At 38.6% G+C, this 247,586-nt stretch overlaps 8 protein-coding genes across 19 annotated transcripts; 5 read left to right on the top strand and 3 right to left on the bottom strand.

Moving 5' to 3' along the window:
* Positions 1–8,557: 8,557 nt before the first annotated feature.
* On the top strand, positions 8,558–19,686 carry kcnmb2a (potassium large conductance calcium-activated channel, subfamily M, beta member 2a). Its single transcript, XM_082172743.1, is given in 10 exon segments — positions 8,558–8,647; positions 8,732–8,876; positions 12,913–13,010; positions 13,170–13,275; positions 13,278–13,342; positions 13,472–13,492; positions 13,494–13,563; positions 13,565–13,632; positions 13,634–13,670; positions 19,030–19,686. Coding segments are annotated over 8 exon segments (699 nt in total). The 5' UTR covers positions 8,558–8,647; positions 8,732–8,876; positions 12,913–12,963; the 3' UTR covers positions 19,315–19,686.
* A 2,912-nt stretch (positions 19,687–22,598) lies between these two features.
* On the bottom strand, positions 22,599–31,378 carry kcnmb3 (potassium calcium-activated channel subfamily M regulatory beta subunit 3). 2 transcript variants are annotated; one of them, XM_082173307.1, is made up of 5 exons: positions 31,273–31,378; positions 28,375–28,587; positions 24,240–24,414; positions 23,291–23,317; positions 22,599–23,116 (listed from the first exon to the last, which is right to left on the bottom strand). In XM_082173307.1, exons 1-5 carry the CDS (start codon positions 31,296–31,298, stop codon positions 22,739–22,741), a joined length of 819 nt encoding a protein of 272 aa, XP_082029433.1. In that variant the 5' UTR covers positions 31,299–31,378; the 3' UTR covers positions 22,599–22,738. The 2 variants fall into 2 exon arrangements, with proteins under 2 accessions (XP_082029433.1, XP_082029432.1); XM_082173306.1 differs by lacking the exon at positions 31,273–31,378 and adding an exon at positions 30,692–31,227.
* A 3,995-nt stretch (positions 31,379–35,373) lies between these two features.
* On the top strand, positions 35,374–45,715 carry mfsd8l2 (major facilitator superfamily domain containing 8-like 2). 3 transcript variants are annotated; one of them, XM_082171766.1, is made up of 12 exons: positions 35,374–35,494; positions 35,779–35,964; positions 36,085–36,147; positions 37,260–37,379; positions 37,447–37,526; positions 38,128–38,425; positions 38,695–38,768; positions 41,266–41,479; positions 42,687–42,809; positions 42,952–43,082; positions 44,041–44,149; positions 44,828–45,715. In XM_082171766.1, exons 1-11 carry the CDS (start codon positions 35,419–35,421, stop codon positions 44,119–44,121), a joined length of 1,446 nt encoding a protein of 481 aa, XP_082027892.1. In that variant the 5' UTR covers positions 35,374–35,418; the 3' UTR covers positions 44,122–44,149; positions 44,828–45,715. The 3 variants fall into 3 exon arrangements, with proteins under 3 accessions (XP_082027892.1, XP_082027891.1, XP_082027893.1); XM_082171765.1 differs by having other exon boundaries at positions 38,128–38,437; XM_082171767.1 differs by lacking the exons at positions 35,374–35,494; positions 35,779–35,964; positions 36,085–36,147 and having other exon boundaries at positions 37,104–37,379; positions 38,128–38,437.
* Positions 45,716–70,452: 24,737 nt separating this feature from the next.
* ephb3a (eph receptor B3a) lies at positions 70,453–107,786 on the bottom strand. Its single transcript, XM_082172402.1, has 16 exons — positions 107,239–107,786; positions 103,533–103,597; positions 99,736–100,020; positions 98,247–98,634; positions 94,346–94,501; positions 92,656–92,991; positions 92,140–92,264; positions 91,594–91,750; positions 90,662–90,770; positions 87,986–88,038; positions 86,652–86,774; positions 84,993–85,240; positions 81,462–81,677; positions 79,503–79,652; positions 76,949–77,142; positions 70,453–72,606 (listed from the first exon to the last, which is right to left on the bottom strand). The coding sequence occupies exons 1-16, from the start codon at positions 107,300–107,302 to the stop codon at positions 72,498–72,500; spliced, it is 2,778 nt and encodes a 925-aa protein (XP_082028528.1). The 5' UTR covers positions 107,303–107,786; the 3' UTR covers positions 70,453–72,497.
* A 1,116-nt stretch (positions 107,787–108,902) lies between these two features.
* Positions 108,903–227,804, top strand: pcolce2a (procollagen C-endopeptidase enhancer 2a). Of its 7 annotated transcripts, XR_014206668.1 has the most exons (11): positions 118,078–118,687; positions 119,006–119,114; positions 121,678–121,933; positions 122,165–122,289; positions 122,418–122,554; positions 123,903–124,069; positions 124,395–124,478; positions 125,529–125,696; positions 127,613–127,787; positions 129,448–129,536; positions 227,437–227,804. XR_014206668.1 is itself a non-coding variant. In XM_082172408.1 (10 exons), the coding sequence occupies exons 1-9, from the start codon at positions 118,506–118,508 to the stop codon at positions 127,741–127,743; spliced, it is 1,359 nt and encodes a 452-aa protein (XP_082028534.1). In that variant the 5' UTR covers positions 118,078–118,505; the 3' UTR covers positions 127,744–127,787; positions 132,645–132,772. The 7 variants fall into 7 exon arrangements, 6 of the variants coding, with proteins under 6 accessions (XP_082028535.1, XP_082028536.1, XP_082028537.1 ...); XM_082172408.1 differs by lacking the exons at positions 129,448–129,536; positions 227,437–227,804 and adding an exon at positions 132,645–132,772; XM_082172407.1 differs by lacking the exon at positions 227,437–227,804 and having other exon boundaries at positions 118,393–118,687; positions 129,448–129,585.
* On the bottom strand, positions 129,565–152,304 carry pls1 (plastin 1 (I isoform)). Of its 2 annotated transcripts, none has more exons than XM_082172403.1 (16): positions 152,068–152,304; positions 145,215–145,322; positions 144,764–144,924; positions 144,509–144,638; positions 141,969–142,101; positions 141,745–141,826; positions 140,082–140,247; positions 139,778–139,920; positions 138,610–138,705; positions 138,178–138,370; positions 133,840–133,918; positions 132,707–132,821; positions 132,241–132,374; positions 131,117–131,240; positions 130,850–130,974; positions 129,565–130,738 (listed from the first exon to the last, which is right to left on the bottom strand). In XM_082172403.1, exons 1-16 carry the CDS (start codon positions 152,135–152,137, stop codon positions 130,600–130,602), a joined length of 1,998 nt encoding a protein of 665 aa, XP_082028529.1. In that variant the 5' UTR covers positions 152,138–152,304; the 3' UTR covers positions 129,565–130,599. The 2 variants fall into 2 exon arrangements, with proteins under 2 accessions (XP_082028529.1, XP_082028530.1); XM_082172404.1 differs by lacking the exon at positions 152,068–152,304 and adding an exon at positions 146,936–147,286.
* chst2a (carbohydrate (N-acetylglucosamine-6-O) sulfotransferase 2a) lies at positions 153,996–156,423 on the top strand. Its single transcript, XM_082172405.1, has one exon. The coding sequence runs from the start codon at positions 154,518–154,520 to the stop codon at positions 155,910–155,912; it is 1,395 nt and encodes a 464-aa protein (XP_082028531.1). The 5' UTR covers positions 153,996–154,517; the 3' UTR covers positions 155,913–156,423.
* dipk2aa (divergent protein kinase domain 2Aa) lies at positions 216,219–243,636 on the top strand. 2 transcript variants are annotated; one of them, XM_082172412.1, is made up of 4 exons: positions 216,219–216,495; positions 221,934–222,832; positions 232,719–233,022; positions 241,381–243,636. In XM_082172412.1, exons 2-4 carry the CDS (start codon positions 222,185–222,187, stop codon positions 241,719–241,721), a joined length of 1,293 nt encoding a protein of 430 aa, XP_082028538.1. In that variant the 5' UTR covers positions 216,219–216,495; positions 221,934–222,184; the 3' UTR covers positions 241,722–243,636. The 2 variants fall into 2 exon arrangements, with proteins under 2 accessions (XP_082028538.1, XP_082028539.1); XM_082172413.1 differs by lacking the exon at positions 216,219–216,495 and adding an exon at positions 217,503–218,489.
* The last annotated feature ends 3,950 nt before the right edge of the window (positions 243,637–247,586 follow it).

Here is a 247,586-nt window from a genome sequence, read left to right as displayed (position 1 = left end):
ACCACCAGCACACGTGCTCTCCAAGTGAATTATAACCTGACAGATCATAATCCATATATCATTGGTTGTGGTTGCTCTAAAATTTGTGATACAGCTATAATGAGAGCAGTGTATGAGCATTATGGAAGGAACACATTTCTGGACAGGACACTACTAAAATTTTGTTTGGGTATAAGCCTGAACTTCACATAAACTTGTCCCTCAAATCTGATGGATAATTGGAATATTGTTCCAGGATCAACAAAGATGATGATCCAGGAACATGTTGCACTTGATGAAGTCACGTTCACTTATAAAATTATTTATACAAGGTAGAAAAGCATGCAATAACCTGATAGTGTGATATTGGACATCTTTGGTTATAACTGTGACGCATGAGAAAAGCATCTTAAATGCTGAATGTCACAGTGCCAAGCAAGCAATGATTGGATTATTGGATTTTATACAGATATTAATTTGTTCTGTGCAGTGCATTGATTTGAAGATGCAATTCTCCCTCTCTCTTTAATATGACAGACCTAAACGTAAAGGTCAGTCCTTTGTATATCTCATTAGCAGTATGCAAAGCAGTCATTTGTTGTGAATATATAAAATAAATTGCTTAAAAAAAAAAATAATCATGTTTGTCCCTTTTTCTTGCTCAGAATGGCTTAATGTGCCAATAATTCTGTCATTGATGATTGCCATGAATTTATGTCCCCAGCAATTGTCTCATATGTTTGTAGTCTTTCAACGCTTCAATGCCAGCTTTAAACAAAGATTGGATACAAACAGACAAATAAAAATGTTTGCTGTATCCTTGGCAACAGCACTGGCGCTGGCTGTAAATGAGGCAATCATATTAATGCTGGAACATAAAGCAGGGAGAAAGAGTAAAAACTGGAACACTCAGAGCCAGGCACGATTATCCATTTTATACCAAATTTAGCATGCATGGAGTGAAACATTACACTTTTGGATGAGATTCTCCGTAACTGGTCTATCAAAACACACATTGACAGTTTAATTAGAATTGGAAGCAAAGCATTTTGGCTGTCTTGCACAGTTGTCCCTAATTACTAAGACCTTTGTGATTCAGTTGGGGAACTGTTTTGGCCAACAAAGGAGGAATGTTTTTGGGAAAATATTCTGTAAAAATAATTTAATTTAGAACAAAATTATTTACATTTACATTCATGCATTTGGCGGATGCTTTTATCCAAAGCGACTTACAAGAGGGGAACAAAAGCATTTCATTAAGGAGGCAACAATATTCGTAATATACAACGGCAAGTTTATTTGATGACAATATTAGGAAGCAAGAGATAAGGGGAAGAATTACAGAGAAGGAATGTGTGTGTGTTGGATTAAGGTGGTGGTTAAGTGCATGTGGAAGAGCTGTGTCTTCAGCTGCTTCTTGAAAGATGTGATGGTCTCAGCAGTTCGGATGGAGGTTGGCAGCTCATTTCAGAGGAACAGAGAGGGTGAGACTTTTGAAGAGTGACTTTTTGCCTCATTGTGAAGGAACGACAAGGCATCACTCATTCAGTGACTTGCTGGTGGGCGGGAGCATACATTTGTAGGAGTGTATTGAGGTTGGGAGGTGCTTTTCCAGTGGAAGTTCTGAAAGCCAGTGTCAAAACTTTACATTTGATTCTGGATGCATGGGAGCCAGTGAGATCAGGAGTGACATAATTTTGGTTGATTGAAGACCAGACATGCTGTCGCAGGATCATCTGCAGATGCTCAGGCCCTGTTCTCCCACTGGTGTTTAGATGCGTTTTGGTCGATCGGATCACAAGTGGATGACGCTAAATACAGGTGTAAATAGGGTCTAAAACGTTTTGAATTTGTCCACTTTCTACCAATTCCAGAGGTAGTTGAAAACGCATTTGACCGGATTGTTTTCGTAGTGTAAAAGCTCATGCGGTCGAATGTGTTCGAACAGCCACAAAAGACCTTCTACTCTCCGCCTACTGACCTAATGCGTAAATATTATGGGGAGAGCGCTAGCCAGACGGCATATAAACTTTGTCGGCTGAAGACCCAAGTTTGTTTTAAAGAAAAACGTACCAAGCACAATGTTCACACACACTCACCGTGCTCAGCTTTGAAAGCTGCTGCTCTCCTGATGTTTTTCAGTTTGTTCCCCCCGGTTGTTCATATGTATCAATTGCGTGAGCTTATTTCATCCATTAAATTGAAAGATCTGAAAAAGTCAACTTACCTGCCCTTAGACCCTTCCCTCGAAGAAATCAGGACTGAAGTGTTTGAAAGTGGACAAAAGAGACGGATTTAAACACCAGTGTCTCCCTCGTCTACCTGTGATCCGATCGACCAAAACGCATCTTAATACCAGGCGTACCAGGCCTTAGTTATTCTGGCTGGAAGGCCTGCCAGTAGAGTGGTGCAGTAGTCCAGTCTTGAAATGACAAGTGCTTGGACAGGAATTTGCACCGCATACCCTAACTTGAACGGTCTGATTTTCCTGATGTTGTAACGTGTGAACCTGAATGACCAGGCTGGTGTTGAAATATGGGTGGAAAAGTTCATTTGGTCATCAAACACAACCCCCATGTTCCTTTCTGTCCCGGTTGCCATTAGTGTTGTACACTCCAGCTGAACAGTGATGTTGTGGTCAACTGACAGGTTTGTAGAATTTCCAAGGAGCTCCGTCTTTTGAAGTGTGTAGATGACGCTCCTTCATTCAAACAGAGATCTGAAAGGCAGCCATAGATACGAACTGGGACAGTGAGATAATCAGGTTGAAATGACAGATAAAGCTGCGTATAATCTGCATTGTAATATAGGAAAAGCCATATGCCTTTATGATCGTGCCCAGTGAGGTTGTGTAGATGGAGAAAAGAAGAGGAACCAACACTGAACCTTGGGGCACCCCGGTGATTAGCTGATGTGACTCAGAAATCCCTCCTCCATTAAAACCTTGAAAAATCTGCATGTGAGGTAAGACTGTGAGGCACCGACGTACCATACATGTGATGCCCAAGTCAGAAAGGGTGGACAGGAAGATCTGGTGGTTTACAATGTCAAAGGCAGCAGACTGGTCTAGAATAAGGAAAGAGGATTTGGAGTTTGCTCTTGCCAGCCGCAGAGTTTCAGCAATATGGTCACAGGGGAGGTGTCTGGAGTTTACACTTTTGAAGCCAGACTGGTTGTTGTCAAGTAGGTTGTTCTGAGAACAAAAAGGCAAAGAGCTTATTGAACACAACTCTTTCAAGAGTTTTTGACAGAAAAGGAGTGGCTTACCAATGCCGCAAAATGAATGGCTTACCTTTCACACTTTCCCATCAAATGATCGTGAGCGCCATCTTCTCAGTTCTCGCACATGCGTCGTAGCGCTTTCGTGAACTCATGTCAGAGGCCCACACAGAAGAAAATTAATAGTTGAATAAAGTTTTTTTTTTTTTTTTTTTTTTTGCACAAAAAGTATTCTCGTCACTTGATAAACTTAAGGTTGAGCCACTGTAGTCACTTGGACTATTTTAACGATGTCTTTACTAACTTTTCTGGGATGGCAGATGCAATTACCTAGCAGCCTATGAAGGAGTGAGCCAGCTCTCAGATTTCATCAAAAATATATTAATTTTTGTTCTGAAGATGATCGAAAGTCTTACGGGGTTGGAACAACATGAGGGTGAGTAATTACTGACAGAATTTTCATTTTTGGGTGGGTCCATTTAATTTACTTACTTTTCATGTTTTATTTAACAATACAAATTATATGTATGTTACACACAGTAATATAACTCTGTTAACCCTGCAATAAAAATATATTCCTTGCATTGATCTGGCAGGCAGCCAAGGTATGAAGGAAGTGTGAAATGTGTGCGGATGGAGGTTATAGTTGTGGGTAAGTGAGACTCTGAGAACTGGTTGCCACCTTATTAGTGGAATAGCTGGCAAAGTCACCAGCAGTCAGGGAAGAGGTGGGAGGAGGAGGTGGTTGGGGACAGGATAGAGGGAAGATTGTTGTGAATAGTTTCCAGGTGTATGAGCTGTTGCTGGTTTTGTTTTGGTAGTAAAAGACCTTAGCAAAAGAAACACTTAAGGAGAAAGAAGATAAGAGAAAGTAATAGTTGCTCAGGTTAGCTATGAAAAATTCAGATGAGAAGCACGATCATTTGAAGTGTTGTAATCCAAGCACGTCTGTGTCAGGCCCATGTGGCATTATGCTTTATTGCATAAACCCCAGATTTAATGCATCACCAAGCTGTGAAACTGCTCAATCCATCTAAATGTGACTTCAGTTTTGATCATGGAAAGGTCATCGGTCTTAGCTGCGATGTCTGAGTCTGGCATTACAATAGCTACTAGATGAATGGTTTCCAGAGCTGTGTGTTCCCAAGATTACAGTGTTGTGAAACTTTAGCATATGCACCATTAACCTGAAATATTATTTCTGAGTAATGAATGGTATGAGGAGATGGCACACTTAAATAGCAGTACATTCATAACTCGCAGCGCTCCAGAAATACCCTGTAGATACAGATTGCATTCCCAGCATGTCTCTATATATAAAAACAAAAGTCTGTAATTGCTGCAGCTGGGAGGCTTTTAGAGCTAGGCCAACAACAACAACAACAACAACAACAACTTATACTGGGATTTGATTTCCTCCAGAGGGTCAGATTGGACTCAAAACCATACATTTCAGCACATTAGAACCAATTTTGTCAGTTCTTCGAATAATGTTTTGACCTGAGAATTCAATTTAGGTTTAAGATAATAATGATGACTTTAGGGATGGTGAGTTGGAAAAAAACTCCACCCAAATATAGAATGACTACACTGAGGTAACACACACTTATTAGTCACAGATACAAACTCCAACAGGGACACCCAGTGGTACAAACGGGCATCATGCCTATTTAACCACTCCATCTCTCTCTGACTCATAAATTGAAACTACCATGTCCAAGAATATGTATTCTATAACTGATAATAATAATATAATCCAAAATGTTAAAAAAAATTAAGACATTTATACTTTTATTCCACAATGATGCATTAAATTGATCAAAGTGATTTCTATTTCAAATAAATGTTTTTTCGATAAATCAAAGAATACCAAAAAAATGTACCATGGTTTCCACAAAATATTAAAATAAGCACTACAACTGTTTTCAACAGATTATTAACTATAAATAATTGAGTGCCAAATCAGCATATTAGACTGTTTTTTTTGAAGGATCATGAGACACTGAAGACTGGAGTAATGATGCTGAAAATTCAGCTTTGCATCACAGGAATAAATTACATTGTAAAATATATTAGAAAACAATATTTTAAACTGTAATAATATTTCACAATATTGCTGTATTTTTTTTAATTCAAATAAATGCAGCCTTGGAGAGCATAAGAAACTTCTTTCAAAAACATTAAAGAATCTTTCTGTATATTATGTACTGTACCAAGTGATATTTAATTGATTTAGTAACTATATTGTCAAATGTTCTGTCAATTGTCAAAAGTTTTACAATTGCATTTTTTTTTTGGCTGACCGAAATGCATGCACGTATTCACTGAAAATATTTCCATTTGCCATTATAGTCATATGACTTGACGAATCAGGGAAGGATACGCAATGATCCAAAACACCCAATCAGCGAGCGAATGTGGGCAGCCACGCCTTCGTTTTCAAAAGTCTCTGGCTTAATCTGAATTCGCCCCCTAAACCCTCAATCACTATTCCCTACGTAAGTCCACTAATACAGTTCACTTGAAGGAGTGAATGAAAACGAGTAAGCGAATTCGGACAGCCGTTGAGCGTACATCGGCTACTTGGTATTACAGTGCAATGTGGGATTGAATAAGTGCACTCGGTAATGTCCACTATAGTTTCGGACACCACTACAAATGGCTGTCCCCTCAAATAATGCCCTATTTGAGGGGTGATTTCGGATTCAGCCACCGGTTTGGTCCATTTACACTGAAACGCAACCCTGCAGCATTTCCAAAAGTCTCAGTTTTAGAGGGCCGAAAACTCTGGAGTAGTGTGAACACCAGGCGTAACCGTAGCAAGAGTAATGCGTTTTAAAACGAAAACATAATAGTGTAAACACGGCCTTAGAATTCTCAGATGCCACTTGATTTTAATATTTTATTCACCAATGAAATGTAATTAATAAATTTGTAAGTGTCACTTAAGTGATGTTTTGGGGCCACATGTGCAAAATCAATTGACATGTCCATGTTTTGAAATGTATAGTATGTTGTGATGATGAGATAGGCCGTTCTAAAGACCTTTCAACCCTTCTGAACACTTGTCCATGGTGCTATAATAATCCAGCACAAGGGAGAAAATACTACCTGTAACATTCTTTGGAAAGGGCAGGGAGATTTCTCAGAGGGCTAAATAGACACATGAACAGCGGAAAATGAAACAAACACTTTGCCAGCAACAGGTGTAAATGTCCACCGTGAAGGATCTGCTCAACACTCTGTAAAACACAAGGGTGCGTGACTGGTCTGATTGTCAAATAAAAGATTGGGGATTTCTAAGTTTGATGTAATCTAGAATATAATGTGGATGTAGTACTTTCCCCCAAAAAGAACTAGTCAGCCTCAGCAGAGAATACAGAGATGAAGTTGAGTCAAAGATAGCATCATTTTGAGAAATGGGCTCTTTGCATAAAAAAACGACTATGAAAAGATTTGACTCCATTCCATTTGTGACAAAGTGTGAAAAGTGTTAAATGGATTTCAGAATTTAAAAGAGACCATCAAAAAGTCCAATTATCGTCTCTATGTGCATTCACATGGACAAACTGCACAGAGATAAAAGTGTGTGTCTTGCACTTACAGCAGTTCTGGCTTCTTCTCATCAGTTTGCCCTTGGGACAAAATGATCTATCTGTTATCTTCCAGATATGTAGAGAATTTTAGTCAGCAAAGAAACCCTGCTGTCTCTCAGAGGTTAAAATAAAACTATGTTTGACATGTGTGATCCTTTGCTGAAATGCTTGCTACCTAATATTTCTTAGTTTCATCCTAATCTTCGGCATAATGTGTGTTTGAAGCATAAAAAAGTTGTACATAAGAGAAGCCTCAAACTAGAGTTTGTTCAGTTGTCACCGCTGCAATATGTGTGTGGTTGGTTATATTTAATGCATTGTTATATGGTTTGTTAGGGTGTTCTGAAGAGTTGTTGCATTGCTTTTATTATCCATCAGGTGAAATTCGTATGTCTGACAGAAAAGGAATGCTGCATGATTTCATATTCATGTACTGTATGTCGCACAAATGGTGAAGGATGAGTTACACAGTGAAGTTTAATAATAATGGAAACATACTAAACATAGCAGTGCGTGAACACAGATGCATCTGGTTGCCTTCTGATTTGTGCCATGTGCAATTCAAGTGCAAGTACGCATTGCATTCTAACCTGATCTGGGAAAACGTAACTGTTACAAGGTGGTGATTTTGTTTGAATTCGTATGATGTGAATTCTTATAAAGACTTTTTTTAAATAAAAAAAATAAGCATACATTTTTTGAAGTACTCCTTACCCCACCCCTAAATATACCCATCGCTGGGGTGTAAGCAGATCCTATGAAAACGTACGAATAAGATCGTACAAATTCATACAAATGAGCCACCAATTCGCCAAAAACATTAAATAGTTACGAATTGCCATGATATTGTGTTGGAATTGGCGCAAAGGCCCGTTCACACTAAGAATGATTAGTATAGCGTCCGCACCATCAGATGATAATATTCCATTTGTCTTAAGCGATTTTTGAAAGTGATCCCAACGTTTGTCTGTGTTGTTATCGTTAAAGTGGTGGTGTGGACTACCCTATCTCATAGAATTAGAACGACTATCACTTTATAGTTATAGTATAGTTATAGATATCGTTAAGTCCCATTCACACAAAAAAATTATAAGTATAACAATAACTAGCGTCCATACCAACAGATCTTACTCAGAGCAGCGCCATGACAGATGAAAGTGAGACTGTGATATACTTACTGTGTTTTCAATGGCATCAGCTATAAAAAGCTGTATAAAGCCAATTTTCCACAGCTCATATTATTGTCTGTGGTTTTTTGTCTACTGCAATTTCTCGGAAAGATATTTTTACAGTGTTTCGTCAGCAGAACAATCCAAAAACACATTAAATAACAATGGAGAGTACAATGAATAAATTAAGAGATGTATGTCTATCCCTCACAGCCTTGCTTTTATTCCCGTTAAAAAACAAAGATGGCGCTGCTGTGAATAAGGTCTAACGCTCTGTTTATAAGCGTGCGCTGCAGTTTTGTCGTCTGTCACTTTAAATGTTCAAGCTCTTTAAAGTCAGGTGGATTCTGAATGGCTCTCAAAATTTTTGTCATTCATCAGCTGGAAAAAAAAATCTGAAAGTGATTCCAAAGATATTGTTCCTCTGTGTTGTTATCGTTATAATTGGTGTTGTGGACTTCCCTATTCTCATAGAATTAGAATGACTATTAAAAGTTTAGTTAGAGTTGTCATTATAGTTATCGTACTTGGTGTGAACGGGCATTAAATCTTACTGTCAGTTTTCTCTTTCAGGTCAACTACTGTCATGGCGGAGCTACAACTGTCTTCCTGAGCAAGTTGGATACAAATATTTTGCGCTCAGCCTTCTACACTGCATTACACATTTTTAAGCATTATTTGAGGGTAAGAAACCATATATGATACCAGTCATGTCAGATGTTATTGCTAATGTGTTATTTAAATGTGAGATTTTTGTATTCCAATTAGAAATGCACTTGAGTAACCAGTCCTACTCAACCCACTCTGAGCGGGATTCAAACCGTGTTCTCTGGCGCAGGAGACGGCCGCTCTAACAAGGACACTAAAGACCGCAGCCTCTAGTGTCAGTTGCTAGAGAGCTTCTTGAGATCAGGTGAGTGAGGTTTACACGCATAGATCTCACTGGCCTGTTACACTCACTTCCCTAAACCTCACTCCCATCCGGGTCAACGGCACCAAATGTAACTGCTCCTACTCAACACGCTCTAAATGGGTTTTGAACCGTGGTCTTCGGCATGGGAGTCGGGCTCTCTAACAAGGAGGCTAAAGACCGCAGCCTCTAGCATCAGTCGCTAGAGCAACTTTTGAGATCAGGGGAGGGAGGTTTACTTGCATAGCTCTTACTTGGCCTACGAAGTTACACTCAACCCCCTACAACTCCCATCCAGGTCAACGGCGCCAAATGTTACCAGTCCCACTGACCCATTCCGAACGGGATTCGAACCTTGGTCTCTGGCATGGCAGGCGGGTGTGAAAAGCTGGTGCTCTAACAAGGAGGCTAAAGAACACAGCAAATAACGCCACAGTTACTAAACGCCTTTTGAGATCAGGGGAGGGAGGTTTACTCGCATAACTCTTACTGGCCTACGAAGTTACACTCACCCTCCTAAATCTCACTCTCATCCGGGTCAACGGCGCCAAATGTTATCGGTCCCACTGACCCACTTCGATCGGGATTCGAACCTTGGTCTCCGGCGTGGGAGGCGGGTGCTCTAACAAGGAGGCTGAAGAACACAGCCACTAGCCTCAGTTGCTAAGCGCGTCTTGAGATCAGGGGAGTGAGGTTTGCAAGCACACCTCCTACTGGCCTACGACAGTTACACTTGCATGAAATAGCTGCTGAGTGTGATGGTCAGAACTGCATTGCCTTGAGAGGGACTTTGTTCAAATGAAAATGCAACACGAACAGCTCCTCAGCGTGCACGGAATCAGTGGGTTTTATGGTGTAAAAATGCTTTGTTTCTGCCCTCAGATTTAGGGGAAGAAATCACTAATCTTAACTATGAGTAATCGTATTAGTGATGCTTGATTTAGTAAACACCATAAATCATGTGTGCAAGCTCAATGACAGTGGTTTGATGAAAAGTGGCACATGGCTATTTCTGTTCAGCTCTTCACCTCCATGCTGGAAAGGGGCAAGGTCAGGGTGTCGGGCCGGCTAGGAAGGACTCATTCCACACATCATTTGGCAGGAAATTGCTGCCCTACACAGTTTCACACTGGCACACAGCCCACAAAGCCACAAATCTGCCAGCAGCATTATCGGGTATTTTAAAAACCCTTACAGGTCTCAAGAGGAGCATGAGAAGGCTGACGGTTATTGACTCAACATGCTTTCTTGAAATTTCATTGCTCTACTTTGGATCTATCAATACAGGTATGTAGAGACCTTGGCCTTGCAAGAGATATAAACGGAAAGCTTTAAATATATTGATTGATTAGTAAGATAGAGCATGCTGGGTTTGAATGCTTCTCTGCCTTCTGATAAGTGCTCAGAGGATAGCAGAGCAAATGGAGGAAAAATGTTTCAGGAATACATTCACTGATGTGCCTTCTTTGATTCAAGATGTCTTGGAGTTAAAATCAGCTGCTCTACAAAGCCATGTCAAGTGAGACATGAACAAATACAATAGAAAGCCAATAAGTTGCTGTCCGTTGACGTGAATGAAAAGCATATTTTATTTGTGAATTCCCAAGAATAAAGGTCTTTGTGTGCATTGATTTTGAAATCCATTTATCAAATGGATACACCGATTTAGACGGTTTTAATCAACCAAAAACCTTTATCGATTAGATGTGAAAGAAAAGGCATGATATTCATTCTCAACAGGAACTTGTAAAACTATTTGTACGTCCCTCAATGCTGAGTGCATTCAATCATCTCATTACTTAAAAATCATGTGACATTGGACAAAAGGATAGAGACTTGTTTCAAGAATAAAGATTTGGGCTATTTTCCAAACCCAGGGTCAGTGAATCAATAATGTATTTACTCTGCTTTATGTTTGGCATCGTTCTGCATTTAGCAAAAGCATGTAGTGCTTAAGAAACAGTTGACATTGTCAATACAGCATGTGTGAGTGTCTACTTGTAATAATAATGCAATTCTCTTCATGCCCTGATGCTCTAATGGCAAGGCAATTTTGAAAGTGGGGCTCTATCAACCGTCAACTCCATTTCTGACCCCTTAATGACCCACTCCTCATGGCTGTATATTACAGCACTCAAGCTTTGTTTGAATATGCATAGGCTACCTCCAAATATGTTTCGGGAGCATTATCGAGCATTCTAATCATGCATGTTTGTGCACTTATCTTGTGATAGTGTTATTATTTTGAGTTGAGTTCTTTAGAAAATTACCAATTTTCTATTGTCCAATTTTGGTGAGCCTGTGTGAATTGTAGCCTCAGTTTCGTGTTCTCAGCTGACAGGAGTGTCACCGGTGTGTTCTTCTGCTGCTGTTGCTCGTCTGATTCGAGGTTTGACGTGTTTATCTGTTCAGAGATGCTCTTCTGCAGACTTCGGTTGTAACTAGTGTTTATTCAAGTTACTGATGCCTTTCTATCAGCTGAACCAGTCAGGTCATTCTCCTCTGATCTTTGGCATCAACAAGGCATTTACTCCCACAGAACTGCCGCTCACTGGATATTTTCTCTTTTTCTACCCATTCTCTGTAAACCCTAGAGATGGTTGTGTGTGAAAATTCCAGTATCATCAGTTTCTGAAATACTCAGACCAGTCCGTTCGACACAAACAACCCTACCACGTTCAAAGTCACTGAAATCACCTTTCTACCCCTATTCTGATGCCCAGTTTAAACTTTGAACAGCAGATCGTCTTGTCCAAGGCTGTGTTCAAAATCACTATTCCCTAGATTACTCCACTAATATAGTTCACTTGAGGGAGTGAATGAAAACAAACACTGAGTTGGCCGAAGGGCTGCTGCTTTTACCTAGTTTGCTTGCTGTTTAATAATTATTTTAAACTTAGCAACTTGGCAGCTCCAGTAGTAATGAAAAGATTTATCTTGAACTCTGTCATAGAAACTAGCATGTATAAACCTTAATTAAACAATTTAATAATCAATAAAAAAGTAATTTATACCTGTATGATATTACGCTGTAGCCACATTGGACCAGCGGTTTGGAAAATGGATGGATGGATGATTCAGCTGCGGGCACTATCTTCTGGTCAAATATGGGAATTCATTCAGCGTGTGACTCTCACAGTGCATTATGGGTATTATCTAGCTGTTGATCGTCAATCGGTTGTACACTCGTTATTGCAGTGCTCCCGCTATGATTTCTGACACCACTTCAAATCGCCGTCCCCCCAAATAGTGGCCTATTTAACTGTATAGGGGCTATTTCAGACACAGCCCATGTCTAACACATTGAGTTGCTGCCATGTGATTGGCTGATGAGATATTTGCTTTAATGAGCAGTTGAACAGGTGAACAGGTGTACCTAATAAAGTGGCCAGTGAGTGTATTTCGTATGAATTATGGCTTTTTTTTAAAAACAGTATTCAACTTAGCCTACTTTACAAACTTTATATATACAAGTACAGTCTCTGAATATTCTTATATAATAATCTACATAACATTTCAATTTAAGTTAATGAATTTCATTAATATTGAATGGTGGATGCAATGTTTCTGATGACAATTTGATAAAAATGTTTATAGGCAATTCATTCAATAAGTAAATGTGTTATTTAAAACTGCACTGCATTGCTCTTACCATAAGATCCTCAAGCTTCCTCAAGGCCATCAGATTTGTTCATTAACTGCACTTACCGAGTTATGGACCATCATTCTTTGCTGATTTATGTATCACTGAAGTGCTCTGTCAGTGAATAGTTAATATAATCTTTACATAGTAAAAGCTGTGTATTATAAAATCAATACTTCTGGCTTCTGTACACAAAATATGTCAAACTATGGTCAGATAGTTTTATAAGAGAACTGAAATGGAAATTTTATAATCTCAAACCATTTTCAAGATGGATATTTTTTAGATTTGTAATATACAAACAAAGGCTTGTGACATAAGAGCATGTGGCAGGTGTTCAGTGTGACAGAATGTAAAATGTTATGTAAAATGATCCAAGGATTTCTCTGTTTTTAGGACTTTCCAGAACTCAGATCTTCCAGATCTCACTGACAGGCATCAGACAAGATGTTCTTTGTGAAGGGGGTCAAAACAACACAAGCCACTCAAAAAAGGTGTACATTTACCACTTGCTCTACCTGCCTCTATATGTAGGCTACAATTAATGTAATTTTGGTGATTGTTATTCGTGTCATCATGTGTGGCCATTCAGCACCCAGGACTGGAATGTTTGATAAATTATAATCTATTTCACTGTCGACGTCTTTTCCCAGAGTAAATCATAAGAGATTGTGGGGATATGAGCTAAAAGATAAAAAAAGGACAGAAACAGCGCTGAAGGCCGGGGAGGACAGGGCCATTCTGCTTGGTTTGGGTATACGGTGTTCAGCTCAGTCATGATGTACTTTGTGATCTGTATCACCATGGTGCGAGCGCATGCAGACAGGTTACATGACGACTACTTCAATAATATTTAGCCCTGAACTATTATTTCAATTATGTTTTTGGAACCTTTAAGTGTGACTTATAAGAGTTATCTTTCTTTTAAAAGTTTTCTTTCTGTTGTAAAATGCAGTGTATTGACAGATGAGACCACGTATTGTGCTTAACTCCACTCTTACGAAGGATATCAATTGTTCATACAACTGTGGCTCTGACTGCTGGAGAGGCAGGGGGGGAAGAGTTCCCCTGTCTACAGGTTTACGTCAGACTGAACGCCACCGGACGTATCGGGCTGCTCTTTTAATGAGGAGATGCTGGACGTCAGTTCTGAGGTGAATCTTTCAACTGTGGTTTCTCCGAAATTGCACAGTCTGTAGCAGGTATTAGAAAGACAATTTTCATGATAGTAAAGTAGGAAGTTTAGAAAAAAAAACAGAAAAAAAACCAGAATGATATTAATTCTTGTAAAGTTTGTTCTGACAAGGATAGTTGTAAATGAACTAAAATTTAAAATGGACCTCTAATTTAAAATTAACCTCCCACACTATATACACTAGTGTTCAGAAGTTTTCGTTCAGCAAGATTTTTTAAATGTTTCTGAAAGAAATCTCTTATGCACACCCAGGCTGCATTTATTTAATCAAAATACAGTAAAACATATTGTTTTTATAATATTACCAACATGGAATTCATGCTGGTTTTGTCACGGACTTTCAGTTATCTTGCTCTTAGTTTCATTCTCATGGACTCTTATGGTACGTTTACATGATAATGATGCTTAAAATGCAGAAGTTTTTCTTTTTCCCATTCATTTGGATCCGAGTAAACGACTAAAAACAATGTATTCTGCATCCAGGCCATTAGATGGCGATGAAACACTATAGACTGAACACGTAATTCGCATGATGTTCTCTTACGAGAGGTCTCTCGTACTTGCGTAAGTATCTTACGCTAGGGGAAAACCTCTTTTCCTCGAGATATTATCCTTAATTTTGCAATAATGTAAAACGCATTGCAGCAGCATGCAGACATGGGCGAGACAGCTTGCGCGCCCATTGGCTGCTCTGCGGCAACTGCACCAGCCTATCGATAGAGGCCCCTCATGACGTCAGAACCAATGAGGGTGCTTCGCGCCCATTACGTCATGTCCTGCCGAAAGCGGGTGGGGCTAGGGCTATAAATACGGCCCAGAGAGGCTGGTTTGGTCAGTTTTTCATCTCTTCAGCGGGCCTTCGCATCGCTGGATCCTGAGAGGAAGCCGCGCCGTCTGAGTCAAGCACCCAGCGGGATTAGTGCATCTGAAGCTGCTGGTCGACATCTCGCCGCCTTCAGTCGCCGTTTCTGCTGACGCTTTCCGGCGTACATATCCTTTTCTCTGCTACTGTGTTTTGTGTATGTGTGTGTGTTCGCCGCCGTGTACAACCCGCTCGCCTGCACCCAAACACCGTTTCTATGGTTCCCGTGCGTCACTGGCGAAAGGAGAAAAGAGTTTTAATACCGGTCTAACGGCAGATTAATTATGCCTCCAATGCTTCGCTCTGTCAGTTCCCTGAAAGGCGACTGCAGATGTGCATTTTGCAGCCAACGAGCGCGTTGTACAACCCGCTCGCCTGCACCCAAACTCCGTTTCTATGGTTCCCGTGCGTCACTGGCAAAAGGAGAAAAGAGTGTTAATGTCCCGCTGCGGCCGGGCCGAATTCTATTTCTCACACATTTCTCATTCCCCTCTGAAGTTCAGGCGACTGGAAATGTCATACTGCAGTGAGCGAGCCTGTTGTAATGCACGCACGCCTGCAAACAAACGCCAGCATGTTGACGCTCTCTGATAATACTCGCGCTATCTGAATGCCTATGTGTCTTCCCCTGTGGCCCAGTGGCAGATTCACAGGTTTTCACGCGAGAGACCTGTGTTCGATCCCGGGTCTACCAAAAAAAAAAAAAAAAAAGGCCGTCAATGCTCGCTCTGTCAGTTCCCTGAAAAGGCGACTGCAGATGTGTATTTTTGCAGCCAACGAGCGCGTTGTACAACCCGCTCGCCTGCACCCAAGCACCGTTTCTATGGTTCCCGTGCGTCACTACCTCCATTCTCACACATTTCTCTGGAAATATCAATATTGCAGTGGACGAGCCTATTGTAATACACGCACACCTGCAAACAAACGCCAGCATGTTGACGCTCTCTGTTTCTATGGCAACTTCTCGCTCGTTCAGTTCCAGTAAATGTGACTGTTCCAGTGTATTCTGCAGTAAGCAAGTCGGCGACACAGCCCGCTTGCCTGCACACAAACGCCGCTTTTACGGCTACCCAGATAAATCCCATAAGAGTGTATTTTCTGGTGTTCCGGCCACGGCCGATGGTGTTATGAGTGTGGACAAAATGCCCACTGCCCAGTGCTCATTCCTACACAGAAACACAGCCCGTCGCACAGGGCTCGCGCACATGAAATCGACCCAGATCGATTGCGCATTAAATGTGGTAAATGTGCCCACTGCCCAGTGCCCACAAACACTACGTTCTGCATGTCTCAAGGTTTCTGTAAAACGAAACCTACATGCATTCGCTCTGCTCAGGCAGACAATGCTCTCAGTGTTGTAAATGTGCCCGCTATCCCACGCCCACATTCACACATAGACATGACAGGTCTTACGGGACTCGCCCAGCCCTCCCCCTCTCGGTTGACCACCGCAGAGGAGTCGAGCGCGGGCAATCTGCCCGCTGTTATCAGCGCGCCCCCTGCCTCAAATGTCATAAGAGCGACGCTTATGTTGCAGCACACTGAAGCCCCTCTGTCGCTGAGCGACCAGAGCGCGCTTCGCATTCAACCCCTAGCCATTCGTGCAAATGCATGGGCAAGGCTACCCGGGGTTTCGAAGTGGGTGCTAGACATTATAGAAAGAGGCTATTCGCTACAGTTCGGTCGACGCCCGCAACGCAAAGCGGCGCGAATCGATACTACGGTGAAAAAGGAAGTAGCACACCTACTTCGGGCCGAAATAGCGAAGTTACTGAGCAAAGGGGCTATAGAACCCTTATCACAAGCTCAGAGCGAAGGGGGCATGTACAGCAGATATTTTCTGGTACCCAAAAAAGACGGGGGTCTCAGACCCATTCTAGATCTAAGACGACTAAACAAAGCTCTTCTGAAACGACGGTTCAGAATGCTCACGACCAAGAAAATCCTCTTGCAAATTTGCCAAGGGGACTGGTTCATGTCGATAGATCTGAAAGACGCTTATTTTCAAATACAAATAGCGTCACGTCACAGGCGATTTTTTGAGATTCGCCTTCGAGGGTCAGGCATATCAGTACACAGTCCTGCCATTTGGCCTATCCCTGGCACCTCGCGCATTCACAATGTGCATGGATGCAGCGCTCGCACCCCTCAGGCTCCGAGGCATACGAGTGATGAATTATTTGGACGATTGGCTGGTTCTAGCTCGATCACAGTCGGGGCTCATAGAACACAGGACCATATTACTCGATCACCTCGAGAATTTAGGTCTCACAGTCAATTGGGCGAAGAGTTCGCTGTCTCCCAGTCAGAAAATATATTTTCTGGGCACAGATCTGGACTCGCTGTCTATGACAGCACAGCTGTCGCCGCAGCGCAGACTAAGTATTCAGTGCATGCCAGAGAATTTTCGCCACAGCGCTTTAGTCCCGCTCAAAAAGTTTTCAAAGGATGCTGGGTCTCATGGCTTCAGCATCCTCAGTGCTTCAGCTGGGTCTGCTTCGCATGCGCCCGCTGCAGTATTGGTTAAAAGCGCGCGCGCCGCGCAGAGCTTGGACCTCCGGTCTCGCGCGCCTCAAGGTCGATCAGAAATGCGTCGCAGCTCTGAAACCTTGGACAGTGACCGACTGGTACCGGTCAGGAGTAAGCCTGGGGACTTCCTCGAGTGTGAAGGTGGTGTCTACGGACGCCTCAACCTCGGGATGGGGAGCGCTGCTCGAGGGCAGACCGTTATTCGGCCAGTGGTCGGAACGGGAGAAGCTTCTGCATATAAACTGCCTGGAAATGATGGCAGTCGACAACGGCGACTTGAGGCGCTTTTGTCCCCAGATAAAAAGACACCACGTCTTGGTCCGTTCGGACAACATGTCAGTGGTGGCTTATATAAATCACCAAGGAGGTATCAGATCCAGAATCCTTCACAGGCTGACGGATCGCCTCCTGGTCTGGGCTCAGCACAATCTGCGCTCGCTCAGGGCAGCGCATGTGCCCGGCCATCTGAATGTGGGACAAGACAGACTGTCCAGAAACAATCTTCCGACAGGAGAATGGTCTTTACACCCACAGACAGTCGAACTGCTATGGAGGACATTTGGCAGAGCGAAAATAGACCTATTTGCGTCTCAAGAGAACGCTCATTGTCAGGAATTTTTCTCCAAGAGCAGGGACGCGCTGGCTCACATCTGGCCCCGCTGCCCGCTCTATGCGTTTCCCCCTGTCACGCTCCTACCCCAGGTGTTAGAGCGAACCTAGTGCAAGCTAGGTTGCTTTAGTGTTATGTCTCAAGCACGCACGGCGTTTTACATTGTGTTCCCCTAGCGTAAGATACTTACGCAAGTACGAGAGACCTCTTGTAAGAGAACGTACTCGGTTACTAACGTAACCTCGGTTCTCTCTAGAAGAGGGAACGAGTACTTGCGTATCTTGCCGTGCATGCGTCATGTTCTGATTCGCTTCAGCGATGAAAAAATGCGAATCTCTGAAGATGAAAACGTACTCGGTTACTAACGTAACCTCGGTTCTCTCTAGAAGATGGAACGAGTACTTGTGTAAGTATCTTACGCTAGGGGAAAACCTCTTTTCCTCGAGATATTGAAGCCAAAAATTATCCTTAATTTTGCAATAATGTAAAACGCATTGCAGCAGCATGCAGACATGGGCGAGACAGCTTGCGCGCCCATTGGCTGCTCTGCGGCAACTGCACCAGCCTATCGATAGAGGCCCCTCATGACGTCAGAACCAATGAGGGTGCTTCGCGCCCATTACGTCATGTCCCGCCGAAAGCGGGTGGGGCTAGGGCTATAAATACGGCCCAGAGAGGCTGGTTTGGTCAGTTTTGTTGTTTACACGGAGACCGTTTTCAAAAACGTGCACTTTAGAAACCCGTTTTCAAAACTTTACGTTTTCAGGCACCCAAAACGCCATTGTCGTGTAATTGAACAGCCAAAACGCTTAAAAAGTTTTACGTTTTTAGTTGAAAACGGTGTCGTGTAAACAGCCCTTAAGTTCCTGTTGTCCTTTGTTTAGTTTACCAACACTTATTAGTTACTATGGAGATTCATTAATCATCACAGTTGTTTGCCATTAGTTCCCATTTGCTTTGTATTTAAGTTGCAGTCTTTCCAGTGTTCATTTGTCTGTTCATGTTAATGCATTGATTGAGTTTATTTGCCTGTATTATTTGGATTTACCTTCTGAGTGTGTGATTAAATACTTTTAGCCTGATCTTCCTCTTTACCGTCTGTGTGCTGCAACCCACCTTGACAGGCTTATGCTGGATTTTTCAGCAGGAAATGTCTTACTGACCAGAAACATTTGAATGATATTAAAATATATCCAAAATTGCACATTTAAAGTAAATAATTTTCTTTATTTACAAAAATGAAAAATAACATTAATAAATAACTTGTGGCTTTGTTTTCACTGTTTAAAGTAGATTTGTTATTTTATTTTTCCACAGTGTTTTTATGTGCCAAAATGCCAGAAGGACCACAGCGTCCTACGTGTTATGGTCCAGAATATTTCAGAACATCTGAAGACGCACCAGCGGGTAACATGTTACCACGACTCCAGCGAGCATCAGGCCAGTATCCTTCTGAACCGTCCGCATGGCAGCAGAGCAGTTTTCCACTCTCTCTTCTGGCCCTCCTGCATGTGTTCTGGAGGAACCCTCATCATACTCATGGTCAAGCTCACTCAATACCTTTCCATACTGTGTGAACAAATTGGCAACGCGCCAAAGTGAAAGGGGCACAGTCATTGACAGACTGCACCAAGTGCATGGATGAGCTTTAATTTCTCTTTCAAATGGTTTTTGGTCTCCTGCTGTTGACTGGAAACTGATATGTTAGTCTTCCATGGCTAAGCTATATTGTAACCACAAATCATATATCTGAAGCGTATTCCAGATGGAGCTAGTGCTGTTCAGATAAGGACTTTTTAATAGTGCAATATGATATGCAAAAGAATTATGCAATATAATATAAACTACATAACATTTCTAACCTTTCTGACACGGTTTCTAATCTTATGTTATAATATGTTATAATAATTTTTTGTTGTTGAGATGCATTTAAAGAATTTAAATTGGATAATCTACCAATAATAATGAATCAAAAATAAAGAAAATACTGATTAATTATAATAATTTATCATCAAATTTCATGTGTAAAAAAAAACTGTTTTGGTTTCGTTCTCACTCTGTGTGCTCTGTTCCTGTCTGTGTTCATAGTTAGTTGTGTTGGATGTTCATTATCCCACACCTGTTTCTGTTCAGTTGGTTACCCTCTCAGTGTATATAAGCCTTGAGTTTTTTACTCTTCAGTCTCATTTTAGTGTTGGGAAGTCCAGCTCTTTTTTTAAAGATTCGGCTCTAAATGGAGTTTAAAAAAAATAAAAATATTTTTATTTATATTTAGCAATTGTGATTGATTTGTGTGTTGGTAAGCAATTGTATGTAAAATGAATGTAAAAGATACATCTCGCAGATGCACTGGGACCCATCCTCACGTTAAACACGTTGCCGAGTGATCACCCTGCAAATCCTCTGCAGCCCACCTCCAGAGGCTCATAATATATATATATATATATATATATATATATATATATATATATATTATTCAGTGTTTTCATAAAAGCATCATTTTTATGCATTTTTTTGTTACTAAAGTTACTAAGCTATTATTGAACATTTTTAAATACACAATAATCTGTACCACAATAAATAAACCACAGCAAATAAATAAAGGCAAAAGTCTTAACATTAGCATTTAAATCCGGCTCCCCGCCTCTCTGTGTCGCTCTAGGCTACCTTGCCTGTAGCCAACCACAACACCATTGACTGTAAAATGCATAGACAGTATATAAACTGGACACAGCGACCCCATTGGATTCAACGAAGACAAGTGAAGTCAATTAGAAGCACTAACTTCCTGATGGTCGAGCGTACTGCGCAGACTCAAACTGAGCTTGACGACGTAGATGTGACGTGAGCAACCCGTCTATCTACTAGTAGCTGTGCCCAGAGAAATCTGAATCATTCCCTTCCGAAACTTGCAGAGACAGAGAGTGTGAGTAGGAGGTGTCCATGAGCTAGGAGCAGGAGAAACTTTTGCTAGGTATTCTAATTAATTACTTTGTCATTTTGCCTCCACGTCCCCCCGATTGCGCGCGAGCTTCTCTTCCTGTCCATACGGTAATCTCTCTACTGTGCGACAGAGAGTCGCGTGGTTATGACGCAATCGTTAGCCTATTTTTACAAAAACTGCTTCTACGGGGCCATAACGTAAGATACAAGGTAATGGAGCCTTTTATACATTTTCGTGTTTCTTTAGAAATAAATAATGGACAAATGGAGTCTTTAAACGCCTCAGATGTAAAGTTATTCGCTGTCAAAGTGACGCCAAAATGAATGGGAGTCAATGGGATGCTAACAGCAGGTGATGGTCCGCTAGCCAATGGCGGCGCCCGGGGAAACTTCAAAATAATATGAAACCCTGCCCCCCTGGTAAAATGGCACTACACTCGCTATGTTTGGAGCGTGTCCCCCCCTTCCTTTCACATAATGGTATGATCCTAGTCTGTGCTCCCATGTGATTGGCCGCATGGTGTGCCCATCCAAATAAAGTCCCACCCTTAATAAAGATTTGGCTCTCCACGACGGAAGTCGGCTCTTCTCGTTCGCTACAAAGAATCGGCTTTTAGAGCCGGCTCATTATTTGCATTTCATGTGGCTTAGTTTTTCATTCTTCTATGTTTTTCTAGTGGTATCTTGATTAAATTATTTTATACTCCATTTTTCATACGTTCATTACTACAGCCATATACTCTGATGGAAGGCCGAGCCTTGAAAATATATGTATGTATATATGTATATATATATATATATATATATATATATATATATATATATATCCCTCCAATGGATCTACCTGTCATCCAACTACTCCGCCCTGGAGCAGAAGGACCGTTCCCTGGAGGAACATACAAGAGACTTTTTAGATCTGGCGTGCCTAACTCACTATGCTGACCAAGGCGTGCCTTCCAGTGGATGGTCCCAGAGAGGATTTTGCTGCGTTTCTGGAGTGGGTGCTGGTGAACAATGGATTGGTGTTCCATCTGCCCAGTGAGGGACATCACCAGCCCCACTCCAGACCCCAGCCAGCCACCACCCACACATGGCACGGAGCAAACGCCAGAGCCTAATGCAGGCAGTAAGCCAAAGCCTGCCGTGATGCACGAGCCAGTAAAGAGGACTCTCTCCCGCCTCCTCTTCCAAAGGCAGCAAGTTCGTCGACCCCTCCTCTGCTGGTTCCCGTCTGCTCCTCAGTTCCTCCATTGTTAACTCCAATATGCTGTGTGGATGACCCTTGAATCTTCCGGTCCCCAGCTCCACCTTGGAAAGAGGATCCCCTGGCTCTGCCTCCAGCTCGACTCCATCACTCCATCTCGGCTAGTCAACCTGTCGGCTCCACCTTGGCTCTTCCCTCCCTTGGCTTCACCTTGGACCATCATCCTTACGGCTCCACTGGACTCTCTCATCCCTCCGGCTTAGCCTTGGTCAGATGTCGCTCTGCCTTTGCCATGGACTTACGGGCCTTCAGCTACATCAGCTTTGTCCCTCCACCCCTTCGGTTCCATCGGACTCTGCCTTCCCTCCGGCTCTGACTCCTCCTGCTCCTGACTCCTCCCACCGTCATCACCACCCTGGTTTCGCCCACCGCCAGCGCCTCTGGGTTCCTGTTCCCGTTTGTCTGTTCATAGTTTGTTTCCTTCTTTCTGTTCAGTGTTAAGTCTCGTTTGCGTTTCATGTGGTTGTTATACCATTCTCATGCATTTTCCTAGCGGTATCTTGATTAAATACTATTTGATTGTACTCCATTTGTCGTGCGTTCATTACTACAGTCACAAACTGTGACAAGTACAAGGAAAATACTATTTTCCAGTTTATAAACTGGAATGTAAATATATATTTTCCATTATATAAAAACATACTTTACACAGAAACTGACCACCAACTGCAACTTTCAGATGCCATCTTTATTTGACTTTAATGAACAATCACAATGTATAAAATCTTTGGCCATATTTAGGGCATAAGGCACTAATATTATGTCATAAGACTGAATGATGAATTTGACCATTACAGTAGAGGCACATTATACTATTTTCTAGCTAACTTGGTCATGCTGCTCCACGTTGCCCCCAGGCCTGCATCTTAAGAGCCGGTAGATCCTTCCCTCTGTCATTTTACCCTGCTTGCCGAGTAACTCCTCTCTACTGATCTCAGTGCAGAGGAAAGCAAGATGCTGATTGAGTTTCACCAGCCCCACCAGGAGGATTCCACCAAACAACATGAGGCTGGGCCACAGCAGGTAATAGAAGGCCATTTGAATGGAGTATTTACTCCTCAAGATGGCGTCATCTGGGTATATAGCACTGAGATAGCATGTCATATATTTCCCTTGTGTATGTAACGCTTGTTTGATGTTACTGGCCTCAGCCTCTTGTTCTGTCTTGTTTCGTTGGCATTTCGGAGTGTAGAAGCACTGAGGGAAAAGATAATGGCAAACTGAAATAGATATTTCAGATATTTATACTACATGGTCACTCACTGTTTTGATTGATATGTTTTAAAACATATTTTTATCCATAAATTGGAACTGTATAAATTATTATAAAATAACTGATATTAATAATCGTTTTAATTTTGAAAGTCTTACCATTCCATTGCTTTTCTCCATAATTTCCTGTTCAAAAAAGTAATAAAAGAATAATTTAAAAAGAATAGAATATAAGAATATATCTGTTGTAAAATACAGTATTTTGACTAATTGAAATAAGTCAAAAATCACACTATTAAAATGCCTTAATTAAAATAAATTGTTGACATAAAAATCATCATACATTTTAATGTCAGTAGTGTTACCACAAAATAAAAACACAGAATTTTATGAAATACATTTACTTCACTAGTCACAATGAATCAAAAAATAAAATGTTTTTTGAAAGGTTATGTTATATTAAGCTTGTTGGCATTTACAATTAAGATGCTCAGTATCAACAATAAGATGTTTTTTAATCAATAAATTTTTTTATGAACTATAGAAGTTAATAAATTGTTAAAATATTATTGTTATTGTTGTTATTATTATTAAGTATTATTATTAAGTATTTATTGTGACCTTGAATGAAATAAGAAGATATATTTAATGTAGGATTGATTTTTTTTAAATTGATTTAGATTTTTTTTTAAATGCTAATGCCACCGTAATTGTATAAGAAGAGTTCAGTTTAGCCAAACATAAAAAAAAAAAAAAAATTGTTTAGCTTTGTGTGAGCAACAGACTGAAATATAAGTTATTGTCAAATCTCTTTTTCAGTTGCACAAATTTGTGAAGATACCGAATGCCAATTGGTTCTTGTGTGTCATCATTTTAATATGCATACAGTAATTGCAAATGAGATTTGAGAGGTACAGCAGAGGAGAAGGTTTTTCAGCAAATAATAGTTTTTGAAAAACTTATCTGCTTGTACCTTAATGGTGCTTTCTCTTTGGAGTTTGGCACTAAAATCATAGTCCATAAAACCAGAGGAATGAAAATAATATAGAATTTGGAATGACAGGATGATTAAATCCTCCACTCAGTTAAATAACACTGACAACTGTACCTTTGGCCTGGATTTCACAGCCTCTTCATCATAGTAAAGTCGAAGTGTTTTTTCAGGGGACGAAATGTTTACCCAAACACGCAGGCATTTAAAGCTGACATTACCACGGCAGTCCATCACTTCATCCAGCAAATCAATCCGGTCTAATGAGCAGTTGGCAGAATTTTTCCAGTTGCTGTTGGAAAGATAAACGTAAATTATTAAGTGAACGCTTACAATGTAAATACGTAATAAGGTATGCACTATATAAAAATTGTTGTAAAAACCTGTTAATTGGTTAACAGGAAGTTCCATTACTATATACAGGGAAAAACTGTACATTTCATGTAATGTTACAGTAAAACACTATTAAATGTACTGTTTTTGGAAGTAAAAAAACAAACAAATCTTATCATTTACAGTGAAAAGCCGTAAACTGACATTCCCAGAATTCCTGTGTGATACTTCACATTTTATGTTTTTATTTTATTTTTATTTTATTTTACTAAATATGTTTATGCATAGTGTTTTGTTATCAGTTGTGTGCATTAGGGTTTTATGTTACATCGTATATTGTGAAATTAATGTTTGTATTATTTTATTGTTGTGAGTTACCATGGTGGTATTTTGTATTGTGTGTTTGGCATTTTGCCCCCTTTATATATTAATATTTACCTCAGCTTGAGGAAAAGCTGCTTGTGATGAACTTTGGTCCATAGGTTTCGTTTATTGCCCTCCACAAAACATTGGGTCTTGAAGTAGGGGTATCGCTCTCCTTTGGATAAGTGCTCTGCTATTCGCTAACTATAGCAGGATTTGAGTAGAGTGATTTTATGCTAAATGGGGTATGAGCTGCGATCCCCCAATGACATTGAGGTTTTTAAGTAGGGCCTGAGCTCCCCTGCGACTCATTTTGGGGTTAAAGCCATAGGCAACAGAATTACTGGGCAACATTGCATTATGCTCTGCTTTCTTTTTCCTCCCCTTTTATGGCAAAAATAGGGATACAGGCTTCCCCTCGGAAGAGTGGCAGCTCTAAGGAGCCTGGTTTGCACTTTGTGATAGGCTGCTTATAGGAAGAGCAGGGCTGGATGGAACCATATTTTGTTACCTCCCTCCCCAAATATGTTGGGTCGTAAAGAAAGGATATCGCTCCCCTTTGGATGGGTGCTCAACCATGGCGACAATACTAATGAGTAGAGGAAGTTTCCTTATTGGCGGCACTCCTTGTTATCTGTCACTTGATATAGGTCGAGTGCCTTTATTTAAGGCAGGCTTCAGCCGTTTTCCCCCAGTTAAACTGGGATCTTGAAGTAAAACCTAAGCTCCCTTGCGGTTCCCTGGGGTTTGAGAGTTTGAGTGATAGGAGTGGCGGGCACACTTTACCACGCCCTGCTCTCATTCTCCCTCCTTTCCTGAGTAGGAGTAAGGATTAGGCTCCCCCTAGAAGGGCAGCAATAGGGGAGGTTGTAACCTGAAGGGCTAATTTCTAAGGTTTTAGCACTTTGGAGGTTCCCTTTCTTAATCTGCTCTTAAGAAAGGCTCCCTCTGTTTTGTTTACCCCCAGTACTCCCCTTTTGGAGGGTACTCTACAAGGCCTAGTGCCAAAAGAGATATACGAGGCACTAATAGTAGGGGATCTTAGTATATGAGCTGCTCTCACTCAAATACATTGGGTTTTTTAAGAAAGGCCTAGCTCCCCTGTGGCTTCCTTGGGGTCTAGAGTCTGGGTACTTAAAGTTATTTGGCACACTGCTTATGCCTTGCTTTAATTTCCCTCTTTCCCTGAGTAGGAATAAGGATAAGGCTCCCTCTTAGGGGCATGCTCCCTTTTAGACAAATAGAAGTGCACAAAGCCTTCCTCTCTATAAGAGTTAACAAAACCCATGGTCCAGGCAACATCTGTGGGCGCATACTCAAAACCTGTGCAAAGCAATTGAGTACTCCTTTCCATTACATTTTTTAACAAATCTTTAGAGGCACAATTAGTCCCTGAGGTCTGGAAGGATACTGTGGTTGTCCCTGTTCCCAAATCCAACACCCCCAAAACCCTTAATGATTTCAGACCAGTGACACTCACCTCAATTGTAATGAAAGAATTTGCAAAATTGGTGAGGTCTGAAATATTAAGGAAAACAGAGCATTCACTTGACCCTCTGCAGTTTGCTTATAGATCCCGTAGGGGGGTGGAAGATGCCGCAGTCACTTTACTTAATTTACTTTTTAAGCATTTGGATAACAGTGGCTCCCATGCCAGACTTTTATTTGTTGACTTTTCAGCAATAACCTGGTAGGCTGGATCTTTAACTTTTTAACAAACAGGACGCAAAGAGTGAGAGTGAATGGCAGTCTCTCTGACAAAGTCTGTTCATCAACCGGCTTCCCACAAGGATTCTCACCTCTTTTTTATATCCTGTACACAAATATGTGCCAGAGCAGCTGGGAAAACAGGACCATAATTAAATACGCAGATGACTCAGTAATTGTTAGCCTGCTCCAAGATAGTGAAACAGGTCATGGTCCAGTCATCAATGACTTTGCTGAATGGTGTGAGGCATTTCACCTTCAACTAATAGCCAAAACAAAGGACATGCTCATTGATTTTAGAAAAAAAAATCCAAACACAAGAAATTACAGCAATCAAAGGTCAAACTGTCCAATGTGTGCAATCATTTAAATACCTGGGGATGATAATAGACTCAAAACTCACATTTGAAACTATCTGTGAAGTTGTGTGTAAAAAGGGCATCAGTGCCTTTTCTGTTTGAGGAAATTGAGTCGCTTTCACATTGACAAATCCATCATGACCCTCTTTTACCATGCTTTTATTGAATCAGTTTGATCATTTGCACTAGCAGCATGGTTGTGGGCACATATGGGCACATAGCAGCACAGAACCTCTTTTTGAAAAATAAAAACTCACTCAACCAAATAGTAAAGTGGTCTAGCAGCCACAGCTCAATGTGGGGACCTTGTACACAAAACAGTTACATCGCAAAACTGGTTTAATCTTAAATGACCCATCATCCCATCCACTGAACACAGAGTTTCAGCTGCTACCTTCTGGGCGTAGGTTTATAATGCCTAGGTGTAGAATAAATAAAAGCAGTTTTGTCCCTGCAGCCATTACACTGAAGAATAAGTCATAGCTATACTGCAGGTGGTTATTTATTTTATTATTGCTTTTATGTATGTATTAATTTATTCTTGACCGGTAAGAATTTTTTTTTTTCATAAAATTTGTGTAATTTCCTCATTTTTACTGTCTTAAGTTGAATGATGTGTGATATGTGCCCCATTGTTTTTACATTTTACATTGTAAAAAAACGTCCTACTGGGATTGGTTGTAGCGAAAACATGCTACGATTGGTCAGCTCAATGTGGCCGTTATCTGATTGGCTTGAGTAAACGGTGGGTGGAGTCTACTTATTTTGGGATTTTTCTGCACATTGATGCTAGAAATAATTCAAAATCCACAGATGTGTGAGGGGATTTACAAATGCACAAGAAGAGATTCACAAATGTGTGCAGCGATTTACAAATGCACAGATAGCGGTTCACAAATATTGCCTGGCAGTGTTGTGTTTGTGACATAAAACACATTTGTAAATATATATTTTTTATTTGCTAATTTTATTTATTTGTGAGTTGTATACATTTTTGTGAAACTCTTTACATTTATTTGTGGATCTTTATTTATTTGTGAATTTGATACATTTTTGTGAAACTCTTTACATTTATTTGTGGATCTTAATCTATTTATTTGTGAATTTGATACATTTTTGTGAATCTCTTTACATTTGTTTGTGAATCTCAATCTATTTATTTGGAATAATGCAACAATTCGAACCACATAAAGTGGACTTTGAACTCTGTAACCTCGCAGATCTTTGTTATGCTCAAACAGCAACATTACACTAACTAAAGTTGAAAAAGTGAAAAAGCATAATGGGGTCCCAGAAACTGGAGGACTTTCCAGGCAGCTCATTATTTTTTGAAAAATTATTTCATATTTATTTAAAGTGATCACATTTCACTGTATAGTGATTATTAGCAAAAGCTGTTTTAATCGCAAAGTCAACAACAAGAACATTACAACATGAAAAGTATCCTTTCTAAGGCGTACAAGCAGTCTACCTGAAGACCTGCTACTAACCTATGGAGACATGGTTTCACCATCACGATTCCCACCAGAAAGTACATGAGGATTGAGAAGGTCATCATGGTGAAGCCCAAGAGGATGGCTTTGTCTTCTCCCACACTGGAATCTGGGATTTGAGCTCTGGCTTTCTCATTGCATCTCAGCTCCCTTTCTTTCCTCCAGTTCCCTCCAGTTCCCTGAAGTTGGCCTTGCTGGTGGAAGGCATCCCTGAGAAACAGTTAAAGGTAATATTTGCCCAACTTTATTTCATAACAAACCTATGGTGTTATTTTTTCTATGGAATTGCAAAAGTAGAATTTCTGAGGAATCTTCAGAATTTCATGAAAATTCTATAAATCTACGTAAAATAACAAAGAAAATAACAGCATGTGGATTTGGAATGACATGTCCCATTTCCATGTTTGGTTGAACTATTTATTTAAATCATTTTATGCAGATTTACTATAACATGCACAAGGCCCGAGGGCCAGATATACTAAACAGGGCAAATTAGCGTGAGAGTGCAATTCCAAAAAATTGCCGATGGGAGTGGATAGTTCTGCTTGTGATCTACTGACGAAAACTGAATAGATTGGTGTAGGTATGATTTCAGAACCTGATCCTTTTTCCAATGGGGTTTTATAATGGGGCAGGGGGGGTTCTTATGTTTTCAAAAATTAACATAACTCAGTTTTGCTATGGGTGTGTAATTTACAAACACAACGTCAAAGTATCATCAAGTTATGTTTACCACAGGCTTTATTTTACGAGATCTTTATTTTAAATCGAAAATTATATTCATATCAGACTGCAACTTCAACTAATGGAAAAGCCACCATTTACTCATTTCATTTCATTTCATTTCATTTCATTTCATTTCATTTCATTTCATTTCATTTCATTTCATTTCATTTCCAAACAATTACACTCTAAAAACTGCTGGGTTGTGTTAACCCAATTTTGGGTCAAATATGGTCTCACCCAACGTTGGGTTAAAAAATGCAATTTAAAAATGGACAAATTGCATTTTGGACAAAATCAAAAATGGACAAAAATGCAATTTAAAAATGGACAAATTGCATTGGTTACATTAAAAATGTAAACCAACGGCTGGGTTTGTCCATTTTTTAATTAAATTTTTAACCCAACGTTGGGTGAGACCATATTTGACCCAAAATTGGGTTAACACAACCCAGCAGTTTTTAGAGTGTACAGTAAGAACCCCACTGAGTTTCATTGTATGGGGTTAAAAAACACAAATATCTTTGAAGAAAGTCACCCTTGTGGAAAAGTAGTACACCATAAGCATACTTCTAAAAAGACCATCATTATGGAAATCATGTACTTTATAAGAATACATGTAACTGAATATAGGCCTAAGTTACTTACACTGAATTTAATGTTTTACGACACTTAATTGCATGTTATTTACAATTAAATTAACATGTATTATAATAAATTTATATTAAATGCAATTAAGAGTGCTTTTGACCCACTTCAGAAGGACTTAGGCACATTTTTGAATTCTATATTCATATAGAATTCTATATGGTTCAACTGTAATGTTGAATGTACTGAAAAGCATTTATGGTAAACTTAAATATGCTTTAATAATTTAATTTCTATTGAAACTATAATTTATTCGCAATTGTTATATATTTGTAATTACACATTAGTAATGATAAATCAGCTATTTAGCATTTAAAACACATTAACTTTAAATATTATATCAAATAACACACTACAGTAAAATTATAATCAAGTCCTGTGCTTTAGTATGTTAGTCAACACATAAAATTGTGTGTACTTCTTTAAAGCACAACAAAAGATTATTAAAACAATGATTTAAAATGTACTTTAAAGTAAACATTTAATTTGCTCTTTAAGAAATGTGGCGCTTTTATTTCATCAATATTATCTGCAAGTACAGTTTAAGAAAAATATTAACTTTAAGATTTGAAGTACACTAAAAGTGCACATTCAATACAATTAAGCACACTTCTTTCTTACAAGGGCATAACTAAACCAAAACTGAGCAAATGAACAACATGAGGGTGAGTAAATATTGACAGAAGTTCATTTCCAGTGAACTATTAGATTTTAGTGACTTTCTACTTCATTTGATAATTTTCAATACAATAAGTGGAGGAGACAAAATTAGTTTTTGAGGTTTATACTATGTTCTAACAACATTTCCAACTCAAGGACTTGTTGCTGCTATTTGGAATAGCTTCCAAATATAATATAATATTAATATAATAATAATAATCTCATACTAGATTCAACTGGACAATTATCTGTAATGAAACGTGGATCTGATCTCCATACGTACCGCATGTGTCGTCGCCGCGCGCCCTGGAGAGTGATGTTAACAGGAACACTGAAAGACCCTCGGGGGGAATGATTCAGCAGCATTTCTATCAAGTAACCCTTAACTGGGTTACAGCACTAAATTAACACAACACCGACCCCACTTTGACAAGGTCAATGTACCATACATCTGGACACAGAGCCACCGTGCTGCCTAGCCATCAGACATGTAGTGCACAATAGAGTGCACTTAAGGGATTGTTTTCTTCTCATCCAGATGAGATCAGTGGAATATATTTCCTCTGCCTGAACAGGGATGCCACAGAGGGTTTCTATGGGAACCCCTACAGCCAGACCATAATTATGTCCTATGGGATTGTAAGCACTCATGACAGTTGTTTTTTTTCCCTATTTTTATAAATGACCTGGACACAACTATGAAGTAAATGAACAAACCTAAATAAACTGCATAGAATAATAATAATAATAATAATAAAAAAAACATTATGCAAAGTGTCCAGATGCCAGGCCTGTCAGCAGAAACCCACGTAATTATGTTTACTTTACTGAAACACATGGTGTAAGTTCCAAATGATGTCTTACCTCAAAAGATGCGTTCTTCTGTTCATGATATAGCCTTACGTAGCTATTAAACTAGACTCTGATAAAACTGATTCTCGACACCAAATGACAAAACTCACAACTTTTAGCTTCATGAGCACAACAGTGCATCAATAATTAATGCGTTTTTAATCCAAAATAACATACATTTTTAATGAACGACTTATTGTATATACAAATGTATTCAATGTATCAAAACAGCATTGCGCACCTGGTCATCATCTGCTGAGGATGTACTGTTGCTTTAATAAGATATTTTTGAGATGATGACCTGAGAAGATGACACATTTTTTTTCGTATTTACCGCTGCTTTGTAGCTGAATTGAACTCATAATTGATTAACTTTATTGAACCGAACTGAATCATCACTGGGAGAGACACCGAATTAGTTGCAGGAAACACAAAAGTTTATTTTTGGACCGCTTACACGACACCGTTTTCAACTAAAAACATAAAAGATTCGAAGTGCAAGTTTTTGAAAATATACCATTATCTTCTCTGTGTAAACAACAAAAACGAGAAATTGTGAAAACATTGACATCATGCGCTTGAGTATTAAAGGGATACTTCACCGTTTTTTCATATTAAACTATGTTATTCCCTTAACTAAGACGAGTTGATGCATACCTCTCTCGTCTCAGTGCGTGCACTAAATCCCTCTGTCTTGCGGCGAAACTTTGTTAGCCCAGTTCATTTAATATGGGCCAAGCAGAGAAGCTACCAAACACCTCCACGTTTTCCCTATTTAAATACAGTTACTCGCGAAGTGTAACTCGACCTAGGACGGTGACACAAAACAAAACGTTGCGCTTTTCTAAGCGTGTAAAATGGATAACTATTTTGTATGGCGGAATACCATAGCAAGTGCTTGTAAGCACTTCGACTTGGCGTAGTAATATCTTCACTCGTGAAAAATCCTCTCACCGGCCCCCGCTCCCTCTAGTGAAGATATTACTGCGCCAAGTCGAAGTGCTTACAAGCACTTGCTATGGTATTCCGCCATACAAAATAGTTATCCATTTTACACGCTTAGAAAAGCGCAACGTTTTGTTTTGTGTCACCGTCCTAGGTCGAGTTACACTTCGCGAGTAACTGTATTTAAATAGGGAAAACGTGGAGGTGTTTGGTAGCTTCTCTGCTTGGCCCATATTAAATGAACTGGGCTAACAAAGTTTCGCCGCAAGACAGAGGGATTTAGTGCACGCACTGAGACGAGAGAGGTATGCATCAACTCGTCTTAGTTAAGGGAATAACATAGTTTAATATGAAAAAACGGTGAAGTATCCCTTTAAGTGTTCTGTCTACTCTATAGGCACATAGTGCTTCTTTACAAAGTGACATCGCCACCTACTGGCCTGGCATAAATTATAAAGCTTTTTAGTAATTTTTGTCATACAGTTGTCATCTGTAGTCTATACGTAAAAAACATGAAGGGAAAACTTTACCGTATTTCTATAACTTATCTTTTTCGAGCGGATTTACAGCAGAATTGATTTCTGTTTATCATTAATCATTATTTTCCTGTTTATCCCTATCTGTATCAAACTATCTTTATTGTATAAAGCACTATATAAAAAAGGTGAATTGGCTCATTTTTATGGGTCCTCCTGGGTTGTTCTTTTGAACTTTCTATTCATCAAAGAATACTGAAAAAAAAGTATCATAGTTTATGCAGCACAACAGGTATCAGCATTGATAATAAAAATAAATGTTTCCTGAGCAGCAAATCTTCATATGAGAATGATTTCTGAAGGATCAAGTGACACTGAAGACTGGAATCAGCTTTGAAGTAAAACATGCTTTAATGTTATTTATATTGAAACGTTTATGTCATGCTTTTAAATATATTTGTATTACACATTTGTAATTATGAATAATTATAGTACACCTAAAATATATAAAATATATGTAATATTGAATGACACACTAAAGTTAAAATTATAATAGTTTAATGTGCTTTAATATGTTAGTCACATCAAACTTAGTGTGTATATTAAAAACTATAATTACCACATACCTTGAATATTTATATTTATATGTACACGGCCAAAAAACCAATACCATAGTACTTTTTTGTTAGAGGTACAATAAAAAAAAAACAGTAATGTTTATTGATGAGTGTTGCGAGTCATGTGAGCATAAATACACACTCCTGGGCAAAAAGAAGAAAAGAAAGAAAAAGGGACAAGCCAAAAATGCCTAATTATTTAATGGTCTTAAATTGATCTTTACCATTTTAATCACTAATCAGGAAATTAGCAAGAGTTGCACAAATACTGTAGATAAGTAACATGAGCCTGATGGACTCGTTCTCAAGCCACTTCTTGGTTGTCTTTGGACTTTGGGCAGGAGCATTGTCATTTACACTTTATTTTAAGGTGACGTAATATTAATTAACTACATGTACTTACGGAGTCACGGTTAGAGTTTGGTTTATGGTTAATTACTTGTAATTATGCATAATTTATACTTACTGTTAGTACATGTAACATGTAACTACGTCACCTTAAAATAAAGTGTTACCATTGTCTTGTTGAAAAATAAAATCTGATCATTCCTCTTTAGATAAAAACATTTCATTTGTGGGAAGCAAGCCATTCTGCATTATTGTCTCGTACTCCAAAGCATTAAATGAGTTTTCCCAGTGAAGCAGCTCATCAATGCTCATCTGAAAACACTCCCCACACACTGACACTCTTCCTCCATGCTTCACTGTGGCAGAGATGCTTTTATTATTATATTTCTCAGCAGATTTTAGAAGACGCCGCTCTGGAGCATCACCGTGTTTCATTATGATTCATCACTCAAACTTCCCATATTCTGCCAAATTCCAAATGCTAATTCTGAGACAGCAGTTGCTTATTAAGTAGTGCATTTGCTTAAGTTTAGCTAATTTCCTGAACAATAGTTTGTGGTTAATACAATTTAAAGCTTAGTGTTTAGTAGGGGTGCAACAATATATTGTTTCAAAATATATCGCAACACAAAAATGCAGCAATATGTATCGTGGATAGTGCCAATGTATTGTGTATTCACCCAAAATAAAAATGACTGTGTGAGAAAAAAATCAAGTATTCAGAGTTTTAATGTCAGTCCTACATTAAACTACTATATATGATGTTGAATATAATTTATAATAATGCAGTAGGGGTATTACTGTATTGTGGGTCTTGATAATGCCAAATGTCTGATGTTACCAGTAAAAAGTGGCCTATTAAACAGTCAGTGACAGAGTGCAAGCATATTCGTCTAATATAATTCTGTACTTTCAGCTTCAGAATCATGAATATTTTTATTCTGGTGTCACCATTGTCCTATTCATTTACACCCACAATGTAATATCAAATTTAGCATTTTAATCAACAGTGCATTCTTGTAGTATCGCAATAATATCGTATCGTGAGTTCAGTATCGTGATATGTATCGAATCGTGACATGAGGGTATCGTTGCACCCCTAGCTCTTTTCTTTCTTTCTTTCTTTCTTTCTTTCTTTCTTTCTTTCTTTCTTTCTTTCTTTCTTTCTTTCTTTCTTTCTTTCTTTCTTTCTTTCTTTCTTTCTTTCTTTCTTTCTTTCCCAGGAGTGTAGATAGTCAGGAATGAGATGAATTTCTGTTATAAAGAAGTGAAGATACAGCTTTAAGGGAGTAGAATTACAGTCCACTTCACCTGAACACGATAAATAATGGATACAAGTTCACAGGTAATACTAGATCTCTGGTGCTTGTACAGAGACTGTTGGAAGAGCCTGAGCCCTGTTTATCTACAATGCTGCATCAATGAAGAAATTATAGGGCATTTATCGTTACCTCGTGATGGGGACCTGATGATCATATTCAAGGAAGGGATCCTTTGAACATCAAACAGCGTGTTTGCGTAAAATCATTTTAAAAAAATCCCTAGCTTTTCCTAAACTCGCCAGCAACACATGGTTTATACTTTGTCTTTTGCTGATTGATACATTTGCTATGATCTACAAAAAAAAAAAAAAAGAGAAATAGCCTACAGTAAGACGAGCGGTTACATAACAGAGTCAGTAATGGAGAACACCATCCCTCTCATTACAGCAATTGGACCATGAGGAAGAGGAATGATCAAGTGCTGTGAAAATAACCTACAGAAACACTATAATGGATTACAGACAAAAAAGAAAACTCTCTTTTCTCACTATTGGATTGATATTTCTTTTGAGTGGTGTAGAATATGGTAAGTGGCCAAGAATAATTTTCCTTTCCTTTCCTTTCCTTTCCTTTCCTTTCCTTTCCTTTCCTTTCCTTTCCTTTCCTTTCCTTTCCTTTCCTTTCCTTTCCTTTCCTTTCCTTTCCTTTCCTTTCCTTTCCTTTCCTTTCCGCAGCAAATAACTTGTTTGAATCAATAGTGCAAGAAAGCATTAAACTAATAATGTGTAATTGGTGAATGTATTGATTGTATTTCGCACATCAACTGCATAAACTGTCTTCTCTCTCTCTCTCTCTCTCTCTCTCTTTCAGCCGTCATTCTGCCCACTATATGGCGATATCTGCAGATATTAGAGGCACCACCTTATTTTCTTGGCTTGGGTCTATCCGCGTTCAGCTTCAGTGGGCTGGTTTCAGGTCCAGTGTTTGGTCACTGGTCAGACAAGACCAGAACTACAAAGACCATCATTCTCTTCTCCAATGTGTTTGAAATCGTGGGTCAGTATACCTAAGAATGGAGATGGTTTTAAAATACATCAAAAAACCCTTGTTCTTGTGCAGTTATGATCTCCTGATGATGTTGTTTGACTTGCTCATTGCAACACATTTGTCATACAGGAAACTTCATGTATTTCATGGGATATTCAAAATGGCTCCTGCTGTCCAGCCGTCTTGTTGCAGGTGAGGATATTTTGAAGCTGCACTGTTCTATCAGTCACAATAAACGTTGTTTGTGAGATTCTGTGCTCCTGTGGTGTAAACCATCAACATTAATGAGATTTTAAGACATCCAACAGATACTAACAGAGAGACTGTTCTTTTTGATTGATGACTCTCATTAGATTGTAATTTCTGTAATGCATAATTGAACAATCCTGACTGGACCCAATGAGTTTTTTATACAAGTTTATTAAATATATATATAGGCAGGTGGAGCTGGGGGAGGTAGAGAGTCTATTTAAATTCTGACCAAGCCAATCTGATTGTGCCGTGTACTAAATTACTTGATGTTTATAAACTGGCTTTAATTACAGCACACAGTATTCACAGTAACTTTTTCGGAGTATCTTTTTGCAAGTGTAAAGTAGCCTGTCCTGTTGGCATAGGCTATTTACACTAACCCCGCCCACCAATGTCTGGTTTTGCCACACAAGATTAAAAAAGACGCACGATTCTCAGTGTCTACAGGGAGGTAGGCTGTAGGCAGTATGGCACGGAGAAGTAGCTTTTGACACATTTGACCCGAGTTCGAACCTGCCTTTTATCAAACTCCTCATCTCCGGTTTCTCATCACATATCAGATCGGAAAGGCATTTATTTTCAATAAAAATGAAGAAAATATTTGAAAAGTGGAAATAAAATGCATAACGAGTGTTTAATAATGAAGTATTTATTATCTTCCCAATAAGGCGGCATCCATTTAATAATTTTAATAAATACAGTAATTTACACTCTGTTATTATTGCATCCTGTTAATGTACAACAATACTGAGGAGCAAATAGTATCTGCCACTATTTATAAGTATAAATAGCATCTAACAACTATTTGCACTTATTGCAAAGAACTGCTACTTTTAAATAGGCTAGTGTAAATAGAATATATCGCTATTTTCATTTAGTGTAAATAGCATCTGTTGCTAAGAAAATATGCTATTTTCACTTAGTGCAAATAATTGCTATTTACACTTAGTCTTAATAACAGTAATAGTAATAACATCTATCGCTATTTGCAATTAGTGTAAATAGTCGCTGCCTAATGTTTTTTCCAATAATGGAGTTCTGGATTACATCAGGTATTGGAGCAGGAGCTGGTTCCTCCATTTTTGGGTTCCTTACACGCACTACCCTCCCCGATGAGCGAGCTAGAGTCTTTGCTGCTGTCATGGCATGTCGTCAGGCTGGACTTCTGATTGGTGAGTCAGTGTTCCACCATGCAATAAGTGGCTATAATATATATACACCATGCATTTTTACTTTCAGGTCCTGCATTCAATATCTTTCTAAGGTTGTGTGATTTCAAATTGGGTCCATTCATTGTAAATAAGTACACCTCACCTGGGGTAAGTATGTTTTGGCTCATTTCCTATAAATTTACATTCTAAACACACACGCACGCACGCGCACACACACATACAGGCGTTTCCAAATGATGGATGCAGCTTGTAATGTGAATGTAGTAACTCTGCACATTTCAGATGTCTTCTTAATGAAACACACATGATTCCACTCTTCAGGTCATTAGTAGAAGATCCAAGGCCTGAAATGGTTGCATCAGATCAAAAGAGAGAGAAAGTGTAGTGCTAGGGGGCTCAATAGAAACAGGGCTGGGAAACACACATCCTGTCAGAGGATCTCATAAAATAAGAGCATGTCCGGCGGACGTTTCACTTCACTTGGAGTAAAGAAAATGAAGCACTTTTTAAACATGATTAATATTTTTTTTCTTTTTGACATTATTTTCATGTCAAGTTCCTCCTACATTTGTATTACTGTGATGCTAAAAATCTCATTCTCATTTATTCACGGCAACACTTCACAATAAGATTTCATTAGTTAACGTTAGTTAACTATCTTTCTTCAACATTTTTCTTTAACATTTTTAAGTTATTTTAAATAAGTTGACTTCTTTAGTTCAAGCTGCCTTGTGCTCTTTCGACCCAGCTCTTCATGTGTGGAATGTGGCTGCTTATGCAGTTTGCAGTGATGTTCCTTTACTGGGACATCCCACCACTGGACTCCTTCCCTGAGCAGCACACGCCCCTCAGAGAGGTCAGAGGTGAAGAAGATGAGCCCCTCATGAGTCTGGAAGATGAAGACTGGGCTGCAGCAGTGGACTCGAATGGCCCGGTCAATCCTGAACAGACCGAGACCCGGCTCTCATCCGAACTCCCACCATCTCCTCCTGATTCGCCACCTCCAGATCCCTCTGACCCCTTTGAAAACTTCAGTGCCAGTCGAGGTGAAGCCCAGAGTTTAATGTCAAATTAAAGTGCTTTTTTAGCAGTGCAGTTTAAGTTGGTGTGGCATTGATTCCTTCTTTGTTGCATCTGAGGTGCTAATCTGAGAGTAGCGGTCTGAAAACGGCTTATTGATCACTTCATTCTGTCTTTGCACTATGATTGCAGTGTGTGTGTGTGCGTGGGTGTGTGTGTGTGGTAGATATCTCCATTTTATTCAATCTTGTCTTGGCAGCCTGAGATCTATAACTCTCTCTCTCTCTGTGTGTAGAGTTTCTGAGGGAGGAGGTGGTGGTTCTCCTCACTGCTCAGTTCATCACTCTCTTCAATCAGACAGCACTTGAGGTAAAAGTCATCATTTTCAGGGTTGGCACCAGCATAGGTCCTGGTCCACTTGTACACTAAAATACACTACACAACTTTTTAAAATCTGAACCTATTTTAAAACACTATAGGCTTCATATACATGCCGACTTGGTTACAATGGAAATGGTTACAGAGGAAAAACATCACACACGACTGAGGATCACACACTACCAGACTTTCAAGTCGGTCCGAACATGACAAACTCATGAAACATGCACTTGATTAGGAGACAGTGGACAAATGGAATCAATATGTGTATAAAATCGGGTCAAAATATCAAACATGTTTAACATTCTCAAAATAGTGGACAGATTCATAGTCGGAAGATAAAAAAATCTGAGTCTGTGCCCATAATGCACTATCATTTTCTTAAATTCTGCCAACTCAAATCTGCAAACTGGCTCTCGAGAACTAGCCACAACTCGTCCAGACTGTAAATCAAGGCAAAAGTAGTGTGTGCCAGCCTTCAGTAATTATGTTGGCTTATCAAAGCCAACCTACTGATCTGGTATTTAAGCAGCTTCCTTTTCTTTTAAGACCAACATTTTTAAAATGAACAGCATAAAGCTTCCAATTTATGACCACCAGACTCATACCAGCTACGGAAGCATTAGCAAGGCCTATACCTAGGACGTGTGAGCAATGTACATGTGCTAAAACATACTAGGAACATACTAACATCTTAAAATGTTAGTGATGTGCTAGCAACATGTTAAAACATGTTAGAAGCATGCTAAAACATGATTGCAAGGTGTCAAAACATGCTAGCAATGTGCTTAAGTGTGTTGGGAAAATGCTAGCAACACATGAACAAAATGTTAAAACCATAGATATGTATATGCTACATTCAACAGCTGCTAATAAGGGATCTATGTATCTATGGTTAAAACTAGCAAGCAACATACTAAAACATGTTAGCAGCATGTAAACATCATACTAGAATACAATTCTCGCTAAATGTATTTTTTTTGCAACATGTTAAAATATGCTAGGAATGTGCTAGCAATGGTAAAACAATGCTATCACTGTGTTAATAAAATTTGCAACATGCTAAAACATGTTAGCAATGTGGTAAAATATGGTAACAGCAACGTGGAAAAAAGTTAGCAAAATGCTATCAACATAAAATGTTAAAACTTGCTTGTGCTAAAAACAAAAACAAAAAATGAGGCTTTCGTAGTGTAACTGAATGGGGTCAATATTTTGGAGTTTTTAAAAGCTGAAATGTGAAGCTTATAATTTCATAAAACATGCAGTATCATTAAAACATATTATTATGGTGTTATTTTGGAAGTTGCAATCAAAATGTGTTTTAAATGGGCACTGTGCTTCTGAAAACCAGTCACCAGACCCCCCACACTGTCCTAAATTCATCTGAGCCACTAAATAATGTCTGGCCAATTATGATTGATTAAGGCTCACCGTGTAGGACCATCTAAATCTAATTTAATGCAATCTAATCTAAGCTTTGATTTAATATAATCAGGTATTTGAAATTGACACACATTTACATTCCCGGTTGCCTGACCTAGATACATGACAAACTAATAAATAAAGTTTAGGATGTTCCTTTTCATTAGATTTCCCCCCTCAGATATATCATGCCTAGGTTTGTTCTTTCACATTAAATCAAATTTCTCTATGAAAAAGCACGTGCTGGATGCATTATAATTTTTACATTTACTTAACATTGCCTGAAGAACATGCAAGACTTGCTATTAGTTCTGAGTTGCTTTAAAGGGATAGTTCACCCAGAAATGAAAATTAGCCCATGATTTAATCACCCTCAAGTCATCCTAGGTGTATATGACATTCTTCTTTAAGACGAATACAATCTGAGTTATATTAAAAAAATATCCTGGCTCTTCCAAGCTTTATAACGGCAGTGGCGGTTTCTGTTTTGAAGAAAAGTCCATAAAAGTGCATCTATCCATCATAAAAGTGCTCCACACGGCTCCGGGGGGTTAATAAAGGCCTTCTGAAGCGAAAAATACAGCGTTTGTTTAAGAAAAATATCCATGTGTAAAACTTTATAAAGTAAAATAACTAGCTTCCGGCCAAACGAACATATGGATTCCATTTAAGTGTAAAGCGCAACTTCCGCGAGTAAACAACGCACTGCTGATATTTACACTCCGCCATGATGCACTACAATACTTCTGACATCACAAGTTGCATAAGTTGCGCTTTAGACGCAAATAGACTGCGAATGTTCGTTTGGCCCGAAGTTAGAATTTAACTTTGTAACATGTTAAATATGAATATTTTTTCTTACACAAAACCATTATAAAGCTTTTTTTTAAACATAACTCTGATTGTATTTGTCTGAAAGAAGAATGTCATATACACCTAGGATGACTTGAGGGTGAGTAAATCATGGGCTAATTTTCATTTTTGGGTGAACATTCCCTTTAAGCGTGTTGCTATGTGGTTGCTAGGGTGTTGTGAGTGGTTGATGTCCTGCTCTCGTCCCCAGACCATGGTGACCCCCCTGACGCAGAAATACTTTGGCTTGGGTGAGCTGGGGAACAGTGTGATGTACAGCCTGTGTGGGCTGGAGGTAATCGCGGGTTTCTTCCTGGTGCGCTGGCTGAGCCGTGTGCTGGAGGACCGGGTGGTGCTGGCTGTGGGGCTGCTCATCTGCAGCGGGGCTTGTGTCTGGTGCCTCATCTTCCTGGCCAATCCACAGGGTGTGTGTGTGTGTGTGTGTGTGTGTGTGTGTGTGTGTGTGTGTGCGTGTCTGGCAGACATCCAGAGAAACTGGCATACACCTGGGCATGGACAGACACAATATGCCAGCTCAGTTTGGTGCCAGCTCGATGATATGCATTATTAGTTTGGAACTGTTTTGAATCTATCTGTCTGTCTATCTATCTATCTATCTATCTATCTATCTATCTATCTATCTATCTATCTATCTATCTATCTATCTATCTATCTATCTATCTATCTATCTATCTATCTATCCATCCATCCATCCATCCATCCATCCATCCATCCATCCATCCATCCATCCATCCATCCATCCATCCATCCATCCATCCATCCATCCATCCATCCATCCATCCATCCATCCATCCATCCATCCATCCATCCATCCATCCATCCATAAATAACAGTTTGTTTTCTATCTATTTGTACCCGTGTGTCTGTCTTCCTCAGTCTATCTATCCTGTCTATCATTTGTCAGTCTATTTCTGTCTATCTGTCTGTCTGTCTGTCTGTCTGTTTCTGTCTATCATTATTTTGCTGTTGGTCTGTCTATCTATCTTTCTATCATTTGACAGTCTAATTCTGTCTATCTACCTGTCTGTCCATCTGTGTAATTTGAAAGTATCTATCTATCTATCTATCTATCTATCTATCTATCTATCTATCTATCTATCTATCTATCTATCTATCTATCTATCTATCTATCTATCTATCTATCTATCTATCTATCTATCTATCTATCTATCTATCTATCTATCTATCTATCTATCTATCTATCTATCTATCTATCTATCTATCTATCTATCTGTTTTCTCTCTATCTATATTTACCTGTCTGTCTGTCTGTCTCTGTCTATCTATCCTTCTATCATTTGACAATCTATTTCTGTCTATCTGTCTACCTGTCTCCCTGTCTGTCCATCTGTGACATTTGATCTGACTATCTGTCTATCTCTCTGACTATCTGTCTATCACTCTATCTGTCTGTCTGTCTGTCGCTGTTGGTCTATCATTTAACAATCTATTTCTGTCTATCATGTACCTGGATATCTATCTATCTTTCGCTGTCTGTCTGTCTAGCTATCTATCATTTGACAGTCTATTTCTGTCTATCTGTGTACCTGTCTGTCTATTTCGGTCTTCGATATTCTCTCTTTCATTCTCGATGGATATGTCTTTTGATCAGGTGGTTTTGTGTTCGAGTTGATTGAGTTTATCATCGGAGTGTTCCTGCAGTTACTGGGACTTCCTTTCGTTGCCGTGTCTCAGGTGTCCCTCTTTTCTAAGGTTACAGCTGAGAAAACACAAGGTGAGAAACAAAGAGAATACGAGAGACATAAGAAAAAGATAAATGAGATCTTGAGTAAACATGCAACACTCACGTTTGTAGGTGTCACATTTTGTCACTGCTAATGACTGTGTGTTGTGTGTGTGTGTGTGTGTGTGTGCAGGCTTTAGTCAGGGTGTGCGACGTTCAGTCGGGGGTCTTGCCACCATCCTCGGTCCCCTGTGGGCAGGAGGTCTAATAGGAAATCTCTATGTGATGCTGGGTATGATGATGCTTCTACTGACCCTCATCATGGTGCGTACACAGACTCATTATGACTGATTCTGTAACATTATCAGATATTTCACTCAGGATGTCATAACACACATCATTTACCAGCTCAATTAAGTTTACATTTATTGCTTTGTGCAAACAGTGTCTATTACGGATCCAGTCAACTGAAAAAAAAAAAAAAAAGAAAAAAAAATCTCTATTGAATGGAGATTGTAGGTTCATGTTGGTCTTTTCCTTTCATAGAGGTGATTTGGAACATTTCATTAGATAGAGAATGCCTTAAAGCGAAACTGTATTTTGCAATCTCAGCTTACATTACAGTAATACATAATAATATATGTTGGTATGTTCAGAAAAGTAACATGATTGATAGTTATTTATTCATCTTGTGCTAACACTTCAAGAAGTTTATTTATTCAATTTAATGTTGAAACTTCCATTAATGCTCATTTTGAATTAGTATTATTTACTATAATAAAAATCATGGTAACGGGGTTGAAAATTTAAGATTGTCCCCTTCTGACAAAGCTAAACAAATATAAGAAAAAGCGATTAAAAAAGGAAAAATTATATTAACTTGTCCTCTTTTGCCATGAGTTTATTTGCAGAATTTTCATAGTGCATTCTTTAAAACAAAAAATTTCCCCCAAAAATTATATTTGGTATGAGGGTTAACACAAGCTGTAGTTCTTTAAAAACATGTAAACTAAAGAAGACAATAATTCATAAAATCAAGATATTCCCTGTTCATATATTAAGGAAATATTAAACAAAGAATTAATTATGAGAAAAATGTCTATTATAACACATAACAATGTCTGGTGTCTGTCAACAAACAAAAGTTGGTGTCCGATCTTCAATGTGAAGTCATTGTTTATTTATATGCCAATGAGGGACAAATATTGTACCTTTTGTTTCGGCTCCAATTTTGTTAGACTTTTAACAGTGAGTCTAACGTTCGGTGTCTTATCCTGGTCAGATCATGATGGCGTTGTCCTACGAGAAGCTGGTGGAGCCGCCCAGGGTGGAGAATGCTCAGGACTCAGAGAATGGAGGATAGACACCACCTTTCGCTTTACGGGATACAGGTGAGACGGTGGACTTACCTTGTTCATTGGGGAAGTGTGTAATTTTAGTTTCAGCAACACACACACACACACACACACACACACACACACACACACACACACACACACACACACACACACACACACACACACACACACACACACACACACACACACACACACACACACACACACACACACACACACACACACACACACACCACATACATACATATACATATAAATACTGTATATATACACATACATACATACATACATAATGTATATATATGTGTGTGTGTGTATGTAAATTGACGTTTCACATTTCATGACAATACACAAATATTGACATTACACATTTTATTTTTAAAGAGAAAAAAACTCATTGTGTTCGTTTGCGTTTTCACTCTGTACAATCTGGATGACATATTGTGTCAGGCTGAAATTCCACTCATAACTTTGATTTTGTCTGCACTTACTGAGTTAAACTGATACAGACTCCAGCCATGCAGCTCTAAACTGCAATATAGACACATCTCAGAACTGAAAACGGAAAGTAAAAAAGTGGGCCACTGAATAACAAACATGCTATAATCCGCTTGCGACAAACAACGTTATAACACAAAATCACACTCTCTGCTGTATGACAAAAAGCTGTCATTGGTAAATGAATCTATCTGTGTGATTTTCATATTTCAGCACAGAGCAAGAGCCCCTCTCTCTGTGGTCTGTCTGCCAAAGTTTAGCGCTCGTGTGGGCCTGTACAGAGCAGATGCTGAAACAGTGGGAGATAAGAGGCCCTGCCAGGGCTAGCAGACCGAGAACAGCAAGAAGGGCACACTGACACACACACACACACACACACACACACACACACACACACACACACACACACACACACACACACACACACACACACACACACACACACACACACACACACACACACACACACACACACACACGCACACAATTTGGTTTTATGCTGCAGATTTTTATATTCTGTATTTTTCATAATTTAGTCCTCATCCATTCTGTTTCATTTTGCATAGTGTATTTAGTTACTGACTCTTTTAATGTAGGCTACATGCCTTGTATGATTTGAGGATCTTCTGATTTGCTGATGTGGAGGAGTGTGAATATTTGAAGTGAATGAACACATGATGGCGCTGTTGTTCCTTAAAGAGATTGACATTGGACAGACAGACAGTACTGCAAGACTCTCTATGCATGATAATGTGTGTTTGTGTGTGCGTGTGTGTGTGTGTGAGAGAGAGAGAGAGAGAGAGAGAGAGAGAGAGAGAGAGAGAGAGAGAGAGAGAGAGAGCAGGATGATAACTAAGTTTCTCAAAAACAAATGATTTATGTAGTCATTCTGCACAGATCATTGGTCATTTCTTAGGATATTTACTCATCTTAAGAGGGAAATGGAATATTTATGTGTCCTCTGATGCATATGATCTGCTCTTTGTACATTGTTTTGAAATACTATTACTGTAAACTCATTAAAATCTGTGTTAATCAAGTACAGAAGCTTTAAATTAATGAATCCAACACAGCATTATTGTGCCTTTCTGTCATTCAATAGTCCTGCTTTTGCTCTGGTGTCCTGGTGTCCTTATATATGCTGTTTTTTCTATACATATTATAAATATACATTATCGCTGATATTTTATTTATGTACTGTAATTATTTCATTAGGATTTTGGATTGTGGCTATGACACATAGTTCGGAAATGTATTTCATCTGTAATTTAGCAGGGTGAAAAAAAAAGTCTCCCTTAATGGACATTATTTATTATAGCTATCATTGTACTTTGTGTTGTAATACAGTGGCATTAATCTAGTAAACAATTCAATGCTGAGGGTGTTTTTATTATTTAAAGTGTAAATTTAACCCTTTCATGCATGAATTATGATAACCTCAGTCAGGATTTTTTTCCTATGTGTTTTTATTGCTCTTAGGGCGTGAAAAACAAGAATGAAATTTTATAAAAAAAAAATTTACACATTTTTCAAAGAGATCTTCAGATGTCCACTTGAGTGGACAGCATGCGGTTGGTTTAAACTGAAGAGATACTGTATTAAATATAAGACAATAATCAAACAGATAAAGTATGTGAATTTAACAAACTAATCAATACAATTATATCAAATCATGTGAAAACTATAAAATATATACAAAAAATATAAATTCAAAATATTGCAAAGGCTTCATACAACTTCATACAAGTTGCACTTCGCGTATCTTTGATATCAGAACATGAGGACGTGATTCCATCAGAATTTTCTACAGTCTGTCAAGGTACAACTGTGGAAACCACTCAGATGCTCCTCCAGTGCACCAGAGTATGGAGATTTACCCTTATTAGCTGATAATTCTGATTATGTTCAAGATGGACATGCACATTTCTATCATAGCCCTCCTCTGAGAAAACCTAGCGATACGTTTTTTTAATCTCATCTGAAATGATCAGTGTTGGGTAACGCATTACAAGTAACATGCATAACGCAATCAGATTACTTTTTTGATGTTACAAGTAAAGTAATGTGTTACAAGTAACATGCATTACCTAATCAGATTACTTTTTGATGTTATGAGTAAAGAAACGCATTACAATAACGCACATTACATAATCAGATTACTTTTTGATGTTATGAATAAGGAAACGCATTACAAGTAACATGCATTACGTAATCAGATTACTTTTTGATGTTATGAGTAAAGAAACGCATTACAATAACATGTATTACGAAATCAGATTACTTTTTGATCTAACAAGTAAAGTAATGCATTACAAGTGTCATACATTATGTAATCACATGACTTTTTTCGATGTCAATGAAAATTACGTTCTAATAATACAAATACATTTATTTACAGTAAAAAAAGTCACTGCATTTAAAGTTTTTAAGTTTTAATTTTCAAAAACAATATTCACATTATTATTCTGAATTGTAGCTGAAATATAGCAATTGATGCATGACGTCCACTACAGTGAACATGTGATTAATCAGAGTTTTCTCTCAATCTAAAATCAAAACTTGGAAAATTTTACTGTGATATGACTCATTAGATATTGCTTGATGCTGCAATATTTTTTTTTTCCTACAAGAGTCTCCTAGGATAGAAGGAATGGGTGGATATTCCGGAGCAACTTGGCATGTCTGACTGACCCTTGGCCATCTTGGTTTGGAGGGGGGAAAAATCGAAACACAAAGGCTTGGCATTTGTTTGCTATTTATAGGATGATGCACCAGGGTCCAATGAAGAGGCTGATGTGCAACTTTGCTATAAAAACCCGTGCAAATTCAAGAAAATGCTTTTTTAATAGCTGTCCACTGTAGTGACCACTATGTGTGAAAGGGTTAAAAGGATAGTTTACCCCAAAATGAAAATTTCTGTCATCATTCATTCACCCTCATGCCGTTCCAAACCTGCATGTACGCATTTCTTTCGTCTGCGAAACACACAAAAATATATATATTTTGGAAGAATGTTGGTAACCAAACTGTTTCGGTTCTTGTCAATATAAGTCAATGGGAACCAAAATGGTTTGGTTTCCAACTTTCTTCAAATTAGATATTTTTTGCATGTTTCCCAGAAGAAAGAAATGCATACAGGTTTGGAACGACACGAGGTTGAGTGAATGATGACAGAATTTTCATTTTGGGGTTTACTACCCCTTTAATAGTGCATTTTTCTGCAATAACATATGCCATATACCAAACCCGGCAAGATGAGAAAACAGTCCATTCCAATCAATGTATTGCAGAGCATCAGAGAATTAGCATTTAACCGTTCACCCCTCAATCCAGATGATCTCATAATCCCGCAGCAGCTCTGTGGGAAAGAAGATTATAATCCCAATCCCTCATACGCGTTCACATCTGTAGCAGTGATAAGTAGGAAGACACAGAGCAATTGTGACACTCTCATCAATCTGTCAGACATCATTCTGATAGCCGCCCTGCTCTGTAGGGAAAATGAATCTCCTGATAGCTTTACCGTTTGTAAATTGTTTATTAGCGACTGTCCTTCACAATACCGGTCACGCCATCTAGAAAGCATCATATTTTTATGTTAATGAGACACATTCCTTCGACATCAGAACATAATGACATAAATGACAAGCGCTTTTTCTTAGTAAATTAATGCCAGCTTTTATCCTGCGGGATGTTCGGCATCAGAATAATGGGTTGCCCAGTGGGTTGGCATTTGCGTTCAAGAGGCTTACGTGCCCATCTCAGCACAGCTTCTCCCTCTTCAGTTGAAAATGTCATTCGGATCCAGCAGGTTGTGGCCATGGCAACTTCAGAGAATAACATTTCTCAAATCCTATTTGACAAAATATGTGTCAGACGTCATAAGCGGCTCGGGATTAAACATGTCGGCCAAACGTGTTTAGTGTAACGCGGAGGGTAACCCTAAAGAGTTCAGGCCAGAGCTACAACCGAAGTGGAGACTGGAGAGAAGAGTTGCTGTCAAAACCTAAAAGAAAAGAGAAAAGAAACATTCATAATATATTGTGAATGTTATATAGCATTGAGTGAAAACCTGTTTGTGGAAGAGGAGGAAAATCAGGTTTAAGGTAAATTATATTAAGTAATTAGTTTATGATTGGTTTATGAAGCACATTTGGAGCAATTATCAGAAATGAAATCACATTTATGCAGCGGGTGGTGGAGCAATTAGCCGTGTGCTAGCGCTGCGCTACGGTACATAAATGTAATGGCAAACACTCATAAACCCCCTTCCAGTCCAAGACTAGCCTGCCCTCTCATATCAAACAAATTTATTGTTCGCTCTTACACTGTGGGACGCAACCTTCGTTTTTGCGTCTCAAAAATGCAAAAATATGAATGCTAATCATGCTAGTTGTGCATGAAAAAGTAAGAAAAAAACAACAACAGACAAACATTATAGCAGTTTTAGCTTTGACCAGTTTCGGCTAGCTTGAGAACCAGCATGAAATTAACATCAGTGTTCCACAGTCATGTTCTGTTTGTTTTCATTTTCCCTAGATCTCGTTCTTTGTTTGTTACCATGGCTTCTGATTGATTTTCGCACCTGTTTCTTGTTCTGTTGATTATCCTCCCTGTGCTTTCCATCAGTTCTCTTTGTTCTTTGTCAACAATGTTATGTTAAAGTGTAGTGTTCAGAGTTTTCCTTGTATTGTCTTGGGATTCAGTATTACACAGATTCATGACATCAGGTGGTGCTTTCCATTGTACGATTTCTTGAATTCAGATTAAAGTTTTTCACTTGAAACTCTTAAAAAAATAAAACATATTCTGCTTAATCATGAAGTAAAATGAGGAGCTTACCTCAAGAAAATGTCCACTTCCATTTTATATGAAAGTTTAAAGTCCCCCTGTGGTGAACATCAAGGTTTTAATATTGTTTATATGCATATCTGGTGTTTTTTAATATGCTTTAAAACAAACCATATGAAAATTCATAAGTCAACACCATTGCTGAGTATTTTCCCCTTAAAACTGCAGTGAACCAAAGACAGCCTCAAACACAGTCTCAAAAACATGGTTTGAAATCACTGGTGTTTCTGATGTCACAAACCACCTTTATATATAAAATGGAATGATATATATTTTTCTTCCTGTGACCATGTAGTATAAAGTCACTTCCTGGGTGCTTTAAACAGGACACCAATTTTTACACTTAAAAAAGTGGCCTTTTAATACCATTAAGTAATACCTTATTAAATATTATATTATCTGCAAGTACAATTTTATAAAAACATACTTTTATGATTTGAGGTATGCTACAAGTGTGCATTCAATACAATGAAGTGCACTTCTTTTTCACACCTTACGCCTTCAAGGCCTTAAACTTCATACTTATATTTGAAAGATGATTTTCACTGATCATTTAAAATAGAGAGTTGTCTTTGCTGTTCTAGGGTATTTTGAAAGCATCCTCAATTTACATGTCTAGCTTCCAGAAGTTATACTAAATAAAATAATAGTGATTTCCCTCCTTAACAAACACAACTAATAAATGTGTTTGCACGAGGAATATAATGTACGTCCTTATGTGCACTCTCTTGCCCCTCTGATGGATGAGTCAGCTGGAGCGAAAACCACGATTTTTTTGTCTAAATTGTCATCAACATTGTTTTTCTTACAGATTAGCCATGATTGGTTTCTGTGGGAAGTCAGATGGACGTCCCTGTGCTTTGCTTTCCACAGTGGTGCTTGATTGCATTAGAAGTGCACATGGAAGTTATTACAAATTGATAAGGACTTCATGAGAGGTCAACAAGATATCGATGACTAATTGTGTTATGGCGTCTTTTTGAAGGGCACAGAACCCACACAAACGCACAAACACACAAAGGATGGCTTGAAAAGTAAAAATCTCCTTCATGAGATCCTAAACCACATTACCTGTGCTCACATGTGAGAAAAATACCTTTCATTAGCTCACCCATAACAGTAGGGCAAAGCTATGCACCGTCAGTTGAAAAACGCGACCAAAAAAATCAACCTTGAAGTGATGCAGCCTCCTCCATTTGTCTTCATTCTGTTTGGCAGGTAATCTATTAGTTTTAATAATCCCCGCTGCCATATCTCGAGCCAAGCAGCCATGTTGCCGGGGCTTGTGCCCAGGACTTCATCCACCCTAGATAAGTCATTATGACAATATGAGCCAGTCATCCAGTAAGACGGTTCCCTTCATCGAATGTTAGCACGAAAATAAATCCAGTGGGATGATATTAAAGAGCCTTTAGACTGACCAACAGACCATCCTTGTGATGAAATGTTGCCAAGCGCACATTTTACTCTATATTCAAAAGACATCAATGATATTGCAATGAAGGTGCAAAGCATTTTTTAACAGAATATGCCTTGATTTACCACAAAAAAATATAATATTGACTCATCTCTCTTTTCATTTTAAAAAGAAGTACGGATCAAGGTTACGGCGAGGCAATAAGGTGACTACAGCCAATTTGTGTGGAATTTAGAGGCAGAAAAGGGAGACTTATAAGTTTATAAAAGCACTTCCATTAATTCTTCTGTTAATATTGTGTATTATTTGTGCTGTAAAACTGGTCATATTTTTGATAGTAATTTTATGGCATCTTGTTGTCAAAATGAATATTATTTCACAGAAAAGGTTTTTCCACAATAAATCATGTCAACACACATATTGTTTACATCTTTTGGCTATACTATTGAAACAGTGAGTATTTTAATGTTTATTAATTGGACTATTACAGATATATACATACATATACATACGCACGCACGCACGCACGCACGCACGCACGCGCACACACACACACACACACACACACACACACACACACACATATATATATATATATATATATATATATATATATATATATATATTTAGTACTTGTATGTGAAATTAGTGTATGTAAAATTCACATCCATTTGAATCATACAGTTTTCACACAAACAAATTAATAAACGCACATACATAAATGAAAAAAAAAGCATCGTTTATTAACTATTTGCATCTATTTGATTTTAAAATGCATTTATTCAAATTGTTTGGAAACATAAATCTGTTTATTGCAAAAACAATTACATTCATTTGAAGTATTTGAAAGTATGGTTAAAACATCAAGCAATGGAACAAGCAATATTCGCTATTTAAAATGTATGAGATTGAAAGAAATCTGATTTATTGATTATAAATATATAAGCCTGGTTATTGTGTAGCCCTGCACATTCAGTTCATTATGCATCACATTAAGCTTATTTGTTTGTTTATGTTAAAACTGTTCAAATGGATGGGAATTTTAAATGCAATTCGAATACATCTTAAAGAGATAGTTCACCCAAAAATAAAAATGTTGTCATAATTTACTCGCCCTTTAGTTGTTCCAAACCTGTATGAGTTTCTTTCTTCTGTTGAACACAAAAGAATATATTTTGAAGAATGTTGGTAACCAGACAGTTGACGGCAGCCGTTGACTTACATAGTGTTTTTTTTTTCTACTATGGAAGTCAATGGCTACTGTAAACTATCTAGTTACCAATGTTCTTTTAAAGTATCTTCTTTTCTAAAATATCCTCTTTCCTTCTTATTTTATTTATCTTTTTTTTTTTTTTAAGAAAATGAAGGTAATCAACATCAAAAGTCCTGTCGATTGATCTTAACTCGTACTGAACCCAGAATATTCCTTTCAAAGCAATCCTGGGTATTTGCAAGAGTCCAACTTTGCATAATTCCCCCTCTGCCTTCATCTTAATGAATACTTCACATGACAAATCCACTTGTTACTTTTAGTTAATGGCTGCGCTGACACCTTCACTAATCAGCCCGGCCCCATACAGATAGCAGCACAGCATTAAATATTTCACCGCTGTGTATCAATGTATTATTAAAAAGTCATTTATATTTCATGCAGTAGGTCACTGTGAGGTGTGCAAGCAATAGCTGCACTCTCACAAATTCACACCTACCACCAGGAGACTCGGTCAAAGCAATCCTGTCGCCTCTAAATGGACATATACAGACCCTGTACGTGCAAACCGCAGACATGAAATCAAATGGATTATGCAAGTGGTTGAACGTTCAGCTCTATGATCCTGCGGTGGGGGGATTATAATGCAGTTGATATGTATATCACCCACCATGGATTAATGGATTAGTCCTGTTCTGCCCGTAACAACACCATCAACAAGTCTGACGATTCAAGGTCGTGGGATTGGATGATGACCGATGAATTCCTGTGCTGTTTTAGACTTAAACTTGTAGTTTTTAGCTTCATGTTTGTTTTTCTCTTTCTTTCAATATATGTCTACAAGGGGACATTGTAGACGCCCACTGATGGTTGGTTGGTGAGGTCCAGGTTCCCAACGCAGACTCTGGAGTGTGTAATCCTGTCTAACATGCATGCAAATCCTATCTTTTGCCTTACACAATAGCCAGTCTGTGTGCTACTCGGCAATAACAAAGATAGCAGTTAGCGAGCGGCTACGTCTCGGCCCGATGGGGGTAAACTTAAAAAATGTACATAATCTGCTTTTGTCAGCCATCCAGAGGCTGTTTAAAACAAAGGCTCCATTCGTCCAATTCCACCCGAATAAATCAATCGAACAAATGTATCAATGGGTCTTGACGATATTTCTCAATAACATGCAACAATCGGGTTCCAGAAGTAAAAATTCCATTAATTTTCTCCACAGGGAAACCGATTTTTAACATTTAAAGATGGTCACCATGATTTTGCAAGTTAGACATGTTCCTGGATCAACATATTTTGTTGATCCTGGAACAACATTACTGTCTGAAAATTTTGTCCTAACCCGACCCCTACCCCTAAACCTATCCCTACCATAACTTATCCCTAAAATCAAAGGAAAATGATGGTGAATAACACCTAACCCTGGTTGTAAGCCTAAACTTTACATGAACTGCAAACTTGTCCATTAAATCTAAATGGTTGTTTGGAATGTTGTTCCAGGATCAACAAAGATGTTGATCCAAGAAAACATGTTGTACTTAAATCACGTTCACCTTTAAAGATAGACCTGTTGTGAACTCAGAGATTAGTAATCGATGGTGTAGGCTTTTGTTGAAGCTATCTGTATGCATTATTTCAGCCATATTTTTTATTCCCGATAGAAACCAGGGCTGATTTCAGAACCACATACTAGCATATTACTCCTATTATTTTATAGGCTGCATCCGAAATCACATACTCTTGAGTAGGTACTTATTTTGAATAAGTAATTACTTCATGACCGCTAAAAACGTACGTTCTATAAAGTTTGAATGTGTTTATGAATGTAATCCGGGTGTACTACATTCGCCATGTCGTCATTATAATGTGATACCAATGTCAGTTATGTCACTTCACAAATCCTGTCCCGTGGCCTCATGGGATAGTAAAGTGTCCATCGTATGCACACTTCAGAATCTCGTCGGAAGGTCATCTGGGTACTTTTTACCTTCTCTTTTATGAGTACTGTGAATTCGGACATACTTCTTTTGTCACATACTGTTTTTCGCTTACTATATAGTAGGGAAGTACACTCTAAAAAAAGTTGCTGCCTTAAAATTTTAAGTACAATCAACTTGGCTTTGTTTAAGTCATTTCAACTTAAATTACATTAAACTGACTAAAAATTATTTGAGTCTTGTATAACTTAAAAGTTGAAAACTGTATACAATTTTTTTGATGAGTTAAAGCAATGTAAAAAACATATGTTGTTATAACTTATTGATCAATATGATTTTTTACATTGTATGTGATTTCGGATGCAGCCCATATCTTTCTATGGCAGAAATAATAAAAGCAGTATTTGCGAATTCAGCACAGGTTTCGCTTAGGGCGCTGAGACGGGGCGGGGTTGGATTCTACATGTCTAAGCCGATGCACGTCTGGTTTTGTGTTCGACTTATTAGACGCACACCTCGCTGATCCTCTTTCCACACAAGCGTGTGTGTGTGCGTTTGCGAGTGCAGGTCATTTTCTGAGGAATCTCTCGCTCAGTGGGAGACACAATGGCTCAGCTGGGGGGCTTCAGTCCAATTTGCCATTGTGTATCACCATTTCTCCCTTAACACAAACATGGCGGCCCTCCAGCTGTCCCCTTGGCACTAACACTGAACCTGAAGAGCAGGCGGCTTATTTGTCCCAGCCACACTGCGCATCACCAATAAAGACATCTATTTGTTTCGGATCCACAAAGATTTTAAGCCTCACCATCCTTTTCTTTCTTCAATCGAGTGTGTCTTTTTAAATATGCAAGTGTGGAAATTGCATTTCTTTGGGGTTGGCGTCTCTGAGACGCTCACACACCTTGAAAATCAAATTTGATGAAAATCTTTCATATCCGTTTTTTGAAAGCCTTTTATTTTGTTCAAAGTGGGCCTGTATTTTTTGTAGTAGATGTTCCAGGTATTGTTGAGAAATCTCATTTATGCATTGCCGGGATTTTGCACGCATTGCCTTAGCTGGGAAAATCTGTGTACATTTGAGGGGTCCAGGCCACATCATTTAAGAATCATTGCATTTTGATATTAATATCTGGAAAATTTCTCGACTTATTCCAAAATGAACTCGCAATAATCCAAATCTCATGCATGCATCCAACAAGGGTTTTTTTGGCGCAAGAACTGTAGAATGTTATTTTGCTGGGCTGCAGATCATCTGATATCACTTACAGTATGTTAAGGATATTTCCCATTGAATTCAGCCCAACTGGAATACAGTGTTGGAGAAACCGGCCAGTGGAAGGTCACTGTTGTTCAGGGCTTTGTCCCTAATTGAATCTGCTGTCCCTGTAATGGTAACTTCATTTCCAAAGACTTGTGTGATTTTTTTTTTATGTGAAAGGCCAGCTTTTGTGCGCCCTGCCACCACGCATAATACCGTGACAGAGACAGCGGACGAAAAATAAGCAATGAATTCAGACTTTCTGAATTGGATTAAAGTCCCCATGGTGCTGAATACTAGTCCTCAGCTGATCTGGAATATAATGTGAGACACGCTGTTTTCTTTGGAAACCGGCAAATGCAATGTTTTCCACACTTGAGTCTAAAGCACGTAGGTGAACTTGCCGTTAATGAGCCTCTCCATAAACAACCTTTTTATGAAGGAGCTTGAAACTATTTGAAATATATCAGTATTTGACTAATACTGAATTGCTTAAAGGGACAGTTCACCTGCAAATGAAAAATTAGCCTTCACTTGCTCACCCTTAAGTTGTTCCAAACCTCTAGAGTTTCTTTCTTCTGTTGAACACAAAAGAAGATACTTTGAAGAATGCTACAGTTGACGGTAGCCATTGACTTCCATAGTAGGAAAAAATACGATGGAAGTCAATGGCTGCCGTCAACTGTTTGGTTACCACCAGCATTCTGTAAAAGATCTTCTTTTGCTTTTGAACAACATGAAAGAAACTCATACAGGTTTGGAACAACACAAATTAGATTTTTGGGGTGAACTACTACCCCTTAAACCATAGAAAAATTCAAGTGGTAATCATGCATTTAAATAAATAAATGAATTTAGCCAATATTCTTTGTAGGAAGGAAAGTGAATAGTTGCGGACATGGTGATGGAAATATGAGATTGGTGGAAATAAAAATGTTCAATACTTTTGCATTCACTCGTAAAACGTTTTGCGTTTGCTCGCAGAAAGCTGAAAAGTTTTAAAATTGTATACATTTAAATATAGTCAAAATTATTGTCAGAATAATGTCTTCATTTTTGGTTTCAGCAGCACTCGATCTGCATGAACTCCACAAGTTTGTAAGTGTGGTCGCATTTACCATAGTGTGGCACATTTTCACAGGCAAATCAAGTCGTTTCACTAGGAATCTGAGCAATCGTTAATTCTGCGTAAGGGCAAAAGATTTCCCCATGCAGATTTCAAGTTGATTTTGCGAATTTGCAGCATTGACCAACAGAAAGCTGCTTGGTTTGAAAGCGACTTCTGTTTGAGCTGTGCTTTATACATCACTACACTAGACGATAGACAATGGCCTTTTTGCCCGTAAAATGTTGCTGTACCTCAAGTAATCAACAAGCTACGAATAAGCATTTTCAAAAACAACTGCCTTCCAGAGGTCTCTAGTTAAATTCTTAAAGCCATATAGCTTCTGCATTATGTTTTTAAGCAGTTCTAGATACTGCTGACATGTTCAGCGGGCGCATGAGTGACAGTTGTGCTCCTCAGCAGTCCTCCAGCAGATTCATCTGGCCCATACAAATGTTAACTTTACAATGAGATGCACCCATTCATTCTTTCCCTCCCCCCATCCAAGTCCACTCTTTTCTCCACCTACCCCCCCCCATTCCCCTTGTCGAAGCTCTCCCTTTGTTGACACCCACCGCGTATCAATGGCGCCTTTGTGCGCAGGAGAGTTTTCACTTTAGCAAATCTGATTAAAGGGACCTCAGTCTTGTCTACATGCCAGCGCTTTGATGACAGTGTCACTGCAGGAGCAAAAGAAAATTCCAGCTAACCTCCGTGTCACCATTAATCATATAATCAATCCAATTTAGCCCTGCTGCAGTGTCACTTTCACAGTCTGTTTTTGCTAACTGTAAGTAAGAGGGCCTCCTATCTTGGGAAAAAACTCTTCAAGGGCACGTTTCTATGAATTCAAGGGGCTACAACTCCACAGTTGGTCCACAGTAGGTTGCTCTAAATGGTGTGTAATATAATGCTGTTAAACGATAGTACTGACGTTTTGAAGGACGTCAAAGTCACCCCCGAGGGCCTGCCGACTTCACGCTGTCCCGTGTGATTTGTTTAAAAGGAATATTCTGGGTTAAATACAACTCAACCTCCAGAAGCAGCATCCGTGATATGCTGCCAATTACCGTAGAATATAACTTTGACTCGTCTCTTTAAAAAACAAATAAAAATCTTGTTTAAAGTAATGCACTTACAGTGCATATCTATGTCTGGAGGGTTTAAAAGCAGAAATGTGAAGCTAGTATTTTTACTTTCAAGCACTTAACACAAATAATCCAGTAAAATTGCTTAGTGTTTGATCTATAACTCGTTTTTATGCACAGAGTAATTTTCATGGTGGATAAACATCAGGTTATGATTACCAAGGAATGCACGAATTTAGCACAACAACAGGCACATTACTAAATATTTATCAGTTTTAGTATTAAATTGTTTTTATTGATTAACTTTAAGTGAGTGTTAACTGATGGCAATAGGGGAAATGAGAATGTGCATTTTATACAACATCAATCTTGAAATCTGTAGTTTCGAAACACTTGCTGACTGTGCAGAGATATTTCAATGCAAGTGCATTTCAGGAAACATGATTTATGTTTGCTTTTCAAAATTATTATTTTTTTCTTTTGAAATGATCACCTGTGACATTAACCTGAAATATTCCTTTAAGTGAGCTCTAGGAGACAGACGCACAAACATTTATATCTTCCAGTGTCATAAATTTTTCCTCTGGTGGCGTCTGAGGCTTACCACAAAAACCGCTACAATAGTTGCCACTAAATCCAGCATTTCAAGCATCATGCGTCTTCCCCATCTTATACACCCACTGATTTTTCTATTTAGACATTTCTCTTTGGCTGTGGTCAGAATAGCTTCTATTTCTGCAGTGTGCAGTACGTACAGTATACTGTACACGGTGTGCAATTTTTCTGTGAGTAACCCAATTGCTTTTGTCAAAATGTGCAGCATGCAAAGGAGCACATTGCATTCTGTATCCCACAATTCAATGCCTTTCAGCATTTGACGGTGTACCTACACGATTACGCAAGCAAAAAGCCTGTTTCTTTATTCACGGCCATTCAAAAGTAGCTCTATGGAGAAAATGAATGGGATTTTTACTATTGCGCTCCGTGGGGTCATGTGAAAACATATATGGGTGATTCTATAATGATGGTTTTCTAATGGTTATATTTTTTATTATTTTAATAATTTGGTTCACAAGATATTACAGGCCATAACAATATAACATTTTCTCTAAAAACTGTCTTATATAGCTGAAAATCATGATTTCTTGTTGTCTGAATTAGTGTATTTTTTCCATCATGTATCATTGTGTGATCAAAATATTTAATTTTACTTCTGTTTTGGTAATATTTCATTTATTTTATTTATAAAAGCCCTAAATAGTAATTTTTCTAATTCTACAACATAATTTTTTTAAAATCTTGATGACAGTCTTTTTTATATGATTTTTTTATCTTGCTGCAATTCTGTTACCGTACCATACTTTGCCTTTAAATTGGTGGAATTATCTCCCACAACTATGCAAGATACAGGAAATGATGTAACTTTCCCTTACTGATAAGATCTGAAGCACGGAAAGGTATGTGTGCTCTCTCTCTGAGAATTTATTTTAATCTAAAAAGTTCTTACACCAAGAGTTATTTTGTAAAACGTCAAAATTGTTACCACAATATCAAAAGGAAAACAGAATTTATCACTGATCACACAGTGAGTTGTTTAATAGTCTTTTAATCATGGTTTCATTAGTGTCATGTGCTCTTAGCATTTATGCTAGCAAGTGGAGTTTTTGGCTAAAAAGTGTAAAAATTGTCAACTCTGTTACCGTCAAATTCCGTTTCCAAGGTAGAGTAACAGTGACTACGTTTACATGCAGCCAATATCCGGGTTATGGTCGGGTTAAGGTCACTATTTGGGTTTCTGAAACATTCGGAATAACGCGTTTACATGCGTGAGCAGAGAGAGTTAATCCTGTATACATGGAATTTACAATATCCCGATGTAAACGGCGACGCGCGGTTAGCGTCTGGACGTACGGACTTCCTTAAGACGCAATATGCGTCATTTCCGATTCTTTTTCCTGTATCCAAAGACAACAACAACAGCAGCAGCACGCGGATAATGAATAGTTCGGAGCAGATAGCGATCTCCTTTGTTTGCGCTTTCCTCCTCGCTCCAAAAGTGTGGTGCTGTGCTGCGTCTCGCCATGTTTACCTCTACTTCTTGTTTACTTCCGGTATACTGCACGCGGGTTTCTGTATGCGCCGTCCCTACTCAAAAGACCAAGATTCCTTGCGAATAGAACATGCGCAGAACACAAATCAATGTCCCTTTTGATGGGGATATGCCGATACGCGTTTACATGACCAAATATTCGGGTTAGAAAGGGGGTACCCCAGGTATAATATCCGGGTTTTTAAAAACCGGGATATGAGCATATCCGGGTTTTTGCCGGTGTTTACATGGCCGTGCGCGACCGGGTTATTGCTAATATCCCGGTTTTGAACGGGTTATTGGCTGCATGTAAACGTAGTCACTGTTGAAAGTATGTAACAGAATTGACAGTAACAGAGTTGACAAACTATAATAAAAATGATCAGTTTTTTCATAAAAAAAAAAAAGGAAGTAAATTGTGTTTGGCAATCACTGAATTATTCAAATTGAATATGTTTTCAATAAGATACTGGAAAGAATTTCTGATAGTGAACAGTTTTTTTTTTTTTACGTTTTGAAATGCAAAATGTATCTCCAATTGTAGAATCAGTCATATCTACTGATCCATAATGCACAATGTTTCACATATTATTATGGTTTCTGAAAACAGCAGCTACTAAAGAGTATATCCTGTGCTGATATTCAATTCCGATCATATCCCCCTTTTCCTTCGCTCTCTCTCCTTTGTTCTCTGCGACACACACACAGTTGAAGTAATTGGGTGTTATAGCCAGACGCAGCTTGTGGACAATAGGAATTCATTTGCAGTCAGTTTATTTGTCGCAATCACGCACCTGGTCCTCGAAAGCAAGAGTTCATATCTGAATACGTGTACTCAACCTTGTGTGATCAGCCGCCCGAACAGACGCTCTTCGTCTGCCAAAAACTAATCTCGGGGCACATCTGTCCCATCGCTTTGAAGATGGCGTTGGCAGTTTTAGGGTAGTAGAAAGCACAGCTGCTGTTTGGGTGGTCATCCCTGATGGGATTGAAGTACACTTCCTCCTCACGCCTTAAAAGCTAACAAACAAACAGACAGATAGACAGACAGGTACTCTAGATTAGCTTGTCCAATTAAGACAAATAAGGCCAAGTACTAAACTGTATAGTTGCCATGATTTTCCTTAAAGGCTACAATTTACATAGTTGGTTGTGATTAGTTTAAGAAAAAGATTAGGTAATATGTACACTGACATATCTGGAGATTCAAGTTCCCTCGTTTTCTGTCATTTTTAAAGGTTAACTGCGTCTATAATTGTGTTTAATCTACATAATGGCGCTTGCTTCCATGTCACAGCGGTAGACACTTTAATTGACTTTAATGTACTAAGAAGCATGTCAGAGCCGTCATCATTGCATCAACTCAAATATTTTAATTTGTGACTTCCCGCATGAACGCGCGTCACATCCCTGAGAGGTCGAACGGCATTATACAGACTCACTAAAAGCATGTAAATCCATCTCAGAGAGATCATACGGCGTCCACACTCAAAACTGATGTTATACAAAAGTTCATTTGTCTTATGAAAACCTTGACTCAGCAAGTTGCTGGGACCGTTCCATGAATCCCATTTTAAATCGGGCTATTAAAAATGCAGTATTGCGCACAACGGCCTCAAATGGAAGACAAGTTGAAAGGAACAGAGGGTCAATACGCTCCAAAACTGATCTGTCATCCTCTCCCGCTCCTGAAGTCCACCTCCTTATTCCTGTTGCCATAGCAACCATTCGGCAAGGACAGGGGCATTGTAAAACACGGCCCTTGGAGAACAATCAATCATCGCATTCCTCTTGCATGCTTCTTAATTGCTTTTTGGATCATCCTCAAAAACATTTAACCCTGGGTTAGGGTCTACTCTACTAATTTGCGCCACTGATTCATTTTAACGCCGTATTTCCTGTATAGCAGAGCCCTCTAAAATGCCCAACCTTCCTGATTATATTTTTAGTGGAATTTCACAGCAATTTTATAATGACCCGATCTACATTAAGTCTATGAATCTAGAGAGCACCATGGCATAATGCTGGAAGGGGTTTGAGCCTCATCCGAGTCTTTGGTGTTTGTAGTGAAATTTTCCTAGCTGATTATATAAACTTTAAATGGCTAAAAAAGCTAAAGGCTCCACAGTGCTAACACTTTAGTGTTGCAATGACTATCCTTTGGCTGTGGCTCACCTGTCAAAGTTTAATGAGTGGGTAGATGACATGAAGCGGCCCGAGGTTTACTACTTAGATAACAGGTGGGAGTTTATATCCTACATTCAGCTCTGGATTACTATGAAGTTTTGAGGGCTTTTTGTCCGCAAAATGATAAGAGCCCTCATATAACTTCTTTGAGGAGTATCTTAACTTTAGCGATGCAAGCCATGCACGTTTTCTCTCATCAGTCTTTGCCACAAAATGCAATGCATATGACGCCTCCTTTTTTGGGGGGTGTGCTGGTGCTTCAAAACAAGTAATTTCCAGGAATTCCTTGAAGGATTGCAGTTGTTGCAAATACAGCACAGCTCGACCCGGAGCTAATTTTATTCTTAGTAGTATTCGAAAAGTTTTCGATTAATTAATTCAGTCGCTCTTTTTACCTAGTATTAACATGAGTTCCTATAAAGATCGGAATAGGACAACAGTTCAACGGAAGTTAGAGGATCATGATATTGGTTGCTCAGGAAAAAAGTGGATAATTCGTTTTTTATGCTAATGCTAGGATATGCGTAAAGTGCAAGCAGCCTGATATTTTTAACCATGCATTGTATGTGCATACTCACACATGCACCTTGAATTTTTTTGCACTAATTTGTTTGTCCGTGTAAACACTAGTCTGGGCCGTAGTTTCACAGTCGAAAAAGAAACAGAACAACAGAACAACAAAATCCTGGAGAAATCCACATTGGCAAGCATTCAATAGACCTCTGCAGTGACAAGTTCCTGTGTGAAAGGATTAAGAGATGTATAAGATTTTTTTTTTATAACTTCTGGAGAGAAATAACGCAGATACTGGACAAGGATAAAACTTTCTAGTTTGCATGTGTTGATCACATGTGTTCACACTAGATATTTAGAGTTCGGTTTTTCGAACACATAGGGCCCTATCTTGCACCCAGCGCAATTGACTTTGTACACCGACGCATGTATCATTCCTATTTTGCACCCGCGCAAAGCGCGCTTTTCCCTCCACAGAAGCACGTCGCTAAACTAGGGAATGAACTTGCGCTCCCTGGGCGTTTCAGCGCAAAAAAGGAGGCGTGTTCCGGCGCAAACGTTCCTTAATGCTATTTTGATGGTTTAGAAAACAATTGCGCCACTAACCAGGAAAAAATTGTTTAAAGTCAGTGGTGCGTTGCGCATGTTATTCATATGCTATTTTAAGGGCGCATGCTTGGCCATAATCAATGTAGCGTGTGCACAACGCGCATACACTTTGATTCTCTCATCTACACAGAAGCAGCAGTTTTCATTTTTGCAAATCATACATTATTACGATAGATAGATAGATAGATAGATAGATAGATAGATAGATAGATAGATAGATAGATAGATAGATAGATAGATAGACAATTTATTATAAAAGCATACATCTAGCTTACACATTTACCCAAATTATCATACGCTTGTTTAACTGAAGTTAATTTGGGTGGGTTTCTCCATTTCAATGTAACTTCTCTCGTTTACGGCCGTGAGAGAAGACTACACTGTAATTAATTGTTTCCTTATTTTAATGTTAGAACATGGCCACAGTGTAGTTAAAAGGAGGGAAGAAATTCGAACAACATGGCCACGATTTACCTAAAATCCCTGCTCCATACTTAACATATTTTAGGTGGATTCTATGCAGAATGCCATGTCTTTACAGAGAATGCGATGCAATAAGCTTAGTAAAACAGCAGCAACAACAACAACAACAAGATTGCAAGCAAGACAACAGATTATACATATCATTTTGTAGTAAAAAGTACTGATAAAAAAGTTATTTGACCAAATATTTATTCACATGGTTCTAGAGTATCATATCATTAGAGCCATGTCTTCAGTGAAATAAAAAAAAAGACAATCCCAGAATGCATTGCAACAAACTCTGCGAAAAATCCAGTATAAATAAATGTGTATATTTCAATAAATACTGAAAAGTATCATTTAAAAGTAATGCTATTCAAAGTTTTACAATATTGTATGCATTTTCTGCTTATGAGGGATTCACAACATTAGCTAAGCAACATGCTAATGTCAAAATCTATTAAAATCACTAACCGAGCCGCCGAGCGCTGTTTGTGTGGCTGTCTATGTAAGGTGTTCTAAATGAGTCACTTACGAGGTTCAGTGGCATTTAGGATACTGTCTGTAAGGGCAGCTCACAATGTTTTGGAACAGAGCCTATATGGCAGCATCCATATATCAAGGTATACTGTATTATAGACCATTCTTGCAACTGCCGGAAAACAAACTAAGGCAGGAGCGGATGCTATTTATATCTCCGCTGAAGGCGAGAATAGGAGCACAAATGGAAGGTGGGGGAGGGACAAGGGTCATTGGCATGACTTCATCGAAAGAGAGTATCTGGTCCATCTCTGTCTGGATGACTCAGGTGGCAAATGTCATTTCGCAGCTCGGATGGAGAGAATAAGGCACAAGCGAAATGAAGAGGAAAAATGCAGCCGGCGGAGGAGGAAAACTCAAAGGAATGTGCCGTAGATTTTCTCAGGATTTTCCACGAGGGCCACTTTACTTTCTTAAAGTCGATACAAATTGAGCAGGGTGGTCTTTTCGGCTGGTCTCTGAGACCTGGTGTGCCTATTAGGCCACCGAAAAGAACCCACTGTGCTTTCCACAGGCCTATATCCTTACTGTATGTTGACGTCAGGGATAATGTATGAGCTTCCAGCTGGTTCTTTATTCCTGCTTCTCTTTGCTTCTCTCCTCTGATTTACAATCTGGCTTTTGCTGGCAGGAACACCATTGGGGGGTCCCGAACCTCCCCAATCCTATCGGCAAACAGAGGGACTCTAATCTGTGCTTTGTGCTTTCCAAAAATTCAACTCAGCTTTAGTGTGGTAAGAAAGTCTTTATCTGGCCCCTGAAAGCCCCTCTGCTAGCTAGCACTTTAAAGTCCACACTGAGGGATGTCGCCCTTCTAAGGTGAAAGTCACTCAGTCATTCAGCCGGACAGAACGTGAAAGGCTGCAGCGCTTCACTAGGTGTTTAAGTCAAAGTGCCCTATAAATATAAATGACAGGCATTAAATGTGCCTTTAAAGCCTGGTCTCAGGTCAGCTCCCCCTGTGCCCCGAAGACTCAAACAATGCAGGTTTAGGTGCGCTTGACGTTCACACTAATAGTCTGAGAAGTGTTTGACGAAAGGTTGAGCCATGCACAGGCTGTGCTTCGAAAAGAAGGTTACTGTAATGCTGTGATGTGAAGGTGTAATGGAATGCTTCAAGTCAACATGAATCAAAATGGACCCTATTTACATTCTTCACACACATTCCTGGTCTTATTGTGTGATTCTTCAGTGCAAGCAATTCTAATAAAAAAAAAAACTTTGTCTTTGTAATCTTTCATCAAACAACAGCTGATGTCATCAAGGCTGTGTGGGCAGGGTAATTAATGATAACCAATAGCCAAATAGCTATTTTGGTAACACTTTAGGAGACTGTTCCTTCATTAATGAATAACTACACAGGAACAAATGAGTAACGCACTATTAACATTCTAGTAACTACTATTAACTAACAAGAAACTCTGAATAACGAATTAGTAAGTAATAGTGCTCAGTTGAATGAGGTAGTTAACTATTAGCTGATCAGTAACTACTATTTTCCATTCCCCACTGAAGACTACTAAAAACTACTATATACAGGTTCATAATTAATATTAATAATGTATGATATAAGGTAATGGTAACCAATTAGTAATGAATCAAGTGTTACTACATCTTTCTAAATGAACTGCTAATCATTTGGATCAGTATTATAAAGTGAAAAGCTTGATAACTCTTTAATATTGACTGAAGTCATTGTAAGCTTTTGAGGTTTTTGTAAGGTTTTGGATAGTAATGAATTAAGTGTTATTGCATCTTTCTAAAGGAACTACTAATTATTTGGATCCGTATTCTCAAATGAAGATCATGGAAACACACTAGTAATGACTAAAGTGTTACCAAATCCATCGGAAGGAATTACTATTCAAAATCTTACAAAAATCTCCAAAGCTTTGACTTCAGTCAATATTAGGTAGTTATCATGTTTTTCACTTTATAATACTGATCCAAATAATTAGTAGTTCCTTTAGAAGGATGTAGTAACACTTGAGTCATTACTAGTAGGTTACCGTTAACTTTTATTATAAATTATGCATTATTCATGTTAATTATAATAGTTCTCAGTGAGGTATGAAAAATAATAGTTACTGATTAGCTAATAGTGAACTACCACATTCAACTGAGCGCTATTACTTACTAATTTGTTAATTAGAGTTTCTTGTCAGTTAATAGTAATTACTAGAATATTAATAGTGCGTCACTCATTTGTTCCTGTGTAGTTATTCATTAATGAAGGAACAGTATTCTGAAGTGTTACCAGCTATTTTTGCCTAGTGTTCTTAGGTGCTGGCGTTTCCATTGCTGTAAAAATAAACGTCCTGACAATGTCAAAATTCCAAACCTTTTTGGCTAATGCCAATAATAAAAAATTGCCTAATGTTGGCTGATATATATCGGTCAACCACTTAACTTGACTTTCAGGTTCCACATCCAAAAGAAAATGCTTCTTCAAACACTCCCATTTAGTGTCTCCACCTGTCCGGCATGTCTTTGAATTGTAGGAGATCCCCATGCCAACAGGAAAAACATATAGATACCCCACACAGAAAGGCCTATTGGCTCAACCGGGAGTCTAATCAGAGACATCTCAGTGCCACCTACAATTGACTATAATCTCACATTCAGGTCTGATTGTATATAAATTTCCATTTTTACAATCCAATAAATGTCACCATGGATATATAATCTAGTCCCTCCCTACATTGCAAATGCTATTTCATGTTGTCTTAAATATTTTCAGCTCTGTCTAGAGGCTTGTTGGGCAGCTATAAACATGCCATTCAAATTCAGTTTCATTGCCATCACTAGGTTGTCATTTTTGTTACCCACATAAATTGATGCAATACTTCCGTGTTCATTCTTAGTTTTAACAAGGGACACTGTATTCACCTTTACATGGGTGACAGATAACAACCATGTAATTCTTGTGTGTGGTTTTTAAATAAACAAGTACAAATCAACAGCGCATTCATATCTACACCTCCGCCTGTTCCGACACCTCTTGTCATGTAGACGCTGGATAAACACTTGTGAAGGAGCATGAATGTCAGTAGATGGTGTGATGGTGTCACAGTGTTGCTCCCGCGTGTATGTGGGAGGAAATCAATGGGGCAAAACGGTCTCTAAGCAAGATCATCTAATCCATGAAGAGAGATGCGATGCTACAGAAAATTACACAGCGCCACTGAAGCAGTGCACACAATTATAATTTGCAGTATTTGCTAGGGTAAAAAACATCACTGTTATTATTGCACATACATTTGTAGGCATATTCTAACCCCCTAACCCTAAGTATTAAACTTTGTTGTGTAACTTATTCCACACTATTTGTGGAAAAGACATGGATGATACCTCAAATCATGTAGATTATTTAGAAGAGGTGTGCCGTTTTTTTTTCTAAGCGATTCTAAATAATTTTCGCCTGCAGATGAAATAATGTCTGAAAAAATCTTTTAGACCTAAATTGAAGGAGAGACCCAAGCCATATTCAGAGACTAGAATATCATAGACACCACCTAGCAACCATCCAGACAAGCCTAGCAACCAATTCTCAATAGTATATCAACGACTCAAAACACCTTAGCAAACTGCATAGCAGTGCTTTAGCATCATGGCAGCTTGTTTTGCACAGAAAGCACCACTCCCATTTTCTTCAGAAAATTGAAAAATCAAGTTGTCACCAGTGTAAAACCCACGTAAATTGAAAGAGGTCAGCACATCCTCCTACATCTGTAGTGAGACCGTACTGCGAGCTGTTTTCCGTCCGGTATACGCCGAATCTGCCATGTCCATCTAATTGGAATTTCGAGCCTGAGCCGACAGTCAAGAAGCACGTCTTGACAGCTTCCACTTACACACGCGCCAAGAGAACGTTAGTTATACGTTCGATGCAACTTCTGCAGCATGCAGTGATGTGTCTCTGACAACCCCCCGAGTCTTCAGCGCAGTTACACTCCACCATTCACTCTCTTTTGCTATCTTTCTCTCAAACAACACAGATGCTAACACACTCTCAGCCCGTCTGTCTGAATCTTCCTTTCCCCCGCACAAACTTGCACGCTTGCTCTGTTCTAAAACTATGGTAGCAGTATTCTAAGGCATCATGGATATGCTCCTGATGTGAAGACTGTTCCAAACCTTAATTCCAGTCTTAATTATGCTGCATCATTAGATTTCTAATTTTGGCCAAATTCTAAAGCAGCAGAGAAAGTATTCCCAGAATGCACTTCAGCAAGGGTAGTGATTAATAAATCCAATATGAAATAAGAAAATGCAGATTATAAATAAACTTGTTTCAGCAAATACGAAAAGTATTTATTAAAATACTTTTCTGAGTAATTTAAGGTTATACGGAGCCCTGCAGAAAAAAAAGTAGAGAATTAGTTCCCACAATTTGTTAATTCGTGGCCATGTTTTATAATTTTTTTCCCCTCATTTTAATTAAATAATGGCCACAGTTTACTAATTCGTTCTCTCGTTTAAGTTAACTGAGGCTACATCTAAAGTAATCCGGATACATTTGAAAATAAAGTTTTTTGTTTCAAAGCACTCTCCATCCACAATAATGTCAGAAAGCATTTAAATAATCTTACTGCACATACATACAATTTAATAAAAAACTGTTTTCAAATATATCCAGATTAATCTCCCAAGGGTAGCATGTACAGAGTGAACAGCAACGGTCCTAGTACTGAGCCTTGCGGTACTCCATACTGAACTTATGATCGATATGACATCTCTTCATTTACTGCTACAAGCTGATAACGGTCAGATAAGAATGATTTGAACAATGCTAATGAAATTCCACTAATGCCAACATAATTTTCGAGTCTATTAAAAAAATGTTTTGTGGTTGATAGTGTCAAAAGCAGTACTAAGATCCAGTAACACTAATAGAGATGATCGGATGGTAACAGCAAATAATTTGTAACTCTAATGAGAGCAGTCTCAGTACTATGATATGGTCTAAATCCTGACTGGAAATCCCAGCAGAGACCATTTCTTTCTAAAAAAGGAACATAGTTGTGAGGATAAACCGATTAAACGTAACCTAAATGAAATTAACAAAATTTAAGTGAGGAATCAAATTAGTAGGTTACAACCATTTAACGAAAACAAGAAAGCAATTTAGTACAACTGGCTACAATTTTCCTAAAACGAGGGAACAAATTAATAAGTTGTGGTATTGAATTTCTGTATTATTATTATGCCTATTAGCTTAGCAACATGCTAACATGAAACCATTAAAACCAATGGCAAGTCGAGTCCTGCAGTGTTGCTGCCTATGTAGAGCGTTCTGTTACAGTCACTTATGGGGTTCCATGTCCGTGAGGATGCTTAGCTTAGCAAAATGCTAACATGAACCATTGAAATAAATGGCGTGTATCCCATTCAAAATTCTGTTTGTAGAGCATGCATGTAGAGTTGTTACCTACAAGCATTTTGTAAGGGTTACATGTGAGGTTATGACTTTCAGAGTGTTTAGCTTAACAACATGCTAACATGTAACCATTGAAATCAGGGGCAAATCGAGCTCTACTACTGTGTGGAATGCTGTTTGTTTAAATTTTGTTCATTGTTTTCTGCAATGATCACTCATGAGCTTTCATGACCGTCAGGAAGACGATTAAGGTAGCTGCTTAGGCAGTAGACACTGAGGCGGCTCACTAGGTTTTGGAACAAAGCTACTGTATTTCCACCGCCCACACTAACACTCTCCCTTCCTCTTTCACAGATACACACAAATAAACACAAACACACAACCTCCCACACACAAAACCCTCCACCATCTTAATGAGAGTTCACGCATTGTGATTATTACTGCACTTTTGGCCCAAACAGTTCCTCTCTCTTGATGAGGCAGCAGCAAAGGCAGATACGTGGATCTCAACCTTTGGGCGAATAACTCCGCCAGTAAAAGAGCCTGATGTGCAACCAATTCTGCTGCCAAGCTGTTCTCTCCGATCTGCAGGCTTGCACAGAGCGGCCGGCGTAATTGGAAAGATCAAACGTGCTTTTGTGCATCGTGGGGAATGCGGAGCTTTGCCGCGGAGGGAGATCTGACTTGGGAAATCAGGGAGATACACAAGAGATAGAGAAGCTCTGATCATGCTGACAAACTGCCTTCCAAGTCTGCTGGTAAAGAAATAAGTGCTGGCGATTCGGGGGGATTATACTTTATCAGGCGAACTTGTGGATAATTGGATGGTGGACATCAATTCGCACATGGAATGGCATTATGTTGGCAGTGTTAAGGCATCTTCAATGAAATTAGACTGTCAAAATAAAACTGACTCACAATTAAAAGTAGCTAAACTATAGTCAAGCTACTCTTGAAAAAGTATCAAAAAGTAGACTATTAGGGTAGATAAAGTAGACTTAGTATGATAACATATCAATTTAAACATATTAATAAACAATATAAATTACATATAAGAAATCCTGTTCAAATGTTGATTACCAATTAAAATATTAATGAAACCCTACTAATAATATATTATATTAACAGTTATTAACAATATTAATAATACACAAATAAATAAATACATAAATTAAAGGTAGGGCAGACAATTTGTTTAATAAACACGCTTTGTTATACTGGTTGAAACTCTCTTCACACCCTGATAGCAATCAATAATAGAAGTGGTCTAAATTTTAAAACATGTACATATATCTTCTGTGGAAGTCTCAGGTCTCAGTCTCACCAAAAAATGTTCATCCAATCATTGCATTCAGTCCGAATTCAGTTCCCGTAATTACGAGATGGCAACCCGCAATGTTCTTCCTGGAGCTGTTCACGGCCTCAGACATGTATTTGTGCGTTTCTACTTTCTATGTCAAGACTATCAACGCCGAAATGAATCTGCAGCAGTCAGGTGGTACAACTAGAGCTCTGCAAGTTGTTTATGTTCATTTTTATTGTAATGGCATGTGCTTTGATACAAGAGTTAATTTACGTTGATGTGTTTTGGAGGAGGAGTGGATTTAGAGAGGCTCTGAAGGGAGGGTGGGATCTTATGCTTTCAAAGCTAGCTTGCTATTGCCAGCCTGCCCAAATTTGCCAACCCTACCTTTAATGAATAATAATCAAATTGATGGATAGTAAAATAATTCATTATATCCCTAAAATCCTCTGTGCAGGGAGTCATTCGACTGGATACATTTAAATGAACCACCTGAACAAACTGATTCACTAAAGTGAACTTGACTTCCTAATGCTTCGTATGAGAGAGGTGATATTTTAAGGGAAATTGTCATTTGATTATTGTCAATTAATGCATGTGCAATAGAGTGTGAAACAAAACCCAGCAATGTAGCATTTTGTTGCACTAAACAATGAATTTAGTAAATTGGAACATTTCATGTAGGTGTCATGGGTCTCATAAATTTGCCGTTATAATCATGTTGATGACTCTTCAGTTCTTATGAGGCATTTATTTACACAGTTATGCATATTTGAACAGACTGAATTAAAATAAGTGGAGTATTCATCAAACAACAGCTCTTAAGTTGACCTGTTGTCATCTCCCCTCTCAGATAGGTTTGAGTTTTGAATATGGCATGCATGTAAAGCTGTAGAGTTCGACCGGCTCACTCAAGCACACATGAGCATACTGTACACCCACACACACACACACACACACACACACACACACACAAACACACATACATACGGATCACAATTCCCCTTCTCTCACCAGCAGAGGAAATGGGAATTCACAGTCCGAAGTCCTCCACGTAGAGCAATTTCTCAAGAGCGTGTCATGGAAGACAAAATACAACGGAGGTAAATAAAACACCTGTCTTGAATCGTAACAATCCACTTCTTTAAAGTCAGCTCGCGCTTAAAGGACTATCCATTCTTTGAACATTTCGTCATCTCTTTCTGAAAGTTACAGTTTGAGTCCATCCTGCCCAGTTTGAAACTTTCATGTGTTCCACTCTCTTTTCCTTTCTTCAATATGAAGAAAAGATCAGAAGAAACAAGTCTTTGAGGGAAATAGAGCTGCAAAATACCCTCAAGCCAACATCGAACAGTCCCGGCTTACATTTAATACATATTTTAAACATTATTACAGTTAGCTTATAATTCTCAAGTCCGCCTCATCGTTTGTGGCCTCGGCAAATGAGAGGAAGAATGGAAGGGATTTGAGTTAAGGAGTTTTTTTTTTTGCCATTAGCGAAACACATGCACACATGCAAACTGAACCTGAGAAGTAGAAATGTCGCCAATTTAATCCATGTAATGAAAAGTCTGTGTAAACACGAGAAAGTCATGACAAAAGGGGAGGGAAAGAACAAAGACGATTGCCTGAGGCGCCATCATACAGAATTCCAATTAACATGTGCTGTGTTTTCCCAGCACTCTCCAGGTGCTCCATACACAGGCTGATACACTTTTCCATTGGACACGCTGTAGTTTTCCACAGGCTCCTTGGGAGAGGTGCGACACTGTCCCAAATTGTATACAGGTTTTCCATTGGCTCTTCAAGCAATAGTCGGTTCCAGTAATTTTCCATGGGCTTTATGGATTGTCCCAGTCAGGTTTGCTCTTCAAATGGGATTTTGATGCTAGCCTGGAGGCTCAGCAGGTGTTTTTTTTTTTTATCAGTCAAACCCTTATGGGAAGAGTTTGGCTCATTTGTTGTTTCATGTCTTGTGCATCTTCTATACTCTTCCTTTGGTGGCCCGGCAGGGTCCCGCCAATTCGACAGAGATCACTATAGAGAGGGAAAAATAAAGCAAAAATCAGCTAACAGGAAACATTGACAGGAAACATCTATCTATCTATCTATCTATCTATCTATCTATCTATCTATCTATCTATCTATCTATCTATCTATCTATCTATCTATCTATCTATCTATCTATCTATCTATCTATCTATCTATCTATCTATCTATCTTTGTTAAAAAACTATATGTATTTCATTATAAATACATTACAATCAAATTCAAATTTCAATTCTGTTTGCAATTTCAGTTCAAATTTAGGAATTGAATTGGAATTTCCATTCTCAACTTAATTCCGGATGGAGTGGAAAGAGCTACATAAAGATTCTTCAAAATGTCCAGTTACAGCTAAAAAAATTGCTGGGGTTGCTTGATTTGAAGGTGTCCTTGTCAAAGTGTAATTACACAAATAAGTCCTGGGTAATATTATTGTAATTACTATAAGGTTTATGATTATTTCAATTGCTTGTATGAATGCCTAATTTAATGTTATTAGTATAGTAAGTATATGTAACATGTACCAAGAACTATAAAAATAAAGCGTTACCATGACACCATGTAGGTTTGGAACAACATGAGAGTAAACAAGGATAGTATTTTCATTTTGGGGTAAAGTATTCCTTAAATTTCCAATAAAAGAAGACCAAAATATGTATGCTCTCATTCAAACGAGGATAGTAATCACGCACAGAGACACACAGCTGTCTCTGGAGATTGGATCATGACATGTCAACAGCCCGGCCAGCGCTGCTCGTGCATACAGATGCAAACATAAATGAATCATACACAGGCCATCAGCATGCGGCGTCACGCGGAGGCACACGCACACACACTCGACCGCTGGACACGAGGCTCCACTGCCGGCACATTAAAAAGCTCATTAGCCGACTAATTAAAGTCATTGCTCTCTTTTAGCATCTCCTCCATCTCCCTTATTAAGCTCTGTTCGCCACCTCCGCTAGCCTAGTCTGAACTGAACCAGCTTCCCCAGTGAGCAGACACAGCAGCCAGCGAAGAGGAAAGGGCACTGCACTGTGTGTAAGTCAGCCGTTACTCCGTTCCCAAAACAGTGCGGTTCACAGAGATTTAGGCTAAAGCAGCGCATTCACAAACACAAGTCAAATGAGCGTGCTTATTTTGACTAAGACTCAGCAGTGTTATAGATTGCATTTATTTGATGGATAATTTATGTGGTTGAAACTGCTTATCGTGAAGAGTTGGGGGGGGGCTATACGGTAAATAATGATTTGCATTGTGAGGCGCGAGGAGGGGTTAGCTTATGGGGATAGCTATTGCTGCACATATTCAGTTTAAAAATTCAGCTTGTGCTTTACCCGCAGGGAAGAGAGATCTCTTTTTAATATCTCAATTATTTCTCCTAGACTGCAATGAGATGGAATGGAAAGCAAAGTCTCCTGCTTCTCAGACGTATCTCGCTAGTAATCTCACATCTTCTCACGTAGAGACCTCAGTAATGGCACAAATTGTGCTTAGATTTACTATGATCAATCAAACTCCAGAGATCGCAATATGAACGAACATTTCCCATTACCCTCACTGTATGTTACCGTTTCTATTCTGTCTGTTTCTGCAAGTAAAAAAATAAAAAGGTAATTGTGACTATATCTCACAATTGCAACTTTATTTAGAGTAACTGTCATTCTATCATCATGACAACTCTCTAAAGAGTTTATCATGGTTATGGATATGACAATGTTAATGTATTTGTTCTTGGAGGAATAGATCTGCTACGTTGCTGCTGCTGCAGAGCAAGTACAGAGACTTGCTACTGCCAATACACACACACACATGCTGCTGTGGCACAAATAGCATACAGTGGGTACGGAAAGTATTCAGACCCCCTTCAATTTTTCACTCTTTGTTATATTGCAGCCATTTGCTAAAATCATTTAAGTTAATTTTTTTTCCTCATTATTGTACACACAGCACCCCATATTGACAGAAAAACACAGAATTGTTGACATTTTTGCACATTTATTAAAAAAGAAAAACTGAAATATCACATGGTCCTAAGTATTCAGACCCTTTGCTCAGTATTTAGTCGAAGCACCCTTTTGATCTAATACAGCCATGAGTCTTTTTGGGAAAGATGCAACAAGTTTTTCACACCTGGATTTGGGTATCCTCTGCCATTCCTCCTTGCAGATCCTCTCCAGTTCTGTCAGGTTGGATGGTAAACGTTGGTGGACAGCCATTTTCAGGTCTCTCCAGAGATGCTCAATTGGGTTTAAGTCAGGGCTCTGGCTGGGCTATTCAAGAACAGTCACGGAGTTGTTGTGAAGCCACTCCTTCGTTATTTTAGCTGTATGCTTAGGGTCATTGTCTTGTTGGAAGGTGAACCTTCGGCCCAGTCTGAGGTCCAGAGCACTCTGGAGAAGGTTTTCGTCCAGGATATCCATGTACTTGACCGCATTCATCTTTCCCTCGACTGCAACCAGTCGTCCTGTCCCTGCAGCTGAAAAACACCCCCACAGCATGATGCTGCCACCACCATGCTTCACTGTTGAGACTGTATTGGACAGGTGATGAGCAGTGCCTGGTTTTCTCCACACATACCGCTTAGAATTAAGGCCAAAAAGTTCTATCTTGGTCTCATCAGACCAGAGAATCTTATTTATCACCATCTTGGAATCCTTCAGGTGTGCTTTCATGTGTCTTGCACTGAGGAGAGGCTTCCGTCGGGCCACTCTGCCATAAAGCCCCGACTGGTGGATGGCTGCAGTGATGGTTGACTTACTACAACTTTCTCCCATCTCCTGACTGCATCTTTGGAGCTCAGCCACAGTGATCTTTGGGTTCTTCTTTACCTCTCTCACCAAGGCTCTTCTCCCCCTATAGCTCAGTTTGGCCGGACGGCCAGCTCTAGGAAGGGTTCTGGTCATCCCAAACGTCTTCCATTTAAGGATTATGGAGGCCACTGTGCTTTTAGGAACCTTAAGTGCAGCAGATTTTTTTTTGTAACCTTGGCCAGATCTGTGCCTTGCCACAATTCTGTCTCTGAGCTCTTTAGGCAGTTCCTTTGACCTCATGATTCTCATTTGCTCTGACATGCACTGTGAGCTGTAAGGTCTTATATAGACAGGTGTGTGGCTTTCCTAATCATGTCCAATCAGTATAATCAAACACAACTGGACTCAAATGAAGGTGTAGAACCATCTCAAGGATGATCAGAAGAAATGGACAGCACCTGAGTTAAATATATGAGTGTCACAGCAAAGGGTCTGAATACTTAGGACCATGTGATATTTCAGTTTTTCTGTCAATATGGGGTGCTGTGTGTACAATAATGAGGAAAAAAAATGAACTTAAATTATTTTAGCAAATGGCTGCAATATAACAAAGAGTGAAACATTTAAGGGGGTCTGAATACTTTCCGTACCCACTGTATATGAAATTACCAGTAGCAGATCTATACAGGTGGAGCTGGGGGAGTTGGAGGGTTTCAGAGAAACTTTGAAAGCGTGCTTTAAACTTCTATAGCAAACACGCATAAACTATTTAAACGTTGAGCAGCAAGCTCATTGGCTGCAGATGCAACAGGAACCAATCAGCTTGTGCCATGTAGTTAATGACGTAAAAGTCACAAGGCTGCGTTCCCATCAGCCTCGCCAATTAGAGTTTAATTTTTAAAGCTCAAAATGTTACTTTGTTATGCCATTGTGACTAGTTCTTGAAATTTCAATTTTATATTGTGCAAAGTAATAATGTCAAACAATTCCGACTTGGAATTGGCATTTTACATCTCACAATGTGACTTTGTCTCGCAGATTGTCTTTTATTTCTTGTAATTTCAACTTTTTACTACGCAAAGTAACTGTCTCACAACTGCAACTTGTGCATGGCATTTTAAAACTCACAATGTGATTGTCTTGCAATTGGCTTAATTGCGACTTTACGTCTCACAATGTGACTATATATATTACAATTGCAAAAAAAATTGTTCCTTTAGTGACTACACCTCATAATTAAAAAAATATATATTTTAACCTTCATTTTGTAGTTACTTTTTAAAAATGTTTTACCACTCAGAAACAAGCTACCGCACAAAACTTCACTAAGTATCTTGAGAGATTTGCAATGCATTCTTCTCTAATAATTTTTTTAAATAATAGAATCACAATGTGGGGTAAAATGCCGTGCTATCAATAATATTCTGACAATATGACGAATTAGCAGTAACGACGCACTCTTTCCCATACGCTCTGCCAATTGTGATTTACCAAACTACATTTCAGCAGAAAGATCCGTATTTTTCCTGTAAGTCAAAGCCAGAATTGACCTGTGTCCAATTTGGCTGTTTTCTGCTCACCCTGAGTGTGTACTGGTAAGCACTTTGAGGCTTGCGGCGTTGCGGAGGAGCTTGTCAAGTGTGCTGACGATCTGTCCGAAGCGTGGCCTCATGTTCCGCTCCTTCACCCAGCACTCCAGCATGAGCTGGTGCAGCACTGCAGGGCAGTCCATGGGAGGAGGCAGCCTGTAGTCCTGCTCCACTGCGTTCATTACCTACAGCATCAACAGACAGAGCAGTTACACTGTCCTTCTGCATGAGGACAAACTCTGCAGTATATATGCAGAGTTTTATTAGGCATACAGTATGCGACTGGAATGTTACAACAGTTAAACCATAATAAAGACTAATAGGGTTGAAAAACCTTCAGATCATCTCAGAATTGTGCTTGAGGGATAGACAAAACAACAAAAGCTATTGCACAGAATAGAGACAGTAAACAGTTTAATAAAAGAGGATAAAAAACATGTATTTTAACAATATTATTAGTGTGAAAGGATGGACCTCATGAAACCGGTCAGGAAAATGTCTGGGTCATATTTCACCACAAAAATAAAATGCTTATAAAAATGCATTCAATAAAATGCGGTTCAAATCCTTTTATTATATTTATACAAACCACTCCCATTAACGTAATGCAAAAAATGTCATTCTTATCTTATTCAAAATGTGAAGTGTATTTAGTATAGTTATAGTATATTTTGTCCTACCTTTTATTTGTGCTGATTTACATAAAACAGTAATGTTACAGTATTTATTTTACTGTATTACAGTAATAAATACCGTAGCACAACTTGATTTTTACATTTAAATCAGCTTGAATATGAGAATCACCACTGAGAATAATGGAGAATCCCACATTTTATTAATTCCCACATAAATGATTTCCCTCAATTATTTAACTCAGCCAAAGGTATGTGCTTTTCAATAAATAAATAAATAATAATTAATAATAATAATATCATATACATATATAAGTGCTGGGCAATGATTTATCGCGTTTAGTCGCATCCAAAATAAAAGTTTGTGTTTACATAATATATGTGTGTGTACTGTGTACAATTATTTTGTATATATAAATACACACATATGCATGTATAAGAAATATTTGCATGTATATATATATATATATATATATATATATATATTTATACATCATTAATATTATATATTATAAATACAAATATTTTATATATAAATAAAACACTTTTCTTAAATATATACATGCATTTGTGTGTATTTCTATATACAAAATAATTATACACAGTACACACACATATTATTATGTAAACACAAACTTTTATTTTGGATGCGATTAATCACGATTAATTGTTGCCCAGCACTATATTATATATAGTGGGGGTGGAACGGTACACAGAAGTCACGGTTCGGTTCATACCTCGGTTCAGACATCACGGTTCGGTACGAGTTCGGAACAATGGAGGGAAAAGCAAAACAAATATGTAGAAGGCATTTTTTTTTTATTGTGCATGTCTGTGTAGGCTGTTCCACCAAAGGAAAATAAATGTCTCTTTAAATAAGTTTTATTAATAAAGTAAATGCATAGAACCAGTTTATTTGTAGTGCATTGCCAATAGTTTTATATAATTAGTTTATTAATTAAATTAATAAAAAGACAAAAAGACCGTGAGATATGTTTGGTAATTGTACCTGAATGAATTTAAAATTAATTTGCTATATTTCAGATCAATATATTTGTTTTCCTTAAAATTTTAATAACACTAAATTTATTCTCATCTGAATTATACATAATTTATTTCTGTATAAAATAATACTACCATTAAAAACAAATTTGATTTTCTTTTAATCGATGTAGAATGTGTAACTTACTCACTGTGTTGGGTGACAGTTGTAGGTTACAGTTTGACAAGAGTTTACAGTTTGACAAAAGCACAATGTTGTGTTTTATTACGAGTGTACACAAATATAAGTAAACACTTTGCAGTTTGAATGATGTCCAATGAACAAAATGAGTTTTTATGTTTCCATTGTTCGATCGCGCCCGCGCCTCTCTGAACCATAGACTGTAAAAAATAGCTCTGAACACACACACACACACACACACACACACACACACACACACACACACACACACACACACACACACACACACACGCGCGCGCGCACGCACGCACGCAGACACACAACATATTCCAGCATTGCAAACTTGACATCGCAGCCTGTCCATTATAGCCTGTCTATGATTATAGCCATAGATATTATGTCTATGATTATAGCCCATAAGTTATAGCCACGGAGCTTCAGAGCTAAGGCGGAGCTACAGATTAGTCCCTAAAGAACCCGCGTATCTAACAGTAGTTCCGCATTACATTAATTAATTTGCACGCGAGTTTTATTTATTTTTATACCATGTATTCTCCGTGTGTATTCATGCACCGAACCGTGACGCCCGTACCGTCTCGGTTCAATACGAATACATGTACCGTTCCACCCCTAATATATATATATATATATATATATATATATATATATATATATATATATATAATTTGACTTTAAACATGAGATTAATGACATTAAAAAGTTGACATACATCTTGATTGCTCATGTCCCAGTACGGCCGCTCCCCGAAGGACATGACCTCCCACATCACAATGCCGTAGCTCCACACATCACTGGCAGAGGTGAACTTCCTAAAGGCGATTGCCTCGGGAGCGGTCCAGCGGATTGGGATTTTCCCCCCCTACATGATAACACACATGCACACAGAGAAGCCATTAAATCCAAACACAGACTTTAAAAGCAATGACATGGCTGGAGTCTTCAGCTGCCTAATTAGAGCGAAGACTCGGCCCAAACTCACAGCTTTCTCCCCACAGGGCACCATCGCTGGGTTCATTAATCTAAGATGAAAACCAGTAAAAATAAGATGGCAGTGTTCTAAATTTAAACATAACGGTTTGATCTGTCCATGAAACAGACAACGTGAACAGGGAAGCTAATCAATACACTAATCCAAGCCAATTATGAGCTAAACTAGCATGCTAGGACTAAATCTTCACTTCTACTAATACAAGCATGCCCAGAAATGACACAAATGTTTACTCAACATTTGTAGCCAAAAGATTCTAAAAATAAACTGAAAGGAATTTTAAGGGATTCTAGACATTCAATTCCCTTATCTGTCGCCTATCATGTCGGACACATTGAACAAGCCGTACTGTACTGACTACTTCCATATGTTTCCAACAGACAGAGATAGAGACAGGCTTCTTCCACATATCAAGTATGCCATCTGTACTCCCGATTCTGATGGTCAAGGCTGTTCTTATCAATTGTTAATGCACACTGTATCTGTGAAGCGCAGATATCGCTTACATTTCTGTCTGGCACCTGGATAAAATGTTCTCTGAAGTCCCTCAAAGCTAACAGACATGGACTAAAATCCACAACAATTATTTTATAGGGTCTTTTAGGTTAATATGCTAGAAAAAAATACCAAACAGTATACCATACTAACATGGTTTTTGGACGTTTATAAAGTGCATAAACACCAAAGCATATGTAAGCTATCACAGAAACCCAAAAGTAACCAGGTTATTAAATACGGTAATCGTTCAGTATCATGGTGTACCATGGTATTGAAAATGTATACCATGATGATAACCCAAATGCATAGCATCGTCATCTATGCTAACATAAGGTCATCGTGATTTTGCAAGTAAAACATGTTCCTGGATCAACATATTTTGATCAACATTCCTGTCTGAAAATGTAGTCCTAACCCTAACCATAAGTTTTCCCTAAAATATGTGAATAACACTTATGTATAAGCACCTAACCCTGGTTGTAAGTCTGAACTTGACTGTAAACTTGTCCCTAAAATCTGATTGGTTGATTGGAATGTTGTTCCAGAATGTTGTAAAAAATCATATGATCAATAAGTCATGACAACATTATGTTTTTACATTGCTTTAACTCATCAAAATAAGTTAAGCAATTTTCTACTTTATTTTATAAGTTATACAAGATTCAACAAATGTAAGTCGATTTAATGTAATTTAAGTTGAAATTACTTAATCATCCAAGCAACTTCTTTCACAGTGAGGAACATGTTTTACTTGGTGAAATCACGTTCACAGCTAATGTCGTAAAAAAAAAAAAAAAAAAAAGATTTTATACTATCATCTAGCAATTTGTACTGACATGAAGGAAATGGAGACCTAATGATATCTCTCTGTTATGAAGAATTTTTAATGTCCTCCTTTTTTACTTAATAATTTACTTTACTTATGTAAATTATAAGTACCAGTTATGTGCTTTTTGTTTAAATGAAATTAAATACAATTATATAATTACTTAATTTATTATCAATAAAGGCAAGAGCTCTTTGCTTTAGTCATGTACTGACTACTAATTTGTACAGACAATACACTTTAAGATAAGCTACAATAACGGCTTAGTGGGGGATTGGAGGATTTGTTGGAACAAGGATTTTTCATTATTGCCTTTATATTATTACATAAAAAGAGCAGACCTTATCTGAACTCACCAATGAGCTGGTGTAGGTGGGGTCCGATGAGTTATCATCTAAAAAGCGAGAGAGGCCAAAATCGGACACTTTGCACACCAGGTTGCTGTTGACGAGCACATTGCGAGCAGCCAGGTCACGATGGACGTAGTTCATGTCGGACAGATACTTCATGCCAGCCGCGATCCCCCTCAACATGCCAACCAGCTGCGTTACGGTAAACCTGCCGTCGTTCAGCTGAGCGGGAAACAGTGCAATAAAAGAGGGAGAGTGACATTAACAGATGTAAACATGAAACCACCCCGGTTCTACTCGTTCTAATCAGCCTGACTTTGACAGTGCCGTCGGACTAATACACTTGCGGCATCGGGATGCCAATGCTATGAAGACAGAACTCCACAATAGCTAATCCTAATGGAACAATTTCCTTTGCAAAAGCGCTGAATACTTAAAAGCATAACTCAATTACAGACTTCACATAGAATATCAAAACCACATGTTTTCATTTTCATATTCTGAATAGAGAAAAACTGAAATGCTCTGGTGGGTCGCAGTCTGTATTGATAGGATCACAGAGAGCAGAGATAAAACAGTGGGTAACCACTTTCATTTAGAGTCCAATTCTCACTATTAACTAGTTGCTTATTAGCTTGCATATTACTTGGTTATTGGCTGTTTATTAGTACTTATAAAGCACATATTAATGCCTTATTCTGCATGACCATATTCTACATCCCTTAATCCTACACAATACCTAAACTTAGCAACTACCTTACTAACTATTAATAAGCAGTAATTAGGAGTTTGTTGAGACAAAAATCATAGTTAATAGTTAATTAATAGTGAGAACACACTGCCTGGCAAAAAAAATTAAAAAAATTCAAAGAGTCTATGATTGGATAATTATTGCAGTTATTATGTTTCTAGCATGTTATATGTTTGGCAACAGCTCTTATAAGCCCAATTGAAGTGTGTAGCTTTTCATTTCTTAAACAATCATGTAGGAAGACACATCATGGCCATATTCCAGGATGACAATGTCAAGATTCATCAGGATCAAACTGGAAAAGAATGCTTGGGAGGAGCATGAGGAATAATTTTCACACAGGAATTGGTATCACTGAGTCCAGACCTTAAATTCATTGAAAGTCTTTGGGGTGTGCTGGAGGAGACTTTACAGAGCGATGGACTTAATCTTGACCAAAAATTGATGCACCTCTTGACGGAAATAAAAGGTTGTGATGTTATTTCCATCAAGATGTGCATCAATTTTTGGTCAAGATCTTGGCCATGATGTGTTTTCCTGGGTTGCAAGTATACACTGTATATATACATATATACTTTTGTACAAAAAATCATCGATCTTCGGATTTATGTCCATATAAAAATGTACTTTAATTCTACAGTTCTTCTGCTGAAGAAACCTCTGATGGGAAATTCTCAAGTCTACTGTTCACAAATAGCACATGGTTCATGTTAAGCCTCGAAGCAAAAGGACATCATCACGTCTGTAGCCAGTCTCGCTTGGTTTGGCTCCAATGACGATAAACATTCTGCTACAAGATTCTGATGTTGATGCTTTTTTATCTTCTTCTAAAGTTGAAGATGAATCATGCCAAAGCTTGTTCCTACGGATATTTTTAGAAGCGCGTTTGTGTGTATGCGTGGAAATGAGTGTGCTTGTGTCCCTGGCTGGACTTTGTGTGAGTACAGGCTGTGCCGTAGGAAGATGCCGGGCTGGTTGGGTGCATGTGCTTTAAGTTCATCGGCTGGTGCTCAGACAGAGCGAGACTATCCCACCTCTGGATGTCGAAACTCTCAGTGTTCTGCATTGACTGCATGGGTTGGTTAAGGTTCTGGAGTTCAAACAGTTTATCAAGTGTTTCTGTCGAAACTCAAGGATTACATAAAGACTTTAGATTACTTTGGTATTTTTAAAGATTTTCAAAAGCCAGATGTTGACACAAGTGAAGCAAGGTTCTGTCTAAAGAACCATGAATAAGTGTTTAATGCTAAGGAGTTATCAAATTCCCCTGTCAGCACGAAAAAAGTTATTACTGACAGTCTGGCCACAGATTCATGCAAGGGAAGTTTTGTAAAGTACAGTGATGTATTTCAGACTGAAGCAGAATATTCAATTGGACTTGATTTTATCCATCGGGAATTGATTGAACAAGTTATTAAATTTTGATGAAAGATTATGAAGCCAAACTTTTTTCTTACCACCAGGGGTGTGACTAGGCGAAGCCCCGAAGGTTTTCCAAAAGCTGCGTTTGTTCTTTCCAGCTTTTTTTATTTATTTTTTTAAACACTGAGTCTTTTTCTTTCATTCTTTTTAATGTATGCACTGCAGCAATTTTTTTTTATTGCAATGGAACTTGATTTAATATGCAATTGATGTATTTTAACACCCCATCTAGATCGCAAGCTAGCAATGCAACACGACTCAACAGATTCTTTCAATTTAATGGCAGTGCTTTAGTTTGTCACATTGCGTCACTAGCTGTATAAACAGGGTGCTTTACTATACTCTTCAAATATGTTTACAGGGCCTCAAAGACATGGACCGTGGGGAAAAACAATCAACATTCATTACATTATATCGATTTATATATAATTTATATGTTTAGTTACATTAAGAAAGTCTTAGCTAAGGTTGTATGTTTTATGCACAACACTGGCCACTTGCTTTTCAGCCAAAACTGACACAGTCATTCAAAATATAATGTCCCATTTTAAGTACAGGTACAAGGTGTCACGGTTTGTTTTGGGTTTTGTTCATGTTTCATGTCTTTTATTTTGTAAATAGTCATAGTCGTATTTCCTGTTTGCCATGCTGTCATTGGTTCATTGTCTTGATTGTTCACAGGTGTTTCTTGTTAGTCATTAGTCTCTGTGTGTGTGTACATATATATATATATATATATACATATACAAACACACACACAGAGAGACTAATGACTAACAAGAAACACCTGTGAACAATCAAGACAATGAACCAATGACAACGATACAAGGGTTAAAATGAGCTGGAAAGGTTTATTTATTTATTTTATAATCAACATTATGTTTAGATGGCTTCTTTTATTAACTTTTATATTTCATAGTTTTTTTTTATTTTACTTACTATTGTTGTTACTATTACCAGTTAAAAATGAATATGTAATGTAATGAAATCATATTCTATATGTTTGCATTTGTTTGAACACACTTTTACTTATTAAAGCAGTATACATTTGATTGTGGACTCTATCAGCTCCAGAAGAGAGTGTGTTATGCATTACGATAAATAATGGTAGCAGTTTTAAAAATATATTTGATATATTTTTGTGAAATGTACCAGTGGGCAAATTTAACAGGGTTAGAAAAACGTTAACCTTGATAACTTAGCCGAGCCACGCTAATGATGTATAAAATGCCCATGGGCTCAGTTCCCGATGCTGAGGAATCTCGCACAATAAGACCAGGAATGTCTTTTAAAGTAAAGTAAAGTAAATAAGTAAGGCTAATGCAGTAAAAATGGTTTTGCATCAAATATGATCTCAGTCTTACTCTAAGGAAGGAGTCGAGCGCTCCGTTCTCCATGAACTCTGTGACAATAAGCACGGGACAACTCCTAGTCAGAACTCCTTCCAAGTGGATGACGTTGGGATGGTCAAACTGGCCCATGATACTGGCCTCGCTAAGAAAGTCCCGTCTTTGGCGCTCCGTGTATCCTGCCTTCAGCGTCTTGATGGCCACGGTGGCTTCCTTTCTGCCAGGCTGTTTGAGTCGGCCTCGACACACCTCCCCGAACTCTCCTGAATGAATGGAGCAGAGAGGAAGAGGAGAGAGAGAGAGAGAGAGGGAGTGGGGTGAGGGGTGTGAGGGAGAGGGAGGATTATTGGTTTGAGCTCAGGATAAAAAAAATCATTCGAGGGAAGAAATGATGTACTGCTGAAAGACCAAGGAAAGTGCAAGAGAGAGAGCGAGCGAGAGAGAGAGAGAGAAAGAAAGAGAGAAAAGAGCAGATGGCAACAGTTTAGAGTTTGAATAGACAGGGGACGGATGGAGAGAGAGGGTGAGAGAGGAGTTTAGGGACGGGCTGTGGAGAGGGAGGAGAGAGGAGTTTAAGGGTTGTGGGAGTTTTGGGCCTGGACTCTGGATGTGAACGTTTGAGACGAGGTGGAGGGAAGTGATTCAGATCATAAAACATAAAACAAGCACAGGGATGGAAAAAAAAAAGAAAGAAAAAGAAGAGCATAGGTAAAGGCAGCAAGCAGCATGCATATGGTTAGTTAAAGAATAAACTCTCTGTTATCTTCCATGAATTTGGTTTATTGTAAAAACGGTTAAAAGAGATAGTTCAGCCAAAAAATTTAAATTCTGTCATAATTTACTGACCCTCAAGTTGTTCCAAACCTGTATGAGTTTCTTTCTTCTGCTAAACACAGAGAAGTTTACAGTAGCCATTGACTTCCATAGTATGAGGTTGGGGGGAAATACAATGGAAGTCAATGGGGTCCATCAACTGTTTGGTTTCCCACATTCTTTTGTGTTCAGCAGAAGAAAGACATTTGTACAAGTTTGTGCAAAATTCGTACAAAACTTGAGGATGAGTTGTTGTTTTTGGGTGAACTATCCATTTAAGTTATTTAAATAATACCTATTGTTATAAATGAATATTTTAAAACTTTAATATTTTTTTTCCAAGGCAGTGGTTCTCAACTGGTGTGTTGCAGATCTTTTCAAAACACTGGCTATGGATAGCAGGGAAAAACACTGATCATACAGTCCTCAATATTTATGAAAACAAACAATCTCATTAAAAGGGAGGCTGTCCTGTCAAATCAGTTGTTTTTTTCCATGCCAATTATCATACATTTTCATAAATAATTTTCATAAATTACATTGTAAAGTATAGTCTATTAGAATAGAAAACAGTTCTTTTAAATTGTAACAATTTCACCACATTACTATTTTTACCTTATTTTTGGATCAAATAAATGCCGCCTTGATGAGTATAGCAGTCTTATTTCAAAAACAATATGATTTTTAATCGATACTGTTGGACCAATGCAATTCATGGTAATAATCATAAATATCAACGTTTGATTTTAAAGATTTTTTTGTTACTTTTGTATGATTAACAGTTTTGGTCATGTAAAATCTGGGTACTGAAGCAAAACCAGTTTAAAACCACTGATCCAAGGCATGTTGGGAATGGTTTACCTGCTCCAATGACTTCCTCTATCTTCACACATGAGATGTCAATCTCTCGGGCAAACTCATGAACTGCCTCGTTCGGGTCCTCATATGTAAAAGGGTCAATGTAAACTTTTACGCCCGGTGATACTAAAACGAAAAGAAGTAAAGAAGAATGTTATATATATATATATATATATTTCATATGTACCAATAACAAAAAAAAGAAGACTTAAATAAAATATAATCAAATTCAATGTCCTTTTACATTTTTTTAATCATAAATAATGGAAATATTTTTTTCCTACCAAATTTTTAAAAAATTTTGACACATGCTTCACTGTATATACATAAAATGTCATGATGAAAACAGATATACATCTCACTCTAAATTATATGGTAATTCATACTTTTTTACCTCCAAAAACATACATTTTTACAGTAAAATTTACATTTTTTTACTGTAGTATTTTTGTATTCTTCAACAATTAAAATGATTGAAGAAAAATTATGATTTTTTTTTACTATATTATACTTGATACAATAGTTTTCCACCATGTTATGGTGACTTAAAGGGATAGTTCACTTTGAAATTAAATTTTGGTATGTTTTAGCTTACCTCAAGGGCATCCAAGATGTAGGTGTCTTTTTTTCCGCAGTAGTTTCAATTTTGATATTTTTAGGTCAAACCGTTCTTGTCTGTCAGTCATATAATGCAGGTCGATGGTCACTGTCTCAAAGAGCATGCACAGAGTCCAAATTAAAACAATTCCCCATCGTCCAAATTAAACATATAGATATATACACTAGATGTCGCATTGGCTACTGCGAAACCGTAGCCAATGCGACATCTAGTGTATATATCTATACCCGCCCGCGCTCTCAGATCACTTGGACGCGGCTGTGTTCAAGAGGTAAAAACGATATAAATACTGTTCGTTTTCTCACACAAACCGCTCGTTTCGTGTCTTGGGCCATCAATGTGTACTTACGATGGGGAATTGTTTAATTTGGACGATGGGGAATTGTTTTAATTTGGACTCTGTGCATGCTCTTTGAGACAGTGACCATCGACCTGCATTATATGACTGACAGACAAGAACGGTTTGACCTAAAAATATCAAAATTGAAACTACTGCGGAAAAAAAGACACCTACATCTTGGATGCCCTTGAGGTAAGCTAAAACATACCAAAATTTAATTTCAAAGTGAACTATCCCTTTAATAATTTAATTAAATGTAATATATTTTTAAATATGTTATATCATTGCACCATATTCACAAGCTTTCTCTTGCCACATCAGTAAATATGTATAGCAAGAACTATATCTTTTTTGTAAACAGGGTGCAGTTATACTCACCGTACTGCTGCAGTTTTTCCGTATACTCCAGCTCAGATCCAGTACGCTGCCGTCTGTAACCAGATTATACACACACTGAGAGTCTGGCTTAAGACTGGATTTACACGGTACAGGCAAACACACACATTTTTTTTTAACTGGGGCATCTTGTGAAAGAGAACATTTGAGTGCTTTAGGTATTTCATATGCTTCAATCATCAGTTATGTCCCTCAAATTGCTAGTTTTAATCAATCTAAACTTATGAGGATGATTCACCCCCCTAAAAGCCGGATCTAGGCCTTTTCAGCCATTTCTAGCCATTTGCGCCTAATTGCGATACAGTACATGCAGGATTCAAAGGCCGGGTCACCACAACAAGCAGCGCGAAAGATCAACCGTCAAGACTGTCTTGTCGTCGCCTCTAACCAGAACTCCTCCATTACACGGTTCAGATGAGCCGAAATGTAGGTTATACTCTAAAAACAGTAAGTCAATTAACACCAAATCATAGGTTGGATCCTTAAGAGCGGAACAAATAACCAGGCCCGGAACATACATGCTAATCTGTGCTCGGTTCATGCCTGTATCAAGTGTCTGAAGACAGTGAACAGTGTATTTAAATCTCAGGATTCTCATTAAGATCTCTTTGTTTCACTAACTCTGCATAAGTAGCGCGTTTGAAAGGGAACGGGAGCAAAGGAGCCTATTGGAATTCGCCATCTGTGGGATTCCTTTTGTCTCTTGACCTGTGCTAACAATGACGCCTGCTGCTAATTAGCATCTCATCTCCAATTTAAATGTCAGGAGGAAAAGAGTGACGCTCCAGCGCGCACACACACAAAGAAAACATTGGGATACTAGCGCAGAGGGCATGAATGAGAGAGAAGAAAGAGCTTGAAGCGGAGAGGAGGAGACGCTTTGGCACAACAAGGCGGTCACAGTCAAGAAGAATGTGTCAAATAGACACAGTGGCAGTCTGCCGTCTCTGGAGTGATTGGCAACGTCCCAGTCTTCGTTCGGATCTGGGCGAAGTGGCCTCAAATGAGCATCTTGTGAGAGTCTCATAAATATCCGAAGTCAGACGCACTTTGAAGTCTGTTTAGCAGTGCCCATCTTGTGCTATTGAGTTTGTTTGACACCAAGTACTGAGGCATTGAAATGATAAACAATAGAAATAGCCCTTTGCTAAGTCAACATGAAATTTAAATGGACCCCGTTTACTTTCGTACTATCTCACCGCGAGTCCCTGGTCTAAAGGCGCGGTCGCATTAGCAAAATTGCGGGATGATATAATTTTTGCATTCGCATTTGCTCCAAGAGCAAAAGGAAAAAACCCACCATTGCGCTTCTCTGACTTTACAAAAGAGGAAAAAATAGCGAGAGATTGATTACATTGGTCAGATGAGAGAAAGATGTGAAATTTGCCATCAATCCCTCAGCAGTTGAATTAGAAATGCAGTAGCGTTAACTAGTTCTCTGTAATTTAATGCGAACATAATATAACACAAAGTATAGTGTTTTAAATGTACATTACATATTTTGTTTAAAAATGATATTAAAAATACGTTGCTCGATTTATGATGTTAATAACTGTGGAAATGCGTCATCACAGTTTGTGAAAAGGGTCCAAGGCTGGATTTCGCCCGCAAAAATTAGGCAAACAACAGTAAATGTGACCGGACTTTAATTGTGAATAAATCAATCAGTTCACGCAATTCCAAATATATATATATATATATATATATATACACATATATATATTAGTGCAGTCAAATCGATTAATCGCGATTATTCACGTCTAACATAAATGTTTTTGTTTACATTATATATGTATCTGTATATGTATATGTATATGTATATGTATATATATATATATATATATATATGTGTGTGTGTGTGTGTATATATATATATATATATATATATATATATATATGTGTACACAGACACACACATACACATTAATATATATAAATACATACTGTGTATATATATATATATATATCAATTTGGGATGCATGATATATCGCCGACCATATCGGTTCATCTCGCTATCGGCACAATAATAAAATTTGGCTGATATGTTAAAGCCGATAAATAATGGATTAATTTCATTAGCTGAGACACTTCAGATGAGCACTGTTCAACATGATGGTTTCGAATGGCTTGAAATATGATTGGAATCACTTCAAAAAAGGAAAATACAGTTTAGTGCAACATGTGCAGCAAAAGTCTGTCATATAGGCTACATAAAATTATAATGAGAACATTATAATTGTGTGTTTGGGACGTGGCATTTAATGGTGAGACTTGTTTTTGTAATCTGGCTCTCAAAAATGATATACAAATTTTGATTAAGATTTATCGGCCAATATATCGGTTATCAGATTTCAGATATAAAGAATTATCGTATTGGCCAACATTTTCATATCGGTGCAGAGAGAGAGAGAGAGAGAGAGAGAGAGAGAGAATGTTGTCATAATCTTTTATAAAAATTTTCTTCACTTTACACCTCTGCCTTTAGTTTTCCTCATTAAATATACTAATTCAGTCAGAAATAAGTGCAAGGGCAAAATACCTTATTTTCTGATCCACATACGAAAGAAAACCACACAGGTTTGGAACAACATGAGAATGAGTAAATGATGACAGAACTATCCCTAAGTTATGAACGGGTGTTCACTGATAAAACTTACCTAAGGCAAACAACAGCAATGACCACCATGGCAAGGATGACCACAAATCCAGCCGCTGCGGAGCCCACAATGAGCGGCAGCAGGTCCTGTACTGACCGCTCTGGGTCATCTGTCAGATGAATTTAAATTTATTTACAATACCAATAATGGAGAAATATAGGCAAAGCTTCATGATATTTCTTCTAAAATCCACCAGAAATAATTAAAACAGACATAGCTGTAAGAGTACTGAACCACTTCCAACCACTTCTGTCCTGATTTCTTCAAGGGGAGGGTCTATGGGCGGGTAAATGTATGTGTTTTATTAGATCTTTCAATCTAATGGACAAAATAAGGTCACGCAATTTACATATGAACGCGCCCGGAGACGACGAAAAAACATATGAAGAGCATCAGCTTTCATTTCTACTCTGACAGCCGCAAGATCACGCTAAACACGGTGAGTGTGTTTTAGAAATCAGGAATAGTGAGAGAACATTGTGGTTGGTATGTTTTTCGTCTTCAAACCAAACTTGGGTCTTACTGTACCTAGCAATTTTAAATCCTGTCTGGCTAGCGCGCTAGTTTACTCAATAGGTGGAGAAGGTGGTCTGTAGTGGCTGGTCGATCTCATTCAATCACATGAGCGTTTACACTACGAAAGCAATCCGGTCAAATGCGTTTTCAACTACCTCTGGAAGTGGTCGAAAGTGGACAAGCTCAAAAATTTTTAGGCCCTATTTACATCTGTATTTAGCATCGTCCATTTGTGATCCAATCGACCAAAATGCATCTTAATACCAGATGTAAACAGGGCCTTGGAGAAACAATTTGGATATTACAGAGATCTCATTTGTTATAATCCTTTGCTATGCGTAGGTTTACATGGTTTGCACTTGGCCACTCAGTATCTTTGCAACAGATGCAAAGTAAATAAAAGTGCGTGCCCTTACCATACAGACTCGTACTGAAGTCCACCGGGCTGCTATAACGTCCGTACCCGGCTACCGTACGAGCCCGTATCTGCACGGCGTACACCGTGCCAGCCTTTAAACCCTCCACTTTGGCCGAAGTGTGCTGGGCGGTGACCGTGTGCGAGAACAACTCTCCCTGAGAAAAAGAAAAACACACACACTGAACGGCCAAAACTAGACTCTGGAGTCATTCAGTGCTTAAAGTGAATGTTTAGTTAACAATTTTCACTGCAATTAGCGGATCAAAAGTGTTTGAAAAGACATTCCACGGCTAAAACTGTGATCCAAACACGCGGCAGCAAGTAAATCCTATAGACGGAATTAAGCTCCACTCTTTTTAGCATTAGCCATTGGGTTTTGACCAGTGGCCATCTGTTGTTCCATTGTACTCCACTTTAAGTCGAGCCAGGGTTACTTTGAGCTCACGCCAGTTAAACCCATGCTGGGTGCCTGGTGTAATGTCATCTGGCTCAGGTTCAAGAGTTCTTCAGTAAGGGGTGATTTAGATGCGCAGCAGTTCCTCACCCTCTCCTGGTACTTGATCTCATAATCCAGGATCACGCCATTGGGCCGCTCTGGGGGCAGCCAGGAGAGGCTGAGAGTGCCAGCTGTGGCCCGCATTAAGTGGACGGTGGGGACCGCGGACGGAGCTGGAGGTTTTAAGAGATGGAGAGAGAAAAAGTTGAAGAACTTTATTAGAATAACAGATTAGATTGTAAATATATAGTCTGAAAGGTATATTGTCTGTTCTGATTGCACGGACAGCAGGGAAATAAAACGCTAAAATTAAACAAAAAAATTTAAGAGAAAACACTTTGTTTGAGAAAACACTCGATCTCTACTGTATTTTGGCCTAATTAAATGAATACAATTCTGCAATTTTATAATAGTGTATTTTAATACTTGTGCCACCATTTAAAAAACACAATAGGCCACTTGAGGCTGTGCTTTACTGTGAGTTAACCTGTTCGGGGGGTATAATATAAGCACAGTCTCTTGTGGTTTACTGGTTTATTAGACAATTGAAAATGAATCTCTCACCTGCTTGATTGGTGGTGATATTGACAGTGGCATATTGCGGGGAGGCTGGACTCTTGGGGGACACCCCGTTGACAGCCTGGATCTCAAAGCTGTAATGGGTGTGTGCCTGTAGATTCCTCAGCGCCGCCTGCCTCTCGGCCAGACCCAGTCGGCGAGGAGACACCTCCACGTTATCGTCACACCTTGCACAGGACCCGCCATCGTGCAGGCACTTTTTACACACCACATTATACACCACGTCCCCTCGCCCGCCTAAATCCCGTGGCTCGGACCACTCCAGTAACACTGAAGTCTCGTTCACACTGGAGATCACGTTTAAAGGAGACGAGGGAACAGCTAGGAAGACAACGGTAAAGTGTTATACTTGTGGAACATGTATAATTAAACTCTTTCCCCACCATTGACGGAAATTTCTGTAATTTACAGTATGAGACGGAATTTTCCGGCTTTCTGTGTTTTCACTGTTATACTGTAGGGGGCGCTATTACGCATCTTCTGAAAGAGTACTGAATATCCTGTTCAAAAGACATGTAAAGAAGAAGCAGAAACAAGCAAAAGCATAATGTAAGCAGATATAACGCGATCTTCAACATTCGATCCATCATAGGCAATCCAGGACGAGGTGTAGGACTGTGAAGCTTTGGGGGTGTTGATGGACTCGATCTACTCCATCTACTGTATGTTTTGATCATCATTATGAATCTGATCCTGACACATTTTTCTCAACTTTTTGCTCAAAATGTTGCATTTTTTATGAAACTTACCCACATTCAAGTGTTAAATAAAATAATAAAACAGTTTTTTTTGTTAAAAGCAGAGGCTCTGTTCTTTCTTTTCATATATTCATCCAACAAAATATTCTGGGGGCCATGAACATTTTCAAAAACGCTGGTAGGTAAAGAGTTAGTACAATGTCCTGGAGCGAAACACTTTCTGCACATATCCTACAGTACATGTTTGGTCAGGAATAAAAAACACCTTAGTTTTGTAGATCATTACACAGTAATTCAACACTAATTAAAAAAATCAAGATGCTCAAAGTCAGGCAGTCATTGGTTAAATTATCTATAAATTATCCAAAAATGTCTCACTGGGATTTACAATGCACTCCATAGTTAGCTTGTCAGGGTTAAATCTATAACCAATGAATCTTGCTCAGTGAATCATAATGTAAACTAATTAAATCCAGAAGCTGGATTTTCATTGCACAACTGCCTAAGGAACTGGAAGCTTTGGTTACAATTATTGAAAAGGAAAAACAAAACAAAAATCCCTCTTATTTTGCATACCTCCAACACAATTCAGTTTTTTTTCTTCTTAAATACATAAATTATAAACAACATTCAGGCTCCCTGAAAATGTTTCAAAAGACCTCCACTGCAAAAATGCTCTCCAACCGGGGGTTTTTGCAACATATTGCATCAATGTGTGAATTCATGTGATATTTCCAATTAAATCCATGTGTCAAGACTCAGCAGCGCTGAAGCTAACTAGTTATAATCGCACACTAGATGCTGAGAACCGACGGGCTTACATTAGCGATCATGACCTTTTTGTCAACACGCTTTTCTGTGTCATTAGCCGCCACATCAAACGGGGCGAATGCACAGAGCAGACCTTCTCAACATACAATTAACACAATGTGGGAGCTATTTTAATTTAACAAGTGGCACTGATGGTCATCACTTACTAGTGCAGGCCGTGTCAGGGGGGTCGCTGTCAGCGCGGTAGTAGCCGTTTTGACAAGGGCACATGCTGGACGCCCTAGAGCTGGCCCGGCTGTTGGGAGGGCACGGCATACAAGAACCCTCGCCTTGTTTAGATTTAAAGGTCCCTGGGGTGCACGCTAAAGGAAGAAAAAATGTGTCAAGTCATGCCATTTTCAAAAATGAACTGCAAAAATAATATGCAAAGTGAAATACAAGTGAAATTTTATTTAGTAAAATGGAAAAAAAGGTTAACCTAAAACATTTGCTTCTAAATTGAATTTTTGTTTAAATAAAAATCACTGGATAACCTAAACACATTAAGCTCATTAACGGACCATTCCAGATTCAATACGGGCTCAATTCACCGCATTTGTGGCATAAATTACCACAACGAGTCCCTACTTTTCTTCTAAAAGAGAGAAAAAAAATCTTGGTTGTAATGAGACGCAATGGAACAGAATGGAACCAATCAAAAGTCTAGCCAAAAAAACTAAAACAATCTGTGTGTTAACATGATTTTAAACCATTTTGAAACATCACTTACTAAAGAAAACATAGGAAAGCTATGTAAAGTTATATCCAGTTTACTTCATTGCCATGACCTCAAAATGCCCGTAAAAAAACAAGAACAACTTTACAACTCAAATAATACTCAAGCTTTACCATAGATGTTAATGTTTTTATATTAGAAGCTCTACATTTCTCCTTTTAAATCCTACAAAAATTGGCCCCATTCACTTAAATTTTAAGTGCCATACCGTAACTTCATTGTTACGACAACAAAAAGACTAAAACCCTAAACAACCATAAAAATGACAAGAACAACCTTACAGCTCAAATAACACTCTAGTTTTAATATAATCATTCATGTAAGTGCTTTCAAATCATATCTGCTTTTGAATCCTTAAAAAAAAATTGTCTTCGTTCACTTCCATTGTAAGTGCCTCACCGTAACTTCATTGACCTGACGATGTAACGCCTAAAACCTAACAACCATACAAAATAACAAGAACTTTACAAGCTCAACTAACACTCCCCCATTCACTTCCATTGTAAGTGCCGCCACATAAACTTAGATTTTTAGTAATCAACATTATACCACAAATGTTGTCAGTTGATCTTAACCTGGAATATTCCTTCAAGATTACCACTTTTTACAGTGTACCATGTCGCCACTTGATATCCAAAGTAAGATCTGGGTCACGAACCAGCTGCAGATCACTGGAATAAATAATTTTTCTATTGCAAAAATGGCGCACTTCAGAATACGATTTGAAACATTCAGAATAATAACGAATCACCCAAGCTTAGATAAAGTTAGTTTGCTAACCGCGCCGCCGAGGCCAAACTGAGCTATAATGATGCGCTAAACTCAGTCCGTTTCTTTTGGAAGAAAATGGCTGATGTAACAGTCTGGCTGGAATCTGCAGCTTTCACAAAGCTCTGTTTTCCCTGTAAACAAGCAGCCACGCCCGTATCTCCAGACAAAACGCTGCAGTTAATGAGGAACATGCTGAGAATCGTGTCCTGCTTGTGACACCGTCAGTAAATTATAGCACATACAGAAAAAAAAAACATCTTCAGTATTTCTTCCCATGACACATATCGCTTCACGGCTAGTGTAATAAGACAGTGGAAAATCCGAGAGAGTGGCCCCTGCTCTCAAACCTTAACACGCGTGGCGTTCCGCATTCAGACCGAGCGCGAGAACGAGACGGGAAGAGCTTTGAGAAAAAGAAAAAAGTGAGAACATACCCAACCTGACAGATAAATGTTAACTGGGCTTGGCTGTTTCCCTTATGTGTGTGTGCAGATTAATGCTGGAAGGTGATAAAGGAAATTAGACGCACTCTCCATTGGCCACGGCGCATCTCACGGCTGTATAGCGCGGCCCTGGAGAGTCGTTTATCAGTCCTTTAAAGCAAGCTCTTAACCTTGAACAACCAGATGGAAACAAATGAGCCGCCACATACTGGCAATCTCAAAGGAAGTTCCCCCTCTGTCCACCAGTTCCTTCCCAGAGAACAGTCCAGGAGGCCCGTCCAATTCACATTTTATTACTCCGAGCCCACCTCATCATTCGCTCGCGCTCCCTCTCTCCTCCCCCACTCTCTGTAGTCTATCTTTTAATTTTCCCCATTACTCTCCCAGACTCGCGTTTGAGAATTGGTCTCGCTTTCTGCAGCAGCATCCGTCTCTGGTATATCGCTCTGTTAGGGCTCTATCAGATGTGTCAATGGAAGCTGTGGGCTGCGCTGTTGGCAGCTTTGTTCTCTGACACCACTGCAGTCCTCCACCCATTACTGAGACTCTCTCTCTTCTGTGCTGAGCCCAGATAAGGTCTGCGGAGAGACTGTGGATGAGTACGGCTCCAGACTCCAGATTCTGGACTGGCAGGCTGTACTAGCCTTGTTGAACTCCTATATTCTGGCCTTTTCATATTCACCTAAAAACCCTATTAGCAGTTTTGGCACTTTAACCCCAGAATGCAAAAAGGAATCCAATTAGCGAATAGTCTTATAACATGTTTCAAAGAAATGGAGAATGTACCGACTACTCCTATTCATTTAATAAAATTGAACAGTGATATGGAGCGTGGAACTCCAAAACGACAAAACAAAAAGCGCCATAAATGTTTCATAAAAGTAGTTAATGGGACTACCCACAAAGGAATTACCATTTACTTTTATTAAATGGAAAATAGTAAATGAATTTTCTTGTTTTGGGGGAAAATGATTTAAATTGTCTATTTGTGTTATAAATTCACTTGTATGGTCTTACGAGACAAATTTGCACTATGACAAAACCTTCCTTTAAAGGCGTGCTCAATTGCAAGTATTTGAGTAATATAATTAGGGTGTAGCTTTTATAAAATATCCACTACTGTTAAAAAATGTGTGGTCGGTAAGATTTATTAAATGTTTTTGAAAGAAGTCTCTTATACACGTCAAGGCTGTATGTAGTGGCAGTAATATTGTAATATTTTCTATTTTAATACATTTTAAAATATATTATTTAATGTCAAAGTTGAATATATTAAGCAAACATTACACCAGTCTTCAGTGTCACATGATGCATACTGAGCCACATGTAATGCAAAGCACTATGGGCCAGATTTACTAAACAGGGCAAATTAGTGTGAGAGCGCAATTGAAAAAAAGCGCCGATGGGAGTGGAAAGTTCTGCGCATGATCTACTGACGACGTGCAAATTAAAGAACAGACGCAGTCGGATCATTTCCATAATGACCACCACAATCTACCAAGAGCAGCGCAAATTAGCATCTGGTTTAAGACATGCTTTTTGGGCAGTAAATAATGGCGCATATACCTTTAAATTGACTAGCACAAACCTTAGTAAATCGCATTGTGTGGCTCATTTAAATACTCTCCTCCCAAAAATGTTGCGTCTAAAAGGGAAAGATGCATATGCAATAAGGCCATGCTGCAAAAATAACACCTTTTCAGCACAAATTTTTCACTGCATGTCTGAAGTAAATCCTGACAGAAGTTTTTAACGCCAATAGAGGGTTTGCGCTTTCGCAAGCTGTTAGTAAATCTGGCTCTAAATGTGAAATTAGATCAAATCATCAAAGAACTAGTTCACATCATCTTCAAATGTTAAGAAAAGACCACTTAATGTGAAAAATTTAGCAAAAAATAGATAAAAAATGCTATTCAGTGAGGTATGTTTTAATTATGTAAAAAATTAGCATTGCCAGTGACTGCTTAAAAGAGGATAATAAAACCTCTCTGACCTGCAAGTAACCTTTGCGTTGCTTCCATGCAGATTTTATAATCCGTATTGTAGCATCTGCCAGCATACACTCAAAAGCTTTCACCAGAATCCGCTTTACTCAGATTAAAAAAGCCAAACACTTACCCTGGCACTGAGTGTCTTTCTTGGCCGGCTCAAAGCCCGGCATGCAGGTGCACGCTCCCACGGGAACCATCCATTCTCCGTCTCCGTTACAGTACAGCTTTAGAGGGACCGATTCCTCTGCGGCGTTTGGCACGCAGGCTCCGGCAGCGATGACCAGAGACGTGGCCTCCGCACCAGTGGCCGTCTCAGGGAAGACAGCGAAGTTGGCAATGGTGGTGGAGCACTTTTTAAAGAAGATCCTGGCCGAGATGAGGGACATGCAGGCGCCCAGGTCCTGGAAGGCCAGGTAGAAACCAGCTTTGGAAAGAGGACCGAAGCTCCGTACTTTGGTGTTGACGATTCCCGATTCCAGCAATGAGAAGCTCTCGTCGGGGGCAATGGTGTCCACCTGGGATAAAAGCCAATGGATTAGGTAAAGACATTCAATTGGACGTTTGTGTCCAATCACATCTGGAAGGGACCTATTCATTCTGTCATTATTTACTTAGTCTTTTTAACTTGGTAAAGGTTTTGGCACTTGCCATGTGAACACAAAAAAATGGACATGATTCCAAAAGGTTAAATGGTCTTGTGAAAAATATAGTCACACACAGTCTAAAATGACTGCACTGGAAATTAATGGGAGCTCAATTTTATCTAGTTTTTAGTACTGCAGCCAATACAAATTTTACTGAAAGCTAATTTTTTGAGATATCAAGCTTAAATTTGGAACACAAGTAGTTTAGATTCAAGGCTTTGATTGTCTTGCAGTTTTAGAGTAAAACATGATTTTGAAAATATATATATATTTCATATTAAAAAAAAGTAATAGTATTTTTGTAAATTTTTCATAACAATACACGTAAAATTCTGTTACTTTTTTTAAGTGACCTTTTTTTCAAACTTTTTTTCACTTCAGCAATAATCTGCCAAGTGTAGTCTTTGAAAAGAGATCAAACTTAGGTATGTGCTCCAAAGCATTCAAGATTTACGACAGTTTTAGTTGGACATTTTTTTTTTCAGGTCTATGCTTTCAAAAGTGAATAAATGGATTATTAAAAAAAACATTATCAAACTAAAATATAGTACAATTATTTCATTGACAAAAATAAAAAAATAAAAAATAAAATAAAATTCTTACTACAAAATTCCCTGTTGATTGATTTTCTAATTTGAAATACTGGATTTCTCTTTTGCTGAAACAATGGTAAACGTGACAACACCTTAAATCTGTATGACTTACTTCCCTGAGCCCAAAAAATAAAATTGGACCCCTCTGACATTCATTAAATGGGCACTAACATAATATATTATTTTATGTTTCACAATAGATAGAAAATCATAACAGGTTTGGAATGACACGAGGGTGAGTAAACAATAGAATGTTTGTTTTTTGCCAAACTATCCCTTTAAATATGTGTTATATTCCCAAGTAAATAGTGAAAATGCCACTATTCACCAAAACATTGCAAAATGTATCTCATGCAAAGTGTTACATTAAAAATCAGACCTTCACGTAAGGATTCTCCCTCCAGTGTGGGATGGTTTCTGTGGCAATGTCTCCATCCGATTCATAGTAGAACAAATTAAAGGTCTCCTTACAGGAGCCAGGAATATTGGGAATACTGCCACAGTCCCGCACAGAGAACTTGAGCTCCACGTAGACCCGAAGGACTCCTCGACGGGGGATGAAGTCTGTGCGGAGCCAGTTGTTCTGATTGGGCTCCAGTACGTTACAGACCTGGTAGGTCCTGATGGGGCTCAAGTGGTCATCATATCCACTCACTTCCTCCCACTGAGAAGGGCACAACACACGGTCACTGACTGCACAATCAGCTTTCTAGAAATGTAACTGCATCCAGTGCAGTGTAATTTACCATTTAAGTCTTACTGCGTTGCTTCCTACCAAAGAAACAAGCAAAACATGGAACCCAGTGAGGTTATAACTTGTGACCTTCCTCACTCTTTATACTGAAATCCTTCTTTGTATATAGTTTCTATAGAATGTAACAGAGCTCATTGCAAAGGCTGCATTGCATTTGTTGGCTGCATACGTAATTGAGGCTGCTTCATTTCAGTTAACTGACCATTACATTCAAAACTCATAAAGAAATTACAACAATTTACGCTTCACTAGGAATAACGATCAATTTGATAAGGGTTACTGTTCTGAAATAAGACTTAAGACTCTAGTCCTTTTTAGGACGCAGCCTTCAAAATGAGACACGACATGAGTGTCCTGATCAAGCACAATGTAATAAAGATCCTAGGGGTGTAACGATACCCTCAAGTTACGATTCAATATATATCACGATACTGAACTCACGATACGATATTATTGCGATACTCCAAGACATTGTAAAAGGTTAACAAAATTTTTACTGTTGATTAAAATGCAAAATTTGGTATAACATTGGGGGTGTAAATGAATAGGCTTGGACTTGGTGCTGGTAACCCAATGCACAGGACAATGGTGACACCAGAATTATTAGGAAGCTTAAAATACAGAATTATTTTAGACGAATATGCTTGCACTCTGTCACTGATTAGATATATTTAAAATAATGTAGGCCACTTTTTACTGGTAACATAAGACATTTGGAACTTTCCGGACCCACAAATATTCCCCCATACATTATATTCAATAATATATACATAATCTCTTAATATTGAGATTCTATTAAATATTCTATTAATTTATTCAAAAATAAATGCACTCCCCAAAAATCTATATATGAATGATTAATTCATGATATTTGTAAAAACAAAAACACACACTTTTTTTTGTTGCCTTAAACATGTTTGAAAATGAAAATAATGATTAAGATGTGTACACTCACGTATAAAAAAAATGTAGGAACTTTTTACTTGATGGAAAATGCCAATTTTAGAGTAATTAAATTTTCACAATCTGTCATTGATCACTATATTAAACATCTCATATTTTGGGATTGGCTGTGAAATCGCATCAAATTTTGGCGTTCAATATGGACAAACAAATTCTCACCGGAAAAAGTGTTGCATCATGTCTGACTGGGACAAAATGTCACACAAAACATTAAAAAATCATAAAATCTAGATCTATTGATTGATACGTCTAAGTTGTGCCCCAAAGCAGCACTAAATGGAAGCAGGAATAATGAACGACTCAAATGCTCAATTAAATTCATGTCGGTGGTTAGGGTAAATAGAAATGCTTTCTCAAAAGTGACATTTGGGTTCCCTGAACTTCTCACAACACAATTAAGAGGCATCACAGCGAGTGGTAGCATGTGTTTATCTCCAGGTGTGAAGGAACACATTACTTATGATGATGCATGCCTTTTGAGATGCCAGACATCGAGCACAAGCCTGCGGAAAGGGCTGAGCTGCTTAAGATTGTTGCCATGGCAACCCATAATTTCCATTGACTGACTTCGCATGCACATTCCAAAGACAAATCATGCAACGGGAGCGAGTGGATTTGGGTGGGGGGTGTCAGGCTTAAGGTCAGAATCGCTGTGGTTAATTTCTTCACCAGTCACATGTGTAAAATAAACTGCTGCTGTAAGTCTCCAGCATACATAAGTGCATTCTTGCAAACAGAGAGGTTGAGAGCGATTATTCTTGTTAATGGCCTCCTTTCATTTGTCTTGTTAAGGCAAATGAAAGGAGGCCGTTAACAACACATTATAGAGAGGACCTTTTTGACTGTGTCAAGATCAATTGGCTAAAAAATATTGGGTAATTTGACCTTCAATATTCAGGTTTTAAAATATCATGTGGTGCAACTCTCATTAAATGTATAGGGCACAACTGGGCAAAAAGTGCACCGGGGTAAAAGGCACATTTGAAACAAAGGTCTTTTGTTTAAGGTAATTAAATCAAAAGCTTTTCAATAACGGAAGAATATTATGAGTTTTCCATTTGTTGACATTACATGGTTAGAATCAGATGGTGAATATCATAAATCAAGTTGGGTGTCTACCTTAATATAATATATTAATTACCATACTGAAACCATTGAAAAATATATATAAGATATAAATCATATCATATAATAAAATACCATTTGTTGTTACTCTTGTAAATCTATATTAAATTATTTTGGGATCTTCTTCAATGATTTCAGAATCTTTACTTTTTTAAATCATTTTGTTTCTGTATTTTTAAAATGTATTTTACTTTTCTTGCTAAACTGTTTTTTTTTTAATGATTAAGATTTGTACACTCACATGTATTCAAAATGTTAGGAATTAGGAAGTCATCAGAAAGTCATTAAATTGTACTTCATGTTAGGAAGTCATTAAATGTAAACTTTTTTTGAAAATGGTTGAAAATCTTCACAATCTTTGTCATGGATCCATATATTTCAACATCTCATATTTTGGGATTGGCTGTGAAATTGTGGCACATTTTGGCATTCAATATGGACCAACAAATTAATTTAGATAGCACAGGTACGTCTGCAAGATGTCTGTTAAAGCAGGGCTATGCAGTTTCGGGAATTTCTTCGCTGTATTCTCGCTTTTTGCTCGCAGGTTTCTCTATAGAGCTCCCCCTACAGCTTCGGAATAGATATTTGACAACACTGTCGAAAAACTCATTGGCGACTCTCAGATACCAGAGGCTAGCAGATCAACGACATCAAAGCAGATGGGACATTCTTTAAAACGTCTTCTTCATTCGGGTTCGAACAGCGTGAGGGAGCGCAATAATGACAGAATTTTAGCAGATTTTTTTGCCGTAAAGCAATTCGTTACATCGCGAGACCTGATATCACGCGAGACTTCCTGATGCTGCGGCCGGCGGCCCGCCGGCTCAAAGTTGCAAGGCTGTTTTTTCGGCTCACAGGCGCTTGGGGGGTGCGAGACGACCACCATTCAATCCGAAAAAAGTCATATAACTATTCCAATGACTCCGAAGCTGTTCGGTTAAGGTAAAAAAATTACTTTCACCTTTAAAGATCACTTCATCTGGAAAGCATCTGCTGTTAACTTACATCTGATAGACGTCTTTAAGATATCAGTTTTACATACATTCTAAATCATAAAAATCTTGAAGACATTTTCTAAACGTCTATTTGACATCTGACAGGAAACATCATATAGACGTGCAAACGCTCTAAAAAATACGTCTTCCCGAGATAAACGCACATCAAATAGACGTCTCCGTGATGTACGTGTGCTATCCGAATTCTCAGTGTAAAAGTTTTGCTTTATGTCGGTGGTTAGGGTAATTAGAAGTGCCATTTTCCAGTCAATGCATGTGCTGATTAATATCCACCCTTATGGACAATCACAGACAGGAAAACGCTACAACACTCACCCCGCTTTCTGGATAGGTGGTCCACGCCAGCTCTGTAGTTGCCCACCTGCTGTCCATAAGAGTCTCTGCAAAACAGGCAATCAATGAGGCTCCGACAACAGCAGCCTCCATTCCAAACACAAACAGAGCATCATGGAGCTGAAAACTGTAATTTAACCGGCTACGAATCAAAGCACTTCACTCATTTGAATTCCCTGCATATGTGGAAGGGCCTAATCACTGTTTTCACTCCGCACACTAATAATGCGATCCGCATTTATCTACCCACTCCAGCTCTGGCCTGTGGCTGATCTGAGAACAGATCCTGTTGCGTGCCGCAGGGATGCTCGCTGTTTCTCTAAATACACTCCGATCAGTGGAGCAAAACTGCATGAGCCAGCTTCCGCAAATTAACCGCACATTCTAATGTTTTATTCACTTTGTAAGTCGGCGTCCGATGAAGCCTAACGCTTGCTTCAAATTAATGTGACACGCACACATCTGCAAGCAAATCCATGGAATATTTAGAGCAGAACATCAACTTAGCTGATTAAGGCCCCGGTAAATACGTGTATGCGTCGCGCACTGGCAAACACACACATGGTGTTTATGTGGATTGTGGCTACACCTCGCTTATAATGGTGCTGTAAATCACAGAGAGAGTTAATTGTGTGATGAAATAGCTGTAAGGGTATCTCGCTGTGTGAAATATTCATAAATTTGGGGGGCGATCTTTTGATGCTTTGATCAATTCCTTATGATCGCATTCAGTCTTTCCTCGAGGCTCTTTGCATCTGTGCATTTGTCTGCATCGTGGACAACAAAGTCATGATTTTCATCAGTTTTACACAAAGGAGCTTATTGCTGTCTGTTTCACACAAATGAGTGTACAGGATGTTCTTTGAAACTTTGTACTGTACAGTCAGCAGATTTACAAAACACCTCATTATCCTTTGAAATCGTTTGTTACTCCACTAGACTTTCAGAATGTAAAACTATAAAGAAAAGCAAACAACCTTTAAAGGCAGTTTTACAGTGTTTGCAGGAGGAAAATAATAATGGTGCTTATTTGTTTTATTACAAGAAGTATATTAACATGCCATTTAAAAATTGGTTTTCATTCAGAAAATACTCATGTAAATGCTTTGAGGCCCGTTCACACCAAGGACGATAACCATAACAATTTAATAATTATTTAATGCTATGAGAATATGTGAAATACACATCACAACTATAGCGGTAACGACACAGAGGAATGCTATTGATAAAAGTTACAAATCAGCCAATCAGAATTCTTACACCTTAATGAACTTGAGCATTTAAAGCGACAGCTGGCATAACAGCAATGCAAACAGATGACAAGACATGGTATGGAATATTATCATTATAGTTACTGTTCTTGGGATGAACGAGCCTTTAGTCCGACTGAAATCATACAAATCCAGTTTTTGCTAAATCGTTATGAGATTGTAGCTTGGTATCATCCAGAATGTGTACATGTCAATTGGACTACAATTGGACTTAACATTAGGCGTTTGTGTGGACACAACACAAGCAAGGTATGCTACAAGTCCGTATCACTTATTTGTATATGAGTTATATGCAATATATTCTCTGTCAGTCAGATTAAAGGGCCATTCACATAGAGTTTTTGCATTAAAAAATATGAGACGGTATAGTGTAATTGACGCAGTCAAGTTGAAGCCTTTTTATAACCCTGTCATGCACGAGACACTGCAAAAGACGCAAGATGTGAGCGCAATAGTCAAACACATTCATTTAGCATAATGCACAAAACGGTGCTTGATTATAGCTGTGTTATTATCATGTAATAACAATATAATAACAAAAGCAGTAAAACAATCACCCTACTTTAATCCACAGTAATGACAACCACTAACTGAGCTAAAACCCTACTCATTCGTTTTATATTTATAAACCATAATGCCTGGAAGGCTTCTGACAGATGGACTGAACTGACACGGGGGACCCTGGATGCAGCTTTACACTTTTCCTCTTGTCATGAGGTGCCTGCCTCACTTGACCTCCATTGGAAGTGTAACTAATATAGTCTGTTAAGAAACCAGCTCAGAAACTAACCTATGAGTCAAACTCCCTCTCTCTATCTCTCTCTCTCTCACACACACACACACACACACACACACACACACACACTATCGATTGAGATCCTGACGCTGAAACTGATGAAGAATCGAGGTAGTCAAGGCCAAGGTGAAGGAGTATCGGGCTTCACTGTAGTTAAGAATTACTGGGACATGACCAATGATGCATAATGCATGTATCAGCGCATATAAAAATATGTAACAAAATCCTGCCTTAAGACTGAAAACATGTAACATATAACATTGCCAAGCAGCAATTTGTTTTGAATGTGAAATTAATAATTTTCAAGCATTAAATTACAAGAAAGCGAGACTAATATATATATATATATATATATATATATATATATATATATACACACACACACACACACACACACACACACACACACACATGTATATATACACATTTCTATATAAATATACTGTATAGTTTTTTATCACATTTGGGCTTGGGGATTAGAACATATGAGGGGACTAACCTATTCATAAGAGTCGTTACGACGTTAAGAAGAACGTAGTGTGAAGTCAATAAACCTCAAAGGTATCAATAGCTATTCCGAAACCACACCTAGGCTCAATGTTGGCACGTTTCACCTCACTGTTTTCAAGACAGCAACTGACTTGGATTTAATTTCAAAATGCATTGTTACTTTGAAGCGACTCCTTTTTCTCACCTAGCCTATAGTCCTTTGAACAGCTGTGATCATGCAAGCCAATTAACATGTGTGGCAATTACACTGATCGTGATGCTGCTATCATCACTATCTGGGTAAAAGCCTTTAGGGTGAAATGTGTCACACCAGAGCAACAGGGGGCTTTCAGCAGTCCTAAACCATGTGTCACAAGCAACACAAAGCACATCTGAAAATATAACAACTACATGCGATTTTTTTTTTACAGAAATTATCAAAGCAGAACATCATAAGCTCACAAGACTCAACACTTGCAAGCAAATTAAATAGATGCTTGGATGTGTAAATAACGTCTTCATTTAACACAAAGAATACTAATAAAATTGATTTATTCTGTGTTTTTTTTTTTTTTTTTTTTTTTTAAGGGTTGTTATAAAAACAAAGGCAAGCAGCATGTGGACAAACAGCATCGTCTGTATCAATACATGGACATGCCATAACACAAACATCTCACTGGTCATCTCACTGGTAAAGCTTCAGAAATAGAATTCCACACGGAATAAAACATACCTTTGGATATCAGAATTCTTCAGAAATGTAATGATGATTCAGTAACTGACACATAAGCCCCGATATTGCTAGTAAAGGCTATACCGAATTCCCTCTTTTCATGTAGCCTATTCACTTTAAACACACAAATATATTGTAAATTTGCAGCCGACTGCATATTCAACTGCATCCCTGTCCGAAGAATAAAAGGTAAAATCGCACCAAGACATTTAAGTTTTGGTCGAACGCGAAGTTTTCGAGCACGAACGTCCGCGCGGTACGTAAAGCTTTAGTCCAGTAGTTTTTTAAATTATATATTCGGCATTTATTTATTTATTTAATAAAAGGAATAGCCAGCTGATGACCATAACACCCGGTCGGAAACCGAGTAGCCCCGTAACAAAGAGCGTTTACACTTACCCTCAACAGCGAGAATAACGGGAACCCAAAGGCTGTATAATAACAGCGAATAATCCATTGTCATGAAGCTTGAGGTTGCAACATGAATAGCGTTTTGTCTATATGTCACCGGGACAGAAAGTCTCGTTAAATCTCAGCATACAGAGACTGGAGGGGCGAATTCACGCCTTGAAGAAATTACAGCCTGAGAAGAAAAAAAATGCCCAGCTCCTCTTGGTTTGGTTGTCTTCAGGTTTTTCATTCACAACTGTTCGCACCACGGAATCCACGACCTCTTTCGTGAGCGCAGTCTATCATGGTCTTCTACATGTGTGGCATCATCCTCATCCTCAGTGTGAAAGAAGCTGTTGATTCTCTGCGACTGCACGGAGGAGTGTCAGTTGCGAGGAATGATGGGGGGCGAAAGCTCTACTGGTCCCAAGGCAAAACCCTGCGGGATTCCGCTGTTAACTTACAGACTATAAGTACTCCCCCAAGTTATTTTTTTTATGCAGGTCATAATTTTTTTTAAAGAGAGTGTTAAATCGACATGTAGTCATTTGATTGAAAATGCCATTATAAGGGAAAACAGAATCCCCAGTGGCAATTTGTGGCAAATCAGTAATGTATGGGTATTCTTTGATGCACAGCGCCACTCACTGTTTGTTTACTGCAGGAATTGGTGTTCTGTATTTTAGAAGGGAGAGACTTGGCAAATGGCCACGACTAGGATATTTGTGTAACAGTCACCCAACACCAATAATAAAAATAAAAAAATCACCATCCAGCTTTCTGCTGATTAAATAATGGGCTGCATGTTGACAGGAAGGTTATGGGATACTGTAAACAATCTTCAAAGCTGTAAATGAATGATATCCTGCTGGACAGTGCTAGACGTATTACTTCTGAAATGTAATCTTGTACTTATTACACAACAACATTTTTTAGCTAATCCAATCTGGTTACCTTTTGGATTCATTTTGATCTAACTGTTTTTTATTTGGTTTCACATGAAGCAATTACCTACAGTTTTGAAAGGAGAAACAGAGAGAGGAACATATTTCGTGAACTAAACTTGTATCAATCCAAAGTGTGTCTTCCATAAATTATTTCATTACTTATGTTTTCATGAAAGTCTAATTACTAATTTTAAAGTGCATTATAAAAACCAATTAACACTCATCAAGTACAAATACATTTGATTAAACAACAGTAAGATTAGTGAGAAAAAAGGAGTGTTTAAGTATGGTAATAACTTCAAGACATACATTTTCCGAAAGGAAGGATTGCAACAATGTATAACCATACAACAATGGTAATTAACAAAAAGCCACTTGGGTACAACAAAGAGATGCATTTTAGATGTATTTAGTATATGTTTTGTTTAGATTTTGTTTTTGCTTCATTATGTTTTGTGTCTAGGAGATAATATAATGAACAGCACTGTTGGATTGTTCCAGTTGTTGTCATTTTATTGATTTATGAAATAAATGTGTTGATTCATTTGAACATTTCATTATGGAATTATCTATAAAAGAGTTTTACACCTTTGCCCTTCTGTTGCTAAAAAAATAAACCTTTTAACCTTTTGTTTGGTCTTAACACCTCGACTTGCTGGAAGATCGTTGTGATTACTTCACTTTGAAGTCATAACAGCAAAGAACATGATATAATCTCTGAAAAAAAACAAAAAACAAAACAGATTCACACACTGAAATAAAACCCAGCAGACGCACTACACTACACTTTAACCCAATCATTGCATCATGGTAACTGGGAAATCAGGGGAGATCATTCAAAGATTTGCGGTAAACGGAACACAATTCAGACTCTTGAGGGAAACGGCTTCGATCTTCGGGTAAGACAATCTTTGATGATGCAAATATTACCTGGTTCAGAGAACGCTTAAATCTCAGGGATTTGATAACATCTGATCATTTGATTTAGTCCTGCTTTCACCAGCAAATGCTGAAAGACACTGATCAAAGTATCTCACCGTGTGCTATATAAATTCAACACTTGTAACGCACGCAATACTTCAAATTCTTGGGCATCCTCACATCTGTTTCAAGAGGCGGATGTCAACATGAGCTTGTTTTTTAGTGTTTGGACAGTTAGCCACTGGCAGAGGTTGGCTGGGGAACAGAAGACAGGAAGAAGAGAGAAAGATGAAGGGGAACAGAGGGAGGGTACCGGAGGGCCATGCGCCGAGTCAATACAGTAAGCTGACAGAGGTGGATGAAGCACTCCCCCTTCGTGGCTCGCTTTCAAGACACTGCTGAAATATAGAGCTGCTCGGGCCACACGGGTGCAATAGACAGGTGTGGCGATGAAAACAGCTTTCAGTTTGTCACTGCTGAGCCTGCGAATCACAGGAATATTGAGCTTTCTCTGAAACCAATAGTAGAGCTGGTAAATGCTATCGCAAAGGTCACTGCTCTCTTCTCTTTAGCCCTGAACTTGGCAAACTACGACCAGATAATGGATATTTTTTCAGTCGTTTAAGCATTTGATCATTACAGAAGCAACAGACCATAGCTGTGACCCACTTCCTCTCGCTATTTAAAACACCTCATCACACACTTTGTTTTCCTTTCTTTGTAGAGATCATCAAGGCTTCACTGAACCTCAATTATGATTTAGAGACTAGCCAATGACAAGAACCAAATGCTGACATGCGACACAGCATGGGTGTGGCAAACAACGGACACACGGAAGGTTTCATATCCACTATTTTGAATAGCTTTGTCCCTGTCAAGGACAGGCCCTGAAGGACAGGGTCACTTCAGTTATAGTTTGCATGCAAGTTTTTTTTTTTTTTTTTTTTTTTAAATCAGATCATGCATTTGAATGCTCTACTGTGAAAAGAAAAGCTTCAGGGAAGTGATATTTTTTGTTTCTGTTTCGCTATTTCATAATTTTTAAGATGCACTCAATACAGGTACGTCTGTAAGATGTCCTCTTAAGATCCGCTTAAGCCTCTTAAAGACATCTTCTAAATGTCTATATGACATCTCACAAGAAACGTCCTAGAGACATATTGCAGATGAGCAAACACTCTAAAAAATACATCTTACAGATATAAATGCAGACATCAAATAGACGTCCATAAACTGATGTCCACTCACACTTGATGATTCCAGTCATATCAGTAGCCCAATAAAAGCTGTTTTATTTTACATGCAGCGGGTCACCTCATGGGGTCCACCATGTTGAGATCACATGACAAGCATCCACACCACTAGGTGTCAGTATAAGTCCAAGATAGCCACTGCAACATTAACAAAAGACAGTGGGCCAAAAACTGCAGGAGTATCTGAAATCGCATACTGTCGTCGCTACTACATTTTATGAGAAACGAACTTCATAAAGTTCAAGCACATTCTAGTTATGAATAATTGTAGTATACGTGCAATCCAATATAGCCTAATCTCACAACAATTCGTAACTTTGTTATGTTTTGGCAAATTGGCTGCTAATTTGTACAATCCTATTCGTACATTTCCGTATGATCTGCTTACACCCCACTGATGGTTAGGTTTAGGGTTGGGGTTAGGGGTGGAGCTTCATGCTTATATTTTGTCCAAAAATTTGTTTTCGTACGAATCGAGTCAAACGAATTCATATGAAATTGCCACCATTTTAAAACGGTCATGTTAATTTATGGTGTCTGGAAATACTATATCTGCTTGTCATACTTGTCAGTTGAATCACTTCACTGCCATTCACAACTCCTCTCCCAGGGCCTCATGAGTGTCACGGACAACATTTCCCATAATCCTCTCAACCACGCACACCTGGAACTCATCTAGCCCTCATCATCAGCACTATAAGGAGCACACACACTCCCACAGTCATGGGCTGCGTCCGAAAGTTTAGGCGGCTGACTTGTTGCCTTGCTGCTTTATCAGGCAATGACTTTACATGCAGTGTTTGCGCACAAAAGTACCTCACCAAATTGCTTTTGGACAGGTTCTAAGGCAGCGTAACAGTTTAATTATCTACTGCAAAATAGAGCGAGCTTTGGTGATAATTAAGTGGATATTTAAAGGGCAGCGGCCATTTAAGTGCAAATGGCAATAGATGTTATTTAAACTAAGTGCAAATAACAATAGATCCTATTTACACAGTGCAAATAGCGATAGATTCTATTTACACAATGTAAAAATAGCCGTATTTTCTTTGCAATGAGTGTAAATGGTAGTTAGATGCTATTTATACTTATAAATAGTGGCAGATACTATTTGCACCTCAGTGTTGTTGTACATTAAATGGTATGCAATAATAACAGAGTGTAAATGGATGCTGCCTTATTGGGACAATAAAGCCCTCCCACACCTACCCATAACCGATAAACACTTGATTATTAAACACATGTTAGACACTTTATTACCACTTTTTAAAATATATTCTTCATTTTTATTGAAATGAAATGCCTTTCCGATCTGATATGTGATTGGAAAAGGGAATGGAGTGAGTTCGGCAAAAGGCGCATTCAAACTCGGGTCGATTTGCGTCAAATCTTTCTGTCACGCGCCTTACCTCTACACGATTGCTTTTGTAGACAATCTAGCGTCCTCCATACTTTTGTCTGGCCCAACAGACGTCAGTGGGCGGAGTTGGTGGAAATGGCCTCTGCCAACAAGGCAGGCTATTTGCACTTAGTGTAAATAGACACTCCAATAGTAATTTCTCACTAGAAATGACATAAAAAATGGAAAACGGCCAAACTGACCAGGGGGGCAATCATTCGGAAAAAATTGAAGCTTCCCCGGGCGCCGCCATTGATTAGCAGACCATCACTTGCTGTTAGCATTCCATTGACTCCCATTCATTTTGGCGTCACTTTGACAGCGAATAACTTTACATCTGAGGCGTTTAAAGACTAAATTTTTCCATTATTTATTTCTAAAGAAACACAAAAATGTATAAAAGGCTCCATTACCTTGTATCTTACGTTATGGCCCCGTAGAAGCCGTTTTTGTAAAAATAGGCTAACGATTGCGTGATAACCACGCGACTCTCTGTCGCACAGTAGAGAAATTACCGTATGGACAGGAGGAGAAGCTCGCGGCCAATCGGGGGGACGTGGAGGCAAAATGACAAAGTAATTAATCAGAATACCTAGCAAAAGTTTCTCCTGCTCCAAGCTCATGGACACCTCCTGCTCATGGACACCTCCTACTCACACTCTCCCTCTCTGCAAGTTTCGGAAGGGAATGATTCAGATTTCTCTTGGCACAGCTACTAGAAGACAGACGGGTTGCTCACGTCACATCTACGTCGTCAAGCTCAGTTTGAGTCTGCGCAGTACGCTCGACCATCAGGAAGTGAGTGCTTCTAATTGACTTCACTTTTCTCCGTTGAATCCAATGGGGTCGCTGTGTCCATTTCTTTTACTGTCTATGAAACTGACCACCAAACGCAACTTTCAGATGCCATCTTAATTTTTTAACTTAAAGGTGCAGTGTGTAATTTTGAGCGGCATCTAGTGGTGAGGTTGCGAATTGCAACCAACAGAAGTTATTGTGGCCGAAAAGAAAAGATGAGTAAAGAGTAGCCAGTTAAGCAATGAGGTTTCTTTACAAAGATACATTAAGAAATTATGCTTACTTAATTATTCAGTAAAACGATGTGTTATAGCTAATATTTTTATCACTTGGGCTGTCACCCACTATTGTCATATTGTTCATATTGTCACTTGTTCATCAAACACGTGTCAGTGTTTTATTCGTTGACTTTAGGCTAGCTTCTTTGCATGAAGAACATAGTGACGAAACGCGTTTGTTCGTTTAGGGCTACAGTAGAAAAATGTCGGCGCAAAATGGCTATTTCAATGTAAGGGGACCCGCGGTGTATGTAGATAGAAATGTCTCATTCTAAGGTAATACAAACATAACGGTACATTATTTAAGGTCTTTATACACCACGGAAAACATAGTTATGTATATGATATTGCATTTATGTCAACAGATCCTCCTTAATATTACACAATTCACCTTTAACTGTCACAGAATGGAACACACAGGATTGTGGGTTATCAAAAGCAGCAAATGATACACCCATGCTGCCTTCAAAAATCGATCAGATGAAGGTGTCTCAGGAGACAGGAAGTTAAGCTAGCATTAAATTCAGACATGCCTTGATGCTTTCCTACCTTGGATGCTTTCTCCGAAGGCAGCATTTATCAGCCTTTGGATGCAGCCATTGTCTGACCTCGTCAAATGCTGCGGACTGCTTACCTTGATACCTATCTGCTTTATGTTGCAGACTACCTTGCTAGCTACGGCTGTTTCCTGAACCGGATCCAAGTTGATCTCCAGTAATCAAAGTCATCTTCCAGTCATCACGTTGTCCAAGTCATCTTCCAGCCATCCCTCATCTCAATGTTGTTCCCTCATGTGTGTGTGCTCCATTGATTCTGTAAGACAAAGACCCAAAGTCGACAATACAAGTCTATCTCATCTGCAAACAATCTCAAGCATCATCACTTACCTGTTTATGCGTTGTGTTTCTGCCATATCTGCAAATAAGCCTACCTGTTTAAGTTTTACCTCAGTTCTGGTCATTGAGCTGGTTGTGAAAGAAAATGACTTCATGTTTCAAGTCTGTTTCTTTCATTAGACAAACATTCAGTCATGCTTCTCTGCGATTTCGAGCAGGCTCTGTCATCTGTGGTTAGAAGACTGTCATGAGAGCCGCACACCAGTAAACAATTGTCAGGTTTCAAGGCAGGGGCGGTGATTTTGGATTAGGTTTGGTCTTCTTCTGTGGAATGAGATTTGGCGGATATCCTATATCAGCACTTTTACTTTGAGATACTTTATACGAACAAGTCCAGGATAGATTATATGAATCTCTTCATCGCCCAGTTTTCTACCTCAGGAACGGATCCCTTAACCAGACAACAAAAACAAACCGAAAACATTTCCATTAAGAGTTTTTTTTCTTTTTTCAGCTGTACTTTTTCATTGGGAGACAATCTCAATAAGGTATATTGATGACTCTGCACATTGTTTCGTGCTGTTTTTGCTTCATGGTCTTCCTCCATTATTCATTTGCAGCCCGTTTTTAATCTCCAGTGGGCTGACTCAGAATTCATTTTCCATTTGGAGAGTGTTCCCCCTGTCTGCACTTGTCCGTAGCATTGATTAAGTAGGTCCTTGTGGAGAGGAAATTATGTTTGGGTTTTAGCACTTTTTACACTGTGCTAATCTACCCAGTCTGGGAATTTGAAGTTTCGCTTAGTTCAAGTGGGATTGTGGTTTGAGTTTTGTGATCCCTGTGGTTTCTCATAGCAGTCTTCACATTTAAATTAAATTTGCAGGATATGTTTTGTGAATGAGGATTTGCGTAAAATTCAGTATATGGTTGCTGAAAATAATAGTCACCAAAGTTGGTTTTATTGGTAATAAATAATATTTTGTGAAATATTACCAAAAAAAATCTATTTATTCCAATTAAAAAAATGTGTGTGTGTGTGGAAACCATACTTCTCTGATGAATAGAAATAGAAAGAACAGCATTTTTTAAAATAGATTTTTTTTCTAACTGTAAGAGTCTTTACTATCACTTTTGATAAATGTAACGCGTCCTTGCTGAACAAAAGTATTAGTTTCTTTGACCCTAACTTTTGGATAGTGTATTGAGACACTGCAGAATAAATCACAGAAAATGTACTAGACCAATTACTACAATGGAAGCAATTGAATCTCTACTGACATTTAAAAGCAGTTTCATGCTTATTGGAATGATTGAATTTCTCGTGGCACAAAACCAATTCCTTAATTTTTGATAGATTTGATTTATTGGTTCAGCTGAGTAAAAAGTTTCTCCGTATATTGTCCATTAAAAACATTTTAAATTAATCAACCCATATATTTCAGAACTAATAATTGTCCCTAAGACTTTTTCAGTTGTTTTGCTATAAACAGTAAGTACTGAGACAGCATTTTTCCTAATACAGTGCTGAAAGATTTTCTTTCTTCATGGGTTCACAGATGCCTTTTTTAATTTTAATATCACCCAAAAAGTGATTTTTACAGAAGATTTCATTATTGCTAAATCCCCAAGTGCCAGTAACTGGCACAAGCCCTTCTCTTTTTCTATTTTTTACTTACAGTCAGTTTATTAAACTAAATCCCAGTGCTGAACAGGTGCAACTCAATAACTGACATCAGGTTGGTGATCAACATGAGATGCGATTCAGTGCTGTTGATCAGTTTTCCTGCCTTCTGAGTTTCCATTTGCTATTTATTCAGTGTCAGACTGCATTGTTTTACTTTGGCTGAATTGATAACAGCTGGTATAAGGACCAAATAATCCAAATTCGTGTCTCCTTCTACCCTTGAACCTATTCTAACGTTGCGTTTGTGAGCCTCCCTCAAAGGCACCATCATAGTTTTCAATCAATTAAAGCTGTGGATCAAACACTAAGCAGGGTCTGGCATCGCTTGACTGTGTGTCTTTTGGGAGTGGGTTCAGATAACAGTGTGAATGAAAACCAGCTTACCGGGGGGGTTGGGCACGGGAATATTTTACCCAGCCTGTTCTATGTGACTGCCACACCGACAGACTCTCACAAACTATCCGGGGAAATAAAATCTGGCTTCACCATAACACAGACTCCAGCAGAAGCATGAACCGACATATGATATTTGGGCCCTTGCATACAAAAACAAACCATGTAATGGTCTTCATGACTTCCATGTGCATATTTGAAACTCTAGTCCCCTGGACAAGGGGGAGGGCTTCTTCAATTTGCCTGTAATTGTTTATGTGCAAATTGTTTACAGAGTTGTTTCCCATAAAGACCGACTGATATCCATTCTGAGCCTGCCAGTTGTCTTTGAAAGAACACACATCTGGTTAAAACTTCAGAAAAGCACTGAAATCTGATCTTCTTTCAAAGGTAGAGGGCATGGAGAAAGGTCCCCGCTGCCCGCTCTGATTCCTGTCAGTTTCAACGTCGCTTCCCCTTTGCACGTAATACCTGTATGGAGTCATTAGATGCTAATTTACGCTTGAGTAAATATTACTAGGTCAGTGCGTTCCCTTGGGCCAACAGTTTGCATTAATGAATTATATGTCACCCACTTGGCTGTATGGCCACATCTCGTTCCATTAAGCCCGATATTAATCCACAGAATGGCTACAGCCCAAATTGAAGCCCTTGTCTGCGGTGCCAGAGGCCGATTCAAAGGCGGTGCCAGGGCTCAGAGACAAGTACAATAAATAAAGCCTTGTAAGTGCATCGTAAAAATCACTTATCCTCATTTTGCGGTGGGCCAAGTTATGCTAGAGGGCAATCAACTAACATTTGGTCAGCAGGAAATTGCTCAAATCTGTATGTAATATTCAGAGTAAAGCATGAATTCCTCCCACATGTTGCTTTCTGTCCCTTCTGATTCAATCTGTTGAGAATTAAAAGAGCACATAAAAGAGAAAATCATAAATGACATATTTTTTTATATCTTAATAGGTTCTCCTAGATGGCAAACAGATTAATCGTAAAGCAATTTCTGAAAATTATTGTTAATCACAAGTTAGGGCAGAGTGGGGTAAGATGAGCCACTGGGTAAGCTGACCTGTATGTTGGCAACCTTACCCTTTTATTATCATGTGAACATATATTTTGGAACCACCCATCATTTCTGCCAGACTGTGAAAAGTGATTGGTCCCCACAGATTTGTAACGGAAGCAGGATAGACAAATGTACAGGTTTCCAGCCTGAGCTGCAGGGCGAAATCAAATCGTCGGCACAGATCGGGCTGGGTTTACCCAGTCTAGTGATGGCTCTTACATCAAAGCAAATTTGTCCAGGTCTAAAAATATGTATGATGCACATTGGTGATTTAGCAACGTATAAAACTATTCATATCGTTTAGCTAAATATTAGCCTGACTTGGTAAGCTATTTTTTTATTTTTTTTTTATTTTTTTTATGGTAGCTATGGGACAAAGTGAGCCAAATGTGGTGGGGTAAATTGAGCCAGCATTGAAGTTAAGTTAAATCTTTGAAGTATTAACTGGTATAATTATTTTTATTATATATTTTTTCAAGTTTATTTGATAGGAACAACGTACAAGTACACAAAATCCTTTTCTTATACGAACCAGAATATGCTTAATATATCTGTCCACCTGTGGTCTCTAATGGCCTAACATGTTCGACATTTCAGAAAATCTACTAGGTCTAGAACGTTTTGACTAAAATGTTTATTAGTTTCAGTGACATTTATTCATTCATTCATTCTAATTCAGTTTTTATTTAATTTTACCCAACAAGCTCTCCGTTTAGTCTGCTTTTGGGAAGGTTACAACTTTGGGTGTTCAACATATTGTTTCAGAAATGCAAACAATTAAAGATATTGAAATTTCTACTTAATATTGGTTTTATGTTTTAAAGAGATATGATTATTTGTAAAAGGAAATTTGATTATAAATTTTTTTTTTTTTTTTAAAGAGCTAAATCATCTTTACAATTTCACATGGGTTTGATTTAGATTCAGTTAGATGGTCAGTTTACACCCAGATGGTGCAACTTACCCACTGACTCGGATCAACTTACCCCAAACCTGGGGTAAATTGAGCCACAGGGACACTTTTTTTTAAGAAGCCATGTTTTTAGATTTATTTTTTCATAGATGTATTCTGATCATTTAAAAATCATCATCCTGAAACATCCTGAAGTTAGTTAAGATACTTTCATTGTACTTCTGCCTAATTTTCCCTTATCTTAAGGATCACAGAAGTAAAAAAAATGGTTCATCTTACCCCACTCTCCATATATATATATATATATATATATATATATATATATATATATATATATATATATATATATATATATATATATATATTAAAATAGAAAAATGGGATACTCATCAAGTCTGATAAAATATTGTGCAAGGTAGACACCTAGTGGTCTTCCGTCAGCGTGAGGTAAAATGAGGTAAATCAAAGGATTAAAACCACTCTCTGCTTATGGACTTTAAAAATATCTAAATGTTCATTATTTTTTTAAAGAAGTATCGTAGATACAATACAAACGGAAGAAAAAACTGCTTCGCGCAAAACACAACTATTCCAGATAGGAAACACAGCCCTGGGCTATATTGGCATCATCTAAACGCATTCTGGATCAAATGCTCCTTATAAAGACAGTAGCAGCAGCAGCAGCGTGCTTCACTACAGTCACAATACTTTTAACGTGGAAGTGACATGCCTTCACTTACAGGGTTTTAGGGAAACTGCCCTTCAACTCCCGCAGAACAAACGGTACATTCATGAGCAGCAGTAAGTCAGTCAGTCAGTCAGTCAGCAGTATAATAATATCTCTGGAGATTTCACTCCTCTTCCTCTCTGAATGTTACATTTGTTCAAACGCGCCTCATACGATGAGGATTATAATCTGGAGCATCGCGAGCGCTTTCCTGTTCAGTGTCATTTTTATGCAGCGACATCGAAGGTATGTGGAATATATAACTACATCCATATCTAGATGCCTGTATGTGGTCAAAAAAGCATTTTAGCTTGCTTTGATGAAAAATACGCTGAATTCTGTTTGCTGTTTGGTTGGTAACATTAGCTATTTCCGTGTTATAGCCTACAAATTCGACTAATTTGTAGGCTACTATTACTAATTAATGAACAAATCATTGCATATTAAGTATGCTGTTGTTCATTAATTTTACTTAGTAGGCTAGCTACTAATAAAGCACATGATTATGAAGTCCTTATGAGTTTCAAACTTAACTATGTGCTTTCCCATTTGTCCTCATTGTAGACCAGTTTTTACATGTGGCGGGAACTTCACTGGAGACACAGGACTGATTGGGAGTCAGGGGTATCCTGGTGTCTACCCACCCAACAACAAATGTGTGTGGAGAATTACAGTAAGGACAGATGCGTGGGAGATATCAGTCTTTAAATGTCTTTTCTGTCAAAGAAAATATTTCCCATGCACCATAAATCTCTTACTAAGTGTGGTCTGGTCTGGGTGATTGCTTACTGTCTCAAGCCAATTATATTTTGGTCCATATTCTGATCCTTCATTGTAATTCTGTAGAATTCTTCCCTGTTTTATAGTTTACCAGGCAAAACATGTAATTCTTTTTGCTTAGAAAAGTAACAACACACACTTCACAGGCAGCACACTTCAACAAGCCACACTATTTGAAGTATGGTTCATTTCTAGCACAAATGTGTTACTCACGTACCCTGGTAAACCAGAGTTCTCGCGAGAGCACAAGTTGAATTTGCTCAGCGAGTTACTCTGGTGTCGAGCAATGGAGCTCATTAAATATGCCCCTCGATCTGAGCTGCACCAATCACATCGAGTTATCTGATATAGGCGGGCCAGAGGCGAGCTAAACAGATGACGACAGCGCTGTGACGTCGAAGTCTTCAGTAAACATTGATGTTTCATTTTTCATAAACAAAGATGCCTATGGATGAACAAATGCCTATGGTTTCCTAAACAAAGATGCCTATGGATGAAAACCAGTTGTTTGAAACGGCTTTGGCCGCTACAATGAACGAGTTAGACTTGGCTTTTTCCCAAAAGAGGAACAGAAGACGGCGCTCGAATCGTTCCTTTGCAAGAAGGGTGTTTTTGCTGTTTTGCCGACCGGAAGAGTCTAATCTACCAGTTAGCTCCGCTGGTAGCTAAGAGTATGGGGTTTATTGTTGTGATTGGTCGTAGTGTTATCCAATTGCGTGCTGTGAAATTTTCAAATGCATGCTTGGTGCCGCCCCTCGAGCTGGCCGATTTTCATTGACCGACACCAGACCATTAATCTTTTAGATTTAGGTCTGGATTTCCAGGCTATTACTCACGAGCACCTCTACTGAATTATGAATGTCTTTTTAAAAATCAGTTGCGACCTAATAGCATTTTTGGAGAGTAATCCAAGTTAAATGTTTTGATTGTGGAAAGATATTCATGGTAAATTTATTTTATTATTTTATTTCCCAATAGTTTCGCAAGTTTCATCGTTAATAGTGTTTTCCCGAAACCACAGTTCCAATGAACATTTGCAAACAGCATTGCAAATTTGTGTGGCTGCCATCTTTTTTTCCCCAGATTAAATGGCACACGCGTACACACTTTGGTGTCCAACACCATGTCGCTGGTTTGTGGTTTACCCCTTCTTGGACCACTGTTGGTAAATTCTCACTACTGCTGACCGGGAGAAACCCACTCTGACCCAGTCGCCTTGCCATAACAAATTTGGCCCTTGTCAAAGTCGCTGAGATGTTTATTCCTGCCATTTCTCCTGCATCCAACCCGTTGATTACGAGAACCGATTGTTTGCTAATCTACCCAGACCTTAAAATGTGGCCTCGTTAGGAGATGATCAACGATATTCGCTTCATCTGACTGGCCATAATATATTGGCTCATCAGTGCTCATCATTCCATACACGACAACGATATGGTTAAATCGGAGAAGTTTTTCCTTTGCATTTTCCGCGTACAGACGACACCGTTGTCAAACGATCTCCATTCACACGGAACCGTGAAAAGGACTTAAAACGATGTATTCTGCATCCCGGCCATTAGATAGCGATGAAACACTATAGATTGAACACGTAATACGCATGTGCATGATGTCATCGTCTTCAGAGATTCGCGTTTTTGTTGTTTACATGGAGACCGTTTTCAAAAACTTGCACTTTAAAACCAGTTTTCAAAAGTTTGCGTTTTCAGGCCACCAAAACGCCGTTGTCGCGTAAATGAATGGCCAAAACACATCAAAAGTTTTACGTTTTTAGTTGAAAACGGTGTCGTGTAAACAGACCCTAAATATATATTTCATTCTTGATCAAAAATAGCACAATAGTCGTCCTTAGATGCCATCTTCGTTACAGCAGCATTTTGGAGAAATGTAACCGCATATATCCTACGGAAGTACAGCAAATACATACTTCATGTAAACATGATCAAAATCTTGGCTTTCTGATGTTTTCTTTCTGAACTATAATAATCTGACATTAATTGCGATTCTGAATTGATTAATTAATTAATATTACACCACCACCTGTGAGTGACGTCACTGATGACAGTCCTATATTGCTAAACCAATGTTGTTGAAATGACAGAGGTGCGACCATGTTACTTCGATTTCGAGAAACAGCCGCAACTAGCAAGTCAATTTATTGTTGCATCGTACTCTGGTAGTTAGGCAACGAGTTAAGCTATTGAATGGGGAATTTATTTATAATCTCGTGAGAAAATGTAACAATTTTACATTTTGTGGAATTTGTGGCAAATTTGATTCATATTGAAAATGCTTCTTCTTCTTTCTTTTTTTTAAGTAAGCACCCTTAACCCAAACCCTAAACGTAACATTAAGCAAATTGAATGAATGACATTCTCCACCAATTTACCAAAAATGTAAAATAGTTACAAATTGCAATGGGACTGTGTTGACTCTTCTCAATTAACCCTCTACAGGTCCCTCAGGGGAGGGTCGTCTCCCTCTTGTTCCGGGTTCTGGATCTTGAGAGTGATAGTCTTTGCAGATATGACTTTGTTGATGTTTACAATGGCCACATCAACGGGCAGCGTCTCGGCCGCTTCTGTGGTACTGCCAAACCCGGAGCGCTGGTCACCAGTGGAAACAAGATGCAAGTGGTCATGCTGTCAGACGCCAACACAGCTGGGAGTGGTTTCCTTGCTGTATACTCAGCGATTCGCCCAAATGAAAGAGGTAACGAGACTACCAACTTATTACCATCCAAATATAGTAAGTGGCCCTTCCCTGTTATTTCAATTCAGCTCTGTTTTGTTTTGCTCATCAGGTTTTTTTCTGTTTAAATGCACACTCAAATTTCCAGAAATTATTTTAAAAATGCAGCACTGTAACAGACCTCAGTATTTTCAAATAAATCTGCATTGATTCCATGTCATCAGACTAATATCCAATGATTGTCCATGGCAGGTGACCGGTATTGCGGGGGTCTTTTAGACAAGCCCTCTGGGACGATAAAGACTCCTAACTGGCCAGATAAAGACTACCCAGCAGGAGTAACATGTGCCTGGCATATTGTTGCTCCTCAAGACCAGGTGTTAATTTATTATTTCTATCAATTCCAGATCATGCCACAACAAGTCATGCATCATTGACAGCACATTGACAGGATGAGTATGAATAAAAATCTTTTTAAATTGCAAAGTAACTTCCCCCCTTTCAGATCATTGAGCTGAAGTTTGAGAAGTTTGATGTGGAGAGGGACAGCTCGTGCCGCTATGACCACGTGGCTGCGTTTAATGGTGGAGAAATGAATGAGTCACGGAAGATCGGCAAGTTCTGCGGAGACAGCCCACCCATGTGAGACCCTCAGTCCATCACACATGCACCAGTACACCATTTACCACCCGTTCACTAAGCAGAGAAACCACCACAGACACACTGACCTCAAATTTTTAGACTGATATGTATTTTTTCAGTGGTTGATGCTACATTATTGCATGTTGTCCCCCAATTCCCATATTTTCATGGCACAGTTCTTTTTTATTCTTCACTTAGGGGTAAAAAGAAGTTCAAAATACCTTTTCAGCGGTATACTGTTAGCTAACATTCTGACGCCACTCAGACTGCTGTATAAATATATATATATATATATATATATATATATATATATATATATTTACAATATATGTCTTCTGTGTAACAAAATAAACACACAACAAAAATGACAGTGGTGAGAAAGCAGCAGTTCAGAAAGCATCTGGTCATAGAGATGTGGATATGTTTGCGCCAGCTCTGCAATTCATCACTCCATTCAAGTCACGTCACTTCACGTTTATTTATACAGCACTTTATACAATATATCGCTTTAACGCAAACAGCTTTACAGTATTAAACATGAAAAACAGTGTCACTTTCTATTAGAATTACACCAAGGGTATTTTGACAGTGTTTACCAGCCGAAACAAACTCCAAATGAACTTCATTTTAGAACGGATTGTGTTCGAAATGACGGCACACCAGTTTGTCCTTCGATTTCGCTTGAAGTATATTGGGGCCTTAATTCTAAAAATCTTTGTTTATGCATAGACTCTAATAGGGCAGTATCAAGGTATATAAGTGATTTAACATTATGTCTTGAGTGAACGTAAACAGTTGGTTGACAAATGTCATGTTAAATAAACCTACTATACTATACCAAGTATATTGTGATATATTGTTATCGTGAAATAAAATGTCTTTTTTTATAGTTAATATCATGCAATTCTGACTATAACTTGCAATTGCGATTTATATCTTGCAATTCTGACTTTATAACTCGCAAGTACAAGTTTATATCTCGCAATTCGGAGAAAAAAAGTAACAATTGTGAAATAAAAAGTCGCAATTATCTTTTATATTTTGTTTTATCACGTGGCGGAAACAACCTTCACTGATCAGAAATTGTATTGAAAAGACAGAATTGCAAGATATAAACTATATAAAATACATCATTCAATTCTGACTTTATAACTCGCAATTCTGAGTTTATATCACACAATTCTGAGAAAAACTGACATAAAAACTTGCAATTACATTTTTTTTATTATTATTCTGCGGCGGAAACAAGCTTCCATAGTGTCCACATGGTCAATAAGTCTTTATTTTAGAGAGGTATTTCAAAAGAAAAATGGTCACATTTATTTATTTATTTTGTCTCGTACTGTAGGCCAATTTACTCGGATGGCAATCATCTCCTCATCATGTTTCTGTCTGACCTGAGTCTAACTGCGGATGGATTCATCGGCCATTACCGCTTTAAATGGAGGAGTCTCAGCACAGCCAGCGCCCCTCTCACCCCCATGAGCACCATGCCACCCACCACACGGCCCGCAGGTCAGTCCACAGCCCACTTTCCAGTAGGTTTCATTTCAAATGAAAAATGCAAGTAGCGGCACGGTGTAAAACTGCTATATTTTATAGGTATGTGTGTAGGTAATGACATTGGAATGTATTGAAGATTTATTATGTTTGGTTCATATGGAACGCATTAGTTCGGTCACGTGGGAAGACTAATGTGCTTCTATTTTGTTACTAAAGTGCTTTAACAGAAATACATGCATGTGACTTTTGCTGTGTTTTACACTGTATTTTAGTGTATAAGGACATGCTATAGTTGGTCATTATTAAAGCGAATCTTTTCACTCTCTTTTCCAAAAAGCCCTTACATATTCAGAAGGTCTTTGCAAGCAAAAATGCAAAAGGACTGGAACAATTGAAAGCCATTACTGCTCTAGTAACTTTGGTAAGTGGCCTTTGTTTGATTTGAATGTTTTTGCTTTCTGCAAATCCAAATAATAGGAGGAATTCTGGGAATGTATTTTAAATTCTGACTTTTTTTTAGGCATCAGCGCTCCTTTTTTTCTTTTTTTGCTATACACATGAACATATACATTTCCATATCAGCGCTCTTTTTCACATTTTCAGGACTTTTACAAATTAGTCTGATAAAAAATTCAAATAATTGGTAACACTAATGTTCATTAGTTAACATTAGTTAATGTATTTACTAACACGAACTAACAATGAGCAATACATTTGTTACAGAATTAAATCATCTTTGTTAATGTTAGTTAATAAAAGCAACCTTTGATTTCAACAATGAATTAGTAAATGTTGAAATTAATATTAACTAAGATTAATAAATGCTGAAGAAGTATTGTTCATTCTTAGTTCATGTTAACTAAGGTAGGTAACTAATGTTAACTAATGAACCATATTGTAAAGTGTTACCAAATAATTTTACGTATCTGTACCACTCTTTATCAAAATGATATTTGAGGAAAAATATTTGTATCACTTTATAATAACTTGATATAAAAAAGGATTTGTAATTAAACAAATTGCTTAAAAATCATTAGTTAACCCATTAGTTAATGGACTAGTAGTATACTTGAATGTGTCCTATAAACATTCAAATATGTATAAAATATAATAAAATATTCAACATAGTCAACATTTTAAGAGCTGTAACACCTAAAAGTGATGTAAACCTATTTTAATTCACAGAAATAATTCACTGTTGTTTTTTTCAAAAGTTAACTAAAGCTCTCATTCACCGTCTCTGTTTTAATAATGCTTAGATGGAAAATGTGTTCAGGCCGATACTGAGACTCAGCTCTTTTTATTTTATTTTATAATTGTAGTGGCAGTAAAGCTGCTGAGCACAGTAAAAATTACAGCACGCATAACAGAACTATACATTATACATTACCATGCACATGCAATTTTATGCATTTGTTCACAGAAAGAAACCCTGATTCTGTGAATTTAGTCTTTTTTTCTCTCCCCACAGTGATTACCGCCACCCTTATCTCAGCAGCCATGAGGGACCACAGCGTCCTCGCCACCTTTTCCCTCATTCACCTTTATAAGGAAGGAAGTTTAGCCATTCAACAGGCTGGGAAGACCATGAGCACAAAAGTCACGGTTCTCTGTAAAAAATGCCCTCTAGTCAGAAGAGGCGAGTATCTTTACACCGACCTTGATCTACAAAAACCCTAACCTTAATCATTTGAATTGAAACCAGCACAGCCAGCGCTAGCACCCAGCGAGCCCAGCAGATGTTTATAGTTGATTGAGGTGGACTTTGGAAGGTGATAGTTTGCAAATTTCGAGCTCCCCCCAAAGTCTTTTGGCTCCATTTGTGGTGTTGAGATATTTCAGGCAGGATATGCCATTTCGGCGTCACGGTGTGTAACTTAAGCTCGCTCAAGAGAGGGTCTCAGTCGGTTTCCTTGAATCGTGGACAGCTAGAATAATAATTCTCTTCAACCCCATGGATGGTATGTGACTTTATTGGTGCCATGCTTTACCTCAGCTCACTTAGTGTCGAAATAGTAAGCCACTGCTCGGAAACTCTGAAAAGCAACTGTTTTGTTTTGAGGGAAATTTCTAGAAAATGTGCCATGGAAGAATTTGCGTTAAAATATGCAGGAATTGTTTTTGGCAGTTCAGAGGAACAGTTTAACATTAATCATTTGCGATGGAATTTTTATTGTTGAAATGAAAAGCAAGGGAATAAACAGAATATTATTTGCTTTGGCTCACGTTATATGAAAGCAAAGGCGTCTGTGTTCTTCAACAGTTAAATGAATAAATGAGTAAGGAGAAAAGGAGAGTTGTAAACACACTCTTGAACTTTTTTTTACACCACAGGTTTGGGATGTGCATTTGCTAGTTCAAAAGATCTGGCCAATCCTCTGGTACTAATTAAAAAACATCACATGAGAACTAACAAAAATAAAATCCCCCTTGTGAAAAGGAAGTTAGCCTAGCACAATTGTATTGAATGCACTTCATATCTTGAAAGTATAATATCTTAAGAACTGTACTTGCAGATAATGTAATGTTAATGTACTAAAAGGCCACTTAAGGGTCCTAAAAGAGAGTGAACATTCATGATTGTTTTAACACACTTTAAAAAAGTGCATTTTGTTACAGTGTGTCAGATTATTTATTTATTTTACTTTAAAGTACATTTCAAATCATTAAGTTTATAATCATTTGTCAAAAGAAGTACACTTATTTTGATGTGTTGACTAACATACTAAAGCACATGTTAAGCACTTGATTAAAATTGTAATGGTAGTGTGTTATTTGAAGTAATATTTAGAGTTCATATATTTTAAATGTACTAAATTGCAACAAATTCGTAATTACAAATATATTTAAAATACATGACATACAAGTTTAAATAAAATTACATTAAAGTAGGCCTATCCTTCAGTTTACCGTAAATGCTTGTCGGTACATTTGACATCACTTAGAATTAATTATGAAATTATGTAAATGATGAAATTATGTTAAGTCCTACTTGGTCCAAAAAACACTTGTAACTAACATGCAATTAAGTGCCTGAAAACATTACATTCAGTTTGCACTTAAAGGTGCAGTATGTAATATTGAGAGCTAGCGGTTGACATTCAAAATATTGGAGAGAGTTGTTTCCCCGCCCCCGCCCCCTCCTGCTCAAACTCGACTCTCATGCGGTTTTCCTGATTGAGGACAAACAATAGGAATGAGCACAATTAACAATGGAAGGTAACAAGCCTTGTAAGTTGCTGAGCTGATTTATTCGTGTTTTAATATGCCATCGAGATTTTTAGATGGATGCGGAGGCTTTTTAGGTCGCATATAATCTGCAATCTCTGACCTAGTTTGTTTGCTGGCTTCCATGTCTGCAATACTCTGTATTTTCCACCAACTGGCAACCCGGGGTGTCGAAATTCTATTGGGTAAATTGGCTATTTTTGTGCTTTCAGTCAAAAAAAGTATGTACAGTACCTTTAATAAGTATATTCTTTTAGAGTATGTTATTTCATATCAAGTAAAACAATTCTATAATTATTATATTATATATTTGTTTTGTTTTTTCAGGGCTTAACTACATTGTCATGGGACAGACAGATGAACAGGGACAGGGTATTGTTTCCCCTTATAACTTTGTGATGGCCTTCAAAACCAAGAAGCAACGGGATCTGGGAGTGCTGAAGAATATTCACTGTTAATGTGCTGGAGTCTGGATTTCTATGACCTATATTATTCACTTGATGTAAGTGCATTTAATAACATTCATACTTGAAGGACTCTTTCAGTATTTAAGACTGCTCTGACTTTTTCACATTTTTCTCGCACATTTAACCCCAAGAGAACATTTGCAAAAACTTTTTCAATCTGTCTTTAAGGAACATACTTGACTTTGAAAGACTTAAATATCTTTGACAACATAAATCAATGACGCCCTCAAAGTAATTTTAAAAATAACTTCTAAAATAATTATAGTAAAAAGCACTTCAAGAGTTGGACTGAGATTCTGAACTGTTGCAGAGCACGGTGGAAAAATGAAGGCACTCAATACAACAAACTGTCATTTGCAGTAGCTGGGGGGTGCTGACATTTACGAGAGATGCGGACATGTTGGCCTTTGAATCTGACATTTATCTAATCTATCTAGTGTTGTAATGAGTGAACGAAGATTGAAGATGACAAAATGAAATGTTGTCAAAATGAAGAGCATTGTAAATTGCTTTTATGTCAGATGAAGTTACTACAGAAAGTTCCTATGTCACTCCTGCGATGCAGTATATTATTTGAAATACTGTATGCTCTTGTGCAGCTCAGAAACGGATTATAACTAGATTTTTCAAACAATGGGAAAATAAAATTAAAAATAGAGTGGAAATGAAAAGCTAAAGTTTGCTTAGTGTATATGAGGGAGTCAGTTTAATATAGATTATTTTTAATCAGATTTTGTTTATCTTCTTCTGCCCCCCCCCCCCCACGTTTATTTAATTGTGATATTAACTGCAATTTAGTAACACTACTATATTTTGTAAATGCAATATACAGTATCATATTTTATTATTATAAATTATGTTTATCAGAATTCTGAGCTTTGAGATTTTCTTCGCAAAGACTGCAGGTCATTTTTTGATTTCCCTTGTGAAAAAGAAGTGCACTTTAGCACAATTCTAGATAGAGTACTTATTATGAAAATAAAATACTTTAAAAGAATATACTTAAGTGTGAACTGAATATAATGTTTTCGGACACTTAATTGCATGTTACTTACAGTTAAATGAAAATGTATTATAGTTTAAATTTGAACTTCAGAGTGTTTTTGACCCGCTTAAGTACATCTTGATATATAATTACATAATTACTTCTTATTGTCTTTGAAATATGGTTAAAGTGTACTGTGTACTACTGACAACACATTTATGGTAAACTAAAATATACTTTAATCCCATGTTATTGAAACATAACCAGTATGTCATATATTTAATTATATTTGTAATTACATGTTTGTTGTGAACTTGCAATTTAGTACATTTAAACTATATAATAAGTTTCAATAAATTATCAAATATAAAACACACTACAGTTAAATTATAATTAAGTATGTAACATGTGCTTTTTGTATGTTAGTCAACACATCAAAATATGTGTACAACCTTTAATTTGACAGTATTACAAAGTGCACATTTTAAGAGTGTACTTAAAGGGATAGTTCACCCAAAAATGAAAATTCTTTCATCATTTACTCCCCCTCAAGTTGTTCCAAACCTGTATGAGTTTCTTTCTTCTGTTGAACACAAAATAAGATATTTTGAAGAATGTTGGTAACCAGCCATTGACTTCCATAGTGTTTTTTTCATACATCAACTGTCTAGTCCATCATTCTTTAAAATATCCTCTTTTGTGTTCAACAGAAGAAAGAAACTCGTACAGGTTTGGAACAACATGAGGGTGAGTAAATGATGACAGAATTTTCATTTTTGCGTGAACTATCCCTTTAAGTGTGTTAAGAAACAGTCATGAAAGTGTACTCTCGTTATAGTCTTTTATTAGTATTATATTATCTGCAAGTACAGGTTTTTTTAATAGTATACTTTTAAGATTTAAAGTACACTGCAAGTGCACATTCAGTACAATTAAGCACACTTCGTTTTCACAAGGGTTTAGCATTTGAATTTGCATTTTAATGCTGGAACTGGGCAGCATACTTGTTAATATACTGAGATCTGCTAGTGTTTCTGTACAGTAACATAATGCAGTACAGAGAATGAGACACATTGTTAAGTGAATCCACTGAGCCCAGAGGGGGCTTCGAATGTGAAACCGAGCGCAGCTCTACGTGATGGTACAATTGTCAAAGGGGAACGCTCAGCTCAGCTGAAATTATCCCAGAAACTCAAACCTGGAATTTCACAATGACATTGAGAGAAAGTCACTCTAGAAGAGAGCTGGACACGTTAGATGATTGTAAATAGGAGGCAGAGCCCAGGAAAGTGTTTGCAATTCTGGCCACTGTTAAATTATGTGGATGCTTGTTCAAAAAGAAATTCTGCCAATTGTAGCATTTTTCTGCTTTCGACTTTCGAAAAAATCCTCCTCTGAATTACAATGAATGCGCTTTCCTGGATGAGCAAATATTTAGACTGACACCCAAAATGTATGATTATAAGCCAGAATAGCTGGCCAGCTGCATCTAGGCCTGATTAAATAACAAAATGAATGAATGTGCAGATCCACATGGCTCAAATATTTCTTGTGAGCACCTTTATTTACGTAATGTAAAAATATCCAGCTATTTACAATCTGAAAGAATCAAGAGTCGATGAAGAAATAAAGCATTCACAATTATTAAGAAAATAACATTCTCTTTGAATAATCTTGCATCTAGTATCTTAGCTAGTAGAAATGAAATGATTAGTGACATATTTCGGTGCAATTAACAGGAGGTAAATTCATGAGGAAATATTCATAAAAAATAGCAATTGCATTAAAGTGTTGGTGCGTAAGGCAGAAGGGATGTTAAAGGGAAAAAAAGTGCAATGTATGGGTCGTGCTTTCTGACAAGGTCAGCCATTAACTTTCTTCAAGCCCCTTCCCATAAGGCATGCAAACACCGTCATCACCATCTTGGGTTTGACCTCCACAAGGTCATCGGGCAGGGCGTACACCTTGACTCCGATTTTTCGCGCCACTGAGATCGCGTATCTGTGAGTGGGAAACAGAGATACGGAGACGGTTGTTGGTGGCGAGACAACAGGCAATTTGGCGTCAGATGCGTATCAGGGTAATTTATGAGGAGCCGCGGGGGAAACTTACTTTGCATTGTTTAGCTTGTCCTCTGGCGTCATTTCCCCGCTCTTCACCATCTCGTATTTAATGACTTTGGGCACAATGGTGTCGATCAGATCAATCACTGGCAGGCTAGTGCTGATTGATTTGTCCTGAGACAATACATCATATACAATTCAATTTCATTTAAACTTAGACATGTTTGATATTATTTGAATCCCAATATGAATTCATTCACTTTATGGTACTGTAGGAAAGCAGTACTGGTAAAACGTTGTGTCGAACGGGATTCACCTTGAAGCTGTTGATATACGAGTCTTTTTGACCTTGTTTCAAGGTGTTGTTCACCCAGTTGATGATAATTTGGTCATTGACTATTTCCCCTTCACCGAGGTCAGACAGAACCTTCAAAGTATATCTGCAAGAGTTATTTGTGAGAAACAAGATGATTAATATGTTTCACATTTTTAACAAAACTATAACCATCCTCAAATGTGACCCTGGTCACATGAGTCAATTTTCTGAAATTGAGATTTACACATCATCTGAAAGTTGAATAAATAAGCTTTCCATTGATGTATTGTTTGTTAGGATAGGAAAAAAAGTTGGCAGAGTTACAACTATTTAAAAATCTGGAATCTGAGGGTGCAAAAAAATCGAAACATTGAGAAAATCACCTTTAAAGTTGTCCATTTAGGTTCGTGATTGTGCTGCATTCACTCACAAAAATAAATGTTTTATATATTTACGGTAGGAAACTTACTTAATATCCTAATGATTTTTGGCATAAAAGAAAAATCGATAACTTTGACCCACACAATGTATTGTTGGCTATTGCCACAAATATACCCGTGCGACATGTGACTGGTTTTGTGATCCAGGGTCACATATGACAAATTGTTTTGTTTTTCAAATATCCAAAAGTTTGAGGTCATTTTTTTTTTTTTTTTTTGAAATTAATAATTTTTATTCAGTAAGAAAGCATAATTTTTTTTAAATAAGTGCTGTTCTTCTGAACTTTCTATTCATCAAATAATCCTAAAAAAAAAGCAACATGTATCACTGTTTCCATAAAAATATTAAGCAGCACAGCTGTTTTCAACATTGATAATAATAAGAAATGATTCTTGAGCAGCAAATCAGCATATTAGAATAATTTCTGAAGGATCATGTGACACTGAAGACTGGAGTAATGATACTGAAAATTCAGCTTTGATCACAGGAATAAATTACATTTTAAAATATATTCAAAAAGAAAAAAGTTAATTTAAATTGTAATGATATTTCACAATATTACTGTATTTTTGTATTAAATAAATGCAGATGATACGAAAAATTTTCCACAAAATCGCCAACATGTAAAATAGTTAGAATTGCCATGACAGCATGTTGAAACTTTTATTGTATAGATAAAGTACCTTGTCATTAGTTGCCAGACCAGTGCCAAGGTGTGCATGGGGCTTCCCTCATTGATATTCTCGCCACCGATTCCTACCAAGGAAAACTTTGCTTCCTTTTTGCCCAGTGCGACTGCATAATTACAATTCTCAAGCTACAAAACAAACATATGTCGGCCAAGTTAAAATGACATGTATAATTTAACCCTGACGACAGCAGTACGCATACATAAATAGAGTTTTTGATGAATAAAGTGCATTTTGAATTCTAAACTGAGCTAGCCAGTACCCTGAGGCAGCTGTGGAAATCATTTCAGCAGGGACAGAAATCCAACATGTAGCAGTACAGACATGTTTCATTTGCTCTCAGAAACAAACGTACTAATGTAATATGACTCAAAGCTGATCCAGTTCTTTTATTTCAGTTATTAGCTGCTTGTACTCTTAACCTATTCAAACTCAAAGCTGAACTTCTGAAAGTACAAACCTTCTTCATGTTGGAGCCCAGTATTGGATAGGGAGGTTTATTGACTCTTGTCCAGTCAACAGGGACCTGGATTCTCTCGTATAACTGAAGAATGACCTGACCATCATGCAGATCACTGGAGAAGAAGATGTTCATGATTAACTTCAGTCTTTTGGTTATACTGTTTTATGTAGTACAGTGAATCAATGTAAATTGTGTTTAAATGTACAGACCACCTCTGATTTGCCAGCAAATTTCTCCAAAGCACAACAACAAAAAAGCAAAAAGCAACATGTCAGAGCTGTGGCCTTCTGGTTGGAAGTGCTATCCATCCATCCATCCGCCTATCCGCCTATCTATCTATCTATCTATCTATCTATCTATCTATCTATCTATCTATCTATCTATCTATCTATCTATCTATCTATCTATCTATCTATCTATCTATCTATCTATCTATCTATCTATCTATCTGTCTGTCTGTCTGTCTGTCTGTCTGTCTGTCTGTCTGTCTGTCTGTCTGTCTGTCTGTCTGTCTATCTGTCTATCTATCTGTATTTCTCTCTCAATAATAATAACTCCTATTTTATCTATTACTACTAAATAACACCTCTTTTTAAGCTGGTGTACTAATTTTGTTTATGGTTTTAACTTATTGCTTTTGATTTTCATCATTTGTAAGTAATTTTGAGTAAAAGCATCTGCTAAATTGATAAATGTAAATGTATGCACAAGTTACAGTAAATGCCTAAATGCAATACTTTGGGAAGGAGGTTTAGAACAATCCTAAGTTTAAGCAATAGCCTTAGCAAGCACCACTAACATGACAATATTTTTTACATAGTATCATATTATAATTTTATTTCTATATGTTTTAGTTATATTTTAAAAATAATATAAGTTATTAAGTTAATATAACTTATATGTATAAGTTATACATTTTAAAAATAATGGTGTTATACATTCAAAAGTAAACATGCATACATTTTGTTTAATTTATTTAGCTATTTCTCCATCTCACAACCTCCCACCGTTCCACCATGAACCCATAGATTCATTGCTTTTGATTTCAAGACCAACATTAGTCCTGATATTTCAACTGTCACCGTAGAAAACTATGGCATTACTGTAAGCTAAATAAATGGCTGTGTTACCTGTACAAGTGATTGACATGTGGAGAAACCCCCAGAGAATTCATCCAGTTTCTGAATGTCCTGTCCTCTCTTGTTTCCCCTGTCGAAAGAGAGGGCGATCATTTATTAGTCAAAGTCACACCATGTCTTATGCCTTATTTTGAGGATCATTATGTACTTTAGATGCAGTACATTTTTTTATATATTTTTTTAATACTGTTTTAATTGGATGTCAATGTTTAAATTGACCTCACATTATAAGCCCACCAAAAAACTGTCCACCCTCTGAGAATTAAACTGGCTATTTTTGCTGCTGTCCCTTTAGGACTTCTAAATATACACTATATGTAGGCTATTGTCTGTTTACCTATGTAATTTACACTGTCACATCAGGATGGATCAATTTGCTGTGGTCACAACTATGTTCTGTTAGTTTCACTTTCATGGACTTAGTTTGTTTATCGTCAGCGCTACACGCTTCCTAGGAACAGTTTTTCTTCGTAGAAGTTTTGCATTTGATGATCTAATAAAATATTAAAACTCAGTCAAATCAATATTTTGTGTATGGTTACTTAAGTCATCCAGTATCGTGGACTCGCTCTCTCGTTTCATACAAACGCAGCATGCTGCCATTTTGCGACTATTGTTTTGTACACTGTAATGGATTATAAGATAACAAACAGGTATGATTTTAAAACAGTTTCATCTCAAATCAATATTTCTAATCAATAATCTATATTATTTATGTGATGAAATGCTGTGTAATAAGTGGTATGACTGTACCATGTCTTTACATGTCTGTAGTTTGAACTTATGAACTCCGCGGAAGCTTTGCGTTTAAAGACCTAATAAAATATTTAGATCAATATTTCGTGTCTAATTATTTACTTATGTGGCAAGTAGCCGTGTAATACATTATCACTGTGTATTTAAGTTCCTCCTTGTGCACTCTTCATGTGTATGGTATTGTTTGTCTCTTTACACTCTGTATGTTGCCTATACCTCTCGCTATTGGTAGAGTATGTTTTTTTTAAATAAATACTTTGTTTTATAACCTTTTTGAATCATCTTCATCTTCATCTGGACTAAAACGTCACAGAATACCGGACCCCAAAATGAGAAGAAGCATGGAAATAGCTTCCATCAATGTTGCCCCTTTGAGTGGCAAAGAATTGAAGGAAGGAGGGACAGTTTTTATTTTCCAGGGTGGCAGATGCCTTGAGGAATATGTTGAGGAATTCGTCGGCATCAACCACCTCGCCCATTGCGAAGACATCCCGCACATGGAGGGGTTTTGGATCAGACTCGACGACAAGATCCGGCTGTGGTGCCATGAGGAAACTCCTGCTGGACGCTGGCCAAGTACAACAACGTCACCCTACGGGTCGACGGATCTTCTTTCATTGTGGGCGATATAGAAGAGGATCCTGCTGCCAGCGTCCAGCCCCACCCACCATCCGTCATCACCCCAGAGCCAGACCCAGGAGAGCAAGCCTGAGCCAAGGAGCCACAGCCAGCAGCCACATCCGTCCCAGAAGAGAAGCCAGAGGTCCCAGCTGACCAGGTGTGTGAGCCAGCTATTACATCTGTGCCAGTGGGGGTGTTAGTGGAACTGGAAACAGAGGGATGGCTGATAGACTGGGAAACGGATGCAGTGCTTCCCACCCTGCCTATCACTGGTCCCCTCCTGTATTAATCAGTGTCTATCATCGCCGCTGGTCCTACCCAGCCATGAGTCTTCTGTGTCATCATTGCCACTGGTCCTGTCCAGCCCTAGATGTCGTCACCACCAGTCCATCACAGTATGATCTTCATCACCACCAGCCCTGTCCATCACCGAGCCTGCTTCCTGCTTCTACCTCTTCTGCACGCTCCACTGAAGCCAGCCATTCCCTCGGTTCTGCCTCCGCTGGCTCCCTTTAGCCCCTCACCATCAGCCCTGCCATGCAGCCCTGATCCGTCTTGGGGCTTCTGGTCCCCAGCTCTGCCCTGGCGTGAGGTGTCCCGGGCACCACCTCGTCCCTCAGACCCCTCAGTTCCACCTCAGTCCATCGACCAATCGGCTCTGTCATGGCTCCTCGCCCCCTCAGCTCCACCTGGGACCATTGTCCTTTCGGCTTTACCAGGCTACCTTGTCCCACCAGCTCTGCCCTGGTCAGACGTTGCCCCACCATCTCCACGGACTTCCGGGCTGTCTGCTGCGCTCCATCCCTCCAGCCCTGCGGGCACTCTCAGGCTCCTCCACCCCTCAGGCTCCACCGGGGTCCTCACTCACACCAGCATCACCCTGGTCCTTCGGCCCCTTGGTTCCACCTTGGCCACTTGTCGCCAGGACTCCGCCTTGGTCTCCCTATCCATCAGTGTCACCAGGTCTCTCTGTGCCACAGACTTCACCTGGGCCTCTTCATCAGTGCTGTTGGTTGGGCTCAAAGAACCCCCTTGGCTCCTCCCTCCATCATTGCCGCCGTGGCTCGCCTCCATAATGGTCTTCTCCTGGGTCGCTCTGGGATCTCGTCGGCCGTCCGGTCTTCCCTGGATCCTACCACCATCCACTTCTCCTTGGGCCATTCCACCATCATGTCCTCCATGGCTACTACCTCCATCACCAACCTTGTCTCTCCTGCCAGCATGTCTGCCTTCGTCAGTTCCTCCTTTAAATCTCTTAATTTGTCCGGTATTGTTTGGACTAAAATGTGACAGCTGTATACTGAATAGTTTGATAGATTGACATTGATGTATAAATGTGGGTGGTCATATGTTAATTATTGTGGTGTCACAGCCATTACAATTTCCTTATCTGTTTTGCCTGTTAAGTTTTCATAAATGACCTAAGTGGACTAAGGAGGAAGCTTTGTGTTGTGAATGTTACTGTATACTTATTTGTACAGCGAAAATCCTGTTTTCCATGATATGCTCCTGGTAAATATGTTTTTAATAAAGTCCTTTAAAAAACGAATGATTAAAGTGCACAAGCATTATTACATGATGATAGTCTGTTTCACAATCCTGAGCTACATATTCTCTTAGTTTGCACAATAGACCTTTCTCCTTATTAACAATAAAATCAGGCTGCAGACTGAATTAATAGTGTTGTGAATGCAGAAAAGAGCATGATGGTAAAATAATAATCTATCTCCCTCGGCAACGTAAATGGTAAAAGGACAGTTAAGAGGGTTCTGGCAAATGCACGTATCTATTTGGCTGATGACATGCTGTATTTAAGGAGACAGAATGGAGAAGAAAATAGAACAATCAGATGAAGAGGACAAAAGACAGATAAACAGACAGTGAGATAAAACCTAATCACCCCCAATTACTGATGTCACATGTGACCCTCTAACACACACACACACACACACACACACACACACACACACACACACACACACGCATTATGTGTGAAGTACGTAAGCCACAGAGCGCCACCTGCTGCTCTCTGAAAACACTGCAGATGCATGAACTGACACACAAAAGCACCAATTTGTCAGTGGTGTTGGTAAGAACAGTACTGTATGTCTTTCATGTATATTTCATGCAACCTATAACAGAGTGTCTTGAAACTTTACCTATTACCTAAAGTGACTTCTTTACATAGATGCTGTTTCCTATTTGATATCAGGCTCTATAAAACAACCTTGGGCTAACTAACTAGCTAACTAACTAACATTAATATTATTTTTATCATTATTATTCAAACTTTGTGTTTGAAATAATAACAATTATTATTATTATTGAATTTATTATTTTTTATAATAAGTGTTATTATTATTATTAGCCTCTACATTATTAGCATTATTATTATCATCATCAGCAGCATTTTCTTATCCATCATAAAAGTAAAAGTATCCATCATTTCCATCATAAAAGTAATCCATACGAATCCAGGGTGTTAATGAAGGCCTTCTGAGGCAAAGTGATGCGGTTATGTAAGAAAAATATCCATATTTATAACTTTATAAACTATAATCACTGGCTTCTGGTAACGGCCGTACGTGAATAAAATAATATTATTTTAATACAAAATAAAAATAATATAAAATATAATAATTTCAAAATACGATTGTCTTCTATCAAACAATCATAGGTTATTTGATAGAAGGTTGAGTAAGGTTGAGTAAGTCATTAAGAATGTATTGTGAATACTTTCATGGATCTTGCTGTTTGAGTATGTTTCTTGTTTTAATGGTGGGAAGTGTCTGGTTGGTAATTCAAACAGGATGTGAGCTCAGATGTGAAGCAAAGATAATGCAGCATCATTTATCACAGGCAGTCAAAAACCTCTCCGGGTCCCAGACTGCATAAATAACACCTTCTTTTCAGCACGCGTTCGGCACATTCACATAAAATAATGCAACTCACCCTCAATTGCATAATCAATGCCATTGCTGGTGGGTCTGTTCAAGGCCGGGTACATGTTGAAAAGATTGGCCACAAAGGCCATGTTGAGCTTATGGTTTCCTGCCACCACATCCCGTGGAGTGACAAACTGTCTGCAATCCAGGCGATCCGCCTGCTTCAGCATCAGCTCTGCTCGCATTTCATCATCGCGCTCCTTAAAGAGAGTTATTGAGTCTGAGTAACTATGCCTAAATCTGAAAGCAGATGATCATCTGCCTCAACAAGATTAATGGCTGTTCTGTACAGTGCCACAATAATAGGACAATATGTGGACGTAACTGTACAAACACTACATTTTACACCCCCGGTTAGTATAAGTCCAATCAAAGCAGGATGTTGACTTACTCAGTAAAAAAGGCAAAGGCTGTTGACCAAACATTCAGACTGACTTACCTTCAGACCAGACATGTCAATGTCAATCCTCATCTCATCATCCCCGTCTCCTTTAGGCGAGATCTGATCAAGCAGGTGGAAGTAAGCCCTGGAGTCCTGAGAGCATTATATAAGTCAATATCAACTGACATGCAAATGACAGCTCAAAGGATTTGATGTCAAACCAGATAGGCCTTTAAAGGGTTTTATATACAGGGTTCCCACGGGTCCTTGAAATCCTTGAAAGTTTGTGAATCTGAAAAGAATATTTCAATGCCCTGGAAAGTTTTTGAAAATAACCATACAAAAATCCTTGAAAGTGCTTGAATTTATTTTGTAAATTTATTTGTTTTCTGGAAAAAAAATCCATATTATTCCTTCTGGTCCGCTAATGTGTTAATTCGCCAACACTTCGTGGCCTATGCATAATAGCTTGCTTGATTAACGTTAGTTATGCGCATTAACGCATTACGTTAAGTGTTTCCCACGTGAGGTACTTTGTGTTGTACGTTGCCATGACGTTCAAGCGCACAAAACTACTACGATGGTACTTCAACGTTTGTTGTTGAACACCACATATGTGTCCCCACATTAATTCCTTGAATTTGAGGGTATTGGACCTGGGAAGTCCTTGGAAGGTCCTTGAATTTGAAGTTAACCAAGGTGTGGGAACCCTGTATATAGTTATTTCATTTCAAGGCCTGTGGTTGATTTACTCAGCATATAACCAATGCGGTATTTCAAAATATACAACAAATGGCCATATATATATATATTATAATGTTTTGCGTTCCCCCAATAAACTTTACATTTACGTTTACATTTTGCAAGTGAACGCAAAGTTTCTCAGGAGAATGTGGAAGCTCATAATTTTTCCTCCAATCTCATATTTTTTCCACCACCGAGTCCCTTTAATGCATCCTGGCTGAATTTTGGCTTTAATTTTAAAGTATTAATTTCTTTAAAATAAATAAATACATTAAATAAATACATTAAAATCTTGACCCCGAACTTTTGAATGGTAGTGTATTTGAAATATATTTTGGCCAAAAAAGAAAACAATGAAAAAGAAAAAACTTGGCTAAAGTATGGTAAACTTCAGTTCAAAGCCCAGTTCTATTGGAGTGATGTGAATTATCAGTAACGACTGAATGACTGATGATGACTTCTGTGATGAAGCATAAACTACCTTGATATCTTCACTGAAGTTTCTGATTTGTTGCCAGCCAGCAGCTCTCAGGTGATAGTTGACCCATCGCAGCAAAAGGTCCTCGGGGGACATTGACATCAGGTGGTCCAGCTCTTCTGACTCATCAAGCAATGCAATTAGAGCTACACACAGATAAATACACAGAAACACGTTATTGAAACCTCTTAAGAGGAGTAAATCAGTCACTCATGTGCATGCATGCTTGTATTCATTTATGGCAGCAATTAGTAACCCCATTGGATGGCACCATGTTACCAAAAATCAATTTAGGCAGAGTAATGACCTTCATTGCGTGAGATCTCAATGTCAGCGAAGAGGCCGATTTTTATGATTTGCCAGAGGAGGCCAAGCACGAGGTGAGGGGTCCCTGCTTTCATGTCCTGAGCATCGATGTTGACCACCGTGCAGCCAATAGCCGAAGCAGAGTTAAGTGCCAACATCAAATTCTCCTGTATTAGTAAAGAGGTAGATACTCATAATCCACCAAATTAAAGAGCTCAAGCTTTTAAAATGGCAGATGACATAACTTCAGCATCTGCTTATAATAAACAGAATGTTATAATGTGGTGATATATAGCTAATATAGTTATTAACATTATCTATATATCTATCGTTCTTTGTGTGACCAGGTCTTAAAGATAATGAAGAAAGATAAAGTGAAATGGACATGGTCTTGACATAGTGTGAATGTCAAGACCACGTCCAGGTTATATTTGACCCAACATAAAATAATAATAAAAAAAGTTATTAAATATATATGTATATATTTTGAATAAATATAAAATGGTAACACTTTAATATTCCATTTGTTAACTTTAGTTTATTACATTAGTTAAAATGAAAACTAACAATGAAAAATTCTTCTACAGCATTTATTAATCTTAATAAACGTTAATTTCAATGTTTACTAATACATTTTTAAAATCAAAAGTTGCATCTGCTAATATTTTTTTTTGTAATGGACCTTAGCTAACATGAACTAACAATGAACTGCTGAATTTGAAAAGATGAATAAATTCTGTAACAGATCACTCATTGTTAGTTAATGTTAGTTAATGCATTTTTGCATTGTTGTAATGTTACTGGGGGAAAAAAAGTATACAGAAAAGAAACAAAAAAAAAGTGTGTTGTGAAATACAGAAATAATAATAATATATATATATATATATATATATATATATATATATATATATATATATATATATATATATATATATATATACACACACATAGTATGTATTGTGATGAAAAATATATGTGTATATCAAGAATTTGTTGTGCTGAAATTTTTTTTTTGTTGATAAATCACCATTGAGAATAATGGTAATGACAAATGGTACGTTTACACAACAATGATGTACTAAAAATGAAAACATTTTCATTTGTGTTTTTCGCGTACAGAAGAAAACGTTGTCTAAACAATCCCCGTTCACAATTATCCGCGAAAAGGACTAAAAACGCTGTATTCTGCTGCCAGAACAATAGATGGCGATGTCAGTTTGTAAAGAAACACTACGCACCTATAGACTAAACACATTATATGCATGCGCATGACATCAACGTTTTCACAAATTTGCACTTGTATAGTTTGCATGGAGACTATAACAGTATCGTTTTCAAAAACTTGCGCTTTCTGACCTGCAAAATGCTGTTGTCGCGTAAATAAACGACCAAAACGCGTAACAAGTTTAACGTTTTTAGTTGAAAACGATGTTGTTTAAATGGCTCCTAATTCTCATGATTAATTAGAATTAATAAGAATTAAAGTCACATTGTGGCATTAAATGTCAATGCAAAATGTCAAATGTTTTCTTTTTGATTTTAGGGTCAAATGTAACCTTTGTTTATTAAAATGGGGCTGAGAATCACTCATTATGGAAGAGGTTTTCCAAGATCTTTATTCTGATATCACCTCTTTGTTGGATTTCAAAAGTGAGAGCACTTACAGTCATTGTAAACGGAGTGCATTTCTTAGTGTTGATGACGCGCTCATCAATGGTGTCCGGTTGCGAGAGGTTGATCATTTTGCTGCAAAGAAACGGCCAAGAGGTTGCTAAACATGAACTCTTATTTATATTGTATTTAAATGTGCTGAATAATTAAAGGCAATGTATTGAACAGCACAACAAACAAATAACATTACACAGTAAACCAGTTAATTTTATATTACCAAAGCAATATTCCATCTTTTACGGATTTGAATAAACTGTCAGTTTCCGGGTCCATTGGGATCAGATGTTTGCAGTCAGGATCGTTTGCCAAGGCCTTATTGACCCAGTTCACAAAGGCCACTTTTTCTTCATCTGAGAAACGTTCATAAAAACAAAACATTAGCAAAATGACATTTGGTCCACTTGTGTCAGGGATCATTTGACAAATCAATTGACAAATCTCATTTCAAACTGTTCAAATATGGTTTGACTCTTCTGAAGCAGTGCTCAAGCACAGCAGGAACCGCTCAGAGGCTTTATGTGTTTCCAAGTGAAACAGGATATTCCATTAGAAAATATGTATAGAGTTGGACTTAATTTATTCAACAGGAATTCACTGGATGGTGAAAAGGGTTAGGGACGACATGGCAGAATGGAGGTGGGCAGTTGAAGTCATGTATGATATCAGCCAAAAATGAGGCAAAGCAAGTTATTGCATCTTGATAAATGAAGACAACCCCTTTTTTATTCTTTTGGAAAAAAAACTGAAATGTTCATTAACTGTTTCCCCGCCATTGACAAGATTTTCCATCATTTTTGACACAACACTTCCAAGCCGTTAATGAGTTTTTTCCTGCAATCCCTGTTTTTACTGTTATACAGTAAGTTAGGGGGCGCATCCTCTGAAATATTACAGCATCTCCAGATCCAAAAACAAGGGAAGAAGATTTGCATAAACCAGAAGGAGCTGATAGAAGCATTGCTTGTGCACAAGTAATCTAACGTGATCATCAAACATTTAACAGCATATAAATCAAAATGTCTAGGTTACTAATGTAACGCCCAGGAGGAGGCAACACTCCAAGTGGAATGAGCCCTCACCCCTAAACCCTCCTTCAGGGGCAGTGTTTGCAGATTCACCACCTGATCCCTAAAATAAGTGGTAGATCCTTGGGCAAGTATCCAGGCCGGGTTCTCAGGATTACGTGAGAGTTGGCTGGTCCAAATTCCAGGCACGATCCATCAGCCAAAACATGCCTGCAGGTCCTCCACCGTCTTAACAGAAGCCAGTGCAGTCAGGAGCGCCGTCTTAAGAGACAGGATTTTAAGCCCTACTGACTGCAGTGTTTCAAAGGGTGCCCCCTTTAAGGCTGCTAAGACCAAGGACAGGTCCCAAGAGGGTACAAAGTGAGGGCGGGGAGGATTTAATCTTCTCGCGCCCCTCAGGAACCTGATGATCAGGTCGTGCTTTCCCACGGACTTACCATCTACTGCATCATGATGTTCAGCGATAGCGGCGACATACTCTTTCAGGGTGGAGAGAGACAGCCCTCGCTCCAGCCCTTCTTGCAGGAAAGAAAGCACAGCTCTGATCGGGCATTTCCAGGGATGTTCTCATTGGAGAAGAGCACCAATCAACGAACAGGCTCCACTTCAGAGCGAAAGCGTGCCTTGTAGAGGGCGTACTCGCTGAAGTGATAGCGTCTACTTCTACAGTAGATAGGACTACTTAAGTCCTCAACAACCCATCCAGAGACCACACGTGGAGGTTCCAGGGGTCTGGACGCGGGTGCCATAGGGTGTCACGTCCCTGAGAAAGCAAGTCCTTCCTAAAAGGAATCCGCCAGGGAGGGGCTGTCGCGAGGAGCATTAGTTCTGTGAACCAGGACCGGTTGGGCCAGTACGGCGCTACTAGCAAGACCTGCTCTTCCTCCCTGATTTTGCACAGTGTCTGTGCGAGAAGGCTCACTGGGGGAAACGCATACTTGCGTAGTCCCCTCGGTCAGGACTAAAACAACTGGCAGTTGGACCGTCTGGGTGTGGAGTCGCCATTCTGCTGGGAGCGTGGGCTGTCGTGAGAGCTCGTCAGCTGAACGATTGAGCTCACCCTGAATGTGAACGCAGCGAAGCTACCTCAGATGCTTCTGACTCCAGAGGAGGAGATGGCGGGTGAGTTGCAACATGAGATGGGAGCATAGACCACCCTGATGGTTGATGTACGCAACCGCCGTCTGGACCAGCACATGCTTGCCCTGTAGCAGCAATCTGAAGCGGCGCAGAGCAAGCCATACTGCTAGCATTAGAGGCAGTTGATGTGCTAGTGCAGTCGAGGTCCTGTCCAGAGGCCCGAAGCTGCACACCCTGCACACACCAGCCGGTGGTGGAGGCATCTGTTGAGACAACAACATGCCTGGACACTGCCTGGACACAGCATGAATTTGATCAAAAATGTGATGGCTGGCAACATTTTGAGCAAATGATGAGGGGGAAAGAGTTAAGAATGAAACTAAGGTACATTTCAATTTCATATTGACTGTCTATACTCTTAAAAATAATGTTTTTTTTTACTGTCATTGATGGTTCCATTAAGAGCCTTTAACGTCCACGGAACCTTTCTAGTGCACAAAAGGTTCTATATAGGTTCTTTAGATTATTAAAATGTTCTCCACACTAAGAATAAAATGGTTCGGGAACTCAAACTGGTTCTATTATGGCATCACTGCAAAAACAATTTTTAAACCTTCATTTTTAAGAGTGTAATGGATGTTTATGTAACCACCTGAGTAAGAATGCTGTGTTCCTTCACTTGAGATCTTTGATGTTCCTCCAAATGACCGAATCCCATCCCGCCTGGAGATGGACTTGCGGAAAGTTTCTCTCACTTCTTTACCTCTTAGCTCTTGGTATATCTGAAGAATTTAGTGAGATCTAAGCTTTCAAAGTGCAACAGTGACACGAGCAGCTGAGGTATACTTTGACCAATAAAAACTCATCAACACTTCAAGATAAGATGAAAACTCATAATCAGGCTTACCACAACAAACTCTTCAAAACTGATCTTCTCGTCTTTGTTGGTATCACCGGCAATGAACTTCTCCACAATCTCCCGTACCTTGTATCCAGGAAGGTGAAAGCTGGCCTCTCGAAAGAGCTCTTGAAGTTCAAAATCACTTACATAGCCACTGTTATCAATATCTAGAATGAAAGACAGTTTTAATATTACATTTTATAGTAGTTGAATTCCTCCCAGCAGAAAATCTTTGACACCATATTTCGGGATTTCATAAAAAAACTATAAATTATGTGTGTAGAACCACATGATACGATGATCCGCCATCAAAACACATTTATGTACTCAGTTAGTGTAATCTTTGGTAATGTTTGACAACTCACAAGCAGGAAGTAGATGATTCAAGCACATTTCAGATGTTCTATGCACAATTCACTAAACCTATACAGTGAGATTCAGACAGAGTTTTACTGACCGATTTTGTTGAAAGCCTCTCTCAGCTCCTCCAGATCTTCTCGGGAGATCTGTGTGACGTTGTTCTCCATGCTGGTCTCCGCACAGCAGTGCTCACCATGCAAAAGACCTGCCAAAAAGGTCCACACAGAGAGTTTGTGCGCTATTTGCCTGTATCTCTATGATAAGCAAATCCATGATAGACACGACTGGTAGAAATACTAAGCGAAATGCAGTTATAGATGGGTCGGCATACACTACCGTTCAAAAGGCTGAAGTTTTTAGTTTTTTTTTGTTTTTGAATAAAATTCCATATGCTCACCAAAGCTGCACTTACTTGAAGAACATGCTGTAAAAAATTATTGTAATTTTAACTGTGAAAAGACAGTAAAAACACTACAGTTGAAAAAACTAGGTCACACTTTAGATTAGGGTCTAATTCTCATTATTAACTATGACTTTTGTCTCAATAAACTCCTAATTACAGCTTATTAATGGTTTGTTTATTGTTAAGTTTAGGTATTGGGTAACATTAAGGGATGTAGAATATGGATGTGCAGAATAAGGAATTAATATGTGCTTTATAAGTACTGATATACAGCCAATATCCTAGTAATATGTAATGCATAAGCAACTAGTTAATAGGGAGAACTGGACTCTAAACCAAAGTGTGACCAAAACCTATTAATAGGTTAACAGTAAGTTCCCTTACTATGTATACAGGCAAAAACTGTAATAGATCTAACCTTATTTTATATCATTTTGGAGTAAAATACAGTAAAACACCTTCAATGCTTTCTTATTTGTCTCAGCTTGTAAAGCTACTTGTGATGAACTTTGATTAATCATGTGTTCATCATTTTCTTTACCACCAGTTTAATTATGGTGGTTGTCAGTATGTTATAAAGGTTAATTTTTTTTTTTTTTTTAGAGGTTATTCTGTAAATATGTTTACAATTTAACTGTATTTTTACAGAATTATTCAGGCAACCACAAGTTTACAGTGTACAGTAAAAAAACTTATTACAATTTTATTACAATGTTATTACAATTTAAAATTACTATTTGCTATTTTGATATATCTTAAAATATAATCTAGTACTATGATGTCAAAGCTGAATTTTCAGTATCATTACTCATCATTCAGTGTCAAATGATCCTTCAGAAATCATTCGAATATGCTGATTTGCTGCTCAAGAAACATTTCTTATTATCAATGTTGAAAACAATTGTGCTGCTTAATATGTTTATATGAATCTGAAAACATTATAAATATCTTTACTGTCACTTTTGATGATATTAATGCATCCTAGCTTAATTATAGTAGGCTATTACTTTCTTTTTCCTTTTTTATATCAGCATAAAGATTTTAGGTTTCACCATTTGTCTTCACTGGTTCATTTTAAGTGGCGCTGAGGTGTGATAAATTCATTTAAAACTACAAATATTCCATGTAGCCTTTTCAAAGAATATGAGACCATAAAAGCTGCAGGAAAAACAACTAAAAGAATTAGCAAAACGCTAGTTTAGCATCTCACACCGCAGGACATGTCAACATCCCAGCAGGACTTCATGACATCTACGAGTTACAAAAACAAACTCACTGAATCATCAGTTTTCTATTATCAATCACAGAAATATCACTGAATCAAAAGCTACGGGACACAAAAAAAAAATCTGCATGTTTTGATGAGATAAGACAGTAAAATCAAAGCTTGAATGCTGCCATTGTGAAAACGATACCTTTCTCCTAAAAAGTCCCACGCCTCAGCCTGAGATTACCCTAGAAAAGATGTAGATATTCCAATCGAATCCACTGCAGTGACTTCGGTCCTCTCCCACTGCGTATGTGGAGCTCAGGAAGATATTGGTGAGGTAAGAGACCTTTGGCCTGTTATGTCTATTAAAGGCGAGGGCTTCGTAGCTGGAGTTAACGTTTAACGCCCAACCCAATGCTGAGTCAGCTGAGGCTGTCATGACATTCGTTTCTTGTACTAACTCTAGCTGTGACATGTGAGCATACTTTATACTTTATACCCACATAACTTTGTGACCTAAAAGAAACGGTTTTATTATCAAAGCTCATATAACAAGCTTAATTTTCTCACACAAACGCAACCATAAACACATAATCTGGAAGGCATCTTTGATAAAAGATATAAATGATAAAACGAGCCATTTAATTGGTCTCATAACTAGAGCGACTAGATACAACAGCAGAACGAAAGTTCAGCGATGATACAGGAGACACGCTCTACCAGAGTAATAAGACCTTATCAGCTGACCTGATGATTGGAAAGAGGGAATCACCACCCATAAAACAGAGGAATGTGCTGAAAAATAATATTCGACCGCATGAGTGTCTCTTCTGTGCTGTTCAACTCACTGGAGGCGGAACAAGAAACCTCAGCTGACAGATGTTTGACAGCAGACCTTCATGTTTTAAGCATGACTAGACACTACAGCATTTGCTCATGGTAACTTAATTTCATGATAGAACCACTACAAATAATTAAAGTGTAGATGAAAAAAACTAAGAATAAAAAATAAAGAATAAAACAAAAATACATTTACATTTATGCATTTAGCAGATGCTTTTATCCAAAGCAATTTACAGAAGAAGAACAAAACATTCATCAAAGAGCCAACAAATGTTTTAGTACAAAATGCAATACAATTAACCAGCTAGAGAAGAGAAGAATTAAGTTTTTTTTTTTTTTTTGTGTGTGTGTGTGTGTGTGTGTGTGTGTGTTTGCATGCACACATATTGTTTTAAGAGTGTGGGGTCATTAAGTGCTTGCTACTTAATTGCTTTAAGTTTATTTGCTGTCATAAATTTAAGTGAACTCAAAGTGGTGCCAAAGTCATAATCTGCAATTATAAGTTCACTGGACTTTCAAGCCACTTTAAAGTTAAAGAAGTAAATTGGAAATGTTGAGTTCTGATTTATAATAAGTGTCTTTAACTATTGTGCACCAACATTTAAATTAATCATTGGTAACAGTTTGTTTTACAGTCCTTATTACATATGTTACATAAAGTTACTATAACAATCAATACAAATTATGGATAATTACATGTAACTCTAAACCAGACCATAATCCTAACCCTATAAGTGCATGTTTATTACTCAGTACTTAAATGTATAATTACTCTGTTACAAGGACACATTAAAATAAAGTGGATTGCACTTTATTTTACAGTACATGTACAGTGTACTTACCTAAGAAAATAGCAGGTAACATAAGGATACTACAAGGGTTAAGGTTAGGTTCAGGTGTAGGTTAAGGGTAAGTACCTTTATCAGCCATTGTAATTACTGTAATAAGTATGTACATGGTAAACAGGACTGTAAAATAAAGTGATACCATATAGTGTAACCTAATAATTTGATGCAATGCACTTATTGTGTAAATACATTATATAGTATACTAAAAAAAATACCTGTATGTAATTTAAGCTGTAATTACATCTAATTACACTGTTGACTTTAAACCTAACCATACCACTAAACCTGTCTCTAATCTTACCCGTATTGCACCGCAGCAGCAAAAGTGTTTTGCAATACAACATGAAGACCATAAGTACACCGTAAAGAACAATATTTTTTTTTTATGTTAAAGTCTAAAGTGCGACCAAATGTTGTTATATCATTAGAATGAAAACACTCTTTACAGTGTAATGTAATCAAGCGGTTACTGATTTTGAATGCAAACGAAGATGATACAACAGAATGATAGATCATGCGCATTAGCATGGAAAAACGAATGCAAATTTAGAAAAACAACCACAAGAACCATTTCAGGAAATAAAAAGCCATCATGGTAAAATGCTTACTCAAGCTGAATTAGTGAAACAAACACTTAAAGGATGATCAACTTACCCCTTACAAAGCTACTCGCTTCCTGTTTTCAAGGGATCCAGGTAACATCTGCCATGCACTAAAAGATCTCTGAGCGGTCCATAAGAAAGAAGGATGCTCTCCTTTGTTAAACAAGGTCTTTTATAAAGTATTTTGGATGAACAAACGGGTGGAAAAGCAGCCGTTTCAAGGCCCAAGAATGTTTCACTGACACCTAATACTGAGCTCACTCCTTTAAGAGACTCATCGGCCTCTGTTGCCACCTGCATTATTGATGGCTCTGAAAAGAGGATCAGTTACCACATCTCCAAGGCCCTTGCAGCGGGACATAGGTTAAGTATGCCACCCATATACTTAACCCACATCCTCTAGTTTAATATAATCTTACTGCAGTGAACAGTGAGGTTATGCATGTAGTGGAGGTTTCCTGTATGCTCTCTTGCAGAGCCAACAAAGTTTCTGTTGATACCAACAAACATGAGAGAATGAGTCTACATGAGTCACCTCAAACAAGTGTGTTACATCCCCTATCATTCTTTCGGGTCATTTTGACCCGAAATTCTTCTTTTTTTTCAACATTGAGTGTTCATCAGAGGGGTCGAAGAGCCTAGGACTTTTTTTTTTGTCAAACCACGAATACACACAAAAGAAAATTTGAATGGATTCGAGGAGTTTTGTGGTTGAAATAAAAAAAAAAGTAACAAATCCTTCCCTCGTGGATCAAATTGACCCCCATAGGAATGAATTGAATGAGAGGTATGCTTCAGTAACACATAGAAAAGCCTAAAAATGCTAAAACTTTACCAAAAAACTATTTTATAATGTCTGCATGTGTTTGAATGAATACTGAAGAGAAATGGTTTTAGGACCCAGCGGAACAGCTCATTTGCTCCATAGAGAGCTATAAGGAGTCATGACATATCATGTTATATTATTTTTTTCCCCACAAGAGGTCGGCAAAGACACCCAATGTAAGATATTTTGAGCTGAATTAAAAGGGTTATGCATGAAATTGTGAGTTATTTTGAATTTAAGTTGAAAGAAATGTAAAGAATGTGGTTAAATGACTATTTATTTATTATTTATTGATCAAATCTAGTAATTTAAAGGTAAATAAAATAACAAATCTCCAAAAAACATGCATTAAAAATAGAAAAAATATTATCAAAATTAAATAAAATAAGTATAATTTTAGGGCTTCAGGTCATTTTAACCCACGAGGGAAAGATGTGTTACAAATCGCGAGAGAAGGATGAGGGCTAGTTTCACTAACACTTTATTTTACAGTGACCTTGTTAATGTTATAACAGTATATTATGCATAATTGCATGCAACTGAGAGAGAATCTAAATGCACACACAGTTTTAATAACAAAAAGGCAAAAAAAAACAACAAAAAAAACACACACTCCAAACCTGGAAACTGGCAAATAGTCTACACAAAGAAACAGGAACATAATCCAAAAACGGAAGGAACGAGACAATATTTTTTTTAAACAACGACTCATACCCCACGGCTAAAACACAAGAGCTTAAACAGGCAAACTAAAATCAGTAAATGATCAACAGGTGGGAGAAATTAAACCATAATGAGTCCAAGCACAGGATTGTGGGAATGTAGTTCATAATGGGAGAACAACAAAGTCAGGAAGGGCTGCACTCCAGCTGGTGATCGGGACAGCAACTAACCTCAAACCAAACCCTAACCCTATAGTAAGTACAACCAAACCTTAAGTACATGCACTTAAATGTACAATTACACTGTAACAAGGACACCTTCAAATAAAATGCGACCCCACAGTTAAATTTCCAGATGGTTATTAAGAGTTAATAAGATGGGACAAACTGAATGTTTTGCAAATGATTCTCGGACTATGATAAGTTTAAATCATATAAAAACAACAACAAGTAGCTAATATAAATAAATAGTATATATAAATATTTCTTCTTCTTCTTCTTATAATTAAGGTTTTTTATATTACTACTACCAGGTCTCCTACTACTACTACTACTACTACTACTACTACTACTACTCATAATAATAACTGAATATTTTGAACCGCACAGTTAAAGCACCTCATCATTTGCAAAATAGTCTATTTTTTCCTATCTTAATGAAATGTAGCAACTTATTGTTTAGCACAAACATAAAATGGAAGATTACACTAGTTTAAACCAGTTTATGCTGCCACTAGCAAGGACAAGTAATTAGGGCAATAGGCTACATATGATGTGATGATGATGATGATGATAATCATCGTCATCATATGCTAACCTATGTATGTAAATATAGCAACAACAATAACAACAATAGTTATTATTATTATTATAGCTACACTTCTTGGAGGGCAAGAGGCAGTTTTTTTAAAGTTTTTAATTTAAGGTTTGTGTTAAACAGTTGTTTCGGGATTGGAGATTTCGAGATTTGCTAAATTATGTGATGCAATAACAAAGGTAAGGTTCAAACAACAACAACGATGATGATGATGATAATAATAATAATTACTACTGTTGTTGTTTTTATTACTATACAGTGTAACATCATCACGTGGTTAATGACTTCAGAAGAAGAAAAAAATAGGCTAGCATTTTATTTTGATTAATATTATTGCTGTTGTTTTTATTATTAGTAGTAGTAGTTATATTGTTATTATTAGTTTCATGGCATGGTGTGTGAGTTCCAAAAAATACAGCAAGTGTGTATCGCCCTGATCAGCAGCTGTTAGTGCACTCAACAGTCCATCAGCAAGCAGGCCTATATGTATGATAGACAATTTCCCTTGCCAGTTACAGCATCATATCAGATTACAGTACAACTCTAATACCCTATAATACACGTATGGAAAGGATTTGAAAATGGACTTTAGCCACACAGATTTCAGTAGATGCAGCAGATGATAAAATATCATTACATAATACATCAAGCAAAAACAACAATAAATAGCCTACATACATAATCCATACTGTTCCATCATAGTCTCAATAAAGTTAATCACAAAGCAAAACAATCTCACCTGTAATTGTGCTATTTGATCTCTTGGTCCACAAAAATACCCTGTGGAGTCCTCTTGTGATTAACGCCATGGTTCAGACAACGAGCCACAGAGATCTGGAAATCGCATAAAGATCACACACTGATCATGGCGAATGGACAACTATAGGCCCACTGATGACAGCGTCACGAGAGATGTCTTAAAGAATCAGAGAGAAAGAAAGAGAGGCAAACAAGCACCCAGACCAGAGTTCAATCCTTCTGTGCACCAACATTCATTCCCAAAACAACGCAACTTTTTGGGTTGAAGTAATAACTTGCTTCACAATATGGCAAGACTCCAGCCTAATGCGCTGCTGCAATGGCCTGTCTACTGTATTATCCTAATCTCCCTTCAGAAACACATGTGATAGAGGCAATATCATCTGCACTATAACCTTATTTTATTAATCTAAATTATTCATTAATATGTTAATGTCTAAAGGTGAGAACGTGGTAGGCTAAAAGTGGAGAGTGAGCGAGAGAGAGAAACAAACAGCAGGTGGCGCTAACTGCAAAGAAGAGTTACCAGAACAAGCTCTGTTAGTGTTTTTTATCGTGAATTAACTATTCCTGTGTCATTGTTCTTGAGTTATGTAACAAAAAATCTGCTTTGAGTGATTTTAATACCAAAGAATCCTTGTTTTATACTCAGTTTCCAACATTTACAAACCAAGGAACCCAAACCAAGACCCTCTTCCAGCCCAGCCAAATAATAAATGAAGGCTGAATTTGATAATGCATAAAAACTTTCATTAAAAGCATTAGGTAGCATTATAACCTCCTGGGAATAAACTTTTGTAAACAACTTCTCCTTTGTCTTTATAAATGACTGACATTCATTTAGTGATAAAAATTAGCACTGTTATGGAAATAGGATATATATTTTTTTGTATTTTTGTATAATCTGACTAATTTTCTAATTGTTTGTCATAAATCAACATCTCAGGAAAACTTTATGGAGGACACCAGGACCATGTTTATCAGGCATTTTGGGAGACACAACAAGTGAATAGGGAAACAAATGATATATCAATATTACTATGAAATAGCCTACTATAGGCTATATTATTATGAAAATGTTGCCGATTATTACTCCTATTATAACACTTATTTTTTTCATTTCATGTTTCCCCGAGAACACATTAATATGCAAATTGGATACAGTGTATTGGATGGCACTACCCATTTATGGCCATTTTACCCACATATTGCATAAAGTAAAATGGTGTATCAATTCATTCCGTTATATCTTTCATAACATAATTGAGAATCATCTTAATACAACGTTTGTTTAAAAAATATATATCTTGAAACATAAAAATGTATTGGTAAATGAATGTTATGTTATGTCATGCCTTTTTCTTTTGTAAACAACTGGTGTCCACTACAGAGGACATAACATTACATATGATTAAAAAAAAAATGTCCCCCCAAATTTGTGTCTTATGCTCTAAACAATGTAATTACATGAACAAATTAGATAAAAATTAAAATAACGTTTTTTTTTCTTTTTCTGGGTCTCAGGATGATATATTATTATATAATATATAATATAATTGACAACAAATGCTAATATATTTAAATAATGAAAGATGTAAATACAGAACACCCCATCCATACAGTTTAAGGTAACTTTTTAAAATCTTAAAATAAAGGGATACTTTATAAATAGATAGGCTACACTTAATTTTTCAGACATAATGTATAATATTATTGTCTGAACTCTCCAAATGTTATTCTTCGTGATACACAGCGCATCATGTTGCTATGTAGGCTTGTGACCATTGGAGATTTGACGGACGTAGACAGGAACCAATAGCGTCGTTAGTAGACGCCAAGATGCTCCTGATTCCACCATTCAGCGCTTAAAGGAGGCGGGACTTTTGTTCCTATTCTATCATTTAATTCGTGCAGCACCAATCGGTTATAGCGTCCGCCCGGACAACAGAGCAGAGGCTGGGTACCACAATGACTGGAGATGGCTTTATTTTGATTCCGTGTGTTTAAAAGGAACTTTCTATTTACGGGATTTTCTTTCCTTTGAGCGCAAATGCTCGCGCACGCATCTATATCGCCATTTTCCCCCCAGCCCGTGGCCCGGACGAGAAATGTTATCAGGAGGAGACCTCGCCGCTTTTCATCGGTAAGCGAAACGAAATGAGCTCGAGTTCGCTTTGTGAGCCGTTAAATAATACGAACGGCATCCGTTGCATGACATCCGAATGAAACCCTGCGCATTGCGGTGCGGTTTGTTTTCGTTTCGCCTCGTATTTTGGAGCGTCGGGCATCCCCTCCTCTCCCACGCATCACCTAATCGATAATCGATTGCATGGACTTGGGGCAGATGCCACGCTTTCTTCCATGCCATCAACGCTGCATGTGATAAACTGCAGCTCTATTTGAGACACCACTGGCTCTCCTGTGTCATAAATGAAAAACAAACCCTACCCTCTAAAATTCACACCACCATGGGAGAAGAATGCTGGCTTTGGAAGGAAACACAAGTCTTGCACGAGAAGTCACACCAAAATAATAGCCAACCCTGGAATTGTGATGAAAGTGCTACGGCGGAAGAAGATCATCATGTTTCTGGCGTATTTTCTGCTGGTGGCTCTGACCATGCTGAACCTGGCTAATTACAAATGGACCAAAGAGCCTCAGCAATGCAACCAGCCGGTGCAAGGAGTGAACTTCCAAAGCAGATCCGACATCCGTTACCTTTACAAAGCCCCGCAGGTCAAGAAACGCCAGCTGGTGTACGTGCTGACCACTTGGAGGTCCGGCTCGTCTTTCTTCGGGGAGCTCTTCAACCAAAACCCGGATGTGTTTTTCTTATATGAGCCTATGTGGCATATTTGGCAGAAGCTGTACCCAGGGGACGCAGTGTCCCTCCAGGGAGCAGCCCGGGACATGTTGAGCTCTCTTTACAGGTGCGATTTCTCAGTTTTTCAGTTGTACAACAGTCCCGGGGGGAAGAACATAACCTCTCTTGGACTGTTTGGGGCCGCCATAAATAAGGTCATCTGCTCCTACCCCTTCTGCTCGTCCTATAGAAAAGATGTGGTGGGAATGGTGGACGAAAAAGTGTGTAGAAAGTGCCCTCCGCAGAGCCTTCAGATGCTGGAGGAAGAGTGCCTCAAGTACAACACGATAGTGATAAAGGGAGTTCGCATTTTGGATGTTAACGTTCTGGCTCCTCTAATGGAGGACCCCTCTCTGAATCTGAAAGTCATCCACCTGGTTCGAGACCCCAGGGCGGTGGCCAACTCCAGGATTAAATCTAGACACGGGCTCATTCGGGAGAATTTGCAAGTCGTGCGCAGCAGGGACCCCAAGCTTCGTCGTGTGCCATTCGTGGACCCCAACCACAAAATGAACAAAAAAGACGGCTCAGATTACCACTCCATCGGAGCCATGGAGGTGATCTGCGAACAGACATCTAGGACTCTGAAAACTGCTCTCCACCCTCCCAACTGGTTCAAAGGCAAATACATGACGGTGCGTTACGAGGACTTGGTGGAGAATCCCGTTAAAATGGTACGGAATGCATATCGCTTCATTAACCTCTCAGCCAATCACGAAATTGAGGTCTTCGCCATGAACATGACGACGGGACCTAACGCCTCCACCAAACCGTTCATCGTGTCGTCCAGGAACGCGACGCAGGCGGTCAGCGCATGGAGAACTGTGCTGAACTACCAGCAGATCAGGCAGGTGGAGGAGTACTGTCAGCACGCCATGTCTCTGCTGGGATACCTGCGCGTCCGCACGGCCGGCGAGGCCAAGGATCTGAGCAGGCCGCTATTGACAGTGCCCAAAATATGAACCACCGCCAAAGACGTTTCGATGTTTTGCATTTTGTGCTGAGAACAGCCTCATTCTTGTACAAACTGGTATATTTATGTTCAATGCTTATTAATGGCTCAGTGGAATGTATCTGTTTGCATCAGCCACTTACTGTTTGTCGGGACCAGAATATTGTCTGCTGCATCGCCACCTGTTTGACCAAAACAAGAAGAAACATACTTTGTGAATGACGTGTCTTTGAGCATTAAAGCTATACGCCAAGATATTTATTTAATCAAAAGATTTAGATTATTTTGCATTCACTGCTTTCAGCACCGCACAAACTAAAAGAGACTATCTGAATAGCAATAGTCTCACCGTCTCGTTCAAATGTGTGGAGGACGAATCATCTGAGGTGCACTCTAGTTCCTGTAGACTTTGTCTCTGGGTTAACACACTTAAAAGCATGTCCTTCTGGTTATGCAGTACATTTTAATGTCTCATCATGTCTTCATTTTTATGGATAAAATATTAAACAATTTTTAATTGATTTTCGACCCCAATTACTTTCACTATCTATCTATCTATCTATCTATCTATCTATCTATCTATCTATCTATCTATCTATCTATCTATCTATCTATCTATCTTTCTATCTTTCTATCTATCTATCTATCACTTTCCATCCTGTTTTATTTTGTAATATGACTTTAACAAAAGCCATCATATATAAGAAGTGACCATTTTGAGCAGAAAACACTACAGTATCACTATTAGCAATGGATTTGATCAATTCTGTGATGTTGGTATATCATTCGGTTTGTTTCACTCGACATTCCATCTTGAGTGATAAAATGACAGAAATGAAAATATCAACACTTTCAAAGATTGCCCTTATGTAAGCTATAACAGTCAGTCTCTGAGCAATGTCTGACTTCAGCTCCTCATTTCCATCCTCTTATGTAAGTTATAATTAAATATAAGGTGCTCGAGCTTGACCTGATAATATTTCTAAAAATCTTCTACACCCTTTAACAGAAATGCTTACAAGTAACAGAGCTTTAAAGGTACTGCACAACAGAAATGACCCAATCACTGTATTACGTGGTTCATAACAAGAGGGTTTGAGAGCAACTCACTCCCACCTACTTGTTCTTTCAGTTCCACTTTTAACGCCACACAAGATGCCTGTATTTCCCTTTTTTTAATGCATTTTTTTTGTGCAATTTGTTTTGTAATATACGAAGTTATTGGAGGAATAATACTCTTTTTCTGTGCTCTGATTGGAATGTGGCCAGTAGTGCTGCATTCTGACACATCCAGCAGGTTTTCATTTAGCTCTCTTCCCGGCATATGAGTCTGTTTTAAACAAAGAGGAAATGAATTTGCGATTATGTGACGCTCTGAAAATTTCAATGAATGTCTTCTCTAATGTAGTTTGGCACGTATATAGATATGACAACATCCCCCCCCAAATAATAATAATGCAGCCTCCCCTGCAGAGAAAGAGCTTGTTCACTTTGAAAGTATACAAATACGTTTTAACATACTATCTTCATTTATTTAATTTAAGTTACACTCTTGTCCCACATTTGATCTAAAGCAATTGTACATGGTTAATAGGGTCATCATATTTAAAATAATTTTTTGGTAACACTTTACAATAAGGTTTCATTAGTTAACATGAATTAATAATGAACAATACTTCCGCATTTATTTATCTTTGTTAATATTAATTTCAACATTTACTAATACATTATTAAAATCAAATGTTGTATTTGTTCAATCAATAAACAGCTGTTTAAAAAAATAAAAAACCTAACATTACCAAAGATTTACCAATGCTGTAACAAATGTATTGCTCATGGTTAGTTCATGATAGTTAAAACATGAACTAATGTTAACAAATGAAACCTTAATGTGAAGTGTTAGCATCTTTTAAAATGTTCTTTTGAACGTTTTATTCATCAAAGAATCCTGGAAAAAAAATCATGAGTCATTTTCAACATTGATAATAATAATAAATGTCTCTGAGCAGCAAATCAGCATATTAGAATGATTTCTGAAGGATCATGTGACACTGAAGACTGGTCATGATGCTGAAAAAAAAGAGATATATAAAAGTTATTTTAAATTATAATAATATTTCACAATATTGCTGTTTTTACTGTATTTTTGATCAAATGCAGCCACTTCTTTAAAAATATGAAAAAACTCTAATCCCTGAAGATCCTTATCTTTTGAACAGTGTGTGTGTGTGTGTGTGTGTGTGTGTGTGTGTGTGTGTGTATATATATAATGTTAATATAAACTAGGTTACCGTTACGCAGTGACATCTGTTTCTGTACCAAAGCAAAAGCTATTTTAAGAGCCAAACGGCAGAAATATCAATGGCATCAGCTCTGTTCCTAATACATCAGCTACAGTATGTACAGGCATTTAAATGTTGGCAAACTGTCAACTAGCAGACCACAAATCCCGGACAATCAGTCTGTCTCCCAGGAGTATCCAGTGACTATGAATCCTTGACTCTCTGAAGCGGTTGCCATCGCAGCCGTGTGTGAGAGCGAGCGAGAGCAAACCGCGAGAGAGCAGCCTCTGTTTTCCACAAATAGCAGCTGCGGGTGGGGAGGCCCCTGAGGGGTCGGGGCAGGGGGCCGTATGTGGACTGGGTGCTCAATGGCTGGGCTTGAAGAACTGTTGGCGCTCAGTTTGGGTCCCGGCAAGTGCCCTGGCCCGTCGCCATGTCTTTGCCCTTATCCTGCTGCTGTAAACAGAACATGAGGTGATAAAAAAACAAAAAAAACAAACACTTTAAGGCCTCCTGATAACAATGTTTCACTTCCAGTAATACAGGATGCCTTCGTCAAGCTTGAGTTTACTGTTAATGTACTGCTTCCAGAGAAATGCTTATCATAATTTGAAACAGGTTTCAGATTATGGGTTGGTTGTAACAATACCAAAATGTCAGTATAGTCGATAACCATACCAGTTAAATTCATGATTATCAATACAACCTATGCTATTGAATATGCTCCTTGATTTAAAAGGTGATTTTTTTTATATAAAACCTAAATGTAATATTAACAAATTGTTTTCATGACAAGTATTTTAAGGTACTGGTAATCAAGTAAACAGTCAGTATAAATTAAACCATGCATGTTGTTCATTAGTGTTCATCACACTTTCTAATGTAATTACAGTACAATATAACAAAATATATATTATATTATAAACACATTATTATTATTTTGTTAAAATTTGTCCCTTATGCCAAAGTTTGGGGTCAGTATTATATAAAAAAAAGATAATTAAAAAAGCGGTTCTTTTGAACTTTCTATTAAAGAAAAACACTTTCCAGAGAAAATTAAGCATCTAAACTGTTTTCAAACATTGATAAAAATCTGAAATGTTTCATGAGCAGCAAATCAACATATTAGAATGATTTCTGAAGCATCATGTGACACTGAAGACTGGAGTAATGATGCTGAAAATTCAGCTTTACCATCACAGAAATAAGTTACATTTTAAAATATATTTTAATAATATATTACTGTTAATACTGTATTTTCTTTTTTTATCAAATAAATGCAGCCTTGGTGAGCATAAGAGACTTCTTTCAAAAACCTTACAATATTTTATAAACACCAAACTTTTGTACTAGTGTTCAAAAGTTTGCTTGTATTCTGTCTACTATTGGAAATAAATCTTAATTTGCACCCAATGTAAATAGTAACTTATGCTAAGCAGAAACTAATATTTGCATTTAAAATTTCTCAATAGATACGGTGAGAAGAAGAGTAAGAGTAAGTGAGTGATGGTTATATAATAAACCTTGTGTGTAAAATCTTTTGAGATTTGCATTGAATAATCATATACTGTGTTTGTTTACTAGGAGCCATAGTGATCACTAACCATAACTTTATTTAAAAAATCTCATGTGCACACTAATTGTAACAAATATTTTAAATTAAATTTAAGTATATAATATAGACACCTAATATTATTTTTATTATACACATTTTTAAAGAAAGTGAATGCAAACGTTTAAATGGAAATCTAGGCCAAATAATCAAAAATGGCAACAATGGTTTTGACAATGCTGAGTTTGTCTCTACAAAATATAATGAGAGAAGTAAAAAAAAAAAAAAAACCAAAAAACCTCAAAGAGACTGAGAAGTAAAAATCACAGGCAAAAATCACATGATCAAGTAATGGCACTGCAAAGACAAAAAATAAAAATACAAATTCCCTCAAGCATGTGATAAACATGAGGTTTGGGTGTGGAAATTCTTGCACTGTGTTTGATTGACTCCTCTTGGAAGCACAAATGCTGTTAACAGTCTCATTGTTACCTACTGCCACACTCATTTCTAAGGCCACAGAGACAGTCCTCTGTGCAGTTGTCATGGTTACATGGTCAGTGATGCCCATCATGCAAATAGAGCAGATGTTGACCATGTAGACGAGGACAGCTGAGACGATGGAGTGTATTTAGATGGCCTGGGGGAATGAAATGAAGCAAAAAGGAATCTTTCCCTGCTATTTCCCAATGAGCACCATTTACACCAATCCCCTAATTTCTTCTAAAAATAAATTATGAAGCATGTGTCCCATATTATTGGATGTATTTTCCTAGCGGCTGAGCTATCATTAGCAGCATTGCTTAGGTAAATACATCATGAATCATCCAAGTGGTTTTTATAGCCATGAACACATTAGCAGAGCTCTTGTCCTCTCCTAAGTCATATTTTAGTGAACACTAGAGTCTCATCTCAGATGCAGAGATGCATATGCATGGACTCGTCTCTCCGCTGACCCCAAGTGTGAGGTGTAATTAGCATACTGCCTGCTCTGAATATGATCATTTCACTGCTGTGCTTCGTCTTACGACCTATCCCGTGATTAAAAATAGATGAGGACCCTGGCAATATTAGATCCATAGGTTATGAAAGCACAATCATTATTTATGTGCCATGCAGTTCTCATGCGTTTTAAATGATACAAACACTATACTTACAAAGGTTCCTGGTTATAGAAAGCTAATCTAATCAGGGCTGCAGTAAGCAATTCTTGAGGTACAAAACCTTTATCACATTTCTGTCGTATAATTTGTGTGTGTGCTATCAGGGTTTATTAAATTATATTTTATATATATAGCCTATATATGTATATAGGGGTTTGAAATTAACTTTTTCAGTCTCCAACCAATTTGGCAAAATGTTTAAGTTACTGGCCATTCAGAACTTCTATTAGCCAAAAAAAAAAAAAAAAAAAAAAAATTTAACCAGATAAAATACGTCAACCATCTCATCCCTTTGTCTTTCATCCTCATCCTTTTCACCAAAAATGTGTTTTAGGTGGACATATCAATTATAAAGAACATCCCAAAAAAATTAGGATGTTGGAAAATAACAATATTATTTCTATTCTCTGTTAACCAAATGCCTTTTTAATTTTGGCTATTGCTTCAATACAAATGAACAATCGCGTGGTTATTTGTTGTGTAGTGAAGTCTATGTTCAAGTAAGCCAGAGTATTTACACAAACTTCCCCAGCAAAGTGAGTAAACATAATAAGTAACCTGCCAAATTGGCTAGTGATTTGACAATGTTACTCGCCACAGTTGATTGTTGACATTTGGCAGGTTGGCGGATGTTCATTTCAGACACCTACATGGTGTTTCTTATTTGTCATCTTATTTGATTTGGATGTATCTCCTCAGCCGATGCGCAGTATACCGTTTAATGGTGAAGGTTGTAGTTTCTGCAACATTAATGCCACCTAGCAGAATTACAAAAATACTGCATATTTTGCAAACGGCCCTTTCGTGCGTCACACCTTCTCGTTCACTCGGATGTATGACATTTCTTACATTGCACGAGTGCCCACTACTGGCGGAACCCTTGCAATGGGTTTAAATGGAACACCCTAAGCCCTTGATCATTGGAATCTGAAATGGAGCTGATTTATTATTTAAAGTTTTTTTTTCCTTATGAATTTGTTTTATGCACCATTGGCCTGTCCTGCATGTATGGTTTGGCTATTGGGGAAAATATAAAAAATGTACACACAAAAAAATTACAATAAACTGTAAAACAGTCAACTTAAAGCTGCAGTTTGTAAAATTGACAGCTAGTGGTTGAAATGGGTACTGCAGTCCAAATTCGAAATATTGGAGAGAGTCGTTTCCGCGCCCCATCCTGCTCAGACTCGACGCTCACGTGGGTTTTCAGATTGAGGACACGCAACAGGAGCGAGCCCAATTGACAGTGGAAGATGAGGAGATATGCATACTGTAAATTGATGAGTTGATTTATCCATGTTTTAATATGCTTGAGATTTTTAGTCTGCAATAATCTGCAATCTCTGACCCAGTTTGTTTTTCCTGGCTTCCATGGTTGCAATACGCGGTGTTTTCCACCAACAGGCAACCCGGGGTGTCGAAATATTTAGTAACTTGGCAGTGAGCGAAATCACACAGACTGAAACAATAACAGATATTCCCACACAAAGGGCACATTTCAAAGTAGAATAACTGGTTGTAGAAGTGTTTTTTCAGAGATGTATGTGAACTTAGCATGTTTCCTAAATATCTGCAAACATATTATGAAAAAAATACATATAGCACCTTAACAGTAGCTACAAGTACGATGTGGTTTAATATCAAAATAGCTCCAATATCATACACTAGAGTTGTGTGGGGTGGGGCTAAATTAAGCTTGACCTGCTGTGACATCACAATCTTGTTTCATTGCGGTCTATGGATCTGCAAGTGTACATATTGAGTAGACTCCCTCCCTCTGCCAAAATTGAAGGGTAGAGGGTCTGTCCAAATAAACTTGTCCCCTTGACGAAGTTGGCGACGAAGTTGGCGGCGAAGTGCTTAGGGAAGTTCGCGAGTGTATGTCTAAAAGTGGAGTTAAAGGGTAAAGGCCATTGCGCACTGAGTCCGAAATTCGCATCCGAAATTTTCGCACGTTAAAAAAAAAATTCGACCTCACGTTATGTCAATCACGCTTGCACACTGTCTACGAAACTTTCGTCCGTAATAAAAAAATTCGGATCGGGTTCGATTTTCTGCGTTTTTCGCATCCACAGCCAGTATTTTGAGAGGTTTTTTGACAATTCAAAGCCACCGTACAAGCAAACGACAAAATCCAGAGTGGCGTCTGACCATAGACAGTATATAAACGCGTCTGACAAGCAGACAAGTGTCTGTCACACGCCAGCCGTGTGTGTGTGTGTGTGTGTGTGTGTGTGTGTGTGTTTCCGTGTGTCCATACCTTAGACATACTGCCAGTCTGTTCAGGATCGATTGGTTCACGGAAATTGGTGGTCTTCTTTTTAATATGTGGAGTATCGCTAGCAAAGCATCAAACTGTTCGACTGACATTCTGAGGTAAATTTTGAATCGCTCGGGATAATTTCGCAACTTCTTGATAAGGAGGTGAAACTCTCCTTCCTCTCGGCGCAATCTCAGGATTGGATGGACCCAATATTTCCTCTTTCTTTTTCTCTTTTTAAGAAGAAAGAGGGCAACATAATCATCCTCACTGCTTGACGAATCCAATTTGAATTTGTTGCGTTTTTTTCCACAAAGGTTTAATAAATACGCATCGGACTCAGTGTGCAAGGTTTCTGTGCGTGACGAATTTTAAGGCTGACGAACACGAAAAAACGCATACGAAAATTTCGGACTCAGTGTGCAATGGCCTTAACTCTCGCCAAAATTGAACCTGGGCTCTTTTTGTTAATTTGCCAGAGTCAAACTTTCGTGTAAAAGCATAATTAGAATGGAAACGCCACTTTTAAGTTTGACCGTATTTTCGTTTTAGGTCAAAATGCCTTTTGAATGGGAGTGCTTGGGGCACTTCTATGATAGCATCAAATCGCTATTTTGAAAACACAAAAAAGTCGATCTCGGAATGCAACGTAATGAACTGATTCCATCTTTACTCTCCTCATGTTACGTTGCATTCGGAGATCGACTACAGTTTTGACTGACAAAATGCCAGCCACTGGAAACACTAACTGATAAAGTGAGTCGTACAAAACCTTTCTTTTTAGTAAACTTTGTGTACACAAACAATGTAGTCAATGCTCGAGTTGATGTGTAGAGCCCCTGGTGATACTTTGAGCACAGTTTCATGTTGTGTCGAACCTTCTTAGTGTTTTCAAAATAGCAATTTTGATGCTATAATAGAAGTGCCCCATGCACTCCCATTCAAAAGGCAATTTGACCTAAAACGAATATATACGGTATATACCTAAATACGGTCAATCTTAAAAGTGGCGTTTCCATTCTAATTATGCTTTGACTCGGGTAGATTAACAAAAAGAACCTAAGTTAAATTTTGCTGAGAGTTACCCTTTAAACGCAGCCCTAGTGTGCATGTTTTGACCGCCAAATGGAGTACACTTTAGCCCCTTTCACACAGCGCTTTGAACCCGGCAAATTGCCGGCAAATTGCCAGAGCGCCTTCTGTGTGAACGCAAACTCGACCCGGGATTTATGCCGGGATCGATGCCGGGTCGGGACCTAGTAACATTGCCGTGTTCAGTCCCGGAACGCGCGCTGTGTGAACAAAAGCCGTAATAATGCCGTGTCGTAGTGATGACGCTGAAGCGCGGGATCGTTCGTCAGCTGTGAAACGGTACGTAAAGCGCAATTTTATGATCGAATCAGAGAAAAAAAATGCACAAGCGTGGTTTTGCACAAGAGAGAGAGAGATCGCAGCTCATAAGCAAACTTAAGACGCTGCTGAGATTACAAGTCACATCGATGTCACGTGTCTTTACGGCATTTTTACGGGTTGTGTGTGAACGCACTCTCTGATTCCGGAAAATCACTGGCAGTGTGAATGAACCAAAATCAAACGAACCCGGGTCAAATCCCGGGTCACTTTATCCGTGTATTTTCCGGAATCTCTGTGTGAAAGGGGCTTTTGAAAGCCTTTACATTCGACAGTAGCATATAGCATAAAAAATGAAGTATACTGTGGGCTTTAGAAAAATGTTGCTCTGCGCGTACGGTATGTGCTTGCTATGCTGCGGATGAAATTCATGTCATATGCATAGGCATACCTAGAGTGTGTGTAAAAACAAAAGTATACTTTGGGTTTTACTGTTTGACTGTGATCAAATGCAAACGCATCCAACAGTATGCTACCTTGAAAAACATCCTCATATAGAATTTACTGGCAGAAAGTCTCTTTTGTGAAGCCTAAACTCACTTCAATTCAACTCTGTGAAATGTCTATTGAATGTGAATAGGTCTGGGAAGTAAAGATTACATCTGCCGAGACTTCATTTAAGTTCCGAGCCAGACAGACAGAGGTGTGAGTAACACGGCATGACATGATCCTTTGAGTCACTCCAGCTCAAAGCCAGTCCACAATAGACAGTGCCGAGAAGCAGGTGGCTCTGAAGGAGAGAGATAGAGATGGATGGAGTAACTGGAGAAGCGAGAGTGTGTCTCAAGCTGGGACAATGGCATCGTGACCTATATCGGATTTTCTGTGGGGTGCCCGATAATATATGTCCAGCCAGGAATTTGCTGTGGTTTTCCCATTGGCTTAGAAGATACAAGGAAATCTTTTCAGAAACGGATGACTGTGGTTCATGTGTATTGAACATAACAGCTCCATATTATGCTACAAAAATGTGAATTACATAACATTATAAATGCCATACTAAACAATTAAGCACTCATTCTGTAACAAAAAGCTCTCTGAATTGCCTTCCAAAAAATAGGGCAGATGAGAGACTGATATACAGATATACAGCATGCTGTCTTCTATGTTTTGAAATTCTGAGGTCGTTCGGAATGGAATACTAGATCACTGCTTTATGAATACTTCACAGTATCTACAGTGCTTCTGATTCACACAATAAAAATAGTGTGAAATATGGGGAAGTAAAAGTAACACTGTTAATCCATGTTATATGTAATTCTTAACCTTCTCATTTCATTATTTCCAAAGGCTTTCCAAAGAAATTGAACAACCCGATCTTATGAAATATGTCTCTATAGCAATCATTACATTTATTGTGCAATTTATAGGTTTTATGCGCATATGATACGCACTGTAAACCCCTTGGGTAGGATTAATGGTATTGGTTATGTGCGTATTACACGCCATAAAGTGCGTATCATATGCACGCGAAAACTGCGTATCATATGCACGTAAAAACTCATTTTCGCGTATAAATTGCACGATAAATACAATGCGTACTAGAGACGCATTTCATGAGATCAGGCTGAATTGAAGCACATGAATTTTCCACAGACGGCTAAATCTTCACGCTGTTCTTTTCCAAGGTGAATGAGGAAGTTAAAAAGGGAAAGAAAACCACAAAAGTAGGCTAACATTAAATTAGTCAGAACTTAGTGCGCCTTATTTCCGTTGATAGCTTTGTCTGAGGAACAGACCAAAATAAGTCATTATTCACTGAAAATCTTCCTTCCTCAGTAGATCTCAAACCTATTTCATATTCCCGAATATTTAAGCTTGTTGTATTGTGATCAGTTATGAGAACCAGTGGCATTCGCATCAAAATCTAGTGCGACATATCCATGACCCACATTCACATTTAAATGTATGCAAATGAGATGTGAATCTCTTGATTTTTGATCTGTTGGCTTGCCAGCTTCAGTCCTCATTCACTTTCACAGTATTGGAAAAAGAGCCGTGTGAACGACCTGGCGAACATTCCTCGTCTTTTGTGTTCAGAAGGAAGGAAGTCAGACAGCTTTGCAATGACTTGAAAGCTGAGGTTGAGGACTGAATTTTATTATTATTATTATTATTATTTTTAGGAGAACTTCCTTGAAACACTATTCCCAGAACATCGGTCATATTCTCCTCTAATACTTTGCATGCTATAATCCTGTCACACTGAGGCAAAATAAAGCCAAATTCCAGACTTTTAGATTCCGATCTGCCCCGTGACAGACAGGTTTGACTTACAGTAATAATACTCTGATGCAGATGAAACTGTCTGTGAAAATTGTTATTAAAACTTATATCTGTCATGGTGGCTGTAATAAAGCGCATGAAGAAGGAGTAAAGAAACAAAAAGGAAATATAATGATAAGTCCCTCAGGAGATCAGAGGAGAATAACGTACTGTAACAACCACGTTAACACTGACAATGGTTTTGAAGCCGATTTTTTTTGGACTCAGTGTTGGAGTTTTACTTTTCGAAGGCAGTATTGTAGAGTCAACTTTGGGTGGATCCTAACTTGCTGTGGTGTACCATAAATGGATATACACAAAATCTTTGGTGTATATATATTTGGAATTTAGGTGTAACCTTCATAGAATTATGTTTGCCAGCTAAAACATTTGCCCTGAAGACACCTACTGAATGACAGTGGTATGTCTTTACAGGGTGTGTTCCACAATACAATGTTGTTTATGTTGTCCTGATCTTTTATTCATCTCGCATGGTATCTTTACAATATAACAGAGAATTTTTTTAAAACAATAACACCATTTATGCGTCAGCAAGCTGTTCCAACCCAGTGTTATTTTTGTTACTATGTGAAACACAAAAAGAGCTCTAGACAGAATGTCCCAGCTCATACAATGAAAGTGCAATGTGTTTTAAATGACAAGCAACAAAAATGAATTTAACAAATTCTGTTGACTATAAGTAAACTTGCACTCACATGTCTACTAACTTTCATTTAAGTATTAGACTGGTAGGTTTATGATTAAAATAAGTTGACATGTACTTGCAAAGTTAGTTATAGTCAGTTGAATGTCTGTTGGAGGATCATCACAATAAAGTGTTAGCAGATATTAGGCAGACAGTCCAATACTCTAATGAGAGTTAGTTGACATGTATTTGCAAAGTTACTTATAGTCAACAGAATGTTCAAAACGGACCATCAAAATAATGTGTTGCTTGCTTATCCTAAAGTGACTATCCCCACAAAAACACTTTCACTTTCTTCTTTCACAAATTTAAGAGAGTGATCATTTATATAAAAATGCAATGAAGTATAACTTAAATTTGCTGTATTATTATATAGTTATAAATTAATGATTAAAAAAGAGGGAATTGTGGAATAAATGTTATCTTAAAGATGTGTGTGACCATCATGTGACAGTAAAAGAGCGCGCACAATCCTTATTCTAATATTTTATTGTTTTGGAATGGAAAAAGGCTGTTGGTATGTGACAGGAGGGCCTGATGAACAAGTCTAAGAATGTTCAACATATGGCTGAAAATATCATTGGTCTAGAGAGATAACATTCTGAGAGATAAGACTATAAAAGGGACGCCTTTCCCTCACTGTATGACTGCTGAGCTCTCTCTCTCTCTCTCTCTCTCTCTCTCTCTCTCTCTCACACACACACACACACACACACACACACACTCTCTCAGAGGTTAACAGAGTTCAGCTCCCCATTGAGCGCAGTAGAGGCTTGCGTAATGAGGGGGGCTGGGGGTTCATTGCCCTGGTGGTCCTCTCAGTAGGTCCGCTGCTGATAAAAACTATAGATAGTTGGTATAAAATTAGTAGGTAGTACAGTAGGGGTAGAGAAAAACATGAGAATTTGTGATTTAGTGCATGTAAAGATCTACCAACACACACTCGATACTTTTTTTTGCCTACTGTTTAATGAACTCTGTGAACTCAGACATACTACTCAATTCACATACTGCTTTTCATCTTCTATATTAGGGAGATATACTGTATGAATATTCAGACACAGAGTTGGTGTCTGAGGCAAATTCTTGGCTCAGAGCAAAAAAGTTCTGACAATTGTTTTTAATAATCCATAAAGTTTCAAGAAAAAAGTTCGAGTCAAAAATGAATACAGGTCAATTTGTCCTCCTTTATGCATTCTTGGAGTAGTGATTAAGTATAGTGGAAAATTAAGAAACAAGTTTTTGAAGAATTCATGGAATATCAAATAAATGTTTCCATTTAAAAAAAAAGAAAGAAAAAAAGTCACAGTCAAGTTGACCCACTTTATGCATTCCATGGTTAAATGTGATGTGACAGATTGCTGTAGTGCCTCTTCCACTTTAATACAAGTTATAGCATGAAAAATCATGTATGAACATCAAAAGGTATGGTGAAAGATACAGCACAACTTACTGAAATGCATCACGTGTTATGTAATCGCTTAATCTGTGATATCAGATATCATTCTGAATCAGTTATCGGTATCGGCAGAGAAATTTAAAGGCCTTAAATAATGACAGAACTTTCTTTTTTGGATGAACTATTCTTTTACTCTGTGATGAGAAGATCTTTTCTCATTGCAAAGATCGGGCAGGGAGGCACTTTATCTGAATAAGGAACTAACAGCAACCATATAAAGTACAGTGCAATGTATTATGCATTTAACCCCGCTCACTGAGGACGTTTGTATATTTGCATTAAATGATATCATGAGTTCAAACTGTGCAGAGGGAGTACTGTATGTGTCTGTTTGTGCTTACTCAGCTGTTTGACCCCAGAGTAAAGCTGAAGTTTAAGCCATGTTTCTCCCTTCTATTTTTAACTGCATACCAGTCCTCAACAGTAAAATCCACCATGAAGAGGTTTACTTTACATTACATTATTGCTTTACAATGCATTCTAATAGGCTGAAAAGCCTTTGAAAATGTTTATTTATCATGCGTTTTCATCCATACTGTATCATACCATTGACTTCCTGGACCACCTATAGCCATATGACAGCAAATATTTGTTGAATCCATGATCGGTATTATTGGTTTGATTTTCTTCAGTGTTTTTGAAAAGAAATGCTCACCAACGCTGCACTTATTTGATCAGAATGACAATAAAAACAGTAATTTGGTGAAATATTATTATAATTTAACAATTTTCTATATTTTAAAATATAATTATTTTCCTGTTGATCATTTTCAGCATCATTACTCCAGTCATCAGTGTCACATGATCCATCAGATATCATTCTAATATGCTGATTTGCTGATCACTAAACATTTATTATTATTAATATTAATATTATTAATGTTGGAAATTTTTCTGCTTCCTTTTTTTTTTTTTTTTCAGGATTCATTGATGAATGGAAAGTTCAAAAGAACAGCTAAAATGGAAACATTTTGATATTGAAATGGAAATTTGTAACATTATATGTCTTTACTGAGTAATTTGAGCAATGTAATGCATCCTTGCTGAATAAAAACATTAATTTCCTTTAAAAAAATCACTCCAAATTTCCAAACAGTATATATTTATATGTATAAAACTGTTTTAGGGGATTGTGAATCCCATGTATCTGGATCTGTTAATTACTAAGTTAGCACAAGTTTGCACAAGACATTATTGAATGTCCTCAGGCCATCTGCCATTGATCATGTCATGTCATGTCATGTCATCATGTCATGCTCACATTTATTTATTTTACTGTGACCGTGAAAAATGCATGGCAAGTCTTTCCCTCTCATTTGGGTAGAGTTTGGGTATTCATATTACTCTGCACATTGTATATTTCAGAGGTTTTCAAACTTCTTTAGACTGTAACTTGTAACCATGCACACGAACAATCCATAATCATAATACACAACATAGTCATAATGTGCTGTTAAGTCTGCAAAAGAGAACTGATTTCTCCTTTGGGAATCTGACATAAATAAGTGTCTAATAATGGGGAGGGCTTGGAATGGGATTCAGTTTCAAGACGGCATATAATACGTATCTTGGGATGTGCCCTAGAAATATCCACTTCAGTAAAGAGTGAGTGACTTCTCTTCTAATCCGCTGCTTCCTGTCTCTGGTTTCCACCAATTCTCTGTATTGCTTAAAACATCCAGTAACTTGAATACGATACGCCAAGTACTTCAGAGGGCTTTTTGTTAGGATGACCAGTGATTGCGGAGGCTACCACCATTGTGTGACACAACTGTGCAGCTTATTTATTTATTTTTTCCCAGCAAACCAGACATGACACTGTACAGTGGCCTGCCTCACAAAATGCATTGTTCCTCAACAGTATCTCCAGTGTGACAGTGCTATTTCTGGGTTTGGGCCAATGATTCAAACATGCAATGTTTAGAAAGAAGAAACGTCTCCTCTGTTATTCTTTATATTGCACCGAACGAAGACCACTGTTTCCTGTTTGCTATATATATATATATATATATATATATATATATATATATATATATATGTGTGTGTGTGTGTGTGTGTGTGTGTGTGTGTGTGTGTGTGTGTGTGTGTGTGTGTGTGTGTGTGTGTGTGTGTGTGTGTAACTATTCCACTATAGGCGAGTTTGCAGAACCCAAGTGCAGTTTATTGAGAATCCCAACATGAACAGATACAAAATAAAAGACTTGACAAAGCTTAACTTGACTTGATCAAACAGCAGATTACATGAGCAAAGTTAGACACGATACAATGAAAACATGAGGGCTGTTTATACAATAAGGGTACGTTTACATGACAACAATATGCTTACAACGGAGAAGGTTTTCCGTATACAGACGACACCATTGTCCCCATTCGCACAGATCCGAGAAAACTACTAAAAACCCTGTATTCTGTGTCCAGGCCATTAGATGGCGATGAAACACTATAGATTGAACGCGTGATACGCATGTGCATGACGTCATCGTTTTCAGAGATTCACGTTTTTGTACTTTGAAACCCGTTTCCAAACGTTTGCGTTTTCAGGCCACTAAAACGCTGTTGTCATGTAAACGAAGAATAAATATTTTTACGTTTATAGTTGAAAACGGTGTTGTGTAAACAGCCCCTTAGACTAATGACTAACAAGAAACACCTGTGAACAATAAAGACGATCAACTAATCATAACATGACACATAAGACATGGGAAGCACAAGACATAATCACATGAGGGCAAGGAAGTCACATGACAAGAAACCAGGAAACATGACTGAGAATTTCAAAATAAAACACATGAAACATAAACGTGAACCAAAACCCAAAACCAAACGTTACAATACAAGAGTTAGCTCCAGTGCTCCTAATCTGATTGGCCGAGCAACTTTCCAAGAGCACTGATATGTATTAATTGGTAGAAATCGCTCACTGTAAAAAAAAAAAATCGCAATTTTAATGGTAAAATATTGTAAAAATGCTACAGTTAAAAACCTGTTCATTGGTTAATGGTAAGTTCCTTGCTATACAATGGAAAACTGAAATAGATCAAATGGAATATTTCATGTTACAGTAAAATAAGTGTAAAATTAGTGAAAAAGAACACGTCATCATAAATGCACTTTTTTTTCAGTGTGGGCAAAAATGATAACTCTGTAAATAACTCTTTTTTTTTATACGATACAGCTTTTTATGAAACCATTTTTTTATATATATTTTTTTGTTGTCTTGGGAATTAGAGGTTAAGGCAGGATTGAGGTTGCCACCGAAATGGAAATGTGAAAAAGTTGCTGAGAACAGGAGATTTGAAGATGCTACTCTCCTTCAAAGAGTCGACTGAGCTTGTCACATGAGACACGGCAACAAAGGCAAAGCAAGAGGCAGGGTTCACTTCGTCCTAAAGCTTCACACAACAGCCTGACAGCAGATGAGCTGTCTCTTCCCGCTTCACACTGATTCAGCTCACAGTTATCTGGGACAACGCTGTCCAAACTGAGCCTCTTGCTTTGCACTGAATGTGGCCAAAGGAAAAGAGTGTATTTTGAACAGTATCTCACACAAAATCTTGTATCTTTAAAATCTATATAATATAATATAATATAGCCAATATATATATATAGGGTACATTTGGCACCTTATTGTAATGTGTATAGTGTGTTTTTGTTTCTGTCATGTTTGCCTGTGTGCCCGTTCATTTGACCCTGTGTGTCTGATTGTTGTATTCCTATCTCATGTTATTCAATTAATTAACTCGTTAGTCCCTGTGTATTTAAGCCCTGAGGTTTCCTCTGTTTCTCGTCCTGTCTCTTTAATGTGTTGCTTGTGTTCGCCTGTTCTCCTACTACGTGTTCCTGTTGGGCTATTATTAAAGGATTATTGATTTGTTTTTTGTGCTCTAGTTATTATTCAAGTAGCCGTGCTACTTATTTAGTTCCCCCAAAAATGCAAAATCTGTCTAGTTTTTAAAACAATTTGTTTAATAAAAAAATACAGTAAAACCGTAATTGTGTGAAATATTATTACATTTAAAAAGAACCGTTTTATTTTTGAATAGGAATTAATTCCATCATTACTCTTCAGTGTCACATGATCCTTCAGAAATCATTCTAATATGCTGATTTGATGATTAGTTTGCTAATATGCTGATTTGCTTTTCTTATTATTATCAATGTTGAAAACGGTTGTGCTGCTTAATACTTTTGTGGAAACCATGATTCATTTTTCATGATCCTATGACAGTTCAAAAGAACCTATAGAGCAAGCGAGATTGTATTGTTTATCAATAATTAATTTGATGAAAAGTTGTCTCTATATGTCAGACCACTAAGGTTAAAAAATAAATAAAATAAAAAAACCTTGGTGATATCAATCGTGCATGGTACATTTTAATATCACATATGAGGTGCGTCCCAAATCGCGTACTTATGCACTATTCTACACCATTTTGTATTATAAATAGTGCGAGTAGTGCGTTCACACTGAAAATTCTAAAAGAAATAATGCAGTTTAAGTACCCGGATGATGCACTTTTTAACCGAAAAAACGAGGTGTGGAACGTTGGACACTTCATGCACTAATTATGTAGCGGAGGGGGAGGGGCTATCAGACTCCAATGTTGAAAGACAAAATAAACGTATAAAGTTCTTACACTACACGGTTGAGTACATATAGCATAAGTACATAGTGTATAAGTGCATAGTGTATAGTCCATCATTTGGGACACAACTATGGACTTACTTAGCATGTTAGCATGGTTAGCATTGTTACTACATTAGCTGCTTGAGCAGGTCTTGCCATGAAATATTTATACGTTTACTGTTGCCAAATACTTTTTATGAGCATATTTTGAAGTGTACTTCATGCTCCTAGAGGCCAGGCTGTATTTGCTCTTTGGTCTAATGAAGGAAACACACTAGAGGGCTAAACGCTGCTGGTTTAAAGGCTCTTAGTGCTTAAGGCGTAAGTTTAAGAGTCTTAAAGCTGCATCTCAGAATATCCTCTGCCCCAGTCTCTCACACCGTCACATGTGTGCACACACGGCCTCACTCCATGCATCAGCCCAAGTCAACAAGCTAAAGTCAAGACAATGACGTTGTATTCAAATGCTCTGACCCCAGTAACTTTTGCACAGAAGCACGTGGGGTCTAAGACTCAGTGATTAGACCCAGGGCACTTCAACAGCCTTTGTTACCAGCCGTGATATTGACTTGCCATTTACTCGCATTCCCTCACTGAGCAGCTAATGAGTCTTCTCTCCGCAGCAGAACTCGTGAAGCACTGGCAGAATTTTGAATGCTGGGTATATCTGATAATCTGGTAGCCTTGAGGCATTTCCTTAACAAAGCCCTGCTTTGACTTTATGTTCAGACAGGAAGTGAGTCTGTTCTCAGTAGTTCAACATGTGGTTAAGCTGAAGTGAAACTAATGTCAAGTATCAAAAGGTTCACTAAACGCATACTTCTGCCATGACACTCATTGCACACTGATTAAAAAGTAGTAAAATAAAAATTAAAAGAGACAAATTGGGTGAGTAAGCTTACACGCAAACTGATTACAATGTTGTGCAATAAACTTAATATTTGAGTAAATCTACTAAAATACAAATTACTAAGCAAATGTTAACATCACATTTTCAAATTAGCAACTAGTGACTCACTGTGTACGTCTAAGTGTATCATGTGTGAGTAAAATGCTCCTAACCGTGTGCTTATCAATAGAAAAATATTTTAATTCAGCATAAAACAGACAGTTTTCTTTTTGAATTTTTATTGCTTTTGAAGTATTATTGCTCATGTAGCCACTATAGCAGATTCAGAAATATTCTGTATTTATTTTCCCCAGTGAGCCCTATTAAGTCTTTAATGTATTGAAATATGATATTCTGAAAATGCTTAGTCATCAACCACTCAAAGTAAAACACAAATCATATCTTGGAACGGACTGTCAGTGTATGAAACTGCCACCATACACAATTCCATTATGGTGATTATAATGACGAAATTCTGTCTTTACAGAAAATATATCAGAGCATTTATTATTTGACCAGCTGATGAACTTATTTGACCAACGGATTCGTGAACCTAATCATATTGTGTCGAATGGACTGTTCCTTTCCCAGATTAAGCCAGTGTTTACAGCAGGGAATGCAGAGCCGAGGTCAGGTTAAGGACTGTCAGAGTTAAGAGGTCTGGGAAAATCAAAGCAAGGCCTTGCAACAGGATTTTTTCATGACAGCAAACAAGCCTTTTCACGTGAGCCAAGTGAGAGATGCAATAACACTATAGTAAAGTAAGCCTTTTTACCTTTTTAATTTTCATACTTCAACCAAGTAGTGAACTAATTATAAGGAGAAGAACCAATGTATAAAGTGTTTTGCTCAAGGTAACAATCGCAAAAGTAACTTTTAAATAAATTATATAAATTAGTTTTAGCTCTGCTAAGAATAACATTAGTTAAATTAATGCCAAAGCAAATTCCATTTGACAAAACTTATGGTTTGTGTTTTTCTATTTTATAACCTTAAAGTTAGGGTAGGCTAGCAGAGAGGCTAGCAATAGCGAGCTAGCTTTGAAAGCATAAGATCCCTTCCTCCCTTCACATCGTCTCCAAAGCCACGCCTCCTTCAAAACACATTTATTATTATTATTTATTATTTATTAGGATCCCCATTAGCTGATGCAACAAAATGCATCTGCTACTCTTCCTGGGGTCCACACAAAACACATAACACGAATAAAAAACGCACTACATAATCAATACACAGATTAACATATTACAAAACATTCAAAACCAATGCACAATCATACACTGAAACAAAAAATTCTCATTAAATACAAATATATATATATATATATATATATATATATATATATATATATATATATATATATATATATATATATATACATACATACATACACACACATATATACATACACATACACACATATATACATATACATACACACATACACATACGATATACTCTATCTACTAATATAAGCTAACATAAAAAATTCCTTTATTTGTTTTTTAAAACCAATATTATTTTGAGTTTTAAAAATATGACCTGGAAGAGAGTTCCATTCAACCATAGCTCTATACAACACTGTACGTTGTTTTGAGTTTGTTCTAGATTTTGGAATAATATATTTACCACGGCATGCCTCGTGAGATATGTATGTACATTAGAACTCAGAGTAAGTTGCCTATACAGACAGTCAGGAGTTTTCCATACATTAATTTAGTTTATAAAGCCAAGAAGTGATGCTTTTAACCTCCCATCAACCGTTAACCAGAATAGTTTGCCGTGCATTTTGTTAACATTGGCCCTTATGAACATGAACGCTTACAGCAGGGAGCAACAAAAGCGTCGCGAGAGACGGCATTAAACTACCTCATGTCTCAAAACACATAACAATACTGCACAAAAATGACAATAATAATTGTAACTGACTTGTACCACCTGACTGCTGCAGATTCATTTCGCTGTTGATAGTGTTGCCATTGAAACGCATAAATTAAAGACACAAACCACTCCGAGTATAACGTTGTGTGGGCAGACAAGGCCACCGTGGACCACATATAGACAGGATCACCGTGGGCAGACAAGGCCACTGTGGACCACATAGAGACAGGGCCACCGTGGGCAGACAAGGCCACCTTGGGCCACATAGAGACAAGGCCACCGTGTGCAGACAAAGGCCACCTTGGGCCACATGGAGATGAAGCCACCGTGGGCCACTTAGAGACAAGGCCACCATGCGCAGATAAGGCCACCTTGGGCCACATAGAGACAAGGCCACCATGCGCAGACAAGGCCACCTTGGGCCATATAGAGACAAGGCCACCATGCGCAGACAAGGCCACCGTGGGCAGACAAAGGCCACCTTGGGCCACATGGAGATGAAGCCACCGTGGGCCACTTAGAGACAAGGCCACCATGCGCAGACAAGGCCACCGTGGGCCACAGAGACGAAGCCACCGTGGGCAGAGACGGCCACCTTGGGCCACATAGAGACAGGGTCACCGTGGGCAGACAAGGCCACCTTGGGCCACATAGAGACAAGGCCACCATGTGCAGACAAGGCCACCTTGGGCCATATAGAGACAAGGCCACCATGCGCAGACAAGGCCACCGTGGGCAGACAAAGGCCACCTTGGGCCACATGGAGATGAAGCCACCGTGGGCCACTTAGAGACAAGGCCACCATGCGCAGACAAGGCCACCATGGGCCACAGAGACGAAGCCACCGTGGGCAGAGACGGCCACCTTGGGCCACATAGAGACAGGGTCACCGTGGGCAGACAAGGCCACCGAGGGCCACATGGAGACTAGGCCATTTATTTATTTATTTATTTTAGACCACGTTTATAAACTTTTATAAACCCAGCCAATATAATCTAATGAACACATCAAAAATAAAATATTTAACATATGTTATAACAACTGCAAAGCCTCTAATTCGTAAATCCAGCAATCTCCGGCACAATCTGCATGTTTTCAACTCTCAAGACAGACGTCACAACCCAAACCTCACAGCGATTGGCTGCCTACTGCATTTTTCGCTTGATATTTGCATAAAATCAAGAATTGGCCAACCTTTTTGATGCTCTTGACACTTTGGGCAGTTCTTTATGCAAATATCAAGCGAAAAACCCGGTCGGCAGCCAATTGCTGTGAGGTTTGGGTTGTGACGTCTGTCTTGAGAGTTTAAAAATAATGCTGACTGTGCAGAATTTATACTGGATTTAGTGCGTAAATAGTTTTGTTTACGAATTAGAGGCTTTGCAGTTGTTAAATGTGTTAAATATTTCAGTTTGGATGTGTTCATTATGATTATACTGGTTGGGTTTACAAAAGTTAATAAAATTGGCAGGATATCTTTACTTGGTGCATTTGGAAACAAAGCTTGTCTATTTCTAAATGTAATCGCGTGCATCTCTGATGATTATATTGTCAGTGTGTTAAAAAAAAAACATTGATTAAACACACTCGCAACAGACACACCCCAAAGCGGAGACGTTATAGCGTTGCCAGCGGCACTGAGCAGAGTTTTGCTGCTGTAGTGGACACGCACCGTTACGGTCATCAAAATGATTTACGCACAAAATCCAGCATAAACTCTGGCACAATTTGTATATTTTTAAACTTTCAAGACAGACGTCACATCCCGAACCTCACAGCAATTGGCTGCCGACCGCGTTTTTTGCTTGATATTTGCATAAAGTCGAAACTGCCCAACCTTTTGACGTTCTCAACGCTTTCTACGGTCCGCTGTAAATCCCAAAATGCACTGCGCGAGTGTGAAGCTCGACTTCCATAGGAATTAATTTAAAACGCTCGCTCAGTGACAGTGGACACGCACCGTTATGGTTGCAATCGAGACATGGGTGAGTGAACGCCGGCGTCATTTTCTGCAAACTGAATGTTTGTGTCATCATCTGCAAACTCAAACATGTGTAAGTAACAATATTTTATACTCTAGGTATTAGATAGTGATTGGATAACCAGAAGTAATGACGTAACATTGAGTCTTCCTGGCAGAACTTTACACTGTTAGACTTTGCCGTAATTTTACAGTTACTTACCGCAAAAAAGCCCAGTAAAATACCACTTATATTATTTACGGTTAATTACTGTAATATGCACTGCGTTATGGGTATTTTTTATGAAATTTACAGTAACTTACTGTATATGGAATTTACAGTACTTTACTGTTTACGCAAAAGCAGTAGTGCTACTGTAAATGAAGAAGACAGATTTTTTGAAATTTGTATATGCATATTGTATTTATGTTTTAGGCATATTAAAATATCATATGATAATGTTTTATATTTTTCCCCCCATCTTGTTCTGCAGATGAAAATCATGAATCTGCATTCTAATTTTTAAGCTATGCAAACACTGGATGTGTATATACATATACAAAAATTCACAACTGGTTCCCATACAGGCAATATAAATGTATTTTTATTTTATTTAAATTAATATAAACTTTATATATATATAAACTTTGCTTACACCTCACAAAATTTAAATTGTTGCAAAGCCCGCGCAACAACCTGGCAGAATGTAAACTGAGGTTTGTGTGACGTCACGTGTCGAGTGCGCGCTCATAACGGACGTCCCTGCTGAGAGTGGATCGCTAGACGCCAGCTGGGGTTTTTTCTGAGGTAAGTACTTTTTACTGAACAAATTTATTTTATAAGTTACTTTTACAAAGTAAACCATTACCAATACTAATTAAATATAGCTAAATTTATGAAGAAAGTAACTTAAATAATAAAATCTAATAGGCTTTTAATAACAGCTCACAGGACAGTCTAATTTTCCTCGAGACTGCTGCTTTAATATCCCATTAAATGCCATAGAATTGACTGACTGCCTATTCCAGTAGATGGACCCAATCTAATATTTACACAAACAAAGCTGTTTTCTGTCCTTTTTACGACCAGTTATGGCATATTTTACTCGTCAGTTAAATGCGTTTTGAAGTAAGTTAGGCCTAGCGCGTTTTTTCAAAGGCACTCTCTCGCGCTCTCTCTGCCTCAGGCCCGGTTCAAACGCAAGCAAGAGATTGCTACTTTGAAACTGTTACTTGATACTGTTATAATATATTGGCGAAACAGATTTGCCAAACCAAACGCTCCAGTGCATATTTGTGCTTATTTGTTTTCGCGCTCTGGAGAACGCAGGAGTTTTTATTCAGTGCCGAATTATGCAGGCTCGCGAAAACGTACTCGGTTACTAACGTAACCTCGGTTCTCTCTAGAAGAGGGAACGAGTACTTGCGTAAGAATATCTTACGCTAGGGGAAAACCTCTTTTCCTCGAGATATTGAAGCCAAAAATTATCCTTAATTTTGCAATAATGTAAAACGCATTGCAGCAGCATGCAGACATGGGCGAGACAGCTCGCGCGCCCATTGGCTGCTCTGCGGCAACTGCACCAGCCTATCGATAGAGGCTCCTCATGACGTCAGAACCAATGAGGGCGCTTCGCGCCCAATACGTCATATCCCGCCGAAATCGGGTGGGGCCAGGGCTATAAATACGGCCCAGAGAGGCTGGTTTGGTCAGTTTTTTTCAGCGCTGAAGCGAATCAGAACATGACACATGCACGGCAAGATACGCAAGTACTCGTTCCCTCTTCTAGAGAGAACCGAGGTTACGTTAGTAACCGAGTACGTTCTCTTACGAGAGGTCTCTCGTACTTGCGTAAGAATATCTTACGCTAGGGGAACACAATGTAAAACGCCGTGCGTGCTTGAGACATAACACTAACGTCCCAAGGGCAGGTGCCCGGGGCTCATACAGTGCTTAATCACAAGGGACTCACAGAGAATCCGGGAAGAGGGGCTAGAATAGCATCATTCCTGTAACATTGAGCTCTGATAAGAGCATATTATATCAAGTGTTCCACACAGCCAGGGCGAACTCAGCCTGGACTGGTAAATATGGGGGACTAACGTATTGCCCACAGAAGTATATAGGCGATCAGTGATCGACGCTCTAGCAGTTTCAGCATCCCGAGCCGATAGAATCGGGCGGGCAATACTGAAAAATTAAACCGAGAGCAACCTAGCTTGCAAAGCGGGAACCTCGAGGTTATAAAACCTTATAAATGTAGACGGGGAGGCCCAGCCTGCCGCCATACAGATATCTTGCAAGGCAATCCCACTGGACCAAGCCCACGACGAGGCCATGCCTCTTGTGGAGTGCGCTTTGACACCTATCGGGCATTGCAGGCCCTTGGATGTGTAAGCTAGCGCTATAGCATCAACTATCCATCTGGATAGACTCTGTTTTGATGCAGCTAGTCCCTTAGAACGTCCGCTGAACAAAACAAAGAGCTGCTCCGTCTGTCTGAAAACAGATGAGCGAGACACATAGGCTCTTAACGCCCTGACCGGGCAAAGGAAGCCTGCATCCCCTTCCTCTTCAGATACCGGCAGGGCCGACAGGGAGATAACCTGTGCCCTAAACGGTGTGTTGAGGGATTTAGGAACATATCCGTGCTTTGGTTTGAGTATGACTCTCGAGTCATTCGGCCCAAACTCCATACACGTCGCGCTCACTGAGAGCGCTTGCAAATCCCCTATGCGCTTCACTGAAGCGAGAGCCAGAAGAAACACTGTTTTGAAAGACAAGAGTTTCAGGTCTATTGACCGTATTGGCTCGAATGGGGCACCTTTCATGGCTTCCAGAACCGTGGAAAGGTCCCAAACGGGAACTGAGGGTGGTCTGGGAGGGTTCAGCCTCTTAGCTCCTCTAAGGAAGCGAATGACCAGATTGTTCCTTCCTAATGACTGGCCAAGCGGTGGTTCAGCGAACGCTGCTATGGCTGCCACATAAACTTTGAGCGTGGATGGGGTTCTGCCCTTATCCAGAAGCTCTTGTAAAAAGGAGAGAACCTCCGGCACCCCACAGCGTGAGGGTGAAGTGCCACTCGCTGTACACCAGCTAGTGAACACAGACCATTTTGAGGAATAGAGCCGCCTCGTAGATGGAGCTCTAGCCTGCGTGATCGTGTTTAACACTCCCGCTGGGAGGTTAACAGGTACCCGTTGATGGCCCACACATGTAGGGACCAAAGCTCCGGGCGAGGATGCCAGATCGAGCCGTTCGCCTGCGAGAGGAGATCCCTCCTCACCGGTATCGGCCACGGGGCGGTACTCGTCAGCTGCATCAGGACTGGAAACCAGACTTGGTTTGTCCAAAATGGGGCGACGAGTAGCACTGGGCATCCGCTCTCCCTGATTCGCTCTAACACCTGGGGTAGGAGCGTGACAGGGGGAAACGCATAGAGCGGGCAGCGGGGCCAGCGCATCCCTGCTCTTGGAGAAGAATTCCTGACAATGAGCATTCTCTTGAGACGCAAATAGGTCTATTTCCGCTCTGCCAAATGTCCTCCATAGCATTTTGACTGTCTGTGGATGTAAAGACCATTCTCCTGTCGGCAGATTGTTTCTGGACAGTCTGTCTGGTCCCACATTCAGATGGCCGGGCACATGCGCTGCCCTGAGCGAGCGCAGATTGTGCTGAGCCCAGACCAGGAGGCGTTCCGTCAGCCTGTGAAGGATTCTGGATCTGATACCTCCTTGGCGATTTATATAAGCCACCACTGACATGTTGTCCGAACGGACCAAGACGTGGTGTCTTTTTATCTGAGGACAAAAGCGCATCAGCGCGTTGTCGACTGCCATCATTTCCAGGCAGTTTATATGCAGAAGCTTTTCCCGTTCTGACCACTGGCCAAATAACGGTCTGCCCTCGAGCAGCGCTCCCCATCCCGAGGTTGAGGCGTCCGTAGACACCACCTTCACACTCGAGGAAGTCCCCAGGCTTACACCTGACCGGTACCAGTCGGTCACTGTCCAAGGTTTCAGAGCTGCGACGCATTTCTGATCGACCTTGAGGCGCGCGAGACCGGAGGTCCAAGCTCTGCGCGGCGCGCGCTTTCAACCTATACTGCAGCGGGCACATGCGAAGCAGACCCAGCTGAAGCACTGAGGATGCTGAAGCCATGAGACCCAGCATCCTTTGAAGCTTTTTGAGCGGGACTAAATAAGCGCCGTGGCGAAAAATCTCTGTCATGCGCTGAATACTTAGTCTGCGCTGCGGCGACAGCTGTGCTGTCATAGACAGCGAGTCCAGATCTGTGCCCAGAAAAGATATTTTCTGACTGGGAGACAGTGAACTCTTTGCCCAATTGACTGTGAGACCTAAATTCTCGAGGTGATCGAGTAATATGGTCCTGTGTTCTATGAGCTCCGACTGTGATCGAGCTAGAACCAGCCAATCGTCCAAATAATTCAGCACTCGTATGCCTCGGAGCCTGAGGGGTGCGAGCGCTGCATCCATGCACATCGTGAATACGCGAGGTGCCAGGGATAGGCCAAATGGCAGGACTGTGTACTGATATGCCTGGCCCTCGAAGGCGAATCTCAAAATTCGCCTGTGACGTGACGCTATTTGTATTTGAAAATAAGCGTCTTTCAGATCTAACGACATGAACCAGTCCCCTTGGCAAATTTGCGAGAGGATTTTCTTGGTCGTGAGCATTCTGAACCGTCGTTTCAGAAGTGCTTTGTTTAGTCGTCTTAGATCTAAAAATGGGTCTGAGACCCCCGTCTTTTTTGGGTACCAGAAAATATCTGCTGTACATGCCCCCTTCGCTCTGAGCTTGTGATAGGGGTTCTATAGCCCCTTTGCTCAGTAACTTCGCTATTTCGGCCCGAAGTAGGTGTGCTACTTCCTTTTTCACCGTAGTATCGATTCGCGCCGCTCTGCGTTGCGGGCGTCGACCGAACTGTAGCGAATAGCCTCTTTCTATAATGTCTAGCACCCACTTCGAAACCCCGGGTAGCCTTGCCCATGCGTTTGCACGAATGGCTAGGGGTTGAATGCGAAGCGCGCTCTGGTCGCTCAGCGACAGAGGGGCTTCAGTGTGCTGCAACATAAGCGTCGCGCTTATGACATTTGAGGCAGGGGGCGCGCTGATAACAGCGGGCAGATTGCCCGCGCTCGACTCCTCTGCGGTGGTCAACCGAGAGGGGGAGGGCTGGGCGAGTCCCGTAAGACCTGTCATGTCTATGTGTGAATGTGGGCGTGGGATAGCGGGCACATTTACAACACTGAGAGCATTGTCTGCCTGAGCAGAGCGAATGCATGTTGGTTTCGTTTTGCAGAAACCTTGAGACATGCAGAACGTAGTGTTTGTGGGCACTGGGCAGTGGGCACATTTACCACATTTAATGCGCAATCGATCTGGGTCGATTTCATGTGCGCGAGCCCTGTGCGACGGGCTGTGTTCCTGTGTAGGAATGAGCACTGGGCAGTTGGCATTTCGTCTACAGTCATAACACCATCGGCCGTGGCCGGAACACCAGGAAATACACTCTATGGGATTTATCTGGGTAGCCGTAAAGCGGCGTTTGTGAGCAGGCAAGCGGGCTGTGTCGCCGACTTGTTTACTGCAGAATACACTGGAACAGTCGCATTTACTGGAACTGAACGAGCGAGAAGTTGCCATAGAAACAGAGAGCGTCAACATGCTGGCGTTTGTTTGCAGGTGTGCGTGTATTAGGCTCGTCCACTGCAATATTGACATTTCCAGAGAAATGTGTGAGAATGGAGGTAGTGGCACGGAAACCATAGAAACGGTGCTTGGGTGCAGGCGAGCGGGTTGTACAACGCGCTCGTTGGCTGCAAAAATACACATCTGCAGTCGCCTTTTCAGGGAACTGACAGAGCGAGCATTGACGGCATACATTTTTTTTTATTTTTTTTTTGCCGGTAGACCCGGGATCAAACACGGGTCTCTCGCGTGAAAATCTGAGAATCTGCCACTGGGTCACAGGGGAAGACACAAAGGCTTTTATATAGCGCGAGTATTATCAGAGAAACCTGTGTTTCTGTGTAGGAATGAGCACTGGGCAGTGGGCATTTCGTCCACACTCATAACACCATCGGCCGTGGCCGGAACACCAGAAAATACACTCTATGGGATTTATCTGGGTAGCCGTAAAGCGGCGTTTGTGTGCAGGCAAGCGGGCTGTGTCGCCGACTCGTTTACTGCAGAATACACTGGAACAGTCGCATTTACTGGAACTGAACGAGCGAGAAGTTGCCATAGAAACAGAGAGCGTCAACATGCTGGCGTTTGTCTGCAGGCGTGCGTGCATTACAACAGGCTCGCTCACTGCAGTATGACATTTCCAGTCGCCTGAACTTCAGAGGGGAATGAGAAATGTATGAGAAATAGAATTCGGCCCAGCCGCGGCGGGACATTTTAACGCTCTTTTCTCCTTTCGCCAGTGACGCACGGGAACAGTGTTTGGGTGCAGGCGAGCGGGTTGTACAAGGCGCTCGTTGGCTGCAAAATGCACATCTGCAGTCGCCTTTCAGGGAACTGACAGAGCGAAGCATTGGAGGCATAATTAATCTGCCGTCAGACCGAGATTCGAACCCCGGTCTCTCGTGTGAAAAACCAAAAATTCCGCCACTGAGCCACAGGGGGGAACACAAAGGCTTTCAGATGCACGAGCATATAAGAGCGTCATGATTGACGCGTGAATGGGGCGCAGAGGCAGGGTAGCTTTCTTGTACGTAAAGAAAAACTAACCCCGACCGTCCGCTTCCAGCCTCCCCTGTGAACGGCGCATTTTGCGCGGCTCGAACAGAGGGAGAGAGAAAGCTAGCCCCGTGACCGTCCGCTCCTGACATCCCCTGTGAACGGCGCGGTTTGCGCGGCTCGAACAGAGGGAGAGCAGGTATCATCCTCCAAGCAGGCAAGGCAAGCGGGCGCACCGGCGAGCTTTGCGGGTTGGGGGGAAAAAGGGGCGTCTTGAAAAAGACGTCCGGCTCTTTTAGTGCAATGAGAGTGTGTGTCGCGGCGGCGAACACACACACATACACAAAACACAGTAACAGAGAAAAGGATATGTACGCCGGAAAGCGTCAGCAGGAACGGCGACTGAAGGCGGCGAGTTGTCGACCGGCAGCTTCAGATGCAGAGTAATCCCGCTGGGTGCTTGTAATCAGACGGCGCGGCTTCCTCTCAGGATCCAGCGATGCGTGAGCCCGCTGAAGAGATAAAAAACTGACCAAACCAGCCTCTCTGGGCCGTATTTATAGCCCTGGCCCCACCCGATTTCGGCGGGACATGACGTATTGGGCGCGAAGCGCCCTCATTGGTTCTGACGTCATGAGGAGCCTCTATCGATAGGCTGGTGCAGTTGCCGCAGAGCAGCCAATGGGCGCGCGAGCTGTCTCGCCCATGTCTGCATGCTGCTGCAATGCGTTTTACATTATTGCAAAATTAAGGATAATTTTTGGCTTCAATATCTCGAGGAAAAGAGGTTTTCCCCTAGCGTAAGATATTCTTACGCAAGTACGAGAGACCTCTCGTAAGAGAACTCTCATTAACAAAGTGTAGACACGATGTAAGAGATGTTACAGCTACGTATAAATGCTGGATTCACTCTGCACAGGACCGAAATATGACATGTTAAAATAGTAATGCATTTAAAGCAATGTAAAGGCAGACTAATTGAAAAATATTCATTGCAAAATATTCATTTTTAATTCTATGCCAATTATTGGTAGTATTTAACTGTCATCTGATTGATCAATCTAGCAGTCGTCCTAGATCTGTCATTTATCATGTTCATAACATATAGTCATTTGCCAATAATCATTGCTGAAAAATAATGTTTCTTCTATTTCTCTCTTTTCCCTGTGTCAACAGGAGCTAACTACAGCCCAAAGGCTCTTTTAAAAGCCTCAGCACTGAGCATCTTTGGCTTTGTAAGTATGTTTTGACTAACTATCAGATGCATTATGTGATATTGTAACATAACTTGCAGTACTTGCAGCATAACTTTTTTTAGGAGCACTTTCTGATTATTTTCAGTTGTACACCTTTTTTTTCAGGATTCTTTGAATAAAAAGTTCAAAAGAACAGCATTTATCTGAAATAGAAAGCACTACTGTTCAGTCAGTATTTATTTTTAAAATTTTTTTTTTTTGGGTTGTTGAATGAAATTAATACTTGAATTCGACAAGAATGCATTAAATTGACTTAAAGTGACAGTAAGAACATTTGTAATGTTACAAAAGCTTTCTATTTCAGATTTAAGTTTGAAGGGCCATAAAGTTACTCAGTGTACCTTTAACGTAATTGTACATTCAGGCAATTAATAGAGTTCCCTAACAAGGGATGTGCAATAAAGCTATACTATTTAAACTAACTCGACTGGTAATAACTGCTGTTGCACAAGTTGATTCCTCATCTGTCCATGAACAAATTTAGATTAAATAAACTCCAAAACTCCAAACTCAACCATTTCTCACACATTTTCTGTTTTTTTTGTTTGTTTGTTGTTTTTTTCAGATCAGCCATCAGTGGTTTACCGGTATGGAGGCCAGTCAAGACCAACTGGGATGCTTTTGTTGCGTATTTTCATGATCCCTGCTTTGATTTGTTATGAATCCAGTTCTATTTTTGCATCCTCCTTTTGATTCTAAACTGAACTCAAATGGCACTGCGAATTGGGTAAGAGACAAACATAAATTACTTAATTGGGGAAATTGAGAGATGAAACCATGCTGATGACCTCTGTCTGTGGTGAAGTAGTGAGTTTGACGTGTAATTAAACTTGAGGTTCTGTGCGGTGCGGACTGATTCGATTCCATTCCTAGAGCTTCCGGACAAATCTTTGGGGTGCGGACTGATGGGGCAGTGAACCCGAGGTTACCCCGTGAGTCAGTCCTAGAGCTTCTCATGTACAATTTTAGGGAAAAATCAGTTTTTTTGGATACGTTGATTTCTTAGGCGTGCCGCAAGAACACCACAGACACAGTGTAATCACCATGGGAAAATATCAGAATAAAACTGGGAGTTGTGAAAAATATGATACACCGGTGTATTGCCAGATGAGAAGTTTATCTATGTATTATCTTTTTACTCTTTTAATTCATTTTATAACTGTACTGAACATTTTTTTTATTGTTTTTATAACTGTTTTAAAGTTCCCCTATTATCCTATTTACTACAACACTTACCTACAACAGGTTTACGTGCATCAAAGGTAAAAAAAACTGTTGAATTTTCTCATAATATACATTTGCACATCACCACATTTTTCAAAGATTCTTAAACGGCTCGTCAGATGAATCAATCTCTCTAAATCCCTCCTTTCCACATGCTACTGGCCAGACAGCTCAGTCTGTTGTGATTGGTTTACTGCGTACAGCGCGCGTGTCTTAAACAAAAACACCCATTGCCATAACAACATCAGCTGTCCTGAGGCTTCCTACACCGTAAACTAAACACAGTAACGAACAATGACATCGATTTGACCATATCCGAACGCGAGTCCAATAATGAATCACTGGGAGAACTAGTTATTCAACCCGAACCTCCATCACAAGGACGACACAAGCAGGACGTTTCTCAGTGATATACTGCATTAATAGACACAGTTATAGATAATCGTGGCCCACAAAGTGATTAGCATAGGTATTTAAAGGGTTAGTTCACCCAAAAATTTAAATTCTGTCAGTAATTACTCACCCTCATGTTGTTCCAACCCCGTAAGATATTTTTTTATTAAATCTGAGAGCTGGATCACTCCTCCATAGGCTTCTAAGACATTATAACTTGCTGGCCCAGAAAATGTATTAAAGACATCGTTAATATAGTCCAAGTGACTACAGTGGCTCAATCTTAAGTTTATAAAGCGACGAGAATACTTTTTGTGCGCAAAAAACAAACAAAAAATAACGACTTTATTCCACTATTCATTTCCTTCTCTCTGGGCCTCGAGTTAGTTCACGTATTATAACTGCGCAGCGCTTCTGTATTGTACGTCACACGCATCACACACATGACCAGCGTCGGCCAATAGTGAGCCTACGTGTGACGTACAACACAGTTATACTACATGAACTAACTCGAGGCCCAGAGAGAAGGAAATGAATAGTGGAATAAAGTTGTTATTTTTTTATTTTATTTTTTTGCGTTTGTCCACATTCCTCTCCTACGACGAGACAACGTTTTGACAGGCCATCCGTCCCATCCGTCACATATCCGATTTATATCTGATTTATTTTCACATATGAATGAGGCCTGAAACCGATCTCGAAATATCTGAATGCATGTGTTTTTTTTCCTGTTTACACTGTCATAGAACACATCCAATCTGTGGCCTTAGAGCTGTTACACACTACATGAAAGGTCATTTTCAAAAATCCATAATAGGTGCACTTTAATTTTCCTTGCTTTTATTTTGTGATTATTTTAATTCCTTACTGTGTAAAGCACTTTTAATTGCCAAAGTGTATGACGTGCTATATAAATAAAACTGCCTTGCCTAATGTTGCATCACAATAAATAAATAAAATGGATGTAATTGATTGTGAGAGTGAATAAAGAATATGCTGATGTACATGGACTCAAGTTGATTTTTTGGAATTTATTCAATTCAATAGCATTCATGTAAAATATAAATAATAATATAGTGTAAAATGGACTGTAATACTGTAAAATGAAATTGCGGTATGGACATCATACTGTAAAATTAAATTGCGGTAAGGGCATCTTACTGTAAAATTGAATTGCGGTAAGGGCATCTTACTGTAAAATTAAATTGCGGTAAGGGCATCATACTGTAAAATTAAATTGCGGTAAGGGCATCTTACTGTAAAACACATTTACAGGTAAGCTACTGTAAAGGGGAACTTACAGTAACTTACTGGCAATAGTGCTGCCAGTAAGTTACCGCAAAAATACGATAAAATGTCTAACAGTGTACGCTAAAGCTTTCATTTCAGTCATGAAACTCTAGAGAGTGCAGGCTGATGGGTCCTTTACAAACAGTCTTCAAGCAATCACATCATTACCGTATGACACAAGCTGATTGGCCTCTGCTGATCCTGTAGCCAATGAGATTGCATGCTCAACATTTAAATAGTCTGGTTCAGTGTTTGCTGCAGGCTAGTCCTGTCTTTTGCAATCAGAGTTCCTCTGAAAGCCTCCACCTCCCCCATCTCCACCTGCCTGGATCTGTTACGGGATTTATGTCTTGTCCATTTATGCAGCTGCTTCAGCAGTTCTTACATTTTCACAGCAGCGTGTCCTTGTATCTATTATCAGCAGCAAGTCCATACTTGCTCTGCAGACGCAATAATCATCATCAACAGCTGCAGATAGTCTGTCAAGACCAACTACATTAGCACTGCCATATTCAATAACATGATTGAAATGCAGTAAATTAAAAACCTGTAAGTTACCTTACCATATAAAATAGGAAAAAAAGGTTAATGGTTTAACATCACATTTTATGTTGTACCTAATTATACTCTTTGTCCATACAGAGTACATCAACTATATTATTTTGATAAAATGAAAGGAAAAGGGTGAGGCTGGCATCTTGCACATTATGTGTTTGATCTATTGTCTGGCCGTGTCTCAGTGAAGAGAGCCTCACTACACTAGCCTCATTGTTTATACATTTCTCTGCTTATGACCTTTGGGGACATACTGTATACTGATGCAGCGCATTTGATACACAATGGAATTTAAAAGTACTATGCATGATACAGAGAACAAAATATAAAGGTTTTGACCTTAAAGCTAAAAAAAATGAAAAAACACAAAAATGGACTCCCATGACATGATGACCATCAGCAATGATGCAATGACCAGCAAACAACATCAGCCCTCGGGCACAGCAACATCAAAGGGCAAGTCAAAAGCTGGTAGACAGTTTCAAGAATAATTGAAAGTCCTTTTGAAAAAGGGTTTTCCAACAGCTTTGTATTTTTGAAGCACACACAAACACATACACACGCTTCAAAAATATAGACAACACAAGAAGTATCCAACACTATATTCCTCTGCCACTACCGCTCATATGATCTTCTGTTTCTGTCGCTGTTCTCCACCCTCTTCATAATGCAGATGTGTTATTATCTGTGCAGTGCCTTTGAATAATGAATATAGGGTTCAGTATTGCCTCAGAAGTGGACAGCGGACAGGAAGGCAGACAGCAGTCTCTATTTGTGTTTGTGTTCAGATGTAATCTATGTCTGTTATACACAGTCTGCAGTGAAGATCCGACTTAGGAATGTCTCTCGGCCCAGTTCTGAACGCTCATGGGTGAGGTTGGAGATGTGGGTGACGTCGTGTCATCAGCTCCTTGTAATTTTGGTATCGTATATTACATTTCCAGGTGTGAATTAGTGGGTGGATTGTTTTTATAACTGCAAGTCTGTCATTGTCAGCATTTAGTGCATGATAATTAAGTCATTATTTATTCACTTTTGTCATTTTTTATTCTGTAGAATACAAAACAATATGTTTAATTGTATACTGATTGTTCTTTTCCAGGCAATTAAAATGAACAGTGAGTGGAGCTTTCAAGCTTCAAAAGGACTATAAAAGTTTTATAACAAGGCAGGGTTAATAAAAGAGGCGTTACATGACACCATTTTCATGTACATGATAACAGCATTTGGGGGCCTAAAAACGCAAAACTTTTGAAAATGATGCAGTTATCATCTCCGTGATGATACTACAAAACTGCAGAACTACAAAACTCTGTTGCAAACTACAAAAAAAAGGTGAATTCGTGAAAATGGTGACATCGTGCACTTGTATTACTTGTTCAGTCTTTAGGCACGTAGTATTTCTTTACAAAGTGACATCGCCAACTACTGGTCTGGCAGTAGAATACAGCGTTTTTAGTCGTTTTCATGGATCCGGGTGAATGGGAATCATTTTGACAACGTTGTCATCTGTACACTAATGACAACACCCCCCCTCCCCTTCTTTATTTTTAGTCTATGACCCAGAAATAGTTCCAGGATAATCTAAGAATATGTTCATCGGGAAACATGTCCTATTTGGCAAAATCATGGTAAGCATGTGAGCTTGATCCAGTGTATGTGTTTGCACAGGGGCACTTGACAATGATATTGCCCTTTTGAATAATAGCCATAGAAGCTAAACTGTCTTTGAACTCATAACTCTCAAAGTACCTCTGAGGTTCTGCTGCAATCCCTTTGACTCATGCATTATGTAACGACACACTCTTAGAGTCAAAACACTTTTCCCTCGACTATTATAATAGTACAGAGAGTGTCGTCAGACTAAGACATGATGCGTTTAGCTAAGCACAGAACTCAATTAACAGGCAGCTCATTAATGCACTTCAAAAGCGTTTTAAAAATGTACCATCTGTGTCTTTGGAATTATCTGTCAATCAGGAGTAATATATGAATAATCTATTCATGAAAAGGTCATTAAACTTTCATGTAGTTTTTATTTTATTTTTTATATATGTTAGGTAGAACATGATTAGTACAATAGCTTGAGAAAAATGAAAAGAGAAGAATCCACCAATGCAGTTTGATTCTTTAAAAAAAAATATCCAGGTACATTCAAAAAGCTCTCTTTATAACACCCCATACACATTAAAACCCTGAATAATAAAGTGTATTATTTAACATATTAGCTGTGTCCCAAATAACATGCTATACATTATGCACTTTTACTATGCACTATATACTGCTAGCATGTGAATTTTAGAAGAATATTTTGTCATCCAACATTACATGATAGATTACATGATAGTGACAACATGACAAATGTAGCTGTGCTATTTTAGTTCCCTTTCAGTCGGTCACTCCCGATGTCATGTCGGGTCAAGTAAACCGACGAAGTGGGATCTCGCTTGAGAGACCAATCCACTTTGAGTGTAACTAAATAAGCCAATGCACATTGGCATGTGGGTTTTAAATCCAACGCTCTGCCCCGCAGCGCGGGTATAAATACGGAAGTGGACGGATCGCGTATTTTTCTTTCGCTTCGGAGCCAAGCAGTTCTACTGTTCTCTGCTCTGCAATCATCTTCAAATACGTGATTTCAAGCCTACTGTTCTGTGGGTAGAAGCCTTCAAGTTGGTGTTGGTGTGACGGCGCTTCAGTGGTGGTCTTCTCTAAGAGCTGTCAAAAAACACAAAACGCTGTTTTCACAGCTAAGTGCACGCAGCGTGCTGCTGTGGTACCACGTCTTCAAAGAGAGAGAGATAGCGCACAGCGGGCTGCCCTATTTCCGCTTGTGTTGCCACGACTTTAAGGAGTGTGAATGGACAGAGCGGCTGCAGTATTTCTGCTGTTGTGCCCCGGCCATTTCCCCTTGTGCGCTTCAGTCCCAGTGAAAGAACGTTTTCCCTAAAAGAGCAAGCACGGGTGTGATTTCGCGTCTTTTTAAAGATGCCCGTGTGTTTCTGAATGCGGTAGTCATCTTGAGCGTGCTGGCCCCTCCCGGGGGTACCAGTCATTACATTTGGGGCTCATGTCTATCGCTGCATCGGAGGGTGAGCTGGACTCCTCTGAGCATAAAGATTCGGCTGCATTACCCCATTTGGGGACCGTAGCATTGCCCAAGTCAGACCCAGAGTTAGCTGCTATGCTTTTCAGGGCTGCCGCAAGGTTCCACCGTGTCCTGAAACCCTCAAGGCTGGATGATTAGTTTTCTGAGGCGGGTCCTGCTGGTTCTCAGCTCCCCGCCCCAGTGCCTTTCTTTCCGGAAGTGCATGAGGAGGTTACCAGATCATGGACTCCACCTTTAACTGCCCGAAACATGTCTGGTGCCCCCTCCCCCCTCACTACCCTCAATGGCGGAGCAGTCAAGGGTCACATGGAGATCCCCCCAGAGCGGACGGTAGCGATGCAGTTGTGTCCTTAGACCACTAACACTTGGCGGGGTAATCTGCGCCTCTCTTCCAAGGCCTACAAGTCCCGTCTGCGCTCGAGGACAAGGCTTACAGAGCCTGTGGAGAGGCTGCTTCCGCTCTGCATGCCATGGCGCTCCTGCAGGTCTACCAGGCCAAAGCACTCATGGAATAGCACGAGGGTAGTTCCAACCCAGGCGTTATGCAGGAACTGTGCACAGCGGTGGACCTCGCTCTAAGGGCGACCAAAGTCACTGCACGCTCCCTGGGTCGGTGATGTCTACTCTGGTAGTCTAGGAACGCCATCTCTGGTTGAACCTGGCTGATATGCGGGAGCCCGACAAAATTCTGTTCCTAAACTCCCCTATCTCCCATGCCGGCAATAGCCGTCAAGAAGCAGATGGAGCAAGAAGCCTCTGCTCAGCCTCAGCAGCAGCCTCCACTCAAGAACAAGGGGTCGGCCACAGGAGGGCTGCCCAGCCGTCCAGGCTACTGCCAAACCCGCCAGTAAGAGGAAGGGCAAGCGGCCGTGAGACGGGCCAACCAGAGATGGAGGAAGCTGCTCTTCGGAAGATGGTGACCGCACCACTCCTTCCCCGGAGGATGAACAGGTGGAAAATCTTTTGTTTCTTTTTCTTTTTGCGAAGCTTCACCTCGCCGCTCTCTTCCCCCTCTCCAGTTGCCAGTGGACAGCAATGTTGCTGATTTTTAGCGATCGACCTGGAGGACGCGTACTTTCATGTCTTGATTCTCCCTCGACACAGATCGTTTCTACACTTTGCCTTCGAAGGGCAGGCATATCAGTACAAAATTCTCCCCTTCGGGCTGTCACTGTCTTCTTGCGTCTTTACAAAGGTCGAGTAGGTGGCCATTGATCCCCTGAGAGAACGTGGTGTTTGCAATCTCAACTAACTCGATGACTGGCTTATACTCGCCCAGGGTATACTCGCCCAGTTGTGCGGACACAGGGACATGGTGCTTCATCACATGCAGAGGATCTTTTATCTCGGTATGGAGCTGGACTCGGTCAACCAGACAGCACGCCTCACAGAGGAGCGTGTCCAGTCTGTGTTGAACTGCTTGAATTCGTTCTGAAATTCCCCACTGAAATTATTTCAGAGGCTCCTGGAGCATATGACAGCCGCAGCCACAGTAACACTGACGTTATTTCATATAAGGCCACTTCAACACTGGCTTCACGGCCAAATTCTGAGATGGACGTGGCAGAGCGGCATGTACTGGGTTTCCATTACCCTGCACTGTCGCCAAACATTCAGCCCGTGGTCGGACCCTTCGTTTCTATGAGCAGAAGTTCCCCTAGAACAAGTGTCCAGGCATGCTGTGGTTTTCACAGATGCCTCTGCTAACGGCTTGGTGGCCACGTACAATGGGCATGCAATCTCGGGCATGTGGACGGGTCCCCAACTGCATTGACATATCAACTGCCTCGAGTTCCTAGCAGTATCTCTTGCACTGCACCGCCTCATAGGGCCACTGAATGGAAAGCATGTACTGGTCCATACGCCCAGCACTGCATCCACTGCGTACATAAACCGCCAGGGTGGTCTAAGTTCCCGCCACATGATGCAACTCGCCCGCCATCTTCTCCTTTAGAGTCAATAGCCTCTCTCACGACAGCCTGCACTTCCGGGAGAATGGAGACTCCATGCCCAGGGGGTCCAGCCGATTTGGAGGCACTTCGGAGATGCACAGGTAGATCTGTTTGCCTCTCCGGACACGTCACGGACAGCCCCTCCCTGGCGCATTCCTCTGAGGAAGGATCTACTTTACAGAGGTTTTAGGTGACCTACCCCAAGCGGTGGTAGACACCATCACTTTGGCCAGAGCCCCCTCTACGAGGCGCCTCTATACGTTGAAGTGGAACCTATTCGTTGAGTGGTGTTCTTCCCAACGGGAAGACTCCGGAGATGCCCGATCAGGATTGTGCTTTCCTTGGAGCGAAGGCTGTCGCACATCACGATGCGGTTGAGGGTAAGTCCATAGGAAAGCATGACCTAATCGTCAGGTTATTGAGGAGTGCGAGAAGACTAAATCCTCCTCGCCCCACCTCTATACCCTCTTGGGACTTTTGAGCCTTTGCAGTCAGCTGAATTAAAAATCCTCTCGATGTAGACAGTACTCCTGATTGCATTGGCTTCCATCAAGAGGGTAGGGAACATCATGCCAGGAATTCAGGCCGGCCGATTCTCAGGTCATCCTGAGACCCCAGCTCGGATATGTGCCCAAGGTTCCTACCACTCCCTTCCGGGACCAGGAAGAGAACCTGCAATTCGTAAGAGTGAGGTCGTACAAATTCGTACGAATTAGCCACCTCGTAAAATACATATGAATTGGCCGTGAGATAGCGTTGCTTTTTACCTATGAATTTAAATAGTTTTCGGTTTATAATAAATTGTCCCTTATATGTTTATACTTGATGTGTTGTGCATCTTTTATGTTTGATGTATTTAATATGTATTAGATGTAAAAAAATAAAAATAATTAGATGTGATATTGTTTGATTATGTTAAGCACCTTGAGCTGCATTTTATGTGCAGTATGAAAGGTGCTATATAAATAAAGTTTATTATTATTATTATTATTAAAGCATTAAGCCCCAAGAAGCTGTTGTTTACTGTGAATTTAAGGGGCATTGTTAGCCATGACGCCAACTCGCCAAGCCTCAAAGTTTCATAAAATAAACACACCAACGCAAAAACTATAATTCTATTGATAAAAATATATATAGTTTTCCGCCAAGCAATGTAGTTCTTCAGAGGCCGGTTGCATAAACTGCTAAGATTAGTGTGGCGCGAGGCCGGTGGTGTGATTGCTGATGAGCGACACCAGCAGGCACCGGTCTCGTATCTCTCACGGAGGAGCAGAGGCATAAAAGGAGGAGCGACGATTGTGAAGGACGAGAGGACCAGGCCTGGACTGTTTTAATTAATGTTTTGTTTTATTATGTGTGGCGGCAGTCATCCGTGAGGGGCTGCCGTCTTTACATTCATTTTGTGTCTATTTATTTATTAAAGTCTTTAAATGTTCGCTGGTTCCCGCCTCCTTCCCATAACAACAAACTACGTTCCAATTAGTCTTACAAGTTAGTCATCAATTTAGTACATCAAGTTAAACTAAACAAAAAATTTTGCCTGTTGCGGAAATAAAATAAGTTTGAGTTTTTTACAGTTAACATTTATTTTATTTCAAGTAACAACAAAAATATATTTTTAATGGCTTTAGTTTTAGTTTCAGTTAACTATAATAACCCTAAAATGTAGTACATCCAGATTACATTTATACTACTCACTAATTACTTATTCAAAAGAATAACTTTTTTTCCTTTTGGAATTTCAAGTGTGAACACACTACTCACACTATTTATACTATAACATAATAGTGCAGAATGAGCAATTGAGACGCACTTGTTATTTAATTATTGCTGGTTTGCATACAGTGTTAGTAGTATACCCTGTGTGCTTTTATTGTTTTTTTGTTTTGTTTTGTTTTTGTGTGAGTGAGACATTTTGTTCCTGAATGAATCAGTGTTTTTGAATAAACGATTTAATTTTTATGATTCAACTGATTTTTAAATGATTTGGCAAAAGGCATGTGTGTTGTTTTGCTATTGTTCTGCTCAATGCAGATACCACAGTAAAGACAACAGAAAAATGGAACAATGAAGGCCTTGGGCACTGGAAGCAATCGTGTACCGAAGTAGCTTGAACGTCTGTGAATATTAACCTTGTTTATGAGTTCTGGCAGAACATCATTCTGCACAAATCCAGAGAATAATGAATAGGGACATCTGGACCTCACACTGAGATCGAGATGACAAATATGCAGATTAAGTCTGCTCACAGGATTGATAATTCAGCTTCAGTTGCAAAACTGATTTGAGAGATTGATGGCTGTTTTGAAAAGAAATTATGGATACCAAAATTTTTTTTTTTTACAAAGATTTATTGGAAATCAATTTATGTTGAGATCATGCTCTCTTTAAGATCCTCCTTTCTCATTTGATCTCTAGTAGAGATGCTGTTTCCTAATTGTTATACTCTGACATTTTTATTTATACACCTGACATTTTATAGAAAAAACTGGATGGGTAGATTAATGGGGTGGTTGCTAGGGTGTTGTGGGTAGTTGTTCTATGGTTGCCAAGGGATACTGGGTGGTTGCTAGGGTGTTGCTATGCAGATGCTATAGCAGGGGTGTCCAATCCTGCTCCTGAAGGGCCACTGTCTTGCAAAGTTTAGCTCCAACCCCAATAATAAAAAAAAACACACCTGACCTAGCCAACCAATGTCTTAGGCATACTAGAAACTTCCAGGCAGTTGTGTTGAGGCAAGTTGGAGCTCAACTCTGCCGGACAGTGGCCCTCTAGGACCGAGTTTGGACACCCCTGTGCTATAGTATTCTGGGTGGTTGCTAGGGTGTTGCTATGCAGTTGCTGGTTATTGTTAGGCAGATAATAAATGGATTCTGGTGGTTGCTAGGGTGTTGCTATGCTGTTGCTATGGTGTACTAGGTGGTTTGGGTGGTTGTGTAGCCCCTCCAGTTCGAACCGCCCGCTCTAAGCAGGACTTGAACCCAGGCCCATCCGCATGGGAGTCGGGCGCTCTAATAAGGAGGCTAAAGACTGCAGTTTCTAACGTCAGTCGCTAGAGTGCCTCTTGAGATCAGGGGAGTGAGGTTTACACACACAGCTCTCACTGGCCTATGTCTGTTACAGTTGCACAGTTGCTACTAAGGAGTTGGTGTCAAAAATGTTAGCCTCAGAATAATAATAATAAGAAATACTGAATGTTGGCTTTCTGAATTATTTTTTATTTTTTTTATAAATGACAAACAATATGCATACTGTTAAATTACTGTTTGAAGTAAAGACAACACTTAGATGCAAAACAATACTGGACCCCATTGACTTTCATTATATGGGGGAAAAAAATAAGACGTTTTTTCAAAATAAAATTTTTGTGTGTGTTCCACAGAAGAAATGTTGTTTGAAACGACATGAGGGTGAGTAAATGATGGCAGAATTTGTATTTTTAGGTGAACTATCCCTTTAATGCAATAACATTCAGACATTAGTAAGTATAGGTTAAATATCCAAATGCTTTTGAGAGGCACCGTATGTATTAGTAGATGTTTCTTTAGCTAACCCTATAGTATTTAACAGTTAAACCAACAAAAAAATGTCATGTTTTTTGTGTGTTTGTTCTTCTGTACATTTTATTCACAGCAGTGCAGGATAAGAAATCCCAGGAGGGCAAACACAATTTACAGCATATAAACAACTAGAGAAGAAATAAAACAGCTTGGCTTGTGCAAATGTCAGGAAGCCAGGGAGCAAAGGTCATCCTCCTCATCCTGATCTATCGACCACTGACGTCTGAGGATTCTCGAAAACCAGAACTTTGAAGTTGTAACTTCTACAACCCCTCAAAGCATCAGTGCTATAAAAAAAGAACACACCCAATGAACCGGCCCACCCTGTTTATACAGTACCACTTCTGTGTCCCCTCTGGGTCTGTCTTGTTGTCTTACTCATAAATGGCTGTTTGACGTGGCAGAAGAACACTCCAGTCAACAGAAGTGCATTGTGGATCTCTGGAGAGAAATTTGGTGTACAGCAACTATTTTTCTCACTCTCTCCCATTGTTTTCTTTCTATTCTGTGGGTTGTATTCTACTGAGAACAGCTTTGGTGTATGAAATGTATCATTACTTTAAACCCACCCTTAAAATGTAGTGCAATAATTATCTGACAAACAGGAAACATCAAGAAAAAAAAAAAAGAAAGAAAAAAAAGTTAGCTACAGGGCATACAAAATAATGGTTAGCAATCCCTTATCTCTTATTTCTTTCATGCTGCAGCCACAATTCAATTAAATGCATTTCAGAGGTTGGTTCACCAGCTGCTGTGCATGTTAAGACACATTTGTTTTGTTTTTCTTCTCTCTCTCCTCTCTCTTTCTCTCTTTTTAGTAGCTCAGGTGGAGCATATTTCTGTATTCAATCTACCTCACAATTTACCTGCCTTGCTATCTATCTATCTTCCTGTCTATCTGATCTTGATCTGTCTTCTTTCTATCTTCAAATTTCAAATTGAGTTGTACTCAAAGTACTTTATCTAGTATTATACTGTTTGCAGATGTGCAGTTTCTCAAGTAAAAAAAAAGAAAGAAAAAATCTAAACATGATTAACGAATTAGTAAGTAATAGTGCTCAGCTAAACTATTAGCCAATCAATACCTACTATTTTTTCATACCTCCTGGAGAAATAACAGAAATAGAATAATACTGATTATACATCATCTTAAACCCCAAACGTCTCAGTGCTATAAAAAAGAACACATCCAATGAACCGGTCACAGTTCCAGATGCCTGACAGTCAGTGTGCTGTGACCAGACACACACCACAGATGCCAGCAACCCTCAGGTTCTCTCAGCTCACTGCTGTTTGTCCAGATGCTTTGTTATGGACAATATGGCAGTATTGAGTGCAGCGCTGTTTTATGGCCGATGCTCCATGATATTTTACTGGAAATAATGCCTCTTAATGCACCAGTAAAAGTCCTTTCACCTTTCTGCTCGTCATCTGGATATGTTTATACTAATGGACTTTTTTGTTTCTTTGCTGTCTGTAAAAAAAATAATGAAAACATATTATGTGGTATGTGGCTATTTACACAGAATACTGTGGGTCAGCACAACTACTAAGCACAACTGCTCCTTTTGAATAATAACAGCATGTTACAGCTGTTTTAATATGAGCGCTTGTGGTTTGATGCTCATGTGCTGTAGTCAAGATTCATTACTGCTTTTTTTTTAAAGGTTTAGTTCTCTGTTTGTGTAGCAGTGGCTGGTTTCTTGAGTTAATCAGTGTTGTGATTGTTGACTACAATAAAAAAAACGACTAAAAACTGTAAAAAAAACCTGTAAAAAACCTGTAAAAAAAAAAAACCTGTAAAAATAAAATAAAAATAACAATTATATATATATATATATATATATATACACACACACACACACACACACACACACATACATATTGACAAATATGATAGTATAAAAATTATACAAAAATTACTAATAAATATAAGAGTCCAAAAATATAATAGTTTTTATATAATTTTTATATAACCTTGTTTTAGATATATATATTTTTTTTTTTTTTATTTTTTTTTTACACTCATAAAATACATAAATGCTGATCAAGAAAATATTTTTTGTTTCCATGTTGTATTGGTGTGGTAAATTGGAAATGAATATGAATTATCTGCAAGAAAGAGGAAGCGCTATAAGGGGGAATTGGAAGACATCAATTAATAAATTCATACATTCTAAATAAGCATCCTATTCCCTTGCAAATTGTATCTATAAATGAGAAAACAACAAATACCAGTTTAATAGAATTGGATTTTATGTCTGTGACTACTAAGCATCCTTCTTTTTTTTTAATCAAAACGTGGGACAATTTTCACCCTAACCCTCTCCATCTCCTGAAAAGTCATGCATAGTGCAGGGAGAGCATATTTACTCACGTGCATTAGATTGATCAGTCTACATACTTGCTCACAAATGATGCATTTCTATTTGTTTATGGTAATGAAGGAACCTTAATAATGTCTTTGTTGGAAATTGCACTCTTTTATTACATTATATTAATAAAGTACACTGAATCAGGGGTATGTGAGCTGACAGCAGGCCGGCGTGGGCCAAGGGAACGGGTCTTATTGACTGAATTAGAACAAGGATTGATGTGTTCATGCTTTCTTGGTCAGTGCTCAGCAGAAAAGCATCACGATTAAATCCAGAGCTTTCGGTTTTCTCATGCATCTATTATAAAAGTCTGAGTCTGCTGGGCCAAGTCAATACGCTTTATTTAAGGATTTAAAGCTGTGGAATTCTATCGACGAACCAGAATAGAGCTTTGCATCATTGTGTTGCTTTTAGCATTTTGAAGGTATTTACACTAAGTGGTTCTAAATTTGTGTCACATTAATGTCACAGGAAATGGCATCAGTTATATCATATCAGAAGGACGGGATGTATGTTTTGATTGACATTGTTTACCAAAATAAGAAGAACATTTTTGACAGTTAAAAAAGTTTTATGTTTATTGGTCAGAGGGGTGGGAGATATGACCAAAATCTTATATCACATTATGAGTAATTTTATTTCATGATCACATCACTACATATTTATATTTAATTTAGCTTTAAATAAGGTTTTTGTGATATAATTTTTTTTGATACCATTACAGTTTCATAATTCTCGTCACCAATTTCATTGTAACAAAAAACTGATACTAGCCTAAAAAAAAAAAAAAAAAAACCTTAATAAGTATTGTAAGTATTTAATTGTACAAAAAACGGTGTCTTCACTGTGTCAATTAAATATACATTTACTCTTATTAAAGTTACAAAAGTGATTCATTTAAGAGCAGTGAGTGACTTTCTCTTTGTTTTTTGATGAACATTAATGATACAGACAGCATCAGGATTATTAGGCTACTGTCACTTTAAGGCATGAATGCACAGATCCAATATACTGATAGACACACACTTTATTTCTCAACTGTTAACATTAAGACATAAATGACTGTGTTTATAAAGATAATCGGGTGTTGACTCGTGTGTGTATTTGACCGTTCAAGCCCAATTAGGCGGCAAAAAGAACTCAGTTATCATGCATAGAGTGGCTTCATGTTCGCACATCTCGCGAAAACCATCAGAAACCATCTCTCATACAGCGCACGTAAATACCAAAATATGTACTCTTTCGCTGCAAATTGCGGTTCAGCATTTTAAAATCACTTGTTTTTAAACAGCAATGCTTACTCATGCAAAATAAGTTTTTCGTGACGGCGCATCATGGCAAGGTCGCATGAGCGTAACCGTGATAGAGACGATAATGCAAAATCACTATGAGTTGACAAATTTCTACCAGTTATTCGTGTCTGGTATATCGCCCACCCCTAGGTCAGGGGCGTTCCAAGAGTACTGATATTTAGTAAAACATTTTTGGGAAGTTTCACTTTGGCATTAATTCAGAGCTCGACTGTGAGATTTCGTAATGACTAGCTTATTTTAGCTCTGGAATGACACATTTCTAGTTTTTCTTGGAAGTTGGCCTCCAGCTGGTATGCCAAGGTGCATTCATGGCATGTTGTAACTACTGTAACGATTCTGAACTGTAAAAAGCCTTACCATGCTTGCAGAACTTGTAATTACAACGTGTAAACTCGTACTTTTCCGAGAGCTACGACGTGTAACGTGGCCCCTCTACCACCTGACCACTGCAGATTTAAGGTGTGTTTGACTTGTGTTTCGACATCAGAGTACCACCAGAGTGATTCGAAAGCACACAGAGCTTTGTATTACGACGTGGCGTGAACACAGCACCACACCAGCCCTAGCTCCACAACCACCTTGACTTGCTCCAACTTGCCACATTCTTTCGGCTCCTCTTCCAGCCCTGGAGTTTCTCCAGGGTTTTCTTTGATTGTATTACTCTGTATTTTTTTTAAACTTGTTTTACAGTACAAATATCTTTGTACGAACATCCGCAAACATTCTTAAATGAAGATACATGAGAAGCAAAATAAGGTATTAAGTCTTGTTCTCTTAAAAAAAAAAAAAATCATCATTTGAAGTTGCTTCACTCCAGTAAATAACAATGGAGCTAAATATGATATTTGTTATAGGCACATACTTTTTGTGGTGTTTGATATCATTTTAAATGTGTTAAATGGCTGATAATATTCTACAATTATTGTTAGTTAATGGAAAATGAAAAGGAGTCAATTTAATCTTAAACAGGAATTCAGAGCCTGTTCAAATACCCAAACTTGCAGTCTTTGACCAATTTCCAGAGTTTTGGCCAAAGTGTTTCAAGACTTAACCAGTTTGTGATTGTGGTGCTTCATTTGCAAGCGTTTTATAAATACATATCTCTGCAGTCTCTGCTACAATAAAATGTGCAATCTTACATTTAAAAACCAAATTATATGTAACATTCACTTAATTTAACTTACACTGGAAAGTTTTCCTAGACATGATGCCCCAAAGGGATGTTAGCAATATTTGGATTTAGTGTTCGTTAAGTGTACACTAGCGGTCTTGGCCACTTGAAAGCATGTAAACATAACAGAAAGTGCGCAAGACTGTCCCAGATCTGAAAAATTCCAAAGTGCTTAGCTACACTTAACACACACTAAATCCACACAATGCCTGTGCCTGTAAACGCATGCTCTTTTGAGTTGGTACTTACCTTGAATAAGTAATTCGTTTGAGATTGCTAAAAAGTACATTCTGTATAGTATGAATTTGTTTAGTATGAATGTAATCCAGATGTATACATTCGCAATGTTGTCATTATCGGCCTATATTGTAACTGTCCCAGCTATTTCAAACCAGGCCTGCTACAGAAGAATGAGGGGGGAATCAATCTTGCACTCTACCCTACCGGATACTGTGTTTAGGGTATGCATGAATCAACAAAAGACAACAAATAAAAAGAAAATCTTTTCTCAGCATATATTGAATTTTTACATAAAACAATTCACCATAGACACCAAACAAACAAACTCCAACATTAAATAAATCACACAAAAAGTATTGGTGTGAGTGGATGAGTGTGACACGTCCCATAAAGATTTTGACGAATAATGGGGTTGATAAAATGAGCAGTCTTTAGAATGAACAGTCTTATCTGCATTATGCAAATGGTAGGAATTTATGAAAGGAAGTATTTGTCCTTCTGGTTGTAGCCCAGGAGTCTTTGAATAAAATCCTTGGGCAGTTGCCCCCATGCACCCAAGCAAACTCCCAATCCAGCACTCAAGGGCAATGTAAGTCACGTGTAATACAAAAATCCTCTACAAAAGAAAACTACTCATTAACATTTTTACAAATTCTTCACCAAAGCATACACAAAAGATGAAATATAAGAACTACAAACTCACGGCTGAGCAGCAAACTAAACATTTCTCAAGCCAGGATTATTGGTGAGAACAGCAGATACCATTGCTGCGTTCCAGTCCAAAATTGTCATGCCCTTCACTCGCTAACTTCCCTCCATCTCGTTCACTCGGATGTACGTCATTGCTTACGTTGCACGAGTGCCCACTACTGGCGGAAACTGCAATGGGCTGAACTGGAATGTCCTAAGCCCTTGATCACTTGGAATCAGCCATGGAGTTGAATTATTATTTTAAAAAAATTCCCTTTAATAATTTGTTTAATTCAGCATCCAGTTGTTTGTTGTGGTGGTGATTAGACGAGATTTGTGGTGACGTCACAATCGTACTGCATTGTAGGACATATAGGGGCCTGAAGTGTACATAGGAAGTAGACTCGCTCCCTCGGTCAAAATCGAGGGAACGAGGGTCTGTCCATCTAAACTTCCCTCGTCCACTTCACGAAGTGGAACGCACTTCAAAATGACGGCAGGGATTCCCCCGAGGGGAAGTGCTTAGGGAAGTTCGCAAGTGCGTGTCTAAAAGTGGACTGGAACGCAGCACATGTGGTTACTCACACTGAATCTACCTCTTACTCCTCTACTTCCTCTTTTATCCATAAGGTATAGGTGCTACTGGTGTCCCCTAGTGGATGGGATGAACATAGCACTGACAATAAGAACAAGTAAACAATGTGACAGACAGTGACTTGTTTCAATATAATTTGGTTTTAAAATGTATAAATTTTATTGGTGCAGAGACTGTAGAGGTTATATTTGTTTGCAAATGAAGCACCATAATCACACATTGCGTCCCCTTGGAATTATAAGGTTCTATCTGCGTTCTGAGCAGTTTTGAGATATTGAGCTTTAAAGTTTTTGCATTCCATTCGACTGTGTAGAAAGAACCTTTTTATTTTCTAAATAAAAAGTTCCAAAATGTACACAACTTAAAAAACAACATCACATAATGTAAAGAAGTGGTCACAGAATAAGAATATGTGAATAACTAAATTTTGACAAAAATGTCAGATAGAACCTTATAATTTCAAGGGGACGATTGGTTAAATTGTCCCTTGAGTAACCGAAAGTCATTAAACTCTTACGTCTTCAAACTTTAAACACTTGTTCAAGTCTTCACACCCATTTGACCACTTTGACCAAACTTCGAAAATACTTCATGTAAATAGACAAGTGGCAAAGACCGCAAGTGTTGGTATTTGGACAGGCAGACCCAAGTTCTTTAGCTAGCGTTAGCATTGCTGTAATTATGTACTTTACTTCACAATGCTGTTTACTGCCATGTAAATTACACAAGCTATGTTTCCATCATCATCTATTTTTATGCACATTTTGAAGTATTGCATCAGAGTGATGGAAGTGCCAAATTTAGAAGGTAAAAAAAAAAAAACTTTAATTCACGCCGCTGGCAAAACCAGCAATGCAGATTTGAGAGGTGGCGCCCCGCCAAACCTCGCCAGAATCACGACTTGCTTTACGGCACAACGTCACATACATCAACAACATGAAGCAGCCTCTATGGAAGACACTAGCACTCATTTCAGATGTGAATCATGGCAGAGTCGACAAAGAAAGCGCGGTCGGAAGAGTCAAGGAAAAGAAAACGAGAAACTGACCGCGTGAGGAACCCGCGGTCACTCGTTGGCGAGAGCTAAAAAGCAGCAAAGGATGCAACAGCGATGCTGACCTGGCGTTCTTCTCGATGGACTAGTAAGTAAATCTCTTATTTGTAAGCTTGCGTTCTATGTTTTATGTTGTTGCGACAGTAACGTTAAATACAAGTAGTCCACAGCGACTCTAGGGGTCGCTGTTTGACAAAAACGGAAACTGCATAGTATGCCTTTAAAACCACGTTACTAATCGGCTGTTTTCGCTGATGGTGTTTTATTTACTGTTGGTTACTAGGTTATCAATACCACCATCATCCACTTGAACAACTGGATACAAACAATACAATACAATACAATTCGCATTTGTTTTTTGCGAACTTTGAAAAAATTTGGATGGAAACCCAGCTACTCTTAGTTAGTTTTAGATACTGGTCTACTGAATAATATACTTACATGTCCAAAAAAAAAAAAAAAACAGCAACTTATGCGCATCTCTACTCAGGATCTTTCCACCTTGTGTATGCCTGTTTACGCTTGTGTTTAGTCTTGCTGTCTTGTGGCTTCACATGTTTTCAGCTTCTTCAACCATACAGGTAAGGATTCTCATTGTCTCCGCTGGCAAACCAGTCTAATACCTGTTCATGCGCTTTGCATCACCAGACAACACGCTACTAGAGTAACTACAGAGGTGGCAACCAATGAGCATGAGGATTCGCTCTTAAAGGTACAATATGCAAGAATTTTTGCCGCTAGAGGGCGCTACATTCCAAACAACAACAACGGCGTAGCTTGATGACGATGTGAAGGAGCGTGGAATGATGGGAACTGTCGTTTTAAACTCCACCGTGGATGTAAATCAGTCAGACGGGAATCGAAAAATCATGTTCATGGATGAGGCTAAGTTCTATTTTTATAAATGTTGCGTTTAATGACATGCTTTTTGTGGCGAGGGGGGCGTGGTTCAGCGCGGTCTGTAACGGGAGAGAGAAGAGACGAGCAAGTAGATCAAGTGCAAAGTATTATTGGCGTGGAGAGCTTATAAGCCGCGCTGGAACGAGAGACTGGAGAGAAAATTGGACGCAGAGAAAGAGAACCGGTGGATCCGAGCTCTCATTTTTGAACTGTTTTGTGCCGTCGCCACGGTGAATGCGCGTTGTGCGCGGCTTTTGTTTGTTTTGCTTTATTTTAATAAAGTAGCCTACGAGTCCCAGTCACGCCGACCCCTGTCTTCTTCCTTCCTGACTCTTAAACCTCATCACACTTTTATTTCATTAAAATGAATTAACCGCAAGAAAAGTAAGGTTTAATACTAAATTGGTTATCATAGATGTTACTGTATTTGTTGAATTCATTGTTGTGATAACGCTGCGCAGTTTTACGTGTTCTAAACAATTGTTGTAAAAGTACATTCGAACATGCCCACATCATTTGCCAAAATACTGATTAATCTTTATGTATAACACATGCTATGTTTATTTACATGGCCATAAACACCAGACGTGATAAACAATGTCAATAAACTAAACACAAATCTAAAGCAATAATACTTTCCTTACATAAACATAACTATTACCGAATGCTACATTTGGAAAATATAAAATTAAGCATGCTTTGTCGACAGAACCAGCAGCAATCGGTAAAGAATAATTGTGTTCCATAACGACAGCACGAAACAAGCTAAAGTTTGTAGCTTGATAGACGCTACAACTACAACTTCCGCATTTGTCCAGGACTCCACGCAGTACGAGCGGAAACCGAGGGTAACGCGGATATGACGCAATTGACTGGCGACTCCCAGCTCCCCCCTGTTCTAACGCCCCGTTTCCTTGGATAAAATCGCAATTTTCTCACGATTTAAAAATAGTTGGAAACATTTGGGATATTGTAAGTAATCAACTTAACAAAATATATAACACTGGCCTTGAGATTTTGGGATATTTTAATGCAAAATTCTTACATATTGTACCTTTAAGTTTATTGAATCACCATAGGTCACTTAATTTCAACACAATGGCAAAACACATTGAATTGCACCAAAGTACTGAATGCACCTTTAAATGGTAGAAATACACATTTTGTCCTCTGAAAAAAACGTAAAAATCTATTTAATAGAGGTATCTGTATCGGTCTCGACATTTGTGATATTGGCCTGATAGTAGTAAGCCTGCTGTATCATATTGAAAAAAGTAGCCTGTCGTCCATTTCTGCGTTGTTTTGAGTAAATACTTGTCAGTTTTAGTAGCCAACTTGTTAATACTGCAAATATTGCTGTTAATAACAAAATTATATATAACATCACAAACCATTATGGTTTTGATAGAGATTATCAATATGTGGTTCCTGTACATGTGTTTGTATGAGTTTGTGGTTTTTCAACATCCATGAACTGTTAAATAAAACAGACATAAAAAGCACTGACTTGGAGTATTTTTCATTCACTGATGGTTCTAGGTTTACACTGCAGGTGTTGGAAACTATTGAAACATTGTAAATAAAGTACCAGCTTTAGAGTACATTTGTACTCTCCAAGTGTTAAATAATGAGCGCTGCAAATGTTCTAGGTTTACACTGCAGGTGTTCAAAAGCACTGAAACGGTGTCAAAAAGGGCTAGTTATAAGAGTACATTTGAACTCTCCAGGTGTTCAAATGTAACTATTTTGAGAGTATATATTTTACACTTTTTACAGTGTTCACTGAACACCGAACTCTTGGACCTATAAATACACTGAAACCAGTGTTCAGTGTACTCCTATAGAGTACATTGAACACTCTGATTTTTGCTGTGCACCACTGTAACAACAAATCCAAGAATTTAACTTGTCACAGGCACTGTGACATTTACATGGGGCTTTGTTCTTTCTCTCTTGGTTCATTCAAATCTGCCTCATTACAATGCTGCTAATGTTTAGTTTTTTCTTCAGGTGATGGTTTATGAGCTTTTCATTTTAATTTACCTGTGTGTGCATACTATATGTACTCCAATGTGCATTTAACTATTTGGATATATTTCATAGAGTATTTCCTGTAAACTGTCTAATAAAGAAAAATCGCTGAAGACAGTGCTGTCTTAGATTAAATGTACCACAGAAATAAAATAACGATAAACTAAGCAAAACTTAGGAAGAACAGAGTGCATTTGAAGCCTGTTGCGGGATCCAATGGTGGTGAACGCAGAACAAGACAGAACATTGCGAAAGAGTTTAAACAGAGGCTCAACAAAGGGGCACTTAGCTATAATTGAAATCTCTTGATAATAGACTCAATCTACAGGCCACAAAGCTACTACAGCACATTTTATGCACTCATTTAAATGATTTGCCATTAAGCTGTCAACACTTGGGTATGGGCTTGATCTCCAAGTTTTTTCTTCTTTGTCAGCGTTGATGTATAAACATTGGCTGTACCTGAAAATGTCCGATTTTCAATTAAACTGCAATGTCAAAACACTCTTTTACTTTGTACTTATAGCTTTTTATATTGTAAAGTGAGCAAATATCATGTCAACTGCCATCTGTCTTCTACAAAACCAAGAGACCAAGCCTTGGTAGCGGCCTGCGTTGTGTACCTTCTATTCTTACAATGAGCAGTTGTGTATTTGAACCAGACATTTAATGCATTTAAATTACTCTGAAATACATCCACCAGTGAATAAAGCGTCTCTCGGGTACAATAAGACAAAGCAAAAGAAAAAACGCTGTCAGTGTTCTGTGATCTTAAGCCTTTGAGGAAACAAAGTGACACAATGCTTCTGTTGGTCGGCTCTATTCTTTCATTTCACTCTCATGCCTGCATCAGCTTGCAAATGCTCAAAACTACTTTAAATTGAGCACAAAAAGCAGAACCGCACAGATGGAATTGAAGCTTTAATTTGGGATCTGATCCAGACAGTTCAAAGCCTCTTTTTTTGAAGCAATAATTGCTTTAAAAAAGAGCATTTCTGTTTCATCCGTCATTTCAAGGGTGATCCAAGAGATTCAAATACTTACACTTCCATAAAAGAGCAAAATATTTGAGTCTATATTGTGAAAAGATGACTTAAACCAGATGTTCTGAGGATTATGACACAGACATATTTTTAGACAAAGAAACTTATGTCCGGTAATTCTCCATGGAAAATTACAGTCATGCTTGCATCCTGCCAAATCTTAAGGGGGCTGGAGGCTTGGAGGAGTGATATAGCTGGCCTTTCGAGTCTATTTCTTGTCAGGGTCTTTTCAGTTTTATGCGGTCAGCCCTTTCCATCAGCAAGGCTTAGAATAGTTTCTTTTCAATAAGAAGGCAATGTTCTTGTCTCTCTTTTTCATGAAATGCTCTTTACGACAAGCCTATTTTAAGTGATATCGAGCATTTGCCTGAAAGAATCTGTAGTTAAAGAAGATCTAAATAAAGCATGCTCTCAGAGTGGTGTCAGCAGTCTCACAGTAAGAGGTCATTGAACTCTGACTGGGTGACTGGGTGCTACTGTACCCTTAAATATATCTCTTCCACATAAGAATTGCTTTTCACTTATTACCGTGACCTGTGTGTATCTGTGTGGCTCTCTAGTCTGCGCAGGGAAAGAATGCAACACAATAGTGGTAAGACTGCAAGCTTTAATTAACTTGAATGTGGGAGGTGTTCAAATATCCTCGATCCCTCAGGCTTGGGACAGGGGTTAGGGTCAGGTTTGGGTCACTTTCATTAGCAGTAGGAACGTTTTGAGTAAACATAATAAAGAGGACACTGTCGTTTCTTTACTAACTCCTGAGTATGCTGAACTGTCCACACAAACCGCTGTTTTCAAACAGTCTATCAACATTAATGGAGAAAGTCAGTCCTAACAAGCATCTCTCAATGTTTGACGCCATCTAGTGCACACTGTAAGTATTACCACAAAGATGGCGATATCCGAAATCCTTATCCCTGTCCTTTTTCGGACATTGTTTTGGTCCCCGTGAGTAAAAAAAATTGCTAGGGGTAAAAAGTGCAGAAGAAGAAGAAAAGACGATTTATCGATATGTTTACATCTCAGATATCAATAAAACAGCTTGAGAATAGTATCTCACTATTTACCTCAGACGTTTAGTGTCGACAGCAGGTTTTCACTAGAGACATAAACTCTACACATTTATATGCACATATACTTAATAATGAATAGGCTAGATATATTGTGTCTCAATGTCTTGAGAGATGTGTGTTTAAATACATTTGTCATGAAAACAGGTTATGACTGATAGCCACTGTTTAAATGATTATGTTTCAAAAATGAATAGGAGTATAAAATTAACTTTAATATTAGATTAAGTTAATGCAAAACCTGCCTTATGTGAAAATGAAGTGCATTAAACATTGCATTATGTCAGGGTTTCCCAAACTAGGGTTTAGGAAGGAACTGCAGGGGGTTCGTAAATTGAGGAAAAGCTAATCATTCATTAATCGTAAAATATTAAATGAAAATAAATAAGTTTTTTTTTTTTTTAAACAATCAAAATAAAATACTTACTAACAAAAATATTAAATATTGTATTTGTTTATGCCATGTGGGCTCCCAATTTTCCATGCAATTATGTCGCCTGACCAGTGGCTGTTTGCAATTCCACAAAACTGGAAGACTTTCTGAACATAATCAAGAGGCTTTTTTCTTTTTCTTTTTTTTTCTTTTTAGAAAGGAAAATTTGAAATATATAAAAGAATAATTAGCGAGGATCAATGAATTCTGATACTGCACGACCATGTTTAAAGATGAAGTAATCGTGTAATCAATAAAAAAGCAATTGCAGTCTGATTATAAGTATTTTAAAATGTAATAATCTAATTAAAACGACTTACATATAATCAGTTACTACACCCAGTATACTGTCCATATGCATATGACTTATATGTCTGTTTGTACGGTATTAGTCCGCTCAGACATTGTTGTTTGCTTAATGGCTATTAGGTTTTGGCTAGACAAAGGTCTGTTGTTCAGATGCATATGGTCTACAAATAAAACACAAAGGAACAGTCCAAGTCCAGCCATGAGTTGGATCTCTGTGTGTGTGTGTGTGTGTGTGTGTGTGTGTGTGTGTGTGTGTGTGTGTGTGTGTGTGTGTGTGTGTGTGTGTGTGTGTGTGTGTGTGTGTGTGTGTGTGTGTGTCCTGCTTGTTCATAATGAGTGGTTTGTCTCGTCTGTTAACTAATTATCTCTGTGCGCTGGTGTTGAATGAAATTTGACTGCAGACGGCATGGATCTTCTCCCTCCTCTGACTCTCCAAATGGACTCAGTAATGGGATGATATTCTGATCATTCTTGTCTCTGCTCATCTGGAACATCAGGCTAATGACTCTGATTGGGTCGTGCCACAGAGAGTCATCAAACTGCCCTGGCAGAACTCATTCACACTCAAATATATCGTCCCTTAAAGGTATAGTGGAGGATTTTCCCGAATTTTAGAAAAGAACCGCCCTCTCCACTTTTTGAAAAAATGCACATGCGCAACACTCTTCCTGCTCCCAAGAGGGAACGCCTATTAAACGTGTGCATGAGAGAGCGTGACTTGTGCCAGGGCTAGCATCGCTAATCATAGCTTACATTAACTTTTACTAGCAGTGATTTTAAATGGATTTCTCCAAACAGCATGCCAAACTTTACCTGTTGAGTAGAAACTTCGCGACTGAGGCATCAGTGGGAAGCCCAACCTGTGCTTTTAGCGCACGCCCGCGTGTGAAATATTCTCCCCAAAACACTCTGGTCTTGTTTCTTTCTTCAGAGGCCTTTCTCTTCTTGTCATACAATTTGTAGTCACTTTTTCTCTAGCGACCCTCAGACATTTTGAAAAAACCCGGTGAGAACGGCGAGCTTCAATGAATGGCTGAAACCGTAGCTCACCACATATACACCTGAAAGTGCGCATGCGCAGAAAGCGAAAACTACCTAGGGACGAGCACGTACGACGGCCTTACGTAAACATATCACCAGAATGATTGACAATTAGGAGGACCAATAGTCTTGATGATCCACCCGGAAAGAGAAAATCCTCCACTATACCTTTAAGATTACTATTTGAAAGGTTTTAGGGGAGACTCAGGATGAAAGTAAAACCTTTTGTTTGAGCATCAGTAGTCCAGTGTTTGTTTGTGATATATTTCTCAAATTTGATACGTAGCCACATTTGTCTGCAACAAAATATAACTCACTAGGACATGTAAAAAAACTAGAAAAAACAGTGTGTGTTGTTAATGATGTGAAATATGATTACAATTTAAAACAACTGTTTTGTATGTGAATATATACAGTGGGGAGAACAAGTAAAGTATCTAAAACAAAAATCCAGAAAATCACATTGTATGATTTTTAAAAAATTTATTTGCATTTTATTGCATGACATAAATATTTGATCACCAACCAACCAGAAAGAATTCCGGCTCTCACAGACCTGTTCGTTTTTCGGATAAAATTGTAGACCTGCACAAGGCTGGGATGGGCTACAGGACAATAGGCAAGCAGCTTGGTGAGAAGGCAACAACTGTTGGCACAATTATTTAGAAAATGGAAGAAGTTCAAGATGACGGTCAATCTCCCTCGGTCTGGGGCACCATGCAAGATCTCACCTTGTGGGGCATCAATGATCATGAGGAAGGTGAGGGATCAGCCCAGAACTACATGGCAGGACCTGGTCAATGACCTGAAGAGAGCTGGGACCACAGTCTCAAAGAAAACCATTAGTAACACACAACGCTGTCATGGATTAAAATCCTGCAGCGCACGCAAGGTCCCCCTGCTCAAGCCAGCGCATGTCCAGGCAAGTCTGAAGTTTACCAATGACCATCTGGATGATCAAGAGGAGAAATGGGAGAAGGTCATGTGGTCTGATGAGACAAAAATATAGCTTTTTGGTCTAAACTCCACTCGCCGTGTTTAGAGGAAGAAGAAGGATGAGTACAACCCCAAGAACACCATCCCAACCGTGAAGCATAGAGGTGGAAAAATCATTCTTTGGGGATGCTTTTCTGGATGGGCCATGAATCGCGATATCTCGGCCAACAACCTCCTTCCCTCAGTAAGAGCATTGAAGATGGGTCGTGGCTGGGTCTTCCAGCATGACAACGACCCGAAACACACAGGGCAACTAAGGAGTGGCTCCGTAAGAAGCATCTCAAGGTCCTGGAGTGGCCTAGCCAGTCTCCAGACCTGAACCCGATAGAAAATCTTTGGAGAGAGCTGAAAGTCCGTATTGCCCAGCGACAGCCCCGAAACCTGAAGGATCTGGAGAAGGTCTGTATGCTACAGTGTGTGCAAACCTGGTCAAGAACTACAGGAAATGTATGATCTCTGTAACTGCAAACAAAGGTTTCTGTACCAAATATTAAGTTCTGCTTTTCTGATGTATCAAATACTTCTGTCATGCAATAAAATGCAAATGTATTACTTAAAAATCATACAATGTGATTTTCTGGATTTTTGTTTTAGATTCTGTCACTCACAGTTGAAGAGTACCTATGATAAAAATATAGACTTCTACATGCTTTGTAAGCGGGAAAACCTGCAAAATCGGCAGTGTATCAAATACTTGTTCTCCCCACTGTATATAGTAAAGTGTAATTTATTCCTGTGATCAAAGCTGAATTTTCAGCATCATTACTCCAGTCTTCAGTGTCACATGATTCTTCAGAAATAATTCTAATATGATGAGTTGATGCTCAGTTAACATTTATTATTATTACCAATGTTGAAAACAGTTTTTTACATTTTTATTTCAGGATTCTTTGATGAATAGAAAGTTCAAAAGAACAGCATTTATCTGAAATAGAATGGGGGGGGGGGGGGGGGGGGGAATAAATAAAACAAATCAATACTTTTATTCATCAAGGAGGAATTAAATAGTTCAAAAGTTACAGTAAAAACATTTATAATGTTACAAAAGATTATATTTAAAATACATGCTGTTCATTTGACCTTTCTATTCATCTAAGTAAAAAAATAAATAAATACACAACTGTTTTCAACATTGATAATAATAATAATAATGAATGTTTTTTTGAGCATCAAATCAACATATTAGAATGATTTCTGAAGGATCATGTGACACTGACACCTGGAGTAATGATGCTGAAAATTCAGCTTTGATCACAGGAATAAATTAAAAAATATTTTAATATGAAAACAGTTATTTTAAATTGTCATAATATTTAACAAAATAACAGTTTTTGTTGTTGTTGTTGTTGTTGTTGTTTTATCAAATAAATGCAGCATTGGTGAGCAAAAGAGCCTTCTTTTAAAAAACATAAAAACATCTTACTGATCCAAAACGTTTGACTGGTAGTGTACATGCAATACATTTCAAAATTACAAAAGTTTGAATTGTTTCAAATGATGATGCAATAGACTAAACGACTTCAAGCATTTAGGCTACTAAAAAAAGATCACGTTGACACCAGTTGCAAGCCACTATAAAATCTCTCTCTGAAAAAAAGTTAATTCTGAGGAAAAAGTCCAGCATCATTTGTTTGAAAGAGAGGCGCTAGGTATTTAAAAGTTTGATATTGTGTCTAATGCAACGAAATTCTGTCATTCCCCTTTTAAAGCCACTGGATAACATCAATTCTTAAAAAAAAAAAAAGTACCACTAGATGTCACCAGAGTACTGACATCTCCTAGAGAGCTCTTTATATTGTGATAAGGAGCGATTAATGGGTTTCTCATTATTTCCAAAGAAATTAACATTGCTTCTTTTAAAGATTTTTTATTAATCAACGTTATTCTTTAGTTAAATATTCTGATTTAAGTTTAACTGGAGATACATTTTCAAAGTCAGGCTACATTTGCATATTCTTATTCATTCAAAGTCCAGTAGCCTATTGTTAAAAATAATAGGCTACTAATAATAGTAGGCCTAATCAATGTTACACTTTCAACAAATAACCTAATATAAGGTTAGGCAAGTTTTACAAAGGTATACAGTATTTGCCTATTCCTGTTAATTCCAGTCATAAACGCATATTAATATTAAAAGCAAATTAATTGTATGAAATACAAAAATGTGTTTAGCTTATAGGCTACACATTAATGCAATAGCTAACAGTTTGATTTTCCAGTGAATAAAATGAATTCATTTTCATAAACGCGTCCTTACAGGAACTCAAAATAACTGCGATAGACCGACAGAAGTGGCTTTCAATATGTATGTGGGCGGGCGTGCAACTCAGAGGATATTCACTGATTTTCACTCACCTGCTATTTGACAGAGTGGTCAAAAGTAGGAGGTCTCCTCCATAAAATAGAGTTTTTTTTTTTTTTTTTATAAAAATGTCTAAATTACAGGTCAGGAAAATACACCTGAGGATGAGGACGTGAAGAGGGCAGCGCTCCTGAGATCGAGGGAGGAGTTACGACACGATCACCTAGTAACCACTAACGTAAACTGACCAGAAGGGTCGTAAATACGAAACCCGATCCGCGAAGTCGGATCTTTTGTGCAGCTGCCTCACCGCTCGCAGACTGAACTTGTCTCGAGATTGAGAAGACAACCTTTGCGAATTTTAAAGGAATAAAGAAAAGGGGATAGGAATGTGCACGCAACAAATGGACAACGTGGGAAAGCATCGATGCACGCGACTGGTGAAAAGAGACTGGAGTTCATAAATAGACAACGAACGCTTCCTCGAGCGAGTGGGATAAATCCGTAGTTTCACACATTTTTATTTGGTAGGTTGTGGAATTTGCATGTCATCATTGCATGTGGTCATATTCATATTTCCAATGTTTTCTACCGTGAAATGTGTATGAACTTGTATGAACTTCTGTATCGAAACGGCGAAAGTAACTTGATTGCTAAAGCGAATGGATGGAGAAACTTTTCTATTTTGCACTGATGATAATGGATCACAAACTGCTCGATAATAATAGTAATTATTATTTTTCATTATTATTATCATGTCAATAACCATTCAGCTATTTCGTATTATTCTTATCGATCACCAGGGTGAAAATTATATTATCAACATCTCGTTCTGTGATCGTGTAACGTTACTTTAGAGTGCATCACATACACGTTTGCCATTTAGGCTACTTTATATCACACTAAGTCAAAGTTCCCGAGTGCATTACTCAATGTCCTCGCAGTTTCGTCGCTCTTGTTTACCTGCTTTTCTACTACTCTATATTATCCGCAGTTCAATATTCTTTAAAGTCTTCTTGTCCATGATTGACGTGGCGAATTGACCATTGAGTCCAGCGGTCAGAGTTTGAACGGTCAGCTGCTGACATGGTTTAAAACACAGACGTTTACAGGTCTTACTTATTGTTTTTGTGTGAACGATAATTCAACGTCATCTCTAAATAAAGAGAACTTAAACCAGTTTGTTCAGGCGTCCAATAAATCACTGTCAAAAAAAATAAATATATATATTGCTGGTTTAACTTAAAAAAGTAAGTTACCTGGTTGCCTTAATTTTGAGTTCATTGAAAAAAAAAAATGACTTAATACAATGAAGGACAATTTTTACAGTGATTTTTTTTTTTTATTGTAATTTTTTATTATTTTTTACAGTGTGGTAATATTTACAAAGTTAACACTCAACTAGTGAACTGCACAGCGAGTGGGTGAAACGATGCTTTGAAACAAAACTCAAGTAAAGTTTCTCTGAGCTGCCTGATTTCATTGTATTGTGTGTGTGTGTGTGTGTGTGTGTGTGTGTGTGTGTGTGTGTGTGTGTTGACAGAAATTGTATGGCAGATGAGTTTGGAATGACATCAGGGCTCCAGACTGCGACTTGTGCGTTCAGAATACAGGCAAATGTCGCCCAAATCCGATCTTTTTTTGCTCACGTGTGACTTTTCTTATGAGAATGTGAACGGCACAAACCACATGGAATCTGATCTTTTTCAATTCTGATTTGTGCCACTTCCATATGTGGTAAGTCTGGAGCCCTAGACATAAAGCTTTGTAAATGATGGTGGTAGAGCTTTCATTTTTGGGTGAACTATCCCTTTAAGGGTTGTTCATGTAGGTCACCCACTTGCTTTCACACACTACAGCCATCAATCATAAGAGTGTAAAGTGCAAGCTGACATCTACCCCCTCACATTTGTGCTTGGCTTCTGTTCGGTGAGGTTTCTTACACGCACAGCATGGATAATTTATTGCTCTTTATCTGGTTGGGATAGTGACTGTTGTAGCTGCAGAATAGCGGCTCGGCCGCGTTGTGTGATCAAACATTATTGACTCGAGCAGTCAATAGCTGTGACAACTGTGGTTTTTCATTTTCAATACCACAGAGAAGTGGAACTTAAAGCAGCACGCAACACAATGAATTGCCCAGCACGCATTGTTTAAACATTTATAGAGAAGTAAGAGAGCCTCTTTTTAAAGACACTCGCGTATAATTTACATTTGCTTATTCTATTCTTGAGTCTATGTTGGCTAACTTTTGGTTTTCTTATGACTTTTTGGAGTCCTGCAAATAGAAATTTATCAAAATATTGTGAGAGAGTAGAGAAAAGTTTGCATAGTGTGACAGGGCTTATTTGGCATCCCCGAGCATCATTGTTTCAATTCATTTGCGAGGGTAAATGTTGAATATTTTGAATAGAAACTGGATTTATTTCGCAGTGCTGGAGCCCAGGTTTGTTGTGGAGCTTTGAAACTGGTGTTGATGAATCATCTTGAAAACCGTCACCATCTGCCAGACGTTTTCCAGGTCTGTTTACCTCTCTCTGCATGATGTGCCTTATCCCTTCATAAGAAGTTTTGCGCTCTATATACTAAGTCTTAAAAGTTGTAAAGCAGCGAGAGCTTTGTGTCTTTTTCTGTATGGGAAACATGTCCGGTGAGAAGGCTGTTTTGTTATCTGAGCTCTCTTTCCATGATGAGGTGTGGTTTTTATTGGACCTTTTTTCCCTCTCGTAAAGTGCTGAGGGAGAGGCAGAGAATGACTACAGCTTTACTCACATGAGCCTCAAAGAAACCCATGAAGAACCATCAACTCGCATGTTCCTGTCTTAGGGGCCATTCACACAGAACACGTTTTTTCCCATTCCACTGCACTACTTTCCCATTGCTTTTCAATAGATACAGTAGATAGACGTGTTTGATCATTGTGCTCGTGTCTTTAGGTCTTGCAACCAAAGATAGCCTGCAATATTTTTTTCAGCAACCACACTGTGAGATGATCATGCTAAATTTCTGACACTGTCACAGAGACTAACAGCGACACTTACACAGTGATCCGACAAAACCTGACAAAGTGTCACCATCTGTTGAGTTATGTCGGTCGTCTTTTTGCAGTTAAAGGACAAGTTCGGTATTTTACACTTAAAGCCCTGTTTACAGATCGTATCTGATGAAATAGAACGGTTAAGATAAAAATTTGGACACATGCTGCATGCTGTCCCGAGAATTTTAGGTTTATTTCGCTTCCCCCCCCCCACCCCCACAATGGTTGTCTATATGCACTGGAAGATTCCTTCCTAAAAACACATTAAACTTTCGTTTACAAAGACGTGAAACTCACCGAGTGGTCAGGGGTGTTCACTGATATGTTCCATCAAAAATCGCTGAAAAAGATGCATTCCAACAGGTTTTATCGTAGTTTTTGTCCAACTCCATTGACTTAATAGGACGTGCTGTGAGACCGCAGCACCTTTACGGTATTACTCCGCCGCTTCTTCTTCTGCTTCTTCTGTGTATTCAATGAAATGCCCGTGGTTTGCTTGCAATTGGCAAAGGTGCATTATCGCCACCAACTGGGCTGGAGTGTCTATTATTCAAGCTCTCAACGGAAGAATCACGGGTGTGACGCGTTTGGCAAAATAGGTCCACAAAAGCGAAATAAACCTAAAATTCTCGGGACAGCAGCATGTGTCCAAATTTTAATCTTAACCGTTCTATTTCATCAGATACGATCTGTAAACAGGGCTTTAAGTGTAAAATACCGAACTTGTCCTTTAAAAGACGTTCAACTTTTAAAAATCACGTTTCTAGACCTTGCTCTCTTTTTTGTGGCGTTTTTGCTCTCAGTGGAACAAAAACTCGTTCTGTGTGAACCTACTGAAGGTTTCATGCTTACAAATTGGCTACAAACATCGTCAATTGATTGCTTTATTTCTTTGCCATTTTCAAAATCCTTTTGTTTTTCATTTGCTTCATGCCAGTGCCTGTGTCAGACATTCGTCTTTGGTTATTAATTTGTCTCACTGTGTTTTTTTTTTGTGTGTTTTTTTGCATATTCATTATTACAGGCTTTGTTACAAAAAGTACAACAATATTGTTTTGTCATTACGCGACAAGGCATTTCCTGAAGATTACCATAATTATTTTTAACTAGCAGAGCTGCTATAAGCATTGTGGTTTTTATGCACGTTTCCAGTTATGTCTATTGAATAATCAGTGTTTATTACCTTTGGGTAAAGAAAAAAATCTATGCATGTTTCTCCACATTTTTAGTTATGCAGTTGTTTATGGGCTGACATTGCTGTGCCATTATTTTAGTTTTCCCCCAACCAGTCTATTAATGTGTTATCAGATATTTCAGATCAAACCGACTTTATATGACACGTAAAAACAAAATCTGTGGTTGAGCGCTTTACATGCTGGTCTCTTCCTGTCTAAGTCTGTGTTAAGTGGGTTAGACTTTATGCGGTAGTAGTCAAAAGTCTGGCTACATGAAGACTACCAATGCAACAAATGCCAAACACACATAAACACTTTTATTATGAAAGACTTGTGTACTTCTGTACTTATTTAGGGAGGTTTTGTTCTCATAAAAAATGTCTCTACCCTACTTTATCCAATATTTAGTCAAATACTGTATTCAAAGTATGCATGCTACTGCCTTGTTTAAAACAGTCTTTAAAATTCAAGTTAGTGATGTAATCACTGAGTCATATATCTCGTTTGACTCTGACATATTTGACTAGCCCGATCATGCCTGGACTTTCTGCTGCATGTGCAAATTGACTATGTACGAAGGCAGATTTTTGCTCCTAAGTGAAAGCTGTAGAAACCAGACCATTAATTGTGGGTTTTAAGCTGTTCTTTATTGCAGAACATGACAAACACTGAATGTTAGGAGTAAGAATTGTTCGGCCAACACAGATTTTTCACTTCGACTTGAACCCAACTTGTTTGGTGAATATACATTTTTAATGTTAACTGAAGACCTTAAGCTATGATTACTATAATGCATCTTTTGCATGGATATAATTATATGGAAGTCATTGTTTGAGGCAATATGTAATTGTCTTATTTTTTTTTGCCTCGTCCCACATTGTTCTGGAAAGAGTCTTCTCTTAGAGCAACAGTTTTTCTTGCTGGATATCAAATGTCATCTAGAGCCTCTTATGAATGCCTTTTAATTATTTAATGTATTGTAAATGTTTGTCTTAATAATTCTAATGGGCTAAAAAAAAAAGGGCATTGAAAATGCTTTCAAAAAGGTCAAGTTTGGGGTCAGTAAAATGTTTTTTTTAATTTTTTATAAATAAATACTTTTTCTCTACAAGGATGCATTTTATTGGTCAAAGGGGACAGTAAAAACAAGTATAATGTTACAAAGGATGTCTATTTCAAATAAATACTTTTCTTTGAAACTTTCTGTTCAACAAAAAAAATCTTAAATCGTGTTTCACTGAAGACTGGAGTAATGGCTGCTCAAAATTCAGCTTTGCCATCAAAGGAATAAATTAGATTTGAATGTTTTTGTTTAAAATATATTTGATTTAAATTGTAATAATCCTTCACAATATTACTGTTTTTAGTGGATTTTGATGAAATACATTCAGCCTTGATGAGCATAATAAACTTCTTTCAAAAACATAAAAAAATCATACAGACTTTTGAATGGTAGTGTACTGTAGTGTACATCACTGAATTTGAAGTGTTAAGACGTCACAGTGAGTGTTGCCATATACATTTTTAATAATTCCCACCATTCTGTTTCCCTCTCCACAAGGCTGGGCTTTGAATGTTAGATTGAAACATAAACTGACACAAGAAAATGCTAACGTGCATATTGATTGTTCATCCGTATTCCCCGATAAACTCTTTAGAACAATCTGTTCTCTTTAATGCATCTGAAAGAAGCATATAACCGCATCATTAATGCGTATGGCTTCATTAATCTGATTTAATTTCTCTGTTTCAGGTAAAGCGGATTACTGATGTTGCAGCTTAATGCCTGAACTCGACTTAAAACCAGAGAGCCCTCCTGTAAAACATGGTGAGAGGGGCTCTTGAAACCGATGGGCTTACCAGGCAACATTGCTGCCAGCATGGACCACTCTAACTAACGTGAACGTGATGGGGATGATAATTATATTACACATAGCAATGATGGAACACCCACATTGACGAAGATTAACCGCATCCATCTTCAGTGCACTGCAGCCAATCAGCATGCTGCGGTCGCTCAAATTTGGCCGCGTCTACCGATGTGGCAAGTTCCTCTTCATCGTAGCGCTTTTTGTGATCCTGCTGATGAACACTCACAACCTGTTCGCCTCGTTTCAGAGGAACGAGCTTACTGACCGCCGATTCATCGGCCTCAACAAGTGTCCGGCCTGTTTCGGCACTAGCTGGTGCCGCAAGTTCATGAACGGCCAGGTGACCTTCGAGATGTGGGGTCGCCTGCGTTTCCTAGACTTTTTCAATGTGAAGAACGTCTATTTTGCTCAATACGGAGAACCCAGGGAAGGGACGCGCAGGGTCGTGCTCAAGCGCCTGGGCTCCAACCAAGAGCTGGCAGAGATCGATCAGAAGATCTGCAAACGGGCCACTGGTAGACCGCGCTGTGATCTCATTCAGGGTATGTACAAAACTGAGTTTGCCCGACTTAACGGGGACGTAAGACTGCTGACCCCAGAGGTGGTGGAGGGCTGGTCGGATCTGGTGCACTGCCCCTCGCAGAGGCTTCTGGACCGAGTGGTCAGGAGGTACGCGGAGACCAAGGACTCTGGAAGCTTCCTGCTGAAGAACCTTAAGGACACGGAGCGAATGCAGTTGCTGATGACGCTGGCGTTCAACCCCGAGCCTCTCGTGCTGCAGGTACTCGCACACCAGTCGATAAAACATCTGCTTTAAATGGAATTTTCAAGTTGCTGAATCTTCCTTTTGATGCAGAAGCACTGTGTCTGATGCCTGCTTGAAAGTTCAAGGGATTAACGCTGCATCTTTGCATATTTTACTGTTCTGCACAAGGCTGTGTAAATAATAGATACTTTGTGTCTGTCGGTGGTCACTAAGAGATTTCTCTGCTTTGGGCAACAGCATGCTTGTCCTGAAGAATTCCTGCAGACATAAATCATGTGCATTTGTCATTCCAGAAGTAAATCTGCCGTTTAAAGATACGGAGGTGGTGGATTGTTCTCAAAGATTGTCCAAAACATGTTTTGGTACGACACAGGTTTCCTACGTAGAGTTGTGCGATATTGACAAAATATTCTCAATATTTTCTGGAATTTTGTCAATAATGATAATTAGATATTATTTAGCTGAGTGTGTGCTTGATTGGTTTAGGACAGCTTACTCCCAAAGCTTTTCACAGCAGTGACACAATTTAACCTTTCCATTGAGGGGGGATGTTATCCCCCTTAAATTGATTTCCTGGGGATTTTTACGTTTTATAATGGCAATTTTTTTATAACCTTATTAGTTGTATACGTCGTCTTATTTCAAATTCTTATATGTATTTAATAAATCCAGTTAGAATAGACACTGATACAATGAAATTAGTATCAACAGAATCCATCTTTAAGATGCAGAAGTTACAATTGCATAAATCATTTTGTAACAAAAACAGACTAATTATTACCTAACTATCATTTGATATAGCCTACATAGAAGACAAAACTCATGGGTGGGATTGGGGGCTAATGATATATCATAGACGATACATATCAATATTTCCAGTTTCCACTGTATTTTTTTCTAATGTTTTCATTCACACCAATGAGAGACCTTGACAGCTCTCTTTTTTTGCAGCCCTCGGTCTGGTATTGATTTTTACACCCAGCTAATCTATTCCAATTTCTTTTGCGATTGACCCAGCTTGTCGAAGGCCTGGGCAAACAAAAGGACATCTCTGTGAGAGCAGCCAATATCCGTTCTCACCTCCCATCATTCACTCCATCTGCCACACCTCAGGCATTCTAGGTGATAAAGGCAATCTGATCTCTCTCCAGAGAGCGGGTCGCTCGATTTGATTAGCAACATACAGTTTAGCCCTCCATTTGCCCTGCAACCTCTGCAATGGTTTGGTCAACATAATGAAATGTCATTAGTTTGCTGTGGATGCTGCTAATGAATTGGCTCCTAATCCATAGATGCGATTAAGTGTGATCTTCACCAACGCTTGCTGTTCCTTCCTCTGCTGAAAAAACATGATGTTCAAGCTAACAGATGCTTGTCTCCTCAGAATGCTCTAAATCATTCATCAAACTTCCGGAAGATAAGAAAAGCCAGTTTTTCTAGTTTGCCAGAAGTTGTAGCAACCTTTTGCTGTTTCAGAAAGGCAGGCAAAATCTGCTTTCCAATCAGAAACCTGAGGCAGCTGGCTTGCTGTCAGTCGGTGTGTACGAAGGTCCTTCCAAAGCACCATAAAGTGCTGAAAAACATTGAAGAAAAACATGATGATTGATTAAATCATGCAATATGTGAGACAATAGTCCCAAAAGTACAGTATGTCAAATCATTAGAAATCATATTTAAAGTTGGAAAGTAACTGAAATAGAGACTCATCTTTTCTTTCGTATTGTGACTTGCGTTCGAGTGAAACGGATTATCGAAAGAGAAAAAAAGGAAGAGCGGGGACTGGGTTTTACCCACCGAAAGTTGATTAGGATGGAGGCAGATCTGAATACGAGCTTGCATTCGATGTTAAGAAATGGGTGGGTTTAAGCAGAGTATACGATTTGCTATGAGCGCATCACTGCGGAACGTTGGAGTTTTTCCCTCTATTGCACCTCGCTTTTAAATCACTGTTTCGGATAGTAATATGGATAGGAATGAACTGAAAGTGCTCTCTCTGCTCTGCTCGCTCCATGCCGTTATGAATGCCTGTGCGGTCTTACACATTTTACTTTTACTCGAATTTGCAGCAATTTGCGGGATTTGCTTGAATGGTGGGTTCATTATTATTCTTAATGAAAAACACAAATAATCCTTTGCAGGTTCCCTATTAGCATTGGGTTCAAATCCCAAATATTGCCAAATAGGTGCTTTTACATTTCGCTTTGAAACCAATTCTTCCGCCATCGTCTTGTCAGTCAGCTCCTCACTCTCGTGATAAATGAAATCTGATTGTGCTGCGACTCTTTCAGCTCACACTGCATTGGCCAGACACGTTCAGTTTTTAACTGTAGTGTCTGTTCTCTAACTGAACTAAACTATTTTTATTACTATAAAAATTCAAAACGGCGGTGGGGGGCAGTGGGCAAGTGGTGTAACCGTTGTTGCGGCTGAACACCGTCAACACCGAATATCGCAGCAAGCCTAGCCCAGTCTATTCTTTACTGTCACCAGAAATGTAACTTTTTCAAATGTTAAAATCATTCAGTTATTGTAAACTCTTGCACTATGCATATCACAATCAGTGTTAGGTGCAACTAAAGAAATTAAGAGTAAAGAAATGACTCTTAATTTTTTTTTTTATTTAATTGGAGTTACTTCTGATGTAATGGAATTAAATACTGTATAGACTGTAGAACAATTCTGTATAAATAAATAATCCAACTCCAACATCCTCCGTTGAAGATGTAATTAATTACTTTTTAGAGTAGCCTAACTTACCCAACATTGATTGCAATACATTTCGATAATGCAGAGATATTGTGCAGATGCAGCCCTAACTTTGAATACAGTTCTTATTTTCCAGTAAATACATTAAAACATGTGTTTACATTTCAGTCACTCTGTTAAATGCCATTTTTTATTTCCACCAATGGTTGATCCACACACACAGGATTGTGGGATATTATACAGTAAGCAACAAAGTACAGCCTTCAGAAACTTTTTTTTTTATACCCTGACATTGCATTTGGACATGCTTTGTCTTCCTACCTTCATATTCTGCTTTTGAAGAGGTTTTGTACCACAGTGGAGACAGGGCACGCTATATGCTCTGTTATACTGGATTTCTGTACGTTGCAAAGCCAAATTTTGATTCTATCATACGACTGTTTTCCGTTAGCCCTGCAGGATGGATCTGGAGTCACTCACGTTCAGATTTTTGTGGTCTGTTTATTTTTAGGTTTGAGTAAAAAAATAATAAAAAGAAACGGAGTAATTTGTTGTGTTTGGAGTTGACGAGAGGGAAAAGAGCCTATGGAGCCGGAGACGAGCAAGACAGTGAGAGGATTACAAAAATAGCGTGTGACAAGAATTCAGATGCCCCTTCCTGGAGAGGTTTTTTAAAGGCATTTTTACTTCTATTCATAGCAGTAAAGGTCAGACACACAATTTGTTCCTCTTAGCCTGGTATTGTGTCAGATTGTTGTGAAATATGTGTCCTCTGGAAAAAAAAGCTGCTTGCGCTTGACTTTGCGCTTGCATTACTCGCGCCTCCTTCCTCCATTGAGAACGTAGCCCATCTGCTCGGTCAGGCTGAGAATAGCACAGGCAGAGCCCTGAGGGTCACGTCCATCACGGCATTAATCTTGCACACAGCCCAGTGTGCTCGGTGTGCGCCTTCTCTCCCTTCACCTGACAATGAGGTTATTATGAGGTTGCCATGCCCAGAGCACCTTTCTAAACAGTCCCAGAGCTGACAGGAGTCGACTGCTGTTTGTGTGGAAGGCTTTCACAAACAAGACTGGGTTACAGCAAGGTTGTTAAGGAAATGCCTATTATTTAATGCATGTAAACCGGTGAACTCTTCTTCCTTTGAAGAAATTTGTCCAGATTATGCCAGCAGTATTTAAAAAGTGTTTTTGAAGTGATTCCTGGAATGAGATTCTTGAAAGTTTTTAATTTAGTTTCGCCTTAGGTTTTTAAAGTATAATACCTGTTTGGTCATAAAAGTCTTAATTACTGGTTTATGTCTTAGAGTACAAATAAATATTTAATTTATTGTTTGCAGATGTCTTGCATTTGGGGGAAGAGAGACAGAACATGATTAAGGTACATTTATAATGCAGAATTAAAGGAACTCTTGAGTAGAGGATGAAGGGTAAAATATTTAGTATAACTACTGTTCAAAAGTTTGGGGTTGGTAATTAAAAACAAAAATGTTTTTGAAAGAATTCTCTTATGCTCACCAAATTTTCTGACCAAAACACTTTGAGAAGCACTGCATTAACATTAATTAATCGTACATATTACATACTAAAAAGCACAGCTTCTCTAGTCTTAACAACTCGTGCGAGTCTCAGAATAGGCCTCGTTTTTTTTTTTTTTTTTTTTACTGACAGCTCTCTTCCTTCTGCATCCTGTCTTTCTTCCTCTTTAGCTGCTCAGCTTTTGTATTTTTGGCAGATCAGCTGACAGGCATGGTTATGTTGCATCACGATGTTTGCTTTTTGTCATCCTGATAAATATTTGTTTTACATTTTGTGTAAATTCTAATGTTGCTTATATGCCTATGTGGCGTTTTTAATATGGTTTAAGACAAACTATGTGCAAATATATTGTATAAATATATTTTCTCCTTAAAGGAACACTCCACCGTTTTTTGAAATAGGGCTTATTCACCTTCTTTCCCACATTTAGATAGGTGGGCAAATGCATTTTTGTCTCAGTGCATGCATTGTTTTAGTTTGACAGGGTCGGCGCTAGCTTAGCTTAGCACAATGAATGGAATCCTTTGTTGCCAGCTAGCATGTCCTGAGTAAAAGTGATATAAAAAAAAAAAAAACCCACCTAATTACTTCTTGTGGCCTGCGTATTCACAAGTACAAATAGCGATGCAGATTAACACTAGACGATTTCCTATGCAGATATTGACTTGGGACTATATTAGGGGGAAGCACAGGTGAAGCACTGCTACTTGGGCGCAGAGATATCACGCCCAAGTAGCAGTGCTTCGCCTGTGCTTCCCCCTAATATAGTCCTTAATATATAAGTCAATATCTGCCTAGGAAATCGCCTAGTGTTAATCTGCATCACTATTTGTACTTGTTGTGAATACGCAGGCCACAAGAAGTAATTAGGTGTTTTTTTTGTTTTTTTTATATCACTTTTACTCAGGACATGCTAGCTGGCAACAAAGGATTCCATTCATTGTGCTAAGCTAAGCTAGCGCCGACCTTGTCAAACTAAAACAATGCATGCACTGAGACAAAAATGCATTTGCCCACCTATCTAAATGTAGGAAAGAAAGTGAATAAGCCCTATTTAAAAAAACCGTGGAGTGTTCCTTTAAAACTACAGTGAACCAAAGACATTCTCAAAAACGCGGTTTGAAATCACTGATGTTTCTGTGACATCACAAACTTGTAACCAATCACATCAATGTGTGATCGTCAACGAGTGGATCTCTGAGCTGGTGTGAGTGAGTGGAGGCGGGGCTAATTAGCATTTTCACATAATCACTTATACATAATGAGGCAAGGGTGTAGAGTTACATTCAAGCTATTTTATGGCATGAAGAATTTTTTTTCAAGGAAACAATGTTAAAATATGTCATTTTGGTGATCAAAGATGAGTTTTAAGGGGTAAAATGATTGACTACAGGGGGACTTTAAGTAATGCATTTTCAATAGAAGTCTATGGGACGAGACATTCTGGAGGGTTTAAAAGCAGAAATGTGCTGCAAAAAATATTAATTCTTCTATACAAAAATGTGTTACTTGAGCTATAGCCTAGCCTACTACATAGTATTTTCAGGACTAGACAGATGATTATACATTACCAATGTAGTTCCTGTGGATGACTTTTTCTCATTCTCTTTCTGTATCATCATGGGAAAGTTACTGAGTTTTGCACGTACAAAGTTAGTGATTTTATTGCCCTATTCTTAGGTTAATATGTGTAATATTTAGGTTTTGTTGGGTAAATGTTTGAATCATTTTTGTACTTTATTCTGTTACAATGTCTTTCCCAATTGATTTTCATTGTAAGTGTTTAACTGTAAACACAAATATAGTAGAGGTTGGGAATGGGATCGGAAAACGTTGCAGGCAGGCTTTAAACTAGCATTTCCCGCATGAGCATCAGTGTGTTGTGCTACAGCTTCAACATACCCATATTTTCAAAATAGCACTGCTGTATACTTTCACAGTTTGTCACATTGAACATAGCCATCTGTGCAGAGTTGCTATTCCCTCCTTACACGTCAGCACCAGTTTGACAGACTCTATAATTGTAGAGAGTGTGAGCAAACTGTGTTGCAAGACAGGTTTACTGTTAAAATTAAAACATGAAAGAAAATAGATAGTTATGTAAATGTTTATCATTATTGCCTTAAGAAATACATTCTACTGTATGTAACGTGTTTGTTCAGTTTTAATTTAGTTTTCACCCTGTTATATTCCTGTTTGCCTTTGTTCCCTTTAGTTTGTCTCCATGGTTTTATGATTGAGTCATACATTTTACGTTAACTATCCCTGTGTATTTAAACCCTCTGTTCATTCAGTGTCTTTGTCCGGAATCGTCTATGAGTTACCTGATTGTTATGCTGTTTCCTGAGTTTCTCTTTCCTGTGATCTAGTGGATTTATTATTAAAGACTGTTTAGTTTGTACTCCTCGTCTTCATGCGCTCATTACAGCCGCCGTTGTGACACTGTACAAAATCACAATTTCTTCAAGTTAAGCCAAACTTTTATTTCATGGGTTGGCGTGAAAACCTTTGAGTTTATGTGCATGTGTAGTAGATGAAACTAAGTCGCTCATTCACAGAGACATTTCATCTTTTTCACATTAAAATTCAGACCGTCCATATCGTGAGTTGATTACATTCTGAATTTTAACTGTAAATTGCATCTCTGAAATCATAGGTTCCTAAATGCATATGAAAATGATCATATACAGACTGATAAGACCCATCTTTAAATCAAGTAGGGTCATCGAATTATCAACAGTCTGATACTAATAATTAATAAATCTCTCTCTCTCTCTCTCTCTCTCTCTCTCTCTCTCTCTCTCTCTCTCTCTCTCTCTCTCTCTCTCTCTCTATATATATATATATATATATATATATAGCCATCATCAGCAGGTTACGTTGGAAGAGTGTCTCTTCTTAGATATAGATTACTCGCACCTGGCGCGTCTGTCATTATGTGGTGTTGATGGTGCTTTTATTAAAACAAACCTTTCACCTGCCCACAACCACCTATTCAGTGTGTCACGCAGCCATTTGGCCATTGTTGGAGTTTATTAAAGAGTCGAGTACAAACAGACGCACATTCCTATTCTTGATGGGCTAGAATTTCCACTGAGTCAGAAAAACAAATAACGAACTCCTCTGAAACGGCTCTCTCTGCACGCTCTTGTTTGAGTTGCTTGTGTTTGTCACTTATTCCATGCTTTACTGATCTGACAACACTCTGTAATGTAATTAGTCTGATTCTATTACTCTTGAAAGCACGTGTAGCGGAGACTCCTGAGGCTTCAGGTGACAATAGTTGACACTAGACAGTAACCTCAGATTTAATTTGCCCTTGAATGTGTATGCAGCTTTTCATATCGTTCATTTTCCTTAAACCGTTTACAGTTGTTTGGAGATTCACATGCAGCTTTAGAGAGTTTGAGAATCGAGGATCTCTTTGACCTTTCTTGGTAAAGCATCTCTTAGAAATGTATACTTTTTGTATACTTTAATATACTTTTGAAGGTTATGTACATCGTCATCTTACAGAGTCCTTGATGAAATTCTCTGCTCTGTGGGTTAGTGTAAGTGTTAGTCAGAGTCTCAATTATAGCAAGAACAGCACTTCAAGTTGAAAAAAGAAGCTTGTTTCCGGACCATGTTAAACGGCCAACTGCAGCTCAACGGGTTTGTGGTGCTGGGGGCTGTTTTATTTCAATGACATTTTTGGAGCTGTTTTGATTTTATGTCATAACCTGGTTTCACTTAAATTTAATGGATTTGGTTTTCCTTCATGAAATTTGATAGCAGAGTGTAGCAGAACAGGAGACATGTGATGTTTGACAAAATCAATGCCGAATGTAAGCAGAGAATGTTTAATACAAGTAAAATAGGACTTGACTTTCAACTACACAGTTTTTAAAAAAATTTAAAAAAAATAGTCATGAGCTGTGCTTGTTCCTCTGACACACAAGCTTGTGAAGTTTTCTAGAGGAGAATAGAGACCTGTAAATTAACTAGATTTATTTACTCTTTACTTTTTTTAAACATGGACTGAATACTGGAATTGTAAAATATAATCTTTGTGGTTTGCAAAATGCTAGAAATTATTATAGAATTTAAACAAAACTTGGTATATAATACATGTTTTTTTTTTTTTTTTTTTGGTCACACTAACATACAACCAGATATCATTCCTATTTATTTTTTGTTTGTACAGCTAGCAAGTGTTTACATAGTCTCGTCATTTCGGTGAAGGGAACTTTAAAAAAAAAATTAGTTCAAATGTAATGTGGGTCGCCCACGATCCCATCAGAGCATAAGGGTTGAGACTGAATGCACGGATCCAATATACTGTTACATATGCGTTTTCTTTCTCAACTGTTTACGTTCACTTAAGATATACATGACTGTTTATGAGCATATTTGCAAAGATGGGCATTCTGACTGTGTTTTTGACCGTTCAAGCCCAACAGACCTTATTCACAGCAGCGCCATCTTTGATCTTTAATGGGAATGAAAGCGAGGCTGTGTGGGATAGACATGCATCTCTTCTGTGGGTTGTGCTGTTATTTAAGGTGATTTTTGTATATATATATAATTATTTATATAATATATAATATCTCTATCTCATGTTGTCTATTTATCAAATGTTCTCTATTTATCAGGTGTTAATTTATTTATTTTGTCAGTGTTGGGATAAAGAAAAGGAAAATAGTGAGAATTTGTTGGTGTTCATCTATTATTTATAAAGTTCAACAACAGAGTGTAGAGGAAACCACTTGGATTCTGCACTGTAAAGTTAAATTTTTTATATTCTTTAGTGGAGTATATAGTGGGTTTTTTTTTGTGTTTTTTTAAGAACAATTCAACCTCACTGTCACACAGGACATGGCCTTTTACAAACACTTCATAATGACGAGTCATTCATAGTGAGGAACTTCATAATGATGTGTTCCCAGATATAGTTTCAAATGTAGCGACGCCATGTTCTCTTCAATGTGAAGTTGACCATTTAGTCTTTAATTACCAAATAAACAATAAATAAATTGTGTTGGGGACGGAGTGTGTACTTTGGTTAGTTGGTACATTATGAGCATTAGAGCTGGTGAAGGCAAGAGAAACATATGAATCTTCCAGTGGGTTTTGTCTTTGCGTAATTCACTTGTGACCCTTAAAAGATTCAAGGACAAGATGAGTGTAATAGTTTGGACACATCACTGAAATGCCTCCTGCAGTTATCAGATTTATGACATTAGGAGTGTAAGCCAGTAAAATACGTGACTGGTTCGCTTTGCCAAAATGTCCATCACAAAACATATATCGTGAAAAGCAGGAAACGTCCCCTCTCCAGCCCAGACCACAGAGGGCCAGATGTTGGAGGCTCCGACTGGTTACCGAATGCAGTGTTTTGTCCTCTAAATTATTTGAATCTCTGGGATTAAAGTTTAATGGTCACTTATCCATTTTTAATGACTGAAATGGGGCTATCGAATATCCACAGCACTTAAGAAAAGTTTGGTTCACCTACTTTGCTCCAAGCTAATGATTTTGCAGTTTATCAGTGTCTTAATGTAGATCTTTTGCTCTAAATTTGAGAGGACATGCTGTTTTTTTTCTTTACCGTGTGTGTGTGACTGGAGAACATCTCTCTTACCTTGACTCTCTCTCCTCATGTTTCATCTCTGCAGAGTTTTCCTTCCGATGAGGGCTGGCCATTTGCCAAATACCTGGGGGCCTGCGGCCGGATGGTGGCGGTGAATTACGTGGGCGAGGAGCTCTGGAGCTTTTACAATGCGCCCTGGGAGAAAAGAGTAGATCTGGCCAAGCAGCTGATGGACATCGCCGAGCAGCTGACCAACAACGACTTTGACTTTGCCCTTTACCTCCTAGACGTCAGCTTCGACAACTTTGCAGTCGGACCCCGTGACGGGAAAGTCATCGTCGTCGATGCAGAAAACGTCATAGTGGCAGACAAAAGATTGATAAAGCAGAGTAAGTAATGACTTCGTTCCAGTGTCTCGGTGCTCTTGGTTCGCTTTATGACATTAATAAATTGCACAGGAAACTGTTATCCAGGTTAGACGGTGTGTTTATTTATTTATTTATTTTGTCTACTTTCATATGTTCTGACCCACTTTCAGTTTTCTAGGGCTGTACTCAACCAAAGAAAATCTTGGTCGACTGAAGTCCTGAAATTTTCGACTAAAAATCGGCTAAAATCGACTAAAAATGACGGTAGAAAAAAAAAAACGTTAAATTAATTAGATGCGCACTGTGCGCAGTACTTGGTGGCCTTGTTGTCCGCCTAAATGAATTATAAATAAACATAAAAAACTAGTAGGCTATTTGCAGTATATTAAATCGTTTTTGACGTAATTATTTTGCACTGAAATGAGTCTGATGCTGCGTTCTATTATTTATCCGTGTCGGAGTTCCGACTAGAAAGACAGACGTTGCCTAGCAACACGCACCAACACGACCCCTTTCCTCGGATTTTGCCGATTTTGGACAACCGTGAGGACACCGAGCAAGAATTCCGATACGGAATCCAAGATGGCTGTGCCCTGTGTGACTTGTTTTCATTGTTTTTGTACCACTTTGGTTGTTTAAATTATGTTGTTTAAATTTTACTCACTCGTCGTATTACTGCAATATCTTACTGCGTCCGTATCACTGCCTGTGGGTATGGGAATCGGTCTTGTTGTGAGTGCAATATTGAATGAAGCCTTGTTTCAAACGGGTGTTACGAATGTGGCTAGCGTTGCTAACAGAAGGTAAACTAGTTAATTTACTAGGTGAAGCACATACTTATTTTGGAGCGCCTGGTACTCGGCCAGTGCTACCATAGCAACAGCTTTCCGGGTGGCGTCCATGTTTTTCTCCGACTCGGACGCGCAAAACATACCAGAACGCTTTAAGTGTGGAAGTGACGTCATGTCCGAGTCGGTTCGTTGACAATAATAGAACGCACCAAGACACTCGAGTCTGTCGGCTCTGACAGCGTTGCATCACGTGCACCTGCGCAATAGCTTATGATTTCCGAAAATAGTACTATGTTGTCAACTAGTGATATCATCACAAGAACTGTTGAGGAATATGCAACATAATTTAGACAATTATTTTTGTCATGTATTATAATAATAAGTTTTAACTGTCAGACACTATCATTTCACCGTGCATGTCCTCGCACCGAGCGAGGCTGAACATGAGCTCAGCTTCGCAGCTGAGACACGAATAGACTGTTAACTTAAAGCTTTTACTCTTAATAAACACAAAAGGCACGTCCACTTTAATAAAAAAAGAATATTTATTAAACAAACCAGATCAAGAGCAGAAACGAAATAAAGTGCATAACTGAAAAATAAAGCATCCTAGGCTCAAAACTAACACAACCAACAGCACAGCGCAATTGCGCATTAGGCTCCAAATAAAAAATAAAAAAGTTAGGTTATAACACTAAAACATTGAAATATGCAAATTCTGATATGTTCATATAGCCTACTCAAAACAGACAGGGCAAGCTAACGCAGACAAGTGAGCTTACCACTTTTAGATGATATGTCATGTTTGTCGTCGAGCTGTGGAAAACTGTTGCTTGCAAACTTTGCATTCGACCTTTTTCCTGTTATCAATTTTAACAAAATGCTGCCACACTGTCGATTTCTTTGTTGTTGACATGTTAGAAGAGGACTGACTATTAAACGCTCTCACAATTAAATAAATAATATTCAGCATCAAACCTTCTATAGTTATCGCTCTCTCTTGGGTTGGACTAATCCAAAAAAGGTGAAAACAAGGGGGGTGTTCTGAAGACAGACTGTTACAGTGAAACAAGGGTCCTCTGAAAACACCCCCATTAGCAGTTAGTGCTTTCCACCTGATGAAATGAGCGCGCCTCAGCGCGGCAAAACTGATGAAATGAACGCGGCAAAAAATCAGAATTTTGGTCGAACCAGAACGTATTGACCAATTAATCGACTAATCGACTGGGACAGTAGCCTACAGCCCTACAGTTTTCCCTCAGATGGGTTGGAGCACCTGTTTTTTGGCCTTCCACGTCAACATAAATGTTTCTCTGACCTTTCAGGCAAAATTATCACAGTCTAGTAGTGACATTGCACAAACTCTGCAATTCGGCACTCAAGTCACGTTTATTTATGTACCACTTTACACAATAGATTGAAAGCAAGCAACTTTAGTGTTGAACATGAAAAAAAAAAAACAGTGACAGTGTCGTGTTCGATTAGGTTTACAACAAAATTTTCTACTATAAAGCGGCTTTCCAGTGTGTACATTTTTACTCGCATCTAACCTCGACGGACTGAACAGAAGAAATGAATCGAAGACTATTTCAACGTCAAAGAAGGCGGAGCCTCAGAGCCACACCTACCCATTACGTAATCGCCACGGACCAGTGGTAGTTTGACTGTGTTGTGTACCAGCCAGAGCAAATGTTTCCCGAAAGTTTGCTTTTGGCAAGCTCTTTTGTACTCCCAAAGCAAACTCCAAAACAAATTGCCTTATTTTCTTCAATTTCGCTTGAAGTACATTGCAGCCTTTAGTCACCGCTGTTAACTTCCGATTTTTGTTCAGTGCACACGTTCGCTGTCTGTTCGCTCTCCATTCTTGTGAATTCTCTTATAAACAACGCAGTGCAGATCCAATGTAAGTAAGAGATTCATTGTGCAGTATAGACAGATTGAGTGATTGTAACAGGAGTTTCTGCCGGAGTGTATAAATTGCTGTAGGCGGAAGTCCTAGAATATAATTTTTTTTTCCTTTCTGCGTATAATTTATTCCCAGTTTGAACAACCATTTTGTTTTTCATGCTACTAAAATAACCAGTGTTAAGTCTTGATTTTATAATGCATGAAAAAACTACAACAATCTAATTCATAAATGTTTTTTAGCTTGTTTCATCTACGTAGCCATAATCTGACATACCGTTTCCTCAAACAATACCGGTACCGTTTCATTTGATATGTATATTCTGTGTAGGCTGTTTACATTATGCAATTGTTGCGTAAAAGCATGTATGCCACCTTTGAGCTGCATTAAACATAAATGCCATGTCTGATGCCACTTCTGTTCCACATTTGCAGTATAAAGATGGCTTTTGTTTAAGTTGATAAACTTGTATTGGTAACTGTCTATAGTATTCTGATGTATTGAAGTAATTGGTTAGCCCTTTCAGCGCTAATTTTTCACTGCGTGCCTTTAGTAAATCCTGACAGTAGTTTTTAACGCCTAAAGAGGGTTGGTGCTGACGCAAGCTGTTAGTAAATCTGGCCCAAAAATGATAAATAATACCCTTACAAAGGTATTTAAACTATTGTCTTCTGTAAATTATGGAAAAGCTCATTTATGCCCCTGGTAGAGCCCCTAATTACTGGTAATAATGCATGGGGTTTAAATTTCAGTTTCACGTTTGATTAAGTATTGCTATTGAAGCGTTTGTATTGCAACATATGAACGTGGCCCAAAGCTGCACTTTTGATTCTGAACGGTAGCGAGTTGGCATGGATTGGTGCAGTGCTGGTCCAAGTACGGTATGTGTGCCAGTGTATCTGCCATCCAGAGAGGCCAAACTGGGCTGGCGGATGAACTTGGAGCATGTGTGCTACATAACAATGGCTATTTGCTCCAGCCTGCCAGCATTTATCTGAATGGAGCTCGTGTGTGTGTGCGTGTTTGCTCGCAGATGGGTCTTTCTGAAATGTTAGATAACAAGCTTTTTTTTAAATTGAGTTTCTATTCTGAATTGACGTGTGCTTATGTCATATCCCTTCACTGGACTTGTGTGGGCATCAAGGTTCCATCAAGGGCACTGAATGGATGTGCTTTTATTCATTTTTTTATTTTTTATTTAAATTTAGTTCACTCTGCTGATAATAATATCTAAGTGCACTAATTCAAATTAATTAAACATTAACCTTTTAAGAATTGCCGTTCATGGCTTCAGAAACGATTTCCATTCACTGGTTCCATCCAAAGGTGGTTTCTGCGTATATACACTTTTATTGAGAATATTTGAAGGTCTTGAAGTGTTGCCAATTGTAGTGGGTTTAAGATGTTTTGAAGATTGTTTAATCTGTTTTGTTCACACAGTGAAAGTCAACGGGGTTCTTTTGTATTCCATAGAAGAAATAGTCATACAGGTTTGAAATGACATGTTGGTGAATAAATGATAAACTATCCCTTTAATTTATGACTTTCCTTCAGCTCTGAAACAGTAGGCTATTTTCCCATTTCATGTTGTTTCTCCATAAACCTCTACATGTGATTCTCCACACACACACACACACACACACACAGCAAAAGAGAAAAGCAATGAAGCCAGCGTGCGCTCTGATTGGCTGTGGCACATTAACTCCTCTGGATCTCATAATTGGCTCCCTCGAGAGTGATTGGCAGCATGGTGACTTCATTTTCTCTAATTAGTTATTGGCACAATATTGAGCTGTGTCAAATGACCAAGACTGCAGATCCCCCACTCTTTAAGGCACTTTATGACTCAATATAGTTTTGCTGATGAATCGATGTCACAGCAGCCCAGTCTATTTCTGCCCCCACCACCTCCTCCTAAAGGATCCTCAGCTTTATTGATTTGTTCAGCATTAAAATGTGTGGCCAGAGAAGAGATGCACCTGCTGTCTGAAGAATTTCTTATTTGTCTTCTTCCAGTGAAAAGCTAAATCAATTCAGTGTCTTTATTCTGCAGATCGCCACTCAATTGTAATGTATGTCGTGCTTTTTGAACTTGCCTTCAAGAAATAAAGCACTGTGTAATGTTAAAGGGTTTCTTTTGTTGTTGCTGTTGCCTGCTGTACTGAATCTAACAGCAAGATGTTTTTCAAGTTATTTGGACCACCAGCCAAGTGTTCTTTTAGGAATTGTTTAAGGCTGCAGTTTTAGGTAATGCAGCCTTTTTAAATTTGATTTAGTTAAGAGTAATCAAATGCCAGTTTACAATTTAATAATAGCTACTACAATAATTGTAGTAGCTATTATTACTAACCCAGCACTATAGGAAGAACTAACAGTGACGTAAGTGTACATTGATTGGTCGAACACATGCCATACAAATGTCATCTTTTAAAAGCCGTGTAAAGTGTTTTAAAGTGTTACAAGACATAAGTATACAGAAAGCTAATGTTAACGACATTTACTTGTGACATTTGTCTTCGCTGCGTTCTTGTCTCTGCCTCGATGATATGTAGCACCACAAGTTGGAGATTTCGTCCCTCCTTTTTGCTCTTTCATCACATAACTTGTATGTCCACATTCTATTTCTGTTATCATGAAACCCACGACTCACAACAAAAACACAGCTCTGATCACGACGTCCCCCACGACTTTTTAAAGTGTTACAAGACATAAGTATACAGAAAGCTAATGTTAACGACATTTACCTGTCACATTTGTCTTCGCTGCGTTCTTGTCTCTGCCTCTATGATATGTAGCACCTTAAGTTGGAGATTTCGTCCCTCCTTTTTGCTCTTTCCATTACATAACTTATATATCTACATTCTATCTCTGTTATCACAAAACCCACAACTCACAACAAAACAAAACAAAAACACAGCTCTGATCACGACGTCCCCCATCCTCCAGTTGTTGCCTTGAATGACGTTGCTGTCGGCTGGCTTACATCACCTCAGAGTTCCTGCTGGCGGTGCGAATGCAACCAGGATAAAGGCCCTAGGGGGACATTTTGTTCCCGGGGAACTGCCCTGGTGGCTTGTTCCTATAACTAAGTTCCTATAATTACCTGATGCAAAAGCCCCTATTAATGCACTACTACAACTTCTCAACTTCAACGGGCTTCTCTTTGTGGTCGTGATTTGAAGTCTCTAAGTGGCGTCTTAACTTGTTTGTCTTCATACTGTCAGAAGCTAATGTTTTGAGGCGCGCAACACAACACACTGTTGTCTGTACTGGTGAATCAGAGGGCGAGATAGGCCTTGTTTCTTGACTTTTAACCATGTCTACACCGGAAGCGACGGCCGCGGCGCAATAGCTTGAGGCTGTCTACAGGACTCGAGAAATCGAACGTTGCAAATCTATTTGTCCTTTGTGTCAGAAGTTGCACAAGCGCAAACGGGGCATCAGTGTACTCTAAGGGATTTGTCGTGCTGCACCACATCTAGTGTAGACAGCATCACTGATTATAATGGTTTCTATTGAATTTTGCCGCGACTCTCGCGGCTAGTTTAGACACATTGTTTTGGTAGTAGATTATCATACACTTTACGTTTTCCTGCCACTGGCAGTCCTTTAACAAACAACTCCATGCTTAGTTCAGAACCATGCATCATTCATGTCTCCCTGCAATACTCAATTCTGATTCTTCAATCATGGTATCTAGTGGTCTGTTATTGCACAACAACCACTACAACTAATAACAGACCAATTTTTGCTTTTGCTGCTTTGAAGCAATCTGCATTTTATAAAGCACTATATAAATGAAGGTGACTTGACTTAACTTTACTGCTGGAGTCCTGAAATATTTTTGTTCGCTTATTTTTCATCAGCCCGGAATTGCCTTGATAATAGCACTGGAGCTCTCTTTTGGTCAACTACTTGGTGATAGATATGAGTTTATCTTTTACTAGTAACGATTACAGCAACTAAGCAGAAAAAAGAACAGAATTGAAACTATAATAATCTTCATTAATCTATAACCTACACTCTATCAATCAGTTAGGGCCAGATTTACTAACAGTTTGCATCAGCGCAAACCTTCTTTTGGTGTTAAAAAAACGACTGTGAAATATTAGCGCTGAAAAGGCGTGGACTTTCTTTTTTTCTTTTTTTTTTTCTTTTTTTTTTGTAGGAGTTCAGACGCAAAATTTATGGGAGGAGAGTATTTAAATGAATTATGCAAGGTGATTTACTAAGGTTTGCGCACGTCAATTAACTGGTATTTGCGCCATTATTTACCGCCCAACAGGAGCACATTTTCTTGGTAGATTGTGTTGGTCATTATGGAAATGATCCGGCTGCGTCTGTTCTTTAATTTGCACGTCGTCAGGAGATCATGCGCAGAACTTTCCACTCCCATCTGCGCTTTTATGAGATTTTGCTCTCACACTAATTTACCCTGTTTAGTAAATCTGGCACTTACTCTGCAGTGATTTATACTGAAGCTCTAAGTATACTTTGTCTGGCCTACATGCTACATCAAGCTACCACAGCTACAAAACCATAACAGGTGTTAGGCTGTTTTGATTAGCTACAAGAAGATATTGCAATAACAGCTTTTGATTAGCCGGATTCCCCCTGGGGTCCAATATGAACTGTGCAGCGCAGGGGTCCTAACTCTTCATGACACACCAGCGCCGTTTCAGTTCATTCTGCCCTGGCTCCACTTCATAGGGAAAATAAAATAAAATCTGTTTATTTTATTTTATGAATTCCATTTGTTGTGAAACTTTACTTGGCAACAATTTATTAAAAGCTTATTATTAAATACATTTAAATTTGGATAAATCCATTTTCCAAATTCACAGTTTTCCATTTTAATTTGACTGGATTCCATTTAAATTTTAATAATCAAAAAGCATGTCTATTTCTAATTCATAAAGCTAACAATTTATTAACTGATTCAAATTTTTACAATAATAAGGCCTTATGAACTTTAAATTTTTTCTAGAGATGCACCAATACGGAAATTGTCCGATACCGATAATTCATTATATTTGAAAGCCGATAACCGACATATTGGCCAATCCAGTTTTTTATATAATTTTTGAGAGCCTGAGAACAAAAACAAAAGTCTCACCATTAAAAGCCATGTCCCAAACACAATTATAATTTTATAACAATTAACGTTATAATTTCATGTAGCCTATATGATAGACTTGAACTGTACGTTGCACTGAACTGTATTTTCCTTTTTTGAAGTGATTCATATCATATTTTAAGCATTCAAAACCATCATGTTGAACAGTGGGCATCTGAAGTGTTGACTTCAGATTTCAGACTTCAGATTTAAATAGTCTTTTTGTGGTTTAATATTCACAGACACTAGTACATATCATGATGTGATTAAGTGTACAGCTTTACGTATGATGTACTCGTCAAATTCATTGACATTCACTGTACTCTAAAATTCCATTTTTTATGACTGGATTCTGCGATTCTGTCCAGGTTTTCTGCAATGTGGAAATCAAAAGGCTCTAACTTCAGTCTTCAATATTTAATTCTCGAAAATCTAGTTTCACCCCAGAAACATGGGTTGCAAATATCATTTCATGTTGATTTTAAAGTTTGTTCTCATGTTTTATTTTGGCAAATATTATGCACCCTTTGACTGTTTTTTTTTATTTATTTTTTTTATCCACTCAGATAAACCAGAGAACTATGACGTGTGGTACGAGAGCCGCTACGAGGAATGCGACAAAGAAGCCTGCCTCTCCTTCTCCAAGGACATCCTCTGCTCGCGAGTCACCGTGGACCACAACTACTACGCTGTCTGTCAGAACCTCCTCTCCAGATTCGCCACCTGGCGTGGCACCACGGGGGGTCTCCTGCACGACCCCCCTGCTGACGTGCTCAAAGACGGGCGTCTCACGACCCTGCTGGACGAGTGCACCAAACCTCAGAAACGTTACGGCCGCTACCAGGCAGCTAAAGAACTGCGGGAGTTCCTGACACAACTCACACAGCTGAGCAATACTAACAGGTAGTGCTGAGAACGGGGGACGCTGCTCCTGCAATATCCCCTCAAAAGAGACATCAGAAGTACTTTTACAAATGTGCTGCCAGATTCTGGAACGCATTTGTACACATTCAAGGGAGTTGCTGTTTCGTTGCCGCTATCAATCATGCCAACATTGGTTCCAGTCCTGTCTCCGGGGCTAATTAAGAAGTTTGCACATGAACACGGATTAAAGGGTCGTGTGAAAATCAGCAGACTAGAGGCTCGAACTGCTGTGATCGCACTTGTGTGTGTCTGTGTGTGTGACTGTGAACTGATGCTTCGGTGAACCCTCACTGCTATTATCGGTTCTGATCAGAATCCTATAATACGGTTTCTAATTAATTTATAAATTGGGTGCTGTAAGTGCACCGTGAGCTGTGGTTATTACTGATGTGACACAGGGAATGGTGAATCTTAAAAATAATGTTCAGGTCATGTTTCACCCAAAAAATAATAATATTTTGGCCAGGAATATAAATATATTTTAGGAAAAATTTGGTTTTGCATATTATCTCCCAAATTTCTCATTATCATAATGCCAAAATATAAACTTTTTTTTCTCTCGTTTGTTTATTTTGTTTAAAATTTTTGCTTAGTTTTGGGGTTTTGTTTAGTTTAGTTGTTTTTATTGTTTTGTTTTGTTTTCTTAGTTTGGGGGTTTTGTTTTGTTTTTCTTTTGACTTTTGTTTTTTGTTTTGTTTTGACTTTTGTTGTTTTGGGGTTTTTGTTTGTTTAATTTTGTTTTGGGTTGTTGCTTTATTTTTGTAATTCATGTTAATCTTATTACGTTAATACTGTAAATTTGAAAAATAATGTACCAAAATATTTTATTTAAGGCAGTTTAATACTACCATGATGTTTTTGTTTTTTTTACATTAAACAATTATTATTAATTTTTTTCGTTTGTTTTTTTGGGTGAAAAATCACCAGGACATGTTTTTGACAGGATTTGAGATTCATCCATTTGTGTTTTCTCTATATTCAAATAACCACCTGATTTCTTTGCTATGGGAATCTTGGTGAAGTCTTAACTGAATTTGAAAGTGTTCTTGGTCAAATTATGCCTCTTTTCAAAGGAAAATTTGATCAAGTGTTTCATGTTACAATGAACCTTTTGGTGAGACATTGATGCTTTTTGTAAAAGTGGCAGTCAGTGTCAATGATAGTAGTTGGACGACATGATTTAAAAAAACAAACCTGGAAAAATATTACAAAACAACAAAATGGAGTTGAAACAACCGAGTATGCAAGAATAAAAATACCAAAGAATATTGTCACCATTGTGTGGTTCATTTTGTTCTTTTAGCAATGCTTTGACCAAGATTGTTCAAAAGGGAAACCACAATAAATCTCTTATTTCTCTTTTCTGTTCATAAACCTTTGTTGTTGTTTTTTTAACCTTCTTTTTGGACCGATGCAGTTAAATTTTTCATAAGCTGGCAACCACGACATACCGTCACATTCACTTGCACTTGCATTAAGTTTACAGAGACAAGTTGCACTACATGTTCAGATCATAGTTTTTCCTCATAGACTCTTTAATTTTTGCCCTCTTATCAATTTTGTCCTCTAAAATATTGTTTGTGTGATTTCTGTTTTGATGCCCTACTAATGTTACCCATGTTTGTAATAAGCAATATTGGGAGTTGATTGAGCTTAATGAACTATCGCTTTAAAAATTCCTCATTTCATATTGGTTTGAAGACATTCCAACCTTTGAACTCTGCTGTTTATGTTAAAATTTGAGTTATTTGTGCATTTTCTGTAAGAAAAATGTCTGCTTTCTGTACGTGTTTGTTCTGAGACTGTGGAAAAGTCTGGTCGTACTGTGCCTTTCATTCAAAAGTTGTATTTTCGACTGGATAAGAATTTAAAAGTATATTAAAGTTTATCTATACTTACATGTTCTGATGTATTTTCTTTATTGAATCAGAAGTATCAAATCCATTATGAGGTTTGACAATAGCAAAATTATTAATTTAAGGCGGCATTATTTTGATTCCTGAGGTAATAAATTATCTGTGTGTGTGTATAGTCCTGATAAACCCTATGTTATGGGGACAAATTGTCCAGACAAAGATAGCAATATCCGAAATCCTTGTTGTTGGGATTTTTTGGTCCCCATGAGGAAAACCGCTTATAAATCATACTACGGTCGTTTTCACACCTGTAGATCATTTGCTTTGTGAAAATGATCAAACAAGGATTGAAATTGTTACAATGTTGTGATTTCTCCTTGGTTTCGGTTTGCTTTCACAAGGCAACATTTCTAAATGGACCAAAATGAGTTAAGGACTCAAGGACTCGTTGGGCAGCTGTTCTAAAATATGTTCGTCCAACCAAATTTCAATAAAACATTTCACTTAATCTTTGCTCCAGGTTAACCCATGATTCATATTGAGAGTCAATAGCAAAACAAAAACTGCTGCTTTTAATACAACGTGCATGTTTGCCTATCATATATTGTGATACAGCCTGGTTCTTTGGTCCGTTGGGTCTGATAGCTTTCTTTCGTTTGCAATCAGGCCGAGATGACCATGTTACGAGCAAGATTGCAGTGTTCACATATGCCTAACTAACCGAACTAAGGCTGTGTCCACCAAAGCGTTTTTAGCCTGCTGAAAAAAAAATGCATAAGGTTCTGAAACAAATGCTCCAAACAAGCCAGGTGTGAAAACGCACTAAATTATGTTTTTTAAAAATGTAAAAATCCAGAGTTTTCTGTGATGGGTAGTTTTAGTGTACGGGGATAGAATATACAGTTTAGTATACAAATCATTATGTCTATGGAATGTCCCCATAAAACATGAAAACCCAACATGTGTTTGTGTCTGAGGACTTCCATATGGTTTCATCTGGAAAAAAGCCAATGCATATATCCTGAGCAGGAGCCACAGAGAAGTGTGAGAAGACTGCTAGACAAACTAAACAGAACATGAACCCTTTTTCAGTTTAGTCCTTCAGCTTCAACAGAATTTGAATTGCTTAAGGATAACCTGAGTTCATGAATTATTGTCTGGTAAAGCATTACTTTTGTTGGACAACATACTGTAAATAAATATAAAGTGTTTGCCGTTCGGGTTGATCGCAGAAGTCATTTATATCATGGCCTGAAGCTGGAGTCGAGGTTTGCCCTCCTTTGAGCGCGTTCTGGTGATGAATGGAGCGACTCTGGGCTAAAGTTAAACACATTCACCCATGGCATCCTAAATATAGATTTCTTCCTCTGGTTGCAAAACCCACAGCAAGGATTAGAGAATACAGAGTCAGCACCATTCTGACAGTTCTCGAAATCTAGTGAAGTGGGAAAATCGAGGGTAAAAAAAAACACATCCAATGTCCCGAAACCGTTCATATTATTCACCCGTTTCATACACTCCAGGCTAAACAAGAAGAAGGTTTCAGGCTGACCAAGGGTTCAGGAAAGTGGAAAAAGTATATGTGTCCCAGTGTCGGAAATGTCTAAGAAAACTTTGATTTGGAAGCAATATTTGTGATTTTAAGGGCCCCTTTTTTTTCCAAACTATACAGTATAAAAACATACTACTACGTTCTCTAGGAAATGTTTTGCATTCCCCTGAGAAACTTTGTGTTCCATTTTGCGAAACATTTCTGATTATTATTGAAAACAGTTGTGCTGATTAATATTTTTATGGAAACCAGGATAGTGGTTGAATAGAAAGTTCAATGAACTGCATTTATTGGAAAATATAAATGTTTGGTAGCTTTATAAATACATCCTTGCTGAAATAATTCTTTGGATGGATGGATGGATGGATGGATGGATGGATGGATGGATGGATGGATGGATGGATGGATGGATGGATGGATGGATGGGCGGATGGATGGATGGATGGATGGGCGGATGGATGGATGGATGGATGGATGGATGGATGGATGGATGGATGGATGGATGGGCGGATGGATGGATGGATGGATGGATGGATGGATGGATGGATGGATGGATGGATGGATGGGCGGATGGATGGATGGATGGATGGATGGATGGATGGATGGATGGATGGATGGATGGATGGATGGATGGATGGATGGGTGGATGGATGGATGGATGGATGGATGGATGGGCGGATGGATGGATGGATCCTGTGCCTGATCCAGGGGTCTCATTTATAAAACTGTGCGTAGGATCCTTTATACTAAAAGTGTACGTGCGCCCGAAAGCCAAAAATGGCGTACGGCAAAAAAACGTATAAATCTGTGCGTACGCCAGAAAACTGCGCAAAATTCCCTTTATAAATCCCAGTCAGTGGAAGATTGTGCGCACATGTGTCTCCACCCCGTCTCCTCCCCAAAATAACCATATATGGAGCTTACAACGCCTAGTTTTACTATGCATATCCTCATCTGCATATCATTTGAATATGCATATATCCACGTGATACCATGTTTAAAGGTATAAGACATTAGGAAAATATGAGATACTGATGTGCCATAAAATTGCTAAAAATCATTTAGTAGCCTATCCTTGCCTTGTTTTTGAATAAATGACATTAATGAGAATGGTATATTTAATCTAAATGTGTATATCAGATATAAAACATAGTTTAAATCATTATTGTATTTATTTAAACTGTATGGAACATGCACTGTATTTATGATTATAGGACTCATAATGAAGATTTAATAGTGGTTTTCCTTCATCTGCCGTCAGTCCCTCAGCTCACCATCAGTGTCGCCAAACTGCTCCATCTCCAAAATGTTTGTACGCATGGGTCAGAGATTGCGTGCAGGTGCGCTAATTTTCCCGTCAAGTTTGTTTTTATAGATCACAACTCTTAACGCTTACATGTTACTCTTTACGCCTAACACGTACGCCTCTTTCAGGTCCTGTTTTATGCGTATGGAACTGTTAAAAATGAGGCCCCTGGTCTTTTTAGGAAAGCTAAAACGTCTTTAGTCATGGAAAGAAGCAGAGAGGAAGAAAGGAACATTTCCTTTAGAGATCTGAATATAACGTACATAATATAATGAGGATAAGTTCAGTCATTATTTCATTGGCACGGCGGTGTGAAACTGTACGAGTCAAGACACCGGTCATGACCTCTGAGGCACCGCACAGTCTGAACACAGTTTGAAACATGCTGTAGTCTTTATTTTTATCTGATGGTAATGCAGAATAGTCAAGGTAGGGCAACATATTCGCCAATGTGAAATGAAGCTTCAAAGGTTGTGGAGACTGTTACGGTTGGCTGCAACTTCTGTTGTGGAATTAATAACCTCTTTATATGATGAAAAGATTCAAACCAAATTAAAACCAACTTGACATTTGAAGTATGTCTGATTTTTGTCTGTCAGGGCAAACTCACACAACAGGACTGTAAGACTGTACCTGAATTGCTGTGGTGCTCAAACTACACAACAAGGTTTATTGTCATATGTCGTCATCTTGTCATAGCAACATATTGTCATATACTACACAACGCTGACGAGGTGCACAACTATGACATTTGGTCAAGAGGCAGTCCCAATCAACAGCGAAAAAAATGTTTTCTCATAAATTCACAGTGATTATGGGATTTTCCCGTTAATACCATCTGCACTGTGATTGGCTGGATTAGTTGCACCTTGTTGTTGAATTACACAAGATCCAACCGCATATCACTGCAATTCGTACGTATTTATCTAATTTGTACGAATTCAAACGACCTCACTTCTACGAATTCGTACGATTTTTGCTAAATCGTACATATTTTACGAACGAATGACCTACCCATGACCCCGCTCCTAAACCCACCCATCACTGGGGTTTAGATGAATCGTACGGAATTCATACGAATTAGCCACCTTTTACTCACTCGTACCAATTGGTCGTGAGATAGCATTGCAAGAT

This window comes from Leuciscus leuciscus (genome assembly GCF_965113295.1).
Source record: "Leuciscus leuciscus genome assembly, chromosome: 6".
Classification (NCBI taxonomy): domain Eukaryota; kingdom Metazoa; phylum Chordata; class Actinopteri; order Cypriniformes; family Leuciscidae; genus Leuciscus; species Leuciscus leuciscus.
The sequence above is the reverse complement of the archived record's forward strand: the minus strand, read 5'-3'. Positions and strand labels throughout refer to the sequence as shown.

Excerpts from the sequence above, each read along its gene's own strand:
- kcnmb3 (XM_082173306.1), bottom strand. The coding sequence starts at position 30,774 with ATGCTGCTGAATCATTCCCCCCGAGGGTCTTTCAGTGTTCCTGTTAAC. Across the intron at positions 24,415-28,374 it reads GTGAAACCATGTCTCCATAG|CAACTGGAAAAATTCTGCCA; the intron begins GTTAGTAGCAGG and ends TCTTTCCAACAG. Across the intron at positions 23,117-23,290 it reads TGGAGAAAAGCAATGGAATG|TGCTTCTACACTCCGAAATG; the intron begins GTAAGACTTTCA and ends CTTTTCCCTCAG.
- mfsd8l2 (XM_082171765.1), top strand. The coding sequence starts at position 35,419 with ATGGATTACAGACAAAAAAGAAAACTCTCTTTTCTCACTATTGGATTG. Across the intron at positions 38,769-41,265 it reads TCAATCAGACAGCACTTGAG|ACCATGGTGACCCCCCTGAC; the intron begins GTAAAAGTCATC and ends TCTCGTCCCCAG. Across the intron at positions 43,083-44,040 it reads TTCTACTGACCCTCATCATG|ATCATGATGGCGTTGTCCTA; the intron begins GTGCGTACACAG and ends TATCCTGGTCAG.
- ephb3a (XM_082172402.1), bottom strand. The coding sequence starts at position 107,302 with ATGACAATGGATTATTCGCTGTTATTATACAGCCTTTGGGTTCCCGTT. Across the intron at positions 92,992-94,345 it reads CCCTGACACGGCCTGCACTA|CTGTTCCCTCGTCTCCTTTA; the intron begins GTAAGTGATGAC and ends TTGTCTTCCTAG. Across the intron at positions 81,678-84,992 it reads CGCTCGACTCCTTCCTTAGA|CTGAACGACGGCAGGTTTAC; the intron begins GTAAGACTGAGA and ends TTTCCCGCTCAG.
- pcolce2a (XM_082172408.1), top strand. The coding sequence starts at position 118,506 with ATGAGCAGCAGTAAGTCAGTCAGTCAGTCAGTCAGCAGTATAATAATA. Across the intron at positions 122,290-122,417 it reads TTGTTGCTCCTCAAGACCAG|ATCATTGAGCTGAAGTTTGA; the intron begins GTGTTAATTTAT and ends CCCCCCTTTCAG. Across the intron at positions 125,697-127,612 it reads ATGCCCTCTAGTCAGAAGAG|GGCTTAACTACATTGTCATG; the intron begins GCGAGTATCTTT and ends TTGTTTTTTCAG.
- pls1 (XM_082172403.1), bottom strand. The coding sequence starts at position 152,137 with ATGGCGTTAATCACAAGAGGACTCCACAGGGTATTTTTGTGGACCAAG. Across the intron at positions 145,323-152,067 it reads ATCAAATAGCACAATTACAG|GTCTTTTGCATGGTGAGCAC; the intron begins GTGAGATTGTTT and ends CCTTTTTGGCAG. Across the intron at positions 131,241-132,240 it reads GTCTGGCAACTAATGACAAG|ATATACTTTGAAGGTTCTGT; the intron begins GTACTTTATCTA and ends TAACTCTTGCAG.
- chst2a (XM_082172405.1), top strand. The coding sequence starts at position 154,518 with ATGAAAAACAAACCCTACCCTCTAAAATTCACACCACCATGGGAGAAG.
- dipk2aa (XM_082172412.1), top strand. The coding sequence starts at position 222,185 with ATGCTGCGGTCGCTCAAATTTGGCCGCGTCTACCGATGTGGCAAGTTC. Across the intron at positions 222,833-232,718 it reads CCGAGCCTCTCGTGCTGCAG|AGTTTTCCTTCCGATGAGGG; the intron begins GTACTCGCACAC and ends TCATCTCTGCAG. Across the intron at positions 233,023-241,380 it reads CAAAAGATTGATAAAGCAGA|ATAAACCAGAGAACTATGAC; the intron begins GTAAGTAATGAC and ends TTATCCACTCAG.